The sequence below is a fragment of the Elgaria multicarinata genome, chromosome 9 (assembly GCF_023053635.1).
Source record: "Elgaria multicarinata webbii isolate HBS135686 ecotype San Diego chromosome 9, rElgMul1.1.pri, whole genome shotgun sequence".
Taxonomy (NCBI): Eukaryota; Metazoa; Chordata; class Lepidosauria; order Squamata; family Anguidae; genus Elgaria; species Elgaria multicarinata.
The window spans coordinates 34,899,873-35,183,337 of record NC_086179.1 but is presented as its reverse complement, the minus strand read 5'-3'; the positions used below and the strand labels follow the sequence as shown (position 1 = coordinate 35,183,337).

The 283,465-nt window shown below is 44.1% G+C and overlaps 7 protein-coding genes and 1 non-coding gene across 11 annotated transcripts; 7 read left to right on the top strand and 1 right to left on the bottom strand.

Moving 5' to 3' along the window:
- Window positions 1-5,844: 5,844 nt before the first annotated feature.
- On the top strand, window positions 5,845-6,966 carry LOC134404042 (endosome-associated-trafficking regulator 1-like). Its single transcript, XM_063134598.1, has one exon. It carries the CDS (start codon window positions 5,845-5,847, stop codon window positions 6,964-6,966), a length of 1,122 nt encoding a protein of 373 aa, XP_062990668.1.
- Window positions 6,967-13,814: 6,848 nt separating this feature from the next.
- Window positions 13,815-20,933, top strand: KCNJ4 (potassium inwardly rectifying channel subfamily J member 4). The gene is made up of 2 exons (XM_063134597.1): window positions 13,815-13,852; window positions 19,521-20,933. The coding sequence occupies exons 1-2, from the start codon at window positions 13,815-13,817 to the stop codon at window positions 20,854-20,856; spliced, it is 1,374 nt and encodes a 457-aa protein (XP_062990667.1). The 3' UTR covers window positions 20,857-20,933.
- Window positions 20,934-26,426: 5,493 nt separating this feature from the next.
- Window positions 26,427-26,498, top strand: TRNAT-UGU (transfer RNA threonine (anticodon UGU)). The gene has a single exon. It is a non-coding gene; the product is annotated as a tRNA-Thr (tRNA).
- A 38,976-nt stretch (window positions 26,499-65,474) lies between these two features.
- Window positions 65,475-109,824, top strand: CSNK1E (casein kinase 1 epsilon). The gene is made up of 11 exons (XM_063133525.1): window positions 65,475-65,686; window positions 69,850-69,937; window positions 85,447-85,557; window positions 85,701-85,849; window positions 87,004-87,232; window positions 99,888-100,058; window positions 102,860-103,008; window positions 103,810-104,002; window positions 104,565-104,704; window positions 105,869-105,934; window positions 108,245-109,824. Exons 2-10 carry the CDS (start codon window positions 69,862-69,864, stop codon window positions 105,899-105,901), a joined length of 1,251 nt encoding a protein of 416 aa, XP_062989595.1. The 5' UTR covers window positions 65,475-65,686; window positions 69,850-69,861; the 3' UTR covers window positions 105,902-105,934; window positions 108,245-109,824.
- A 22,026-nt stretch (window positions 109,825-131,850) lies between these two features.
- Window positions 131,851-172,841, top strand: TMEM184B (transmembrane protein 184B). 2 transcript variants are annotated; one of them, XM_063133541.1, is made up of 10 exons: window positions 131,851-132,087; window positions 144,042-144,284; window positions 149,031-149,196; window positions 156,664-156,754; window positions 158,117-158,192; window positions 161,735-161,826; window positions 162,621-162,790; window positions 166,681-166,869; window positions 167,645-167,668; window positions 168,797-172,841. In XM_063133541.1, exons 2-10 carry the CDS (start codon window positions 144,081-144,083, stop codon window positions 169,036-169,038), a joined length of 1,254 nt encoding a protein of 417 aa, XP_062989611.1. In that variant the 5' UTR covers window positions 131,851-132,087; window positions 144,042-144,080; the 3' UTR covers window positions 169,039-172,841. The 2 variants fall into 2 exon arrangements, with proteins under 2 accessions (XP_062989611.1, XP_062989612.1); XM_063133542.1 differs by lacking the exon at window positions 167,645-167,668.
- Window positions 172,842-182,890: 10,049 nt separating this feature from the next.
- Window positions 182,891-209,478, bottom strand: MAFF (MAF bZIP transcription factor F). 3 transcript variants are annotated; one of them, XM_063133522.1, is made up of 3 exons: window positions 209,214-209,478; window positions 190,566-190,643; window positions 182,891-186,545 (listed from the first exon to the last, which is right to left on the bottom strand). In XM_063133522.1, exons 2-3 carry the CDS (start codon window positions 190,599-190,601, stop codon window positions 186,132-186,134), a joined length of 450 nt encoding a protein of 149 aa, XP_062989592.1. In that variant the 5' UTR covers window positions 190,602-190,643; window positions 209,214-209,478; the 3' UTR covers window positions 182,891-186,131. The 3 variants fall into 3 exon arrangements, with proteins under 3 accessions (XP_062989592.1, XP_062989593.1, XP_062989594.1); XM_063133523.1 differs by lacking the exon at window positions 209,214-209,478 and adding an exon at window positions 188,362-188,601; XM_063133524.1 differs by lacking the exons at window positions 190,566-190,643; window positions 209,214-209,478 and adding an exon at window positions 186,886-187,006.
- Window positions 209,479-214,806: 5,328 nt separating this feature from the next.
- PLA2G6 (phospholipase A2 group VI) lies at window positions 214,807-244,148 on the top strand. The gene is made up of 17 exons (XM_063133521.1): window positions 214,807-214,822; window positions 217,188-217,436; window positions 220,093-220,308; window positions 221,550-221,733; window positions 224,029-224,216; window positions 225,888-225,984; window positions 227,303-227,485; window positions 228,717-228,825; window positions 229,242-229,391; window positions 230,011-230,101; window positions 230,422-230,585; window positions 233,035-233,185; window positions 234,953-235,086; window positions 236,094-236,248; window positions 238,184-238,351; window positions 241,623-241,696; window positions 242,787-244,148. Exons 2-17 carry the CDS (start codon window positions 217,228-217,230, stop codon window positions 242,929-242,931), a joined length of 2,418 nt encoding a protein of 805 aa, XP_062989591.1. The 5' UTR covers window positions 214,807-214,822; window positions 217,188-217,227; the 3' UTR covers window positions 242,932-244,148.
- A 1,409-nt stretch (window positions 244,149-245,557) lies between these two features.
- Window positions 245,558-276,828, top strand: BAIAP2L2 (BAR/IMD domain containing adaptor protein 2 like 2). The gene is made up of 14 exons (XM_063134596.1): window positions 245,558-245,676; window positions 249,141-249,216; window positions 251,886-251,972; window positions 255,985-256,046; window positions 258,800-258,871; window positions 261,471-261,587; window positions 262,560-262,706; window positions 264,346-264,486; window positions 265,907-266,045; window positions 266,740-266,980; window positions 269,286-269,357; window positions 270,370-270,553; window positions 274,715-274,758; window positions 276,526-276,828. Exons 1-14 carry the CDS (start codon window positions 245,638-245,640, stop codon window positions 276,599-276,601), a joined length of 1,497 nt encoding a protein of 498 aa, XP_062990666.1. The 5' UTR covers window positions 245,558-245,637; the 3' UTR covers window positions 276,602-276,828.
- The last annotated feature ends 6,637 nt before the right edge of the window (window positions 276,829-283,465 follow it).

Genomic DNA, 283,465 nt, shown 5'->3' with positions numbered 1-283,465 from the left:
GAAGGACCCATGCTCTGACTCAGTATAAGGCAGTTTCCTATGAAAGCTCCTTTAGAGTTCTGACTGGTTCTCATTCTAATCCCTGGGCAGATTCACCACTCCATTGACATCGGAGCCACCAGCCTCCACTGCAGGTAGGGCCAAATCTTGGGGCTAAAGTCGTCATTATTTTTATTATGTGGTCATAGACCCAATAAGAAACAATAACAGTCATCATTAAAACCATAAAAACACAATCATTAATTCATTACACAACAGGCTAAAAAGTTACTAAAACATAGACATATTTAAAATATATAAGAGTAGTTAAAACACCTGATACAAAAGATTAAAAACAACACAGAACAGAAGTTGCAATTTGGATGAGAAAACCGTCTTACAAGACTTTTCTACAGAGAAGAGGAACTTAGCCACTGACTCTGTTGTTGATTTCTTCATACCTGTCAGGAAGTATTCCAAATACTGTTCGGATGACCTTCCAGCCCCCTACAGCCCAGCCCCCAGACCCCAATAACCACTCAGAGGGCTGCAGATGTAGAAGCAAATGCTGTTTAATTCTTGTAAGCAAGGAAGAGATTGGTTACTTGAGTGCTTCACAACTGACATAATACACATGGCCATCTAAAGTGGATGTCCATAAGACCGTTACGCCCAGTGTCTGAAATTCCCTGGTGGCACCACTGAGCAGAAGGACCTACTAAAGGCATAAGGGGGAAGCTCAATAACAGTGAATTTGTGTGTGTGTTGATTCCAAGATTAAGCTCTGGCAGTAAAAACAAGGATTGAACCCCCTGATGAGGCCCAGCTCAATTTAAGGCCTGCCCGCACCATTTAATCTAGTGCAAGATCTAAATTGGGTTGTTTCGGGGTGATTGGGTATGATATGCATCCGCAACTGAAGGCTGCCCCCATCCAAATCTCTTGCTCTGAGGGATGCTGTTTGACCCCCATGTTGCCAGCCTAGGGACAAAAGTGGTGTGGAGAAGATAGTTTCTCTGGCAATAGAACTTGCAGGTTGGGCAGTTTTAGGGGTAGGGATTGATTGCCTCAATCCCTACCCCTAAAACTGCCCAGCCAGAACTCTAAAGGAGCTATCCAAGGTGCTGAACCCATTTTGGGGCGGGAGGGGGGCTGTTAGGGTTTACAGCCTCACCGAAACCAGAGCCACCAGCCTCCACTGGGTTGAGGCGTTCACCCACCTCACTTGCTTCTCCAAGTAGAAGACTATTTGCTGTCCAACGGAAGGACCGATGTAAGCACCATTAGCCGATGGTGTGAGAGCTCTGCTGGGGTGTGTGTGTTTATGGGTAGAAGCTGGAGGGGTTGGGGGGGGTTGTAACCTTTTTCTATGTCTCATGCTGGCTATGTCATCGAGCAGGTCTTGGTGTGTGCGTCCCTTGCTTTTCTGCATTTTCTCCCTCCTTCCCTCCACCATGTGGGCTGATCACAGGCTCTAACTTTTAATTCAGATGGTAATTGAAATAATAATACGGGCAGAACCCTTCTGTCTCTGATGCCGCAGCTGGCTTTATGGAGCTATGAATAGCTCTGAGTCACGCTCTGAAGATGGTTTCACTTCCAAATGTTTGTTTTGTTTTGGGGGGATATGTATTTTTTTTTTTTTTTGCATTGCTCCTAGGACTACTAAGAGGAAACCCCCCCACGCCCCTCTTTCTACCCCACAAAATGTAACCAATTAGAGACATGTTTTATAAAATTGCTATTTAAGCATCAAGGAACAAGGTGGCTTAAGGAAATCAGTCAGTTAACAATCACTGGGAGGACAGATGGGGACTGTTGGCATATACTTGGTCTATTTATAATTATCTTCTAAAAACTACATTTGATTGCATTCCCCTCTTCATATCCCTCATATGCCAGTTGTTGGCTGAGCAAAGACAGACCTTGGTTTAACACATATGCTTGGCATTTTTTATTTCTTGGTTGGCTTTTAATGTGCCATCTCCCTTGAATATTGCAATAAAGAAATGAAATCCTGGCCACAGACAAGCGGAGCTGGCCAAACTCATACGGTAACTTCCAGGTTGGACCAGTGCTCCAACACATTTTATGTGGGGCTTCCCTTAATGGACCTGTTCAGACAACACACTAAGCCATGGTTAGGCCACTAACCCTTTTTGCAGCAAATGGTTAATGAGCATACTAAAACAGTGATTATGTAGACACCATGGTTAGGAATAGTTCACATGACATGCTAAGCTATAATGTTTAGCTCAAAATGCTTAACTGCCATGACTTAGTGTGTCATTTGAACAGGATCAAAAGTGCCCAGAAACATAAATGGTCCAAAATGCAGCAACTGGAGTTGATGGGACTTGCTGTAAAGAGTGTATAACAGCAATACTATTCCGACTTTATTGGCTACCAGTTTGTTTTTGGGCCCAATGCAAGATGCTGGTCTTAACCTTTGAAGTCCGTGCTGGAGGTGGCAAGATGGTGGGCCCTCTTGGCAGTGGTGGGGAGCAACGCAATTTGCCGTTCCTTCCATATCATCACCTGATTCAGGTGCATCACTCCGCATCATGGTAGGGCCAGCCCTGGGCTCAAACTATTTATTTCAGGGAGGGATATGGATGCTGTTGATCTATGGGTGCTTCCAGACAAAATTTTAATATGGCATTGCCCTGCATCATTCACAGAATTTTAAAGGAGATCTAGACAATGTCACCCTCCCGTGTTTTCTCAGCACTTCTTCCATCTTTTTCCTTAGCACAGAAAACCTGTTAAGAAAAAAGAAGACGGAATTGCTGCACAATGCCTGCAGACTGTAGTGTGAGGAGTTCTCCATTTGGAAGCACCCAATGTCTCCCTCCATCACCCCAATCCTACAGTTAGGCAGTGGGAGGCAGCTGGTTTTGAGTGTCATGAAACGGCAGCAAATTGCTAGTTATTTCATTTATTATGATTGCATTTTTATTCCCAGGGAAAGGTGCTTGTGGGATTTTCTCCTTCAGATGACCAAATAACTTCCCCACCCTTAGTTGCAAAGTACTTTGACAAGTGGGGGAGGATTTGTGGTCCTGCCTCAGGCTGCTAAATGTCTTGGGGGAAAGACATGTAGTTGGGGGGAAATGCATCACATGATGTCACCGAATTTGCCTTTCCCCACCCTTGCAAGTGATAGCCAATGAAGTGAAGTAGAAAGCATGCACTCTTCACATACTTGAAAGGTTGTCACACAGAGATTTGATTTATTACATTTATATACCGCCCCATAGCTGAAGCTCTCTGGGTGGTTTACAAAAGTTAAAAACAGTGAACATTAAACAGTGAACATTAAAAAGTATACAAAATTTAAAACCATCAAAAACATAAACAGTATAAAAACAACGGAAGGCCAGGATCTCTTCTCGATCCTCCCAGAGTGCAGGACACGGAATAATGGGCTCAAGTTAAAAGAAGCCAGATTCCAGGTGGACATCAGGAAAAACTTCCTGACTGTTAGAGCAGTACGACAATGGAACCGGTTACCTAGGGAGGTCGTGGGCTCTCCCACCCTAGAGGCCTTCAAGTGGCAGCTGGACAACCATCTGTTGGTTGAGCAGGGCGTTGGATTCGATGTCCTTAGAGGCCCCTTCCAACTCTACTATTGTATGATTCTATGATTCTATAACAAAGAGGTAACATTTCTTGATAACTTAATCGAATGTGACCTATCCAGCCCACAGGCTTACAGTCTCAAAGACATGACATAAAAGGAGAAAGGCATGAAGAGGGAAGAGGGAAGCAAGCAAACTCAGGCACAAATTCTGAAAGTGATATTGTAATTCTCACAATGAGCACAGCTGCGATGGAAAGAGTTCAGGGATAGGAGGGACCCAATGGAGTCCCCCACCCTCAGAACTGATGGAATGCCCCTGCAGTACAATTAAGCGGATCAATTTTGGGGCTAGAATAGATCGGGCAGTGGCAGATCCTTATGTCAAGATTAGGTTGCCAGTGCTACCTCTGCCCTAAAATGAAGCTAGGGACAAATTTAAAGCACAGGCGGGCAGATGGGAGGTACCTATGCCTCTGCCCTCAAAACTACTCCCCAGCTGTTTTTCTCCTATTGAGGCTCCATGAGTGGAAGTAACCCCACCAGAGTGAAAGCATTTTTGCACAGAAAAGTGTGGATGGGAGAACTGCTTTTCAGGCCCCGCCATGCTGTGCAGATGCAAAAGAGAGCAGGACTCCTGCAGATTTCACTGTTGCGACGAAGAGGGAATTTCACCAGGTGCTGCATGCATATAAACGACACCTGCTGAAATTCCCCTTTCTGTACAACTGTTAAAGATACAGGAACCCTGTCCTCCTTTCCATATGGTCACCCTAAACCTGCTTATTCACTAGCCTCTCACCCAGACAACAGTGGTGGTGAAAAGGAGGCGCAGAAGATGTTGCAACCTACTTGCTCACTGACTCTTTGCCTGCCAAGCAAGAAAGTGGTAGCAACGAGGAGAAAGAGGGTGAGGAGCAATAGCAGCTGCTGACAATGGTGGTGAGAAGGTAAACTCATGGAGGGTGTCTTGGCCAAAGATCTTCACAAACCTAGATGTCGGGCCTAGCCCACGTGGGTCCTCCAGCTTTGGCGGCTGAGTCTAATTCAGAGTTTGAGCAGAATGATTTAGAACCCTGCTCAGCCTTGGGAAGTTCAGGGCCTGGGAGTCTAGTTCTGCCTAGCTTCCCATCTGATTGCAGGCCGAAGGAGGGTGATACTTCCTATCAGCCAAGATTCAGCCTTGAGGGGTGGGGTGGGGGCTTTGATTTACAGCCTGGGTTTGTGAGAATGCATGTAAACAACACATCAAATCAACTGCAGCGTGGTGACAGCTGGGCTGTGGGGGACCCCCTTGAGAACTTGTTACACTGATGAGCCTGACACAACTTAAGCCTCTTCTGTCTCATTAATAAACTTTTTCAGACCCAGGATCCATCTTGACTCAACCTGAAACAATGGGAACCAATTTAATTTTTTCACCATTTTCCAGTCTTTTCTCCTCACAGTATATCTACGCACATACACTGGTTTAATAATCATTCGTTCTAATCAAGGAATCCCTGAAATAGTAGGGTGGGCTAAGATGTAGAATCTCTAACACAATTCTCAGCCCTTACGCTAAATTACAATGTCCAGGTCTGCGTTGGTGGTTAGAAGGAGGGAGCCAGGACAGTTAAACTAGTATAGCACTTACATAAATCACTGCAGGTACTCTCACCTTCTCTCTTTTTCCTTTTCTCCCTCCCACCACCTTTCTATTTCACTATTTTAAAAAAGGCAAATGATTTACCACTTAGGTCACCCAGCTTAAGTCGCGTTTTAATTAATTTTATTTATTATATTTTAATCCATCCAATAGCAAGGGTTTTAATCTGCCCAATAACAAGTGTTTTCACCTACCTGTAGGTCCCAGACCCACTTAGTTGGAGCAGCATTCCAGTTGCAAGGTTATCTGAAGATACAAGAGAGGATTGTGATATCAGATGTGAGCTCAACTCCTGGCTCTCATCACTACGTATATTTCAGTTTCAACAGCTGAGAAAGTTGTGAAAGCTATTCTAGCTATGTGCCTCTCCCCAGCCTGTGAAGTCACAAAATGAACTACTGTCATCTAGTGACATCATAGATCATGGTAACTTCTGCTTCCTCCACTATTAAAGACACACACACGTGCAAGGCATAGATTCAGATGCTTCAGTAGACCATTAAAACTGTGCTGAGGCCAAACGCACCGGCATTACAGTCGGCAGGGCTGGCTAAACCACTGAAAGGGTTGTGGGACCTGGCCTGGTGCTAAATTTGGAAGAATGCAACTCCTATAGAAGCCAGTTGTGCCCCCCAAAATGCCACGGCCTGTTCTCGCAGGCTGCTCACATTCCCGAGGCCTGAAAGAGGAGGAAGTGGAGGTACAGCCCTGTTACCACCATCACATGCCACCTCCTCCTGATCACATCAAGAGTCACGTCAGCTCTGGAGACAATCAGCTGAAAAATTCAAGTGACCTGCCTACATTTTCCTTGAAAGGCTCGGCTAAAAACAAGAACCGTGGGGGGGCAAGACAACACGACGGGAAAAATAGAAATTACAGGAAGAAAATGTCCCGGCAGAACCTTGAACTGGAAGAGGTGACTCTTCCGGCCGAACCGCTGGGCTTGAGTTTGGAGTTTCAAGAGCCATTATACAAGGCGGCGACCCTTGCTGACAATTTGTCAGACGAGGACGAGGACTGGAGAGAGACATATGACAAGGCACATCTGTCAAGGATCGCCAACATGGCCCAGTGCGACCCATACAATTACAACACAACCAGGCTTTTGGGGATGGAGGCTTTCTCTTCCTGGCCATTCAGTGATAACGACACGTGTATCGGTTGCCCATCTCATACCAAGGCCGGTGAAAGCTACGCTGCCCACGAAGAACCTATCGGAGAAGCAGAGTATATGTCTCCGCAGCTGAGCTACCAAGAGCTGAGGGAGGAAAATTCCATGCTGAGGAGAAAGATCAAACGGATCCAGAACTTCTCAGAAAGCCAATCCCAGATGGTGAGAAACCTCGAAAGGACTCTGCAAGCCACGGTGAATAAAGAAGAGAAAGAAGCACAGGATCTGGAAGTGCTGGTGCAGCAGGCTGAACAAAATCTCCAGTGCATGACTCAAAGGGCCTTGAAGGCGGAGAGGGAGGTTGAGCAGATGAAACAGGAGATGTCCTTCCTCAAGGCCGAGCTGACCTGCTACAAAGTGGAGAACGACACTTTGCGCTCCGGCCAGTCTTCCAACATGGGGGCCGTGAAACAGCACGTCAACGTGGCGTTGCAGAACCTCCTCCGGGTCACCAACCACGCCCACGCAACCATCCACCAGCTGGTCTTTGGAGCCGAAACGCTGTCGCTCGTGGCTGACCTCCTTAAATCTGTAGGCAGAATGTCTGAAGTGGAGATGGAAGAGGAAGTGCAGGAACAAACTTAGGGGAACTCTCTTGAATACGAGAGTAAATGCACCTGCCGTGTCCCTCTGAGGCTGAAAAGCGTTTGCTCTCATAATGTAGGGCTTCAAATAAGCAACCTCTCTCTTTCCCCCAGAAGTACTTTTATTACATAATGGAATATTAATTTCATATACTAATGCCTTGGGTGCTCTATTTCAAAGCTGCAAAGTCGGCACAGTGCACACGGGCCCCAAGGTTCTTTGCAAAAGAGGGAGAGCTAAAGCCAAAGTAGATGGACGCTAATCAGGTGATTGGCCCTTGCGTGCAGTGGTGCAGCTAGGGGTGGGACCTCGGGACTGATGTCTGGGGCCCTGCAAACTCAGCGGGATGCCAAATGACCACCCAGCAATGAGGGCAGCAGCAAACAAGCCCAGTGGCAAACAGGCCCACGGCCCACAAGGGCTAACTCTGGTCAATGCAGCGTCCTTTCTTGTTATGGTTTAAAACATTTGATAGAGGGTGAACGGCTGGGCATGTACATGTGTACTAATCTCATTATTATTATTATTATTATTATTATTATTATTATTATTATTATTCTTTAAAAGTATATTTTCTACAACAACATGTTGCATATTCCCAAGGTAATGTGTTTAGCATCAGGGCAGTAGAAGCAAACTCCATTTTATTCCTGAAGTTATGACGGTGCTATGGTTTAAATTGCACCGGCTCAGAGTGTTTCTTTCTTGTCAGGGTTGGGAAACTGTTGTTTGTTCGTTGCTCTAACATATCAGGAATGTAGAAGCATGGAATGGGAATGGCGGGAAGAAGAGAAATGCTAGTTGTGTGCTTCACAATGGGAGGAATGCACAGGGCTGTCTAAACGCACACCCCAACCCCGCTGCTGCCTCTGTAAGATCATTAAGTCCATGATCTAAAATTACCTCATTGCACCACTGCTTGTATGCTTGTTTTTTCTTAACCAAATAGCAACTGGAGTAGGCAGTCCAGACGGGGACTGTGGCATTGGGGGAGGGGGAGTTGTTCAACCCTTTGCCCCAGCTGCAGTCCATGAAGCATTTCATGTGTGCTCATCGTTCCCTACTCACGGTTGTTTACGGATGCTTTAGACAATGTTGTGACCCTCCAGTTTTGCTTCTGTTTGTAAATAACTCTTTCCCATTATTATTTTTTAAACAGTGGGGAAAATGGAGTATTATTTCTGAAAGAGAAAGAAAACGTTTTTTCTTACACGTGTAGTTGCATTATTCTGCTATAGCACAGTGCCATCTAGAGGTTATGGTCTTTTCTACATGACACTGTTAATAATGCAATGTCTCTACTTTTGGTTTCATCCCAGAATTGAGATCTGAGCACTACAAGAACAGCATTTCCTTTTCTTCTTTTCCACTACATTACCCCTAGGTAGTACTGTGGGATAGTGCAAATACGCAAGAGAGAGACAGAAACATTTTCTTTCATTTTCACAAATAATACTGCATTTTCCCTGATCCAAAACAAAACAAAACACCTTGCTAAAAGTGCTGTTTAGATACAGAAGTGAAATTGGAGGGTCACAGCACCATCTAAAGAACTGTGAGTAGGGAATGACAAGGAAGCAATAAATGCCTTGTGTAGAAAAGGTCTTTGTCCATGCAGGAAACTGATCAGAGGCCTTTGTAACAGGAACCAGCATTTTGGCCAGTTGTAAGTTTTGCAGTTGCATTACTGAACAGATTGAAGCAAGCACTGGTGTACACCTCAAAAGTGAAAACAGCCTAAGATGGCCGGTCACTAATTTATTCAAAGCAACTTGACTTTTGAGAGTCAAAAGTTTAAAAATAAATTTTTTATTTAAATTTTAAATAAAATTTAAGGGAGCAGCAAGCATCTGAACGGCATTCTTGATGTCGAAGAGGAGGAGAAGCATTTGTCATGTGAATGAGGATTCTGGGCAACGTAGGTTTTACGGTCACAGTGCGAACCTATGGGAGCAGGAGCCTCACGCGTGAAAAAGACATCAGCAGTGGAGGCTGGTTACTCCAATGTCAGTGGGGAGGTGAATCCGTTCTGGGTTTCAGTCAGAGATGCTTGGATAGCTCCTCTAGAGATCTGACTGGTTGTGACAGCAACCCGGAATGGATTCACCATCCCACTGACATCGGAGCCACTAGCCTCCACTGAACCCTCAGCCTTGCAATTGTGTGCTAACTCCTGAACCTGCGCAACCCTCCTGTTTGAGACCTTTGGCTTCTTCGGCCTCTGTGAGCCTTCCACTTGAGTTCTAAATCTGGCTTCCCCAAGCTGGTGCCCTCCAGGTGTGTTGGACTACAACTTCTATCATCCCCAAGCATGGCCTATGCTAGCTGGGGATGATGGGAATTGGTGTCCAGTTCTTGTTTCCAATCTTGTGTGAGATTCCTTCCGCCCCCGCCCCCCAACCCCATCCCATGGTTAGGTCTCCCTCTCTTACGCAAATGTGTGTGTAAAGTAATACACATTTGGACCAGGGGTGGTGGTGGTGGAAATACCTCAAACGCAACGTCAGCTTCACATAAACACTAATAGGGTCTGAACTGATAGTGACTAATCAAGAAAGACATCTTGGTTGCATGGCGGATTGCTAAATAAAAAAAAGATCAACAGAAGGTGCGGCAGCTGTGAAAAAGGCACATTCCATGTTAGGGATCATTACGAATGGGGCTGAAAATAAAACTGCTAAGACCTCAATGCCCTTATAGAAATGGATGGTGTGGCTGCATTTGGAGTGCTGTGTTCAGTTCTGATCAGACCATCTTAAAAAGGGAATCAAGAGCTGAACAGGTCTTCCACCACCGAAGGTAGGCATGGTTGGGCTCCTGCTGAGAGCCCACACCCCAGCGGGGTCCCCTGGCGTTGCTCCTCCTCTTCACTCTGGCAACCTGCTTGTTCACCTGCCTCTTGCTCTGGGAACAGACGAGGTTAGTGGTGAGATGCCACAGCCTGCTTGCTCACTGGCGCTCTGCCTGGCAAGCAAACAAATGGTAGCAATGATGAGAAAAGAGGATGAGGAGCAATTGCAGCTGGTGACCATGCTGGTGAGAAGGCAAAGTCACTGAGGGAGGCGGCCCATGAAGGATGCCTTGCCCAAAGGTCCTCCTAACCCTGGAGCTGACGCTGGAGCTGCAAATGGAACGCAAAAGGGGCGCAACCAAAATTAATCCAGGGGCAGGAGCACCTTCTCTACAAGGAAAGGTTAAAACTTGGGGTTTTTTTTCTTAGTTTAGGTGGGGGAGTTGTCTAAGAAGGGACATGATACTAGAACTTCTTCAAACGGATGGGCAAGAAATTCAGGATAGACGAAAGGAAGTTCTCTTTCTTGCAGCACTTGACTGCTTTATAGAATTCGCTGCCACAAGATGTGGCAAGAGCAACTACTTCAGATGATTTTAAAAGGGGATTGAACCAAGGACTGGTCTATCAATGGCCGCCACGCATGGTGGATTCAGAGGCAGCCCCCCCCCAAATTCCAGTGGCTCCAGAACAACAACAGGAGAGGGCTAATTATTATTATTATTATTATTATTATTATTATTATTATTATTATTATTATTTATTTATATAGCACCATCAATGTACATGGTGCTGTACAGATAACACAGTAAATAGCAAGACCCTGCCGCATAGGCTTACAATCTAATAAGTTGTAGTAAGCAATAAAGAGGGAAGGAGAATGCAAACAGGCACAGGGAAGTGTAAACAGGCACAGGGTAGGGCAAAACCAACAGTGTAAAGTCAGAACAAACTCAATATTTGAAGGCTATAGGGAAAAGAAAAGTTTTGAGCTGAGTCTTAAAAGCAGTGATTGAGTTTGTAGTTCTCAAGTGTTCTGGAAGAGCGTTCCAGGCGTAAGGGGCAGCAGAAGAAAAAGGACGAAGCCGAGTAAGGGAAGTGGAGGTCCTTGGGCAGGCGAGAAGCATGGCATCGGAGGAGCGGAGAGCCCGAGCGGGGCGATAGTGTGAGATGAGAGAGGAGAGATAGGCAGGAGCTAGGCAGTGAAGAGCTTTGAAGGTCAGTAGGAGAAGTTTATATTGGATTCTGAAGTGAATTGGAAGCCAATGAAGAGATTTCAGAAGTGGAGTGACATGGTCAGAGCGGCGGGCCAAGAAGATGATCTTAGCGGCAGAGTGGTGGACAGAGACCAGCGGACTGATGTGAGACGAAGGAAGGCCAGAGAGAAGAAGGTTGCAGTAGTCCAACCGAGAGATAACCAGTGCGTGAACGAGAGTCTTGGCAGAAGAGACAGACAAAAATGGTCGAATCCTGGCAATATTATACAGGAAGAAACGACAGGATTTAGCTACTGCCTCGATGTGAGGAGTAAAGGAGAGCGAGGAGTCAAATATAAAGCCAAGACTACGAGCTTCCTTGACCGGAGTAAGCGTGACATCGTTGACAGTAAGGGAGAATGAGAGGTGAGGAGAAGGTTTAGGAGGAAAAACTAGCAGTTCAGTCTTTGCCATGTTAAGTTTCAAACGACGATGAAGCAGCCAGGCTGAGATATCTGAAAGACATGCCGAGATAGCTTATGGGCTTCCTGGAGGCATTTGCTTGCCCATGGTGGGAAGCAAGAAGTTGGCTGATGAGATGAACTCTTGGTCTGATCCAACAGGGCTCCTACAAATAACATTGACTTAACTGTACAGTCACAGAACCTTCAGAGTCAGAACAGACCTCAAGGTTCATCTAGCTCAACCTCCTGGCAATTCAGGAAATGGGATATGCGACACAGTGAACTTTCATTCAGTTTTTGCAACTGCTCTGTAGGCAAATGCTGCCATATTTTCAAGAATTTACCCTCAGCATATGGTCTACTATAATACCTCACTTTATACCTCATTGGTTTATTCAAAGTCTTCTCCCTGAGGAATATGTTTCAGGTTCCGCTCACACAGGCCACCCTACAGTTTAACATTTCATGGGGGCAGCTTTGGCATCACTCTGGGACAGGGGAGCCATTTGTAGAAGTCGTAGGACATGATCACCCAGGAGGCTTAATCACCATAGGGTCCAGCACCATGGATAGGTCCTTTAGAGTCCTGACTGGTTCTGACTGAAGCTTAGAGCGGATTCATTGCCCCATTGACCTAGAAGCCACCAGCCTTCACTAGGTCAGTGCCAGGGTAGGAGACCGCCTAAGATAGCAGTGGAACATAGGAAGCTGCCTCATACCGAGTAGGACCATTGGTCCATCCAATCCAGTATTATCAACATTGACTGGCAGCAGGTGTCAGGCAGGAGTTTTTCCAACCCTATGCCGAGGATTGAACCTGCAACCTTCTACATGCAAAAGCAGCCACTCCACCACTGACCCATGGCCCCTCCTGCAGTGCTGCTAGGTTTGAAGGGACTCTGATCAAGGTGCCCTCTGGGCCCCCTTGCCCGTTCCCTCCTCCCCCATACACAGCACCCTGGCTGCTTTGCCTCTTCTGCCCTGGTTCCTCAATGACCTGGGTGCTCCACCCCCTCCTTTGATGCCCTGGTCACTCAATCTGCTCACCTCCTCACAAACCTAGCCAGCAGCAGTAGGGAGGAGCCCCTTTCTTCTTGGCCAGCATTTAGTTGGGCATGCAGATAGTGGAGAGAAGGGCCTGCTGCTGGCGCCCCAGCCATGCCCACCTCTGACATTTCTGGGCTCCATGGAGGCATCCAGCAGGAGCCCCAGCAGCAAACGCTTCACTGTGCAATGCGCCCACCTGACTAGAAGAAGCAGAAGCAGAAGCAGAAGCAGAAGCAGCAGCAGCAGCAGCAGCAGCAGCAGCAGCAGAAGAAGAAGAAGAAGAAGAAGAAGAAGAAGAAACAAAGCCCTATGAAGAGAGACTGAAAGAACTGGGCATGTTTAGCTTGGAGAAGAAAAGATTGAAGAGAGACATGATAGCACTCTTCAAATACTTAAAAGGTTGTCACACAGAGGAGGGCCAGAATCTCTTCTCGATCCTCCCAGAGTGCAGGACACGGAATAACGGGCTCAAGTTAAAGGAAGCCAAATTCCAGCTGGACATCAGGAAAAACTTCCTGACTGTTAGAGCAGTACGACAATGGAATCAGTTATCTAGGGAGGTTGTGGGCTCTCCCACGCTAGAGGCCTTCAAGAGGCAGCTGGACAACCATCTGTCAGGGAAGCTTTAGGGTGGATTCCTGCATTGAGCAGGGGGTTGGACTCGATGGCCTTGTAGGCCCCTTCCAACTCTGCTATTCTATGATCCTATGATTCTAAGAAAGATGAGCACCTCAGCCTTGATATATTGCTGCCAACACAAGGGAGGGGCTGTGGCTCAGTGGCAGAGCACTAGCTTTGCATGCAGAAGGTCGCAGGTTTGATCCAGGTAGGGCTGAAAAAAATTCCTGCCAGAAACTCTGGAGAACCGCTGTCACCCTGTGTTGACAGTACTGGGATAGATGGACCCACTGTCTGACTCAGTATAAAGCAGCTTCCTATGTTCCCCATGGGCTTCTCCCTCATCTTCTGCTGCCACTTTCTCCTCTGGTGGTTGTGTGTGGGCCCACTGGGTTTTGGGGCCCAAGACCTGCACCCTGAAGTCCAACCCTAGTGGAGCCACTGGCTAGAGAACTCTCTGCAGGCCTCCTTGTGTTCTGTGATGGAAGGAAGATGAGCTATAAATAAATACAGATGGCAAGAAAACCCACACTTTCATCAGCTCAGCTGACTCGTCTTCTACATTTTTGTCTCCAGTACAGGTGTCGACCCCAGATCGATGGGAACAATGGCAGTTGCCCCCCAGCCCTGAAGCACCCCCCGACCTCTTGTGTGGACTCCTGCTTGGGTGCCAACCTCGCTCTCACACACATAACCCTGGAAGCCCCTCACCTTTATAACAAGAAGTACCTCATGATAAAGCGAATCATGGGCAGCATCCGAGTAAACAGGTGAGTGTCCTGTTTCATCCAGCTTTTCTAGTTCTGAATCCGTCTTAACTTTCTTTCAGGCTGTATGATTCTTCCCAGATGAGCAGTTATAGCTATTTTAAAACCCTTCCCCTCGATACAACAAAGTGCTGGCTCCTCTGTATTTGGCCCTGGTTAGGCCTCATCTTGAGTATTGCATCCAGTTCTGGGCTCCACACTTCAAGAAGGACGCAGACAAACTGGAGCGTGTTCAGAGGAGGGCAACCAGGATGATCAGGGGTCTGGAAACAAAGCCCTATGAGGAGAGACGTAAAGAACTGGGGATGTTTAGCCTGGAGAAGAAAAGACTGAGGGGAGACATGAGAGCACTCTTCAAACACTTAAAAGGTTGTCCCACAGAGGAGGGCCAGGATCTCTTCTCGATCCTCCCAGAGTGCAGGACACGGAATAATGGGTTCAAGTTATAGGAAGCTGGATTCCAGCTGGATATCAGGAAAAACCTCCTGACTGTTAGAGCAGTATGACAATGGAACCAATGACCCAGGGAGGTAGTGGGCTCTCCCATCCTAGAGGCATTCAAGATTCAGCTGGACAGCCATCTGTCAGGTATGCTTTAAGGTGGATTCCTGCATTGAGCAGGGGGTTGTACTCGATATCCTTGTGGGCCCCTTCCAACTCTACTATTCTATGATTCTATGATTCTAAGGTGGAAACATGGAGCACACATGCTGTTGCAACCTGATTTATATGTAAGAGAAGCTTGTATTTACGACTTTGGTTCAAATCACAGGTTTTTTTCTCATTTATATACTGCCTTTGTGCTGCCACAGGTATGGGGTATCTTCAGCCCTCACCCAGCCTGCCAACTTCTTTTGCTGTTGTCTCCTATCATTAACCTCTAAATGCCCTGCAGAGAATTCGGGTGTGCATTTTGCGGGCATGAGAACAGTTACACTGGAGCTTACTCCTAAGCAGACTTAGGATTGAGTTGTGTTGTGTGTACTTGGCAGAAAGATGTCCGAATTGGTAAGGCTTCCATATGGCCCTGTCCACTTGGCTTTGTCTGCTGTTGTCCCCGCCCTGTGTCCTTAGCCCACCTCTTGTTGGAATGTGGCCAATGAGACCCTACCCTTCCCAAATTGGAATTCGGCCACTGGGTTGAAAAAGGCTCGACACATCTACACCACATGTATTTACTGTTTTACGCTGTACAGCACCATGTACATTGATGGTGCTATATAAATAAATAAATAAATAAATAAATAAATAAATAATAATAATAATAAATAGCACTCCAGGCAGATAACTACAATAGAATAGAAGACAGAATACAAAATTATAATTCAAACATCCAACCATATCAATTGAAAGCATATCACTAAAAAAAGAAATAAACAGCTCCCGCTGTTTAAGACCTACTTCAGCAAGCAGGTCACCTTAAACGCTAAATGCTTGTCTAAATAAAGCACTATTTACTTGAAAGACAGCAAAGAGGGATCCTGCCAGGCCTTGGCAAATACCTGTTATGGGGATTTATTTATTTATTTATTTATTTATTTATTGCATTTTTATACCGCCCAATAGCCGAAGCTCTCTTTGGGCAGTTTACAAAAATTAAAACCATAGAAACCATTCAAAATATAAAACAAACACTATAAAAGCATAATATAAAATACAATGTAAAAACACAGCCAGGATAAAATTTAAAACAGCGAAGTTAAAATTAATTTGATAGACTGTTCAAAGGCTGAGAAAATGAAAAGGTCTTCACCTGGCGTCTAAAAGAGTATAGTGTAGGTGCCAGGTGAACTTCTTTAGGGAGCTCATTCCACAGTCAGGGTGCCACAGCAGAGAAGGCCCTCCTCCTGGTAGCCCCCTGCCAATGTTGCTGTTTGGCTTGAGGATAGGTGGTGTTCTGATGATCCCATTCGATTGTATGGAATAGCAGCAGTTTATAGATTATTGTCTAGGTTTGCCAGTCAACAAGACAGAAAAGAAAACATTGGGGGGGGGGGCATCTTTTGTTTTGTTTTCTGTCTGGTGGTCCAGCTAGGTCTGGGCCTTGGCGACAAAGTCTGGGGCCCCCAGGGCAGGTGATGGGGGAGGGGAGGTGGCAAACAGGCCAATACCAGCACTTGAGCTAACATGCACACATAAGACTGACACTCCTCACCAGAGTTTCCTTTCCTCTTAACTTTAAAGATATTTTATAGTCTGAGAGGAGGCAGGAACATGTATGGTTCCAAGCAGTCATTTTATTGCTTTTGCTTTTTTAAAAATATATTCTTTTCTACAAAAGGATGTACTATCTTCCTAAATAAAGGCATTTAGAATCAGGGCAGAAGAAGCCAACTCTGTCACGTTTCTCAAAACCTCCTGCCTTCCTGGGAGACAATAATGACGCCACAAAGCTTTATTCAAGCAATAAGCATCTCTTCCCACCTGAAGAGAGTCTTATCTCTAGGAACTTTCCCCCTAGGCAAAACTGGGCTGACTTTCTCTTGCCTTCCTTTCGCTCCACCCATTTTAGTTGGTGGTGTACTCTAGGATCGGCTAACCTGTGCATGTTCTCTGCTTCGGAAGAATGTTGGCTTCCCACTGACTGTGTATTATTTGACCTTGATGAGATAAGCTCTGGAGAGGGTTCACTCCTAGCTGGTGAAGGGCCCGTGAGAGCTTTCTCCCCCACTGGTACAAGCTGGCCTGTTTCTGGCGCCGACTCCTCTACTTCAGAGTCTGATTCTGATTGATCACCTGAAACACCTTCTTCCAACCCAGGGGGAGCAGAGCTAGACATGACAAACTCCATTTTATGGGATGAGGCAATGATTTGAGTTTAAAATGTGACTGCACATGCTTGGAGTATTTCTTCCTTAAAAAAAATAATAATATCAGGACCGGCAAGCATCGAACAGCAGTGCAGCGACTGTAGCACCTGTAGAAACTGCAGACGCGCTCCCTTCCTCCCCAGGCTCTGCTGAGGCAAGGCAGACAGGGTAATAGGAGGCCTGAAGAAAAGGACAAGGTGGCAATAGAATACCATGGCAGTGCAGCGACTGTAACATCTGTAGAAACTGTGGATGGGCTCCCTTCCCAGTATGGTACCTCTGCCCTGTGCTGGGGCTCACACACAGGCTTAAACCACTAAAGTTGCAAACCTGTGCAGTGTGCACACGACTTACCTAGGTTTGGGAATTTTAGTTATATTAATCCAATATGTAGTCAGAGAAATTCTGTAGCAATATGTCCATCACCTTTGCCTGGGACTTCAGCTCAAAACCTGCATCCCCTTCTGTCTTAAGAATCAAAACAAAAACCCACCAGGACAACGTAAGTTAGGGATATTTTGATCATGGAATGCATCAGCCTTTCCGAACTTGGCATCCTCTTGGACTACAACTCCCATCTTCTGGAGGATGCCAGGTTGGGGAAAGCTGCTGTAAAGTATCGATCGTAGGTGTTTACAATGGCAGCATCTTTTCTGGGGAGATCGTGATGCCAAACTGAACTTTCCGTGATGAGACTGCAGCCGCCCTTTCGGGCAAAATGGAGATGGAGATGGTGGCGTATATTTTGGATGAAGAGGAGATAAAGGCAGGGACAGAACTCTTGGCGAGAGGGAGTTTCTTTCAGGCTATCTGCCAACCCTTTGTTTCTTGATCTCTAAATTACACCTTTGGCTTTAGATATAGGATTCTGGGAAACACGCTTGTTGCTGTAGCAACAGAATTGTCTAGAACTCTGCAAGTGTATAAACATTGTCACAGATGCACAATTAGATCAACAAACGAGAACCGAACAGAAAATAGAAACTTCCAGCCTTATGCAATTTGGAGTTAAACCGTTATGAAACCACATCCACACGGCTCTGCTGATTGCATGAGCTTCTCCTTACAAGTCCAATCTTGGAAGTTAGTCAAGTTGCCTTTGTTGGGGGAATGGTATGTATGTACCAGTGGGGGCCAGTGGCTCTGAGGTCAGCAGGGCAGTGTATCCACTCCGGGTTTCAGTCAGAACTCTAAAGAAGCTACCCAAGGTGCTTCTGCACCTTGAATAGCCCCTATAGAGTCCTATGTGGTTAAAACACATAGGGGGGGGGGTTTGAATCCTTTTGCACTCCTCCTTCTAAGTTTATTTTAATTGCTCTCTCTCTCTCTCTCTCTCTCTCTCTCTCTCTCTCTTTCTCCCTCTCTCTCATTTGAATGACACTATCTGTAGAAATGCAAAAATATAATCTACAAAAACTGCAAAGAATAGAACATTATTTTAATTGCAGGTATTTTGAACTCAAGAGTGATTCACCCTTCTGAATTTTTATATAATATATATGAATGCCAGCGCTTTGTGGTTTTCTCGGTTGCCCTGGACTTCCAGTGCTGGGGGGCTTCCTCTCCTGTAAGGCGGCACATGGCCCCAAATACCCCTTCCCTGGCTCCATCCTCTTTCCCAGAAACACTGATGGTTCACAGGTTTTCTGGCTTTTGCAGTTTTCCCCGCACCCTATTCTAAAAGGCCGAAATTCCTCTCCTAAGTCTCAGGGCCAAACTAAACATTCATTAAAGCATGCACTGTGGAGCTGCACATGCTAGCTTGCTCTGTTCTCCTGTAAGCTACGGCGACCACATGGAAAGGAGGACAGGGCTCCTGTATCTTTAACAGTTGTATAGAAAAGGGGAATTTCAGCAGATGTCATTTGTATGCATGCAGAAATCCCCTCTTCAACACAACACAGTTAAAGCTGCAGGAACCCTGCCCTCTTTTGTATCTGGTCACTCTAGTATAGCTTCTGCAGCTTTAACTGTTGTGATGAAGAGGGAATTTCACCAGGTGCTGCATGCGCACCAATGACACCAGCTGAAATTCTCTTTTCATTGCAACTGTTAAAGCCCTGTCCTCCTCTTCAGATGGTCACCCTATGTAAGCGCACATGGCCTTGATTTAGATCAGGACCACAGCGCTCTAGGAGAAGAGGATTTTACCTCCCTGCACCCATTTTTTTCATAAAATGACACCCACCTGTGTGTGTGTGTGTGTGTAAAAATATTGTAAATAAATATTTGTGTGTGCGTATGTATGTGTGTTTGTGTGCATTAGATTTTTTTTTTAAAAAAGCCAAATGTTTGGTTTATTTATTTGTAATATATTTATATACCGCTCCCCATGCAGAGATTTTGGATAGAATAAAAGAATAAAAACAGAATAAAACCACCATATTAAAATTAGATTTTAAACTGTAATTTTTAATACAATAAACTGTGGCTGGTCATTCAGGGAAAACTTCCTGAAACAACGTTTTCAGGAGGAGCCAGAAGCAATATAACATTGGCGCCTGCCTGACCTCCAAAGTCCTGGAATTCCATAGCTTTGGCCCTCAGTTACCGGTGGGAAGAGCATTAAGCTTTAAGAGCGTAATTCTTGGTGTTTCGGCCTACCTTTTTCACTTTGGGCCTTGCCCTTTCTGACTTTGGTTCCCCCGTCGCTGAATGCAGCCCCCCATGAGTTTCTCAGCAATTGAATTTGGCCTGAAATTCAGGCTCAAAGAGGTTCCCCACTCGTACACCAGAAATCCAGTGTGACAGCTATCCTGCGGTGGAGAAAGTGAGGTGCCAGAGCTTTGAGCATGAGCTCTTTAAAGGAAGCACCACTTGCCTGTCTCCCACTTTTAACCCCAATCTCTCCTTTTTATAAGGTACAGTATTGTCTCCACTGAAGAGGACGGGCACAAGGTCTCTTCGCTTGGCAGCCTCAACGGGCACAGTCGGAACGGGAAAGGCCACGCTCCGCGACGGAAACGCCGCAACCGCTTTGTGAAAAAGAATGGCCAGTGCAATGTCTACTTCGCCAACCTAAGCAACAAGTCTCAGCGTTACATGGCTGACATCTTTACTACCTGCGTGGACACCCGTTGGCGCTACATGCTCATGATCTTCTCAGCAGCCTTCTTGGTCTCCTGGCTGTTCTTTGGCCTGCTCTTCTGGATCATTGCTTTCTTTCACGGTGACTTAGATGCCTCCAGTGCCGGAAGCGGCTCCAGCGCTTCAAAATTCTGCATCAAGCACGTCAATGGATTCTTAGGAGCTTTCCTCTTTTCAGTAGAAACACAGACCACCATTGGGTATGGCTTCCGATATGTGACTGAGGAATGCCCACTGGCCATCATGGTGGTAGTGGTACAATCCATTGTGGGCTGCGTTATTGACTCTTTCATGATTGGCACCATCATGGCCAAGATGGCACGCCCCAAGAAACGAGCCCAGACCCTCCTTTTCAGCCACCATGCTGTCATCTCTCTACGGGATGGCAAGCTCTGCCTCATGTGGCGGGTGGGCAATTTGAGGAGGAGCCATATTGTGGAAGCTCATGTCCGGGCCCAGCTCATCAAGCCCTACATGACGGCAGAAGGTGAGTATCTTCCATTGGACCAGCGGGATCTGAATGTAGGCTATGACATAGGCCTTGACCGCATCTTCTTGGTGTCTCCCATTATTATTGTCCATGAGATCGATGAAGAAAGTCCTCTCTATGGGATGGGTAAGGAAGAGCTGGAGAGGGAGGACTTTGAGATTGTTGTCATCCTTGAGGGCATGGTGGAAGCTACAGCCATGACCACGCAGGCTCGCAGCTCCTACCTGGCTAGCGAGATCCTTTGGGGCCACCGTTTCGAGCCTGTTGTCTTTGAGGAGAAGAAACATTATAAGGTGGACTATTCACGCTTCCACAAGACCTACGAGGTGGCAGGGACCCCTTGCTGCTCTGCTCGGCAGCTTCAGGAGAGCAAGATCACCATCCTGCCTTCACCTCCGCCACCCCCCAGTGCCTTCTGCTATGAGAACGAGCTGGCTCTTGTCAGTCAGGATGAAGATGAGGAGGATGACTTGGATGTAGGAGTAGATTTGGGAGGAGGCACGAAGGAGGATGCAGGAGTCATACCTATGATGGAATTTGGGAGCCATATGGATCTCGATCGGTTGCAGGTCTCCATTCCCCTGGACGCACTCTCATACCGTAGGGAATCCGCCATCTAATCTCCAACCTAGCTACCCTTCCCACATTTATTCTCCAATGTCTCCATATCCCATTAGCACCAGTGCTTGACTGGAAAAGCCCCATGCAGGACTCCTTCTACCAACTTTTGAATACACCTGAGAATGTACAGACATGACACCCCACTGGCATTGGATGTTTCAGGCTTCCTGCCATGAGGTTAGACATTTGGTTTTTAAACATCCTGGATTCAGAACAGAACTGAGGTCACTCTTCATTGTATCCACACTCCTGCTTTTTTGTGGCTTGGCACTAGGAGAAGACAGCAATAGTTGCACGGGCCTGGGTTAATCTACGGTGCATTTTGTTATGCTGCTAGGAGCAGCATGGGATCAATGACTACCAAGATGGTTGGCACTATTGCTGCAAGACAAGAAAGCTGCAAATGTCAACCAAACAGGGATGAGTGAGCGAACCTGGCATTTTGCAGGGGGCAGTGGAAGATATGATGACAATAGGATATGATTTGCATGTGAATTATTTGTTGCATACTTAAAACATTACACCAGGAGAGAATAACTTTAGCTTCCTCTGTTCTTACACATGAACAGTTAATCTCTCGATTCTGGTTCTCGGTATCCATGATTCCCTAAGTAACCTTAACACCACGTCTTCTCTGATCCTTTTGAAATTTCAGTCCCTTCCCATGGAGATGCAAACCATACAAGGGAGAAACGTTTACAAGAGGAAACTCCAGAGGGCCAGGCGTTGAGTGACCTGCAACAGGTCTCTCCTAAGCAATGGAATCTATATGCTCACCTCCACATTTTCCATCTTCTAACTCATTCCATGTTCTCACCGGGAAAATTGACATTGAAACTATTTATTTTTTAATAAAGTATAATGTTCTAGGGGAAGCCTGGAAACAAAGAGATGAGGATCCTGAGTTCAATGCATCAGTAGCATTTCCTTGATGTTGAGTTAATTATACACCCATACCACAAGCTTCAATTGGCCATTCCTCAACCCTAGGGAATTCTAGGAAATGGTTCTATTAGGGATGTGAAACAGATGGTTCATTGCAATAAACTATCATTTCCGGGATCCTTTGAGGGGCAAAGACGTAACACTTAAACTCATATAAAATCAAGATTACTTGTAATGTAGATATTCCCATACAGACTGAAAATGGGGAGGGGCCATGGCTCAGTCGTAGAGCAACTGCTTTGCATGCAGAAGGTCCCAGGTTCAATCCCTGGCATCTCCAGGTAGGGCTGGGAAAAGCCCTGCCTGAAACCCTGGGGAGCCATTGTTGCGCTGCCAGTCAGTGTTGACAATACTGGGCTAGATGGACCCATGGGCTGACTCAGTTCAAGGCAGCTTCTTGTGTTTCTATGAAAATATGGGACAGTTGGGCCACTCTGTTGTTCTCAGTACTTGGCTTACAATTCACATATGGGTTTAAGACAGGTTCAAGCAAGTGTGGAACCATATTCATCTCTCTCTCTCTCTCTCTCTCTCTCTCTCTCTCTCTCTCTCTCTCTCTGTTCTGGGTTTTAGTCAGAAGCAGCCATAACCCTAAAGGAGCTATCCAAGGTGCTTCACATATTAGGGGGTGGGGTAGGGTTCATTACCTTGGATAGCGCCTTTAGTGTTTTGGCTGATTCTGAGTAAAATCCAGAATGGGTTCACAGCCCCACTGAAATTGGAACCACCAGCCTCCACTGGCTATATATGCATCTATGTGTACAAAGAGCAGCAGTATGCAGTGCAATACCCAGTTTATTAGGATGAGCTGATAGTCCTAGAGTAGTGAGCTGTCAAAGGGCAGTGTAGTGGTTAGTATGTTGGACTTTGGCTAGTGATACCTGAGATTGCACAACAAAGGGAAAGAGAGGGACACGGCATGTTCACAAACAGCCTAAGACCACTAGCAAAAGATTTTCCAGGAGTTTCTTTTCTCAGCCTCAGGAAGAAAATCTGTTGTCCTCCAGCTACTGTGAGGACTGCAACCAAAGTCAGAGGGAAGAGAGAAGCTGAGGTGGCGGCGGCAAGCAGAGGACTTCATTGCCTCTGCTAATCAAAAAGTCACAGTGCTTTGACCTTGTGAGCCCTGACTGGCAGTGGACTTGGCATGGTTAGGACTGTAGAGAGATCAGAGCTAAATTTGATGAAGAGCTTTGAGTAGTTTGAATGCAGTCAGTTGAGGTTCAGCCCCACTGACATCGGAGCCTCCAGCCTCCACTTAATGCATTGCCTTGGAGTCAGCAGAAAAAGCTGGTACAATGTAACTGTTTAATTACCTGGCCTTTCTCACCTCATTAACCAAATGTGTCTTTTCATGCATCTCATTGACAGTTAAAGCTCTTATTAACCTCAGTGGGAACTTTCTGCTGCTGAAAGATTTCAATATGGCTCCACATAGATAACCAGGGCATTTTTTAAGCGCTGTTTAATACTTATGTGTGGTTTTTTTTTTTTACTAACAATAACAAAACTCTCTTGCTTATAAGTGATAAAACACTGAACAGGTTGGTCTCTCCTTATGCAAGAGACTATCTTCTACACCTTCATGCCCGGTTGCAACCTATGAAAAGGGAAAGAAGGGAATTTAACTCCTAGACTCTCCAACATTTGACAGGTGAAAATAGGCAGATACCCTTTTATCTAGGGAGGCCACATATATAGCAACGAAACTGAGGGTAAAAGAGGACACAGATTTGCATAAAGTTTGCATTATACACACACGCACACACATTTAGAAAGAATTGCTAGAATTTAAATAGGAATACAATATATCTGACTATAGTGGGGAAGAGTATGAGCTTCTCTAAATGAGTGATTTATTGCACACTCATAACTGGCCACTCATGAAATGTGCAGGTCCTTTACATGACATCATCAACCTCCAGGACATCTCCTGCACCTTCCCCCAGTAATCTCACTTTTAAAAAGATCAGAGATTATGCACTATTTAAAATTATCGTGGGATATCACAGACCACTAGATGGTGCTGTTTAATATAACTGTATAGAGGATTGCCAAGAGGGGAAGTTTTCAATAACAAATCACATGGTCGCCATTGGTTGCCATCTAAAGGAACCATAATCAAAGCAGAAAGACCCCCCCCAAAGGAAAAAATGGTAAAGTGCAGGGTTTTTCCCTTAATGTAGAGACACTCTGTGACCAGGTGACCCATATGCCTGGTCCATCAGCTGTTGTCTAGGTGCAAACTGTGGAGGGGCAACTTCAAGGCCCCTGCTAGCTCTCCCTTCTGATAGTTCTGGATCTTTAAACTAGACTTTGACTGGCCAGACCTTCAAATAGAGGAGAACACCTCCAAACAGAAGACTGTTCTCTGTAAAGTAAGACCCATGGCCATCCTACTTTCCCCCCACCAAGGATCACTTGGTCAAATTCCTCCTATTTCATACCGCTGAAAGCTCCTTTCTTTGGGCCACCAATGTTTCAACCAGATGATGCTGCACTTTCAGCTGTGGCTTGACTATAGTGTGGAGGTAAACATTATTACCGCTCACTGTGGCAGATCTTGCAGGTGTTAAAGGCACAGCCACGAGGGATCATCGAAAAACCAGCAACCTTAGTCAGGGAATTATTTATTTTCCATAGCCCTTAGGTTTCTGCTGCAGGGAAGTCTTAGTCAACTGTTCAGATTTTTATGGTCCGTTTGCTAACACAATAGAAGGAAGGATGGTGGACCCTACACATTTAAAGGAGCAATTTCTCAACAGCAAACTAGGGACTCTGGTTGACTGGGAAGAGGTAGCGGAAAACAGGAAGAGTTCCTGGTAAACTGGGTTTCATCTGGATTCACAGGGATGGGGAACCTGGTGCCTTGCAGATATTGTGGGCTTTCAATTCCCATCAGTCCCAGGCAGCATAGTCAATGGTCAGAGATGATGAATTTCTTAGTCCAACAACTTCTGAAGGATCATAGATTCCCCACTTCAGACTGGAAGGCTCCCTATAAAGGCGGCCATGCGTTGTTCTTTACAGAGGTCAGTCCTCTCTGTGAAAGACTGTTCAGTCCAAAACCAGTTTAAGGAGAAAGGGCCATCAGAAGGGAAGGAGAAAGAGAGCTGGGCATGCATGCTTGAAGTTGCTTATCACCAGTGAGCACCTGGATAATTGCTGACTGAGCAAGTACACAGCTCATCTGTACACAGTCTTGGCCACTATGGTCAGATGTATTGGATTTCTATCAGTGGAGGCTAGTGGTTCCAATATCAGTGGGGCAGTGAACCCACTCCAGGTTTTACTCAGAACCAGTCAGAACTCTAAGAGCATCATCACATGGAGGAAAATCGCATTTCCTTACTGTCACTTCTCCACTCATGCATTTGTCCCTCATTACTTCCTCCTTTGAAAGAGGAAGTAAACAACATGCACGTTTTGATCCCGCTGCTTCTCCTGCACACAGCAGAGATAGTGGCAACTTCCGTCTTTAAAAATAAGTTGGACTTACTGGCGTGTTTTGTTGTTGTTGTGTGAAGAAGGCTAGAAGGGGCAGGAAGCACTCGGGAGGCAGCCAGCGTCGTGAGAGGGACCCGCAAAAATCTGTGAGTGCCCAGTAATGAGTGTGCAATAAAATGCTCATTTGATGGAGGTCTTCAACAGCTATCCAAAGTGCAAAGCCTTTAGAGTTCTGACTGCTTGTGACTGAAACCCGAAACAGATTCACTGCTCCATTGACATCGGAGACACCAGTCTCTACTAATTTGTATATACTTTATGGTCATTCTGTCTGAATTTGCATATACACCTCTAAATTGGCATATGCAAATGTTATAAATTAGCATATGCAAAAGCCCTTTTTGGGTGACATCTAAGTGGCCATAATATATCAGTGTAAATAAACCAGCCAATCATCATTTCACAATGGATTCAGTTGATCTGTACTGTTAAATGGCCACAGGAGCCACACAGGCATTCAAAGGTGCTAACTGCCACGAATTCCCCGTTGCTGGCCTGACATACAGTCTCATGCGCTGACTGTTGACCCATCTGCGAGCCAGGCCCCCTCCTCTCACAACCTCCCTCCCTCTGCGATAATCAATGAGGCTTTTTCTCTGAGGGAATGAACGAAGGCCAGCATTGACCTGGCTTTTAATATAGCTTTCAGAGGGTGGTACGTGCCTCTGGGGCATTGCACTGGGAAGTTAACTAATGGACTGAGAAGGAAGGGCTCTCTTTGAGGGCACAGGAATCCAGGGCGCATTGCACACACACACAGCCCTCCCCCCCGACACACACACCCTGATTGACAATGGTGGCTGTCAAGAAAGGAGACCAGGTGGATTTGCGCATGCACGCCGCATAACAACGCACAGCAAACATATCGTAGGTTGGCTGCACGGACATGAGATTTGCTGGATCTGAGCATGTGCCAAAGGCCTAAGCTAATGATTGTCATGTGCCACAGACTGACAGAGAAGGGCTGGGCACAAGGATCTACATGTGCAGGCAAAGGGAGAAGGAGGGCAATACTTTACACATGCAGACCAGCAGGGCTCGGCCTGTGGACAGGGTTGTGCACATGTGGAGATACAGAAGCTCCTTAAATAAAACATGGGGAGAGCAACACCACGAAGGGGCTGTAGCTCAGTGGCAGAGCACTTGCTTTGTATGCAAAAGGTCCCAGGTTCGATCCCCGGCATCTCCAGGTAGGCCTGGGGAAAGCCCTGCCTGAAATCCTGAAGAGTAGTTGCCAGTCAGTGTGGGCAATATTGGCCTTAATGGATCAGTGGTTCGACTCAATAGAAGGCAGATTCCAATATGTTGGGTGTTCTGGATTTTGCAACCATCACATAACTGCAGGACCCAGGAGGCCATTGCACTGCTGATCACTCCGGCCAGATCTACACCAAGCGGGATCTAACACTTTGAAAGCGGTTTGGAAATGGTATATGGAATGTGTCATAGGCCCCAACAGTTGTCAATACTGTTATAAACCGCTATAAAGCAGTAGTGTAGATCCTGCCTCCATCTCCATCCTAACTTCTTCAAAACTCTGAAAAGCAGCCCGATGCACCCATGAACTCGAGTAAAGTCTGCGCCCTCCGTGGCACGGCCCCCTTCTGTGGGCATGCGCACCCACTCAGCAGCTCCAAGTTAGGAGGCCTGTCAGTTTGGCTTTCTCCCACATTTCCCGCCTCCCCCCCTCTCAAGTTCCTTCCATCCCATTAATGAAGAAATGTGTGAATTCTGGTTAAGTTCTTCTCCCAAAAAATGAACCAAACAAAATTCTCACCCATTGGCACTGGCCAAATTCAACTGGTGCAGCTATTCTCGGCATTGGAATACCTGCCTGCCATGCAGTTGTTAAAGATGAGGAGCTTATCAGGAAAAAAAAGGTGGCAACCCTATTTCAGCAGCACAAACATGGTTAATCCACTGGGATTCAATCCCAGGCTTTTAAAAGCTAAGCATCCATTTCGCTTTCTCCTACGTTCATGTTCATTTTTAAATCTTAAGTTCTTTCTTTCCAATTTATGATGAAATTTGGTAAAAAGAAAAAGAAAGTATGAACCAAATGAATTTCTCATCCATCCTTACTCTGAGGTCTCTCTCAGCAGGTCTAACCTGCGCATTTGGGATGTATTCAGGCTGCTGGGAAGTGTGCAGGGTCTCCCATTGCTGCCCCAGAACCAGCTGAGCAGATGTGTGCATGATGCCACCCAGGACGGTATCTCCGCATGCATGCCAATGGTAGCCTGGAGGCTGACGTATGTCTAAACATCGATGTGTTCCTGAACCCTCCCCTTCCAAAGGCATGTCTCCATACCAATGGGGAAATGAATGCTTTCATTTGGTAACAGACAGCTCAAGCACAAAGAAATCGATATCCCATGAAACAACCACAGGGGTACAGCTTCAATGTTACTTACATGAGTACAGCACTACGCGGAGGCTTAAGGGTGCATTAAATGCGCTTAGTGGAAATAATCCAGACTTTAGGCGTTCTAGGAAAGGCTGGGGAAGAAGCGGGGTGTCAGCAGGACAGGCACAGTGTCGTGTGAGTACCATGCTGCAAATTTGCACACCAGGCATGGTGAGAGTGCACTAAATCGCTGGTGTGATGGAGCTCTCAGCCATGAGAGCAAACTTCATAACTCTAAATCATCCTGCCCCAACCGGCCACGCCCAAGATCTGTTGGACTACCATTTCCATCATCCTCAGCCAGCATGGATGATGGCTAGGCATGCTGGGAGTTGTAATCCAATACATGTAGAGGGCATCAGGTGTGAAAAGGTTTGCACACTTGCCATGGAAGGTTTTGTAAAGTGCTACAGACAAGCTGATTGTATAGAAAATACAATTGAATATACAGGAGCTGTCAGGAAATAAATACCCTTGCCCAGGTCTCTCTATTTTTTTTTTTACCAGTCTGCTCTCTCTTGCTCCTCAAACAGTCCTCTCAACACAATTCTGGGAGGACTGTTCCATCGCCAGCCAAGTTCTGAAAGCCCTGCCAGGCTGCAAATCTATGCACGCTTGGAGATGGAGTCCCATTGAAATCGGTAGGACAAAACTTACAAAACTTCTAAGTAGTCATGCATTTAGCACAAGCCATGTAAGGTTCAAAGACCTGTGTGGTGTTGAAAGAGACGGGATGCTTTCTTTCTTGCTTACTTTCCTGAACGTAATGGCTATCCCGCTCCTTCTCCTAGGCAGATCAGAGCAGTGTACACTAAAATCAATAAAACAATATAGCAGGCAATAACAAACCATTAGTTACTCTTAAACAATGCCAGAGCAAAAGGTGAGAGGTGTTGCAGTGGCTTACCAAAGACTTAAAAGAACTCATGTCACAGCCTGTGCCACATCATACCCAAGAGGCAGACGCTACCTGTGTATTTTAGCCAGAGGTAATGAGATCATAGAATCATAGAATAGCAGAGTTGGAAGGGGTCTATAAGGCCATTGAGTCCAACCCCCTGCTCAGTGCAGGAATCCACCTTAAAGCATACCTGGCAGGTGGTTGTCCAGCTGCCTCTTGAAGGCCTCTAGTGTGGGAGAGCCCACTATCCTGCTAGGTAAGTGGTTCCATTGTCGTATTACTCTAACAGTCAGGAATTTTTCCTGATGTCTAGCCAGAATCTGGCTTCCTGTAACTTGAGCTCATTTTTTGTGTCCTGCACTCTGGGACAACTGAGAAGGGATCCTGGCCCTCCTCTGTATGACAACCTTTCAAGTACTTCAACAGTGCTAGAATGTCTCCCCTCAGCCTTCTCTTCTCAAGGCTAAACGTGCCCAGTTCTTTCAGTCTCTCCTCATAGGGCTTTGTTTCCAGACCCCTGATTATCCTTGTTGCCTTTCTCTGAACTCCCTCCAGCTTGTCTGCATCCTCCTTGAACCCAGAACTGGATGCAATGCTCCAAATGAGGCCTAACTAGTGCGGAATAGAGGGGGACCAGTCCCTCATGTGGTTTGGAAGCTATACTTTTAGTAGAATCATAGAATAGTAGACTGGAAGCCTTACACTAGGGGTGCAGAACCTATTTCAGCCAGAGAGTCTAATTCCATATTTGGAGAAGCCCTCGGGGGGGGGGGGGAACACAGGGACGGGACATTCCAGAGGTGGGTGGGGCTGAAGGCAAAAGGGCATATATGAGCATATTTAAGCTTAAAGCTCTTGATGTGACTAACTAAGCCTTAGGAGAGACTTAGGGCATATCTACACCATACGGTGTAGAGGGAGGGGGTGGGACGATCCCGGACTTGCATGCTTTCACGATTGTCACAAGTTGTCTAGACACGGTGCACAACATCCCGGGAGAAAGAGGACGCCGCAGATGCCATTTTGTTTTTGTTTTTATCAGAAAAGAGCACATGAGCGCTCCACCGAAAAAGCATTTTTTTCCAAAAAAAAAAAAAAATTCCCCCGTGCCCCCCCCCCCAACGCAGGGTCCTGGGTCCTTGCAGTTACTTGCAAGGAGCTGGGATGAAAACGGGATGCCCGCCCACATGTCCCGTGGTCTCGGGATCATCCCGGGACCACTAGAAAAGTCGGGATAGAAGGGTAGGGCGATATCCCGGGGAAAGGGAGGGATCATCCCTCCCTGTCCCCTGGATCCCCTGTGCTTCATGTGGACGCACAGGGATGATCCCGGGGCGATCCCCAGGATATCGCCCCATCTAGCCATGCCCTTAGACTGGAGGAAGAGGGGAAGTGCCTGAAACCCAGGAAGTCACCAAATGATCAGTGTTTGGGGGCGGGGGGAAGGGGGTAGGGCCATCTGGGGAATCCTGGAGAGGCTAGATTGGGAACCTGGAAGGGCTGGATTTAGCCCCCAGGTCTGAAGTTCTGCACCGCCTGCGTCACACCCTGTGAGAGACTGTGCACTTCGACATGTACCAATCCACTGAAACATTTAAAAGGGGCAGTGGAGGCTGGTGGCACCAATATCTAGTTCTGGAGAAGCTAGATTGGGGACGGGGTCCTACATCCTGTCTCAGGTGTCCCTGCTTAAAGACCTCTTCCTGAGACCCCCAGAGGGGCACTGCCAGTTGGAGCAGCCCATATTGGACCAATGGTTTAACTCCGTGTATGGCAAGTTGGTGTTGTTAACTTGAACTGATGGCTGAAGACTGCTTAGCTTTCCCACCCACCCAGCCCTCCTGCAGTAACAGGGCTCCAGAACAAATGTAGCGGCCATGAAACTAAGAGGAGAGTTCCTCCTATGGATCAGTAGCTGGTTACAGAACTGAAAGCAAAGAGCAGGAATAAGTGGTAAAGGGATATAGACAATGGAGGGATATAAACAGTGGGGTCCCACAGGGATCTGTATTGGGAACAATGCTTTTCAACTTGTCCATAAATGATCTGGAATTGGGAGTGAGCAGTGAAGTGGCCATGTTTACCGATGGCACCAAAGCGATCAATGGCTGCCAATCCTGATGGCTATATGCCACCTGCAGTATCAGAGGTTTCTGGTTGACAGCTGGTTGGCGACTGTGTGAACAGAATGCTGGACTAGATGGACCCTCGGTCTGATCCAGCACGGCTCTTCTTATGTTCTTATGATAATAAGATGTAAGTATCTATCTGTCTATTGACAGGTTTCTACATCAACCATTCAGGGCTTAAAGCCCCCACAAGGCAGTGTACATATGATAAATACAACATTATTACTCAATGGGTTATAGCCAACCTTAGTTGTACTTAGAACAGACCCACTGAAATGAACGAGGCTTAAGTTAGAGTAACAATAGATACAACATAAAAATACACATATAAAGTTATCTTTCTTTAAATATAGACACGAACCCCCTCTAAATGAATGGTGCTAAATATCCATAGAAGAGTGCTACTAATAACATGCAGATTTAAATGAAACATTCTTCACCTTTTAAAACAAACTAAAATTAACAAAGCAGCACGAAACCTTGAGGGCAGGGGCAAGCGAATTCCACAAATGTGGGGCTACTGCTGGGAAGCCATACTAGTTGGATGTGTGGCTTCCTTCCCTTGTATTCACCTAACAAAACCACATGTGTTATTATTTAGGAGTAAGATTTCTGTGTTCTAGATCACCACCTTGTGACTAAAGGATGAATTGCACATAAAACAATAGATACTGCACACGCTTCCAGTGATGTAATGAGTTAAACTAAACAGGAATTTCTTTCCACGTGGAAAGTAAGTTGGATTTTTTCCCGTGTGTGTGTGTGTGTGTGTGTGTGTGTGTGTCTGTTTTCATAACCCACACCCCACCCAGCGAGTATTTGGGCATCAAAGTGACATAATTTGAAGAGATGAATAAGGAATTACACATTTTAATGACCTCTGGCAAAAATAGAAGGGTTTTAAGGAATTAATATTCTCTTCTGATGGAAAAGTTTGTGTGGTTTAGTTGTTTTTAAAAAGAGAGAATTGGGGAAAATAAAGCACAATGGTCAATGTGTACAGTTCTGGTCACCACACCTAAAAAAGGATATTATAGAGCTGGAAACGTGCAGGAAAGGGCAACTAAAATGACTAAGGGGCTGGAGCATCTCCCCTAAGAGGGAAGGTTACATCAACTGGGATTGTTTAGCTTGGAAAAAAGGAGGCTAAGGGGAGACATGATGGAGGTGTACAAAATTATGCATGGTGTGTGGAGAATGTGGATAGGGAGACATTTTTCTCCCTCTCTCAAAATACTAGAACCCGGGGTCATCCCATGAAGCTGATTGGTGGGAGATTCAGGACAGATAAAAGGAAGTACTTCTTCACACAGTGCATAGTTAAATTATGGAATTCATTACCACAAGATGTAGTGATGGCCAGCAATTTGGATGGCTTTGAAAGAGGGTTGGATAAATTCCTGGAGGCGAAGGCTATCAATGGCTACTAGCCATGATGGCTGTGAGTTATCTCCAGTATTCGAGGCAGTAAGCCTGTGTGCACCAGTTGCTGGGGAACATGGGTGGGAGGGTGCTGTTCACCATGTCCTGCTTGTTCATCCCTGGCTAATGGCTGGTTGGCCACTGTATGAACAGAGTGCTGGACTAGATGGACCCTTGGCCTGATCCAGCAGGGCTCTTCTTACGTTCTTAAGTTATTATAGAAACTGTATTGCATCTGCTCACTCATTTCAAACAACAAACACAAGTTTTATTCCTGTTCCAAGAAGGTTTCCAAGGGCAAAATTGCTAAGGCTGTTGTGGGTTTATTTTCATTTATTTATTTTAAAAATCTATATCCTGCCTTTCAGCACATAAACCGTTCATACGGTTCACCGAAACGTGTTGTGTTTTTTTAAGCATAAGGTTCAAAACAAAGTGCAGTAAAACTACAAAAACAAACAGAAAAGAATCATCCATGACAAAAATAAATAAATAAAATGTAATAAAAATTATAACAGTCCAGTCAGAAAAACAGACCATCTAATTACAAGCTTAGGAGAAAATGTATGTCCTGTAATGAGATGCACACACTGATTTTACCTGGTGAGAGAAATTCCAGAGAAGTTGAAATCTTGTTGCTAGATCTCAAAGAATAGGATTTTATTTCTCCCCCCTCCATCCCCCCCCCAAGTCCTATTCTCTCACTACATCCAAAAGACAGGCAGTGTTGGTGGCATCAATGGAAGGAAACAATGGAAGAACTTCCAGTTAAACACTTGTGTAGATTGAACTTCCTCACTATGAGACTTTGGAATTTCTATGGTCCCAGATGACACTCAATTTTGCTATCAGCACAGATTCAACACGTGGGTTAAACTAATTACAAGAAAGAAGAGTTTCTCCTTCCCTCCACCTCATTCCTTTAAGTAGTGTTGCATAGCAGGCAGTATGTTCAAGATTTCAGGAAGCCAAAAATCAAAAACACACAGCCTAGATTTTTCTTTTTAAATGAAAGTTGACTGAGCATACCATTACTCTAAAGGCTGTCAGGGTGCACTCTTATGAATGTTTAGACAGCAACAAGAAAAAGAAAAAAAAGTCCTACAACTCCCAGCATTTCCCCACCAGTTGTAGGACTTTTTTCTGTCTAAACATGCATAGGATTGCACCCTAAAATAATTAAGCAAAAGATTCTTGTATCACAACTCATAAGCAAAGAAAGAAATGAAAGATCCATAAAGGCTCCTTTCTCCCTGCAACTATACATGGTGCTCTCTGCATTTTAAATTCAGAGCTACAGAGACGTTTCTTTTTTCTTTTTTAAGCCATGCTCTTGGGATGCAGTTTTAGCAGACAAATCATGGGTAAACTCTGGGTTATTGTTACATGCAAATGCGGTGCAGGGGTCAGTCTAAATGATCTTTCAGACTTCCCTTATAGCCCAGGGCCTTTGAATGCAAAGAGCGTCAGGAATAACGGGCTCAAGTTAAAGGAAGCCAGATTCCAGGTGGACATCAGGAAATTTTTCCTGACTGTTAGAGCAGTACGACAATGGAAACAGTTGCCTGGCCTCTCCCACACTAGAGGTCTTCAAGAGGCAGCTGGACAACCATCTGTCAGGGATGCTTTAGGGTGGATTCCTGCACTGAGCAGGGGGTTGGACTCGATGGCCTTGTAGGCCCCTTCCAACTCTGCTATTCTATGATTCTATCTCTTCCAGCTATGTAATTCTTGATGCTAAGATTTCTGTTAAGTACAGCTATCAATGTGGAGGCCTGATGCAACACCTCTAAGAGACCTGATAATACACAGCTGATAACAGATAACGTTCTAGTGATGTATTTTCTTGGCAGCGAGGATGGCCCAAGAAGCCACAGGTCTTGGGTGGAGATGACTCATCCTTTACCTCTTTCACCTCACTCCCTAAGGAATGTGTGAGTTGTGTCTTGGCTGAGAATGATATAAGCAAACTAAGTCTGCCTGTGTGTAACAGTCAGCCTATGCTGGAAGTGGATCCGAAAAGGAGGCAGATTTCCTCCTGCTCTCTGCAGGAAATCCTATGGCACTAGGGGTTCTCTTAGAAGTCAGATCGGAAACATGAATCTGTTGGAGTGTTGGAAGGCTCTGAAGCCTCATCTGAGGTTCATCCTGTATTTTCTGGTGCTCTCATCAGCACCAGGCAACTACTTCATTCTAGCTATTATTTTAAAGGGCCCTCCAATGCCCAAGAAAGGCACTAATGGGCTCAAGTTACAGGAAGCCAGATTCCGGCTGAATATCAGGAAAAAATTCCTGGCTGTTAGAGCAGTACAACAATAGAACCAATGACCTAGGAAAGTCATGGGCTCTCCTGCACTAGAGGCATTCCAAATGCAGCTGGACAGCCATCTGTCAAGTCGACTTTAAGGTGGATTCCTGCATTGAGCAGGGGTTGGACTTGATGGCCTTATAGGGCCCTTCCAACTCTACTATTGTATGATTCTATGACTAAGTTGGGTAATTTCTAGGAACTTAAAATCTGTAGGAACCTAAGCCAGCCAGAGAGTTTCAGCTATTGGGTGGTACAGAAATGCAATAAATGAAATGGCAGCTACACCTAGACTGCCAAGTAAGCATGCCAGAGCCCACCGATGGAGAAGGCCCATCAGGGGCGTTCTTCTGGGGCCCTCACAACCCTGCCTGCATCTCTGCCATTACACGTTCTGCACCACCCATTTTTGCCTCTGCTGCAGGGATGGGATTGTAAAGTGGAATACAGCCCTCTGTTTAGAACCATCTGGAACCACAGAGATCGATCTGCAGCCAGCTGATTGCCGAAGAACAATGGGTTGTGCTCCATCAGGGAATCCGTTGTCAGTCCTGGGTGGCAGCTCAGTCAAGGAGGCTTGGTGTGGTCAGGATGGCTGGCTCACACCTGGAACTAAAGTTTCAGGAGTTTGGTAAGCAATTCTGGGGCTAGAGAACTAACAAGTTACTCCAACAGAGTCTGAGAGCAACAGACAGGATTTTATAGTCAGGCCAGGAGAGCCTGTCTGGAAACTCTGCCCCTTAAAGGGCCAACAGTCTTTTCCTACAGGCATTGGCTTCTCCTAGGGAATGAAGGTTGGAGAAGAGAGGAGCCAGTTGGAGACGCCTCCCCAGGATCTCCCTGTTCACTTGAAAAGTTTGGAGTCCATTCCACAGAGCTAGAGAGTAGTGGTACCTCCTGGGGGATGCATGGACAAGACATTGAGTCTGAGGCAGTGTGACCCTATTCAGAAGGATTAGGAACTGGTTATCAAGTGTGGAGCTCTCCCAGGCATGTTGGTAGTCAAACAAAGAAGTCTATTTCCAAGTCAATAAGCTTTATTATGCAAATCAATCAGTCCCTCAGCCCTTCAGGTTACAGACTTTAGCATTCTAAGGCAAACTAGCAATAATAGCCCTGATTAAGCTGGCACAATACTACTTAGACTACCTAAAGTTCCCTTTGATGCTCTATGGCTAGGGAAACAGTTCCTGCAAATCTGGCACCAGCCTGCAGAACAGAACCTGAAAGGCGTTCCCAGTCCTGCTCCTAGGGAGGATCTTCCCCAGAGACCGCTTGTGATTGGCCAACCTTGTAGAACACCTTACTTTCCTAAGCTGCGCCTCCCTCTGGACCCAATGTCTGATCGTTGTGTCTGTCATACCCATCTCACATCCCCCACCCCCATGAGTGGCTGTGTTCTCATAGAGGGTTGGGCTTTGATCCAACCAATTAGCCTGCACCTGGACAGATTCTTCCCTGCCTCTGTCTCCCTGAACCTCTGGTCCCTCTTCCACCTCTTCACATGGTTCCTCCTCATCAGACTCTGAGTCTGTTCCCCTGGTTTCAGCCAGGAGATTGGGCCCAATCCTAACACTGGTTCCTCAGAGTCACTGTCACTGGAATCTTCCATCTCTGAGGGTTGCCAGTCCTTGGCCAAGACAAATGGCTAACATTGCTAGGAAGCTGCCTTATACCAAAGACAAACCTGTGGACCATCTACCTCCATATTATCTGCACCAGCCTTCCCTGACCTGATCCCTGCCAGATGTGCTGGATTAGGCATGATGGGCCCTGTATCCCTAGACATCTGGATGGCAGCAGGTTGGGAAAGGCTAGTTGATGCTGACTGGCAATGGCTCTCCAGGGTTTTGGACCAGGGCTGGATCAATGTCCTGGGTTAACGGGCTGTAGCAGGCCCCCTACTCTTCCCCCATCTCTGAATTCACAGACATGACATTTCCACCTGTGCACAGACAATCAAAGAAAACTATGTTATGTACAGCAGCAAGGTGTAGTCTTTTCCTCCCACATCCCAGGGGAACATCAGATTCCACTCTTCCATTTCTGGAAGCAAAAGGCTCCCTCTGCACGTGAAGGGCAAGGCAGAAATCTTCTCGAGTGTGAGGGACTGTGGGATTGTGCTGTCTCCACACACTGACGGGGGACATCAGCACGTAAGGCCAGGTTGGGCAATAGCAGCTCTTTCTTATCTTCTATGGCCCCCACTGCCACACTAGTGAATTCAGTCAAATTCTGACAAAATTCAGCATCAAGTTGCTACAGAGCTTTAGAATGGCCAAAATTAGCCTGTTTCCTAGCTAATTTGGGCCTTTCTAAGCCTCTGTAGTGATTTGCTGCCATTTTCTTTGCCACTGCCACTGCACCAGGGTTGGAAATTGGCACCCCAGACCACCCAGAGTTGCCCAGTCCTGGCAAAAGGGAAGCCTACAACTCTGCACACATGTGCCCCATTTTTATTTTTAAGAAACCAAAGACAAGAGTTTTCCTTTAAACGGGACTGCTTATGTAAACATTTCTGGGATGCCCAACATCAACAACAGCCCATCTAGGAGTGGAAATTGTGGGCCGTCTCTCATTCTTTTTCTGCACGTGAACCATAAATGCAGACAATGGAGAGCATGGAATAACCCCCAGAGGGAGAAAATATTGTGCTGACAGACTCTCCAGATGCACAACATTTCGGAGGTGGGTCTCTAACGCTGATTCCCTGAAAGAATGAGTCCTGGGCTGCCACCCAGTTAGCCCCTGCCTAAACCTGGCTTTGTTTCACACAGGAGTCTTCTCCTGCCCTGCCTGGAGATGTGAGGGATTGACTCTTCGTGATTGTGCACAAAGCAGGTGTTATACCCCTTCGGTCCAGCCCTTCCTCAAGGGCCCTGGTGTCGAAAAGGTCGAATTCTGCACAAGGTGAAGCTGCAGGCTTTGGGAGGTGCCCCTGCTCGGGAGAAAATGGCAAGGTTCCAAGATCCCTCCTGACCCGAAAGGACAGCGTGCCGAGGCTGCATGCAGCATGCTTAGTTGAACTGAAGTTTTTGTGTGTGTTGGGTTTTGGCTGAACCTCCATTGTGAGCCTGCTGCAGAATGCAGTTCCCAGCTTTCTCCCATCCCACCATTGTAGGGCTACAGTTGTGAGAGGGCCCTTTGTTAATCGGTGCTCCATCCCTCCCCTGATGTGCGTCGGGCTGACCAGGACAAACTGTGCCTTCTGCAGAAACCCCTTGCATAAGAATTAAAGCTAAGCTGGGTCGAGATGCTGAACTAATCCACTGGAGCATGCTGGGAAGCCACGTTTTAAAGCCATCCTCTCCCCCTCTCCTCTCCCCCCCACCCCGTGTGTGTGTGTGTGTTTATCACTGCTGCTAGCCTCTTCCCACAGAACTATGTGAACTATCCTTGTTCAGCTGACTGGTTTCATAACAAGCTTGCACTGCCCCGTTCCCTCCACACGGGGGCAGGCAGCCCATTGAAGTCTTTCATGCTCACTGGCCTCATGACTGCCTGTTTATGAGAAATAAACATGCCACCCCGAAGCCGAAAACATCCTTGCCCGCCCACGCAAAGCGTACATGTGTGCGGCTGCTCACTATTCAGGGAGCCCACGTTCTCACCCAGTTGCTCGTTGTAAAAATGCACATCACCTGCTCGCCACACTGACACATCCCTCATGAATGTGCAGAGCATTTTAATTAATCGCATACAGATCACACATTCATTGAAAACCCGCCCTAGCTGCTTGTCCCACATACATTCGGCACATGGACACATGATACACATAGTCCTTGCAAAATCTGATTTGTTTTAATACTTGCCTGCCATTCTTCCGTACACCAAATGCCGGTGCTTGGAGGGGCTCACAGCCATACCAAAACACGCTTCAGTCAAAATAACACAAGCAATACAATTTAACATACCATATCTATAAAGCAACCTTATATTTAAGCGCTCACGTAGTCGCCATAGGTGACACAGAATTCCATGCAGGCGAGCGTATGGAACTGCAGGCAGGCAGATGAGTGGGCTCGTGAAGGCACCTCTTTCGTTCTCTGTGCCCAACATAAGACCCAAGATGGCTGCAAGGGAAGGAGGAAAATGCACTCCTTCATCAAGCTGCTGCAGAAGGGTTGGAGATCTCTGTCCCTCCTCTCTACCAGCCCACAGCAGGCTAGTAAATTTTTTAGCAGGCTTGTAACTTTCGTGGGCTTATTTGCAAGGCTGCTATAAAGAAAACATTGCAGAACAGTTCAGTAGTACATAACAAAATGTCAATGACATAGTCATAACTACAATAGCTACCTAGCAGAATATCAATGTTTAAACGTGTTTAACCCAATAAAATTGCATTACAATAAGTAAATATGCAATATTTGCTGTTTTTTCAATAATGAGAGGCCTGGGACATGATCCAAGGGCACATATGGACAGATCATCAAAATAACTGTAGAATGGATCCTTCCCATTGCTTTTTTTTTCTATTAGCAGATTCCCCCAAATAGCTGCTTACAGTCTCTTGAGTTTAAAAAAAACAGATTGGGAATTTGTGCATGAGCTGCCCATAGGAAAACATTCTGACGAGGGATAGCATTGTGCCTGCACTACAGGTGGTTTTCTCGTTGCAATTTCTTGTGCTGGTGCCCCAAACCACTTTTAAAACTCTGAATTGAAGCAGTCGTGTGGAAGTTTGCAGTCGGGAGCTGCTAATGAGCAAGTGTTTAAAATGACATTGATGTGCTGTACATGCATGTGTCTCTGTTAGCCATAACCCAGATGTAGGAGCGGTGGGGGGGGGGGGGGCTTGAAAATCAGATGCCTTCTGATTCTGGACCACTGCAGTGAATCCTGACGTGCTACCTAGGGCAGGGCTGTGGGTGTCTTGCCTGAGCTTTGCAGGAGCCCCTCCTCTTCCTTTCACCTAGCCCCAGGCATTCCTAAGGAGCTCTTACCACACCGCCAGGGAAATGCCAGCCAGAAGAGCAGGCTGATGGGAGCTGCTACTCGAAGGTGCTCCCTGTAGACTGAGCACGTGCCAATAGTATTGTTCCTGTTAGACAGTGGCCCCATTGAAAAGACACCTAAACCATGGCTTTAACCATGGTGGTTAAGCCAGAAAGCCAGACTGTGTTCAGAAGACACCTTAAACCATGGCTTTAACCATGGTGAATGAAGCAAAAAGCCTTATTCACTGTGTTTAAAGCCATGGTTTAAGGTGTCTTCTGAACACAGCCTGGCTTTCTGGCTTAACCACCATGGTTAAAGCCATGGTTTAAGGTTTCTTCTGAATGGGCCCACTGAGTCCCAATGTGAGTTGCCAGACCTTCAGGAGAAGGCAGTGCTCCAGCACTGTCTTCTGAAGCATTTCAATATTTTTATTCACCTATAGTATTTATAGTACAATTAGGGTGGACTCCTTTGTTCCTTGGGAGAGTGTCTCAGGGGGTATAGGATCATTTAGACCTGCCCCTCTGAGGGCAGTCAGAGAAGTCTACCCTTGGCAGGGGGGAACTAACCTCACATCCCCCGTCCCAACCCTTACAGAAACATCTACAACCAGGGCCAGCCCAAGACATTTTGCTACCTGAGGCAAAGAACAAGGTGGCGCCCTCTCCCGTTCCATGGACGAAAGCAGACTGGACTGTTTCTTTAACACTGACAATGGGACGGCGTCCTCCGCTGCACCTGAAGGCACCAGGCTATAGTAGGGGTCACAGGGCAGGCTGCATGGCCCAAGCTCTCTCCACCAACCCCTGGTTCCCATGGCTCTCTCCTCCCAATATCCACTACCTGAAGCAACCACCTCACTCTACCTAATGATAGGGTCAGCCCTGTCTACAACTCTTACATGGGTGAATACTAATGTCAGTCCTGAGCCAGTGTAAATTTATTCCAGCTCTGCACCAATATTAATTATAATACTGATAGTTAATCACACACACACACACACACACACACACACACACACACACACACTTTTTTCTGCCCTGGTGGGCTCATTCTATCAAGGCTTTGGAAGTCTCAGAAGCTCTGACATCAGAGCTCTCTGTAGTGGCAGTTAGAATTGGCCTGTCTAGGACAAGTTTTTGATCAATCAATTAATTAATTAATCATTGCATTTGTGGACCCTGATTGATTTCACACACACCCCAGTGGATCAATAACTGTTGATTGAAAAAAAAAAGATTTTTCTACCTCTGATTTAGAGATAGGTGAGAAATTTCTCCAATTCGTTGTTTCTTTTTTTAAAGGGCTTACTGAAATTCAGGAACGTCTTCGTGAAGCAGGATGGAAAGAACTAGGGATATTTTTTAAAAAAAAATTGACCGTGGAAGAAAGCAAAATGGATGGATTTGTCCATCCGTCTGTCCCAGAGTGTGGATGAGTAAAAAGAAGCCAAAGGCAAAGGTAGAACCAGGCAATCTTCAAAACGAAATATTTACAAAAGGCTTTGGCTTCTTTTTACTCCCCCACAGGGTTTTCCTTGCTTTTGCACCAGAGTGTGGATGGACAGGAGGCAGACATGGCCTAAGACAATAACAGCTACTAGCACTTACATTGGGATGGGCAACACGCAGCCCCTATGGCCGTTTGTGCGGCCCCTGCTGTGTCCCCCTGCCACTGCTGAATTTGTTACGGCTGCGGCAATGGTATAAAAAATTCAGCCCTTTGCAAGGAAGCAAAGCACACCAGGAGCACACACCTTCTTTGCAAGTGAAATCGTACTCCTGGACTCCTCCTGGTAGCTCAATTTGCTTGGAAACAAAGCAAGCTCTCCCCGTGGGCCATGTTTCCCTGCAAAAACACTGTGATTTTTGCTGCTGCTGCCAAAGTAACAATATAATGTAAGCGGGGATGGGGTGCATCCACCAGCAGGCAAGGGAGGCTGGTGTCTCTGATTTGGGGGGGGGGGCTGTGGATCCATTCTGGGTTTCAGCCAGAACTCTGAGTGAGCTGTCCAAAGTGCTGAAGCCTAGCTTTAAAAAACCCAGGTTCAGCACCTTGGAAAGCTCCTGTGGATTTTTCACTGGTTCTGCCCAGAGTGGACTCAGTCCCACCAAAAATGGAGGCCCCAGCCCCCACTGCTGGTAGGTTCAGCAGGGAGGAGGACGACGACGACAACAACAATGTAGCCCCCTGACCCCTGGAAGTTGCCTACTCTTGACTTTCACCTCCCAGAGGGGCAGCTGTGTTCGTCTGTTGCAGCAAAACAACAGAGAAGCATTTTAAAGACCAACAGATTTTTCTGGCATAAGCAAGGTACACTTCATCAGATGCTTCAAGTGCTATCTTCAACTGGTGTAGATGTGGGGGGGGGAGGGGGGAAAGTAAACTACAGGGCTAAATGCCCACGAAATACGAGAAGGACCGGTTGTGACTGTTCAGTGTGAAGTTTAAATACAAGGTAAACTCTGTGCTCATTTGCTGCTGTGATATGAATTGATGATAAGAATTAGGATGATGGAGTTAACACCAGTTACTGCTCCTGTGAACTATGGAGGCCACTAGGCTTATCTTTACATGTAAGAGTTGCAAAGGGGGGATTTCAAGGCCATTTGGCCACTTAAGTGTTCATAGTATTTGCTCTGTACCTACAGATGCTAACCAAGGATAATACTTGACACAGCTACTAAGTGTTTGCTAGTCCACAAAAGCTTATGCTGCAATACTCAGGATAGTTGTAGCACAGCCTTCCTCAACTGAGTGCCCTCTAGATTAGTTGGACTACAACTTACATCATCCCTAAATGATCAAGGAAGCAAGTCCCCTACGAGGGAAGGTTACAATGGCTGGGATTGTTTAGCTTAGAAAAAAAGAGGCCAAGGGGAGACATAAGCGTACAAAATAATGCATGGTGTGGAGAATGTGGATAGGGAGACATTTTCCTCCCTCTCCCATAATACTAGAACCCAGGACATCCCATGAAGCTGGTTGGTGGGAGATTCAGGACAGATAAAAGGAAGGACTTACTCACACAACACATAGTTAAACTGTGGAATTCATTTTCACAAGGCATAGTCATGGCCATCAATTTAGATGGCTTTAAAAGGGGGTTAGATAAATTCCTGGAGGATAAGGCTATCAATGGCTGCTAGTCCTCATGGCTCTATGCGCCCTCCAGTATCAGAGGCAGTACGCCTATGTACACCAGTTGTTGGGGAACATGGGTGGGTGGGTGCTGTTGCACTCATGTCCTGCTTGTGGGTTTCCCGTGGGCAGCTGGTTGGCCACTATGTGAACAGAATGCTGGGCTAGATGGTCCGATCCAGCATGGCTCTTTTTATGTTCTTATCCTCAGCCAGCTGGCCATGGCCAATTGGCCATGCTGTTTGGGGATTATGAGATTTATAGCACCAAACATCTGAGGCATCTGGTTGGAGAAGGCTGTTGCAGCATTTATGTAGCTCTTTCCAATCTTTAAACCACATTAGGAGGGGGGGGAACCAGAAGGGGGAGAATACAATGGCGTATCCTGGAAAGGGGGCTGGCTGGCTGGTGGGCTAGCTAGCAAGCATCTTGAACAGGAGCTCTCCACACTGCAACATTTTGTTGCAGTTGCCTTTTGTTAAATAGAAGGTTGAAATGACTGTAATACCCTCTAAAGCAAAAAACATTTTGCTTAAAATGAATGGATATTTAATGTTTGGGGACTCCTTCAAGTTATTGGGTTATGTGTGATGCAGTCCAGCCTGCCCTAGAAACTGGAGTCTTGTTACCTCTTTTAGGAATGAGATTTGATCCTCTCAGTCTAGTATACCAAAGAGATTTGCCATGTATGCTCACAGTGAAAATACTTGACATCTCCCTGCTCATTGGTACAGCTGGGCTGGTTGCTATTTCTAGTCCATGCTAACACACAGCCTGGTGGATCAAGGCTTAAACTGATGGAGTTAGTGCCTTAATCATCTTTGCCCATTGAGGGCAAAGGGAAAGGAAGAAGGTGTCTGTAGTGCAAACAGCCACAGCCCAGGAGGCAGCTAAAGGGACCAGGATCTTTATCCCCACGTCTTCTATTTCCATCCACTTGGGTACATTATTTGAGGCAAGGCACTTCATTTTTCTGTATGTGAGGGACCGTTTGGAACGCACCCCTTTGAAATTCTGATCCCAAAGAAATGGATAATATGATAATATCAAAGTTTTCCCAGGCTGTACACATATTTGAATATAATTAGTTGGATTGCTTGAGGAAGTGGTTTTATAAGCCCCTCCCATTCCCCAAGAGGATTTTATGAGCAGACGTGGCGCCGATGTGCAGTCCCCAGAGAGTCTGAGGGATCGTTCCTGTGAAGCCGTTTTGAACAGGAGAACAAAATAGATTAGTGTCTCTATCAGTAGAGGCTGGGGGTTCTGATGTCGGTGGGGCATTGAATCTGTTCTGGCTTTAAGGCAGAACCAGTCGAAAGGAGCTATCCAAGGAGCAAATTCCCTGCCCCACCAACATCGGAGCACCAGCCTCCATTGGGTTCTGTGATCCATCCAGGCCCCGCTTTTAAAGAGCAAAGATTAGCGATGGGAGAACCAGGAACGTTCAAGTTGGCTGAGATTTTCCTAACTCCTGTTCATAGTTTGGTTCTCTTTGCTCCTGTTTTCATTTGCAGCCTAATTTTTTCTTTTCATTCAAACAGGAAAAGTAGTTTTGAAAACTGTGCATTTTTAAATGCACATTTAAAATAATAATAATAATAATACACATTTTCCAAATGCAATGGCAAATTTGGGAATGTGTGAGCTTTTTCCAAAATAATGTGCCCCCATTCACATTTGGGATTGTGAAGGAGGCAAGTTCTGATGATTTGTGAACTGAACTGAAACTCTTGCACATCCCAGCAAAGGTGCACAGAGAGGCATGCAATCCCTTTGGGGACTCATATAAAAGGCTGGCAATCTTAATGAAAGGTTGGACGATATTTGGGCTGGAGTCAAACTTGCAGGAGTTTGTGGGTTTCAAAATTAGGACAGAAACAAAGCTTCGCATCCACGCAAAACTTCAGAATTTGAATTGAAGTTCTTGAAGTACATGTATCCATTTTCAGATTTCATCTTTGAGATGTGATTTTGATTGATTCTTTTTCCACTGGAACATAAAACTTGTAGATGAATTTCAAGGCAATAAAGTATCCAACTTGCTAAGTGTTATACTTGAATACTTTGTTGTTGTTGTTATTGTTGTTGTTGTTGTTGCAGTTTTTAAATCACTGTTTTTGATAGTATTCCTAATGGAGAATGTTAAAAAATAAATAAATTGGGAGAACATACATTTTCATTTTTGTATTAGCAAAATTTGTTTAAACATCCTCCCTAGCCCTCAGTTCATGTGGACTGTAGTTTTAGCACATGCTTATATTAATTATTTAAGGGAAATTTCACAAGGCAACTGCCACCATTCTTTAAATTCAGCTCTCCACATGTGGGAAGGATCCCTGGAGGAAGATGGCACCTGCCTTCTGGTTCCACCCAGTGAGCCAATCTGCACCTTTGCGGGGTGGGGGTGGGGAGCCTGTGGCACAGCCTTCTGGGATTGTACCCTATGCCATGACTATAGACTTGCAGGGGCCTGGACCATGATTTGAACTTCAACTCCCATCAGCCGTAGCCAACACAGCCAATGGTCTGGAATTCTGGAAGTTGTAGTCCAAAATATCAGGACCCCTCAAGGATAATCCAGGCCCCTTCCTTAAATTCTAGCTTGCATTAAAAGAAGATATAACGGGAAACATGTAGGCTTTAACTTCTACTCAATTACTCAGACAGAATAAGCCTTCTTCTGCTTCTAAAGTTCTGGACTATGAGTACAAAGGCACTGGAATGATTCACAAGCACTTGGGCACTTGGGCCTCAATTTTTAATTTTATTAAAATCAAACTGTTTTATTAAAACGATTTAATACATTTTAAACTTAGATGTGTCAGGGAGCTTGTAATTAGCTTTTTTGCTGTATTCATTTACTGAAGAGGACCCTAATGCACCCTTGGCCTCCCCCCTGTAAATGTTCTGATGTAGTCAGTGCCTTCCCTGATCATAGCAAACTAGCATATCAGGAAGAAAGTGGAATTATACTAATTCACCAGTTGTGAATCTCTGTTACGGGATATGACACTTCAGTTGCCAAGGTGCTTATTTATAAGTGGACATGATGCCCCATTTACATAATTATGTGTGAGTTCCTTTGCAAGGGAGGATTTATAAGGATGCCAGGCATGGTGTCCAGGCATCGCTGCAACAGTGCCTTTGAGCAAGGCAACCTCAGTGGCCCCACTCCCTCAGTGAGTTTACCTTCTCATTGCCATTGTCACCAGCGAGGGTGACCATATTTTGGAAACCAAAAAAGAGGCCACCCGGTGGAGGAGTGGTGGGAAAACACACTTTCTGGGGCCTCTGAAAAGCGTGTCATTCCCCACCACCATGCTAATGGCGGCCGCGCTTTGCAGAGGCCTCGGAAAGCACAGTTTCTCCTCCTCTGCTCCAATTGGGCCCCCACTGCTCCAATTGGGGGCTTTACTATAATGTCTGGGAATTAGATGCTTTAAGGCCCCGATTGGAACACTGGGGGAATTATGCATCTCCAGAAAGTGTGTTGTGCCCTCCCATCATGCTAATAGCAGCCTTAAAGGGGAAAGCATGTAATTCCCAGACACTATAGAAAATTACAGACCCCCCCCCCACCAACATCCAGGATAGAACAAAAAGCTGGACAAATCTGGGGAAATCCTGACAGTTGGTCACCCTATCACCAGCTACCCTTGGTCCTCCTCCTCTTTCTCATCATTGCTACCACATGCTTGCATGACAGTCAGAGAGCTAGTGAGTGAGTAGGCAGTGGCATGTCCTGCTACTCTTTTCCACTACCACCATTGCCTGGGCCAGAGCAGGAGGCAGGTGAACAAGCAGGATGTAATGATGAAGTGAAGAAGCAAGACCAGAAGGCTCACGTCAGTGGGTCCATGCTTGGGTGTGGACACTTGGCAGGTGTTCAACTGTGCCTACCCTTGACCTTGTTGCTACTCTAGGACCAGATCTCTTCAAATAATCCAGGGGTGCACACACGATCAGCTCCTAACAGAGGAGCCCTGGAAGAAACATATATCTGTAAAGTGCACTCACACTTCAAGGTGTGTGCGTGCATGTGTGTTACGCTACACTCCTAAGAACACCTCAGGTGGTACACCCCTGGTCTGGAAACCCATGAACACTCACTTGGCAGCAACCATTCTCCTTATGACTGGTGTCGCCACTGCAGTTTTCACTTTGCTTCAAGTGCTAATTTGCTGGCAAGGCTGAAAGCCTACAACAAATGTCCTAGTGAGGACAAGGAGGCTTCTATAACAGAGCTTCTTCTGGGTAGCAGCTTTGAGAGTTCAGATGGGGGGAAACCAGGTGGATTAAGCCATCTCTTTGCAGTTACTATGGGTGCCTTCTGCTCTCCAGTTGACCTGGCCTATGGCACTCCCTTGCCTCGTCTCCATCTCTCCTTTTGCTTCCTGACATGATCCTAGAGTGACCACTTACGAATTGTCAGAAAACAGGAAATGTATCACCAGGAAAAGGGACACCAATTTGCATAAAACTGGCATAAACTAATTTATAAGTCTGGGTGCAAATTTTAGAAAGAACTATTATAATTTAAGCAGTAACACAGCACATGTCACCATAGTATAGAAGGCAGAGGTAACCGGTGTGCAGTTGATGGGCAATTTCAAGGCCCAGCTCTTCCTTCTGATGGTTCTTTATTTTTAAACTGGACTTGGACTGGACCTTCAAATGAAGGATGTCTTCAAAACAGAGGCTAGTCCTCTGGCAGTCTTTCAAATAGAGGATATCCTCTGTAAAATACGACCTGTTGCCACCCTAGGACTGGGAGTTCTAGGTGTGTGTGGAGGGGCCAGATAATCCACAGCTGTGTAGTGCCTGAGAAAACACCCTTCACACACCTAGAAGGGAAGTTTACTTGGGAGTTTAACATGTGGAATCAGATTCTCTGGAATGAAGATGTATGTGGGTCTAGATCAAATGATACAGCTCAAGACCCCCCCCCCCCCCAGGTAAGCTTTGAGGTGGATTGCTAGGCTGCCGATGGTAGGATTTCATTATGATGTGGTACACAGATCTCAAAGGGAGCGACTTCCTTGTCAGTCAGATGGAGATATTATTTGTGGCCCCATTTTGAAAAAAGTTTGGGATTCGGGTTATAAACAGCACGGTCCAAATAGCTGCACCTGACTGAACTGCTAGGATTCATCTCTGTGACATTCTGGAGGCTTGAACTATAAAACAATTCAGTCATTTTTCTCCACAGACTAAAACGTGAGGTCTAGGACAACGAGGAGGAACCACATGGCAGAGAAAAGATGTGGAGTAAGTCAAAGGTGGGATAAAGGAGGAATCCATTAACTTACAAGATAAACCTTGATGAAGAAATCAATTGAATATTATCTAACCTATGTGACAAATCCACCAAGTATCACAGTTGCCATAGGGATTGTGATTATGACTTGGAGCCTGGATGGTGAAGATGTCTGTGAGCTCTGTCTTAAGAGGTAGTCCATGACATGAAAAGGTTAGAATAGAAAACTTTGCTCTGGCTAAAGTAGCTTGAACTTGAGGCATCACAGTCCCATTTTGGTCTTTGTTAGGATGGAAGAGCTCAGATCTTCAGAAATGAGGTCACTTCAGCGATTCCTCACAAATGAAGAGGCATTTTGATGGTTGGGTAAGGCCCAAATTGCTGATGAAGTAAACTTAGCCTCTATGACACCACTTTTTCAAACTGGACAAGCTGTTGTTCATTGTTGTTGCTTGTCAGCTTGGCTTTTTTCTTGTGTGCTGAGGACTCCCTAGAATACTGCTGAATCCTCTGACCAGAAGACAACAGGCCAGAGAATGGTATAATAAGGCAGGCTTAAAACGGAGTCTAAGGACAAAACGTCATTTGTCTTGGGAAATTGAGATAAGTCTGTCTTGCTCAGATTGGTTACAGGCCCAACTGAACATGTTGTAGAAAGAGATGGGATGTTAATTCTATTATTATTATTATTATTATTATTATTATTATTATTATTATTATTATTATTGTTATTTCCTCCTGCCACTTAAATATTTTGTCATCTGCCATCTTCGACTTCCACATTAGACGTTTACACAAGAAGGTGTTTTCACACTGGATGTTTAAAGTGGAATTGCCATGCTTTGTTCATTAACTTTTTATAGAGTATCTGCATGATTTGGACCAGACATACAAATAGAGGAATAATCACATGGCTCCTAAAACACAAGGCATAGAGTCTTCCTATCAGTGGAGGCTGGTGGCTCTGATATCAGTGGGATGTTGAATCCATTCTGGTTTTCAGTCAGAACTCTAAAGCAGCTACCCGAGATGCTCCACACCCTTTAGCTTTCTGACTGGTTCTGACTAAAACCTGGAGCAGATTTATGTGCCCCACTGATCTCGGAGCCATCAGCCTCCACTGCTTCCTACATTCCCTAGATGGCACCACTATGTGGACAGTAGGGGTGTTTCCATGCATCACTTTTCCGTTGTAAACTACATGCAGAATTGCATCTGCGGGCCAAAGCAGACAATCCTTATCTAGCAGCTACACCCTTTAAAAAACAAAAACAAACTACTAGTGTTTTGCTTTTTTTTTTTTACAGTACAGGGGCCCTGATTCAGATTGCGATCCTAGGAGTGTACTGGGAAAATACAGGAGTACTCCCAGAGTACTGGGAAACTATAGGAGAGCAACAATTTGATTATAATCAAATTGTTGCTCTCCTGTATTTTCCCAGTACTCTTCCCATATATATTTGCAGAAAATACAGTTTTTTTGGGAAGGAACAGAAAAGGAGTGCAATTTCCACAGGTGTAAATTGCCATGTCGCTACTTTTCCATCTTTTTGAAAAGACGTGTTTTTGACATGTGCAGGAACATATTAGTGGGATGAGCTGATCCTGATGCATCTTCACTTTGGTATATCTACATTATTACCTTTCCAGTTTGCACCATTTTAGTATAGTGTCAGTTTCTCCTCTCTGAACTGTTAATGAACGCTAATTAGCCTACCATTAAAAAGGGCATTGTATTTTTTATTAATAACTTATTTCTTATATTGGTATTGCACCTTTCTGCCAAAAAGTGTTCTAGATGGCTAATAGCAATAAAATACAAAGTAAAGTACAAAATAACAAGTAAAAACATTAAAAGGCAGGTAAAATACATCAATAAAAACACCAGCTGGTTAAACCAATTACAGCATCTGTACAATGGCCAAACTTGTTTCAGATGTTGGCAGGACAAAAAAAAAAGGCCTTTTCTGAAGATCTTAATACCCGGGCAGGGTCATAGAAGGGAAAACGGTCTTTCAGATAACATGGTCCCAAGTTGTGTAGGACTTTATAGGTTGTAATTAGCCCTTTGAACTGAGCCCAGAAACAGGCCTTCCGTGATGATAGTGTAACACGAGTCACATGCTTTGTATAATGTAATCATGCAATAGCACATAAATTAAAAGCTGCTTTATTTTTTTTAAAAAAATCATATAAATGTATTTTAAAATGGCATGCTCAGGTGAACTGTCTCTTCCCCTGTCATGTCTGGCTAATGTTCAGTTGTGTAGACAGAGCATAGTGAAATGTCCAGTATACAGAACACACACAGTGCTTTACCTGTCAGAGGCTGGAAAGTCTGGGCCGAAACTGACATTACTTTAAATCTGTATTCCCAGCCACCCATTTTTATTCTAGAGTAGGTGCATGGGGCCCAATACGGATCTTAAAAGTCTCCTGCCAACAACCCTCTGCTAAGATCTCAATCTAGATCAGGGCCCCTGTGCTGTAAAAACAACAACCCCAAACCCAATTAGTGTGTGTGTGTGTTTTAAGGTGTAGCTGCTAGATAAGGATTTATAATGATGCAATTCTGCAGGTAGTTTGCAACGGAAAAGCAATGCTTGAAAACACCCCTATTACATAACATTACATAGTGGTGCCATCTAGGGAGGGTAGGAAGCAATGGTGGCTGGTGGCTCCAATATCAGTGGGGCATTGAATCCACAAAGTGGATTCACCGCACCACTAACATCAGAGCCACCGAGGGGAGGAGCCAGCGTGCCAATGGAGCAATAAGGAAAAAAAAGAACTGCCGATGGACCGGTAGGTTTTTAAGCCTTATCATCTAATTATCTGGGCTGGAAATAGTGAAGAACGGTGAAGATTGAATGGGAAACTTTGAGCTACAGAATGGGATTTAAAAGATTAAAGTATTTTGCTGCTTAACGAGTGTATTTGAAGTGGAAGGAAGGTGGCTAGTGGAGAAGTAGCCCCTCCTTGAACTGTTAAGAGCGGCTGTATAAGGAATCTCTCAGACGGAGAGCTTATCTTGAAAGGAATTTTAATTGCAGAGCCATCGTCAGGAGAGATTGATTGATAGCCACCTTTTCGGTAGCAAGTAATAAATCTCGTTAAGCACGGCAGTAAAACCCTTCTGAGCTCGCTGTTTGTTGGATTTGAAAGCGAAACTAATTAGCAACAGCAGTATTTACAAGCCTATGCCACCCAAAAAAACTGCCCCGGTGGTGAAGCCACGCTGGGTTCAATACGCGTCCAACAATATCATTAAAAGACCTCAAAGAGTTGTTGATCCAGAGCTGGAGACGGAAGAAAAACAAGAAGAATCTGTAATAACGACAAAGGAGTTGAAGATGGCTGCCGGAGCTGGCGTAGAGCCAGCAGGGCAAGAGGAAATGGTGGATCAAATTTCAGCTATGTTGAGAAGTCTTAAAGCTGAACTATTTATGAAAATTGAAACGGAAATTGACAAAAATAATAAGAGGGTGGATAAGCTGGCTGCAGAAATGGCTATAAGAGACAATCAACTAGGCTTTTTGAAGACAGAGGTTGATCAAGTGAAAAATCAAGTTAAAGAAATTAAGAAGACTCAAAATGATCAAGAGGTGAAATTTAAAGATCTAGATAAGAGACTGATTGTTATAGAAGATAACGCACGAAGAGTAAACGTTCGCGTTCGTTATATGGTGGAGAAGAAAGGGGAGGACCTCAGGAAGAATATTCTAAGCTGGTTTAAAGAACTAGTCCCAACCCTGCAATTAGCTGAAGAAGATGTGGAGCGTGCTCACAGGGTAGGGGGTTTCAGAAGTGGTGCACCCCCCAGAGATGTTTTGGTGAAATTTTTAAGCTATCACAAGAAAGAGCAATTGATGAAAGAATTAAGAGCATTGGGTGAGCTGAAGTTCCAAGGAGCATCAGTGCAGGTCTTTAATGATCTGTGCCAACAGACTTTGGAATGGAGACGCAGTGTCAAGATCATAACGGAGGAATTGAAAAAGAAGAAAATACTTTATGCATGGGGATATCCGATTTTCCTGCGTTTCTCATACAACGGGGAAAATCATAGGGTTTTCTCCGCCCAGCAAGGCATGGAGCTTCTTGAGAGCTTAGGTTTGGGTCCTCAAAGAGATGCTGGTGGCGGTGCAAAAAGCGGTGATGAAGAAGAAAGAGGAGCAGTTGGGGGGGTGGTGTAGATGGTTAATATAGCGATGATAAGAAATATATTAATTAGTTCCTGCTGGCTCTGGGTTCCTGGCTTCTTTCCCCCCCCCCCAAAGGGTAAAAAAAAAAAAAAATGGCGGAAGTATTAGACTTCCGGGTATATATTGGGGGGAAAAGTGATGGGAGGGAAGGGGGAAGTGGGGTGGGAGGGAAGGGTATGTTAGAGGTGTTGTATGTATATGTGTGTATGTTATGTTTTCAACACGATCGGGATCGAATAGAAGATCAGAGAGATGAATATGGATAAGAAGTTAAGGATCTCAACGCTCAATGTCAAAGGTCTGGGGGCAGTCGTAAAAAGGAGAAGGATTGAACAATTGTTAAACAAGGATGGTTCTGATATGATATTTCTGCAAGAGACTCATCAAATTAAGGAGAAAAAGAACGTTATTCGATTGAGATGGCCAGTCTATTATGAAGTATCGTTGGGGACATCAAAAAAAAAGGGAGTGGCCATTTTGATTTCAAAAAGAACTGGGTTTATGATGGAGGATATTAAAAAAGATGAGAATGGGAGATATCTCATGATTAAAGGTAAACTGGAGGGGGAAAAATATACTTTGATTAACATGTATGCACCAAATAATAAACAAAAAGAATTTTATGAGGAGGTATTAAGAGAGATGGAAGAATTCAAGGAGGGGTATGTAATTATGGCGGGAGATTTTAACATGGTTATGGACAATAGAGTAGATAGGTCAAATCCCTCTGAAGCAGAAAAGAGAAACAATGTTACTATTTTAAGCAAATTAATTAAAGAGAAGGATTTTGTTGATTCTTGGAGAGTTCTCAGAGGGGCAGACCCAGGATTCACGTTTTATTCTTCAGTCCATCATACATACTCCAGAATTGATCATATTTTTGTATCTAGAGATTTTGTAACTAAGACATGTAGAATGGAATTAGGGATAATCAAGGTATCGGATCATGCACTGGTAAGCTTAGTTTTTGCAGTTAGTAAGGAATATAAAGAAGCATTAAGGTGGAGATTGAATACTAAGATATTTAAGAATGATAAAGTAATTGAGAAAATGCAGAAGGAATTGTCAGAAACATGGGAAATAAATGAGAAAGGGGGAACAAGAATAGCAGTGGTTTGGGATACCATGAAGGCTGTGTTTAGGGGGAACTGTATTAGGGAAACGTGTAAATTAAAAAGACAACAAGAGGCAAGGCAGGCTACTTTAGAAAAAGAGATAATAAAGCTGGAAAAAGAATATTGGCAAACTAAGAACAAACATAAATTAATAGAATTAATGGCACAAAAAAAGGAATTAGAAAATATTAATTTAGAAGAGGTACAGAGGAATTTAATTTATATGAAAAGGGAATATTTTCAAAATAGTAACAGGAACTCTAAGATGCTTGCCAAACTCACACAGAAAGAAAAAGCCAAAAATGGGATAGGGTTAGTAAAAAATAAGCAGGGTAATGATTGTCATTTGATGAAGGATAAAATAAAAATTTTTCAGGATTTTTTTGAAGAGTTATACAAGAAAAGAGATATCCAAATGAAGAGGACGGAGGAATATGTGGATAAATTTTTGAAGAAAGGATTAGAAAAAGAACATAAGGAAATAATGGATAATAAAATATCGCAAAGTGAAATAGAGGAGGTTATAGACCAGCTTAAAGCAGGGAAATCACCAGGGGCAGATGGTTTAGGACCAGAGTTTTACAAAAAATTTAAAACCTTAATAGTGCCAAAGTTGTTGAAATTATATAATGCAATAATGGAGGGGGAGAGGATCCCAGAGTCATGGGAGCATTCTATAATAATTTTAATTCCGAAACCAGATAAGGATCTAACTCTCCCCGATTCATATAGACCAATTTCACTAATAAACCAAGATGCAAAAATTTTTTCAGGCATTTTGGCTAAAAGGTTAAATAAATGTATAGCTAAATATGTAGGGGAAGATCAATGTGGTTTTATAGCAGGTAGACAGATGCACACATTAATAGGTAGAGTTTTGAGTGTAATACAGGGGATAAAAAAATCAAGGATTAAGGCGGGTATTTTAGCGTTAGATATATTTAAGGCTTTTGATTGTGTGAGCTGGCAAACTTTAAAGTTGGTTATAAATAAAATGGGATTTGGTACTAAATTTAGAACAATAATAGAACAGTTATACTCTAAAAGCACAGCTGTAGTGGTAGTAAATGATGGAATAACGGACAAGATACGACTAGCTAGAGGGACAAGACAAGGATGCCCACTCTCGCCAGTCCTGTTTGTATTGGTGATGGAATTGTTGGCAAATGCAATAAGAGAGGATGAAGAGATAGAGGGGATAGGTAATAGTAATAAAATTAAACTGAACATGTTTGCAGATGATACATTGATGACTATCAGAGATCCTTTAGGTAAAATGGAAAGAATTAAACAGCAGTTGAATGATTTTGAGGAAGTTACGGGGTTAAGGATAAACTGGGCAAAATCGGATTTGATGTTATTCAACTATACTAAAAAGGAAGAAAGGGAGTGGGAAGGGAAGGCTTCAGTTTTGAAAAGCAAAGAGAAAATTAAATATTTGGGTGTTAAGATTACAAAAAATTTAGAAGATTTGGGAAGTGAGAATTTAAATGGATTGAAAAAAGAATTGGAGGAAGAGTTAAAGAGGTATAAGAAACTGAATCTTTCCTGGTTTGGAAGAATAGCTTTAATAAAGATGAAAATTTTACCTAAGATTAATTTTTTCTTTAGAATGTTACCGATAAGAATTTCAGTGATAGAATTAAAAAGATGGCAGAATCTTATAAATAATTACTGCAATGAAGGGAAGAGATCAAGGATTAATAAAAGTAAATGGTATTTAAGCCAAAAGAGAGGCGGACTGGGTCTCCCAAACCTTGAGTACTACTATCTAGCTAATAGGTTAAGACATGTTGTTGAAGCAATTATAGGGGTAGGGGATTTGAAATGGATGGAGGAAAATACGCTAGGGAATATTGAGTTGAAATTGCAAAATGTGTTTTTTAAGCAAAAAGGGAAGGGTAAATGGCTTAATGATTTGGATAACCAATTTCTGAAGTTCCATTGGGAACTTTGGGATAATTATAAAAAGGAATTGTTTTCAAGTAATTCCCCCTTAACACCGGTGATAATGTTAAAGAAATTTCCTGAAAATTTAAAGATGAGGTTAAGCAAAGTTTTAAAAGAAAGAAATAAAATGAAATTAGGAGAGTGGTTAAGGGGGATGAATACAAGAGAGAGGTTGGAAGAAGTTTTGAGAGATTTGGAATTAACGTGGTTAAATTATTTTCAATTAGAACAATGGACTAAAAATTGGATAAGAGAAAATGGAGAATGTAAAGAGAGGACGAAATTTGAGGAATTAATTGAACAAAAAGAAATAGATAAGGGACAAAACATAGGGATAAAGGGGTTAGTGAGTCAAATATATAATATATTAATTGAGAAAGGAGGGCTGGATAGTGCTGGGAAAATGGTTTGGGAGACTGATCTGAAGATACAAATAGGACAACAGAGGTGGGATGGACTATGGAGACAGAGAGTGTTGAGAAATATGTCAGTAAGAATAAAGGAGAATTATTATAAACTTGTATGGAGGTGGTACTTAACTCCGGTTAGATTAAATAAGATTAATAAACAGCTTTCAGCAGATTGTTGGAGGGGTTGTGGAGAAAAGGGAACGTATTTACATATGTGGTGGGATTGTATACATGTGCAAAAGTTATGGAAGATGGTGTTTTATGAGATTGAACAGATTGTGGGATTTAAAGTAGAAGTTACACCAAGGATTGCATTACTCTCACTGCATGATGATCCTAAATGTAATAAAGAAATGAAAGAATTGATAACGAACCTACTGACAGCTGCGAGGTTGATAGTAACTAGGAATTGGAAAATTACAGGAGATTATTGTATTGAAGAATGGTATAAAGAAGTGTGGGACATTGCTATAAATGATAAATTGACATGTAATATAAAAATGCAAAGAGGCATAGTAAAAACGAATGATTTTGAGAGTATATGGAAAAAGTTCCTGGAGTTTGTATTTTCTAAAGGAAGGGGGGTTCCACCAACAGATGAAACTATGAGTTTTTGGAAACAAGAATGAGATCCCGAGGTGGGGGGAGCACTGTTATGTTTATTATATTATGTTTAATAGGTTAATATTGAATATATGATAGTAAGGTATGATAATATCTTGTATTAAGTGATTTTGATTTGTGTTTGTTGTTTTAATAATAAAAATAAAAAAAAAAAAAAAAAAAAAAATAACATCAGAGCCACCAGCATCCACTGGTAGGAAGACCTCATGCCCTGTGTTTTAGGAGCCATGTGATTATTCCTCCAGAGCATTTGTATGTCTGATCCGATTGTTATAAACAGTTATATGGGTTTGTGTAGTCGGTTTGCATGCCAACGTCTGGAATCTCTTTTATTTATTTTTCCTTAAAGAAAATGTGATGGCTTGGCTTGTGTTTTTAGCATAGTTATAGTTATTTGAGATATTAAAAAGTAACCACAACAAATATTCTCAGGATGTGCAGTTTCATACTGAATGTTTCTAAGGCTGTTTTCACACAAGGCTTTTCTTTTACCATCACCCAGCCTCATTCACAGAATTTTATGGCAAGGTCTAGACCGTGTCTTCTACTTGTAACCCTCCCTTCTTCCCCCCCCCCACTGCTTCTTCCATCTTTTTTCTTCTTCTTCCCACAGAAAATCCCTTAAGGAGAAAAAGACAGAATAGCTGCATAGTGCCTTTTAGTTAGGGGTTCCCTTCGCTGCAAACATCCTAAGGAAGGGCCTTTACTCCTTGCTAATGCCCCCTCTTTTAAGAAGGCTTCTTCTAAAATAAATTCTCCCCCCGGAGCAGTTGTCAGGTCATACTTCTTCTCTCCTCGGGTCTCCATTGGTTCTTTCTTGTTCTAGCTACCTCTCCATCTGAGGTGGGAGCGAACACACTCTGCCACCACGGCCACATCACTGTCCTTCTTCCTGCCACAGCCTGACCCTTCATTCGCTCCTTACCTTTCCCATGTGGCCACACTCTCCTTCCCTTCAGCCTATTGCATGCCCACACCACCCTTGCCTCTCTTGCACTGCCGAGCACCCCGTCATGCAGTCTCCTTCTCTTTACCACCTGCTCTCGGGCTCTCACTGGCAGGATTCCCCTAGAGCGAAACAGAGGGTGAAACCATCTCCCAGAGAGTCCCACTGGCTGCACTCTCACTGCATCATTTGCCACAACAGGGGAGTGGGATTGGTGGGGGTCTCTGGAGAACCTGCTAGCATCACTGAGCAGGCAGCTGCTCTAGAGAGCTCCGCCACCCCATTCTCCCATTGTGGCATATGCCACAGTGGGAGAGCAGCTAACAGGGCTCTCTGAAGCACCCACTGGATGCGGTGGGCCCTCCTAGAGGGGGCAAGAGCAACAGAATTTGCCGCTCCTCCTGCTCCATTGCTTGAGGCAGGGACTTCAACCTGCTTCATGGACGGGCCAGCTCTGCTCTTGTTTTCCTGTATCACATAAAACTCTTATCTGCCAAGGGTCAGGTGCCCTGAGTCAGGGTGATTCCATACTGGATGTTTATATGGAATCGCTGCACCTTGTCCAATCACTTTTTTATGGAGTATCCACACAATATCGCTATCCAGTTGTCATTCCCCTGCACTTTCCTGAAGCTTCTTTAATCATTCTCAAACCACAGGGAGTATGACTTATTTGGGGCGGGGGAAATGCAACAGTCAATCAAACTCCACAGCTGTGGAGGCTTTAGCAACCTTCCTCTTCCTCGTCCACAGCAGCTATGTCACAACCAGAAGGATATACAATTAGAAAAGATACTATACCCCTGAAATTGCTTCCAATTCTGCTTGTAACTTACAATAGAAGAGGAATTATTATGAACAGTAGGAGCTACCCGTCTGGTAGCAGCCTCAGGGTTCCTCCTTGTAGTAGTGAGAGGGCCCAAGAGGAATAAGAATCTGGATAGAAAATAAGGTTAACAGTTGCAGAGTTTAATGTTCAAGTTCCTTCCCTGCATACAGCCAGCAGCAGACTCCTGTTCCTCCTTTTAGAACCCTGTTGTTCTTCCAGTCCAGTATAATCATGCACAGGATAGCCTTGTACATGATCAACCCAGGGCTTTCTGAAATATTTATTTATTTATTTATTACATTTCTATACCACCCAATAGCCGGAGCTGTCTGGGCGGTTCACAAATACTGACTTGGAGGATCAAATAATGGATTTGCCATAAGCATCACAGCTTGATAACTACAATCTGCTCAGGAGCTGGGCTGAGCTCCCAGCCTAGATGCTTCTACCCCAAATATACTAGCATGATCAGCAGAGATGGCGATCAACAGTGGTGTTAGAATAGCTAAGGCTGGCAGCCCCAACCCAGTGCCCTCCAGATGTGTTGGTCTACAACTCCCATCCCCCCTCAGGCAGCAGTCCAACACTTCTGGAGGGCACCAGGATGGGCAAGGCCGTTCTAAGGTAATATCAAAACCCACGCTGTTTAGGGCCTCTTCTGATGTAGGATCTACACTACTGCTTTAAAGCACTTTATAACAGTTTTGACAACTGTTGGGGCCCAGGACACACTCCATCTACACTTGTCAAAACTGTTATAAAGCGCTTTAAAGCAGTAGTGTAGATCCGTGTATCCCACTTCTTGTTTCAATGATTGTCTCTCTCTCTTCGCTTGTCCTCCCTTATTCTACTTCCTTGTTTCCTCCTGTCTAGAAAAGCCCTTTTGTTATCAGCTTTCTTTGTGCCCTTCTCCCACTGCTGGCTTCTCCCAGAATGCATTTACCATCAAGCCACCTCCATATTTTCTCTCAAGTCTTTGCTCTAAACCCACTTCCTGCGCTCTTTTTCCTTTTTCCTGGTTTTACTGCCACAGCCTGGCCTGTGGCCAGTTAATCCCCCCACCAACCACTGCCACCACATCCTCTCTACTAACCAAACACGGCTTGTCCTTTCATCTTTGCCCTGATGGTGTCTTTAAAAAGAAACTCCAGAATAAAGCAGCCTTGTTGGTCCTGATAATAGGTCTGGCAGTAGGGATGTTAGAAATTATCATGGACTCAAACGGGATCTTTTGTGGGTGGAATGAAACATTACTCAAATAAGAAGCATTTCAAGTAGGGACAGCTCATAATGGTGAAGATCTATTTAAACAAACAAACAACTCATTTGATGTTCAGGCCTTCTCAGGCAAAACCCTGCTTCCAGTGCTGTCCATATGGGTAGGCGACATCACTGCATTATGACTCTGTATAACTGGAGGTGTTATTTTCTTGGCTGATGGTTTTTGTGCAAACAGGAGTCAGAAATGAGCTCTAAGGGTGTCTTGTGTCAAGTATGGGCTTTGAATCAGGCGTAGAAATTAAAGCTCTACTTTAGGAATAGCAGCCCAGAGCATAGGACAAGAGTTTATTTATTTATGGATTACATTTATATGCCGCCCCATAGCCGAAGCTCTCTGGGCGGTTTCCAAAAGTTAGTAAACATTAAAAGTATACAAAATTTTAAACCATCAAAAACATAAAAACAACAGTATAAAAACAACAGAATCTATTTAAAAACGTCAATTTAAAAATTAAAGCTCTACCTTAGGAATAGCAGCCCAGAGTTTAGGACAAGAGCAAGCAGACTCTGAAAGGAATATGCAGATAAAAATAACAATATCTAAGGGACTGATGGTGGAAACCCACCATAAGAAAAACAAAAACCCAGATGATTGTGGTGGAAGGGCAGGACAATGACCAGCATAAGAGGGGCAACACAGGAATTCTGACTGTGTTGACCCTTGATTGAGATGCAGGACTTTGTGTAAAGTAAAAGCAGACAAATCCTGGGATGCAGCATGAGCCCCGCAAATTTAGCTGCACTATGAAAATCATGACTTTAAAGAAAAATCATAGAAACACAGAGTTGGGAGGGACCTTGGAGATCGTCTATTTCAACCCCCTGGCAAATACAAGCTCTGAACTGCAGGGTGGAATTACAGCATCCCTGACACATGGCCATCCAGCACCTCTGCTTAAATACCTCCACTGAAGGAAAATCCATTGCCTCCCAGTGGAGGCTGGTGGCTCCGATGTCAGTGGGGTGATGAATCCGCTCCAGGTTTCGCTCAGAACCAGTCAGAACTCTAAAGGAGCTATCCAAGGTGCTGACATCAGAGCCACCTCCCAAATGTATTTCCAAGACATACTGTTCTGAAAAGTGTGAAAATACCCAGAAGCCCCTCAGCTCCATTCCCATCCCTCCCTTCCAAATTCTTCTAATGCATAGCCTTACCAGTATAGTCATGTAATGTCCCCTGATGGTCTTTATTGGAGAATTGCTGAAGTCCAGGTCAATGCACCCTAAACTTTGCTTAGAGCAATCCTGACAGACTTACATGCAGTTAGGCAATTTTAGGCTTTGGACTTAGAATTATAGAATAGTAGAGTTGGAAGGGTCCTATAAGGCCATCGAGTCCAACCCCTCGTTCGATGCAGGAATCCACCCTGAAGCATACCTGACAGATGGTTGTCCAGCTGCCTCTTGAATGCCTCTAGTGTGGGAGAGTCCACAACCTCCCTAGGTAACTTAATAGTCTTATGCTCCCACTCACCCACTGACTCTTTAGACAGTAATGTGTATTGTTTCATTCCACTTGTTAAAATGCGTTAAGCCAATGCATTTGTGGTGCATTTGTGGTGCCCTCTGTACATTCTGCTGGGCAGAACCCAGGGCTCCTGTCTCAAAGTTTTGCCTTTGAGGAGAAGGCTATCAGTGGCTACTAATCCTGATGGCAATGTTACCCGTATTTCTTCGATTGTAAGACGCCATCGATTGTAAGACGCACGCTAATTTCAGTACCACCAACAGAAAAAAACACAACCTAAGACACACCTGCGATTCTAAGATGCACCCCGTTTTTAGAGATGTTTATATGGGAAAAAACGTGCGTCTTAGAATCGAAGAAATAGGGTACTTCCAGTATCAGAGGCAGTATGCCTATGTACACCAGTTGCTGGGGAACCTGGGCAGCAGGGTGCTCTTGCACTCATGTCCTGCTTGTGGGTTTCCCATAGGTAGCTGGTTGATTGCTGTGCGAACAGAATGCTGGACTAGATGGACCCTTGGTCTGATCCAGCAGGGATCTTTTTGTGTTCTTATGACAGCACCATTGCCTGATATATCCACACACCTCCATAGACACAGCTAGCTAGATGAGTGCATTGCATAAATTAATAACAATTGAGTTTCTGGAGTTCATGTGACCTGCCATGCTCCCATGGGCAAGAGGTGCTTTGGGAACATGCAGAGATGATAAGGTATATTGTTTCAACATGTCTTGCCTGTAGGTGTGGTTGTAATTAATTTTGTCTGAGGCTGGCTTAGCCTACATACGAGCCAAACATGGAGGGGTTCTGGGTGCTGATAACAGCGCCTGCTTCTTAATATCTTCAAATTCCTCGAGAGTCATTCTTTCTCTACTTAATAATAAGAGTAAAGCTGCAGAAAGGAAATCCAAGTGGATCCTCAGAGCTTTGTCAATAAACAACACACTTGTCGCTTCACTTTTCAAACAGAGTTGCTGCTCCTTGTGCCGGTGCTTTGCCCTGTCGAGAAGTCTGAAGTTATTCTGGATCTATCAGGGCAATCAGAACATCCCCATTAGCTGCCACATCTTTTGTGCATATGGCCACACAGTCTAGTCTGGTAGAAGAGAAGAGGAGGTCCATCTCATCAAGCATTCTGTTCCCACAGTGGTGAACCAAATGCCACAAGTAACCGGTGTGTGTGTGTGTGTCTACGCCGCCACGTTGGAAGGAGATTAGCTCAAAAGCCCGCAGCATCGCTGCTGTGAGGCAAAATCAAAAAAGACGGGGCAGGAGGGAGTGCGGTGCTATCCAGCCAGGGAAAACCTGCAGCACTGGCGGCCATTCCCTTGTCAAGCACGCTCCCTGTTCCCTGTCTTGTGTTCCTGCGCTTACTAGGACTATGCCCATTGGATAACCCATGATGACCTCGGAGCAAAGGTATAAGTTGCAGTAAACTGAGATTTTGAAAACACACAGTTTTGTGTGTGAGGGGAATCCCAATGTGGCTGTGAGTTGGTGGCTGCGTCGTATAAACAACACAGCACCATTGGGCAGCCACTACAGAGTTAATAGTGTGCATAGACACCACCTCTCACACAAGTACCCTAGTATCCTCTCCTGCTCATGTTCCACAGCAACTGGTATTCAGAAGCATACTGTCTCAGAAGCTGAAGGTTGCACATAGTTAGGCTATTCCTTTCCCAAGCTGGTAGCTTTGAGATGTGTTGGACCACGTCATACCCAGACGGCATGGCCAATACCAATGGCCATGATGCCTGGGGATGATGGGAGTTATAGTCCAACACATTTGGAAGGCACAGCTTAGGGAAGACTGGGTCTAGGCATCGATAGCCTTATGCTCCATGGATTTAGAGCCCATCAAGACATCTTATAGCAGTGACTTCCATAAATGAATTATGTGTGTTGTATGAAGAGTTCCTTTTATCTGTCCTGAATCTACTGCTTTGGTCGAGGGCCTAGGTCCCATTCACATTATACCAAGGGTGGGGAACCTCTTTCAGCCCAGGGCCAAATTTCATTTTGGAGAAGCTCTTGGGGGCTGCATTCCAGTGGTGGGCAAAGGGGGCAGGGCCAAATGCCAAAGATGTGGGGCTAAAAATACCAGCATATTGTAGCTTAAAGATCTTACGGACAGTAACCAAGCCTTTGGAGAGCCATTTCAACTGTTCAGAATTGGACAAAAACTGCACCAAAGCTAGGAGACCCACCAAACACTCAGCAATTGGGAGAATGAGGATGGGCCAGGAAAAGGGGGTGGAGTTATTTGAGGAACCCCAGAGGGCCAGATTTGGCCTGTGGGCATGAGGTTCCCCACCGTTGTGTTATACTCCACAACACACAGGCCCACACCATAGGCACCGCTTCTGACATCTATGCATTAGGTGCAGAGGACATCTGCAGGAGTAAAACCTGGGTGGCGCAAGAGAAATACATGCACTCGTGAGCATGCACATGCCTGGGCAAAAAATGACTGGTCATCACAAATGGGGGAAAGAAAAAGTCATTCAGAGGAGGAGGGCAACGAGGGTGATCGGGGATCTGGAAACAAAGCCCTATGAGGAGAGTCTGAAAGAACTGGGCATGTTTTGCCTTGAGAAGACAAGGCTGAGGGGAGACATGAAAGCACTCTTCAAGTTCTTGAAAGGGCGTCACACAGAGGAGGGCCAGGATCTCTTCTTGATCATCCCAGAATACAGGTCATGGAATAATGGGCTCAAGTTACAGGAAGCCAGATTTCAGCTGGACATCAGAAAAAACTTCCTGACTGTTAGAGCAGTAAGACTGTTAGAGCACAATGGAAACAGTTACCTAGGGAGGTGGTGGGCTCTCCCATACTAGAGGCCTTCAAGAGGCAGCTGGACAGCCATCTGTCAGGGATGCTTTGAGGTGGATTCCTGCATTGAGCAGGGGGTTGGACTTGATGGCCTTGTAGGCCCCTTCCAACTCTACTATTCTATGATTAAGTGATAACCCACAGTTTGTTGTTGGGTTGTTCAGGGTGGTTAAGAAGCCACACTGCATGGTTTGGTAAGTCACCCTGCGGAAAATATCCTGGTTCAGACAGCATGCCAACCCACAGTTCAAAACAACCCACACTCAACCACTGTGTGTGTTAGAGTGTAGCGTCAACAACCTCAGTGTCTTTCTGTTGGCTGGTCACTGGCTTCATCTTGAGTATTGTGTCCAGTTCTGGGCATCACACTTCAAGAAGGATACAGACAAGCTGGAGGGGGTTCAGACGAGGGCATCGAGGATGGTCAGGGGTCTGGAAACATTATAGGCTCCTTATAGCCCCCTTCCAACTCTACTACTTTATGATTTCACAGATGTTTCAGGTGACAGGGTGTAACATGAAGTACTTATGATTTTGATTTTGTCTTTGACTTTAAGCTGGGTTTTATTACAAACATACGGCCCAATCCTAAACTTGTTTTTCTGGATATTCTGTTGATTTCAATGGGATTCATGTCTGAGTAAGTGTGCTTGCAGTAAGAAATGTCAGAGGTTTACGATAGAAATGTCATGAAATAACACATTTGATACATAGCAAAAGATGATCTGCTGGAATCCCATATGTGGAAAAGTTTGTGGAAGTGGGAAGGTGGAGGGCCTTGTTAGCTACATAATAATAACAACAACAACAACAATAATAACCCGCCTCTCTCTCTGGATTGAGGTGGGGATGTAGTACTGCAAGGTAGAATGGATGGGTGCAGAACTGGTTTACTGGGTCATGCGAACTGATCTTATAAATGATCACTCGGAAGTAAGCTCCATTAATCTCAGAAGACATGCATAGATTTGCTGTTGTTAATTGCATAATATTTGAACTAGAACACCACTGTGATTGACTCAGCTCTATTTTTGCTCCAGAAATGGCTGCATAAATGCAGGCGTTTGGGAAAAGGGCTTGCAACATTGGTTCAAGATATTGCCAAGTTTATAATCGTAAAAATACTATAGGACAAAGGACTGAAAGAAACATGGTACCTTAAGTCAATCTTGAGAGTTTAAATCTAGTTAGGGGGATACTTGCAGCTCAGTACTATGCAATGGGATTTACTAATAAGAATGTAAGATTGGGCTTGTTAATGACTTCATTGCATGGTGCCAGTGTTAAGGCATTTAAGTGCACAATCTTAAGCATATTTTGGCAGTAAAAGGTTCTACAACTCCTAGCATGTCCCAGTCAGCCATGTTGGGAGTTGCAGGACTTTTTTCTGCCTAAGCATGCATAGGGTTGCACGCTAAGCCTCCACCACAACAGAACTCTCCTGATTTGGAGGTATCCAGGAATTACGGATTTACTCCAGTGTTTGGGGAACTGTACAGCAGCACCCCATCCTTTGATTGTTTACTCAAAACAAGTCGCACCGAGTTCAATGGCGTTTACTCCCTGGAAAGCGCGCGCAGGCTTGCAGCCTCGAGTGTCCTTAGCTGAACAATGGGAACACGACCTACCTTTTTCCCACCCCACCCTTCCAAGGTATTTCGCGGCGGTCAGGATCCAGTCGTTTCGGCAGTGCGGTGCAAATGTGAGCTAAGCAGACGTTTGTGTTTACAGGATTGTGTTGACAGATACCACCCCCACCACCCCTTTCCACCCTTTGAGGGGGGGTCGGAAAGGGTTGACAGCGGTGCTTTTGCGTGTGTGTGTGTGTGTGTGTGTGTGTGTGTGCGTTTAATGGGTTTTGGATTGGCCAGGGCGACCTCGGAAGCCACAAAAACAAGGCGCCTGTCCCTTTAAACCGGCGAGGGAGGGCCCACGGCTTTGTAGGATGACATCAGTGGGATGGGCTCGGCGGCTCAATGGAAACTCAATGAGCGAGCGCCTCAGCTGTACACTCACGCACGGAGGCTGACGGAGAAGGAGGGAGGCAGTTGAGCAGGCAGAGCGCAGAGAAGGAGGAAGCGGCGGCGGCGCTCGGAGCTGGCTACGGCGACCCGCCGCCTTTCCCAATCCTCCGTCATCCTCCCCTCCCCAGCGTCTCTCCTCCCTGACAACCCCGGGAGCAGCAGCGGCAGGCGGGCTCCTTCCAGGCCGGGTAGGTATTGGGGGGATCTGGGCAAGTTTTGGGGTGCAAATCCAGGGGGAAAGGCGGCCCCTCCGTCTCTTTGTTTTTTTGCTGAGAGAGGAGGATAAGGCGCGGGGGGGGGAGGGAAAGAGGCGCTCTCCTACACTCTCTCGCACACACACACACGCTAGGGCTGGCGTCGGGGAGGGGGCGAGAATTATATGACAGGCCAAGAAAGGGGGGGACAGAGGACAAGAGGCTTGTTTTCTTTTTGTTTTATTTCTGATGGAGACAAAGGATCAGGTAGGCGCCCCCCCCCCTCTCCGCGCCTGAATTTCAGGAGGACATATTAGGGGGCTCCTGTATTCCTAACCCTTACCCCACACACACACACATGTTCCTCTCCCCCCTTACCCCCCCTTACCCCCCCAACATATCATATCAGTTATTTTTCCTTTTTAATTGACTTTTTAAGGGTAGAGGGTTGAGATCACCATCATGTCCAATTTACTGTGTGTTGGGGGTGTTGTTGTTGTTTTTTGGGGGGAGGGGGGAACGATTGCTATTTTTTCTTCCTTTCCGCTTCTCATGCTTAACATCTGTGCATGATTTCCAAACAATCAGCAGTGAGTAACGGATGTCTCTTTTTCTCCCCCCCCCCTTTCTTTGCTTCAACCTCCAGCTGTGGTTCTCCCCCCACCCCCCACCCCGGGTGGTGGTGGTGGGGGGGGAGGATCAGTAGTAAATCACATTGTATTTCTAAAAGTATTAATCTTTGACCAATAGGCTGTGAGTGTGTGTGTATTGGGTAAGGGGGAGGGAGTTGTTATTGTAAATCAGGATACCTCCTTTTGTGCACAAGGAAGGGTTAGGGTATTGTATGTGTAGGGAGGGGAATAAAGGAGAGTTAAATCTCTAACACCCCCCCCCCGCTGCATTTCTTCTAAAAATGTTGCTTCTTTATACCAGTCCAGAGCACTGTAACGAGAAACATATAGTAAATATAAGTTTGGTGTCATTTTGATTAGACTTCCACCTATTTTTCCCCCATTTTTTTTTTTACCGTGCATTATTTCCCCTGCTTAAAGATGCTCCTAGCATTGTGTGAGGGCAATTTAATGTTAAGTTCTGCTTGTGGCTGAAAGATGAGATGATCTTATCTTTTTCTCCTTTCCTTTTAATGCCTGCATTTGTTGTGTGCTTGATCTGTCTTCTTTGGCTCTTCTTATTCTCCTCAGTAACTGTTCAAAAGGAAAAGTAATTGGGTGGTGGGGGGGGGGGGGGAGAAGGAAGCCAATAGCCCTGTTCTGGCATGGTGCTTTTTAGAGAAATCACATCTTATTTATCTCTCCTCTTCTGCCCAACCCCACCAGCATTTGAAGCTAATATGAAATATCCCCCTCCCTTCTCACCTCCCTCTCTTTATTCTTCCGAAGAAGCATCCATTATGTATCTGGTCAGCTCTCCCACAATCTGGCCTGCACACTAGCCCTGGGTACATTCTCCATTCCTAGCAAATCAAGTAAAGCTAGTATGGAAGCCCTCTAATTTACAATAATTGATGTGGGGGTGAAGGGGGGTTGTTTACCTCATAGTGCTGCAACCCAGATGTGTGGAGGCTACTGTGTTTATGTGCATGTGTGTATGCACGTTTATATAATGTGATTGTATGCTTTTATGTAATGTACAATAGGTCTAAGGTGTGTGTGTGTGTGTGTGTGTATGTACGGGGCCGGCTGGGTTGTAGCTTTCTAGAGTTATTGTGTGTGAGAGAGAAAGAGAGAGAATGGGATATTAATATATTATAAGCATCTACTCACGCAGAGTGTATGCATTAGGGTGATGTGTGGGAATCCTTCATGAAACGAGCAAAGGTAATTCTTGGTTGGCATCTTGTCTGCCTAGGGCTGTTGCTCTAGTTTGGAGAAGGCACACAAAACCTGGCTCTATTTTTTAAAAAAATGGGGATGGTGGAGTTTGGGAGACTAATGTGGGCATGAGATAAGGTGCTCTTCTTTTATTCTCCTTCAGACACCTGGAAACAGTTCCTAAGGTGACTGGTTGCTTGTAGCCTTTGGAGTGAACTGCTCTTTGCTTTATTAATGTTACTGTCCTACACACTAAAAAGCCACATCTATTGAACCTGAAAGTACTTAGGATTCTTCTCTATATGGAAAGGCGATGAGGAATTCTCGTTCTTTGTCCCTACCCTTTCCTATTTTACTTGTTGTTGTTGTTCTCTCGTGTGCTTCTATGATCTGGAAAAAAACCCTGCTTTTTAAAAAGAGGTTTGGATGCCAGTCAATTGGAAGAGATCTTGTAAAGCCGTGTAGGATAACCAGAGCCAAGTGCTCTTGCTGGAAGTTGAAAGGTCACAGCTAGCTGAAAAAACAGTGAACAGCTGGTCCCATAGTGACCTGAGCCAGGGTCTCCTGCATGTGATGGGTTACTAGCTGTTCAGACGCTGGGCCTCCTTGCTGTGCTCCTGGGTTATATAGTTGAGCAGAGCTGCCAGAGAAACCTAGGTTACTCCTAACCTATAGGGACCAGGCATCTCCAGAGTAACTTCTGAAAGGTGCTGCCTCTTTCCAGTTCTTGTGCCTTTACTTGTATAATAACTCTAGGGAGAGGGAACCTTGGCAGGATATAGTATTGGCAGGATATAGTCCTCCCCTTGTGTACGTGTGTGAAAATCCTGTCCTCTCCATCAGATGTATCCTCTATTCCTGTTTTGTTTCTGGGGCTGTACTACCGTTGTGTATTCTGACTGAATTTTAAAATGAGAGGGGGGATGACTTTGTAGTCCTTGCAGATAAATGAACTTGGAAGTATTGAGTGCATGTTGTGGCAGTAGGCTCCAGCTCTTGGTGTGTTTTGTGTGGCTGGAACTGTGTGTTTAGTGTTTATAATAATAATCTATTAAAGTATAGAAGGAACACTTAGATGTGTGACTGTAGCTTATGTCTTCCTCTCTCTGTAAACTCATTATTAGGGTGGCAAACATAGATTTGGACATGAACAGAACACCACTTATGGGTCTTATTCTAGCATCTAATAGACACATCTGTCCCAATACTGTGTTTTGCTGAGCAAAAGGATCCCCTGGTCTACTTAATCCTTGCGCGTTCTGCCAAGCAGCCCACCCTATGAGAGCAAAGCCTGCATAGAGAGTACATTAATAAACATGCATTACATAAATTAACCATACGGCAGCATCCTCTAAAAGGAGCCACGGTCTCTCCTCCCCTTCTTCAGACAGATCCATGTCATTTGCATAGGGAGAAAGCACAAGATGGTGGCCATTCAGGGGCATATTGCTGAATAGCCTCCAGAACTCCCATTTGGCACAGGTCTATGCAAAGAGATTGCTCCTGTCACACATGCCAAAGGTGGTAAGACTCAGGTTTGGCTGGATCTCATGTTAATGAGTGGACTTTTAGAAAGATACAGTGGGCCTACTGTCCAATTTTGGAGATGTACAGGTGTGACTTGAGCTCAAGAACTAGCTGTGAATAATGTGAAAAATGTGATGGAGGAATCTCCCCTGCTATATGGTAGTACTACCATTCTGCTGTGCAGAGAGCAAGCATAGCAGAAACCTGCTCTGTAGATCAGAAATGCTAGTATTAAATCTAGAACTATTCTGGAAGAGCTTTCAGTTTCTGATGGTGGAAAAGTGTACACAGTGTAGATTTTGAATCATGACTAGTTTCTAAGGTGGGTTAGCTTCTTCCACCATTAAGTTCCGTGTTATGTTTTTTCCAGAGTCTTAGTATCCTGATCCTAAGCATGTTGTCTTGTAAGTGTGTTTCATTGGTTTCTGTGAGATTTGCTTGCAGGTCAGGGTGTTCAGTTTGCAGCCGAAGAGGGCTTTGGATTTAAGGTTACTTTAGGTGACTAGTTTAGTTGTACTGTTCTCCTGAGTCACTTCTCCCTCACATGTTTTTCTAACTCCCTGACTAAAGAAGTATGAGGCTGCTCTTAGCTAAACTGAAGATTTGGGAATATTATCTCTTTGAAACAGACAATGATATGTCACTGTGCAAGAGGCCCAAGGCGTAAAGCACCAAATCTGGGGATCAAAGCCTTTTTAGGAGAGTGTCTAGGAATGAACCTTGGGTCCTCATATGGTACATATTGGCTTAGTTTGCCCTTTCTAACCTTATCCTGCATGTCTTCTGCTTTATTCCCAGAGCAACTGAATCATGGAGCTTCGAGTGGGGAACAAGTATCGGCTGGGACGAAAAATTGGTAGTGGATCCTTTGGAGATATTTATTTGGGTGAGTTTCTCTTCACTGTAATGATGTATCTTCTAATGTTTACAACATCTCAAACTACTGAGCTTGTGTTTGTTGGGGAAAGTAAAACTCGTAAGTTACTCTGTTGTTGCTTCAACCTTGTATTTTCCTGATAGCTTGTTCTAAGGGGACTGGGGCCAGAGTAGACAGAGGAAAAACAGCTCTTTCAGTCAGAACTGCTTTCAACAGGTCTGTCCTCTGAAGCATTTTCATCTGGACCCTTCTAGCCCTACCATTTTTAAAAACAAGGAATAATAAGGGTTGCCTACAACCGTGTTCATAAGGGGAAATGTTCTCAAACTGTAATAAATCTTGCATTTCTCCCTCAGTAAGATATATCAGTTACTTCCTTTTCTTGTTACTGTTATTATTGATGACGATGAAGATGATAAACCTCTATGCTAGGGCTTTCCATTGCAAGGTCTTCATGACGGGTTGCATTTCAAAATAATATAATCTAACAAACACACACAATAGTAACAGAAAAAGCTGCAGCAAGGTAGTCAGGCGGCAAATGACGAAGGCTTATTACTTATGGACGGACAAGGGAACATAGAAATGGTTATCTATGTGCTAAAAAATAGAAGGGTAGGTGTCAAATTACGGCATCTAGGATAAGTATACCATATTGGCCAATGATGAGTTCTGAAAACCTTGAAAGCTTGTACAATACTTTAGGACCTTTGAGTTTGCCTAAGAAAAGTATTCTACTGTTAATGGATTTTAGTATTGTTCTTTTGGGAGTAATCCATAGTTTGAGTCATTTTAGAAAAAAGATCCTGCTCCTTGGGTGGAGACACCCAGAGCAGAGTAGGCCTCCTATGTAAGAGTATGTCTGAGCATATGAGCTCCGTAATGGTGAATCCCTTTCTTTAGCTCACGGCAACTTCGCTATGGAGCCATTCTCATGGGAGTCTGTTTGAGTAACAAATACACTTCTGAGCCCTGGAGAACAAAAGTTGGTAATCCCTAATATAAAATATGCTTACTAGGCTGGGACTTACAACAAGGGTGATTTTGAGGGGACGAGGAGTAAGATTGTGAGAACATCTAGCTGCAGTCGATCTAGGAACTGTTGTTGGCACATCCTTGTACCTAGCCAGGATAGAGAAGGAGACTTGGGGCAGCCAGGTAAGAGAGTGGCTGCATGCTGAGATAGGGGACTATGTATCTCGCATGTAGTTCTGACTACCAGCTGAGGATATTCGAGGACAATCAGAAAGAATTCAAAAGTATAAGTTATGCTTTCCTCCCGTATTGCTCTGATTGGAAAGGTGGAGAGTGTCCTAGGAAACAGAACATCCATCCAAATACAAATTGAGGAGGATCAGGGAACAATCTTGCCTGTATACTTTGAGGACAGTTGACTTAAATCATGTTTTTGTCTCTGCTTTGAGTTCCCTATTTTTTAAAAAAGCTGCATGTCTGTCTTTTAACTACCCATAGATTTCCTCTCTTAACCAATCTCTGTTCTGCATGTTTCTTCTATTTTGTCCACTTAATGATGTGCCCAGAAGCAAATTAGGTGTGGCTTCCCTACCCAAAGCTACATTGAAAAGAACCACACTCTGAGTGAACCGTAACATGATACCTCTGCATACACAGCCTCCCTTGCATATAGTTGGCTTTCCCAACGTCCAGTAACGTATCACATTGCAAGCTTCATCTCCAGTTTGCTCTTCTGGCATTGATACAAGATTTGCCAACATTACTGTTTCCCAGATTTCTCCTATTTGGAATGTTGTCTTTAGGTTATTTCCTTCTGAGTGGTCCTGTCCTAGGTTTCCAGTCTAAGGGTGCAATCCTCTACATGTTTTGACAGAAATCCCACAACTCCCCGCATGCTGTGAGTTGTAGGACTTTTTTCTATTTAAGCGTGCATAAGGTTGCACCCTAAATCTCTTGCTTGTTTTGTTTATTTGTATTAGAATTTTTATAGGATGCTTTTCCACCCCAAAGAGCCCCCAAAGTGGTGCATGATGAGGCAATTTTGAAAATACAATACAAAAAAAGAACATGTATTGCTAAACCTCAACTTTGTTGTAAGTTCACATATGTATATCTCAAGTTAGTATGTTTGCTTGCCTTCTACACTAACCCCAATCCTGGGTAAATCTTGACTACATAGATGTTACTTTATTTGTTTTAAAAGTTCATATCCCTCCCCCGTCTAAACTTATTAGAAATCAAAGTGATTAAACACATAGTTAAAAAAACAGTATCCAAAGCATCAAAATATTCCGATAGTTGGGTACAAATACAGTGTGTATCTCCCCATGTCTAGGCCTGATAACTCATATGTGTGTCTCCCTGTTATGCCACCTTTCCCTTTGACTCCTTATTTTCAAAGTTCTGGTTTCTACTTGTCAAAAGCCCTAGGCTCCAACTGGATTTCCTCTTATTCCATATCAGAAGCCCACTTTCTATTTATCCCTTTCATCTCCATGCCTTTTTCTACACTTACTTAGCCATTATATTTGTATCCCTCCCTGCTTCCAAGATGTCAGGGTAGAGTTACAAGATATTATCCCATTTTTAGCCTTGAGCAACCCTGGGAGGTAAAGTTGAGTCTGTGAAAGAGGTTTGATCGATGCCTGTATGGTGAGTTTTATGGCTGAGCAGGAACAGGGCCTTCTCGGTGGTTACACCTTGCTCTGGACAATGGTTGCCATGGCCCACTCTTTTAATGAGCTTCTGAAAATGACCATGATGTGGCTTTTTAAGGAAGCTCTTCCAGAGTAATGTTATCTGCTTTTTTGGGGGAAATGCTTTTATTAATTTTATTGTGCCTTTGTAAGAATTGGTGTAAATGCTTTGAGAGCACCTGGAGGTTATAAAGCAGGATATAAGCATTTAAATAAATAAAAATTTGAATCCAGGTTACCCTGGTCAGACTCAAATGTTTTTTCTACTACATCAAAAACTGGGCTTGGTTTTTTTATGTCTGGAAGAACTTCCCCCTTTCTGATAATCCACTTCTTCAACCAAATCTGTTTTGACTCACAATACCTGCATCTCCACTCGTTGTTTTAAACCCTCAAGGCAGGCACTTCCATGGTCTGCTGTGCATCAGCTAGGATACTACTGCTGCTAAAGTGTTCAGTAGTATCTTGTTTGCAGTTATTTAAAAGACTCAGTGGATTGGAGTGATCTGATAGCACTTCACTGGCATATTTTTTAAACCTCAGCCTTGCTGTGAGCCACATACTTCCATCTTATTTTTCTGCTGTTTCAGAAAATGGAGCACACATGGGGAACTAGCACACAGGCAAAAAGAATTAACTTGGGCCTTTGATTAGGGGTTGAGATGTTTCATACAGGAAGCAGGGCCAGATGGTGGTCACCGGCACCTCATGTTCAAGGGTTGCATTGCAGAGGCACGATGGTTTCCAAGATGGGGTCAGGGGGCATCCTATGGGCACTGCCGCATTCAACGCAGAGATGGTGTAAGGGTACAGCATGCCGTGCCAGAATCAAGATGGCTGTGCTACCCATCCCGCTTCATTGCAAGTGAGAAAAGATTGTATAGGCAGAGGTTGAAGCCCTCTGGCTCGTAGCTTTACATTGTAAGGTGGAAAAAGCATTTTTTTTTTATTTGGAGTGTTGATTTCCTACTTAATTTAACTGAATCCCTATTTAAGCTGGGCATTTAGGAGGGTTTTGTTTTCAGTCATCCTATTATGAGTTTGGGGGACTGCTTATTTGATGGGGGACACCAGCTCCCCAGGCAGCCATGAATTCTGGAAAGCTTCAAAAATCAGTGGCTGAGCTGGTGTGTTTGATCCTTTCCAATATCCAGATTCATCCTATCTCATCCAATAATCTCTCCAGATTCATCCAGATCTCATCGTGGGATGGCTGGAAATGAATGATGAGGGTCCGGTCCCATTGTTCTTGCTGTGCATTTGCATCCTTCTCCTTTCCCCACATTTTGTTTCCTCTGATCAGTGAATGCCCATGTGAAATGCATTTCGTTAAATGCCAGCACTCCTACTCCAGCACACAACATTGTCAAAAGTGGATCAGGTGGAGAAAATGGCTATTTCTGCCCATGCCCATTGCTGCATGGATTGATTCAATCTATGTTCTGGGAATGCCTGCCCGGTGATGTGAATCCGACTGGGGTGGCTTAACCTGAAAGGGGCCGTGCCCTTGTTTCTTGGCAAGTCTTATATTAGAAAGAGCGATGGACATCAGGCTGTCAAGGGACAGGGTGTGCTGGACCAGACATCCTGTAAGCCTCTCTTGCATTCTGTGTTTCTATAATTCAATGGCTTTTGTAAACACATGTCTGGAATGTGGAGACTTTGCTTTCTGTGGTGAAGATTGTTTGGTTTGGGTGCCTCGGTTGAGCAGCACTGACAAACTGATCTGGGGTGGGGTGGGGGGAAGGTGAGGGTCTCAGAAGCTGCTGCAGCTTGGGAGCTGCAGTGTTGGGCCCCCGGGGAGGCTGTGAACAGCAGAAGTTGCTTCAGGTCAGAATTGAGATGGCAGAGGGGGGCTCTGCTGTTCCGCCATCAAACTGCCTCAGAGAAGACGAGAGTGAGCCCAAGGCAGCTTGACGAAGCAGGGCATGCTGGGAAGCTGGTGGTATCTGCTTGGCCAGTTCCTGATTGCATGCCCCTCCCTCGCAGGGCAGGGGACGCATTCCCTTTGTTTCCTGGCCTGTTAACTCTCTGTCTCCCTGCTTGACTTCACCCATCTGTTCCATTCCTGTCCTTTTCTTTTGCCACTCCGTAACAAAAAATGACAGCGAGGAATGGAGGAGGAGAGAGATGTCCATTGCTCTGCTATTGGATGCTGGAAAATATTTGTCTGTATGGGCTAACAGGTCTGCGCATGTAAATTTCAGGAAGTGTCCCTCGTGAAGAGTGCTGTTTTCACTTAGGCTGGTGCCATCACTTTTTTTGGTGTGTGTAAGATCTTAAACTCTCTCTCTCTCACTCACACACACAATCAGTCTGAAAGAAATGGATTCTGATGCATGCAGCCCACACAACTGAATGAGACGGAGGGTGGCTGCTGCGTAGGCTTGTTGATCATTTCCAGATCTCTCAGATCACTGAAGCATAATGCCTCGGTAGCGTTCATATCTTTTATGAAACGTCGCAAAGAGCGGGACAGCTTCTGCCTACACTTTGTAGATTGGGCCACCGCATAATCTTATTTGTAAGTAGCGGCGGCCGTTTACCTCTGTGCGATGTGATGGAATATGGGTTCCTGAGGATCTCTCTGCTGAGGATCTGTTTGCTTCCTGTATGTAGCAAACAAGAGTGATTCCCTTCTGCATCTGAGTGAGAAGGCAGGCATTATGTGACAGATCTGGGGTTCACAAAAGAGATGGAGCAAGGATGTGTGCAGGCTTAAAGCAGACCTGTGAGAATTCAGGAAAGGGCTTGGTGAAGAACTAGGCCTTGATGAGAAAACTGAATGGAAATTAAAGAAGGCTCACAAATGAATGTTTATAGGTATAGGCAACAAGATGGCAAAAGGCCTGGAGACGGAATTGAGAGAAGAAGACAAAGTGTACATTAATTTAGTCCTATGCAGAAGGTCCCTGTTTCAGTCCCTGTCATCTCCATAAAAGGATTAGGGTAGTAGGTGATGGGGGGGGAACCTCTGCCTGAGTCCCAGGGGAGCTGCTGCCTGTCAGAGTAGGAGCATGGATCCCCAACCTTTTTTAGTCAGCAATCACATTAGGAGTTCTGGGAGAATATTGTGGGCACTCTCACAAAATGGCTGTCATGGTGGGCTTGACTGGTCACAAAACGCTCATTTACCAGAAGGTAAAGTGATGGGACAAAATGAAAAGTAGCTTGCCCAAGAACCTAAGTACAATGCAGAGGTGGGGTCTGAACTCCACACAACAACCTGTTGGAACCATAATAAAGATTTGCAGCACCCACACACATCAATTTTTTTAAAAATAAAGTTAAATTCAGGAGAGGCAGGAAACTAGTGGATGCCTTGGGTGCCTTTTTTTTTTTTTTTTTTGGTGACAGGCAGGGTATAATAAAATAAGTAAGAGAGGTGACTGCAGGCACATCGTTGCCTATGGCACTGCATTGGAGACCCCAAGGAATGATATTGGGCTAGATGAAAATGCTGATTCCTATGGTGAGCCAAAACTCTCATTGAAGCTGAACCAGATTTTTGTTTTAAAACTCGTCTTCACTGGTACGTTAGGCCTGTAACCTCAAAGACTTCATTGGTACATTAGGCCTGTAACCTCAACCATCATGATACATTTCGCCACATGGCATTTTCAGTACCGTCTTATCACTTGTAGGATTCTAGACCTGCTCACAAAAATACCTTGCTCGCAGCCACTGATGTTATAAATGGATGCCATTTTTCCTGAGTCTGCAGAGGACTAAAAACCTAAACCAGTGACTCAGATGTCAGCTCATGTGCGCCTGCAGCCTCCTCCCTCCTGGCTAATCTCATTGGGGTTGTCGCTCTAAAGCCTGGTGACAACACTCCTTAAATGTCAGCATTAACTTTGGTTTGCTGATCATTTTAGCAGATGGAGTGAGAATAAAGCCCAGGGGAGGGGGGCCGGGGGAGGACTAGGAGTTCCTATGGAGGAAATGCAATGGGGGAGAGAGAAATGGCAGGTTGTATAACGTTGGTCCTAAGGGGAATGTATCTTCCTAATGAGTAATGCTGGGCATGATGATAAGATAATGGCTGAGTATTTAATAACGGAAATAGGTATTATGCAAGTGGCATGTTCTTGTCTTATTCAAGGAAACGCTTGAGTTGGAGGATTGCAATCTTAAATTTACACCTGGCCCTGGGGGCTCTGACTAAATGAAGTGCAACAGCTTTGCCGTAACAAAGTTCAATGGCAGGGTGGTGATGGTGCTTCTCTCCGTGGGGTTTTACTCCCTCTGCTTTGCTCTGAAGACCTGTTCAAACGACTTCTTTTTCTGTGCCTGTGCCTGTTCGCTCGGACCGCACAAAGCTCCCCTTCTCTCCCTGATAACATTCAATCCATTTTATACTTCCAATCTGTTATGGTGTCTCGTTCTTTCTTTCCACTGGAGGGAGGATGTCACTTGTGCAGTTAGAACAAGAGTTTGGGAAGGATTTGTTCTGTTTATCCTTTTGCCATTTAAGAGTGATAAGAAGAAATATGTGCGGATGTATCTGCCGATTCAACTGTGTAGAAAAAGAAAAGAAAGGGACGAAAGTTTTATGGGTTTACTTGGCCAATGATGTATTTCAAAAGACAGGTGCTGAGGTTCAGTCCTGTCCAGAAGCCCTACCTCCTAGGCCCAGGTGTGTAGGGGCAGGTTGCAGTGGCTCAGCAGTGAGGGATAGCTGCATGGCACAGTGTTGCTCCACATCCGCCTTCTCTGAACTTGTGCCCTCCAGTTGTATTGGATTACAACTCCCTGTATACCCCAGCTAGCATGTTAGAGCAGCCTGCTTTGCATTGCTTCTAGAAGATCCCTAGAACTGAACCCAAATTTGAGGGGTGGTCCCAGGTCCCAATCTGAGCTGCACTTCCTAGCCTGCGCACATCTCTGGCACAGGATGACTTTGAGATGCTTCACATGTGATGTCCTGACCATGAATGAGCAGTCAAGTGAGCCTTGGCCTCTTGTTTTCCCTGGTCCCCAGTGCAGCTGGACAACCTCTTTATATAGTGCCAAAACATGATGCGATGGATCTGAGCCATCCATTTGAGTGGTGGTAGGTCTAGTGGTAGGATAAAATGGAGAGTAGCAGGATTATGTACACTGCCTTGGATTCCTCAAAGGAGGGATATACAGTGCAATAGATGATGATGTGGGAGTTGCTCTTTGTTTGTGCAAGTGGCTGACTAACTGGTAAGCTCTGTGCGTCTGTCCTGTGGCCTCTTTTTTGTGAGCTGTTGGGTGCAGTTGCTTGGCCCGGCTGCACGTGCATTTGAAAGAAGCAATTGTAACAATTATTAAAGGCTTCAACTACCCTCTGCTGCTTGCTTTAAGATTTAGGGAGTAGGGCCAAGGAAATCTTTTGAGTTTTTGCATTAAAATGTCTTGTAGTGGTGGGGGAGGGCACCATTCACTGATTTCTGTATACTTGGTTCCGTGTGTCTGTGTGTGTGTATATATAAATAAATTTATTTGCAACTTTCCTCACTCAAGCTGGAACTGATCAGACGGTGGCAGCGGATGAGTGGTTCCCAAGTCCGGGAATTGCCAGCTCTGGATTAGGTTGTACTGAAAGAACAGAAGTGGTGTTTGGGGGTACTCCTGGATCTAGCACTGTTATTGGAAGCCCAAGTGACCTCTGTGGCTAGGAATGCCTGCTACAGGCTTAGGCTGGTACACCAGCTGCACCTGTTCTTGGACAGGGATAGCCTAGCTGCTGTGATCCACACATTGATAACTTCAGGGTTGTATTAATGTAATATGCTCTACGTGAGGCTGCCCTTAGGGCTGGTTTGGAAGCTGCAGCTTGTGCAGAATGCAGAGGCTATGTTATTGACTGTGGTGTCTTACCATACACATTTTGCTAGTGCTAAGGGATCTTAAGGGATCTACACTAGCTGCTAGTCTGCTACTGATCTATGTTTGAGATGTTGATATTACTATGCAGCTCAGGAGCAGGATACCTCAAGGAACATCTCCCTCAATACCAACCTCCTAGGCCATTGCGATCTTCAGGGAAGGCCCTGTTGTCCTTGCCATGGCCTCCAGATTTTTGTCTGCTACCTTCTCTGCAGTAGCACCAGCCTTTGGAATGATCTCCCCTCTGAGGTATCCGAGGCCTCAACGCGAGCATGTTTTAGATGTTTATTGACAACATAATTGTTTACTTTGGCTTTCCCACAGCCACGAGTTATCTTTGAACCAGCCTCTTGATACGATTGTTTGGGGTCTTTTTTGGTTTTATTCTTTTGTAATCCGCTTTGGGATTTGTTTCAAATGTGAAGCGGTAAGAACATAAGAAGTACCGTGCTGGATCAGACCAAGGGCCCATCTAGTCCAGCACTCAATTCACACAGTGGCCAACCAGCCATCGGCCAGGGTCCCACAAGCAGGAAGGACATGGTGCAACAGCACCCTCCCACCCATGTTCCCCAGCAACTGGTGCACACAGGTTTACTGCCTCAGATACTGGTAAATAAATATTAGTAAATAAATGCATATTTGTGCCAACTGAAGATGCCTATTCATCCATCTGAAGTCGTCACTAGTCTTCAAAATCTGTTTTTTTTAAGGTGCCACAAAAATCTTGTTACTGGTTAAGGATGTCTAAAGTTAAGTCTTGATTTAGATGATAGAGAAATGATCATGGCTTTATTTTTTCCATGACATGAAACATGGGTTTTGGTTTTTATAAAGATAGCTGTAGGATGAATGGGTGGGAACTTGTCCTTCAGTTGTTGGGCTACAACTCCCATCATCCAACAACTTCTGGAGCCCCCAGGCTCTCCACTCCTGCTTTAGGGCATTGGAAAGTGGGCCAATGCTAGGTTAAATTTCAGAAGTGCTGTGTGGGGTTTCCTGTGGCCAAGTGATAAAGTAGGGGTGGGTGGCTTGTGGTTTTCTAAATGTTTTGTCCTATAACTCCCAACAGCCCTAGCCAACATAGCCAATAGTGTGGGATCATAGGAATTGTAAACCAAAATATCGGAAGGGCCAAAAGTTGCTACCCTCAGAAGTAAAGTTTCATCCCCTGTATAGTTCATAATATAGCTTCTGATAGACACATGGCACTGGGTCTGTCAGAAGCAGAATGAACTGTGAAAACATCACAAATATAATTTCCAGTATTCTACTTTCTTTGTGTAGCTGCTCTTCAGTTGCTTAGTGTTAACAGGCTTGACATGTTTGTGGGGAGGCTAAACTTCAAAATTCTGCAACTGAGTAAGCCAGAATCTATAAACTCACTTCCAGAATAAAACAAATCATATGGTGTGTGTTTTCTGATCAGTCAAATCTCACTTTAAAAACATAAAACACTCTCCAACATTTGCAGGAGAAATTAACAGTTTATTTGGCACTGTGCCACCCCAGCTAGGTAACATGTACTGATTGTACAATAGATCAACAGCAGAAGGAAAACAGGACTCATTTATACTTGTGTAGGGTAGGTAGGGGAGTTGAGAAGTGAAAATGGTTTCCTGGCTATTGAAAGTTTCTTCCAGCTTCTTATTTCCCCCCTTGGGTTCTCTGTAACAATAAGGGCTTGATATTGGGGTTCTCAACACAGCTCATGACCTGGCGCTCAATTGTAGCTTTATAGGCCCATCCTGTACAAATGGAACAACCTGCCCAGAGAAATTTAAAAATCAGCTTCTTTTGAATCGTTTTGAGAAGACAACTGGGAGACATAGCCATGATGGTGCATGTCTTGTACTAAAAAATTAAATGTGAACCTTGGTACTCAAATATTTTCAAAACAGCGGAGTTGGAACAAGGACGATTTTTGCACCTCCTAACAAGCAAAGCCCCTTTTGGAGATCTTTTTTTCCCTCCCTTCCTTTGCAAATGTGACCTTGTTGCCAAAATGAATGGGCTGATATTCTATGTCATGCTGCAGTGAAATCACTCCAGCACAGCGAGGCATGATGGGAAGCGTCTCTGTTGCCAAAGCAACTGGGCTGATGCTCTGTCCGTGGTGCAATTGCCATGGCAATAGGGATGTTCACTCAATTTAGGCATAAGGCAAAGTGTTGGCTCTCTTTGTCCTCAGTGATGTTACATAGCCAAATCTGGGAATATGATGCTGTCATGTTCCCTGATTGGCTAGGATCATTTAGAAGATAGTCGAGGCCCCCCAAAAGTGGCACCACAACAGAGAAATAAGGAAGAACTGTGAATTGCTGATAAAAGTATTGTTTAGGGGGATTTGGGGGGATATTTCATGCATCCTGAAAGCTCCCTCCATTTGTCTCGGACACCTGAGAATGAAATTTCAAGCAACTGTTAAATATTGGAACAGACACAGCATACAAACTAAAAATAGTACTAAGAAAAGTTTCGTTCGGCAACTTGTGAAAATTTTGGGCAGTATCCAGTACTGCCAACAAGCTAGCTGGATGTACTGCTACCACAATGGGTATCTAACGGTTCCTGAAGCAATTGGAAATGCTCGTTTCCAGAATGATGCAGGCCAGCAGTTTACAGAAGGCAGCTCTGCTGCCCAGTCCTGTTTTGGACATGAGCATTTCCACTCATTTATGGGGTTCCTTTTGGAATCTCCAGTTCCTGTTGTGCTCATGGTGGGTCCAGCAGAGGTGGAGCGCCAGTATTAGATATTGCTCTACACGTTTTGCTGATTGGAAGAGGTGAGGAGCCATGTGGAATATTGAAACCTTGCCCATTTGGGCAAAGTAGAAATAATATGGGGGTGGGGGAAGAGATGTGTTACCCTGAGAGGGATAAGTTGGAACATGATGAAGCAGGTGGGATGATCTCGTACCAAAGGGACAGGTGTAGAAAAGCTTGCGGTTTTTGGTAAGCTGATGAACTGAATGACCCACTTTGCATGTAATGGTTAACTATGAGTTGTTTAACGCATAGCTAGCTGCAGCAGCAGCAAGCAAGCACACTGACGCACTCGCCACTTCCGCTTTCACAGGATTGTTATTGTTACGTCTGAACCCAGAAATTCTATGTAGTTTAGGGGTTAGAGTTAACCCAACAACAAACTATGAGGTAACTCTGGTATGTTTAACCTTTAACCAACCCAGAGTTTCTGGGTTAAGACATAATAGCCCAAGAGCAGGGAGGTCCTGGGATGTTTAAGAAAGTGGGAGTGGGTGGAAGCCTGCTTATTCATAACTACCTATGGGTTGTTTGATCGTGCAAATGTAAATACATGAGATGACTGTGTGTTGAGTTTCTCAGAACATCTTACTTTTGATGGGAGGCAAATGAGGAGGCTTGCTAAGTAATCCACAAAGCTTTTATTAAGCAATAAACATCACTTCTACCTGAATAGAGTTGCAAACTAAGCAAGACAATTGTCCTTTCAAGAAGAATAAGAAGCTACTTCTCAAATGCCTGTGACTTCAGAGCGCCTGGTGTGGTGGCAGGTTCTGGCGTAATCTCTCCGACTTTCTCACGCCTTCTTTCAGCTTCCAGCGGACCTTAGCATCAGCTAGTTTTTCGGGACCCTCGCCTCCCGAAGAAAACTCACTTCCCCCTGAGTGTGTAGGATTTGGCCTTGAGGAGATAAGCTCTGGAGAGGGCAGACTCCCAGCTGGTGAAGAGCCCGTGAGAGCTTCCTCCCCCACTGGTACTGGCTGGCTGGTGCCCGGCGCTGCGTCTTCCAGTTCTGAATCTGATTCTGATTGATCACCTGAAATACCTTCTCCCAAAACAGGGGCAGTAGGGTTAGACATGACACTGTGGACTGGATACTGCTGGCCTCAGATCCTTTTTGAACAAAATATACCATTCACTTGTCCAACTTGTGCATAATATTATGCATAATGGCTACAGGGCACAGAGAGGCGTAATAATAATTGGAACTTGGAATGGCATAACAAAACTTCCCAAAGGACATGGAGTTGCTTAGTTATCCCTTTTTATGGCACGTTGAATCTGTGAAGTTACCTGCAGCTTTTTTGTACTTAGCGCATTTTAGAAGTGGTACATCCTGTGAATGCTCGTACCATGAGCCCTAATTCTTTTGTTAGTTTCTGTCTTGTGGAACTGTAGTATCCTGAAATGAGATCCACCCATTAATGACAAATTCAGCAGCCCTGAGATTAGGAAAGAGACTGTGGTGTAATTGCTGTAGCCTGTATGCATGTCTTCCTGTAGTCATTTTTGGCTGATGGACAAGTTCAGAAATCTCTCAATTAACATAAGGTGGGTAAATGGCACACTTCCCCCATTCTCTTTTCTTAACAGCGACAAAAAAATGACTTATTTTTTTCAAAATAGGGCTGTGTACTGCATTAAAAGAATTTCTGGTTTTGCTGGCAGCTAAATTTAGCTTCTCCATGTCAACATTTAATTAGAATGGTAACTTGTGTGTGGTATTATTATTTATTTATTTATTTATTTATTTATATAGTGCCATCAATGTACATGGTGCTGTACAGAGTAAAACAATAAAATAGCAAGACCCTGCCGCATAGGCTTACATTCTAATAAAATCATAATAAAACAATAAGGAGGGGAAGAGAATGCACCAAACAGGCACAGGGTAGAGTAAAACTAACAGTATAAAAGTCAGAACAAAATCAAGTTTTAAAAGCTTTAGGAAAAAGAAAAGTTTTTAGCTGAGCTTTAAAAGCTGCGATTGAACTTGTAGTTCTCAAATGTTCTGGAAGAGCGTTCCAGGCATAAGGGGCAGCAGAAGAAAATGGACGAAGCCAAGCAAGGGAAGTAGAGACCCTTGGGCAGGTGAAAAGCATGGCATCAGAGGAGCGAAGAGCACGAGCGGGGCAATAGTGTGAGATGAGAGAGGAAAGATAGGAAGAAGCTAGACAGTGAAAAGCTTTTTGAGGTTTAATTTGCTCCTGAATATTTTTTATTCAGTGTTTGTTTGTTTTTAAATGGATAAGCCAAAAGGGATTTTTATACTGTCAAAGTATAATTGCCTACTTCGTTGGGAAACTGAAGAGAATGGCACCTTGAATAGGTGGGGCAGATGGGATTGTGTGACTTGCAAAAAGGAGAAAAAGGCTGGCTGTATTATTGTGAACGATTCTGGCTGCATGCTTGCAAGAGATTTCACTGACGGGTTAACAAACTGCACACTGTTTTGTTGGGAGTGGTGTTGGTCTTATGATGTGATGTGTGTGAACTGGAGTACACAACCAGAAGAATACCCCACTGCTAGTAGAATTCTGATTCACAGCATTTGCAAAGCTGTTGTGCTTTTGCTGCTGGTCGTGGAAATGGTGGTGAAAGAAATGGGGTGTTCTGTACATTTCCAAGAGACAACAGGTGGTGGCTGGAGTCTAGCAAACAATTCATGATACCATTGGCTGTCTCTTTGTGCCCCCCCCCCCAGTGTTGGCCTCCTATAGATATTTGTCTATTCTGATCCTCATCCCTGATGCAGAGAGTGCAATTGACTTCCACATTTATATTTCTCATTCCTAAAGGCCATTTCACACATTACCCTGCATTTTGGCATCAAGTGCGCATGCCACAGGAAGCTGCAATTGATAGATGGTTTTCCTGTAATGACCATAGAATCATGGATTTGGAAGGCACCATAAGGGTCATCTAGTCCAACCCTCTGCAATGTGCAGGAAAAACCAATTAAACCACCCATGAGAGGTGGCTGTCCAGCCTCTTCTTAAAAACCACCAGAGACGGAGAACCCACTACCTCTGTAGGTAGAGTGTGCCTCTGTTGTGCAGACCTTACCATCAGGAAGATGGGTTTCTTTCAGACTTCTAAAATGTAGCGTGTGAAGTATAGATAGGCTACTTTACCCTGCAAGGTTGTTCACTTTTAATTTGACAGGGAATAAATTTAAGCTGAAGAGCATTGACTTGCCCAGTGCCAACCCAATGCATCCTTGGCTAAATGGGGATTCTAACCTAGCTGTTCTTGGTTCAAGTCTGTACGTTATCTGCTAGCCTCAACTTAGCGATTCATGCGCCGTTTTCCTAGTGAGTATTACAGACGAACCAGAAACTCCCCACCCACCCGCTATGTGTAACAGTGCCACTTGCGGCCTCTGATGCATCCTTTAGGAATGGCTTCTTTACATGGATGGTGCTCCACCACTTTAAATGTCTCCTATTGCAGTGGCATATTCATTGCAGTTGATGAACACATGCTCAAACCTTTGCTGCACCAAAGAGCTTCTGTGTTTTCAGTGCCATCTATGATTTAGGGCTGTGTGTATGGGGCTGGAAGAAGTAAAATTGCTGTTGGCTTTTATTGGGCAAATGCGTATTGCTGTGTGTTTAGACTTTCAAGGTAGGGAGAGATTTTATCAGGTGAGTATGCCATTTATCACCTGTGGCTTTGAGTGTGGTGTTTCCTACTATTTTCCTTAGCTATAAGTTCTTGTTCCCTCCCAGCTGTATTTATGTATTTATTTAACAAAAACATTTGTCATGAATTCTCTAGGTGGCTTTTCTTCTCTCTTTTCCCTAGTCCTCATATATATAATATATAAAAGGACTGGCACCTTTAACTTTCATTTAAAATAAATTCTGATTCACAATTCCCTGGCCAAGGGCAGAGAGTGGGAGTGAATCATGCATGCTTGTTGGAATAGTGGGATTTGTTCCCTGGCAGGTGCCTTTTCTTCACCATGTCACGCGAAATGAAGATCCAACACAGCGTAATGGTGAGAGTGTTGGAGCAGGGGGACCTGGGTTCAAAACCCTGCTGAGCCTTGGGAGTTTGCTCGGTGATCTTGAGCCAGTCACAAATTGCTCAGCCCAACTCACTTTGCAGGGCTTCTGGTGAGGACAAAATGGGGAAGTGGAAGAACTGTCACGAGCTCCTTGGCAGGAAAATGTTCCAAAGACGAATTTTATCTTTTTGCTCTCTGTTCTTGTGCAGGTGCCAATATTGCCACTGGGGAAGAGGTAGCCATTAAGTTGGAATGCGTGAAAACCAAGCACCCGCAGCTCCACATCGAAAGCAAATTTTACAAGATGATGCAAGGAGGGGGTAAGTTCATCGCATAAGAGGAGTTGCTACCAGGTAGCGTGGGGTTTTAAGCCTGATGCTCAATACCTGGCTCTGTGTCTCACAAGGTATGCATTTCTCTCTTTTCTCCACTCACCCACCCCCTCTTTGCTGGTCCTTTTTAGTGGGTATCCCTTCCATTAAGTGGTGTGGAGCAGAGGGTGACTATAATGTGATGGTGATGGAACTTCTGGGGCCCAGCCTGGAGGACCTCTTCAACTTCTGCTCCCGCAAGTTCAGCCTCAAGACTGTCCTGCTCCTGGCAGATCAGATGGTGAGTTCTCCTTTGGTTCTGGTCATCCGTTCCTTGTGCTCCCATGCGCCTTTATTCTGGGTTGTCCTTCGCCGCAGTAGTGTGAACTTTAATATCTCGAGGGTTTGGGGTATGTTTTGGGGGTGGGGTTGCATTTGTGTGAGGATGGAGAAAGCTTCTATATCTTCTTGATGTGCTTTCCCAGCTATTGCTGAACAAAATGCAGGAGTAATGCTGATGAGTGGGTAGGTGGGTGGGCTAATGGCCAATCTCTGAAGATGGTAAGGAGAGAGGGGGCTGGGAAGTGTTGCTGAAGTGGGTAGTTTGTAAAATACTCCCGTGTTGTGGAAATGCCTCTTTTCTACACACCTTTGGCAAGTGGTAGTAGCAAGTAGGGGTGTGCACGGACCCCCCGCTCCGCCCCACGGAGTCAGAGCTCCACAGTGGAGGGGAGTGGTGCCAGGTAAGGCCAGGAGAGGAGGGCGGGGGGGGGGGTTACCGGGCCCTGCCGCTGTCACTACCCGAGCTCGGTAAGGGACCAAGGGGGAGGGGGGCCTTACCTGCCTCCGTCCGCGGTCTGTCGGCTTCTTCAATTGAGCCCGCGGTTCAGCCAGGAAGTCTGGGCCGCAAGTCTGGGCTGCAAGGAGGCAGGTAAGGGAGGGGGGCGGTTACTGGGCCCTGCCGCTGTCGCCGCATGGGCGGCAGCGGCAGGGCCCGGTAAACCCCACTTACCTTTCCGGCGGCGCTCTGGATCGAGGCGAAGGATCCGCCTTCACCTCGATCCTCTTCGCCATGCTCCGCCGGCCCCCCAATCCTCTTCGCCTCCACCTTAAGGGGAGGCGAAGCACCCCGCTCCGCTTCTAATTCGCCGGTCCGATTAGAAGCAGAGCACATCCCTAGTAGCAAGGCAATCCTGTGTTCCAGGTAAACGGGTGCACACCCCACTTCAAAATCTTCTCCTTTAGCTGCAGGGGTCTTGTGGCCTTTCTCTTTGCTTCCTTCCTGCTGCAGTGCAGGAGGCTGGACACTCGAGGCCTCCTGATTTGTCTTTGAGGCTACGTCGCTAAGTTATATGGTTCTTCAGGTTAACCTTATCATGGGTGTACATCTTACCGTGTAGCTTATTATACAGTTAGTGGCTGTGTTTCACAGACTTATTCCTAACCCATTACCAGATCAGCCGTATTGAGTACATCCATTCCAAGAACTTCATCCACCGAGATGTGAAACCGGACAACTTCCTTATGGGACTCGGCAAGAAGGGCAACCTGGTGTACATCATTGACTTTGGCCTGGCCAAGAAGTACCGAGATGCCCGCACTCACCAACACATCCCCTACCGGGAAAACAAAAACCTGACCGGCACAGCGCGCTATGCCTCCATAAACACCCATCTTGGCATTGGTAAGCCTGTCCTATTCTCATCTTGCAGAGAATTGGTGTGCTGGTGTCCATTACATCAAAATCTATATCATAACTTGGAAATGTGGGTCCAAAATGTGTCCTTCCAGGTACCGTTTGAACACTAGCTGTGGATTAAATTTTGCTTTCTTAGCCTTCAGCTCTGCTCTTGTGAAGTTCGAATATGTGGTTTCGACAACGTTTGGATGTTGCAACTCCCCAACTTGTCTGTCTGTAAACGCTGTGTGGTTTTTGACAAAGGGGGAGCAAGCGCCCACTGGGGCTAGACAACCCAGGGACATGGTTGAATCATGGGATCCGACTCGGGGTTGTGTCTCCTGCAACACCCAGAATTCACGTTTCTAACATCAAGCCCAACAGCCCAGGTTGTTTAGCTCCTCCCATTTGAAGTAAGTGCCATTGTGGGCAGGAACCAGCAAGCTTGCTCACTCCTGCGTCATTCACAATAACCTATGGCTTTTTTAAAAATAAAACCTTGGTTATTATGACGCCTGAACTTGGCCTTCTCTGTCAAAACGCATGAGGTGTAATATTCATTTTATTTATTTAATCAGCGTATGAGTTACCCTATAACTGAAGCTCTCGGATAAAGGCCATCTTGTTTGCATCACATCAGGCCAGTGGGCTTCCCTTCTTCAGCTGGAGGCAGAACCCTTTGTGATGCTATGGGTTATGCTTGTGCTAGCAACCTAATAAGCCTACTGAGAAGAGGGCCTTTTCTGTTGTGACCCCCCCAGTTTTGGAATGATCTTCCCAGAAAAGCTCACCTTGCATCTATATTGTGCTCAATTCAGTGCCAGGTGAAGCCCTTATTTTCCCAGGCATTTTTGTCTTTCAGTTTTAATTTTTTTAAAAAACTGTTACTTTGCACTGATGCTACCTTTTTTGGGGTTATTTTGGTTTTTTATACCATAATTTTAAACTTTTACATTGTATTTTCTCATGTTGTATTTTATGTTTTTAATTGTCAGGAGCCACCCAGAGAGCTTTAGCTGTATAGAAATGTAATAAATAAATATGTAAATGAACCAGGACACCAACAAGAAAGAGAAGCTAGGTGAAATGGTGTTGCATGGGATAGTAGCCAATAGCCGGTCTGTGTTTGAAACTTCAAGTAGCATTAGCCATTCAGCTTTTTTGAGCTGCTAGAAAGGAGCTACGACTTCCTCTGTAATTGTACACACGGTGTGTGTGTGTGTGTGTGTGTGTATATATATATATATTTGTACGTGCGTGGGATTATACTACTAGTCCCTAATTAATGGAAGCATTGTATTGCAAGCTCTGTTCCTTTTCCTTTAGTCTTGAGATATTCGGCAGTAGAATGCATAATGCTTCTTCACACAATAGTCCAGGACTATCTTCCTTCCTTCAAGGGCCTCTTCAAGTCAGCTTTGCATGTAAGCAAGGGATGAAGTGCCCTATTGAAATCGTAAGGTAGAATGAATGAGATTCAAAAGCTCAAGTCTAGGGATGTTTGAGGATTTCAGTCAGGCTGCATTTCGAAGTGAACCCACCTAATTTGCACTTCCTGGCTTAATAGATGGAGTAGAATGCAGTTGTCTTTTGGTTCTTACACTTCTCTGAATTTTGCAATATAGTTCTCTGCTAAAAACGCATAAACAGATACATAGTTTGGGACAAGATGCGCATAACAGGTTACAGACTGCAGATTCGTGGTGGGCGTGTGGTGGAAGTGGCTTATGAATAAACGGACACAGATCAGGAATAGACTGATTTATCCATCCCTGCTCAAGTCTGATGCTTAAATAGGAAGCATTTTGTAAGAAAATACTTACTACGTGGAAGCATTCATAGAATACTTTGATATATCCCGGGATACATATCTAGATTAATTAATCCACAGAATAAAGCTTAATCATTAAATGTTTGTTTATTAAAGTATAAAATAAACCAATCTCATTTGCTAAGACTTCAGTCCAGCTTCGATGAGTTTTTGTGAAAAGAGTCTGACTGGGTTCACGTGCTAACCCAAGATGGGTTATTGTGTTGTCTGACTGCAGTGCGTTTTCCGCAGGATGGGTTAACGTTTTGTCTGAACGTAGTGCATTTTTCATAGGGTGGGTTATTGTGTTGTCTGAACACCACACATTTTTTGCAAGGTGGCTTGTTAATCATGCAGTGCAGTTTATTTTTCTCAAAGAAGCCACCTCGAGATCTATGGCTTGTTGGGTTTTTCAGGGTGGTTGACATATCATACTGCATGGCTAACAAGCAACCCTGTGGAAAACATGCTGTGTTCAGACAACACGATAACCCACAGTTCAACAACAACCCACGCTGGGTGGGGTAGCATGTTGTGTGAACCCAGCCCTCTTGTCAATCTTGCTTTTGAAACATTTGTCAAGTGTGCGCCTTAATTCCCAGAATATGTAGGAAGCAGTCCTCACTGTGATACTTGGTTACCAAACATGCAGGAGTCCTGCCTTGGAAGGGACTATAGGGACATGCCCTGACCTATGGATTGTTTATCAATATGCCTTCCTCAAGGTGACTTGTACAGTAGCACAGGTCTTCTTGTTTTTAAAGATGTAATTATATAGATCCAAAGGTGTGGCTGTAGCCTTTTTGCAATGATACACAATGGAGCACCCTGGGGAGACTGAACACTATGTTGGGCACTATGGAAAGGGGCACCTTTCCATAGTGCCCAACACGGGTAACAATCAGAAAACAAATAGAATAATACAGGTAAAGTCCAATTGGGACTCAGCAAATACTAAGAACAAAGTCTATCAAACAATTAAAGATTTTTAAATAGATCAGCTGTCGTGGTTTTAAAGGATTGATTTGTTCAAATTAACATATTGAAAGATCTCAAAGGAGCCACTTTGATGCTTTTTAAGGAAGACAACAGTTTCTCAAGTGTCAAATTAGAACAGCCTGTTGTTGTTTTTTAAAATATAAATAGGGAAGGAAAGCCATCTTGATGCTTCTCTCTTTCTCTTCCTCCTTTTTCCCCTCTCCCCCACCCTGCCCGCCAAAATCTAATTTGGCACAGAGAGAATGGGACCAATGCACTTGTGTCTTCATGCTGGTTTGCGTCTTCAAGAGTTCTGGAGGCCTTGCTAGCCACCCCAATTATTCAGGGGCAAATGTTACATACTTCTTTAAAATGCCCATGCTCTCTAAGCAGATCTTTTGCTACCAGCTTAATCACACTATCCAAAAGCCAGGCAGGCTACTTTGTGCTGTGCTGCTTGCCCCCATCTCAAAAAGGGAATTGTAGAATTAGGGCAAGTACAGAAAAGGGCCACTGAAATGACCAGGCAGTTGGAACACCTTCCCTATAAAGAAAGGATTAAGAGCTTTCCTCCCTTTAGTTTAGGAGGTAGAGATGACTAAGAAGACACAACAGAGGCTTATAAAGTCATGAATTGTGTGGAGAGAGCCAGATAGCAATTCTCTTTCAAACTTCAAGCTCTTCGGTGACAGGGGTTGGTAAAAGCCACCTAAGAGAAGAATCCAACAAGGTTAATTAATAGTTTGGATTGGTTGCTTAGATGGCTTTTTTAAACTGTTGGACAAATGTGCGAAGTCTTATAATGGCAACGGACCTCCATGTTCAGAGGTAGTATACCCATAATTATTATATATTTAGTTATTTGTTATATTTATATCCTGCCTTTCCTCCAAAGAGCCCAAGGTAGTGTACACAGTCCTGCTCTTTATTTTATCTCACATCAATCCTGTGAGGTAGGTTAGGCTGAGATTTGGTGACTGGCCCAAAGTCATCTACTGAGCTTTATGGCAGAGCGTGGACTAGAACTCGGGGTTCCCCAGGTCCAAAGGTCTATAGATCTGCGGACAAACAAGGTATAATGGTTAACATTATACGAGCTGACAAGGGTCATCCAGCTGGCCACTCTTGGAGACAAAGCTGGACTTATTGGATCTATGTTCTGTCCCAGCCAGGCAACTTCTGTGATCTTGTGGACATTACGGGCAATTCCCAAGCACTACCTCTTTGCCTGCTCTTAACTTTGCCACTGAAGGCAATAGGAATCAACTACAGGATCTAAAGCAATGGTACAGCATGCTCTCAGAGTCTCTTTACCATCCTAAGCTTCTGGACAGTTGATAGATGTTCTGGATGGTGCATGATTAGGGACACAATCTAATCGGGACGCCTGTCAGCCTCCAAACCCACAGGTTGCGAGGCATATTATGCAGAGCAGGAGGAGTGCAGAGGCGATCTTCACCTCCACCCTGCTCCTGGTCTACATTTTTGCTAGCTGAGCTTTTCACCCATCTATCTGCGGCTCTGCAGAGTGGCATGGAAGGAGGCTAGGGTGGTTGGAGGATTCTTCATAAGCCAGCTTCGAAAGTCCCCTCCCCACCCACAGAACTGCACTCTTTCCCTCCTCTCTGAGGTTGTTTTTGCAGCCTTGGAGAGGAAGCTGGCACAGTTCTCTCCATGCTGGCTGCAAGGGGATGGAGACAGGGAGCTTGGACGCCTGGGTCTGAAGTGGGAGCACTGTCTCCAGCCTCGGATCCAGGAATGCAAATTATCCAATGGCCTCCCAGACACTGTCCAGGGATCATAGGATTGCTCTCCCCATGATCAGTCTTAACCAGTCTTAGATACTATGAAATACTGGGCTGTTGGTATAGCCCGTTGTTAACTGCTGTTTTAGTTTCCTGTTGGCACTTCCCAAAAGCATCAAAGCTGAGCTTATCCCACATCCCTCAAGGTAGGATATGATCTGGCTTTGCCCCTGCTGGGAATTTGGACATGCAAATAATTTTTACAGCTGCATGGAAGCTTTTGGTCTACAGAATGTCTTCTCCCTACGTTGAAACTGATAAAGCAGGAACAGGGCTGCCAGGAGGATTGGAGAATCCCATTCAACCTAGCATTGTAACTGTTGCCTGCATCACACCTAGGTCAAATAGAGAAGCGTTTCATATCCTCTGACTTTGGAAGGTTGTGAAGAAATACACACACCCTCATGAGCCCCTGTTTTTAAGTAATTGCAGTTGCTGGAGCTGGCCTTCTTTGAATAACTATATTCTTGCTGCTGTTTGGCTGACCGAGTTACCAGCAGAGCAAAACTGACTTGATCCTGGACAGTTAGTCAGCTACCTGGAGTTTTCTCAGCAGTAGAAGTCTTAACTTTGCGGCTCCTCGTCAAAGTAGCAAGATGCTGCATCAGGTTTGGAAAGACTGTTCTCTCTAATGGCAGGCATTTTGGATTACTTTGTTGGAGCGTGTCAGCTGATCCGCCCCAACCCCCACAGGCTAAAGACTGCAGGAAAGTTGACCTCAGTTGTTCTTTCATGCTCTTTCATAGCTTATTTCCTGGCTTCCCAAACTTGATTGCATAATGTCTTTCTTAAACGTGTGTGTCTTTTTCTTTTTATAAAAGAGAAACTTTTGTTTGGGTCTTCTGACACATCTTTTTGCCTGTATTGCACAATGTGGCTTGGCTTCGTTGTTTTTAAATTTCCTACCTGCAGGGAACTGTTTCAGCATCGACTGCCTCCTGAGGGACCCCTGCATAAAGCTTACGTGGCTGTGTTATTGGGCCTAGCTGTTGCCTACACCAGCAGATGTTTTGGATGCAAACTCCAATCTGTCCCAGGCATTGCCCAGTGGTCAGAGATGATGGGAGCTGTAGTCCGCCCATTCTATGCAAACTGAGTGTGCAACATAGAATGTGCCCAGTGCTCTACTGAGGCTGTGTGTGATAGGAGGAAGATTAGTAATGGGGGAGAATCTACCCTTCAGTTTCAAGGAACCCTAATAAGCTTCTTGTGAAGCCTAGTGTTCTCATTATTATTATTATTATTATTATTATTATTATTATTATTTATTTATAGTTTGAAAATTACTGGCTTAGATGCTGATTGGCTAGCATTACTTGCTTAGATACTGATAGGCTAGCATTACTTGCTTAGATACTGATAGGCTAGCATTACCATCCCTGGACTCTAAAGGAAATCTTGGCCTTGGCTTTACATGTGAAACTCTTATCCGATGGAGACTCTCAAAATAGAGATTATAGGTAGTACATGATGTTTATAACTATGTCTTCAAAGTGTGTTTGTACATTGTCTTCCATGCCCTACATTGGTTGTCCTGTGCTTTCTTGTAAGAATTTATATGTGCTGCTTGAGGCCACTTCAGCTGTGAAAAAATCCTGCAGGGAATGCATTTTTATAGCATACAGTGGCTCAGCTTGGCTTGGGCATTAACCAAACCAAGGAGGCTTAATCTAAGGCTTGGTGCAATGTCTTGAATTGACAAGCCATGGTTTATGATCAGTTGGCAAACTAGAATGGGAAACCATGGTTTGAAGTGAATGTGCAGTCATGGTTTGTGCGAATTGTGGTTTGGCATGAATGATGTCCAAATTGACAAGCCATAGTTAAGGTTGCCGTTCTGCTTGCAGAGACCACTGTACCAAAAGACGCTGCGTACAGGGAAAAATGAAAGCAGATGTGCGGCTCTAAGCCGTGGTTTCCCTGTACATTTCATAGCTCAAGCCATGGTTTGGGTTCTAAGCTATAGTTAATGCAGTGCTTGGTTTGGCTGTTTAGAATGATATCTGGATTGATAAAATGTGTGGAGGTCTACACACACGTGTGTCTGCTTTCAGCAAGATAGAGAAGTTTGTGTACAATTTCCCTACATGATGCTTTTCATGTAGGCATTTTTTCACAGCTGAAAGGCTCCTTAGTCAGGGTTCTTTCAGCCACACTTAACTGCCATACTGGGTAAGTAGTAGCCATGCATAAATCAGTCCCAGCTGCTGTTTGCGTGAATGGATCTTTTGGACTTGGCAAATGAGCAGCTAAAGTGTTAGTTTGCATGTTGATTAGAGAGACATTAACTCTTAGCAGTCTGGTTTGTGTATTTTAATATTTAGACATTGCTCTTGAAAAGCAGATGGTATCAAATGCTACAAACTTGAATTTGCTCTAGATATTTCAGTCTTCATTATTAACCTGGTGGAAACTCTTTCTTTTTAATGAAAATCTCTTCTGACAAGACCAGATGCTGCTAATCACAAACTCACATTCTGTGATAGAAAAAGCCAAATCTAAATATGCAAATTTTTGAAATGTACTTTGATTTTTTTAAAAATGAAATACTTTCCACTTCTGTGCACTTTTCTATCTTTGGGTTGGCATTTTAGTTTAAAACACACGCAGACCCTTTCAGCTAGAATTTTTCACTTAAAAAAGAAGAAGAAAAGAAAACCAACAATGACCAGAATTCCTCATTGTATTGTAGAACAATCTTATATGCTGTCCTGTAGGCTTGCTTGACTTGTTGTCCCGTGATCTATTTTAGGATAGGCCTGCCAACTTTATAGCCCCTGGGCCAAATGCAACAGACCAGTCATACACTGCTGTCTGTCTCATGCTTGAGAGCCCCCAAGCTGACCCTGTATGTCAACTTGAACCCTGCACTATTGAAACCTTTTAAAGAAAGTTTGCTTGTAGCACTTGGTGTGGACAAGGCCTAAGTGGATAGTCCGACGTCTTGTAAGGAGTTGAGGCAGGGACTATAATTGGAACCCACAAAGCTCCTATTTGGACAGTTGACAACAATTTTGCAATTATTTACAGTCTGGAATTCTGGGTTTTAAAATACTACATTCTGCAGTTAGTGGGGTTGAAATAAACTCAAGCAAGTGTGGCCGGTTGGCTTCATTTTGCCGACCTAGCTTTCGCTCCGACTACATTACATTTTTGTTCCACAGTTGTTGCATTTGATTGTACGGAGGACGAAATGAACGGCATTCTTTTTGAACTTGCTTTGCTAGGGTATCCTAAACGGAGAGTAAAGCGCCTTCGTTTGAATGTGCAGTGCAAGTATTAGTGTCCAGAGGACATGCATGGTGTGTGTTCAATCAAAACCTGAGCAAAATAAAAGTGGGGAAAGAGGAGGGGGAGCAGACCGCAAGAGCTGGAGGGGCCCTTTCAGCTGGACCTTGCTGAATTCGTTGCAGGGAGGACCAATTGGGAAAGGCAAGCCTTGATTCATGCATTCCATTCAATTTTCACATGCTCAAAAGATGACTTCCAGCATATCCTGCTCCCTTTTAGAGCTTAAGATATCTGAAATGGACACCAGAGGTGCCCAGGAGAGGGCCTGTAGCAGACTCTGTCTGAATAGCTGGAGGAGACGGGGCATAAATATACTAGTGATTTCTCTTTGCACGCTTGCAAGTGACTCGCCTCCATTCCCCGCCCGCCCACCCCCGGCCTCAAGCTGAATGGAAGCGCACTGCAGGGTCCCAGAGCCTTCCTGCCTTCTAGCACCTGCTGTAGGTTAAGCATTATCTCCATGAACCTGGTGTGTGCATGGCGAATGAGAGCGAAATGCGAGGGGAAAGAGAAACCTAAGCAACAGCAATGTCGGCTTCACCAGGAATGGGTTCAGGCCCTTGGGGTGGCAGTCGTGCAGGTGTTGTGGGTGGTCTCCAATATAGACAAGGTTTTCTGTGTCTGGATCTGCATGAACGGCTGCTAGGCTTGATGGCTATATCCTACCTCCAGTATCAAAGATAATCTGCCTGTGTACGCTGTTTGCTGTTGCACTCATGTCCTGCTTGTGGGTTCGCCATGGGCAGCTAGTTGGCCACTGAGAATGCTGGGCTAGATGGACCCTTGGTCTGATCCAGCATGGCTCTTCTGATGTTCTTACATCAGGAATCAAAACTGGACCGGACTGATTTTTACCATTCAGCAACCGGGGCTTTGAATAAATGGTACCTTGTAATGCCGGGGATCTTAGTGGCCAATTCAGTAGCATCTCTGACCTCATTTGAAAAATGGAAACGAATGTCCCATCCAAGGGACGGAATCTTTTTTAACTTTCTCTCAGAAAAAACCTTCTTGTGTATCTCCCTTCTTATGTACCTCCTACCTTGAATTTCACTGCCTCTGGCCCAATGCTGCTGCTGTAACCCAAGCCCCCTTTATGCATTATTCACATGGAGGAGGCATCGCCCGTTTGCTGGGGAGCAGGGCCGCACTCCTGGCATGCTGCTTGCCGTAGCACCCTCTCCACTGAAGGACATTGACATTGCGTCCATGTTCCAATCATGTAAACCCCTACTGATGAGCAAGCCGTTCATGCGTGCGCTTCTTCATGGCAGATGACCACATGAGTGCATAGGTGCTTGGAGGCGGAGGGCAGCCATGTGCCTGGGGGCGGGGGCAGAAGTGAGTAACGTACGAAGGGGGCTCAGGGTCCGAACCTGCCAATGGCAGGTTAATGTTTGAAGGGGCTCGGAGCAAGCTGCTGGCTGCAAGTGCCTCATTTGCTGGAATTATTGTGATTATTATTTATTACATTTCTATACTGCCCCATAGCTGAAGCTCTCGAGTCGGAATGATAGAAAGTGGGTAGGAAAGGCAAGGACATAAAGGTGGAATAACACAGGGCTGCAGCAGATCCATCTCTTAAAGCACAAGTCACTGGTAAACAGCTCTGGAGGGGGGTGGGATCCAAAACCCCTTCCACCTACTCTTCACACCTCTCCACTTCTCTCCCAGCTTGGCTCCAAGGCTGGAAATCAGCCCAAAGAAAATGTCCTGGGGGTGGGGATAAAGGCAGTGGGTGGGGCACCCGTTCAACACCCCTTGCTGACTGCTGGTTTTGGGGCTGTACATCGTCCCCCTCCCTTACAGCCAATTTGCTGGTGATCCATGTTGGCGGACAACTTCCCTGCTTGTGTTGTTCTGCCCTAATATTTCTTCGGCTCGTTGCTCAGGAAGGGCCAGTCAAGGAGAGCTGCCAACTAACTCAGCCTCTTAGGCGGTGGCAGTGTGAGAAGATGGCAGTGGTGGGGAAGACTCTGGCTAAGCCTGAAGTTGGGGCAGCCCAGACGTTTGTTCCTATTGATGATACAAAATGGCTTCCAATGTTGAAGGAAGCAATGAAAAGTGAATGCCCGAGTGGCTTGCACATCTGCTTCTGGCGAAGTCCTGTCATGGGTGAAGCCACCCACGGAGTCAGTCTGTGGCTGGGTCTATGAGAAGACGCGCACCAATCTTTCCAGAGTGATATTGATATTCCTCATTTTTTAAGGCAAGAAGTCTGTACTTCGGTCAGAGAGGAGTCAGACAACTGTTGAATGTGTTGGTTAAACTGAAGTAACTGTGAATGAGTCGGGCTGCGACAAATTTATTAGTTTCTTTCCTTTGGTCTTTGCTACAGTAGGTGGCCAAACGCATGGTGGGGCGTGTTTAAAATGCAGGTCTGCCTAAAAAGCCAGAGGAAGGTGCAGGTGAGGAGGGGCTGAGCATCTTCCCTCACCCACAGCTAGGGATTGGGAAGAAATTAATTCAGTTCCCCCTTTAATGCAGACCTTTTTAATTCACATTTTGTTAACCAATCTACAAACCAAAATACAGCTATACTTTGGTATTCGAACTTCCCTGAATTGTGTGTTGTGCTTCTCTGATCGAAAGAAATGGATACAAAAATGCATATTAGTGAAAATAATGGACGAAGCTATATTTATATTAGGGAAAACGGCATGCAAAAATGTGTACTTTAGGAGAAATGTACACCAAAAATGTGTATACATTTTGTGTGTGTCCTCTTTAGAGAAATCACACAGTGGTGTGGAAGTGGGATTAAACAAATTTAAGACTGGGGTAAAATGGGTAATTTAAATTTGTTGGTCTCTTTCTCCCTCCCTGAAGTCTGTGCCACTTTTCACTCACCTGGGCTCTGGAGCTGGAAATAGCAGAGAACTGTGCCATTTCAGACTGGGGACGAGGTGAATGGTGGGCACAGAGACTGTTCCTGCTAAAATTGCCACTCAGCCCTATGCTTTTCTATATGACTTGGGGCAGAACTGCATTTATAGACACAGGTCTATCCCCCTCGCACCAAATTCTGGCCGGCTTGGCATTGCATTTCTTTTGTTAATTTTCTATCCCGCTGTCCTACCAAATGGTATTCAAGGCGGCTAGCAGCAATAAAATATGAAGTAAAACGCCAAACACTGCTTCCCCTCTGGAATTTGTGTGGCCTGTGAAAAAGCAGTGAACTGTGTTTCTTAACTTCCCCTGTTTCCTTCTTTTTCTCTTGTCAGTAAATTTTTAGTCATATTATTATACCTCTAGGATATTGGGCCATGATAGATTTGCTGGGCGATTTGTTTATAGCCACCTCCCCCAATTTGGTGCCCACAACTCCCAGCATTCCTGACCATCGGCCATGCTGGCTGGGGATGATGGGAGTTAATATCCAACACATCTGGAGGGCACCAGGCTGGGTGAGCCTGCAGTAGACCGTATGCGTGGGAGACTGTGAAATCATTAAAAACTTGCTTGGCCCATTGTTGCTACTTGGCCACTGCATGGGTGGCAGCCATAAAATTGGATCAAGATACATGGTAACCTGCCTTGAACTCTCATAAGCTGGATTGCTTATTAGGGAGCCCTGGAGAAGCTTTGTACAATAGGCAAGCCATGTGTTAAAATGTCTTGAGTGCCATTTTTTTGTACAAAGGCAGGTTATAAATCAAATCAATCAATAAAATACAGTATTCCTCTTTTTACACTGACAGTGTTGTGAAGCTTGTTCAAAATGTGTACTAAAAGCCTGCTGGGAAAGGTTTTGTTTTTAAAAAATTATAATTTATCTGTGCTCTTCTAAAATTAAGAATTATTCTGCTATTGTGTCATAAGCTAGGGAAAGGAGACATTGATCACTGAGACTTTGGGGTAACAACAAACACAAAAAAGCAGAAGCCTAGACTCATGCAGCCGTGGGGACCAAACTATATTTTAAATTCAACATGTGGTTTAGCACTGTACGTTTAAAACATTTATTTTAAATAGCAAACACAGAAAAGAGGGAGTAATCCCTTTACCATGACACTACAGTCCTGGTGAAAATTGCTCCCCTGAACCTACTATTTGCATCAGGAGGGAAGTTGGCTTGCAAATAGTGTCTGCTATTTAAAACAGAAAAGAAAATGTGGGGCCAAATTCACACATTTTTAATGTACTATGCCACTTGGTCTTCCTGCTCATGTTAAACGAGGGGTGCAACCTTCAAGCAGATAACCCTATAAGAAAGGCAGCATGTACTCTGGCTTTTTGTATAGAACTTTAAAGCAAAAAATTGAATTCTAAAAAGAATCCAGATCGTGTTTGTCTTGCATCCCTAACTTGGCACTGAAGCTCTGAACACAGGAAATCCTGTTCATCTCTTTCCCCCATTCCCACCACCACCACCACCACCACCACCAGGCTACAGCAGTCTCACTAGACATGGCACACAGCATTTTAATCCTCTTTGCAGTTATAACGGCCTAGAAAAACTTTTCTTAAACGGAAGCTTGGGATGATGATTTCTGTAGCACGACCAAATTCAGTGTGTCTTGTGCCCTTGCGTAGAATTGCACAACGCTCAAAGCCCCGCCTGTTGCTGGAACTTCCTGCATGCTTTTGCAGGACTTTCTCAGCCTTTTAAAATATAAATAAAAGCCTGGATTCTTGGCAGGATTTGGCCAGATTTTCTCTTCTGCAGCTTGCCTGTATCACCAGTTTGGTTCCCACCCCCCTCCTGATGTCATTTGAACTGTTGCTGGAACATCTCTGCTCATGCCTGTGTACGTATGCATCCCTCTCTTTCCAGAACAAAGTCGCCGTGATGATTTGGAGAGCTTGGGCTATGTGCTGATGTACTTCAATCTTGGCTCGCTGCCTTGGCAAGGCCTGAAAGCTGCCACAAAGCGCCAGAAATATGAGCGCATCAGTGAGAAGAAGATGTCGACGCCCATCGAGGTGCTCTGTAAAGGCTATCCATGTAAGGTTTTTGTATGTGTGTACACACACGCACTTCAGCTTCTCTTACACTAAAGGGGTCGGAGTGGGTGGGCAAATTAGTTGGCGTTGAGACAACACGATAGTTAAAAGTAGGGTAATAATCAACTCGACAATTGTTTATCTAGGGGGTACTCCCCACAAAACATGATAATCTGGTGTGGACTAGGATCAGCCTTGACTATTAGTCCACGGTGTTGACCATTCATCCCCCGCCCTCTCTAACCCCTCAGTCCTCCTGCTAGTATCCCATCAGCCATTGCTGCCGAAAATCTATCTTGCCAGCTGGGCTAGAGCGGCAGCCACCACGTTAGCCTTGCAACTCTGCGGCTGATGAAAGAACCAATGGTGCCCTCCTCACAATGCACTAACCAATGGTGGTTGGTTAAAAAACTCCCTCCGCACAACACAATAACCCATGGTGGATTAAATAACCAATCATTGACTATTAAAACCACCATTGGTTAGTATGTTGTCTGAACCCAGTCACATAGAGAGAGAGAGGTGTAAAATGGCACAACAGCAAAGCAACAAGGAGGATCTGGATCCACTATGGATGTAGCCAGTATTACTTAAAATATATTAAGATAGACTAACAGGAGTAATTTCAAAATATATATCTTGTGCTCGTTTAACGGAAGCCAAGCAGTACTTAAACAAGATATTTGCAACCCAGGATCACACCAGTGTAAATCAGCATGTTGCATTACTTGCCGTTAGCTCCAAGAAACTACTTTTTTAGGAGCACAGTTAATTCATTGCGTTCAACAGTTGGTAACGTGCACTTCCGCTAAGATGATTTATTTAACTGAACGTTTTAAAAAATGATGTTGTATGCAAATACATAAGGAAAACTACAGTGGATTTAAGAACAAGATTCTGTAACCACAAATCTGTGAGTCATGCCAAAACAATTGGAGCAGCCTGTAGCAAGACATTTTAGCTCACCTGCACTCTCTCAGATTTACAATTGCTTCCGATTGAACAAAGGACACTGACCTGCTTGACAAATAGGAAAAGCTCTGGGTCTGTAGATTCAGAACTCTTAGTCTCTATGGCCTTCATCTGGAGGGCAGTTCACAAGCGTTTTGCCAGTTGTACCTCTTGCTTTTCTTTTCTCCTTGGGAATTTTCATCTCCCAGCGTTCCAGTCTGCCACTCCTGGTATACAGTTAACATCACGGCTACTGATGAGGGTAGAAGCCAAAACATTTAGCTCTAAATATATTTTGAAATTACTCTGATGTTAGTCTGTCTGTTTATCTAGGTATATGGCCTACAACTCCCATGATCCCTCACTGTTGGGATCTAGATGGCCACAAGTTGCCTACCCTGGCATAAATGTACTCAGATTTGTAGTCCTCATCTTCACAGATGTTGTGGGAACCTGCTGCCAACCTAAGAGCAGGAGAATGGTGTTTCCTCTAAATGCAAAATACCAGATCAACAATTGGAGGATTTCAAGAAATCCTACCCCTGGTTGACATCCAAAACAGTAGGGAAGGGAGCTGTCACAAAAGGTACCACTGAGTGAAACAATTTACTGGGCTCTATATTCGTAGGGCTCATTTTAGGGCCTTCACAATGTCTGCTCTCGTGGGCTTATGGGGTGGAGGCGCCTTAAGTCTCTATGTGTGTGTGTGGTGTCTTGCATTGGAAGCCATGAATGTATGTACCCAAGTGTGTTGCTGTGAAGCCATAGTGCAAGGGCCCCAACCTTACTGGTCCTGTGGGCACATTTTGGAAATTGGAGGAACTGGAGGGTGCCAGCACAAAATGGCTGCTGGTAGCGGGGGGAGGCCTTGGCTAGTCACAGAAGACAAGGAACTTACTGAAGAAACTGAGTACAAGGCAGGCATTGGGTCTGAGCCACAAATATCGAGCCATGTATTATGATAAATAATAATAGTAGTAGTAGTAGTTGACCCCCAACAAAATGCCCATTGCACAGAAGGCAAACTGGTGAGGAACAGAGACAAATCACTTGCCAGCCAACCCAACCAGGCCTGAACCAAGACACTTGCATGCATCCCCGTCTCTCCCTTCCCCCTCTCTCCCCAGAATCATGACCCAAACTCATGTGCTTACCCAGGGTCACCTACTCCAAAACTTTCTCTCTCAGGACTACCCAACCCCGTTTTTTCTGCTCACGTGAACCCCACCTGCTCTTGACACATCCCATTCATCCCTCAGTTGTGCTTCCCTCTTGATCCCCTCATGGGTTGCTCCATTGCCATCTGTCCTCCCCTTTTTCTCTCTCCTTTTTTTTTTTGTACACTGAGCTGCTCCTTTTTCTTTCCTTCTTTACACTGGGCACCTGCCCAGAGGCAATGTAGGGAAATGAAGCTGGAAGGTGGCTGGAGATGGGTGTTTTGCTTTCCAACATGCCCAGCCGCCCAGTGTAAAAATAACAAACAAAAACAACCTCATATGGTAGTCGTACTGCCTGCAGGTTATTTCTCTGTGGATTTCGGAGGGCAGAGTGTATGTTCAGAGGATTTTTGTCGTGGTGGACTGTGGTAAAAAGTTGGAGGAGGAGTTTTGTTCCAGTTACCACTGCAGCTGAGGCAAAAGGAGGCCTGAGCAAATGAAAAAGGTCTTTGCCTGGCTCTTGAAAGGCATCTCTCCCCCTCCCTCTCTCCCTCTCTTTTCGTGTGAGAACCGCGCTGCTGTGGTTCTCTGGAGTGGAGTAATCCTGTTTGGACCTATATCATAAAGAGGAAACCTTGTTGGGGTTGGTCCGTGCTTCTGATAAATCACCTCCCTCTCTCTGCTTTCCCCCCAGCTGAGTTCTCCACATACCTCAACTTCTGCCGTTCCCTGCGGTTCGACGACAAACCAGACTACTCTTACCTGAGGCAGCTGTTCCGCAACCTCTTCCACCGCCAGGGTTTCTCCTATGACTACGTGTTTGATTGGAACATGCTGAAGTTTGTGAGTAACGCTAGTTCTGAGGGGTTCTTGCTTTGAGGTGGGGTGAAGTTGCTCTCTTTAGTTGCTCCCTGGAGTGTGCGTTCTCACACATTTGCAGTCTCTGTGTGGTGTAGAAGTCCATGTCCCGAGAATCCCTGCTTTTCTCATAAAGAGCAAGTTCAGAACCCTTCATGGCTGCAGAAATAAGCTTGGAAACAAAAGTTCATAAAATCTCAGAAGAGGAGGCTGGGGCTGAATAAGGTTTCCACCACGTGCTGCCTAACTCCTTGTGGGCCCCTAGCCAGCAATCTTTGGGTGCGGGGGCCTGAGGGTACACTGGGCTACCACTGTAGGTTGGCGCAGAAGCTTAAATAAGTTTTCTAAAATACTTAAGTTAGTCCCAAGTGCTTGTCGGCCATCCAAGTGCCTTTGCACTTTTATCACCAGAGCAATGGAAGATAGGAGAGGTCTACCTGTTGTTGCTGTTGTTGTTGTTGTTATTATTATTACTACTATTGGACCTTTGGGAAGAATATCGCCTGGTATTCTTTTTAGAACAGCTAAATAGGATAGAGACTCCTGAGAAAGAAAATGTGAATGTTAAAGGACGGGGCCTGAGGGGTACATGTAGTGCAGATTATGCCTGGAAGCTCTGCACAATTAAGCGATGGAAACTCTTGGTTTAGCCTGTAGAAGCTTGTTTTCCCCCTCTTTGAATCTACCTAGCCACTGTTGCAGCGGCTTGTGCGTTCATGTCAAGCGACTGGAGCCTTCTTTGCCTGCTATTAAATGCCTGGTATTCTGGGGCGTTTGATTTTTTAGGGGGCAGCCCGGAATCCTGAGGACATGGATCGGGAGAGGCGAGAACACGAGCGGGAGGAGAGGATGGGGCAGCTCCGGGGTTCGGCTACGCGGGCGCTGCCTCCTGGGCCTCCTGCTGGAGCCACAGCCAACCGCCTCCGCAACGTTGCTGAGCCCATGGCCTCCACACCCACCTCCCGTATCCAGCAGTCTGGTGAGTAGAGAGAGGGGCATATGTGGGGCAAGCCGGTCATCTTATTCGCAGGGAAGGCACAGCCAGGCTCTGCACCTCTCACCCAGAGGACCTTCTCTTCTGCTGCTCCCGGACTGTGGAATGGCCTGCTGGAGGAGACTCGTCAGCTTGGCAGTCTATTAGCATTCAAGAAAGCGATCAAGACTGATCTCTTCCGGCAGGCCTATCCAGTGCAATTTTAGGATGTTTTTAGAATGTTTTTAGGGTGTTTTAACAATGCATATTATGTTTTAATTCAGTTTTATGTATTTTATATTTACTGTTCCCCGCCTCGATAAGAACGGAGAGGCGGGTAAGAAATAAATTATTATTATTATTATTATTATTATTATTATTATTATTATTATTATTATTAGCCTCGTTCCCAGCTAAAATGAAGCCTTATGGATGTATAAATAGGCTATCTGCCCCACTGTTGGAATGTAGACTGTAAGCTCTTTGGGAAAGAGTCCTCTCCCACCCCCTCTCTCTCTTTCTCACTCTGCTTTCATCGATGTTCACAAATAATTCCCCTTCCCGTCAGGAAATACGTCCCCCAGGGCAATTTCACGGGTGGACCGGGAGCGGAAGGTCAGCATGAGGTTACACCGAGGAGCCCCTGCCAACATCTCCTCGTCTGACCTCACAGGACGGCAAGAGGTGTCACGGATTTCAGCATCACAGGTGGGTTCTTACCGGCGGTCCTGGGCTCAGGCCCAGTTCCGCTTGGTCAGGCGGTATGGCTGGATTAATGATAGGATTAAAGTAACAGTAGAGTTAGGATCCCAGCAGAGTCTGTAACTCCCTCGTTGGTGCGTGCAGTTATTCTGCTTCTGGGTGAGAACTGCTTTTTTTTTTAATGGCTATTTTTCTGAAAATGATGGCAATTACATTCTGCCTTAAATGGGAATAAATTGCCAAGTTTCATTGATGTATAATTTAAAAACTCTTCCACCCCAGCATGAGAAGCAGAAGAGCTGCACTCCCCTACTTTTTAAGTACCAAAGTAAGAAGAATCTTTTTGTGTTTTATTTTTCTCTCCAGAACATGTAGGGCTCTGGCCCTTGCAGGTTTTGTAGATTAATACTAGTACCTGGAATTGTGCCGGAAGCCAACTGATATCCAGTGCTGTTGTTGGAGTAAAGGCTTATTTTATTTATTACATTTATATCCTGCCTTTTTGCCTCCAAGGAACCCAAAGTAGCACACATAATCCTAATCCTCTCATTTTTATCCCCACAACAACAGCCCTGTGAGGTAGGTTGGGTGGGAGAGTTTGTGTCTGGCCCAAAGTCACCCAGTGAACTTCCATAGCTGAGCGGGGACTAGAACCTAGATCTCCCGACTCCCAGGCCAGCACTCTAACCACTACACCACACTGGCTGTCTTGTCTGCCAGTGCCAACAGAGGGGAGGCTCTTATACTCTGGACCTTCTAAAACTTCCTAACGGCCTTTAAAGGCAGCCCCATTGCAGTAATCTCTTCTTCATGAGTGTGTGTAATCTCCCCGTCCTTTGCCACCACTTCCTCATTCTGTAGATTTGTTTTTAGTGTATTGACTAGTCAACAGTTAAGGACAGAAATCTGTTTTGGCAGATTCAAGCACAGCTAAGTAAATGTGGGCATGAGGCAGGAGTGCATTCAATTATTTGAGTCCATTACCAGTCCTCCTATGAAAATCTGCCTCTGTTTGTGGACAGTGGGATATATTCCTGCAAAGGAGGGATGGGTCAGCCTGTTAAAAAGAAGAGAGTGGGAGGAAGCCCTTGGGCCATTTCTGTTCTTCGCACCTGCCTGCCCTCTCTGTAGTCTTTTCTACAGTGTACTCATTTGTGTGTTTTTTTCCAGACAAGTGTGCCATTTGATCACCTGGGGAAGTGAAGAGAGGATTCCACCGGACCAGTGTTTGCTTAGGTGAGTGTCTGCCTTGGCACCTCTTTTTGTCATGGCAGGATTACCTTTGCCCCCGTGGATGGTGGACCTTGGTGGGTCTGCATGCTTCCTCTCTGCATTTAATCCCAGCATAATTCCCTATGGTACTGGAAGCGGAGCAGTCCATGAAGAAATCAGGATATTTTAATGGCCCTAAATGTTCAACCTCCATGACAGAGATATTCAAACATTGGGGCTGTTGACACAAGACACTAACTAACACTCAGTGGTTGACTGTGGGTTGCGTTGAACCATGAATTGTTTGTTGAACTGTGGGTTAGCATGTTGTCTGAACGCAGCCAGGGTGGCTTGTTAACCATGCACTGCAGGTTATTTTCTCAAACAAGCCACCTTGAGACATGATAGCACTCTTCAAATACTTGAAAGGTTGTCTCACAGAGGAGGGCCAGGATCTCTTCTGGATCATCCCAGAGTGCAGGTCACGGAATAATGGGCTCAAGTTACGCAAAGCCAGATGCTGGCTGAACATCAGGAAAAACTTCCTGACTGTTAGAGCAGTACGACAATGGAACCAGTTACCTAGGGAGGTTGTGGGCTCTCCCACACTAGAGGCATTCAAGAGGCAGCTGGACAACCATCTGTCAAGTATGCTGTAGGGTGGATTCCTGCATTCAGCAGGGGGTTGGTCTTGATGCCCTTTTAGGCCCCTTCCAACTCTACTGTTTTACGATTCTATGATCTTCTGTGCCTCCTTTTCACCATCACTGTTGTCTGGGTGAAAGGCTAGTGCAGTGGTTCCCAAACTTTTTCAGGTAACTGCTCCCTTTGTTCCACAAACTCATGCCCACTGCTGCTAAGTGTGCAGCTGTGAATGTGGCTGCTGCTTAAAAAGACAGACTTAAATTAATCCAACCGTGGGTAACTGATGTTGGCTTAGATGACCTGGACACACTCTAACTTTGGCCTTAGCAGAAGTTCATTCTACAGCAGAGCTGTGTTGTCTGTTGCATTTCTGGACTCCTTAAAAAAACACCAGCGGAACTTCTAGAAAACTCCAAGAGGTGTGTGTGCCTTTAATATTGGACTGGTCAGACACAAGAGCAACTTATAAAACTTCTGAGATACATTGGTGCAGGGAGAGCTCTCACCTTTGGGGGGTGGGATGCATTTGGAAATGTAAGGAATTGTTGTGGGCACCATCACAAAATGGCTGCCACGGGAGCCTAACTAGTCACAAAGGATGAGTAACTTGCCCAAGAAGCTGAATCCAAGGCAGAGGTTGGTTTTGAGCCCCAAATTACCCAACTACAGATTCACCCCACAACGCACAACAAAATACACCAATTGCAGAAGACAACTGGTGATGCTCAGAGAAATGTGTACTCCATATTTCCAGAAAAAGAACATGAGGCAAAACTCCCAAGGTCACTTTCACTACCCTTCCTGGTTCCCCAAGCTTAACAGGCAGGTTGCCTTACGCTTTTTTTTTTAAAAAAAACATACCCCACATTTTTGCAGGCACCTGGCTGGGCACACTGAAAAGCAGAGTGGCCATTTCCAGTTGCCCTGCCTTCTTCCTTTCCTAGTGCCTCTGAGCTCAGCATTCTGGGAAAAAGAAACGGGGGGCAGGGGGCGTGACGTCTGGAGGCCAACACTTCTCTTCAAGCCATTCAGAGTATTCTTTTAAAAATTAAAACAGGAGAGACAGGTGTCTGGGAGTGCTATGTCTGCATCCCCAGCATTAATGTATGCCCTGGGGCTATGTGGATCCTGCAGTTTTGCTATGCAACTGCAGAAGTGCTGAGTTCAAAATTCTGCATCTCGAGGATCTCCGTTTCCATTTGCCTTTCTTTTTAAAATTGAGTTCCTAGCCCTCAAATTGCAACAATGGACAGGGGAATAAATGTATGGGGGCATGGGATACCTCATGAAGCCACCATCCCTTCCGAGTTAATCCAGCTTTTCTTAGCATGCAGAATTGTGATTTCTCTGGGAGGAGGCAAGAGACTTACACCGCTCCGATCTGACTTTTCCAACATTAACGAAGACAGACACCTTTCGCTGTTTCTGTGCCTCCCTTGCCGATACATTGTGAAGTTGAGGGAGGAATAGGACATACTCTGTATACTCTTATAAAAGTTGATTCTAAGGGTGATTAATGGCACAGTCTGTCGGGACTTGATCCTGTGCAAGTCTCCATTGTCATGAATGGGGAACTGCACAAGTGTGCCTTGGAGAGTACTAAGACTTTTATCATGAGAGTTCGCTGCCGTAGCTCTTAGGAGGCGAAAACATTTTAACAATCCTCTCTTTTCCCTTTTTGTTTTCTAGTGTCTTCACTGTATTTTTTTTTCTTTTAAAAAAACAAAATAACAAAAAACAAAATAACAAAAAACCAATTAAAAAAAACAAAACCCACACACACAAAAAACCCCGATTTTTTTCCCGCCAGCGACAAGGAGAGGAGCTGCCCTGTACTGGCGTTCATGTCTTTTCTGAGATCGCCGACTGCGTTCCCGAGCCCAATTGCCTTCGACGAGTCACCGACGCAGGAGCCTTGCAGAAACACCTCTGCTGCTACCGTGCAGCTTCGTCTCCATAGGCCTTTGCAACATCTCATGCCAGCAGGCCGTGGCCAGCCACCCCAGCATCCCTTTTTTGATCTGTTTGTATTGTTCAAAGATGATGATGATGATGATAATCCCTGAGTCCATTTTCTTTCTTTTTTTTTACAGTTCAGTTTGTCTAAGATAAAATGGTTTCCACCCTAGTTTTAAATTACCTTGGGATTGGGGGAGGGTGGGGAGGATGTTTACAGGAGACTTTAAAATTCCAGCCCTGAGTGGTATCAGTAGGTGGCTTAACATTCATTTCAAAATGAACCGCAGTTGCAAGCTGGCTCTGCCTCTGGGAGAAGATGGCGGAGGAGGCCTGTTTTTTTGTCTTCAGCCGTTCTTTCTCGAGGGGACACCGCTGCCCCTCTGTGTGCATTCATGGGCAAGCTGGGTGATGCCGCAGGCATACCAATAAGGTGAACAATACTGGCACAGCAGCAATTGTGTGTGTGTGTGTGTGAAGGGTGTGCATATGGGTAAAGATGTACGCTGTGCAAGGCAGGAGCAAATGTGAAGGACATGGAAATGTAACCTGCTTCTTGTGCAGGTGCTGGGGATCTCTCTCTCTCCCTCTTTCTTTCTCAAAAAACAAACAAACCTGTTTGCGTGTGTTTAGTTTATATTTTTAATTGTTTTTCTTCTTTTCTTTTTACTTCCCCAGACAATGGGGAGGGTGTTGAGGAAAGGGGGAGGGATATGTGAATTGCAATGGGGGGGGGAGTGTAGCCAGTTCTATTGCAGAGGCTGCTGCTTGTACCACCGGTTTTTGAAAGGATAACCCAGCTGAGACGCACAACCTCCCCTTGCTAAAAGGTTTTCCCCTCCTTCCTGCCCCGTCACACTTACTGTTTTAAATTTTAGGTTTACTGGAGAAAACCAATCCATCCTGGGTTTTGCATCACACCAGTCCTCACCAACGCCCTCCAGCCTCTAGCTTGGCACACTTTTGGGGGGCGGGGGGCGGGACGTTGGACAGTGTGGAAGCGGGGTGAGGGGGCTTGGCTTTTTGATTCTTTTGATTCTTTCTATTTAACACACAGCTCTTTTTTGTTTTTCCCCCTAATTTATTTACCCTGCTTACTGTCTCTCTCTCTCTCTCTCTCTCTCTCCTTTTTTTTAATTAAAGTAAAAAAACTTTTTATTACTTTGTAATTTTAAAAAAACTGAAAAAAAAACCTTGAACTTTGGGGCGGGGGGGATTTTGTACTTTTTTCCTGTGTAAATATTGGACTTTTTTGAGCTTTATCGTGGTTGTTAATTTGAAGTAATAAAGTAGAAAATGATAAAGTGATAGAAGCATCTGTCTCTTTCTTTTCCTCCCCTCTCCTTGCCACAAACCTGGCTGTGGTGATATCATGTAGGCAGGAAGTATCATCTTACGTATGGTCTCCCCCTGCTCCCTTTCCAAGTTCCAGGAAAAAAGATTGACTGGGAAGAGAATGTACACCACTTGAACACCTAAAAATAAAGCTGATCTGGCCTTCAGATTTATAATTGATATTGCTCTGATAGTGGAAGAGCTATGTGAAATCCAACACCTTCCAACACATGCAGCCTGTATTTTGGATTCAAGAAAAGACTATTGTGTGGAAACCGTGTGAATTTGGGGCAGAGGCCCTTAACTCTGTTTTTCTAGAGCTGATGTTCAGGAGTAAACACAAATAAACTCAAAATCCCACTTTCCAGTACATGGTAGTTGTGAACTCCATTAGAATTGTAATTGTCATGTAATAAAAAGCAAACATCTAGGATAACACTTAACAATTCCCTTTCAGTCATAAAGTTGCATGATCCCTCTGCTAACGCTGAAATTGGGTGCACATTTTTAACTGCATCTTCCTAGATGAATTGCTGTCTGCCCTTTTATGTAGAGATTGAACCACCTTTATCCTCCGATTCATTTCCTATGATCTCCTACTTTTTCTGTTCAATTTTGGTCCACTTGGTATGAATTGGACTACCATAAAAGCAACTTAGACCTGATGTGTTCTTGCTGTTGTTTTTAAAGCTGATTACTGCCAACAGGTAGTGTGCTTTATCACTCCCTTTAATCCTAATTTCTTACTGAAAATATGTTCTGATGACCAAGAATGCCACATTCTCTGATAATGTGCTGAATTGTGGGGTGGGAAATAGAGCTTTGAATTCTCACTCAGCTGTGAAACTTGCAAGGTAGCCTTGGGGGTTATGAAAAGCAAGTAGTCATAGTTTGGAACATAAGAAGCTTCCTTATACCAGGTTGGACTATTTGTCTAGCTAAGGATGCAATCTTATGCATGTTTAGACAGACAGAAAAGACCTACAACACCCAGTATGCCCCAGTCAGGACTTTTTGTAGGACTTTTTCCCCTGTCTAAACATGCATAGGATTACGCCCTAAAGTATTGTTTACTCTGGCAGCAGCTCTTGGGCAGAGGCCTTTCACATCGCCAGCTACCTGATCCATTGAAACAGAAACACCAGGGATGGAACCCAGACCTGCTGTTTGCAAAGCTTGTGCCCCACCAGTCAGCTATGGACCCTCTTCTAGAGGTGAAATTGATCAGAACCTGAGTGCTTTGTTGGTTGAAAAAGCGCTAAAGAAATTAACACCCTAGTGAGCTGCTTGCTCAGCACCAAGGCTCGTGAAATGGATGGATGGATGGATGGATGGTGCTATTCAGCTTTAGAAAACTTTCAGTGCTACGGTATGTTTGGGTTGGAATGCCTCTTTAGTAGAAAAAACTAGTAACTGTTTTTGGGTAGAGACCTTTCCAACCTATTGTACTACAATGAGCAAAGGGGGACTGTGCGTCTGAATTTAAGATGCTTGCTTTTGCTGATAAGAGAGCTGCTCAAAAGAGTATTAATGAAAATACTGTTACGCTTTTCTATTTTGCTAGCATGTAAATCACCTTTGTTAATCTGCTTTGGAAGAGATGCTAGTTTCTAGACCTAGTACGGAAGAAGGCTCATCTTACTGTAGTAGTTGGGTCCAGGTCCCATCACTGCAGTACAATGGTAAGAAGCAATACTGGAGCCAGGGCCAGTGTCAAGGGTAGGCATGGTTAGGCACCTGTTTAAGGGCCTACACACCAGCATGGGCCACTGACAAGAGTCCCCTAGAGTTGTGCCTCTGTTTCACCATGGCAACCTGCTTGTTCATCCATCTCTTGCTTTGGTTCAGACAATGGTGGTGGCGAAGAGGAGGAGGAGACCCCACTATCTACTTGCTTACTGGCTTTCTGTTTGTCTAGCAAACAAGTAGTAATGAAGAAAAAGAATGGGCCTATTCAGAAGACACCTTTAACCCTGCTGGTTAAGGCTTTCGGTTAAGCAGAAGGGTTTAAAGTGTCTTGTGCGATGAGTTTTGCTAAACCCTGCTCACTCACTAGCCATAGTAGGACCAGCAACAGCAAGGTTAGCGGCTCTTACCGTGGCTTAAAGTGTTGTGTGCGACAGCACGGCTTGTGGTTAGTGCTAACCCTAGAGAACCACAGTTTCACTAACCACAGAACCTGAAGTGTCGTCTGAACAGGCCCAGTGAGAACCAATAGCAGCTGGTGACCATAGTGATGAGAAGACACTTAGTGAGGGAGGCGGCCCACTGAAAGGGCCTTGCTCAAGAACTCTGGAGCTGACACTGACTGGAGCCATACTGAACCTAATAACCTTGGTCAGATGAGCATTTCCATAGGAAAGGATTACAATCCAAAATCCACAACTGGACAATATTAGGACCAACAAAAACGACATAAAAGATTAGACAAGTTTTTGAGTTCTCCAGAACTTTTTACCAGGCTAGGGGGTTAGATGAGGCAAGGGACGGAGGAAGAAATAGAAAAGCCCCTCAAATTTGGATAAAGCTTGTGGCCCTATGTTACAGAGCCTCAGGGTCAGTACCTGGAAAGGAGCTGTAGTGGAAACGCAATGAATCCTTCCTGGCACTCCATAAAAGCCACCCTGAGCAGCATTTGGTAGAAAGGATATAAATGTAATAAATTCTGAGGAGTACTTGGGAGCGCAAAATATGTGCAAAAATTTGCAGCACACAGCAATACCCCCTCTCCCAATGTGACCAGCATACTGCCTCTGATTCTCTCGATACAAAACAAACACAAAGAAAGCAGCATACAAAAATGGCATAAGATACAATAAAACAGCTTCAATGACAAAAATCAATTTCATTCATTAAAACCAAGGGTAGGATAAAGCAATTCAGTATAAAAACAAGGAGGCAGAACTTTTACCCACACGAAGAATTTAGTGAAAAGAAAAAGCCTTAGCGGTTTGCCTGAAGCTTAAAGGGGCTGGGCACGTGGCAACCAAACCTCTCTAGGGAAGGAGTTCCACCCCCTGTATGCTGTAATAGAAATACCAGATGCCTTGTCAGGAGTGAAGAGTATGCCTGCGTAACTTGGCACGTGTTCCTTGAAAATACCCAAGTGGTCATTGGGAAAAGATCAGGCTGCAGCTTCTGAGTATTTTAAAGGGGCACGTTCCCTTTCACTCTAAGCCGGAGACTTGTGCAGCTTGGACCTATGAAACTAATCCTATTATGAAATTGGGAGTCAACAGTGTGTGTGTGTGTGTGGGGGGAGATCTCTTAAGGTGCAAGCTTACAACAGCTGGGGTTGTTTAGTTTGGGGAGGAAGGAGGCTAAGGGGAGCCATGACAGAGCTCTACAAAATTATGCATGGTATGGAGAATGGATAAGGAGACATGTTTCTCCTTCTCCCATAATACTAGAACCCCAGGGTCATCCCATGAAGTTGATTGGTGGGGGATTCAGGACAGATAAAAGGAAGGACGTCTTCACACAGCGCATAGTTAAACTATGGAATTCACTACCATAAGATGATGGCCAACAATTTGGGTGGTTTTAAAAGGGGGTTAGATAAATTCCTGGAGGATAAGGCTAATGATGGCTACTAGCCCTGATGTCTATGTGCTACCCCTAGTATCAGAGGCAGTATGCCTGTATGCACCAGCTGCTGGGGAACATGGGTGGGAGGGTGCTGTTGCACTCATGTCCTGTTTGTGGGTTCCTGGACAGCAGCTGGTTGGCCACTGAACAGAGTGCTGGACTAGATATTGGGCAAAAAGCGGGATACTACTACTACTACTAATAATAATAATAGATGGACCCTTGGTCAGATTCAGCAAGGCTCTTCTTATGTTCTTAAGGTTGAGAAAGTCTTCTCTTGGGAGGTTTCTGGCAGTTTTAGGCTTGACGAACCAATCTCACTCGGTGGTAGAGAGTAGCTTTATCTTTTCATATAAAAAAATAACGGCGCTCCAGACGCTTAGTCAATTAAAAAAAAAGAAAAAGGCAACACAACATACAACCAGGATAGTAAATATCAATATATAAAACTTACTTCAACAAAGCAAACCAGCAGCATAATAATTCAACTGAAAACTTTAGGAAAGCAGATTAAAACCCTCTAACAATGGTTATTACATGGTTTGGCTTAGGGTGTCATGTGAACCGTTCCTAACCGTGTTGTCTGAACAGGCTCTAACTGATTTGGTATAATACACACACCCTTAATGCTAGCTCCAGGTTTTTGAGGGCCCTTGGGCAAGACACCCTAAATAGCTTTACCTTCTCACCACCATGGTCACCAGCTGCTGTTGCACCTCATCCTCTTTCCCATCATTCCTGCCACTAGCTTGCTTGATAGGCAGAGAGCCAATGAGCAAGCAGGCATGGGTATCTACTGCTGCTGCTCCTTCCTACCACCACCGTCTGGGCCGAAACAAGAGGCAAGTGAAGAGGAGCAGGAGCAACTCCAGCGGTCTCTTGTCAATGGACCCCTGGTTGGGTGTGGACCCTTGGCAGGTGCTCAACCACGCCTACCCTTGACGCCAGCCCAGCACATCCTTATGCTCATTTCAGTACTATGCTTCCCATGAAACCTGTAGAGCTCATTATTGCAAGATGCTGCTGGAAGGATTGACTCAGCGAGGCTCTGCATTCCAGCCAGGCTTAGCTGGCTGTGTGTCTAAGTATGCCATCAGTTATGAGCTGTGCCAAGACAGCAATTACAAAGGCAACTGATTTACCTTTTCCGCGGTGCAGTCTGGGGAACAGTTTACACCAGGAAGTCCTGCCCCTCCCCCTCCCCCTCGTATAGTATTGCTCTAACAGATACATGGCCCTGGGTAATGGGGGAAACTTTGTTTAAAGCATCTTGTCTTAGTTAAAGCACAGGAGTGTGGTTTCTATCTTGCCTCTTCACAAGTGCTTGGGAGGGATACTAACAGCTTTAAAGAATGATGTTTTTTTACTGAGATAAAGGATTGCCCAATTTTCGAGATAGAAACCCCTCATGGAATTATTGTTGTTGTTATTTTAAATGATAAATTAAAAATACACCACACCTGCTAAATGTTTTGGCTATGTCAGCCTAAGTAGGAAGACGACAGTTCCTTGCAGAAAGTATTCAGCTTTAAGCTTTCCTCCAGACACATTGAAATCATTTATCTGTAGGTGGAGCCCATTGCTGTTGGAAGTTGAAAAAACAGGGCCCAGAATATTCGATTTTTCCTCCTACAGTGAAATGTGCCACCATTTACTGCTGTGTGCAGGGAAAGCATCGCGATAAAAATGCCCACTGAATGAGCCATGTGGTCTTTGTTTACTTCCTCTTTCTTCAGTGTGTGAAGGAAGCTGCTCGTCCTTATTGTGGGACAGTAGCATGAGGCAAAGCGACGGGAGGGAAATGCGATTTCCTCCCATCTGAAGAAGCTCTAAATGAGATGTCCTTGTCCACAAGGCAGAGTGTGTGGGTGTTTTGCAAGGGACTGTCACCCTGGGCAGAGGGGGAAGCAATTCTGTAACCAAAATGTATGGGTCATTCAGATGCATCCCCCCCAGCCAACCTTGTGGCATTTCCTCATAGATAAGTGGCTTCCACACTGCTGTGAGAATGGCTGCTTAAGGAACACCTTTGAAAGACTTCTAAGAAACACTCTCCCTCCTTAATTTCTCTCCCTCATACTCATTTGAGCTGTGGTGCATGTGTAGAATATAAAGGACCTTCTCCCACTCCTACCTGAGAACCAAATACCATCTGAGAGACGTTCTTAGAGGCCACCTTCCAATGGTGGGCGGAGTTAATGGCAAAAGGGGCAGGGCCCAAAATGACAACATATTTCAGCTGAAAGCTCTTCCTGCCAGTAATGAAGCCTTAGGAGAGGCATTCCAACCATTTAGAATGGGGGGGGGGGATAACACAAAAAGTGGGAAACCACCAAATGTCTGATTGTGGGTGGGGCAGGGGAAGGGGCATGGGGATCTGGGTAATTTTTGAAGACCAGATTTGCCCCCCTCCCTGCCTGACATTCTGCAAACACCAGCTGGGTGCAATACACTGGATGTGATACACACACGCCAAGATTGTTGTATATTCCAACATGATTGTGGTATATATAGTGACTTTGGATAGCAACATGGGGAAGCGGCTCGCAGAGTTGTGTGTACACAGTAGGGTCCTAAAGGCAAGGAATTCTGCAACAGTGGGGCAGTGGCTGAGAACAGCTCTCTACATTCCCTTGCTGTTTGAACTTGGCATTTGAATAGTACTATTGACATTAAACAATGTGTAGGAATGAAGGATACAAGGTGCTGTATGGTTCTTTATTACATTTAGATCCCAACTTTCTTCCCTCACAGAATTCAAGTTGGCTACATGGTATTCAGCAAAATGGCTGCCTCATGTACCTTTAGACCTTGCCTTGGGGCCACCTTGCACCAAGGATTTGCTGGATTTCATAATGTGATATTTAAAAAGTCAATTTTTTTTTCTGCCTGGCATGTTTCTGACTTTCCCTTTTCCTTTTACTGTCAGTCAGTTCCTTCTATCCTTTCCCAAGCATCTTTGAATCAACCACAACTGCTGGGAGTAGAGGACATGACTTCCAGGAAAGAGAATGACTAACTTCCAGGCCCACATAAGCCGTGACATTTTTTTAAAAAAAATTTTTTTTGCTGAGTAGAATGTATACAGTTTATACATTCCGATTCAAAGTGCTGGTATTAACATTTAAAGCCTTAAACGGCTTGGGGCCAGGCTATCTGAAGGAACGCCTCCTCCCGTACTATGTACCTGCCCGGACCCTAAGGTCATCCTCAGGGGTCCTTCTCCGTGAGCCCCTGCCAAAGGAAGTGAGGCAGGTGGCTACCAGGAGGAGGGCCTTCTCTGCTGTGGCACCCCGGCAATGGAATGAGCTCCCTAAGGAGGTTCGCTTGGCACCTACGTTATATGCTTTTAGATGCCAGGTGAAGACCTTTTTATTCTCCCAGCATTTTAACAGTTTATAAATAAATTTTAACTTCGTGATTTAAATTTGTAATTTTGCATTGCTGCTGTTTTTATCTGGTTGAGCTTTTATATTGTATTATATATTATGGTTTTATACTGTTGTTTTATACTTTGAATGTTTTTAATTTTTGTGAACCGCCCAGACAGCAAGGGCTATTGGGCGGTATAGAAATGTAATAAATAAATTTAAGCAATTTGCCATGGGCATGTGGTGTACTATCTAATTTTTATTTGTTCTTATGGTAAAGAAGTTTCTCTCTCTGTTGCCCTGTTGTGGTCACTGTTTCTTCTGAGGTGTAGAATAAAAAGGTGTTCAAATAAAATAGGCAGCAGTAGAATTATGGATGGAGAATCAACACTGCTTCTGCAAGTGGAAATCCTGCCTGAGTAACTGTTTTGAATTATTTGAATGTCAACAAACTTGTAGGTGGGTGATATGGCAGGCATTTAAACTTCGGATTTCCAAAAAGTGCTTGACGAAGTCCCTCTACCAAAGTCTTCTGACCAAATTTAGCAGTTGGGTTAAAAGGACAGGAAGCCCAAGACAGGAATAAACGGCCTTTCCAGTGGATGAAAGTAAGAAGAGGAGTCCTCCAAGGATCTGTAGTGCTATTCCAGAATTTAGCTGCTTTGGATACCTTTTAACAAAAAAAGCAGCATGTGCGTGTACACACATACATATAATGATCAGGGCTGAGCAGTAAGTTAGCTGAATATTTGGATGACACTATTTTTTTTAGGATATGGAAACTCTGAGTAGACTGTGTTGAGCTGCAAAAGGATTTTTCCAAACTAGAATAAACTGGCAAAAGAGATATCTCTGAATACCAGTTGCTGAGGGACAGACAAATCCCAATTTCACATATATGCTGCATGTGACTAACCAGGAAAAAGATGTTGGGTTCATGAGGATTATAGCTCAGTGAAAATGTCAATGAAAAATGCCCTACAGTGCTGGTGAAAAAGGGAAATTCCATGGTAGAGATTACTAGAAAAGTGACTTTCATAATGCCTTTCTATCAAACTATAGTGTAGCCACATTTTAAATTACTGGGTGCAGTTCTTGTCTCTCCCTCCCCCATCTAAAAAAAAAGGATGTTGAATTTCTGGGGAAAGTATGGAAAAGAGTGACCCTAATGCTCAAGGAGTTGGAGCAGTCTCCTTACAAGGAAAGACTAAAGTATGAGGGGGTGTGGGGGGGTGTGCTTTTTAGTTTAGTTTTGCGTTTCTTTGTTTTTTAAAAAGGACAACTAAGAGGGGACAAGGTAAAGGTTTACAAAATTATGAATGGTGCAGAGAGAGAGAGAGAGAGAGAGAGAGATACATGAGATATCCAACATCTTTTCCTTCTCTCATATTGCTAGAACTTGGGCTCGCCCAGTTTAATTGACTGGCAATTCAGACACAATACATTGTTAACGTATGGAATTGGTGGCCACAAGAAGTGATTAGCATCATGGGCTTAGATGGCTTTCCAATGGAATTAGATAAATCCATGGAATATTATCTGATTGCCAAAGAGAACCTCAGTGTTCAGAAGCATAATATTTATGAATATCAAGAGTTTGGCTGGCCATGGTTAGTAACAATCCTGAATTACGAGGACATCAGGCCTCGTCTGATGTTTTTATGACCTTTATATAGGGTGACCATATGAAAAGGAGGACAGGGCTCCTGTATCTTTAACAGTTGTATTGAAAAGGAAATTTCAGTAGGTGTCATTTGTATGTATGGAGAACCTGGTGAAATTCCCTCTTCATCACAACCGTTAAAGCTGCAGGAGCTATACTAGAGTGACCAGATTTAAAAGAGGGCAGGGCACCTGCAGCTTTAACTGTTGTGATGAAGAGGAAATTTCACCACGTTCCCCATATATACAAATGACACCTACTGAAATTTCCTTTTCAATACAACTGTTAAAGATACAGGAGCCCTGTCCTCCTTTTCATATGGTCACCCTACCCTTATACATGTCCCCCATGACACCCTATAGTTCATGTGTGTGTCCCTAGAACTGGAATAGGCAACATGGGACCTGTAGGCACCCATGCGCCCTCAAACACCTTTCTCCACACCCGCTGAGGTGCCCTATCCCTCCTACTTTAGAGAGAGAGAGAGAGAGAGAGAGATTTCTTATTGGCAGCTGGGATGATTTCAAAGAAGTGTGGTCCTCTAGCTGCTCCCATTTTCCTTTCCCTTTCCCTTTACTGCCTCTGGGCCATGCATAGGGCTCAGAGACATTCTTAAGAATGGAAGGTGGCTGAAGCCTTCAGGCTGATGCTTTTGCCTGCTGTGCCTCCATTTTGTGGTGGTGCCCAGGACAGTTTCCTCAAATTGCCGAATATGCCCATGGGCTCTAAAAGATTGCCTAGTCCTGCTCTAGAAGAGAGAACTTTATTCCTACAATGCATAATAACCAATTATAAGCAGAGGCATTTGTTGTAGGCCCTTTCTTGTAATAGCAGAAACAATATAATACTCATGGTAATTATCTGTCTGCATAGACCATAGTAGCTATAATTAGGAATATTTGTTACTCCTGTTAATCCTATCACTTATGATTTGCAAAATGTTATGCAACCTTAATTTTGCTTGCCTTCACTACGGCTGGTGGTATTCTTATTTCACAGAGAGGAGAGTGAGGCTGAAAAAAAGTGCCTTACCACAGGTCATGCAATGCCTCCATGGCAGCTGGAATTTGAGCCTAGATGAGAATCCTTAGCTGCATTAAGCTGGCTTGTGGCAGGCATTCTATACACCAGAAGCACACCTGTGGTATTTTGCACATTGTCAAAGTGGGCAAATATAAGGGGCAAGTTGACAGCAGAGTTGATGTAATGACAGCAGTACCTGGTTGTGTATAGGGCTCACTTATCTTACCACAGTGCTCACAACAACTGCCAGGTCTATTGTGTATTCTGCAGTCCCAAATATGTGGAAACAGTTTCTAGTCCTTATCATTGTTATTGAATGTGAATGGGCAATATGCTGTAATCTCAAAAACCTGTGTTGGGGACTGAATAGGATTTGTGTTGATCTGGGGACTGCAGTGTCAGTGTTCAGCTTGTACCTCCTCCTGACAAGTATAGAATAAATAAATATATGTACATTTATTTTTGTTTTTCTTAATAACTGATGCAGTCTATGGAATCCTGATATTCTGACACAGGGTCTCCTGGAGCAGGTAGGGATTGGCTGCTACTAATCACTACTGTTGTGCTAGGTCATATCTACAGTCTCACTAATTTTTCAGAAGTCCACATATAAAGTCTTGAGTCCCAAACAGTGGAGGAAGTCTCTAAGAGTCATTAGCCCAAGCAATCCCATGTAAAGGAATTAGTGAGAACACTCATTCAGATCTGCCTTGAAAGCTTCTATAAAGCTTTGAAGGGTGGATATTTGCCTAGCTAAAGGAAGAAAGAACTGAGTTAAGGTAAAGAGGGGCTTCAAAGGAATGGGAAATGTATCAAGATCAACTGGATTTGATCAAACCCCCAGACTTCGGAAAGGATCGAAGGGTCTGAGTTTTGCAAGAAGCCTAGGAGGCTTATACTTTAACCCTTTCCTTTGCAGTAACTGACAAAGGAGGGGTCACTGTGAGGTTAGATCTTGCAGCCTGCCAATTGTCAGCTGGTTATCAGCATAGGAACAAATTTCAAGGTATGATGTTGCATTACATAATAGAAGATCTAGTAAATCCTGTGCCCAGTCATTTGCAATCTTCATAATTTATGGCTCTCTTAAACTTTGGAAGATAATAACGAAATATTTAAAGAAAAGGCAAAGATGGGCAGCAACACTATTTTACAATGGTTCAAACTAGAGATGTGAAGGCCTGGGGAGGTGTGTGTGTGTGTGTGTGGAAAAAAACAGAAAAATTTGGGGAATTTTTCCTCATTTTTTTCCAAGGACTGTTTTTTTTAAAAAAAAATCCTGAAAAATTGAGGAGTTTGGATTATGAAGCATTTTCTTTTAGAATTGGAGACAAAGTATTTATATATTGTTACTCTGCTTTTATTCCCCCTGAAATGATTTCTAAAAACTATGTAATATGAACACTTTTATAGAAAGACAAGAGATGTAAAATGTTTGGAAATAATGATAAAATTATTCACCTAAAGTATATTTTACTGATCGACATTTATGCTCAGTTTACTAACATCATTATTATTATTATTATTATTATTATTATTATTATTATTAGCATTTGTATACCACCCCATAGCTGAAGCTCTCTGGGCAGTTCACATAAGATAAAAACACTTAATATACAAAAATTAAAAACCACAAAAACATACAATACACACATGCATTTAAAACCACTATAACAACTTTAAAAAAAACTATGAGCCTAAAAACAGACCCAGGCTCATTACATATTGCTAAATGCCTGGGAGTAGAGTCACCATTGTGCATTACTGGCAGTAAGCATACATTTTGGGTTTTGTTCGATAGAGTCCTGTGTTTCTGATGTTGTAACAGTCATTTAATGTAGTTCTAATCTATTCATACAATAATTTACAAATGTACTAGCTGAGTTTACTTTTTTAAAAGTTTTAAAATATAATGATAACTTTATAAACAAACTAAGTTATACATAAAATAACTTTAGGAACTGAAAGGCTGCCCAACATCCCTGACCATGCTGCTTGAAGCTGATGGGAGCTGAAATCCAAAATATCTGGAGGGCACTAGGTTGGGGAAGCCTGTCTTAAAGCAACAATTGACTTTAGGTCTGTAAAGAGCGCTAAAAGAATAAGTTTAGCTGAGCTGTCAGGGAAGAAGGTTGGGGAAGCCTGAAGATACAAGGTAACCCCCACCCTCCTCCCTACACATCCCTTTCCCTTCCCTCTGAGGTCTCATTTGCGATCTTGGAGAAGCAGCCAGGGCTGTCCTGTCCACACCAGCTGCAAAGAGAAGGGGAAGGCGCAAGGCCGGGCAAAGCTGGTAATAGGCCCGGGCCAGATTGGAAATTTAGGCCCCTTTTCAAACTGCTCATTAAGTATTTTTAATCAGTTCTAAATACATACTACATCTAGAATGATTTATAGGAAAGGTAATGAATGGCAAGCACTTTTATTTAAGATGTATATAAGACATCACTTCACATTCAGAAATGCTTTACGTGCTTTTCTCTTGGCAAATTCATCATCAACAACAGAATTGTTTTATTATGATTTTATTAGAATGTAAGCCTATGCGGCCGGGTTTTGCTATTTTATTGTTTTACTCTGTACAGCACCATGTACACTGATGGTGCTATATAAATAAATAATAATAATAAAAAAAAATCAAGCAACTTTGCCTTGTCAACGTTAATGTTCAAAACTGCTAATCCATTCAAATGTTCTTGCACCATTGCATACCAAAAGTATGACTTGATTCGTTTTAGGACACTGAAGCTCCTCTCATTAGAGGCCACTGTTGCTAGCAATGACAGAAAAATGTGCAACGCGATGAGGACATTGGAGAAAATATTGCCCAATCTCAAATTCAATATTTGAGCTACTTTGTAACAAATCTTCACCAAAGGGTCCCCCTTTGCTCTACCAGGGGGACTCGGAGTAGGCCCCCTCAAAATTGTAGGCCCATGCCAACTGGCCCGTTGCCCCCACCCTCTGCCCAGCCCTGGGAAGGTGGCAGGGAGCTCAGACTCCTAGGTTTGAGGTCGGAGCACTGTCTTCCATCTCGGATCCAGAAATCCAAACTATTCTATGGCCCTCCATCTATTCTAGGGGCCATAAGAGTGCTCTTTTAATGTATTGTATATTGCTTTCACATTGTATTTTATGTATTTTTATGTAAACTGCTTAGAGATCTTAGGATATCAATCTGCATATAAGTAGTTTAAATAATAAATAAATAAATTTGTTCTCCACCCTGCAAAGCAGCTGGGGGTGGGTTGGGTTGATTCTGACAATTATGTACTTAACAGCATTCCACAAATCAAAGAGATGAGCTCCAGGAGTATCATAGGAGGATTACACTTAACATGCAGAAGATTGTTAGGTGGGCAAACCAGTTCTGGTGTTATGCATCAATGTGTTATAGAGCATTTCATATATGTGGGATGACTTTTTTTAAAAAATGGAAAGTACTCCAAAGGTGCCACAAAATAAACACTGTCAATTCTTCAGAGAAGCTTCTATTGAAGTTAAAGGAGCCATTGAATGCCAGCAGGTAATGACATTTGGATGCAGCCAGCCAGATGGCAGGATGGACACTTAACTAGGTATGGGAGAACCAGTAATTTTCAAACACTACTAAATTCTTAAAAATTACTTTGATGCTTGTGTCGCTCCCCTGTTTGTTTTTTAACCTTTTCCCCCAGCCTGTATGGATGGGAAAAGTCCACATTTCTGTAGGTATTTTTCAAAAGCGTGCACTTTCCTCTGACTAAAGCATGAAAATGTACATTTTTGTGGATTAAAAGCCCACACACACGTATTTGAAACATGATGGCAAATTTGGGAATTTGTGAACATTTCACAAAGTAAGCACTTCTGCTCATGGTTAAGATTCTTGTACATCCCTGCACTTACTTTTCAGGTGGCTGCTTTGGCAACTGGTATCACAAAGGTTTGTTGGTAGACTACTATTCTGCTGGAGGAGAGAACATATTAATTAATTTTACACGTTAATAGAAATTAGTATTACAAGTAAATGGAGACAGGCATGTTATAATAATTTATGTAGTATGTATATGGTATGATCTAACAATATTACATTGTTACAATATAACAAGTAGTAAATCCCACTGAGACTTATTCTTTGTAAGGGTATGCTCAAGATTACAGTTATGCAGCTGGATCCTGTGAACTCAGAAGTAAACATTCTATTAATTATTTCTAGATTAGTGTGCCATCTTAAAGTGCAAAGTTTGGTGTGGAAGGCTCAAAGCATTTTTATCTCTCTTGAAACTCATTGTGGCAAAAGCTTGAGAACAGAAGCTAACAGTGTGTGGTAGATACAGTGTAAATGAGAGTTAGATAATGCCCTCTATCTCTGAAAAGCATCCACTCTTGGAATTCAAGCTGTGCATTCCACAGGCACGCCAACTTCTCTGTGGCAGCCATTTGCAGTGAACAGAAGTCCACTTTTTATTATGATTTCTTGATGGGACAAGAAGCACAGAAGTAGGTTAAGTATTCTTGAGTGCCATCTCGTGACACAACGAACTGCTTACCATACCCAGTCACAGACCATTCTCATAGCATGTACGGTAAATAACAGTGAGAAAGAAATTAACTGGATACTCATGCAGTAAATGTAGCAACAGGATGTTGAAATGCAGTGTGTGTGTGTGTGTGTGTGTGTGTGTGTGTGTGTGTGTGTGTGTGTTGCAGAAATCCCATCAGCCTCCACATCAGCAGACGGGCTGTCTTAAAAACAAATCCCCGCCTTAGATATCTGTTATTCTTCTGCATTTGGCTTCTAGGTAACAAGAGTGTCCCCTAGTGTTGTATTGAGAAGCGGGCAGGAGGAATTCCCCCCCCCTCACCTATTAATCTAGCACCATCAATTAATTCCTAGCTCCGTTAAGGCAGGTAAAACATGAATTAAAAATGTTCTGAAAGCTTCCTCTTGCTGAAGGGTTTAAAAAGAGACTGATGTTCTAAGTGTTTTAATAAAGACAAAAAGGGAGATTTCTTAACACTAGGAATAAAATAAAAGCCCTTGGACAGTGACCTATCATAAACATCTTAAGGTTGCAATCCTGCACCCCAGGGGGTCGTTCTTCAAGCCTGCGGACTGAATCCGACCTACCTGGGCTTTCCATTTGACCCTCCAGGGTTACTCAAATGGCGATGACCCCAATCGCTTGGTGGTTTCTTGGCTTTTGCACAGGTTTTTCCCCTCCATTCTAAAACACTGAAATGCTTCTTCTAAGTCTTGTTGGCAGCAAGAGCTTTAAGCTAAAGGCTGGTATTTTGGGCTTCACCCATCTTTGCCTTTGGCTCTGCCCACCATGGAAATGCAGCCATCTAGAGCTTCTCCGACATTGAATTTGGCCCTTGGGCTGAATGAGGTGCGACACCCCTGCTATATCCACTTACCTGTGCGTAAACCCCATTGAACTCAGTGGGATTTACTTCTGAGTAGATATGTATAAGAATGTACAGTATGTTTCCTCTAATCCAGTGGTTCCCAAACTTTTTCAGGTAACTGCCCCCCTTGGTTCCACAAACTCATGCCCAGTGCCCCCTACCCTACACTATAAAAATCATTATTCAGAATAGTGGTTTTCAACAACCCACTAAGGAAGATAATAACAATAAAATTCAAAACAGTAACAATTAATTGAATATTTATTCAAAATCCAATTACATTTTTAAAAAATTTATTCAATTAAACATAATTGAGGAACTTGATCCAGTGACATCATCTTTTCAAAGTCTGATAGTCATTTAGCAAGAATATTGGATATCACAGGGCCTTAGGTGATGAGTGTAGTATATTTGGGTAGGGTCATGCCGGGAGAGGAGGCGCTCCATCAGCCCGAGTTGTCCGGAGCCGTGCTGCCAACAAGACCCTCCTCCACACATGTATTAATACCATTTAAGAAGAGTCCTTTTAACGGTGAATTGAAATGTTTCAAAAGCACCAAAACGCTAATAAAGATATATACCCTGCTTGGTGTGCCCCGCCATGCCGGCTGCAAACAGAGGTGTTCGCTCTCTTTTTGCCTCTCTCCCTTGGCAAGCCTGGGGCAGGATGCTTCCCATTTAAAGGGGCTGCGCTCCTCTGGATTCTGCTGGTCTGGGCGGCCGGGCTGAGCAGCGGCGGCTGGGTGGAGGAGCTAAGCTGAGGAGATGAGAATGAAAAAGGGGCCGTACTGTGTGTGGCCCCTTTAAATGGGAAGCACCCACTACGGGCTTGTTGAGGGAGGGAGGGAAAAGAGAGCAAATGCGGCTTGGCGGGGCACACCAAGCAGGGTATGTCTCTTCATTAGCATTTTGGTGCTTTTGAAACATTTTAATTCATCGTTAAAAGGACCCTTCTTAAACGGTATTAATACATATGTGGATTCTTCCCCCATATATATGGTTTGGGACCAAACTACCTTCTCCCATAAAAATGTCCCCAGTTTTTAAGAACTTCTGGAGAGGCATTTCTTGGAAAAGACCACGTCGAGCACCCCTCTGCCCCCCCCTTGCCTCTTAGCACCCCGCTATGCAATCCCACCGCCCCCAAGGGGGTAGTACCTCCCACTTTGGGAACCACTGCTCTAATCCAATCTTACATTTATTAAATGCAGATCCACAGGATCTGAAGGGGAGGAACTTCCACACCATGTGTTCTAGGAGGTGTGTATCTTAATTAATGATTTCATTAAAAAAAGATTTTTTTTTACTGAGCGTCATCAGACTGGGGGGAAATCACATTTCCCTACCGTCACTTTTCCCCCTGCTTCTGTCCGACAGTACTTCCTTTTCCTTCACACGGGGAAGAAAGAGGAAATAAACAATGACCACATGGCCCATTCAGTGGGCGTTTTTATTGTGCTGCTTTTCCTGCACGCAGCAGGAAATGGTGGCACATTTCTTTCTTTTTTTTTTTTTTTTTGCTTTTTAAATACATTTTATTAACCAAACTTCCAAACAATACAATATAAAATAATACCCCATAATACATAATACATAATAATAAATACTAAACAAATTAATAAACATATATTTTAACTTAATTCTGTTTAATCTAATCATTGGTTAACGTTAACGTGCTCCCTCAATCCAGGGATCTTATTCAGATTTCCAAAATCTCATTAATTCCTCTGGAGGTGTTTTCCCTCTCCCCTTTAATAATACGAAGTCCAAAAACTATTTCCATATTACTTCAAAATCATTCGTTTTTATCATTCCTCTTCTGACTCTCATGTTACATGTTAATTTATCGTTAATAGCAATATCCCATATTTCTTTGTACCAATCTGGAGGTGTTTTCCAATCTGGAGGTGTTTTCCAGATCCTCTGGAGGTGTTTTCCCTCTCCCCTTTAATAATACGAAGTCCAAAAACTATTTCCATATTACTTCAAAATCATTCGTTTTTATCATTCCTCTTCTGACTCTCATGTTACATGTTAATTTATCGTTAATAGCAATATCCCATATTTCTTTGTACCAATCTTCTATATGATAATCCCCTTGAACCTTCCAGTTCCTGGATATCATTAATCTTGCAGCTGTTAACAAATTCGTTATCAATTCTTTTATCTCTTGATTACAATTCAATTCTCCATACACTGATAGCAATGCCATAGTTGGTGTCTCTTCTATCTCCATTCCTATTTCTTTTATCTCATTAAACACCATTTTCCATAATTTTTGTACAAATTTACATTCCCACCACATGTGTAAATATGATCCGTTCTCTTGACAACCTCTCCAACATAATGTCGAGTTCGCCTTATTTATCATATTTAATTTCACTGGGGTTAGGTAATGGTGGCACATTTCTCTTCCCTCAAAAATCTGATTTTCCCCAGGTCTTATTTTGTCACAGAAAGACCAGAAGGAGCAGGAGATGTGTGGGACGTGGACAGTGTCATCAAAAGGACCTGTGAAAAAACGAGAGTGGCCAGTAATGAATCTGCGATAAAACACTCATCTGATGACAGGCAAAGCCCATTCTAGGCTTATTTATTTAGAAGCAAATCCCGCTGGTTTCAAATGGAAATTAAATGGAAATCCACGCATTGAAATGATGCTCAGATGGCATTGTGATTGACTGATATTGACTGATATTCAACAGGTGTAGGATCAGTGAGAGAATGAGAGCAAGCAAAAAGCAATAAATAGCAGGAGCAAGGAAATCTAAGGCTCTAATCAATCCTTTGTGCACCTGTTTAAAGTAATCTCATGGAACTGTTATTTCACAGAGTAAATCACGCAAAGGACAGGATAGGATAACAATCTATGTTGTAGGACATTGCTTCTCATCCTTAGTCACTGGGTTGACCTTAACTTACCATGTCACAGCCAGGATGCTTATAGAAAGCTTGCCAAGCAGTCCCTCAAGAGACTCTGAGAAAGAGCAGCTGGAGGGAGCTTGCTTCCCCCATCCCAGCCAGAAAGAACACTCGGTCAAACCCTCCAGTTGCCCTTGGTCTGCAGAGCTGAAGAGAAGCACCCTCTGGTCTCTCCTGCAAGAAGAATATCATGGGCAAGGCAGAGGTCAACCTGGCCCCATCCATCGGTTATGAAGGAGCAGCCACTGCAACGCTGGCTTTTCTTTCCCTTCTTCATTCCTTTTATCTTTTATATTGTGTCTATTCAACTGTGAGCCACAGAAACTATCCTTTTTATTTTATTTTACTTTATTTTGGTATAGTGCTTAGAAAACTGTAGGTACTTTATTAATTATTATTATTATTATTATTATTAATAATAATAATTTAAACCAGATTTAGGCAACTGGGATGTTCAACTGGGCTGGTGGAAGCAGACCCTCCCCCCTGCACAACAGCTCCACAAGAGCCCCTCCAGCCCCTTGAAAAACTACCCAGAAAGTTGACGGACGCTACCAAATGACGATACCAAATGAGGTGGGACATTATGCATGGAGTGGAGAAAATGGATAGGTAGACATTTTTCTTCCTCTCTCATATTACTAGAACCTCGGGTCATCCCATGAAGCTGATTGGTGGGAGAATCAGGACAGTTAAAAAGTACATAGTCAAACTATGGAATTCACTACCACAAGATTGGATGGCTTTAAAAGGGGATGCCTATGTACACCACTTGCTGGGGAACACGGGCAGGAGGATGCTGTGGCTCTCATGTCCTGCTTGTGGGTTGCCCTTGGGCAGCTGGTTGGCCAATGTATGAATAGAATTCTGGATGAGATGGACCCTTGGTCTGATCCACCATGGCTCTTCTTTTGTTCTTATGGGCTGCAGTATGATGATCAGGCAGGATCCCCCAAATCAGGCAGAGGAACCTTCTGTGAATGGGGCTCCACTTATGAAAGGCGCATCCAACTCAACTTTGGTCAATCTCTCTTCTCTGCTGCACCACTGCCCACCCCATTCAACTGGGTTTTCCAGTTTTCCATGCAGCACTTGGGAGGCGGAGTTGGAGGAGCTGTTGTGGGAAATGGGGGCAAGGAAATCCACTTCCGCCTGCCTAGTTACACACACCTACATCTGGATCCACCCCCAAATGCTGCCAACAACCATAATTTTACTGGCCCTACTGGTAAATCTGCCTAGTAATAAGCCAAAGCCAGGAGAAACTAGAAACTGCCACCACCTGCCACTCCTCCACCACATTCAAGCCTGGTTCTGCTCCTGGCTCCATTTATTTACTTAGGGGGAAAATCCTACCCATATTTAGACAGAAAAAAATCCTACAATTCCAAGCATGCCCCAGTCTAAACAATAGCCCTTTTTCTGTCTAAACAAGCCTTTATTTATTTATGTGTAATAACAGATGTTCACTGGGCAATTACAAAAGCAAAGAGTAAAATATAATATAAAATCAGAAAAGCTAAAAGAATAAAATACAAAGCAAAACAATAAACAGCACAGGACTAAATATTATATAATAAAAAAAACATATTTTGGTTTTTTTTTAAACTACGCTCTAAAATGCCTGGCAGAAAAGAAAGGCCTTTGCCTGGTGTTGAAAAGGTAACAATGCAAGCACCAGGTAAGGCTCCTTGGGAAGGGCTTTCTATAAATAGGGTGCTGCAACTGAGAAAGCTGTCATTACCCTTTTAGGTACCTGCCTAACTTCCTTCTGTTGGTCTGGGCAGGTAAGGCGAGGAAATGTTCCTCTAAAGTAGCAATAGGTAACTTGTGTCCCTCTAGATTTTTGGACCTACAACTGCCATCAGTCCTAGCCAGCACAGCCAATAGTGAAGGAAGATGGGATTTGTAAGCCAAGCCATTTGGAGGACCAGACCTGCTCTAATGCTTAGATAGTCTGATTCCAAGCGGTTTGGGGCTTTAAAGGACAATGCCAATACTTTTCTTTCAGATGAAGTGAGATTCCTCCAGCTTTTAAGTCCTGACCCATGAGGTTTTGTTTTGGTTATAGGCCACTTTTCAATGCAAGATTCCCAGGGCGTCATGCAACTGAAAATAATAATAAAAGCTTGTGTAAAATGTTAAAAGCATGATTAGCCCTTGTTCCGCCGGTCAAGGTTAGGGTGACCATATTTTGGAAACCAAAAAAGAGGACTAAACAAAAGCTAGGAACAGCTAGGAAAACACCAAAGGATCAGAAGCTGAGGAATAATAATAATAATAATAATAATAATAATAATAATAATAATAATATATTTCCTACCCGCCTCTCCCTTTGGATCAGGTGAGGCCCAGGGAAGTTAAGGGAGCGTGGCCAATTAGCAAAGCCACAAGGGGCAGATTTGGAAGTTTCACTGGAAGAAGCATTTATAAGAACAGACCCGACCTCCCCCCCAACCCAACCCCCCGCCACAAAGGCAGTCCTTTTAGCACATACTGGATAGTATCCAATGTTAGCTCTTAAGACTAATGGGGCTTATGTTAAGTCATAACTGTTTTGTATTTTTATGAATTGTTGTAACTCCCCAAGACAGCTTCGGCTATGTGGCGGTATAGAAATGAAATAATTAATAACGATAATAACTTAAGTCCCACTCATTTCAACAGGTCTACTCTTGCAAGTAGGGATAACATTGGACACTACCCATTATGTTTATTTTATTGGAAGTCCACACAAGGACAATGCCTGGATTAGGACCAACCAAAATGTCACAAAGAAATGGACAAACTTTTGAGCTGATTTATTTATTTACAATATTTATATACTGCTCCATATCTAACATTGGTTCTGGAGCAGTAAACACAGGAATAATAAAACAGTAAAAAGATTTTTTAAATATATATATTAAAAGTGCAAATTAAAATCGGTCAATTTAAAGGGAAGTAGCAATAAAAAAAACTGTAGCTGATCAGCTGAGGAATGGTTCCTTGAAAATGGTTTTCAGGAGGAGCTGGAAACAGCATAGTGTTGCCACCTGCCTGACCTCCAGGGACATGGAGTTTCAAAGAGAAGGGGCCACCACACTAAAGGCTCTTCTCCTGGTGGACTCCAATCGGGCCATGTGAAACCAACAGGCACATGCCCTGCAATGACCTCAGTGACCCGGAAGGTTGGTAAGAGAGAAGGCGCTCTCTCAGGTATCTGGGTCCCAGGTTGTTTAGGGCTTTGCACACTAGTACCCAAACCTTAAACCTAGTCTAGTAGCCAAGAGGCAACCTGTGCGGTTCCCTCAGCAAAGGAGTTACATGCTGGAAAGGGGGAACCCCTGACAACAGCTGAGCTGCTGCGTTCTGCACTAGCTCCTGCTTCCGGAGCAGCCTTAAGGGCAGCCCCACATAGAGCGCATTGCATTAATCCAGCCTTGAGGTTACGAACACCTGTACCGCTGTAGCTAAGCTATCCCTGTCCAGGAGAGGCCGTAGCTGGCGAGCCAGCCGAAGCTGGCCAAAGGCACCCCGAGCCTCAGCGGCCACTTGGGCCTTCAGCAACAATGATGGCTCAAGCAGTACCCCCAGACTACGAAGTTTTCCATGAGGCGTGCAACCGCATCCAGAGCAGGCAATGAGCCTGTCTCTCCCGGACTCGGGAACCGCTCCTCCAGAAATCTTTGTTTTTGCAATTAGCCTCTTCTCTGCGGCCGCCCCGCCGGCCACAAAGCTGCAAGCTGCGGACTGAAAGCAAAATACGTTGCTGAGAGAGAAAAGAGACACTGTCTCTTTAAGCCGCGGTCGCCTGGTGAGAAGGCCCGGCTCAGAACCTGTCTGCGAAACGGACGGGGCGGCGACACACTGTCCCTTTAGAGGCCGCTGGTTATGTCACCCTCTCGTGGCTCCTCCCTCTCCCCTCAGGCGGGAGGGGCGCTGTGAGCCGGGAGGGGACCCTAGCCAACTCGGCGCCTGCGCAGGACCGTTTCTCTTCTTCGCCTGCCCAATCTCTCCGCTCTCTCACCTCACCCCCCCTCCACCCCCACCCGAACCCTGGAGGGCCGCGGCAATCATAAGCCCGAGCCCAGCGCTGAGAAGTGGCGACGCGACGCCTAACGGGACGGAGCGGCTGCGAAGCCACCGGCCTGCCCGGGAAGAGACTTGTCCTGGCGATGGGCTCCTGAGGGCCTCTCGCTCTGCCCCGTCCCCCGAGTGACGGAGCGGTCCCGGCCGGAGGAGGGGAAGCGGCGACAGCCCCGGGACGGAGCCTCAAGTCCGGCTGGTGCCGCGTGGCGGTGAGGGGGCCAAGTGGGAACAGGAGGGGATGGCTGGAAGGGACGGTAGCCGAGGGGATAGAGTGGCACCGGAGGTGGACCGGCCAGCCTCCGAATAGTGGCACCGGGGTGGCTCCGAGGCGGGTAGGGCTTCCCGGCGCTTCGGGTGGTGCTGAAAGGCATCTGGGATTAGTGGCGCTTGAGTTGAGAGGGGTGTGAAAAGACGATTGGCAGTTCGCCCCTTTTCCAGGGTTTTACAGCACAGACAGATGGGCAAGGGTGTCTCCGTGGCACCCTCGGGTGCTCAGCAGCTGTGCACAGCAGCTGTAGAGACAGATGTGGGTGGCTGATTGACATGACCTAGACCTGAAGGGGAACAACGTGGCATCACTGAGTATGGGTTTTGAGGGATGGGGCTGCCAAGCGGTCCTGTCTGTGGATCTAAGCCAGTACGTGGGTGTGATACAAAATGTGGCACCAAATTCTATAAGTTTGTGGGCTGACTTTTCTACTTGGATGTATTCAAGGTAATCTGAACACATAAAAATGCATCGTGATGATGCTAGATGTTGCGGTATTGCAGCATGATGCTCAAATAGGACAGCTTGGTTTTTATGTTGAATTATATGGGTGCTGAGAATTGTGGTTTAGAAAGGGGTTATGATAGCAATGGGTAAGTGCCTGCAGTTGTGGGAGAAGTGGCACATTTGGTGCCGCATGTCCCACTGGTGATGCCAAAGGTACTGGCTACTGCTAAATGTTCAAAGTGGGGCACTTGTTGTGGATTGTGATACTTCTTGCCACATATTCACTAAACATGGCGAGAACTGTGACAAACAGAATCATTTGATGTGCGTAGCTGCTTAATGTAGATATGTGTGTGTTATCTTGAGTGACATGGCATTGGCCTTACTATGCTTTGGCACCGAGTGTAAGTAGAATACTGTAATTTGGTGTGAGTTTATTAGCTTTATGAGGAGTGCTGTGGTACTGAATTGTATCGGGCATTTCAGCCACAATACAGCATATTCTGTTAGTACAATAGTGATCAAAAGTACTATGAACTTACAAGGCAAGTTTGAAACCCTGACCTTTTATTATTGGACTGTTTTTAAAATACTAATTATTGGACACTTTTTAACTTAAATGGTATATTCCATTAATTTATATTTGATGCAGTATCAATTTTTATATGTTTTTCACTTGTTGTGCACGTAGTACTAGTAGGCGATTTCAAAGAGCCCTCTATGTTCAAATGTAATTTGCTTCAGAAACTGTAAAACCCATGTTGTTAGGGACTGCTATACATTTATGTTACTGTGAGGGTTGGAGATGGAGCAAGCATCTTTGCATGACTGTATTTCCCTGTAATATAGATAGAAATGGCCTCCAGTAAATGTTTGGTTCTCCCCCCAGTGTTTGTATGAAGATTTGGCTATTTAATAAAATGATCCCATGCGTATATTTTGCCCTTCAAGTTGGAGAACTTGTGCCCAAATTCCAAAAGTAATGTGAATTGACAGTGTGTATTTTGTACAAGGTTCATTCATTGTTTTGTTTTCATAAGGGGACAGAAGTAATTATTCTGGGTCTTAGCAGTCCTGTCATGAGGTAGGTGCAATGGGATATTTTAAACTCGAAAAACATCATCATTTCTCAGGTGATTGTGGAGCGCTCTAATATACAAAATACTAAGGATGGCTGTAATTTACATAGCATTCCTGTAGATTGAATGGAAGTGGAATGTGTTGAATGCAGTGTTTTGCAGTTTTGGCATGCAGTAATTATTGTTTACAAGGTATATTCCACACTTAGCTTAGTTGAACATCTTCAGTTCTCTGAAGAGTAATTTCTGTATAAAGTGAAATAAATTGCATAGAAATTAATCCAACAAAATGAGAAAATTGAAGAATTCCTCCATATTATTTAGCTATAATTTGCCAATTATATAACTCTTAGAGCAAACCTTAATTGTAGGTCACATCAGCTCCTTAAAATTCAGCCTACTGTGTCACAGAAAATTGAGGAAAAGTCTTGGAGAACAATAATGGACTGTTGTATACAGTCCAAGACTAAAAGACTGGTGTTTGATTCCTCCCACCCTTTGATTTCATGCCTACATATTTTGGTCTTCGTCCCCTGTTGGTTTTAGGGCTACATCCTCTTTCCCAGCACTCCTTGAGCTTGATGATGGAAGATCAGATCCTTGCCGAGATAATTAATCCTGCCAAAGCCCCTTGGGTGCCATTTTAAAAATTGATCTGGAGACCAATCAGAGTAGTAAAATGGAATAAACAAAGCTTTTAGCTAAAATAGGTCTTAAACTATGATTGATCTTGAAAATAATTTCTAGGAAAGCATTTCCAGCATGAGGTAAAGATTGGGACTGGAGGGGGGTTATCTCCAGGGGAGGCATGCACTATCTCCAGGTGGTCACTTTATAAAGAGCAGGATGTTTTAACACGTGATATTAGAATGCCAGCCCCTGTTGTGATGTGGGAGTGTTGTCTGTTTTTGGATCCCCCTTTTTTATATACCAGCCTAGCAAGTGTTCACTCAGGGTTATCTTTGTTTTGCAGTGCAAACACTGGCTGAGAAGCAACGGATCAGTTTGTGCCCAGGGAGCAGGCACATGAACGCTTAAGCGTGATATGCAGTGTGGTGATCATTTTAATAACCCCGGAGGGATATAATTTACAGGAAGCAAAAGGAGGCGGGGAGAATTAGCCAGCACATTTCACCTGCTGCACAGTGTGCTCTTTAAAACTATACAATAACTGTTGTTGGATTGTGATCATCCCTTAAGGCCTTGCTTTCACTGTGTAGTGAACAGCTTAAGAGTGGTTGTAATCTTAATAAAAGCTACTGCGGCCTGGATGGGGAAATAATTTAGGCTATTATTTCTCCTATAAGGTGTATGTCCAGCGCCCCCAGCAACTGTATCCTGCAGTGACTCCATATGTTCTGTCTCTTGCAACGGAGTTGTTTCCATGGCTTCTCCAGATTTTTCTGCATCTGCCTTGTCTACGGAAGGTGCTCATTGGTCCAAACTAGGATTAATGATGTGACTACCCATCCACTAGAGCTTGAGCCTGTAAGCTTTTAGGAAACAATGTAAGCTGTTAGGTGTTCTTTTTAAGGCAAGCATTTAATGTTTCATGATGGATATGATGTGTCTTTAACTGACCACCATTGACCAACTGCATTAACTGGGTAACATTATATTAAATATTTATTGTAGAGTCCTTTGGGACATCTGTGGTTGTGAACTATTTTTTTGTGTATATTGAAGTCAAGTGTTGTAGAAACTTCAGGATTGTTCAGTCTCAGTCTGTAAACATTATTATTATTATTATTATTATTATTTATTACATTTATATACTGCCCCATAGCCGAAGTTCTCTGCGCGGTTTACAAAGATTAAAACACTGAACATTAAAAACTGATATACAAAATTTAAAACCATAAAAAGCATAAAAACAAATTAGATACAATATCCATTTAAAACAACTTTAGAATTGCAATATCTCACATATATGAAAAGGAGTAACAACCCTGGTGACATAAACACTATTTGCCATGTGTGAATGTATGCATTGTGAATGTATGTGATTTTTTTAACAAAATATTATTATTAGAGCACCATCTATATACATGGCACTTTACAAAATATCGAGGATAGGTCCAGGTCCCCACTCCAGAGGGCTTACAAACAATTCAAACGAAATAACAAAGGAAGGAGAGGAAAATAACAGAATGGGTAAAGAAGGACTGCAATTCTTCCTAAGCTTAGTTAGTAGAATACCTGTGATTGTTTGTTCTTCCACCTGGTCCTGAACAGTGGTGCAATTTTAGGCTCTAGTGTTATGGAAGGGCTCCTCTTGAGACAATAATGTGTATTACTTTGGCTACTTCACAATATGGTATGCTAGCCCTGTTGGGTTTGGGGTCCTCATGTTCGTTCTACTGAGTGGAGGCCCTGGACTTTTCTTCTAAACGCTTCCACTGATAGTAGCACTGATCCTGGATATGTAGAAAGAGGAGTGTGAAAGGTAGCAAACTTCAGTGAAAAGGGTTATAGAGGGACCTTCTTGTTGTAGTTCTGTGTCCTTGGAAGCAAGAGACAGCAAGACAGACGTAGTTCCTTTTTGCTGTCCTGCATTTGCTTGTTGTTTCCTGATTCAAAAAACAAGCATTGAGTGAGATGGCGCATGAGATTGTGGGTGAAGGGATGCACCTCTGCAGTGACAGCAAGGGAGAAATGGTGTGCTCCTGCCCCCTGGAGAACTAGGGAGACAGAGAATTCCCACCTCTGCACTCCAGATAAACATTGAGAGGTATGCCTGTAACTAAAAATGTCATTGAATGGCATGTGATTCTAAACTTATACCACAGGACTGTTTTTGATTCCACAGAACAACAGAGCAACCTCTCTGCAATCAATGTAATTGAGAGCTGGTGAAGTCCTTGATTCAAATCTCACCTCCTCCACAAAAGCATCTGGTGGCCTTAAGCAGGCTCTTGGCTAGCCTGCCTCAGAAATAAATGGGCATTATGCTGAAGGGATAGGGTACAAGGGAAGCTGTGCTCTCTCCTGTAACATGGAGTACAGTATGGAAATGAAGCTTCACTTGCAATATGTGATTCGCGTTTCAAAACTCTTCCTTCTAAACTCTGCTTTCACTTCTGTCTCCCATCACATCTGTTTTCAAGAAATGCAAGTTTGTGACCATCTGTGTGGTGAGCTGAGTGGCAAACAGCAGTAAGGTTATGGGTACAGGGCTGGTAGTATGCATAGGCTAATTGTTGTACAGATTCTGGAAAACAGACACACCCTGTAGCAGCAGCGTTTGATCCTGTTTTCAAAGGAAGAGTGGTGAACTGGGACTGGCCTCCTCCCTTTCCTCTTGTTTCCTGTCTCTTTCCAAAAAAGGGGACTGGCTGTGGTTTGCTGACCTATTATAATGTGGGTCAGTCCACACAGAGACACACACACACACACACAAAGATGGAGAAAGAAACAGCAGAAATTAATAGAGCAGAAAAACTCGCTTGGAGAAACATAGTGGTTCATGGTAAATGGGTTTCATTGTTGATCAGCATATCTGATTTAGGGATGGAGGAAAGATGTTGGTGGAAAGTGAATTAGTTGCCTTGGTTTAGAACATTTTGGACACAGGCAAGTGGATAAATAGACTAAAGGATGCAGCTACAGGGATGGGTGGATGGAGCTGTTCTCTGTGAAGGAAAGGTAAAGTTCATCTTCCTCTCCTAGGATCAGTTAAGAAACTTAAAACTAGAAAGTAAAGTTAATGCATGTCTAAAGTGTAGAGTTCTTTTCAATATGCACATAATTAAAAATCTGTTATTACCTAGAAATTGAGCATTCACTAAACAAAACAGTTACTGATATTCATTTCTTTTCACCATTTACAGCAGAGAACCTCTTGTTTTGATTTAAAAAAACACACCATTTAATTAAATGCCAAGTGGCATTTTCTGTCTTTTGTTTCATCGAGCATACTGCCAGCTGTTCGGATAAAAAAATGATGAATGGACAAAAATCTCATGAGTATTCAGGCTATTCAGTCCTCCACAGTATGATTACAAGAGCAGCGTTTGAATAATAGTTTGTTGTGCAGATAGCTGAATTATATCACAAGCAGGCAGCCTGGTTGGTGTCGGTGGACATACAGACCAGAAGATAATGTGAACTGGTTTGGAGTAAGATCCCCAAAGATATAGGACAGGTGAAGAGTACCTACTGTCATAAGGGATCATTATATTGAGCATTATTTTGCTCAGTAACCGAAGTATATGCAGCCTTGCCTTCTGCCTGGATATTGGAGTGTTGTTTCATATGCCATAATGTCATGATATATGACAAAACAACCCTTGAGTCAGCTGAAGCAAAGGTGTGGAGGTGTGATTTTACCATTTCTGAGGCACGAACCTGGAGAAAACTAGAGAAAATGAGAAAATTCCATATTCCATGTTAGGTATAATTAGGAAAAGAATCACAAATAAAACTGCCAATATCTTACTGCCCTTATACAAATCTATTATGTGATCACACTTGGAATATATGTATAGTTCTAGTCATCACACCAAATTGTAGAGTTGGACAAAGTGCATACAAGGGCAACTCTAATGATCAAGAGGCCGGAGCAACTTCCTTATGAGGAAAGGTTACAACATCTGGGATTGTTTAGCTTAGAAAAGAGGTTAGTAAGGAGAGACATGAGTCTGCCGGAGGAGACTGGTCAACTTAACAGTCTATCAGCATTTAAGAAAGCATTTAAGCTTTTCCAGCAGGCCTATCCAGTGTAATTTTAGGATGTTTTAAAATGCTTTTAGGATGTTTTAAAAATGCTTTTAGGATGTTTTAACAACATATATTATGTTTTAATTCAGTTTTATGTATTTTATATTTACTGTTGTTCCCTGCCTCGATCAGAATGGAGAGGCGGGTAAGAAATAAGATGATATTATTATTATTATTATTATTATTATTATTATTATTATTATTATTATTGATGTACAAAATCATGTCTGGTATGGAGGAAGTGGATAGGGAGACATTTTTCTTCCTCTCTCATAATCATAGAATCCAGAGTCATCCTATGAAGCTGATTGGTGGATGATTCAGGACAGATAAAATGAAGCACTTATTCCGACAGCGCATAGTTAAACTATGGGATTTGTTTCCACAAGATATAGTGATGGCTGCCAACTTGGATGGCTTTAAAAGGGCAAATTTAAGGAGGTTAGGGCTGTCAAAGGATACTACTCTTTATGGCTATATGCTACCTTTGGTGCCAGAGGCAATATGCCTATGTACATCAGTTGCTGGGGAACACAAGCGGGAGGGTGCTATTGCACTCATGTCCTGCTTGTGGGTTTCTCACAGGCAGCTGGTTGGCCATTGTGTAAACAGAAAGCTGGACTAGTTGAATCCTTGGTCTGATCAACCATGGCTCTTCTTATGTTCTTATAATGCAAACTTTTTTTCCCACAGTTGAGATTAGTCTTCAAATGCATGATTTACTGTTAGCCCCAAGGGTTGCAACATGGAGCTCATTAGAAAAAATGAAACAGGTTGGCTCTGAGGTCCATCTATCTATCTATCTATCTATCTATCTATCTATCTATCTATCTATCTATCTGGCTTGCATCTAGATAGAATGAGAAGGAAAATAGACTTATCCTGGGCACTGATTGTCAAAATATCCACCTGCATTACTGCTGATAATAATTATTCTGCCTTTAATAATCTCTTTGTCCTGGGTTTATAGCAGGGTGGGGAGTGTGTGGCTCTCTAGATGTTTTTGGATTGCAACTCCCATCAACACAGTTATTAGCGAGGCATGATGGGAATTGCAGTCTAACAATGTCTGGTTTATAAGGGAGTCTGGTTTATAAGGGAGTCTTCACTTAGAGGTTGAAAATAGATCCTTGTGCCATGGTTATGCCTAATCGGGCCTTGTTTTAGTTCTGAGCAACTAGTTCATACGCACCAGAGCTGCATTCCATCGGCTATAACAAGTATAGAAAAACAGGTGTAGAAGTCCAACTTGAATGTTCCTTTCTTGTTTTACTATGGCTGAGTGTGTGAAGCACTTCTTCCAGCTATAATAAAAGCAGCGTATGTTTTTTTAAAATACATGCATAGAAATATGCATGGAAATAGCACTAACGTGGTTGGATCACTTTCTAAAGATAGACTTGAGCTAAAGGCAATTATATGAAAAAGAATATTTTCATCAAATTCTGTTCTAACTGCTGTTCCATGATTTATTTATTTATTAAAATAAGTCTTTGATAGTCCCAAGGCTTCTCTAAATGGCAGTTTCCCTCATGACTAGTTTAGCACTTCAACACTATACCAAAGCAGAGAAAAAGGTGCCAACTGGCTTACGGTTTTTGTGAAACCCTTTGCTGTTTTGCTTTGTTTTCTGCACTGGTTTTGCTGCTCCCAGATATGCCACAAACCTTAAATATACAATGTCAAGTATCTTTAGGGATCTGATTCCATTCCACCATTGTTGTATCTCTGGTGGAATGGAAGTTACACATAGGTATGTTTTTTAATACTTTTAAGCAGGGGTAAGAAAATATTACTTGAAAATATACCAAGCATTCTCTTCAAGCATCAGCAAGTGTATGTTTCATGTGTTGTCTTTTGGCCTGATTTGACTTATCCTAAGTCAATGAAGCAGTATAAAAGTAGCTTAAATAAATGAAAAAGGGTGCAATCTTATGCATATTTAGATAGAAAAAAAATACTACAACTCCCAGCATTCCCCAGCTAGCATGGCTGGCGGGGTTAATGCTGGGCATTTTAGGACTGACTTCTGTCTAAACATGCATAAGGTTGCACTCTTTTTCATTTATTTAAGCTACTTGTATACTGCTTCATTGACTTTGTTCATTGCACCCTTAGTTTATGTCTGTTTGTAGGGAGCTGTTTGAAACACACACCCTTTCCCTTATTGTAAACACTGCTGTAATTTACAAGATATTTTAGCATCTTTGCATCTTAACAGAATGGAGGAACATTATTTCCTCAACTTTACTCAAATATCGGTTAGTTTTCTCCACTTTTTATGTTCAAGCTCAGTTGGCTAAACACACATCTGTGGTAAATCCTCCCTACCAGTGTGTTTCATAAGCTTAGCAAAAACCTTCTACTTGTGCCCGATGGCATTTTCAAAGGTTTAGAATGTTGTCAGAAGGAAACCAATTTCCTCCAGACCCAGCACAAGTTTCTGCCCTTGCTGAGCACAATCTCCACCTTGTTTTCAGTTTTCCAAGCCTCATCTCTTTCTGTAGAACTACTTAGTTATTGGGAGACCATTCTCTCTCTACCTTGAGATTTTTCTTCCTTGCTTCTTCTGCTCCGTACAATGCAAACTCATCTGGTTTCTCTTTTCTTTTCCGACTCCAGTCTTCACGCAATCTGTCATATTATACCTAGAGCAGGTGTAGGCAACTTGATGCCTTCCAGATGTTTTGGACTTCATCTCCCATATCCCCTAGTCAACAAGGCCAATGGTCAGGAATTATGGGAGTTGTATTCCAAAACATCTGGAGGGCATCAGATTCCCTGTCCCTGATCTAGAGTATCACTGTTCCTCAACTTCATCTCCTTCTTGGAATCCCTCCTCAAAACCCACTTCTTTGCAACACTTGAACTTTCATAGTCCTATCTGTCTCTCTTCCTTATTACCAGTAAGTCACCTCCACCTTAGCCCACTATTTATTCACTAGCCCCGTTTTCCTCTTATGCTTTCAACATACATCTTAGGCCAGGGATAGGCAATCTGCTGCCCTTTAGATGGTTTGGGCTATAACTGTTGTAGTCCTGTCTTAGACTGTAATTCTATGCAGACTTATTTGAAATCAGTGGGCAAAGACCACTTACGAAAGATGTTTCTCCAAATAGAAGAAACAATTTTCAGTAATGAAAGTGACTTAGATTAAAGAAGAACTGGAATAGGAATTGTTATATAACTAGAGTGGTGCTGCTGGCCCATCTTTAACAACAAAATAGATACGTTTTGAAAGGAGTCCAGTTATTTCTCCCTATGTGCTTACCTTATTTGCTCTTTTCTTGTAAAGTAGGAAGAAAACAGAACACTGGCTTCATCTCTTTCATTCTTTTTATAGCCTTCTGGCCTGATAATGACAGATAACACTGCATATAGAAATAGTCAGTTTTCCAAATCTTCCCGTTTGTGTATATAACTTTTATACCTTTTGCAAATTTGTGCTTCTGCATTTTAAACCCACAGAGATCAATAATATAGGTAAAGTACATTTAATTTTCTGTTCATCTTTGACTTCCTAGAGCCAAGATTACTTTGTTTATAATCTCATTTCAGGACTATCGGCTCCTCTCAACTGCTGACACACCTTTTCAGTTTGAGTGTGATCCTTACAGTGAACATAGCAAATGCTAAAGTGGGAAGGTAGATCTGGCTGCAGTGATCCATGCCTTAATTTCCTCGCATTTAGATTGCTGTAATCGACTCCATGTGGGGCTGCCTTTGAAGAGTATCTGAAAACTCCAGCTAGTGCAAAACGCGGTAGCAAACTTTGTCACTGGCTTCCAATTTGTTTCTGAGCTCAATTCAAAGTGCTGGTTCTTTCCTATACAGCCCTAAATGGCTTGGGGCTAGAGTACCTCAAAGGCCTCTTCGTCCTGTATGAGCCTGCCTGAAATTTGTGTTCATCATCTGAGGCCTGTTGCATGTCCCAACTTCTAGAGAGGTGAGGTTGGTGGGCACTTTTAATAGGGTCTTTTGTATAGCAGCACCCCTGTTGTGGAACAACCTCCCCAGGGATGCTAGGCTGGACACCTCCTTAGTGTCCTTTAGGAGACTGTTAATCTTTGTATGCATTTTATTCTACGTTGTCTTGAGTGCACTCTGAGTGGAGGAGGCAATCCAAAAATATTCTAAATAAGTAAAATAATGAGCATTTAAGCCATAGATGTTTGGGGTTTGTTCTACCATGTTGTACTTCGTTTCTGATTCTGTCAGAACACTCAGAATCAGATGGGAGACTTTGAAAGGTCAATATGATTGAAAATCTATCTATTTTAGTATCTTTGCCAACTAAACACATGGTCATTTTCTCCCTCCCTCTCTGCCCTATAGTATACTCTGAATGGATTTGCTAATTTCAGTTTTTATAGCACAATGTGATGGATACCATTACATCCAGAATAAAGGGCACCAGGCTAAAATGTCTGAGTAAACAGACTAGCCATATGAAAGAATCTATTGCTGAGTACTGTATGCTGCTTGAGCACACATACCCTATTTCTTCAATTCTAAGATGCACTTTTTTCCCCATATAAACATCTCTAAAAATGGGGTGCATCTTAGAATCGCAAGTGTGTCTTAGGGTGTTTTTTTCTGTTGGTGAAACTGAAATTAGTGTGCATCTTACAATCGAAGAAATACAGTATACCTTGTAAAGCCAGTCTTTAGCTGGAGCATTGGTGCTCCGTGTCATTTTTCTTCCTGTTTGGCAGAATCGGCTGGTAGATTGACAGTAGGATCAGCAAGAGTATCTTGGCAACAACAAAACAAGGTTTTCCTTAACCAGGCTTTTAGAGTCTGCAAGCTGTAGTAAATCAGACATAGATTTGTACTTGTACATACAGGCCATCCTAGTGTATGGTTCATGAGATGGAGTAGGTGATTGGCTCTGCCCTGGGCCAACGTATTGCATCTTGGCTGCCATTGGTAGACTCGGGGTTCTAGTAAAAAACAAAGTTGATCCCACAAACCTGAAGTCTGCTCATCCCAGGTGTATGAAGATCTTGTTTCATGAAGTCACTAGAGAGAAGAGAGTATTACAGCCCAACTTGGTGCTCTCTAGATGTTTTGGATTTCAACTCCCCTTAGCCCCAGTGAACATGGTTAGTTGTCAGGAATCTTGGGAGTTGTAGTCCAAAATGTCTGGAGGGGACCAGGTTGGGGAAGGCTGCTTACTTGATGTAGAAGCATTCAGTTTCTTCGTACTATCCCAAGGTAGTCCCAAGGTAATGTTGTACCCGAGGCTTTTTTTTTAAAAAAAAATATTGCAACTCTTTGTGTAATTGCTTCAGAAAGGAATATGATTGATTGTCCTAATTAGAGTATCAAGCATGTGGGACAGCTTTTAGGCAATTTTCTAGAATTCCCCACAGTTTCAATTTAGAACCATTTCCTACAAGTATTGTCTTCCCCACTGTGTTTTCTGTGGCTAAAGAATAGCCAGGCTGCGTATCATAGTACAAAAGTGATTTCTCCCAAACGTTTTCTGTGTGTCTTTATCATTGAAGTCATTTAGGGGGGTCTGATACAAAAGTTTTGTAAAACTACAGGATCACTGTAAGAAGAGGTATTTTGACAACAGTACCTTAGTGCTTCAATTTGATTTCTTTCTGTTGACATATTTTATTGTTGTTTCTTTCCCTTCAGGTTTGAAGCACCCACAGCTACGAAGTGACTAAAAAAGACATGATGATCGTAGGGACTGGGGTCGCTTTGGTGCCTGAGCTGGGCTCCCCAGCTAGCACACCTGCTGCAGCCCCCAACTTATCCTGGCCGCCTGAGGATGGCAGCCCTACTGTTATGGAGCAACCAATATTCCTAATGACTACAGCTGCTCAGGCCATCTCAGGTTTCTTTGTGTGGACAGCTCTGCTAATCACCTGCCATCAGGTAAAAAACAAAACAAAGACCCTTCAGCTTTTTGAATTGTGCTCCATAAATGCACCCCATGAAGTAAGAGTCAGACACCTTCAACTGTGGAAAAATGGAAGCATGGACTCATGTTCTCCATGCCCATTCTTGCCAGCTTTACGTTGGCATATTTCACATCCCTACCCTCAGGGGATGACTTTTGGAGAATTAGCCTTAAAATGCAGCTAATATGTGAGGCTGCTATGATCACTGTTTCAATAGCAGACTTGGAAGTTCTGAGATGTGAAGTAAGTTAAGCTGGTTTGTTGAAAAGTAGCCCAGGAGAGTGAACATTTGCATTTACTGGGCTGATGGCAGCGTGTCAGGATTGTTGTAGCCTTGCCTGTTCTGCTTTATGGCATCCTTGGATCATGTTGTATGGATGGAGTTTGTTGCCCAAAGTGGTTGCTGTCATATCAAGGCAGAGCACAATCTACTTTTAGCTTCAAGCCCTATCCGCTTGCGTGGTGTTGTGGCCCTTAGCATATAGGAGCAACCTTCAATTCTATTCCCACATTGTGTACAGATGTGGCCAGCTCTCAAAACTATAGTTTGGATCAAGCCCCCATGTGATTGCATTGACGAGGAGGAGGGGACTTTTTATTTTAGTTGCAGTATGGTGGTTTATTGGAGATATGCATGGCAAGTGTTCGCAGCGGCAAGATGGCTCTGTTTCATTGAGTATTGAGAGTAGAAATAATGTGGATAAAAGCAGCTAGACTATTGAAAAAAATATAGGACTTTGTTGTTCTGTTGTGTGTGAGAGATAAACAAACCACAGAACTGTGCAGGTGGTGCCAATATGTACCTAAGATTACAGTTGGCAGAAAGCTGCCCACAAATTAGTTTCTTGCTTATAGTGCCCATGTCTTGCCTAACAATGAATCTAAGCAGTAACCTGTAGGGGAAAGGAGTTATGGAAGATCAAGTTTGTTTCCTGTCAACCTGCTAAGGCTATGAGACAGATTGTTATAACAGCCCCTGGGGCCATTATTCCAGAATCCTAAATAGTAATCAGTCTTTCATCTTCAGAGGTATGTAAGCAATGCACTTGGCTGGCTTAGAAACGCTGTACATTTAATTAAGGGTGGGGAGAGGAGAAGGCCATGGAGATGATGATGAGCCCTGATTCTTGAGATTTAATAACCCCTTGGCTTTATTTTCCAATTTTGTACTTCTGTCCGTTCTTAGCACATGGAATGAGCAGCCCATTATTTTAAATTTCTGCTCTCTCTCTCTCTCTCTCTCTCTCTCTCTCTCTCTCTCTCTCTCTCTCTCTCTCTCTATGTTACCCGCCTCTCCCTCTGGATCGAGGTGGGGTACAACACAAATGCAAATGCCATAAAATACATATAATTGATTAAAACATATAATATTATTGGCATTTATTGCATTTGTATACCACCCCATAGCTGAAGCTCTCTGGGAGGTTCACATAAGATAAAAACACTTAAAAACAATATACAAAAATTAAAAGCCACAAAAACATGCAATATGTACATACATTTGAAACCACTATAACAGCTTTAAAAACGATGAGCCAAAAATGTCTCTTCTGATTATGAACTCTCTGTACAAATGACTTCAGCAAATCTAGTTGCACAGAGTTGAAGAGAAGGGAGTTTTCTCTCTCTCCCCTCCCACCAACAGCTTTTGAGCTATAAGGTCTGACCTCTGTAATTCATCAGGTTGGCCGATGCACCGTACAAGTCAAATTTAGCATCCTCTTTTGTAATCCTCTCTAATGGTGTCCTTGTATGATGAGTAACACAGGCAAACCCTGCAATTTATCAACCTATGTTTAGCACTTGTGAGTTAATGAATAGATAAGTGACTATCAGTTAGAGAACTACTATAGCAAGCAACTGGCTGAGTGAGATTCAAAAGTGGATTGGTTACTTATGAATCAGAATAGCTCCTCAGTCTAGTCAAGCCATTGCTCTTTGGAGTGTAAGAGGGGGAGTGAGTTCCTGTCCCACTAGTTCTCCATTGTTATGTAGGGTGACCATATGGAAAAGAGGTCAGGGCTCCTGTATCTTTAACAGTTGCATTGAAAAGGGAATTTCAGCAGGTTTCATTTGTATGCATGCAGCACCTGGTGAAATTCCCTCTTCATCATAGCAGTTAAAGCTGCAGGAGCCCTGCCCTCTTTTGTATCTGGTCACTCTAGGCAGGGCTCCTGCGACTTTAAGTTTTGTGATGAAGAGGAAATTTCACCAGCTGTTGCATGCAAGATGTAGTGATGGCCACCAATTTGGATGGCTTTAAAAGGGGGTTGGATAAACTCCTGCAGGAGAAGGCCATCAGTGGCTACTAGCCCTGATGGTTATGTGCTACCTCCAGTATCCGAGGCAGTAAGACTGCCTTACTGGGTGCTGTTGCACCGTGTCCTGCTTTGTTGGTCCCTGGTCGACAGCTGGTTGGCCACTGTGTGAACAGTGCTGGACTATACAGACCCTCGGTCTGATCCAGCAGGGCTCTTCTTATGTTCTGATGGCATTAAAAGGGGAGGGATTCATGGAGGACAGATCAATGTATAGATCAGGTGTAGCCAGCTTGTGGCCCTCCAGATGTTGTTGGATTGCAACTCCCATCAGCCCTAGCCAGCATAGCCAGTGATGGAGGATGATGGGAGCTGCAGTCCTGGGTAACAAGTTGCCCATGATAGCTTGCTTATTTATTTATAAAATGTATGTCCTGCCCCTCATCCCAGGTGATCTCAGGGCAGGTTGTAACACTCAAATAAAAACGGATATAATTTTAAAATTGAAAACATCAACCAACTGATTACCCAAAGGCCTGCTGAAAAAGGCTTCAGTTGACACTGAATGGTTATGTGTTTACAGGCAGATGCTAAAGACAGACAAAAGGGCTATTACCTTCATGTCCTGCTTGTAGGCCTCTTGCTGGCCTCTTTTGGAAACTAGATGAAATTTTGACCTGATCTAGCAGAACTCTCTCTCTCTCTCTCATGGTGTAGCTCTTATATAGTAACCAGTAATGGCCAGCTCAGAGGTGGGATGCTGGGTTACTTTGTGCCATGAGTGTCCTGAATGTGCAGCATTTCCCTTCTTTATTCTTGTGATTGCTGCAGCAGAGCCATCTCCCTGGTAAACCCCAATTATAAAGTCTGAGAGTCAATTAAACAAAAATGGTCAGTGTCTTTGCACTGTATTGTATGCAATTGGCTGGATTATAAGGCAAAGGGAGAAAGATATGATCTTTAAGCTAGCCAGTCACACACACAGACACACACAGACAGACATTTTCTCTCTCTCACTCACACACACATACATACACACACAAGCACCTCTTCTGTTGAAGTTGTTCTTGTGTTAGCATTCCCGGCACTACTGCTGTCTGGAAACAAAGACAGCCAAGAAAAGCACTATTTTTATAACCAACGTCCTGATACATTCCTCATCCAATTTGCATCTAGTTGATCAAGATTTTAACGTGTAATAGAGGCAAGCTACTAGCTGTATAAAATACTTCAGAGATGTGGTTCAATTTAGTTACAAAACTGTTGGTCAAATCTTTGTTTATGCATGATGTAACGACAGAGTTTATAATTTACATGTAGTTCCCTTATATGTCATTGCAGATAACATATTGTAGATTAAAGTTGTGTTGTTACGCTAGTTCTTACTTCTGTTTACTACAGATGTAAAATCTTACAAAAGGGTGAGATTATCAAATCACAAGGGTTTCACTACCATACAGAGTTGTGGTGTGGATGTGCACTCTTACATATGGTTTTCTTCTTTTTTTTTTTAATTTTTGTTATTTTCTACAATACTTAAACATACACATTTACATTCACATAAAAACAACAACAACAACAACATACTACATAATGTTCAATTTGAATACAAAATCTTATCTTAATAACATAATCAAAATAACTTACAAGTGCACCCCCCACCTCGGGATCTCATTCCTGATTCCAGAATCTCATACTTTCTTCTGCTGGTGGTTTCCCACTTCCTTTTGAAAACACAAATATTAGGAACTGTTTCCAAATTCCTTCAAAATCATTTGATTTAGCTATACCTCTTCTCCATTTAATATTACTTGTTAATTTATCATTAATAGCTATATCCCATACTTCTTTATACCATTCTTCAATAGAATATTCCCCTTGAATCTTCCAGTTCCTAGCTACAATCAATCTTGCTGCAATCAACAAATTCGTTATCAATTCCTTAGTTTCCTTTTTACATTTAAAATCTTCTTCAAATAGTGACAGCAATGCAACTTTTGGTTTTCTAAAAGCAGTGTACTGAAACTGTGGAATGCATACATTTGGCTTATAATTGAAAAAGTGGCACAGGATAGCATCACCATCATTGCCATTTAACTAATAGCAGGTTATTTTTGTGTGTATGTATTCCTGGATTCCATCCTATTGAAATGATAAATAGGTGATTATGAGGGTAAACCTTGTAATGACAATAGAACAATCCCTGGCTTATGACTGTGGCTTTTGGGGCTGGAGGTCCTAGAGACTAGGCAGTGTTCCCAGTTTGGACATCAAGCTAACCAAGCCAGAAATAGAGAGTTGACTTGTTCAGCTGCTCCTGCTGTCAGGAGGAGTCAAGTGGGAGTGATTGAGCCATGCGTGTTAGCAAGCTGCCTCACTCACGGTAAGCCAGAATTTAAACAAATTCCCGCTTACGGTGACATGATTTGACACTTATCCTCTCTCCATCCTCTCTCATCCAGATCTATATGCACCTGCGCTGCTACAGTTGCCCCAATGAGCAACGCTATATTGTCCGGATCCTTTTCATTGTGCCCATTTATGCTGTCGACTCATGGCTCAGCCTCCTTTTCTTCACCAATGACCAGTACTATGTTTACTTTGGCACTGTACGGGATTGCTATGAAGGTAAGCTGTTGGGAGGGCATGGGAACAGGGTAGAGGGAAGGGGGTGTTTTGTATGTGAGACTAGAATTGTGGGGAAGAATGACTTTTATACAACTACTAGATCATGACCACGCTAAAGATGATTTTTGTGTCCTGATAGAATGGTGAGATGACAAGTTATACAAGGAAGTCTGCAACAGTGATGTGGGAGGGAGGGGATGCCAGACTGCTGGCTGTAGTTACTGCTCATTACAGCAGAAAAAGGATCCAGATGAAAATGGATAGGTAGTAGTTGAACAAAAGCAAAATAAGTAAATAAATCTGTGGGCATTTCCCCTGTGGTATAAGAAAGTCGTTCAGATGAAAACCAACCATATTGTCACGTTAACGCAGAAGCATAAACACTAAGGAGATGCAGCGAGGCAAGGTCTTTCCATTTTGGTGACTCATTCATAAGATGATGCCAATAATTTCCCATTGGATAAGAAAGGAGAATATGACTAAATTTTCTCAGCAGACTACTACCAAATCAGTTGCTCTACCTGGGGCTTGACGGGACAAGCCAGACATCAGAGACTGGAGCCAAGGAAGAAAGGGGGATAGGTTCTGTCTCTTGACAGCTATTAATCCCAGATCTCTAAATGATGTCTTGTAGGGAGACTTTGTGCATTCCTCTGGTCCCTATAATCCATCAGGTTATCGTAACTATTATCCTGAATACAGCAAAATACCAGCTTTTAAAAAGCATGCTGGTTGTGGTTTACTTTATGCAACTCCTGAAGTTCTTCAGAGGGATGTATTTGTGAATGACCTCAAGACCATGTGTCCTATTCCGAGACCAGGGGACGCATAACAAGATTTTCTCTCCTTAACCTATGTCTGAAGCAACATAAAGAACCTTCTATCTGAAAGTGGTGCAGATATATTCATTGCAGATGTTCTTTATGTTCAGCTGAAAAAAGACATCAAGAAGGCATTCCTATTTTAAATAAGTGGGAAACGATTCTTGTTCTGGATCTTCAAATAGAATGCAGTGACTCAAATGAATAGAAATACTCATCCTACATCACTTGCTAACTTTTTTTTAAATAAAAGTTGGGCTAACTTCTGGGGGGTTTTGGTGGGAGGGTGATTTTTTTTTTTTGAACCAACAGGCCCAGCATCAGCGGTCAGCATGGGTGGACAGTTGCTGATGGCCCACAGGTTCAGAAAGGCCCATGAACCTCTGAGCCTCGTGCAGCTGCCGCCCTCCTCCTCCTCGCTCTCCCAGCCAGCCCTGCTGGAATCACCATGGACAGGCAGGTGGGCAGCTTGGGCACACAAGAGTGGGGGCTCAGTCAGGAGGCAGCACTATGCTCAACTGCTCACTAGAGTCTGGCACCAGCCCTGTGAACAAGCTGTACTCAGCGAGCCTCAGCTTGCTGTTGATTTCCGTGGTTGCATCCTGCACTACGTCTCACCTTGTATGATAATAATGCAATACTTTCTACGTAGAAGGACCCCGGGCACATGAACAACTTAATCTGCTTGAGGGACCAGCAGGGTGCTTCACGCCTGTGACAATGTGTGGGGGATGTGATAACAGATGGCAATTGCATGCGCACACAATCCAGAGGCCATCTTTGTTTGGCCTGGTTTTCCCATTCCTCTACCCTCGCTGTGTATGTATACAAAGGCGTAGCAGGAAGCCTGCTGCTCTGTGAAACTCATCTCCTAGCAACAGCTATTATCCCCATTGCCTCGCCTAGGGAGTTTGCAAACATCACAACATCTGCTTAGAGGGTCAGCCCACATGCTAAAGTTTGCCCGTTTGTCCAGCTTGAAGGCCTGTATCTTGATGGGTGTTGCCCTGCCTATTTGTTTTTATTTATTTAATTTATTTATTACATTTTTATACTGCCCAATAGCTGAAGCTCTCTGGGCGGTTCACAAAAATTGAAATCATGAAGAGCATAAAAACAACCAACAATCTAAAAATGCAAATACAAAATACAATATAAAAAGCACAACCAGGATAAAACCACACAGCAAAAATGGATATAGGTTAAAATATGGAATTAAAACAGCAAAGTTTATATTTAAGTTAATAGGTGTTAAAATACTGAGAAAATAAAAAAGTCTTCAGCTGGCAACAAAAGGAAAACAATGTAGGCGCCAAGCGAACCTCTCTGGGGAGCTCATTCCACAGCCGGGGTGCCACAGCAGAGAAAGCCCTCCTCCTCGTAGCCACCTGCCTCACTTCCTTTGGCAGGGGCTCACGAAGAAGGATCCCTGTGGATGATCTTAAGGTCCGGGCAGGCACATATGGGAGGAGGCGTTCCTTCAAATAACCTGGCCCCAAGCCATTTAGGGCTTTAAATGTTAATATCAGCACTTTGAATTGGGCCCCGGACCTGGACTGGCAGCCAATGAAGCTGGAAAAGGACTGGCGTAATGTGGTCTCGTCAGCCAGTCCCTGTTAGTAAGTGTGCTGCCCTGTTTTGTGCCAACTGAAGTTTCCGTACCATTTTCAAAGGCAGCCCCACGTATAACGCATTGCAGTAATCCAAACGAGAGGTTATCAGAGCATGGATAACTGTAGCTAGGCTATCTCTGTCCAGATAAGGGCGTAGTTGATATATCAACCTAAGCTGATAAAAGGTGCTCTTTGCCACTGAGTTCACCTGTGCCTCAAGTGACAGTTCTGGATCCAACAGCACCCCCAAACTATGGACCCGATCCTTTAGGGAGAGTGCAACCCTGTCCAGGACAGGGTAAACATCACCTCACCGGACAAATGAACCACCCACTAACAGTATCTCCATCTTGTCTGGATTGAGTCTCAGGCCTTAGCTAGTCCAGTGGTTATCCCAGGCTGATACCCTAGATCGCCCCTGTGCGTCCAGATGATGCACAGGGGATCATGGGATCAGGGAGGGATCATCCCCCCTGGCCCCGGGATGCAGCCCTACACTTTGGGCCCGTTTTTCCCCGCAGTCTCGAGCTGAGCCCAAGACCGCGAGCGTGTGGCCTGTTCCCGCAGCTTTTCCTGGCTCCGCACCCATCAGGGCTAAGGTGGGGGGAGCGGGGAAATCATTTTTTTTTAAAAAAAAAAACCCTCTACCTTTAGTCACTCGAGTGCTTGTGCACAGCCGGCCCTTTAAAAAATAAAAAAAATTGTGGACCGACACCTCTCTTCTTGAGGTCGTCGCGCTTTATGTGTAAACGAGGGCGAGATCTCGCGTTATTCACAATGCGAGGTCTCCCCTCCTCTCCCCCGGATTTTCAGTTAGGTCTAGCAAAGGCCTCAGTTTGGTAGCCCTCATAGAGTCCATTACTGTGCCCAGGCACTGGTTCAGAACAGCCACTGCCTCACCTGGGTTTGATGAAAAGGAAAGGTAGAGCTGCATATTGATGACACCTCAGTCCACATCTCCAGATAACCTCCCCCAGCGGCTTCATGTATATGTTAAACAGCATAGGGGATAAGATAGAGCCCTGTGGAACCCCATAGCTTAGGAGCCACGGCACAGAGCAATAATCCCCCAGCACCACCTTCTGGAATCGGCCATCCAAGTTGGAGCAGAACCACCGCAACGCAGTACCTCCAACTCCCAGCTCAGACAGGTATCAGACAGGATAGGTATCCTATCCAGAAGGATACCACGGTCGATGGTATCGAAAGCCTCTGAGAGGAATTTATGTTGTCTCTCCTCTGGAAAAACAACAACCCTCACCCACAGTTCCAAAACCATCTATAGGAAAAACAGGAAGCAGGAGAGTAGTGATCTGTCTTCATTTCAACAAATATTTTTCCATTGGGAAAGACGGCCCATGGAAACACGTTAATAAAAATATCTGTCAAAATGAAGGAGGGGAAAAAAACACTATGCGAATCCAATGAAAAAGAAGAGATAGTCTCTAGTGTTGGAAAATAGAAAAAGGTTTTTATTTTTTGTTACATAGATCTTCAATCTATAAAAATTGTATTGTTGAAAAAAGGACTAATTGTATACAATTAGTCCTTTTACAGCAATACAGTTTTTAAAGATTGAAGATATATGTAATAAAAATATCCAGCATTTGACCTTAAATTTATTGTTGTGCTTCAGTGCTCAGCATGAACTTGCAGAACAATTCTATACCCTTTTCCCCAATTTTCTGTTGAATCTTTTATTGATTTTGAAATCTTAAAGTAGTAACTATTTGATTATTTGAATATCATGTTAAACTGGAAATGTTGGCAGTATTGTTGCCAGAGACTTCTTTGCATGTCTACTTGGAAGTAGGTTTATTCTATGTATTAAATGGAACTTATTCCCAGATAAATGTGCATAGGTTTGCAGGGCTCCTCACATTTGCATCTCAACAAACAAGTGTGAATCCTTGCTTGAAATATTCTGTGTTGGCCAAATAGTGGAGAAGGATAAAAGGCATACATCTGATACACAAAACTGAAATACAATAATTTTGTAAGTGAATATGAGACCATAGGGAGAGGCTGATCCATTTGGTTGTGAGAGTGGCTATTCTCAAGAAGTCTATTCCAATGGATATGAACTGGCAAAGCAGGAATTGATTCATAGATTTCACTGTATACCAGGAGTGGGAAACTTGTGGGCCCCCCAGATCTTTTGGCCTACAACTCCCATGATCCCTCAACATTGGCTATGCTGACTTGGGCTGATGGAAGTTGTAGGCAAAAAAAAAAAAAAAAGTCTGGAGGGCAACAAGTTGCCCATCCCTGGTATAAACCATAGCCTAAATAGGGACTAAGTGAAGTGTTGTTCCTGACATCCCTTTGCTTTCTCATGCAGATGATCGTGAACTGCCCCAAGGGAATCTGCCAGTTAGGAGGCATACATTTACTAACTAAATAGTTTATGCTCTATTAAAATGACTTAGTCGTCAAGATTTTGACCTATCACTTTAGTGGAGCATATGTTTTCCTATGCATACAGTTTTCATAACCTAGGACTAACATGGTTGATGATAATCTAGGCACTAAGGCCTCAGCTAGATGAGGGGGGTCGGAGGGAGGCGATCTCGCAATTTTATGATCGCGAGATCGTCGCCCTGGTTCACACGTGGCGTGCGACATCGCACCCACCGTTTTGGTTTTTTTGTTAAAGGGGATGGAGCGCACAAGCACTCATGTGCAAATTGTAAGTAATTTTTTTTTTAAAAAAAACTAATTACCCCCACTCACCCCACCCCCGATGGGCCTGGCTCCCGGCTCCTTGTGGTTACTCGCGAGGAGCCAGGACAAACCACGACACTGGACAACACGTTCCGCAGTCCCCGAGACAGTGGAAAAAGTGGGCTACAACTGTAGGGCGATATCCTGGGCCAAGGGAGGGATCATCCCTCTCTGTTCCTGGGATGCCCTGTGCATCATTTGGATGCACAGGGATGATCCCACGGCGAACACTGGGATATTGCCCTGTCTAGCTATGGCCTTAGTTACCACATTTCGAGTGCTGAAAGTGTTAACACACACCAATTCAGTACTCTTAAAAACAGTCCTGTATGCTGATATTATGGTCCCCAAATTGCACAAGGAGGGCCAAGTACTGCGTTCTCAACTTATATGAGATTTGAATCATTAACTTCCCCATTCACAGCTCTCCTAGTGTCCTGTCATAGGAGAGGTTCAACCACAATTAGCGTTATTCCAGACAGGCAGAAGCCTGTACTGATTCCCCTATCAACAGAACTTTGCAGTCCCACGCTATGATTATATTTCTTTTCTAATGTGACCATTGGCAGGAGCCAAAACCCATTGGCTCATACTAGAGTATCTCAGTGTTTGCTACTTCCCTGTTCAAACACAGCAGTTTGGTGCCTGGCCAGTGTTTGAATAAAAAGTCCTTAAACTAAGCAGAAAATGCACCAGGAAGTTGTATAACTGGCTTGTTAAGGGTACTTCCCCAATAAGTAAACCATCAATGTTCCAGAATAACACTAGGGAGCACTGTGATTCTAGAAATGGCATTTAAAATGAAAGGGGAAAGAAATTTGAGCAAGTCATGCTTTCCTATGATCACAGAGCAGGTTTTGAAAGAGCAGGTCAATGTTCATATTGAAATAATTGTATAACTTGCCTGGTATAAAACTGGTGAAAGAGGATTGAGAATATATACCATGTGGATCCTGGGCGTGATGTTTTGTGTATTTTGCTTGGATTAGTTATGTACCAGTTAGAGCTGAAATTCCAAATTGATCTCCTTTTATAGAAGGCTTTAACCTGGCTTGTAGGCTGAAGGTGGCCTACCTGGGTTAGCTGTGGGATGGTACAAACACTGACCTGCTGACGTGTAGTCCTTTCTAATGTCATTATGTAAAGATGGGAAGGATATCCCCCCCCCCTATTTTTGCATCACAAGAGACCGTATCCCATTGTGGCTTTGTCTTTGCCTACCTTAGCATCTCTGCTGTCTCATTGACTCCGGCCAGTGGCAACAGGTTAGCAATTTCACCCTGTAAGTCACCTATCACTATGCTGCTACAGCCATTGTTGTCATTAGTGGCCTCCCTGTAACGTGACATCATCCACTTGTAAATCAATCAAAAACTTTTTGATCCATTAAAAGGGTGCTCCCCGTTAGTTAGAGAGCAGATTTTTTTTAATGAAATGCAAATACTTACAAGAGCCATGGATGGCAGGTACCATCTTAGAAAAGGTGTTTCTCTTCACACAGGATGGACGGTCTCTTCTGAGGGGATGACACATTTGTTCATCATCTAAACGAAAGAGAGCTTTTTTCTTCAGAATATTATTTTATTAATATGAAGGTTTTAATAGAATAAAAAGAATTACATTCAATCCACTAAGGCCATAGCTAGATGGGGCAATATCCCGGGGATCGCCCCAGGATCGTACCTGTGCATTCACATGACACACAGGGGATCCAGGGAGCAGGGAAGGATGATCCTTCCCTTTCTCTGGGATCTTGCCCTACACTTCTAGCCCGCTTTTTTTGCGGTCCCAGGCTGATCCCGAGACCACAGAACATGTGGGCAGGCATCACGGGTTGTCCCGGCTCCTCGCAAGTAACCACAAAGAGCCGGAAGCAGGGCACAGAGCTCCTCAGGAGCAGGGGGGTGGGATCGGGGTTGTTGTTGTTTTTAAAACCACTTACCCTTTTCCGCACAAGCACTTGTGCGCTCCATCCCCTTTTTTAAAAAAATACGGCGGACACGACATCCTGTTCCTCCTAGGATGTCACACGCCGCGTATAGACAGAGGGGAGATTTCACGATAACCACATCGCGAGATCCTCACCCCTCTGTCATGCTAGACCAGGTAGGTCTAGCCATGGCCTAAGTTTCTTTAATTGACTGACAGCCCTAGTAAATGAAATGTGGGGTTCTTTTGGAATTGATAAAAGCTGTCAGTGGTCTCTTCCTCCCCGCCCCCCCCACTTTTGTGGGGTTTTGTAAGGCAACTTCCTTTAAAGTAGTTTAATTATACTGAGTGACTTTTTCTGTCTTAATCCGTTTCTACAGCTTTTGTAATCTACAACTTCCTTAGCCTCTGCTATGAGTACCTTGGTGGGGAGAGCTCAATTATGTCTGAGATCAGAGGGAAGCCTATTGAGTGAGTATTCACTGTCTCATCTATCTATCTTTCTATCTATCATCTTCTGTCTCTTTTGATGAGGAGGAGGAGGGGGCAGGCAGGCAGGCATCTGTCACAACACTTTTCCTACATCTGCCATTAAAAACTCTACAGTGAGGCAGGTGTGTCCTAACATAGAACAAGACTCTTTCATCTAGTTTACCAATATCCACACCAAGCTAAGTGAGGCCATTTGGTCATACACAAATAGGATTTTGCAACCTTTTTGCTCTAGTTCTGTCCAACACCTCATTTTAGGCATATAGTAGTTATCGGTCTTTTCTTTTTCTGCCCTAAGGCCATTTTGCCTATTTTCCAATTAACCCAGATAGTTCTTTACGCACCAAGAACCTGTGGAATCTGGTGCACTTGAGAAGCAAAAGCCCCTTTGTGGGTGTCAGATGCCTCAGCCAGCAATCCAGCCCTGTTAAAATTAGTGAGAGTTCTGCCACTAACACCAACGGGAGGTGGGTTGAACCTTGCAGCTGTATAATATAGCATGCCTGGAGAAAGGGAGGGGCCATAGCTCAGTGGCAGAGCATCTGCTTGGCAAGCAGAAGGTCCTAAATTCAATCTGTGTCATCTTTAGGGCTGGAAAAACTCCTGCCTGAAACACTGGAGAGTCGTTGCCAGTTGTTACCAACAATGGTGGGCCAATGGTCCGACTCAATATAAGGCAACTTCCTATGTTTCTAAAGCATGGTGGGAAGAAAATACGGGTACCATATGGAAAGGAGGACAGGGCTTCTGTATCTTTAATAGTTGCATAGAAAAGGGAATTTCAGCAGGTATCCTTTGTATGTATGCAGCACCTGGTGAAATTCCCTCTTCATCACAACTGTTAAAGCTGCAGGAGCCCTGCCTTCTTGCTATAGCTATACTAGAGTGACCAGATGCAAAAGAGGGCAGGGCTCCTGCAGCTTTAACGGCTGTGATAAAGAGGGAATTTCTCCAGGCGCTGCATGCATACAAAGGACACCCACCTGCTGAAATTCCCTTTTCTATGCGACTGTTAAAGATGCAACTGTTAAAGATGCAGGAGCCCTGTCCTCCTTTCCATATATGGTCATCCTAAAGAAAAGGCACGGGCCCAAATTATTGTTTATTTACTTGTTAGATGGATTTTTAACTCTGCTCTCTTTATAAGCTAGAAGTCATCAGTCTGTTATCGAATCTTCAGATGTTATATCTGAATCCTTCATATTTTTCATTTTCTTTTATGTAATATAGTCATTATAACCATCAGCATAAGAAAACTATTAACAGCTACCAAATATCACAACCATTTAAACACCTTATTTAAACGTTTATTAATTAGCTATCCTGATGTATTGCTTTTAGGTCAAGCTGTATGTATGGGACTTGTTGCTTATGGGGAAAGACATACTCCATCGGATTCCTGAGATTTTGCAAACAGGTATGGTTTGACAAAACCTGATTGGAGAACTTGATGCTGCCACAGTGATGCTTCTCCCATGGGATTGTTGACACTCTTTTAAACTGAGTTTTAGGACAATTCTGAAAGTATGAGTACGGGTGTGGATTAATGTGAGTGTATGTCCCCTTGACAGTAGAAGGATCCTGTCCTTTACTGTGCTAATAATTTAACTAGAAATATCAAGGTTCACGTAAGTATGAAGCTCATACAAGTTAGCTCTGTGTCTGAAAATTTGGCCTCCGTTTTGAAAATTAGAACTGGGAGAAGAGAAGGATCTAGTTACACATAGCCATGTAGCCTTGAGGAAATGATGTGTGAGTTATGGAACAGGAAATTGTGAACTGAAATCTCACTTGCTCTGCTTATGAAACTTGCCACTTCACTTTTCATCCAGGGCCCCACTCTGCATTATAAAAAACCTGAGCTGCTGTTTCATTTAAAACAGTCTTCTCCAACCTGGTGTCCTCCAGCTGTTTTGGACTACATCTCCCAGAATTCCTGACAATCATCCCTGCTGGCTGGGCTGATAGGAGTTGAAGTCCAAAACTTCTGGAGGGCACCAATTTAGAAAAGGCTGATTTTAAAGATATAGGCAGAAAAAGAGTTGATTCAGGGACCACATGAGGACTACAACCCAGAACTCCAACATGGCAGATCCAAAGTAAACGTTCAGTACCTGGTCATGTTACTGATACAGTGAGAATACACTCACATCAGCCCATTTAGAAAAAGGTGGTGAATGTTCATTTGGTTCAAGATGAGTGTAGAAAAAGAGATCACATGGTCAAAGGTTCAAGTGAGACTTAGGGTTGAGGGAACATTGTGTGACCTAATACTTTGGAAGTGGGAGTATGGGCGAAGCTCTGAAACAACCTGGGTTATTTTTAGCCCATATGTGGTGTTAGGCAATGAGCATCTTTTTTAAATATTTGCATGAAGACATGTAGATTTCTGACTCAGCTGCCCAGATTGCTTGTGTGTACCTCATGATGGGCATTAGTTACAGGTTCTTGTGTGTGATTAAATGTCACATGCTCCTCATATGGGTCTTTGTGCATAAGGCTTGCAGAGGAAGCGGTCAAGCATGAGCCACAACTCTTCACCAAGGGAACCTCTCTTACTTTAATTGTAGTGAATAAATCGCTTTAAATGTTGCTGCTGACTCTGCATAAACTGTGGGGAGGAAGGCTGTCTCAGTCTGGCTGCCATGGAGGTGGTCATGAAGTGTGTGGGCATCGCTTATCTGCTCAACAAAGGGTTCCTCTGAAATCAGCAGTTGAAGCTACAGGTTTGACTGGATCAAGTCACTCTCCCCACCCCACCCCTGCCAAACCTTCCACCCCCATGAAGAAGGAGATGCACTGCTTGTTCCTGGGTTTCTGTTTGCCAGGGGAAAACGTGAACTTTGGAGGACATCACACAGAAGCTTGAATGGTGTGAGAGATGTCGCTGGACAGGTCCAGTTCCATACTAGCCTCTGATTTGTTGGTTCTTTCCTTGACTTCTGCCTGATGACAGAGTTAACTGTCTAGGTCACCTGCACCCTCTTGTTCTTCCCGTATGTCTTAACACTTTCTTCACCAGGAAGTGTCTAAAAATAAACGCTCGTGGGATTGGGCTGCAGGAAAATGATTAAACAATCCCCAGAACAGAGAAGAGGAAGCTCAGAAGCACAGTTTAACAATTAGCTTGACCTTTTCCAATTCACAACTTGGCAATGACTCACCGGCTGGCTTATGCTGGGATTCTTAATCTCCTTGAAGTCTTATGTTCACCACCCAAGAGCATCTTATCACAAGCAATCTTTTCCCCTCCGTTGGCTTTCTCCTACATATAACTGCCTCTACTGCTTCCCTGGTTACTACAAAGGAGGAGGTTCCTGCTGCAATCTTAGTCTTGCATGGTGTCACCCCTTCATAATATCTCTTGGAAAGCAAATGGTATAGCTGCCATTCCCTTTGCTGAGAGTGACGTGAATCATAAATTTGGAAGGGATCCAGTAGGTGATCTAGTCGAGGTTTGGGCAGAAGGTACATGTCCAGGTGTTTGGGACTTCAACTCTCAGAAGCCCCTGTCAGCATGGTCAATGGTCAGGAATCTCCCACCTCTGATCTAGTCCACCCGCCTGCACCAGGACATTCTATTACATATCTAAAACATTTCTAATGTGTTCACAGGCCATTGTCAGCTACTCATATTCTCTGCAATCTGGCCTCAAAAAATGGGAAAAGCTGCACCTTTTGTTTATAAAAGTATTTATATGCTACTTTTCAGCCCTGAAAAGGGCCCCCATACAATGGCTCACATTAAACACACACACACACGCACACACACACAGAGAATAAAACATGACAGCATGACACCCCATCTTTTCATTAAGGGACTGAATAAGCAAGTTGCTATAGGCAGATTTAAACAGGGTCTCTCTGGAGAAGTATGTACCCAGATGAGTTGATGGAGGACAAAGCCAACACACACACGGGTATATGGACAATAAAGCTTGTTTCTATCTTAAGGCAAGCTAATCTAGAAGAGGGAACTCAGTTTAAAGTATGGCACTAAGTTTAAGATGTCTGCTACTTCCCTCTGAGCAAAATTTTCAACTCCTACTCTTTTCTCTCTGGAATGTCCCTTTATATTAAGCAATGATAGAGAAGAAAGGAAGGAAAACCTTTGCCAAGGACACACATTCACTGCAAGCGACAAATAAAAGAAGATGATTCTGCAGTGAGAGAGGCCAAATGAAGAGTTATTGCAAGAAGAGTATCTGATGAAAACTATACATGGTCCTGCCCACCACTAGACCAATGCATTTGAGAACCACTAGGGCAGACATGCCAAGTTATGTAGAAATGTGGCACTCTGTTTTCTCTCTCTCTTCTCTTTATAAAATGCTAGGGTTTTTGAGTATTACAACAGTCTTCATTGCCCCTGATGATTAATTAATTGTGTACAAAACAGACTGCTAATATTTTTTCTGACCACCTTGTCCATCCACTATGAAAAGTATTTGCTTAGATTTACATCTATAAATATACCTTTGGTTTCTGTCTCTAGATTGCTGAGAACTAGTTCTCTAAGCTCGAAGCACTTAGAGCAAAATTTGGTCTTTAAAACAACCATATTGTCTATTTTTGTATGTCTTCAAAGTTTCCTGATAGGTTATTATTCTCCACTCTGCATCTTCTTCTTCTTCTTCATGGGGATGAAAGGTTTGGCAGGGCAGGGGTGGGAGAAACCTGGCAGTTCCTTGCTGTGGAGCAGATGGTGTGGTCTTTCTCAGTCAAACCTCGGGATTAGTTAGGCACCATCCAGTCTTCAGACAGAGGAGAAGCCATGTGTTTAAATATGCTTTTACCCTATGAAGAAAGGGTCAGTCTGCTTGAACAGAGATTCCTGGCCATAGTTCCATGTTAAAAGTGCTGCAGTTGTGGCTGAGGTAGGTAGATGGGACTGGTTAGAGTTTAAAGGCTAAGGAGATCTACTCATTGTTCTCTCCCTCCTTCCTTCCTCTTCTCCAGGCTACTCTGCAGTTCTGTGTGGTGAAGCCCCTCATGGCAATTATTACAGTTGTCCTTCAGGCATTTGGCAAGTACCGTGACGGGGACTTCGAGTAAGTAAATAATTTCATTATAAACAGGCTTCTTTGTCAAGAAATACTTAGCTGGCAGTTCTGTGAAGAACTTCTTTTCAAAAGGAAAGGCTCGCCTAGCCTAAGATCTGGGAGAATGAAATAAAGCCATGACTACAAGAATGTGCAATATCATGCATTGTGTTGGGTTCAGATCTGGGAGATGGATGGATGATATTCTGGAGGTGACAGACTTGACCTTGGGGGAGCTGGGGGTGGCGACAGCCAACAGAAAGCTCTGGCGTGGGCTGGTCCATGAAGTCACGAAGAGTCGGAAGCGACTGAACGAATAAACAACAAAAAACAACCTTGAGCAAGTTGCTCTTGGCCTAACTTCACAGAATTGTTGTGAGGCTAAATTTAAAATCTTTATTGTAAGTTGCGCCAAACCTTTGAGGAATAGGGTGGGAACAAAATAGATAGAAGGGCCTAGTGGCAAGACCACTGGGATATGTGCAGCCACAGGAGAAGATCTGGTAAAGCGTCCACATGTTGATTCCCAACAGATTTGGTTCCATCATATATACAGATTTTCTCCATAGCTGCCACATTTTTTAGACTCTGATGCATCCTGAATGTATTGTGAATGGGGGTTGCTATAATGTATGAAGTCATGATATATTATCCATGTGTAGCTTGGCATTGGGTCATTGTTTAGTGATGGAGCTGGGAAGGGTCATTTCTGTAAGGAGTAGTCTTTCTAATACTGTCTGAGAAAGAAGGCACTCAAGATACCTGAGAAACTGAACGTTCATGTGTGTGTGTTTTCCTTACAGTGTCACAAGCGGGTACCTCTACGTGACAATCATTTACAATATCTCTGTCAGTTTGGCCCTCTATGCCCTCTTCCTCTTCTATTTCGCCACACGTGAACTGCTCAGTCCCTACAGCCCTGTCCTGAAATTCTTCATGATCAAGTCTGTCATTTTCCTGTCCTTCTGGCAAGGTGAGACAACCAAAACAGATACCCGCAATCCACAAGCAGATACATCTGCGAAGGCCTGGTAAACTATTAAAACATGATGGTGATACTTGCATACAAGTGCAGTCCTATGGGTTGTGGCCTCGATGACCATAAGCCCCGAACCCAGAGGCTTACGAGCATCCTATGCAGGGCAGGAGGAGTGGCAGAGGCCATCTTTGCCACTCCATCCTCCCAACCTGCATTTTTCAGAGCGTTTCAGAGGGGAATGGAAGGAGCCTGGAGAGTCCTTGGGATAGGTCATATCCTGGCTGCTCCAGTCTCCTCCCCTCCCTGCCCACCAAATGCCCTCTTTCCCCTCTCTCTGAGGTTGGGTTTCTGACCTTGCATGCCAGCCAGCACGGTTCTTTCTGCAACGGCTGTGAGGGGGAGGGCGGTCCCTCTTACGGCCCCTTCGACACTGTCTAGGGGACATAGCATTGCGCCCTAATAGACACACAAATCTTTATCTCCTGATTTCGTAAATCCTATCTTAAGCTAATCACAGTCTTCATCTCTGCCATTTCTGACTGTTGCCTTCCTAAGTATTTTATTTATTTATTTATTTATTTGTTACATTTACGTATATACCACCCCATAGCCAAAGCTCTCTGGGCGATTTACAAAAGTTAAAAACAGTAAACATTTAAAAAGTATACAAAATTTAAAAACATACAAACAACAGTATAAAAACAACAGTATCTATTTAAAAACAACAGTTCTGCGGTCCGTTAAAAAACAAACTTAGTGTTGTTAAATGGTGTTAAATGCCTGGGAGAAAAGAAAAGTCTTGACTTGGTGCCTAAAAGATAACAATGTTGGCACCAGGCAAGCCTCATCGGGGAGATCATTTCACAGTTGGGGGGGGGGCACTACTGAAAAGGCCCTCTCCCTTGTTGCCATCCTCCGAGCTTCCCTTGGAGGAGGCACTTGGAAGAGGACCTTAGATGTTGAGCGCAGTGTATGGGTAGGTTCATGTCAGGAGAGGCGTTCCATCAGGTATTTATTTATTTATTTATTTATTTAAGTATTTTTATGCCGCCATTCAGCCAAAAAAGGCTCTCACGGCGGCTTACAAAAGTATTTCTTGACAGTCCCTGCCCACAGGCTTACAATCTAAAAGACATGACACAAAAGGAAAGGGGATTGGGAGGGAGGAGGAGGAGGGGGAAAAGGAAAGCAAACTCAGGCACTACAATCTTAGTTGGAAAGTTCAGCAGTTACAGTTGGTAGTAGGAGGGAGGGGGCTCTCAGCTGGAGCTGGACCCAGGCACGGTGGAGAGGGGCCTGGCTGCTGCTTCCTCCCTCACTGGTGGCCTCTGCAGAGACAGTTGGTAGCAGGATGGAGGGGGCTCTCAGCTGGAGCTGGACCCAGGCACGGTGGAGAGGGGCCTGGCTGCTGCTTCCTCCCTCTCTGGTGGCCTCTGCAGAGACAGTTGGTAGCAGGATGGAGGGGGCTCTCAGCTGGAGCTGGACCCAGGCACGGTGGAGAGGTGCCTGGCTGCTGCTTCCTCCCTCACTGGTGGCCTCTGCAGTATTGTGGTCCCAAGCCATGTAGGGCTTTATAGGTTAAAACCAGCACCTTGAATTGGGCTCGGAAACGTATAGGCAGCCAATGCAAGCAGGCCAGAATTGGTATTATATGTCTGAACCTCCTTGTTCCAGTTATCAATCTGGCTGCTGCATTTTGCACAAGCTGCAACTTCTGAACCGTCTTCAAAGGCTGCCCCATGTAGAAGGCATTGCAGTAATCTAATTTGGAGGTTACCAGAGTATGGACAACTGAAGCTAGGTTATCCCTGTATTCATATTATAATACTCACCTCTGCTCTTGACCCTCCAAGCAGTCCCACTGTGCTATAATAAGGTAACTCATGGCAGGAGATTTCAGAAACTCATTATTTATTCCCAATTGTTTCTCTTGATCAAGATAGCAAATATAAAATACTGTAGTATTTTTTTAGAATTACAAGACAGATTTTTTTTCTTCACAGTTTGTGCTTGTTCTGTTAACTGCATATCGTTTATTTTTAAGTGCTCCATGTGATTGGGGTGTCCTTGTTGGATCAGTAACCCCGTACATAATAAGCCAGTGGTTGCTCTAGTTGACGTCCACGTGCCGTATTGGTCACATTGCCATATAAGCCATAGGATGGGGAAAACGAGCTATGCTAGTGCAAAGCCTACATCTGCCACGTTGTGTGTAATAGGAATAACTGCTTTCCTGGGTCCAAGTTGGCCATCACTTTGCACCTTAGCTGGTGTTGACAGGTGCAGAATGGCACGTTTTGCAGGAGCACCAAACTGATTGCAGTTTTTCTGAACTGGGCTTAGTAACTATCAGCTCAGATACGATCAGTCATTTCCACCCCCACCCCCCAGATGATATTGGGGCCTTGATTTTTCTTTTAGTAAGTTCAGCATCCTAGTGAAAGGATTTTCCCTCATGCCTTTTTATGGGGATTCTGCCTTTTTATGGGGAAGTGAAAATGATTGATACTGCATTTTCTGAAAGGCCCATCTCTCGCCGTTTTCCTTCTGACTTAAAGTGCTGCTCTGTTAAGTAAAGTGAATGTCCCAATGTGTAGCTGTGCTGAGTGCCAAATGAACCCAAGGTGAGGATAGGAGTGGATCCCTGCTGACACAAGTCTTCCCTCAAGATATGCAGCAAAATGGGAGAAAATGGTCAGGCTGTGCAGGTGTACAGTTGGAGGATTCTGGAGATAAATAGTTTCTGCTGAGGACTGTGTGCTGGAGCAAGGCAGGAGCAGAGCTGAGAAGGGGGAAATGGGGCTGTACAGAGCAAAATGTGAGTGTATCAGGTAACAGTCAGTCCCTGAATCTACAGTCATTGCAAGTGAAGCAACCAAAGTTGAGCAACTTGTGACCTTCCAATTTAATAAGAGAGAGAGAGAGAGAGAGAGATGTTTGTGCTAAGATACCAGTGATTAATAACAGCCCACAATAAAGACCTGTGGAAATAGAAAACCTAAAGAAATATAATTCATAAAATATTTGTGAAATAGAGTGAAGTCAAATTTACAAGTAAATTATGAAACAGATACTGTATGTAGTACTTTTGTCTGTCTCCGTAGCCTTCTCTTAACCATGGAGGGGTGAGAGGGACACAATGGCCCTGTTCAGAAGACACTTAAACCATGGCTTTAACCACAGTGAATGAGGCTTTTTGCCTTATTCACCATGGTTAAAGCCATAGTTTAAGGTGTCTTCTGAACAGGGGCAGCTTCAGTTCTGCAGACATTCCCTGTCCCCTTCTTCCCTCCATGGCTAGGAGTGCCTCAAGAAGGCTTGCCTGTCTCCTGAATCTACTGCCAATCCATTCCAAAAGGAATGTGTAGGAGCCAGAGGGAAGGAACGTAGTAGGGTGTGTGTCGGAGCCAGGAGGGTGGGGAACTAAAGATGTGCTGAGCGGGGTAGGATCGAGCAAGTTGTAAAGGAGGGTGAGGTGTCTTGATTGGGAATATGTAGGGGAAAAAGTAACATTTGAAAGATTAGGGAGTACAATTCCATAAAGCATAAGAGGCAGTGTTGTAGAATTAATATGAGCAATAAATAGCTCTAATTTCTACCAGCCCAAGACTGATTGTGTTTGTGTGCAGATAAAATGTGCAGGGAGTGGGGTTTATAGCCCACTTTTCAACAACTATTCTCAAAGAAGGTTAAATAGGAAATACAGCTACCAATAAAATTTCAGCAGTAATAATAAAACATTGCAAAAGGGACAGATTCAGAACGGGCAACAAAGACAAACATCTACATTGGACTCTGGGCCCTTTTGCCAAGAGCTGTCCTCTGTGCTGCAGGGCATTCTCAGGCCCCGCTCAGTTCTTACAATACGTTTTTGTTCTGTTCAGGGATGCTGTTGGCCATCCTGGAGAAGTGCGGTACAATTCCTAAGATCCACTCAGCCAATGTATCTGAGGGGACAGTGGCAGCTGGCTACCAGGACTTCATCATCTGTGTGGAAATGTTCTTTGCGGCCATTGCTCTGCGCCATGCGTTCACGTACAAGGTCTATGCAGACAAGCGTCTTGATGCGCAAGGTATGGAGGCAGGGCACTCCTGGGGCTGTGGTGAGAGAAGGCATATGAACCCAGATGAGTTTATTCTCCCTTTAAACCATGTGGGCAGCTGAGCACTGCTCTTTGGTTGTATTTGCGCACAGGTCAGTGCCCGATCTGGTGTCCATTTGCCTATTTGACCGTGGATCTCTGTCAAATATGGGGAAATAGCTTTGGAGCAGTAGCCTTGTTGAGAAGACGGGGGGATGGGAGGGAGGGAGGGAGGGTGTGTTGGGGGGGGGGTGTCCCTGTGGAGATACTGAGGGCAGAGAAAGCCAGAGACCCACTTCTGGGGCAGCAAGAATATGTCTCCAGAGTGATGTAGATATTCGACAGTAAAGAGAAATCAGCAAAGTATGTCTTTTCCCTTTTCTTAATACTAATAATTGGGCTGACACAGCTAATCCTTTTAATATGAATATTGCACAGATTCTCTCTGTCTAGTTGCTTGGGGGGAAGGGGACTAGGTCAAGAGCAGTGTTGAGGGGGGTTGGGAGGTGTAGGCTAGGAATTCCACCTCTTACAAGATTTGGTGGTGGGCATAGCTAAATAGCAGGGTTTTGCAGTCTCCTCTAAAATCTTGTATTTAATATGTAATATACTAGGCTTGCTATCGAGTTGAAAATTATGACAGTGTCCTGGCGGAGAGTCTGAGATTAACCTGCCTTTTCAGACTGTTGTTTCCCATATCTTCCTCTCTTGTTTATTTTCCCCTCTCTCCTCTTTCCCTTGCTTTGGGCTCTGGTGTCTGGCGCAGCTGTTCCATCATATGGGCCATATGGTAGGTGCCGTGCTCTCTCTGCATTTGTTTCTGTTTCTCGTTGTTGAGACACCATTTGCTGCTATTACTCCTTTCAGGTCCCCACCTTATCTGTTCTGTGTGCCTGCAATTATGTACAACAAATGAATACATGTGGATCATGAATGCTTGGGATGCTTTGAAGGTTTTGCCTCAGTGGCTCTGACTACCAAAGAGGCAGGCTGTTTTTATAGTGGAAGTGGCTTGCCCCTCCAGTAGTGGGAATTGCTTTGGTAAAAAACTTTAAAGAACCCTTCAGTTGCGCATAAGAATCTCCACTGTGTGTACCTATGGTTTCTTTGACTCACTGCCTTCAATAATAAATGTCTTCATCTGTAAGACTCTTTGTTGATTTTGCTACAGCAGACGAAAATGGCTACCCTTCTGGAAATTGCCTTCAATTTGTTGGCTATATCCTTGATATAGTTTTATTTTTCTTTTATTTTTTTAACTAATAAAAAGGACATTCTTAACACATTGCCCAAACTGTAGGTTTCACAGTCATTTAAATATAAAATATTAAAATTAGAAGATGACTATTGTGGTTGGATTGTTAATAAAATTAGAAACGTTTGGAAACAGTCATTCTTCTTCTGCACCTATATGTGGTGTACACCATAAAGTCTTGCAATAACTCCTTTCCTCCATTCCCTACCCTAAAGTTTGACTTCCACTTTGATCTGGTTCCATCTTCCCTTCAGCAGACACTGAAGGCCCAATTTGAACAGTTGTCTGAACTCTCCCTTTCTCTCACTATCTTTCTCGCTGTCTTGGACAGTGGCCACCTTAAGCCACTTGGTACCAGATCTCTTTCCTCCTGAATGCATTTCCTATCCCTTTTCTGTCCTGTAATCTTCCCTAACCCTTGAAAGTATCAGTTTGCAACTTAGGTGGCGATCATTTTGCAACCTAGGTGCCTCCCAAGGGTTGTCAGCATTTTGTCCATCATGCATTTTGCTTTTGCGCTCTTCTAATCTCATGTCACCAACCCTCCTTTAGTTTCTGAAGTGAACTGCAGGCAGCTTTTGCCCAAATTTATGGGGGTATTTGGGTGGGGGGAAAGGGGGACTCTATCCTCAGTCATTCTTAACGTGCTGTCTTTTCCTCTAGGCCGTTGCGCCCCCATGAAGAGCATCTCTAGCAGCCTTAAGGAAACCATGAACCCCCATGACATAGTGCAGGATGCCATCCACAACTTCTCTCCAGCCTACCAGCAGTACACTCAGCAGTCAACCCTAGAACATGGACCACCCTGGCGTAATGGTGGTCACGTCATCTCACGCTCCCATAGCAGCTCTGGCGCCCGTGACAATGAGAAGACCCTGCTCCTGAGCTCGGACGATGAGTTCTAAGGGGGTGATGGATCACGACACACCCTGGAACATTCCCTTTATTTATTGAACCAGGAACGCAGGTCATAGCCCCACCTCCCTTTTAAATGGTGCTCAAGTCAGGAATGGGCACTTCCTGTTGCCAATTGTGAGCATGGACTATTGTGGCTAATATGAGTGGTTTGGATGGTCATTCCTAGACTCTTCCCTAAAGGCTTAACTGGAGCACGTTTCACTTAATAAGGAAGAGATAAAGAACACTTAAATCCACCTGGCATAGAGTAGAGCAAAGGCCCAGGATGAGTGGCACGCACTTTCTTTGGGGTGTTTTTTCTGCTATTTTTTAAAGAGGAGGGCTGGTGGTAGAGGGGTCAGGCTCAAGAAACTTGAAGAAAAGAGGCTGTATCTTAACACATTTGTTAAGATGTTTGGATATGACTGGCTGAAACCAGAAGCAGCTGAGATTTCTTTTCCCCACTGCACTACTAAAATGTACTTCCATACACATATTTCTGGGTAGTTATTTGGGATGTATAGGTTGAACCTCATCCCTAAACATTGTCCCATTATTAACTTTGACCAACTTTGGGATCATGACCAGAATTCCCGTTGGTCTTTTCCATGTGTGATCTGCCTCTGCCAATGATCAGCATTGGGTACTTCAGAATGGAGCAATATTCTGTTTTAGAATAGGGGAAGTAGAGATGGGGAAAGGAAGAGAAACAACTTCTGGATTGAAACGGTGAGCAGGTCTTGAAGCCTCTTTCTCCTTGTTGAAGTGGAGGGCGGATTCTGTGATGCGTTTCTTGCCCAACATTTCAAGAGATTACAAGGCACTTCCTGAAAAAATAGGATTTGCTCCATCTATAGAGGAAAAGGCATTTGGAAGATGATGATGGGCACAACCCAGAGAGGAGCTCTCACACAACATACTGCCCCTTATATTGGATGAGGATGCCAAGAGGATTGAAAATGCACATCCCATCCATACACTTCAGATGTGCCTCTGATCTGCGTACATGGTGTCTGATCCAGCTATTGAATCCACATGCAAAAGTCTGCTTTCCTGCACAGATTTCCATTGCTGGTTAGATCATGTGTATTTAGGCATTTATTTCTCCAGTCATTAATTTCATTCTCTTTTGTATTCTCTCTTGTGAAGGAGTTCTACAAACATTGATATTAAAATGTCTTTACCGCATCTAACCTTCTTCTTAAGAGCTGTATATTCTTATGTTTTAAATTCCAGAACATCTGTTGCAAGTTACCAGGTCTCCTTGCTGTTTGTCAATATTTTACCTTTGTTAATAGTTAATTTTAAGTGCCAGTGGGATAGAGTTTGCCTGAGATGGTGAACATTCCATCTTCTCTTCCCTCACTCTTGTACTGGGCCTGTTGTAGTTTGGCTAGGAGTTGAAAACATATCTATGTGGTGTGCAGCTATTATATTGCCGTTACGTTCGCTACAGCCCATATGATTTTTGATTTTTGATTTTTTTAAAAAAGTATATTGATTTTCTATTGACCTTGTTAGGCCTGGCCTGAAACTTTATTGAAAGTCACTACATAAGAATCGCAAGACCCCTTTCTAAGCTGAAAAGCATGCTGGTTGATGGCTTTTCCAAAAACCTTGATATGTTAATGATTTAAAGCTGGAAAGGACAATATAATTAATTGCAGTGTACTGCACTTCTCTGTTGCTGTTGTGGTTACTTGTGCCTGTATTAACACTGCCCACAGAAAAGGGGAATAACATTAGACCTCGTCTTTCCCTGACACCTCTCTCAATTTCTCTTCCTCATCTACTATTAGAAATGCTAATTCTGTTCTAAGCTGCTATATGTCTCTCCTCCATAGTTTGTTGTGGTTTTGGGGCACCTGCTCTCTTACGGTGCTTTTATGGAGAGTCTAGATAGAAATGAGGATCTCTGAGGTTTGGCTTTTTTTTTTTGGTTCCTTTTCTCTGTGCCTTAATGTTCTCGCTCACACACCCCACCCCACACCATGGCTGATGCAGCTCTCAAGGGCAAGCGCCGAACCCTTCAAGTTTTGCTTCGTTGGGCAAGAGTGTGTTTGCTTGGGCCTTGGCAGGTTTGCCAGGACTTGGGACTTTTCTTCCTGGGGGCATGGTTGTGCTACTGCTGTGGTTTGCATTTCACTCATTCCAGAAGGATGGAGGTGGAGCACAACAGCTCCATCCATATTCCCTGCTCAAAAGAGCCAGAGGGGTTGGCAGCTCAGGAGATAAAGGAAGCAGAAGAAGAGAAGATGTAAAAGCAACACGTTTCTGTAAATACAAAATCATCCCTCTCATTGCAGTTACACCTGGACAATATATTCTTGTGGGTTGACTTTTAAAATCCTGTTGCTTCTTTCTTTTTCTTTTTTTAAAGGAACCCTCAACTATCAGTACCCCCATTATTAAATTGTAGTATATCAAGCAGTGATTTGTGCCACTGTAGCGGTAGCATGATCCTAAGCTCTCTCTGCCTTCTCTTCTAACACTAGATGTGGTTGTATTGAACTTCTGAGAGTCTTTCTTGCAGAACCTTGCCAGAGCAGCGCAACTGCATTTTCGCAGTTGTGCAGCTCTTGGTGCAGAAAAACTACATGCTGCTCTTGCACCAGTTGTGGAGCTTGGCTCAGGTCTCTGCACCTATGGGAGAGGATAGCTTTTTTGTGCGATCAGTAGGACCCTTTCATGTAATGGCATGACACAGGGCTAGGTTTCAAAGAGCCCTCAAATGAACTTTTGCTTGTTTGGTTCCTTTTCACTTCTGACTTTGGAACAGAGGAGGAGATGTTGCTCCGTTTACTCATACCTGCTTCTGGGAGACTGTTCGTCTCTGCCCCATTTGGCTTCCATATAATTCCCACCTGTGTTCCCATTTGCAATTCACACTGTTACATTTACTTGTGATGAGTCATCAAGGTGAGCCCCCTTTTTGTATGGTATGGGTGAAGGCTGTACTGCTGACTTGCAGGTATTTCAGTGTTGGGAGGAGTTCTCTCTATATATTTTTATCTTTTTTAAAATGTAGACCATATATAAATATATAATGTGCATAGGAACTGGCTTTTCTTGAAGCTTCCTATAAGTAGTGGTTTCAAGTAGATATAACCCTCTCGGAGCAAGAACGAGGTCCAGTAGCAACAGCATCCCCCAACCTGGTGCCCTCCAAATACAACTCCCAGAATTCAGGGTGAGAGTTGAAATCCAAAATACCTGTAGGGCACCAGGTTGGAGATGGCTGAATAATAGCAAAAGGTCTTGAACTGTGTGAGTTAAAAAAAAAAAAGAGCCATATGAAAGAACCAGTGCAAAGTTATTTTTGATTGGTGTGTGTGTGTGTGTGTTTTGCTGTGGGCCCAAAGAGCTTAACCCTCCATGCAGCCATGATCATGCATTCCAATTAGGGCTTCTCAGAAGCTGATCATTTTAATATACATGTGTATATTAATATACATTTAATATACATGCGTATACATCAATCCCAACAAAATGCTCTTGGCACTGCTCTCTTCCTTGCCCTGCTCTCTCCTTCCCCTCCTTGTTTTTTTTACCATGTAACAAACCCCCCTCGAATTTTGTTTTTACTATTTTTCCATGTAGTTTAGATATTTGTATATAAATGACTGGGATGGGGTGGGGGAGAATACTCTGTATGATAAGAAAGAGTTACCTAGTTTTGTACCTATCATGTAATAACTGATGTGCGCTCAGAGACAAGCTGTTGTCTCTGTTTTGGTCTTTGTGAAGTTATACTGCTCTGCGAAAACAAGAAAATATGACAAATAAAAATATAGAGATAATATAGATTGTACTTAATATGTCTCTGGCTGCTCATTATTGTCTGTTCTCTCCACCCCACCCAGTTCTTCCACATAGGTTCTCACTGCCTGGATTCTATGCTTTAAAAGAAATGCCACTACTGTGACTTATTCTGTATCTTGCAAATGCTGCAGTTTACATATTTTGACAGGGAGTGAGCTGATGAAGGAACTACAGGAGGTAAGGACTGGAGGCCATGGAAAAGTTCAAGTACCCTTCGCCACTGGAATTCATTTCCCACCCATTCTAACATAGTGGAGTTTTGTCTGTTCATGCTTTCTTGCACCCATCATCTCTCTCTCTCTCTCTCTCTCTCTCTCTCTCTCTCTCACTTATATGCCTCACATAACCAACACACCACATCTTCCACGCTACACTGCTCCTATTCGTTAGAGGTAAGTATAGAAATGTCAGCTAGTGAAAAGTGTTGAAGTTACCAGCGTGAAAGCAGGATATGGACAACTTCTCAGTCCGCTCTTAGCCGCCACCTTAACATGGCATAACGCCGCTCAACCTTTGTCAGTTCCCTTGCAGGTGTTATCTTTTAGTACTCAACTACTAAGCAACATTGGCAACAAAACCCTTATCTCCTCTCTCTAGTGGCTAGCTTATGGTGAACCAGATGTATTCAGCATGACTTGAATGCTAGAAGTAGTACCATGACAGCCCCCAACTCATGTCCCTTCTCCTAGTGTAGGGCATTGTGTTTCTTCATGCCCCGCTTCCCCACATACACACTCCTTTCTTCCTGGGCATGAGGCAAAGGCTGATTTCATCACCTTTTCCTAGCAATGGCAACAGGAACTTCGGAAGTTGGTGCGGCTAAGCAAGACCAATGGGGTAGAACAGCTAGAACCCTGGTTCCAATGAGGAGCCTTGGGGTGAGAGATACAGATAGGCCAAAGTGTCTTGAAATGTGGAATTGTGAATCTGAACCTTCGTAATCTCTGTTTTTAAAGATTGAACTACTGTGGTTAAGACATGTTTTATGTCAGATCTAGTATCCTCGTGGAGGTATTTAATGGGCCTTTTAAAAAAAGGCACTAATGGGAAAGTGGTAGATCCTTAAGTGTCTACTAGCTATGTCCTTCTGGCCATCACAAGTAGAAAACTGTTGCATGTGTAGAGGGAGGGAGATATTGAGCCTTAACTCCCCTGGTCGGACCATTAGACTCTCCTTCCTGATGACGTCAACCAGTTACCTAAGACCTCAGAAGGAGGGAAGAGAGTTAACTATCATCCATGCTCTTTTCCCTCTGCTTCAGTGCTTCTTCTGGCCCTGAGAACAGTTCATAAGAACCACTGTTTCTCAGCCTCTCCCACCTCCAGAGTCTTCAAGGCAGCACTCCAAGCTGCATCCATTTCCTTTTCTATCTCTGCCTTCATATTCTCAAGGAGGCCTTTGCTTGTGAGTAGGCCTTTATCCTAAGCAGGCTCTAGTCTCTGCTTCTGGGTTAGGGAGCATTTTAGGATGTAGTGCCTGTAGCCTTGTGCTCCCCTCCTCTGGGTTTGGCTGCCAGGAAGACAACAGGGCCACATCCTGCCTCCACATCTCAGCCTTCAGCTTGAGGTCCTGTCTCCTTTGCTGTCTCCCCTTGGCGAAGATCTGGCACCTACCTTTTGTGACCTCAGCATGGTAGGATTAACCCCCTGCAATAACAACATTAGTGGAGTGACACTTCCTCATATCCCTAGAAGGACAATGACTGTTTCAGAAGACTGCTGGCTAATGGTGAGACTACACTTTCGCTTCCCTAAAAGCCTAAAGTCGGTGGCTGACTTGCACTCTACTGCAGGAGGACAGAGAAGGATTACATTTAAACCCTGCGTAGTTGTGCATTCTAGATCTTGCCAAAGTAGGCGGCAAACAGCATGAAATGTTGATTCAGTGTTTTGATTCTGGGATTGTATTTAATCCTAACCACCCTCCACCCCTTCGCATGTGCTTTGTGGCTTAGCTCACATAGTTGAGGCATCTTAGATCTCTCTGCTCAGCAGAAACTTTCGTATAGCATCCTTTGTTCTTCTTGCTCTGCTTTGTTCCACTTTAGGGGCTGAAATAAGTGTTAATATAAAATAGTGGTGGGGAACATGGGGCCCTCCAGGTCTTGTTGGACCACAGCTTCCATCAGTCCTAGCCAGCATAGGGTGACCACATGACCAGATTTGCCCGGATTTGTCTGGGTTTTTGACGGCAAATCTGGGTGGGGGAGGGGAAATCCGGTTTTTTTTCCAAAGAGCAGCTCTAATGGGAATTAACAAAAATACTTATAACTCTGTCATTTTTTAAGATAAAGGCATGAAACTTGGCACAATGGTAGCTCTTAGGAAGGGCTTTAGTCATACCAAATTTGAAACAGATCCGTTCATCCATTGATTTTTTAGGATTTTTTTAAAAATTGAGGTTTTAAAATTCTTATTTTTAAAATAATCATTTTTAAAGATAAAGAGATGAAACTTTGTTCCATGATAGGATTTAGGTAACGCTTTAGCCACACCAAATTTGAAACAGATCTGAAAAACAGATCTGAAAAATCCATTGATTTTTTTAGGAATTTTTTTTAAAAATGAGGTTTTAATTTTTTTTTTTAAGCTGTCATTTTTAAAGATAAAGTGCTGAAAGTTGGCACCATGATAGCTTTTAGGTAGAGCTTTAGCCATGCCAAATTTGAAACAGATCTGGGGCCAGTAGCAAACCCTGTTAATAACAACAGCAGCTTGCAATGAGTGAAGATACAGTCAGAAAAGATATTTGAGGGAAGGGGAGAATGTAACACACAGAGTATACCGTAGCAAAAGCTTCAAAGTACAACAAAACCTACAAAAGTAGGAGTGAGTGAAGTTAATTTCAGATACATTGAATCTCTCACTTGTTCTTTATTTCAGTGATTTTAACATTAAGATGTTATGTAGAACAGATTTATCTTAAATGTGTGCTGTAAAATCAGACATGTGACCAAGGCTATGTTCAGGTGGGCACGCCCCCTTGGTACTGGACACGCCCCCTTGGGGGCGACCATGTTGTCCTCCTTTTTGGTTTCCAAAATATGGTCACCCTAAGCCAGCATAGTTAACGGTGAGTGACAATGGGAGTTGCTAGCCTCCAAAAATTGTTGGACTGGACTGCAGTTCCCATCATCCCTCTATTGGCTATGCTGGCTAAGGCTGATTGGAGTTGGAGCCCAACAATATCTGGAGGGTTACATGTCACCCACCTCTAAAGTACAGGAAGCGCAAAGTTCTCAGTAAGCGGCACATTACACCTACAACTCTTCACCTAACACATTCAAACTATATTCAGTGTTGTAAGGGGTGTGGTCAGATTAGCTCATATGTTCAACTTTGGGAGGAAGGTTCAACAGCATGGTGTAGTGGATAGAGTGTTGGACTGAGACTTGGGAGATCTGGGTTCTAGTCCCCACATCGCCATGAAACTTGTTGGGTGACTTGGGGCCAGTCACTGATTCTCAGCCTAACCTACCTCACAGGGTTGTTGTTATGAGGATAAAATGGAGAGGAGGAGGACTGTGTAAGCCGTCTTAGGTTCCTTGCAAGAGGGGAAAAAGGTGGGATATAAATGTAATAATAAATAAAATAAAACAGTGCTAGGGCATCTGGAAAGTGGTTGTCAATTAATTGCCGGGGGTTTCTCTACATCACTGGCCAATTTTGTGTTAGGCCAAACTAGTACCTGCTCCTAGGAGCCTTACAAAGAATGCTGGATGTTGTTGGCCTTGATCTGATCCTGCAAAGTACTTCTGATGTTCCTAAGCAAGAGTGCAGGATCATTTAACATAGATTACTTACACCTTAACTATGAAGGACCAACCTTGACCTGACATTACTCACCAAATCAGTAATGGTATGATTTTTTTTAAAAAAAAGGAAATAGAAGCCGTAGGGGCTAATCCAGATAGGGACTGTGGGAGGAAGGAGCTTTAACTATTTGCCCCTGCTGTGGTCCTGAAACAGACACACATGGCCCTGTGGCTGCTATTTATATCAGGAGGAAAATTCCCACTGGCACCTGACACCAGAGTTTGAATTACAACCATGATAGGAATAAAAGATTCAAGCCTAACCCATTGCCATAATCCCAATCTGGATCCGCCTACCATGTCTACTTTACCCATTCAATTTTTTTAAAAAAATATTTGAATAACATGTCAGTTTGGCCATAAGAAATCATGAATATGCACTCTTGGTGGTGGTGGTTCCTCCTCCTCCTCCTCCTCCTCCTTCTATTATTACATGATAGAGGGGTACAAAATTATGCATGGTGTGGAGAATGTGGATAGTGTAGGGTGACCATATGAAAAGGAGGACAGGGCTCCTGTATCTTTAACAGTAATGTAGGAAAGGGAATTTCAGCAGGTGTCAATTGAAGTGGGTGAAATTCCCTCTCCATCACAACAGTTAAAGCTACACTAGCTATAGCAGAGTGGCCAGATACAAAAGAGGGCAGGGCTTCTGCAGCTTTAACTGTGTTGATGAAGAGAGAATTTCACCCTCTTCAATTGACACCTGCTGAAATTCCCTTTTCTACATTACAGTTAAAGATACAGGAGCCCTGTCCTCCTTTTCATATGGTCACCCTAGGATAGTGAGGCATTTTCCTCCCTCTCTCAAAGTAGTAGAACCCGGGGTCATCCTATAAAGTTGATTGGTGGGAGATTCAGGACAGATAAAAAGAAGAATGTCTCCACACAGCACATAGTTAAATGATGGAAATCGCTACCACAAGATGTAGTGATGGCCACCAACTTGGATGCCTCTGATACTGAAGGTAGCACATAGCTGTCTACTAGTCCTGACAGCTATGTGCTACCTACAGTATCAGAGGCAGTATGCCTAGATACACCAGTTACTGGTGAACACAGGTGGGAGGGTGCTGTTGCACTCGTGCCCTGCTTGTTGATTCCAGCATAGCTCTTATGTTTTTATGTAGAGCTATATTTCACTTTTTAGAACTTAAAGCAGTTTATACAAGATTCTGTCCCATCAAGGCACAGACCAAATCCAGGTCTGCAGTGGTGGACTTGTGGATTCTAAGTACATATACTCTCTAACTCACTGGCACGTTTAATAGAGGCCTGGTTCTCACAAGGAGGGGTGTGTGTGTGTGTGTGTGTGTGTGTGTGTGTGTGTGTGTGTGTGTGTGTAGTTTGCCATAACCACATGAACAGAAAATATGAATATCATCAGATTGGTGTTGGAGGAAATAGCAACCACACAACCTGGTTTAATGCGTAAACCAGGCCTAACATTGCTTTGACAAAGGAAACAGAACAGTAAATCTATCTAGGCACCTCCCTCCCATTTCAAAGTATTATCATTAATTCCCCTTACTGGAGGCAAGATGCATGTGGTGGACCCAGCGGAGTTAATTCTTTGCATTGGTGTTCACTGCAGAAGATACAGGACAGATGCCTGTGCCTGAACTGATGTTTTCAGGAAGGGAGTCTGAGGAACTGAAGCAAATAGTGGTGATAAAAGATGAAGTTCTCAACCTTATTGACAAATTGAAAGCAAATAAATCACTGGGCCCAGATGGCATCTATTCTAGAGTTCTCAAAGAAGGTAAATATGAAATTGCAGACCTCCTCACAAAAATATGCAACATGTCCCTAAGCTCAGCCTCTGTACCAGAGGACTGGAAGATGGCCAATGTAACACCAATTTTCAAAAAGGGATCCAGGGGGGATCTGGGAAATTACAGGCCGGTTAGCTTGACATCTGTTCCAGGTAAATTGGTTGAAAGCATTATTAAAGACAAAATTAGTAAGCATATAGAAGGGCAGGTCCTGCTGAAGAAGAATCAACATGGCTTCCACAAAGGCAAGTCCTGTCTCACTAATCTACTAGAATTCTTTGAGAGTGTCAACAAACATGTAGACGGGGTGATCCAGTGGACATTGTTTACTTGGACTTCCAAAAGGCTTTTGATAAAGTCCCCCACCAAAGACTCCTGAATAAACTTAGTAGTCATGGAATAAGGAGAGGTCCTCTATGGATCAGTAACTGGTTAAAGAACAAAGTAGAGAATAGGAATAAATGGTCCATTTTCCCGATGGAGAGAAGTAAATAGTGGGGTCCCACAGGGATCGGTATTGAGACCAATTCGTTTCAGCTTGTTCATAAATGATCTGGAATTATGAGTGAGCAGTGAAGTGGCAAAGTGTGCTGACGACACCAAATTATTTAAGGTTGTTAAAACACAAAGGGATTGTGAAGAGCTCCAAAGGGATCTCTCCAAGCTGGGAGAGTGGGCATCCAAATGGCAGATGCGGTTCAATGTAAGCAAGTGTCAGGTGATGCACGTTGGGGCAAAAAAACCCCAACTTCAAGTATAACCTAATGGGATCTGAGCTGGCGGTGACCAAACAAGAAAGCGATCTTGGGATTGTGGTGGACAGCTCGATGAAAATGTGAACCCAGTGTGTGGCTGCTGTAAAGAAGGCAAACTCCATGTTAGGCTACTAGCCCTGATGGTTGTGTGCTATCTCCAGTATTTGAGCCAGTAAGCCTGTGTACACCAGTTGCTGGGGGACATGGGTGGGAGGGTGCTGTTGCACTGTGTCCTTCTTGTGGATCCTTTGTCGACAACTGGTTGGCCACTGAGCGAACGTGCTGGACTAGATGGACCCTTAGTCTGATCCAGCATGGCACTTATGTTCTTAATTGGGAACAGGGTGTCTTTGAGCTGCTGGTGACTGCCTAATTTCCCTTCCTGCGTAGTCTCCTAGCGACTTGTAGGTCTGCTTGTTCTCTCGTGTATGTGAAGAGGATCCTTGCTTTGCAGTGATGGCAATGCGAAGGAATGTGGACTGGGCGAGGCTTCTTGCCAAACTCACTGACCTCCAGGTAACATTCCAGGGATTCTTTCACATGCTTGCTTCTGCTGCCCTGCTCACTGTTCCTCTCATTTTTAGCATAGTTTGTAATCTGGCACATATTCCCCCCCTCCCCCAACCTATATAGGCACAAAGTCCTCATTTAAGTATTTTGATTATATTAAACACCCACCCACACTGCTTTGCTTGTGGAAATGGCAGCTATCATTTTTACATGTTAGTGTTGCTGGTATGTGGCGAGATGCTGTTGTGGTGGTTTTCTCCAAAGTCAAACGACTTAGGTTGGGCTCTGTAAACAGTTTACTTTTCATTAAGGCAACTTAAGGCTTCATTGTCACTGACATCGTGTTCAGTGTCAACAAAACTAGTTTGTTTTAGATGCTCTGTGCATCAGAGGCCTACAGTTTAACACTGATGATTTAAGTGAGAAGTGGAAAACCTCAGGCCCAAGGGGCTAAATCCAGCCCTCCTAGGATTTCCCAATACTTCCCTCCAGCATTTCCCGGATCGCCACAACCCCTTTTCCCCAACCACCGATCATTTGTTAGTTTCTTGGCTTTTGTGCAATTACACCCCCATTCTAAAAGATCAGAATGCCTCTGCCCAAGGCGGAGTTCCTGGCAGTAAGAGCTTGCTCCTTCCTGGTGGTTCTATGTGGACCTATGGCCTGACTGGAGCCCACCAGAAGAACGGCCTTCAGCATGGTGGCCTTTTCTTTGGAATTCCCTGCCCCTGGAGGTCAGGCAGGCGCCGACACTGTGCTATTTCCGGTACCTCTTGAAAAGTGCTCTTTTCCAGGAAGCATTCCTCAACTGATCAGCCTCTTGTTGTTGTTGTTGTTGTTGTTATAAATTGAACAATTTTAATATCCTGCTTTAACGTTTTTCTCTTTTTGCTGTTTAATTTCTTAAGTTCATCACTCTGGAATCCATTTTAGATATGGAGTGGTATATAAATAGTGTAAATAAAACAATAAATAAATAACAGCCCCGCCCACCTCAAGAATGCCACTTCTCTGAAATGAAATTCAGACCTCAGAGGTTCCCCACCCGACTGAAGATGTAATGTACTAGAAACGGAGAGATGACTTAAGTGTGAAAGCTTTGCCCGAATTGGTTGGTAGGATTCTAGTATTGGTACGGCTTAATTCATACAACCAGCTTGGTGCACTACCACCTTTCCAAAGTTGTTGGAACAGCCACTAGACTGCTTCCCCACCAACTTGGCTCACCACTCTATCTGTGTTTACTGGGTGATGACAAGGCTTCCCAAACTTGTTTTGAAGTTTGTGGTGCCACATGACAAAGCAGTCATACAATTGCTTCAGGACACAATCAAATTAGGAAGCTGCCTAATTCAGAGTCAGACCATTGGTCCATTTAGCTCAGTATTGTCTCCTCTACACTAACTGCTAAGAGTGCTTGACAGGGGACTTTCCCAGCCCTATCGGGAAATCCTAGAAATTGAACTAGGGTCCCTCCCATAGTTTGCAACACACTCAGTGGAGAGTCAATAAGATGTATGCAGTGATAAGATGGAGAAGTAGAAACCACAAGCCAAACAGCTTGTATCAAACTCAAATTAGTCACACACCCCCAACCCTCATTTCCATGTACAGAACCTTTTGTAGGTGTCGTAGAACCACAATTCTGATTTTTAGTCATTGAACTCAGGTGTGTTTTTCCCCCTCGGTGGAAGATCTAATTTAAGCTCAGTCTTAGTGGCACGTACATGTTTTCTGTAACAGAATAATTAAACATGTGCTCAAATAAGTCCTATCGATTTCAGTAGGAACTAAATATGATCCAGCCAAAGTTAAGTGTCAAGTTTACTTCTGCACTTCCTTTCACCTCCGTCGTTCACATGGCCAAATTCTAGAAGGAGCTGTTCAATCGACACTTTATCACATGCCACTTTGTTCACATGTCTTGGTCCAATTGTACTACTGTTAGCTAGATGTCTTCTCTTGGATCTCTTGGGGTTGTGAAGCTGCCATGGGACAAATGTTTTTGCAACAGCAGCTGTCCTGTAGTCTTGCACCCTCAACTGTACCGGTCTTACTCCAGGTTGCACATATGTTACTGTTACCATCGACATGAAGAAAGTGGTAGAAAGGGTTTCATTGGCACCTGTTGGATGTTTGCCTGCGCTGTGGACAGCAATGATTAGCACCACTTCTACCATCAACTCCAGTCCAAACACACACACCCCAGTTGTTCAGAATACCAGTTGGGGCTACCAATTCTCCTTGAAGCAATTGTTCATCCATTTATTCACCCATTCTCTCGTATCAGGGGTGCAAAACGTTAGGCCTGAGCCCCAGACCTGATCTTCTGTATTTTCCAATCCAGCTCTACTCGGTTCCCAGACAGCCACACACCCTTTCCCCCTCCCCCAAGTACCAGCTTTTCCAATTTTTTGTGGTTTACCCCCCATTCAGGAAGAGCAATCCTATGGCCCCCTAGACAGCATCCAGGGGACCGTAGGATAGTTTGGATCCGGATGCAGGTGTCCAAGCTCCATCCCTCTCTTCCTGGCGCAGAGAGAACCTCACTGGCTGTCTTTCCAAGGTCACAGAAATGCCCTCAGAGGGAAGGAAATGGGGGCTTTCCCATGAGCGGGAAGGGCACTGGGGAGACCGGCCGAAGAGGAATCCTCCAGCCTCCTTCCCTCCCCTCCCCAATGCCTCAGCTAGATGGGCGAAAAAGCCCGACTAGCTGAAATGCAGAGTGGAAGGAGCACAGAGATGAAGACCGCCTTTGCCCCCTCTCCCAAAATTGAAACATCTCTCCCAAGGCTTAGTTTCTGGCAGTAAGTACTTTAACCTACAACATGCTGGTAGTTTTTGCATTTTGCCCCCCTTCCCATCAACACTGCCAAAAGCTTCTCTGAAATAGAGTTGAAAGAGATTTGTCACTCTTGAGTTACATGAATCCCAATATGTCTTATTCTCCAGTGCTGGAATTCACATCTACCCAAGAAACTGGTGTGAACTGGATATCACACTATTGTCTTTGAATGGGGATTTGTTCCACTGTTGTTCAAAGGCTAAAACCAATTTGGGGTTCATATTCACCAACTTTCTGGACAATTCCTAAAATTGGCACATAGATCTTCAGCTTAGTACCTCTCATTGACATGAAAAGAGTTTTAGAAAAGCACAAACCAGTTGTCTTCAGCTTCTCCATTTTGGAAAAAAAAATCTGGCTTTATTTGTAAAGTCTACAAAATACAGAGGAGTCTGGCAGGACACTTACTGTAAGTCAGAAAATAAATAAGTACTTTTTTCTTGCTCTATAGAAGATAAAATGTGATTTGCATATATAAAATATAAAGTACGGCTCTGTACCAACATCCTGGCCACAAGGCGGAATGGCATAAAGGACGTGAAAATAACTTATATTTGTGCAATAAATAAATCACAGGGTAGGAACAAGGGAGAAACGCTAAGGAAGGACCCCCATAAGGATCATCAAAGGCTGGGGGAGGGAGGATGGATGGACGGACAACACTGGTTTGGAAGCTGATTCCATCATGGGGGTGGGTGTCGTGGTAAGCTGCAGGGTGGGTGAACCCAACCATATGTCTAAATAATTAAAGGGTTAATGGTCATTTAATTAAGTCACTGTGGCACATGCCTGGAAGTGACTGCCCACAAATACTCACTGGTTCCTATGTTAGCATATTAACTTAAGGGTGGAAGGTACCTTCAAAACCCACCTAATCTAAGCCCTCCCCCATTTTCATTTACGCATCTGCACTCAAGCCATCAATGACTTATGAGTTAGCCAGCTTCTGAAAATGATCAGAGATAAGCTATATTCCTTGATATAGCTTTTGTTTTTTTCTCTTATGCTTTCTGCTTGGGCCAAGATTCCAAACCCAGTTTTAAACTTGATAGCTGATGGGCTAAAACAGTTTCCCCAAGTGGATTTAGAGATGGGCATCACGCTTAAATCAGGCGCTGGTTCCTCCGAATGCGACGCTAGCACATCAGTGCAACCCATCTGGCCCATGGATTCCTAGCGTGACAACCTTGCGTATGTACTGTAAATGAAGGCAACCTGGTTTAAATGGGATACTGTCTCCATGGAAGCCTGGCTGGGTAATGTGCATATACATATATATTTAAACACACTTTTAAATTATATTTAAACTGAGCCCACATTTGGCTTCTGAGTGGCACCACCACACTGCCCATTCTTGGGGGAAGAGCAGTAATCTACTGTGGCATTTAAACATGATTCCTGTGACTACTGGAAATGTAGGAAAAACTCTCAGAAGCTGAGTGGTCAGCAATGAGTTCCCCTCTCTAGTTAATGAATGCAGCAGCATGATTCACAGTGCCTTCTTATGTAAGTCTATTCAGAAGCAAGTCCTACAGAGTTCAATGGGACTTGCTCTCAGGTAAGTAAGTGTCTCTCTGTGTATATATAGATATATAGATATAAGGCTGCACCCTTTAAAGGATAAGGGATAAATACCACGGGACACAAGGGATCCCACAACTCCGTTACTTGGCTCTCCTCAGCAAAACCCATTCTCCCTTTGACTCAGTTTCTCCGAACAGGCTTTATTTGTATAGAAGACATTGCTTTTGGCTAGTAACCCTCCATTTTGATTTGTGTAGCTATTTGGCTCAAGCTATTTTGCTGCCCTGTGTCAAAATTAATCCTAGACAGACAGACAGACACACACACACTTGCAACAGGGAAGGGTATTTGCATTTCTTCTGAGCAAGGAAATCTCCTCCCCTCTTTGCTTGTAGGGAAAAAGAACGGGCTTGAAGAATTTCCCATTAGTCCAGAGCTTCTAGAATCCTGCTGCCCCAAGGCAGCTAGCTGTTGGGCTTGGCCAACCCAATGTGCAGCTAGATTCTGGTGATCCCACATTTTCTTTCATCTCTGGGAGAGTTCTGCATATTTCTTTCCTGACACTCGAGTTTATCTACCAGATGAAAGAAATGGAAAGAAAATATGGAAGGAAGATTCTTTCTGTTATACTTGAATCCCCTCCCCACCCCCACCCCAAAAGCAGATGCTATGTATTTTCAAACATAATAAAAAGATACTTGCCCACTAAACTGGGGGTTCCTTCTGATTGGATGAATTGTGCCTCTTGTGTGTTCCTCAATTATTGTACTCCTCACCCTTTACTCAACATGAAAACTGCAAAATTAGGTGAAATACTACCACAGGTAGCCCTCTGGAAACTATTCCCATTAGAATGGAAAGGTTTTCCTTGGGTGTTGTTTATAATCTGTTGCTCCTTCTCTATCCAGCAGTCTCACTTGCTTTATCCTTCTTTCTCCTGCCTCATCCCGCCACATTCCTGCTCTACTTTCTCCACCTTGTTTTCCCTCTTTAGAAAGCTACTTCCATCCCATGCCAGAGAGCTTGAACCCTCAGACCAAGAACACCATTATAATAAAAAGGGTACGTCAACTAAGGTTACAAGGACACCCAGCTGGAGACACAGAGGTTGTCTCTTCTAGTTACTAAGTTGTCAAGTATTTCTATTATCATAGACTGGGATGACAGCAACCGACTCTGTGTTCTTGGTGTGCACCTCAACGACCCCTTCCCTTCACCATCCGTACGATCACACAACAATAATTCCTTTTCTTGCCCCTTGCTACAACTAATTTCCTCTTTCCTTTATTGTTATTAAGTATGTCTACTCATCCAAAACTCAATCTGATTCGGATTGCTCTTATTACGGCCGGTTCAAACAACTCCAATTCCAAATTGAAGGAAGCATGGAGCTTCTGAGTCAAAGTGCGCACAACAAAGAGGGAAGGCAGTTCTATAATATGGACACACAGGATCGGTTCAAAGCTTAGCCACCGAGAGACCAGGGTGGCAGCTTCTGGGGACATCCTGGATCATTAAGTGCATCGCCAGCTCTCACCGACAAAAAGCAGGCTTCTCTTTAGCATCCCTTTTGCCCTGTCACAGAGAAGTTATTTCCCTTTCGCTACCTTTGCAATCAAAGGTTCTCAGAAGCTGTGCTCCCAACTATAACAGCGACGTCATCTCCAGACCCATCCTACTACATTAGCTTGGGGGTCCAGTACACAGAAGGGCAAGAGGAGAAAACCTGACAAACATCAAATGGAAAAGAAAAGTGGTTGGAGGAAGGAAAAGGGGGAGGGGAGAACTGGCCACTGCATTCCAATCCACGGATAACGTACACAACTAAAATGACACAAATCAGGCACCACCTTCCCGCCCTCTCCCAACCACAGTAAGGGACAGAGGAGGAAGTTCAACATTCATCCCTTTTGTCTTCAAGCCGATTCTGTCTCCTTCAGATGGCAGAAAAAAAAGTGGAAGAAGGGGAGAGGCCAGTGCAGCTACAGCCGTTCTAGGTGAGAGCTGGGCAGAGGCATGGCAACAGGACTCAGTTCACAACTTGGCTTGCAGACACTAGGAGTACGTGGCCTGGTTGGAGCCAGATTTGACGATGGTAATGACGCTGGCAGTAGCCACCTTGGCAGTAGCGCCGTGAGCGGTAACGGTGCGGGCAAAGCCCTGCAACGCCTCATACTTGCCCCGTAGGGCGTCGAGCTCCAGGCGCATGGCCGCATTCTCCCGTGCTAGCTTATCGACCTCCCTTTCCAACTCCGTCTTCTGCTTCTGCAGTTCTTCCTTCTGACACACCCGCTTGACCCGGCAGCTGGCCGCGTAGCCGCGGTTCTTCAGCGTGCGCCGACGCTGCTTCAGCCGCGCAACCTCCTCCTTGGAGAGGCCTCGCAGGTGGTGGTTGAGTTCCCGCACGGACAACCCCATGAGCTCCTCATCCGAGAGGTGCGGCGTGTTCTCACCCATCTCCCGTTTGATCTGTTTGAGAGAAGAAGCCGTGGATGAGTATCAGATGTCAGAAGAGCACAGGCAGAACAGAGGGAAAGGAGACCAGCTGAAGGAGGGCAGCTCAGGAAAGTAGAAAGCCAGGAGAAAACGAAGCAGGCCTGGTAGTATTTTGCAGTACGGAAAGCCAACTTCTGCAACCAACATTATATAAACTACAAATGCAAATATGATGCTGATTGTATATATATTCTACACTATTTGCTTAATAATAGCCAAAGTATGTATAAGTTAGGGATTTTAAAAACAATGAACTAAACATGGATATGAAGGGTTGGATCCGGACAAAGGCTCTAATCCTATACCCACATACCTGGAAATAAGCCCCAACCTGGTGCCCTCCAGATCTTTTGGACTACAACTCCCAGCATTCCTGACCAATGGCAATGCTGGCTGGGGAAGACTGGCCCAAATGAACTCAAATTACACTTGAGTAGACCTGTATAGGATTGCACTGTAAGTTGCACTGAGATCCTAGTGATATAGGAAGGGATACAAATGTTTTAATAAAATAAATAATAATAATAATAATAATAATAAATAAGTTAATCATGCTTCAGTTCCACTCAAATAAACAAGCATTAAGTTAGTCATGATTAACTGGTCCAACTGATTTAAATGGAACTAAAGTGTAACAAACATAATGGATCCAGCCCAGTGAATATAAAATGAATATTATGTACTCCACATGTTTTACAAGGCACACTTATTCTTCCTTAAAAAAAGTCGTTGTAAAGAAAAACTGAAATGCACTCTGCATTTTCATTGCAAATATACTTTTTAAATTTTGCTTTCCCTGCTCCTTTCACAAAGAAGTGAAATGGTAGAGGAAGACCTATAAGTAACTGGTAGACAACAAGATTATGACCCTGTTCAGATGACACGCTAAGTCATGGTGGTGAAGCGTTTTGAGCTAAACATTATGGCTAAGCATATTGTGTGAACCATGATTTAGCGGGTTGAATGAACCATTCCTAATCATGGTGGCTACATAACCATGGTTTAAAACACTCGCTAACTATTTTCTGCAAAAGTATTTGTGGTCCAGCTATGGCTTAGCATGTCATCTGAACAGGCCCGATATATGGTTAGGTGCAGTCTCAGTTCATTTCTCTTCCTTTTGTCCCAGTAACCCTTTTGCACCAGTCTTCATTTAGAATTGTTCTGCAATTGCCATTGATACCATTTCACTTTTTACTTGAAGAAAAGCATTGTCTTTGTAATTACATAAAATCACCTTTTGGTCACAGTTTATGGGTTAAAACATGTATTTCAGGTGCGCTGGTGCAAAACAGATTATTATTATTTTATCCTAAGAGCCTTGGCTATGGGGCGGTATATAAATGTAATAAATAAATAAATAAATAAATAAAAACGTTGGGGCATCTTTTAAACCTCAGATAGAAATGTGAGAGCAGCCAGTCCAATAGGGTTTGAACTCGATGCCACACAAACTCTTTGGCACTCTTTGTCCAGATGTACGCCGTTCCTCCCCAAACAGTCACTATTGATTGATTAATGTATTTATATCACGTCTTTTAGGATAACTCCTTAAAGGGCAGCTTACAAGAATTTAAGAAAACCTATCAAATAGAAAAAAATAAACTAACAAATAATAAAACAGAAGGACAACACAAATAATGTAAACTAGCACAGCTAAAAAGTCATATCATGCCAGCACATCCAGAGGGGTGTCTATAGGCTCTATTAACTCCTGTCGTGGCTGCGCACTGGCGCTGCGTTTTTTATATGACAAAGCCGCAAATTTGCAGCCACATCGGGCTTTTACCCCCAAAACTGCCCTTTTTGCAGTTTTGTTTTACTGTGACTTTTCCAATTGCTCCGATGCCACCACGTCGTTTCTTTCATCTATCTCTAGTGGCTTCAGTTCGGGGCGTTCCTAGGGATAGATCCTAATCCAGGGTAAGCCCAGGAACGCAGGCCGCCGGTGCCGAGATTTTTCCTGGCCGGATATCCCGCACTCCCTCCTGCTGTCTAGCTTTCTCGATTCCACCTCTCAGCAGCGATGCTGTGGGGTTTTAAAAACAAACAAATGCAAAATGCACTTAAAAGTGCAAAGGAAGTCACCTCGCAGAGAGTGCCTCCTCGTCAAGTTGACTAACAATTTTTTAGTTCCTCACCCCTAAACTACACAACATTTCAAGCCAATTACAGTGGATTAACAGAGTAATTTTTTTTACTGTTCTAGTTTTAAATAGAGAAGTGGTACATACAGCAAGTACCAGAAATACCTCTTCTTCCTGGCCACTGACAGCTAGTGATAGAAAGCAACATCTGGACATGATAAGGGATCAAGTGGTTCTTTTTCACTTCCCAATATCTGCTCAATCTCAGGCCCTCTTGACAAACACATCAGTTTCCTGACACTTTTTTGCTCCCTAAAACCTCATGGGAGTGCTCATCTATCCCTCATCCCTAACAGGCTGTTTCATGGGGAATCTCTCCTAAATTAAGTCACACAGCTCCCCCTTCCATAAATGTGCAAACTTATAAATAAACTCCCAAAAGTTACAGGCCCGCTAGGGGATGACAAGATGCATTTCTATGTTGGGCACAGAGGAGAGACAGAGCAATACATTCTTCCTCTGACAGTCTGCTCACTCGCCCGCATGCAATCCCTGTTCGCCTATGGAGCCCAGGATAGTCATTAAATACTAGACTATGGTGGTCCCAGGAATGAAAAGGCAATAGTTAGAATTTCAAATTACATTTTTGTTTGTTCTTTTCCTGTGCTAACGTCTTGCACAATTTGGAGAAGGATGCATGAGCAGGAAACTAACTTCACTCCATATATGGGGGAAGGCCCTAGCCTGCTAATGTTCCTGAGGACATAGGTTTGGGGATGGTGGTGCAGAGGGATGCCAGGGTGTCACATCAGACCGTTGTCACCACTTGCACCAGTTTAAAGGAGGATTAAAAAAAATGAAGGTGGGAGTGGAGTGGGGGAGAATCCAACATAACAAGCAATGTGATGCAAACTATAGGATCACATAACAGCCACACACCCACACCCACACCAGAGCAATCATAGTCTTAGAAGAAAAGTATTGGAATAAGGACACAGATAACACCCTTCCCCTTTTGGCTCTGCCCTGACTGGAACCTTTTGCGGACAATGTCCGCCTGCTTTCAAACATATTTTGGCAACCATTAGGATTAGAAACTTGCTTTTCTCAAAAATGTACAAGTCCAGACTCTCGAGGTCCTCTTATGCCAGTCGTCGGAAAGAATCTAATTCTATAGTGCCATCTGCACATGTATTTACCAGCTCTGAAAACAGGGGTGTGGCAAAGGAAAAGGTGAACATTCAGAAAGAACAATTGTGAAATAAGAAATGGAGGAAGCAGAGAATGAGGAAGCAAGGGCACAGAGAAAAGGGGGAAAGTGGAAGGTGGGAAGACTAGGGACAAGAAGGTGGGAGAGGATACACAAAAGATGGGGCAGAAATGCTGGGTACAATTTGTGCGGTGCACATACTTTGTTAACACATGTCTGAATTGTTCCCAATGGAGCTTCTGGGACAAGGTCTTTATGAAACGTAATTTATGTATTTGATTTATATACTGCCCGTCCTCACAAGGAACCCAGGGTGGCTAAACACCATTAAATTAGTAACAGAGCCAAACCTCTATTGGAAGAGGTGCTACCACTGAGAATAGCTGTTATATGTGGTAACCCCACGGGTCAGGTCACATCCCTGAAGGGCACCACAAGGAGAGCCTCCCTGGCTGATCTTAAGTCACAGGTTGGTCAGTACTAGGGAAAGCAAGTCCATCAGGCAGAAAGCGAGCAGTTGCCCATCTGAATCATAACCAATGTCCCACAGCAGAGTATGAAAATGGTCCACATTTAGGGAAGGGATAACAGGCTTTCTTGGAGACCCTCCATCGTGGTCCGACTTTGTTTTGATTTGGAGACCGATGAAAACAATGGCTGAGCGGAGCTTGTTCTTCAGTGCTGACTAGCTCTTACCTTTAGGGCTTTGCTTGACAAGCTGTCAGCTGACATTTTCCCTCACGCTCCTGCCAATCCCCGGGAAAGAGCCTGTAACTGTGAAGGACAAAAAAAGAAAACAAAAACAAGACCAGTGATTACTATTCACCCCTGCACTTTTGTGCTCTCTGGAGAAAGGTGACATTTTCCACGCAGAAGTATTCCCCTTCCCCCCCCCCACCCCCAATTTACCCTCCCTGTGTCTTCCAGGCTTATCCTCCATTAGCCATCATGCCAAACAGAAAGACACAGAACAGACACTTGGATCCTTCCCTAGGAAAACCATTCTTGTGTGGGTGGAGGTATTCTTTAATGTTCCACAATCCCTCAGTCCAGCAGAGAGAGAGAGAGAGAGAGAGAGAGAGAGAGAGAGAGACACCAGATCGCTGATCCAGCGTCAGAATGAGTCATGCTTGTTGGTTTGTTTTCCTTTTAACTGACTTAAAAAAAATAAAAAATAAAATCTGATTTGCTCCAAACGGGCTGCGGCAAGAACTTGGAGCTGATGCCCTCGTTAAGTTCGCCTACCTATCCGCCCAAACGAAGGATAGTCAGACATTATTCATCCTCTTTCTCCCCAACCCCCACTATAGTGTCTCTATACTGGACATGCCCTGCAGCTACCGGAAACTGCACAAGGGCAAACATTTCCTGAGAAGGAAACAGCATGGTGGGAGCCAGCTGGCGGGCGGGCGGGTCCCTGAAATGCCAGTGCCTGAAAAGAGACACGAGGGAGAGAATAAAAGCAAGGTTTTCGTGTGCTCAGCACAGCGCTCCAGGCTGCTGCGAAAGAGCATGTGTAAGAAGACAGAACCCACACATCCTTGGGAGCAGATGCATAACAAATCTTCTCTGCTAGGGATCACGTACTAGTCAGCTCTGTCGCCAGACAGGTGTCTATGAAATTTGGGGACCAGTTGTTTTGCAGAGGGATCAGAATTTCTCATTTATTTCCATTGGTGGAAGCCCTTGTGTTGGCACTGTTATATTGCTGCAAGATCTTGAGCAAAAATAACATATTCCAGCATGCAGAACATCAGCACTTTGTATCCTACTGCTGTTAACTATCCAACCTGCCCCTCTCACCTTTTATTTATTTCCTAGCCTAGCACTCTGAGCAGCACCAGGTGGCTAGATCTAGCCTACCTTTTAATTTCCCACAATGCCCCTGACCTAGTGTCACTCTGGGAACATTGGCCCTACCCATACACTCTCCTCCAGCTGCAGAGAAGAATGCAATAAGGGAAAGGGCCTTCTCAGTGGCAGCCCCTCAATTATGGAATGAACTCCCCAGTGAGGCCCGCTTGGTGCCAACAATGTTATCTTTCCAGTGTCAGGTTAAGACCTTCATCTACTCCCAGGCATTTGGCAGCATATGATAGGTTTTTAATCAGGTCATGAGATATTGGTCAGAGATGTGTATATGTACGTGTGTCTGCTCTGTTTATACGTTTGTAGCTAAACTATTTTTAATATTATGCATAATGCTTTATTTTAAGGTTTCTAATCTTAGTAAACAGCCCAGAGAACTTTGGCTATTAGGCGGTACAGAAACGTAATAAATGAATTTGAAGGGAATTAAAAAGGCAGCTAGACCCAGTTGCTCAGCGCAGCTTAGAGTGCTGCCATGTCACCAAAGCCAGATAAGACCTTCATTGCTCACTGCAAGACAACGGGAGTTCTCAGTTGGGCCTGCTCAACTGTATCTTAGGATGGCCCAGCTATCTAGATGCACCCCTTGCTAATGTTCAGCTTGAGACTCCTCCCAAATGCAGAAGCACAACGTAGAAGAGGGATGCCGCATGTCTTTGCATTCGAAGGCCAAATTCCATTTAGGGAAGCGTTTGGGTCCGCAATCCAATGGCGAGCAAAGGCAATGGGATAGGGGCAGAGACCAAAAAACCCATGCTATTTTAGCTTAAAATACTTACTGGTAATAACTAAGCTTAAGATAAGGCATTTCAACCTTTTAGTATGTGGAAAAAAACTGCACAAAAATCGGGAAAGCAGGAAATGATTGGTGGTTGGAGTAAAGGGGGTGTGGACTTCCGGGGAATCATGACAGGCAGATAGGGATCCCTGCCAAAACGGATCTAGCCTCCGGGCCTGAGGTTCTATGTCCCTGAAGTAGAGGAGGAAGTCTGGAGTGCGGACAGATATATAGTTTTCCCATCCCCACTGGGTCTCCATATTATTCCTTTCCCACAATACAACCTCTTGTTGATTCTCAGCTAATTTATTTATTTATTTATTTATTTATTAGATTTATATACAGCCCCATAGCTGAAGCTCTCTGGGCGGTTTACAAAAGTTAAAAACAGTAAACATTAAAAAAGTATACAAAATTTAAAAACCATCAGAAACATAAAAACAACACTATAAAAACAACAGTATCCATTTAAAAACAACAGTTCTGGGGTCCATTAAAAAACAAACTTAGCGTTGTTAAATGCTGTTAAATGCCTGGGAGAAGAGAAAAGTCTTGACCAGGCGCCTGAAAGATAACAGTGTTGGCTAAACTGGTTCTACAAAGATTATCACTTCACTTGCCAGGCTGTTATATGAAATCAGTGGGGAGAAGAAGCAGTATGTGATGAAAACTCAGCACAAGCCTCCGCATTAAATTCCTATTTAGGATATTGATTCTGTGGTTAAGTTCATTCACAGCTTCAGTGTATTCGTGTCAATGTGGTGAGGGGGTAACTTTGTTAACTGTAATTTACTCACAATAAAAAAAACAAGGAAAAATAAATTATAAAAAACTGTAATTTTTGGTTTGTGTGGAGTTTACTTATTGTTCTTGTTAAAATTTTGATTCATTCTGTGATTGGTTGAGACTGATGTTTTATTGTACTATGCTACTCATCTACTTAATAGATTTTGCGGAATTTTAATGGGTTTAATGTGGGATATTCCATATTTTTAGTTGTAACTTTTTGGGATTGTAACCTGCATTGGGAGAAGCTTTTAGTTCTGAAACGTGGCCTGGAAATACTTAAAATAAATAACTTATCCTGAGCACAACATTTGTGAGGGATGGAAATAGAAAAACACAGGATAGTAGGGTTTGCACATAGCGCTAACCCATAGTATGGGTGGCTGAATTCTGTGTTGTTGTGTGAACCGAGCCACACTAACCAACCATGGTTTGTTAACCACACACAACCCAGAAAGAGAACCTATGGTTTGTTGTTGGGTTGTGAACTCTGGGTTGTTTAAATCATGGGTTATTCATAGATTGTTTTGCCAGGCTAAGAGGCAGCAGTTAAGAGTGGTAAAAACAAACAAACCAGTTGCTCTACATGCCAGTACTACAGCTCTGCAAAGGCATTTCGGATACAGGAGGGAGCAGGTGAAGGAGAAGGGAAACAAACAACATAGGAGTTGAGGAAACAAACCACAGTTCGTTCTTGTCTGCTAAACAAACCCTTATAAAGCAACCAACCATGGATTACACAAACCATGTGAAATTGTTATGTTGAAACCAGGTCAGTAAATAAGATCAGCCTTGGCTATCATTATGGATGTTGAAGGGGAGAAAGCTAGCTCCTTGTTCCCTCTGAAAGGACAAACTGAAAGCATTTCAGCTTGAGCATCTGAGGTCAGCAAATTCTTCTATAGGGCTTACACACATTGCTTCACTTCACAGGCTCTCTAAAGTCCAAGGAATGAAACTGGAGGCAGAAGATTGTATGCGGATTTCTCTAACACCTGCATCTATTTTCCCAGAGCGACGGCTCGCCACACACACAAAACATTGTATTTGCAGAAGGTCCTTGCCCTGAGAGATGGATAGATGTATATTCCCCTCAGAATGTGAGAAGTAGGTTGAAGAGGGGGAAAGTTATTCATGTATCTTTGTTTTCCTCATACTGAGACATGCCCAGACAGGAGACTGGGGACAGATGCAACTGAGATGGGCACAGGCCCAGGGATTAGAGAAGCAACAGGCTCCTGAACATTGGAGAACAAACACAACAGCTTGTTTGAGAAGGGCAGAGCCTCACAGAGCCAGCTTAGCTTGGGGCACTGCCATCTTGCTTCTCACATTTACTCAAACCTCAGAACCAGAGGGAAGTTTCTTCTAGGAATGAAAGCAAATCCAAGTTCAGAGCCCAGGCCACACACACAACTCAACAACTTCTGCAGAGCAAGCAGAAATGCACTCAATTTTTATTTTTTGGCTCCTGCTGCCACAGCTTAGTCAGGCACCATTTTCAACCCTGAGGGCAGCTGCGTTTCCGTGAGAGGACAAACAGTACCTGTCTGTATAGTCAAATGACATTCAAGATGGGAGACATAGGAGAGCCATGAACTAATAATCCTTCTGCCTGTGTGCTCAACACATAGCAGGCATAAATATATCCAGGTATAACTACATCGGCCTGATTATGCTACTGGGCAGTCGGTCAGTCAGTTAGGTAGGAAAATTATTCTTGAAGGACCTTCTCAAGCAATAATTTCTTCTCACAAAAATGCACATTAGAACTCTTATGCTGTAAGGGATCCAGGCATCTTTCCTTTTCTGTTGCGGGCTGGGCTAGGCAATAATTATATTTTTCCAGCACTTATTCTTAAAGATTTAGTTACTGGGAAAATGTGTCTCCCTCACACATGCAGCTAGGGTATCTACTGCAACTGTGTTGTGCAGGCTGGCTGTACAAGCGTCATGAATAGAATTCACCTTATTGGACACCTTATCAGGTAACTATTAGACAGCACCCATGACATCACTGGTATTGTCCAATACAACTCTACCACCGCTGCTGTGTTTCAAACTTCTTTTAAGGAAGGAGTATTGAACATCTTTCAGCCTGAAGGCTGAATTCCATTTTGGAGAAACTCTTGGAGGCTGCAATGGGGCTGAAAACAAAGAGGCCAGAGAGCTTCGGCTATTGGGCGGTATAAAAATGTAATAAATAAATAAAGACAAAAAGGGTAGGGCCAAAAATGCCAGCAGATTTCAGTTTAAAGCTCTTACTGCCTATAACTAAGCCTTATGAGAGGCATTTCAGTCCTTTAAAATGGGGGGGGGGGGTAGGGAGGAATCTACACCAAAGACACAAAACCACCAAATAGGTGGTTGGGGAAAAAGGGGTAGGACCAGGAGACGGGTGTGTGGTGATCGGGGAACCCTGGAGAGCAAGATTGAGACACCAGGAGGACCAGAGGTTCTGCACACTCATTATAAGGTGTATTTTCTTCTCCTTCTTCAATTCTTTAGGGGATGAAAATTCACCTCATTGTACCATTCAACTTGATAAACACTCAAGGATATCAAGATTTCCCAGCATTCAATATAGGGCCATAGGATATTACACTACTGGCACTGATGTAATTCTAAGACAGCATTAAGAAGAATTAAAACATATTTAGCTTGCCTTTTGGATCACAGATTCCTAAAGCAGCTTATAGCAAAACTAAAACATTTCCACAAGCAAAAAACTGTCTTACCTTAACCAGAAATAAATAAATAAAAGCAAAGGACTTAGGGGTAAGGGAACTATCTATAAACCATAAAACAAGTTTTAATATCAATATAAATGAATATATAAACTGAACCAAAATATCTATTAAACACTAAATATCTTCATACGCTTTGACTGAAAACTCCACTTTATACAGACTTCCCAAACCAGGATACCTAGATGGCCATCTCCCTTATATACACCAAATTTCCCCCTAAGATCTTCCGAGAAGGTCTTATTGGTTGTTCCATGACCAACACATCAGGTAATGACATGTAAGTGGGCATTCCCAGTAGTGGCACCCATCCTCTGGAAGACTGGAACGCTCTCCCATGTATGGTCCACTAGGCAGAAAATGTGGAGAATTTTACCTGCCCTTTGAAGACATATCTACTTATTCAAGCATTTCCTGACTTAATTAAACAGCATTTCCTGCTGTTTAATTAATTTTTAATGTTTAATTTTTTAACATTAAGGAACGCCTCCTCCCATATGTACCTGCCCGGACCTTAAGATCATCTACAGGAGCCCTTCTCCGGGAGCCCCTGCCAAAGGAAGTGAGGCAGGTGGCTACTAGAAGGAGGGCTTTCTCCGCTGTGGCACCCCGGTTGTGGAATGAGCTCCCCAGAGAGGTCCGCCTGGCGCCTACACTGTACTGCTTTTGTCGCCAGCTGAAGACCTTTTTATTCTTTCAATATTTTAACACTTAATTTTAACTTAAATTTAAATCTTACTGTTTTAACTCTGTATTTTAATCTTATATCAATTTTGCTGTGTGGTTTTATCCTGGTTGTGCTTTTTATACTGTATTTTGTAATTGTGCTTTTAACCTGTTGGTTGTTTTATTGTGGTTTTAATTTTTGTGAACCGCCCAGAGAGCTTCGGCTATTGGGCGGTATAAAAATGTAATAAATAAATAAATAAATAAATAAATATTTTTTTAAATTAATTAAAAAACTTTGTATAAAGTTTTTAATTAATTAATTTTAATACTGTTTTTTACATTAGTTTTTCTATTAGATTTTATGTATTATACTTTTTAATGTAAACCCCTTAGTGATCTTAGGATATCAAATGGTATACAAGTACTTTAAAGAAATAGATAAAACAAATTAAGTTTTTGCCACTCAGTAGGTGAGAGGGAGCCATGTAGGCCTTTCTTTGGAGGGCATGTCATAGTTTAGGGGTACTCTGATGACCGAAACATCCATTTTCTTTAACCCTGTGGAAAGGATTAAGAGATTGTGTAACATTAACTGTCAAGCAGGCTGCACAAACGGTTGCCAAGATGTCCTTGAGTCTCCTATGTTGATGGGTACAACCCGGGAAGAACTGTGTAACCCATCCACTTTTTGCAAAGATTTCCTATTTGCCATCTAAAAGCGCGTTGAGGCAGGTCCGTGTATCCCCTCAGATCTGTGCTAAAGACAAGAGTTAATGCTGAAAACTCAACCTTCTGCTTGTCTCATTTAAGCAGCGTTATTCTTTTGAAACGGGGAGCGTCTTTAAACAAAGATAAGGAAGAGGCTTGTTGTGGCATAAGCTTTCATGGACTAGTCCACGAAAGCTTATGCCATAACACATCTATTTGCCTTTAAGGTGCCACAAGATTATTTCTTATGCTTGCTGCAACAGGCTAACATGGCCATCCCTCTTGAGACTATTCAATAAAATTTAAGAAAGCCCACCTGCATCTCCTTTTCCTTCTGCCTCCTTGCCACAGGAGGAAAGGCCTGAAACCTGCTCCACATCACCAACCCAGTGGCTAGAATAAAATGCGCCCTCTCCCCCACCATATTTGTAATTATATTTTAGGTTTGTATGGAATTTAATTGTAAGCTGCTCTGGGAGCTAATCTTGGTCAGGGTATGAGTGAATGAATGAATGAATGAAAAGAATCCTTAAATTAAAAGAAAACATTTGCCTGTAAAGCCCCTAGCCTAGTGTTGTGGAATTTCTGAAAACCAAACACAACTCAGTTTGCTTTCTCTCGTAAACAGCTTTTATTTCAGCAAGACAGAAGACACACGCTGCAAGAGACTACTGCCCAGCCGTGGCTTGTAACATATATAGGTTAAGTGTCGTCATTGATCATCCTACTACTTTGACAAATCCTGTAACAGCTATACTGAAAAGGCTAGGTTACTACTACGCTTGCGCTGACTACTTCTTATCTAAGTTTCATGCTGGCTCAGCACTTTGGGTGTTTCCCACAGGCACAGCCCCTTCACATACACAGGCTTATCAGTAACATCCCATCACGTATACTGACCTCACAGTAAAAATCCACCACTTACGAAGACTCTATAATGAAATTCCATTACACTAGCAATATTAGATGCTTCAATATTAGGTGATAATAACAAACATCTCAGGCCTAACAGAAATGTAGAGTCATTAGTCTCTTCCCCATGTCTCATTGCCAATTGACAACCTTTTATTAATGCCACCATCTTCTCATTGAGACAGGTATTTTGGGTGGTTAGCCCAGAGAACTAGATACCTCCTCACTCCTGGAGACAATGGCCTCTTGCCATTGTTTAAGGCCTATGTGGGAAAATTTTCGTAGTTAAGCCACAGCAGAGGGGTATGGATTTGTAATGGTATTTTTTTTGCTTGAGCTGATGTAATTTTATTACAACTGTAATGGTCTTTTAATCGTTATCTGCCCTAAGCCTTCAGGACGGGATGGGCTATCCATCTAAATAAATAAGCGTTTAGATGACAGAGGGCCTTGAGAAAAGAGAATGACAGGTCAGAGACAGCAGGGCTGTGGGAGGGAGAAAAGCCGTCTCACTGTGAATCAGCACAAACAGGAAAAGGTTGCCAAGGCTATACATAACATTGCCCTCTCCACTGTGCCTCCACCAGTACCGATGGTTGGACCAGACTCTTACAAAGCAGCCAGGCAGGCACACACATCAGCCCTGCCCCCCAAAAGCTTGCACAGTTTTGACAGACAAATCACATGGCAAAACAAATCAGGTAAAGAAAGACATGAGAAGGGACGGGAGGTGTGGCTGCTGGGAGACGTGGATCGCAAGCAGACTACTTGGAATCTCATCCGTCTCATCTGCACAAGTCCCAAGGCCAATGACAGCAAGAGAGTCATGTTCTGGAACACCAAGCAGCACAAACACACACAGGACTGCGACACACAGAGAGAAGATTCCAGAAGGCCAGCCGCTTTATTCCCTGTGCTTATTCTCAAAAGTATGAGAGCACTGTACCTTCCAGAGTAAATGGTATGATAAAGGCCAACCACTCCACGTTAAGTTGCTTGCCCCAGCATGTCAAGTGCAGCCAACGTGTATTACCAACACACCATCAACACGGAACACAGAAAATCAAGTGATAAAACCAGCTAGGTGTTGAGGGGCGCATCGAGAAAGAGGGATGGGGACAGTGACTGGAAATGAGAGTTGAGTTGAGGCAAGCTTGTGTAAATGCTGTGGCTAACAGATCAAACTGTGAGCCTGGAATTCCCCTGTAAAAATCAGAGCCATCTCCAGGTTTTGGATGGCCCATGGGCAAGAACCTCCATCAGTGGGCCCACCTCTTCCTAGGAACATAGGAAACCAACTTATATTGTGTCAGACCACTGGTCCATCTTGCCCAATATTGTCGACACTGACTGGTAGGAGCTTTCCCGGGTTTCAGGCAGGATTCATTGCCAGCTCTCCCTGGAGATAGTGGGGACTGAACCTGGGACCTTCTGCATGTAAAGTGTGTGCTCTCCCACTGAGCCATGGAGCCATCCCATATCCTCACTGTCAGTGTCACTAATGGCTGCTCCTCACTGTTGCTACCACCTGCTCACCTGTCACAGAGGCCCCGTTCAGAAGACACTTTAAACCATGGCTTTAACCACGGTGAATAAAGCTTTCTGGCTTAACCACTGTGGTTAAAGCCGTGGTTTAAGGTATCTTATGAATGGGGCCACAGAGAAAGAGAGAGAGAACTCCACCTCACTGTCACCTGTTGTACACCTGCTCCCCCCCTTTGGTTCCAGAAGAGGCAACAAGTGAGCAAGGAAGTGGCAACAATGAGCCACCTTTCGAGACAGCCCTCAACAGTGCATTCCTTCTTGGGCACAGGCTTCGAAAGGCACCCACCCAGGCCGCCCCTGGTTCAAATCAAATCATGCTCGAGCTCAACTCCTTCAGTGTCTCTAAGGTCATCTCTCAATCTGCAATTCTGAGCGTGTTTACCAGGGAGAATGCTCTGCTAAACACAGTGGGATTGCTCCAAGTAAATACGCATAGGACTGAGCTGCCAGCCTCATTCCCCATCCTGATCTTCAGTACGGGGATAACAACATAGATTTACCCTATAGAGCTATTAGAATGAGAGTGTTTGAACACCACCATATATGTTAAAGTCCTATACAGATGTTTAGATTTTCACAACAGAATTGTTATTACAAAGAGTCAGGGCTTTTCTCTACCATCAAGGAAAGTTGCTCCACCACTTTTCAACCTTTGTGCAATACTCCTGCGTGCCCGGATACTACGGTGCACCAATGGCGTCATATCCCATCCCTACGGGCAGAGATGGGAAACAGCCTTGCTGCAGGGGATGATTCTTACAGTGGGTGGGATAGTCTCTTTGAAGCTTTGGCCAAACCATTTTAAAATCTAAATAAATGTGTGCACTTGCACAGAATGCCGGAGGAGTGTGTGTGCTACCTCCAGCTATTGTTTTTTTTAATGTTGTTTAGAGTTCTGTGAAAATCTTGGACAGAACGGATAAACAGAAGTAAAACCTGATCATCTTTCTTTTTTCTTTTTCCAATGTTTGTAAAAATGGTTATCAAAATAAGAGTTTAAAAATGTATTTTGCAGTTGTGTGCTGCCCAGTTGAGCAGCTCTAGAGCTGCAGTGATCTAGGGTTGGTTTTTTAAAAAATAAATAAATAAGGGAGCAAAGCTACACACACACCCATACTCACTGTTTTACCCTTTCGTGAACCTTTTAAGGAAAAAAAACATAAAAGGAAGTTCATAGAGTGCTACAGACAATTGGGGGGGGGGGGGTTGCGAGGGGGAGGCAGTGATTTGTGCCAGACAGGACTAATTGCATCACGGGGAATGTCCAACAACTCTCCATGACACTTGTGTGACCACATTCCTTGAAGCGAGCAAAATAGCAGTGAATGTGCTAGCTGAAGGGAGTATTAAATCTATCCCTTCTACCAGCTCCAAGTACTAAATATTATGCTAGGAAAATACCTTCTCTCTGCAACAGAAGTGCAACATCAAGAAAAGATGGGGTGGATTACATGCAATAGATCAGTAACAGATTAATACATTTGAAAAAATATGAAATAGGCCTTTAGGTTGGGCTAAAAGGACAGGACCTGAACCCTTTGCAGCAAGTGGATTCCCTTGGTCTCTATGCCTGCCTGTCAAGATCGGAAAACTAGGACAAGAGGTTTGAAAAGAAAAGGGGGTTATTAGAATATTTAAAAGGGTCTGCAAGATTGTGACCATTCTCCTGCCATCCTCTTCGATGTTTCCACCTTTTCATTTCCACCCACCTCTGCCTGAGGTGGGAGGCAACGGAAGGAAAACGGGTTGTTCAGGAAGAAGATAAAATGTTTTCTTACCTACTTTCAAACAAACAAACCTTAACTTGCTAATTCTGTCCACACATCACCAATCCTATCTATAACCCCCTTTGTTAAGCTGAAGAACTTTCACTGAAACCCAGTTTAGCTCCCTTGAATTCAGAGGGACTATTAGCTTGAAATCTATTAGACTATTAGATACTTCTTAACTAGGTTGTGAATTGGGCTGCAAGTGAGTTAAGAGAATGTTTGCATATTTCTATGTGCTATGTTTTGGTTTTTAAAACAGCACATTAATTGAACCTGAAAATGAAATGAGGCTGAAAAGGCAGCGATCCCTGGAATACACAGCTGTTCCCTAAGACTGCAATACATTGAACAGGTTACCTGGGAGTAAATCCAATTGAGTACAGTGAGGCTAAGTGATCATGCATAAGATTGCAGTGCACAACACCTACATGCTGAATTGGGACTCACAGAAATGACATCATCAGTGGGCAACTATAGAAGATGGTGGCACAAGTGCACAAAATAGTGAGAAGTCATGTATTAATGATTCAGTGTGTGCACGGGTTGGAAATTAAGATGGCAGACACAGATACATATGTTAGTAAGCAGAATAGGGAACACCAACCAAGCCTTGTACTCATCTGCAATCAATCCTATTCCAACCACAACTCCAGACCCTGGAGCACTCAATAGCCTCTCGCCTCACTGATAATTGACATGCAGAAGTCAAGGAAAAACATTGCCTTGAGCATGCTACCCCAAAATATTCTAATGAAATATAATTTAAAAGGACAGAAATAAAAACAATCTTGTTCTGAGCCTGGTTCACCAAGCCTGACACAATTCCCACGTGAAGCTTTCTAGTAAAATCTTCAAAGACTTTTGCCTTTAAACTTCGAAGTTGCCAATTCGAAGCATTGGAGTGAGATGGGGAATAGCTCTCACATCCAACAATTCTAAGAACATCAACCTTTGAGACAGTTCATCTGATGGCGTTAATCAGTATTACTCAGATGATGGCTGTGAAACAACCCAAAGTGTATACTAGTTGTGCAGGCCTGACATCGCTCGCATTCGAAGAAGCTTAATTTTCTCACTCGAGAGTTGCTACCTCAGAGCTAGCAAATGTTCCTCAGTGCTGTGTGTGCTAGTCTGAAAGCAGGGGTGTATATTTGCCTATGTATACACGGCTGAACTCTGGTATATAGTATCAAATGTTCAAAACAGCTCCTCGTGGAGACAGCAAGTTGTATTTTCTAAGCAGACAAGAAACAGAGGGTGGGTTTACAAGACCACTTTCCCCACCAAGTGGTGACTTTTTAGAAGTCCTTCTATGACAGAGACCCCGGGGAAACCCAATACGCTGAACAGGCCACCCGTTCAGCTGCCTCCAAAATCAGTGCCCAGTAAGGTACCAAAAATGCACGTTATCAGGGATGAGATTGTGAAGGCAGATCAAAGCATCTGAACTCTTTTCTAAGCTTGGGATTTACACAGATCTCCACTGCAGAAAACACTGTGTGAATTATTACATTACACCATCAACGTTTAGGGCTCATTCATAGTATCATGTGCAAAGACCCCCACATCAAGGAGCTAACAATTAAAGTTCAATGGAAGCAGAAACAGCGGGAAGGAAGGGGAGGGGAAAACATAAAAAGGGAGGAACATGAGTAGGGCAGTGACTAGCATCACATATAGAATTTTGTTTGATAACAGCCTGTCTTATTACAAAGATAAAGTTGACCTGTTGCCAACATGACCTTAGTTTACCATAACCTATAGCTGATTTTAGGTCAGTGAAAACCAGCTACTTGATAAGAATCTTGGAATCCAGAATTTAAAACGGGAGAGCTAGGGCATTTCCACGCACTCCTGCAAGGGGTGCCCCAGGTAAACAGGTTCCATTATATACTTTATGACCTATGGATCAAAAGAGTGTTATTACTCATTTTATGATGAATGAAGCAACCTCGTGAGGTTGGTGACTAGACAGGGATCTAAATATTAAGTTGGGCTGCAGCAGGTAGAAAGGGAGAAGGGAAACGTAAAACCTGAGTGGGACTTCAAAATACCATTTTTTTTCCACCACTGATGCTCCTTTCAGCTGCTTTTCATAGGAAACACAGTTTAGTAAGCTTAATTCTAAGTCAACATAATTCACATGAGACAGGACAGAATGATAGCCATGCAAAAAAGAGAGACTCACAAAGGGAAAACATAGAGCAAAGGTAGGCATGTTGCCATAAGTACATCTCCAAAATGCATATCAGGGTATGACCTATATTAGGCCATCTAAAAGATCACCAGAAATGTACAAACTTTCAACATCTCCAGATCTCACCAGCAAATCAAATGCTGGTTAGGTTGCTAGTTTGCCTCTCCCTCCCCATGCTATAACCTCAGGCCAAAATCCAGCCCGTCTGTGGCCCCAGTCTGGCTATATGGGTTCTTCTTGTCTCCTTGCTGAATTTTGCTGAGATCATGGAGGGCCAACCAGCTCCACGCATAGCTAGCTTCTATTTCAAACTTGTAAACCCTCTTCCAGAGGTTGACTCTGGACAAGAATAACTGTATCTGAGCTGAAGATGATGAGGCTGTTCCTAATCTTGCTCCTCAGTTCTATCTTAACCCACTGTCATTCCAACACCACAGTACAATTTAAAGAAAAAAATATTGTCTAATGCCCAGTTTGTCTCGGAAAAGGGTTTTACTGATTGCAATAGAACGTGTATCTAGAGTCCAGTTCTATTCAAGTTTACTCAGAAGATAAGTTCACCCAAGTTCAATGGTATTTACTCCCCAGTATATGCAGGATTGCAGCCCTAGGCAATGTATTTAGGATCAAGGTGCCAGTTTATTATTTAAATATACACTACCTTTCTGCAAGGCTCCCAGAGCAGTTTACAAAAACAAGATTTAAATAACAAACAAACAAACATAGAGTATAATAAATTGCATTTGGCTTTTCATCCCACTGCTTGCATATTGTGTATTTCTTGTTCTACCATCAATTCGGTTTTAGGTCTTTCTCTTCTGTACATTTTTGTGCTGTCCTGTTTTATGATATGTTTAAAACTGTTATCGTTTTATCTTTATGAGCTGCCAAGAGGACTGTGTGATTAGGCGGCCGATATAGTCCTAATCTGTATAGGGCTTTAAAGATAAGCACCAGCACTTTGAATTGCTCTCTCTGTTTCACCCCATCTCGTCCATCCTTCTTCACATTTATTTATTTATTTATTGCTTTTCTATACCACCCAATAGCTGAAGCTCTCTTATGTTATGTCATTCATTGTGACAGCGTTCCCCAGCTTGGTGACTTCCAGATTATTTAGGATACAACTCCCAGTATTCCTGACCATTGCCTATGCTGGCTAGGGTTGATGGGAGTTGAAGTCCACAACATCTGGAGGTCACCTAGTTGGGGAAGGCTGCATTATCATCAGGAAAACAACACCTCGGCTTGGGGGTGAGGAAGCAACAGATATGGTGTCACATCAGTGTGCAGTACACATGCACAGTTGTGTGATGCTGTAGCTGTAAGGGTTGTGCTTATGCAAACCAAAGTGGTCGCTTCACAAGCCCAGACATTCAAATATGCCATAGCACACAGTGGCTCCCTCAACATAGTGAGAGGAGGGAGGCTTAGCTCTGTGGCAGAGCACATGTTTTACATGCCAAAAGGTTCAGTCCCAAACATCTGATTCAAAGGCTCTCTTGCAACAAAGACTGCTGCTAAAGAGATGCTGCGAGACAGTGTAATACTGGGCTACACAGACCAATTTGGAAGAAGGAAGCTGCATATGCTCATAGAATATTCAATCCCTACAGAATATGGAAACAAGACCCAACACCATATTGAACAGAGGTTGAATCAAACCAACCTTCTCCGCTGTCAACAATTAGACTGCAAACTTCTCAGGGGGCATGGACAGGCTTAAGGCTTGCAGGAATTATTTTGCTTTTTGCTAGACCCCAAGATCTACTAGAGCCTGTGGCAAATGGCACAACCTTAAAATGGAAGAATTCAGAATTGAACAGAGCTCACCGTCTTTTCATACAAAACCCCACTCCTGGTTACTCCAAACTTTCTTCCTTTCAACTGTATAATTTAGGATGGCAGTGAGGAGTCATTTTGTTGCAGGTATTTGTTAAACAATGGGGAGTCAGATGTTCTTGTTAAACAATGGGCAGCCAGATCTACTGCAAATCACTTGGAGATCTAAGAGCAGATCCAGATCTAGCTTTGGCCCACTCTGCTAAGAAGCTGCATTTCCATGCAGACTTTGAAAAACGGGAAGTCCCCTTTTCTGTGGTTAGCACAGAAATGCAGGCTGCTAGTCTTTTAGCAGACTAATATTTAAAAAATGCTTTCTACCAAGGAAGAGGCTTTCCTTTTGCCATGGCTAGTACAGAACCCAAGCCAACTCACCTCCACGGAATTCTTGGTTGCCTATCATGACCAGGCAAATTGTTAAATGCAAGGCCGATAATACCATCTACCTTTTACTACTATCTTTCCCTTTCTGGTTTGGCGGTATTCCTTCCAACTAGCTTTACAATCCGATTGTATATATGTCTACATGGAAGTAAGCCCACTTTCAATGGCACTTATTCCCAGATAAAGTGTATATAGAGCGCAACATTAGATATTTACTACAGAGTAGCACACATATCTTCAAAAATAAAAAAGCACCAGATTTTCTGTGCATGAAAAGTATCGCTAAATATAATGAAAGGGTTTTTCTAATCAGAGTAATAACTGGGCAATGGAACAAATTGGCAGTTATAGAATTACATTCCTTAGAAGCAAATCAGAGATGGCTTATAACAAATCAGGAACTAAATCACAGAATAACACATCTGTCTATGGCAAAGACTTCCATGAAAACTATGAGACCTTTCTCTCAAAGATATATCCTCAGATCTTCATTTAAAAAAATATACTATGCAGGCATTCAAAAACACAACTTTCCCTTCAATATTTTACAAGTATGCAATCCTTATGTTTACAGTAGATGACTTTTAAAAGTACCTTACAGCCCTAGAAATTCTTTTAATTTCATGAACTGGAACAAGCCAAATAAGTTCTTGAACTGGAACAAGCCAAATAAGTTCAAAACTATATGTGTGCACCAATTCCTTTGAAAGGTGTTGATTTCTGTCTTATGCTAAATGAGCCAAAATAAAAGTGAGCAACTGGGAATGGGGAGGGTAATTGTAACTGTAATTATAATTATTTTTGTTACTTTTGTTATTTTTGTAGAAGCAGGAGGATCTGTTTATTGCTTGCTATAAAACTTGTTTTGAAAACTCAACAAAACAAAATTAGAGAACTCATATGTCTTTAGCTTTTGCCCACAAGGTTTAGTATCTCAGAGATCCTTGTCTGTTTTTCCTCCCCTTTGATTAAATAATTTTCTTAATATCTATTGAGTAACTTTTGCCTTTTATCTACAGTTCTCTTTTATCCTTTTACCTCCCTCCCTTTTACCTACAGTTTTCTCCTCTCTCAAGCAATTAATTGGCTGGGCTACATATACAGAAACCACCTGGCTCATAGGTAAATGCGTCCACCTCAGATGGACTGGAACAGCAGGTCTTTTGCAGTGCATAGCAACATTGTACAAGGCAATAAAGAAGAATTTTTTTTTTAACAAAACGTCCAAAGAGATTAGTAGTCACACAGTGAATAGTGCTAATACCACATAACATAGACTTGGTTCCTATCAGGTTTGTCATAGATGGGAGCTCCAACACAACATCTAGGATTGCCAGATATATTTTATTTTAAGAGAAAGCTCTTTTATCTTAAGATGCAAAACCTCCATGGAAAAAAGTGGATCTGTTTCTTGTAGAACTAGAAGGGATTTCTAGTTTTTAGAAGAACTAAACAACAACTGAACTTGTCTAACTCCTTGCTCCCAAAGCAGGACTCTTTCACATGCTGGTGCCCCAAAACTAACATGCCCCCAAAATAGACCCCTGCTGGACTATTTTTCTTTTCCTAGGTTTAAAATGTATATGTTTTAAATTTTGTAAGGCCGCCTTGAGGCCCAGTATTGGGCAAAAGGCGGGATACAATGATAGGTGCCTCCTCCTATGCTAGAAAGAGGATTTTTTCCCCGTGGCACCTTTTCTGTGGCACCACCTGTGCCCCTGACGATGTCTACTTATGCTGGTGTTGTTTAGGACACAAAGGAAGACTCCACTCTTCTCTTGTGCCTTTGGTTTTAACATGCTCCTTTAGAAGGTTGTTGTTTTAGTTCTGCTTTTGATCTCTGACCTTTATTTGAGCTTTGCATTGGGTATTTATATTACTGTTTGCGTGGCTGGCAATATTTTATGTGATTTTTTATCGTAAGCTGTTTTGAACAACACAGTGTGGAAAGATGAGATATGCATACATACCTTGTATGAACAAACAAATACATGAGTAAATAACAGGTGCACTGCAGAGGAAACACCTTCAGGTGACTTGAGCAGGTGAGACATGCCACACACCACACAGGAAAAACAACCACCCCTACCCCTCTCAGGGTCTCTAGTCAGTTTGGCCTGGGAGGGGGGAGGAAGGTTAATTTCTGATCCCAAATACAACAATTAGGATTCCCAGGCATGGCAACCAATTACCCACCCAGATTTCTTCCAGAAGAAGAAAAAAATCACCTACCACAGCTCCAAATCAGAGTATTCTCAACTTTTGTTATTAACGTTTTTAAAATGTCCATCTGGGTACTCTTATCAAGCCCCCCCACCACCACCACTTTGCTCCCACACCTTTTCAAGCTGACCCCTCATCCGGCCTGTCCCTCCTCAATTCTTGGCCCTCTGTCAATTAGGCTTCCAGCCCCGTAAAGGAGGACTCCGCTCTCGGCACTTCGCAAGCCAGCAAGCCGCCGTTAAAAATCGTGTGTTACAGGAAAAAATAAAATAAAAGTCGGATCTACACAGATCGATTCGCTTTTCTAATGGAGTCCACCCTCGAATCCACCATCAAATCACAGCTAGCATCTGTGCCAGACAGACAGATTCTTACATGTGACCCAGGCCTCAACACGTGCATACACATGGCTAATATGAACCATGAGTAACTCCTATGTTATTAAGCGATTTCCTGCCTTTTGCAGCTGTCTCGGCTCCCTCACAATTGTGGATATACGCGTGAATCCAAAGCAAAGGGCACACACATCACGACTTGCTTTTTGAAACAGAAACAGAAACGAAAGTCTTGGGTCTGGATTCTTTCTGAACATCCCTCACCTACAACTCGCTCTAAATGAAATAAGTTTAAGGGGCATCGTCATGGGCAATCCGGGTGAATATTCGCCTCTTACCGTGAAGGAAACCAACACCAGCCACTCCTCACAACACACGCAATACAACACCCCGCAGTGCGAGCCACCGAGCCTGTTTCCTAGATCATTTTCAGCGTCTCTCTGCCCCCTCGCCCTGTACGGAAGGCGTTCAAAAGCCCACCTTGAAAAGGCGCCCAGAAACAGAAACAACCCCGTCGTTCGTTCTCTGACGTCTGTTCAGTTTCCCCTACTACAGAGATACAAATCGAAGCTCCACTTACTTTCAGGCAAATCCTCCGGATCCCTCTTTTGTCTGCTGTCCTTCCCCTCTCGCTGTCCTGGGAGAGACCCCCTTTGCTTTCCTCGCCGATTATGCTCTCAAATCACCTTGTTTGTTTCTGTAAATGAAGTTGTTGTTTTCCGAGGAGAAGGGCTGAGCTGGGCTCTGCGCGGTGATCTGCTGAGTTGTAATATGAGTTTCCTGGAATTACTCACTCAGAGGATTCTTTTCATTCATAAAAACACAGTCATGCGATGACATCATTCTTTCCCCTCCCTCCCCATCTTAGTGAAGGGCACAGGCAGGAGAGAGGTGAAAGGAAGCTGCCATCTTGGTGCTGGGCATTTCTTTTTAAAGAGACCCGCACCTAAATGGTTTGCTACCGGTTATCGCTCGCTTAACAGAATCCATGTAATCTGTACTTCGATGCAACAAAGAAAGGCAGTTTCTAAGAGCAAAGAGAAAACGAGTAGGAATCACAAGGCAAAACATGCCACCACTACCGACATCATATTTTGCACACCTTATTCTGAAGGGCTGGGGCGGGCAGAACTGTGGGAAATTGCACGACCCCCACCCCCACCCCGCTCGCCCCACTTCAGCTCCTGTGTTTATCATTGGTTAGTATCCAATGTCACTCCTACATAGTAGACCCATTGAAATGAATGAGACTTAAGATAGGTCCAACTAACAAATAAACCCATCCTTCCACTGGAGTCCACCAGGGGAAGAGCCTTCAGTGTGGTGGCCCCCCTCCTGTGGAATTCCCTGCCTCTGGAGGGCAGGCAGGTGCTAATTTTGTATTCCTTTCAGCGCCTCCTGAAAACGTCATTGTTCCAGGAAGCCTTTCCTTAACAACCAGCCCTGGTTCACAGTTCACTTTTCAATTTGCTTCTTTTAAAAATCTATTTTAAGGTGTTTTATTATGTTTTTATTGTATTTTATCTTGTGCAACGCTCCAAAATTTTGAATGGGGAGTGTTATATAAATATTGTAAATAAATAATAAATAAACACAAGTCCCATTCATTTCAGTGGGTCCACTCTATGTAGGACTAATGTTGGATAACACCCACTATCCCTTGCCAGATTGCTTACTGAAATCCTACATGGATACTTGTAATGGGGTAGGAAAAGCAGGGCCCCAAATATCACATCTGTTGCAAGCCCCATAAGCACCCCCATTTCTGAATTCAAAATTTCCTAATTTAAGCCATTTACAGCTGCGTAAGGGGTGGAAAATCAACAGGCACTCATCCTGTTTTCATGTTGGGAAAAGCTTCATTGGTTGGTTTGCTGTCCTTTGTGCAGCCCTGCAAATGCACTGCAAGGACACTGCTGTTTCTGTGATAATCTTCACAGTGATGCGAAGTTTCAGGGCAGTGTCAACATTTCCCTCAACAAGACTGAACACTGGAGACTTATTTTGTCTTTGTGGTGTTTGGTTTATTTACAAATATATAAGCAGAGTATGTTGGAAGCAATACAGCTGTCCTACAATAAGCAGCAAGGGTCTGCTGACCCTTGCATCAAATTCCTAGAATGCAGCTGTTGCTGGCAGCCTGCTGCAAAGCTGCACCCCATCTAAATTCTTGGCTAGAAGACTCAAATGCCTGCCAATCTCTCACAAACACAAAATGCAAAATACTTGCTTCCAGACCACTCCACCCTACAGGTGAATTGCCAGTTCTGGAAACCATAATTGACATTATTTTGCCCCTGACTACTGAGTCAGAGTGATCAAGCTAGCTGAACTTACAACAATAAGTTAATTCATGACATTGTATGGAAATGTAAACTAGTTCCCTAGCATTTAAACAAACTGGTTATTTTAAACACACACACAGTTAAAAAAAACATCTTGGGACATAAATCTGTTATGGTTACATCGGAGAGGAAGACACTTTTGAGAGAGCCAGTAGCGTGTTTACTCGCTTTTGAGAAAAATGCTTAGAGCTGTGCTGTTATTAAATGTCTCTTCCAGGCTTTCCCAAGGGCTTGAAGCGGGTAACAACAGTTAAAAACAAAATTACACACAGTACAAATAAAATGTCTATTTAATTAAAGTCACACCTGTGTAATCCTGGTTGCAGAACGCCAGCTGAAAGAGGAAAGTTTTACTGCTCTTTTGGAAAGTACACAGGCTCAGACTTTGATGAATCAGTAACAAAAGGAAGCACCACAATTATAGTTCGGTTTCCTTTCAACATGCTTTTGCTGTTGTCACTTAGTTCATGGATAGTATGGTCAAGATTAAGATGGCCATTTAAGCATCACCAAAAAAGATAAAATACAGGTTTGCATAAAATTTGGAGGTATACATATAGATGCAATTGGAGAAAGAATTACATTTAATATTTAAATAGAAATACACTACATCTCACCTTAGCTGGGGAACCTGTGACCAGATGACCTGTGTGCTTGCTCAGTCTGTTGACTAGATTCACATTGTTGATGGGCAACTTCAATACCCCTGCTGGCTCATCTTTCTTATAGCTCTTTGTCTTTAAACCAGACTTGGACTGGGCAGCCATCCAAACAGAGCAGCCTTCCCCAACCTGGTGCCCTCCAGATGTTTTAGACTACCACTCCCAGAATTCCTGACCACTGGGTGATGGGGGTGATGAAGTCAACACATTTAGAGAGCACCAAGGCAGAGTAGGCAGAAATAGAGGATGCCTTCAAATAGAGGACTGTCTTCTGTATTATTATGTGGCCACCCTTATCAAGATCAAGAAGTCAGTAGGACAGATCTGAATGGTCATGATGGTACGAAGGTGAGATGTTCTGTGATGTATTTAGAACCAAAATGTTAATGGCTTTATAGGTCAAACCCAATATGCTGAATTGTGTGAAGAACACCATCAGGAGCCAGTGCGGCACTGAAGCACTGGTGTAATGCACTCTCTATGACCAACCACAGCAAGAAAGTAGGCTACTGCTTTCTGTCAGAATAGTATCAAGGGCAGCACAACATGTTACAGTAGCCAAGGTCACCAAAGCATGAATGGAGTTGCTTGCTACATAGAAAGCCAGAGCTGAGGTGGAGTTTGGATTTATATATTAAAAGAGACGATCATAAACCAGTTACAATCAGTAGATTTTTATTCCTTTTGGCTTTATAGCTACGTTCCAAAATATAGCACAGATTAATAATGCTCTCATCTTCTAAGTCTAGTATGGGGAATTTATTCAACAATGTCATGTTTCACCACAGATAGGCATTATACCAAAAGCACTGTTGTTTTAAAAGACTTTTCTTCCAAAATATTTGCAGAACTCAAGGGCTGGGCTGGCATTTTATCACATCCCTTTTATGTTCATATACTTTTCAATTCTTGAGAATAAGGCAGCAGATCACCACTTCCAATATCCAACCTTCCTATTGTGATGAAAGTTCTACATTATTGGGAGAGGAAGAAGATTGAAGGAACGGTCCATTCTGATCAATCAGAGCCCCATCAAATGAAGCAGGAAGGGGGAACAGTGGCTGTCTTGCCAGACCTCTCGTCTCCCAAACGTGCACCCACGTCTGACTCACCTCTGGACAGGCCTAGAAAAATGCCTGGTCTGAAACTGGCCCAGCTGATTCTGTTGACTGATATTAAGCCAAGTATTTTTATTTTTAAAGCTCAGCTTCACTCTTACACAAAAAGAACATGCATTTTCAAATATGAATGCATGTTAGTGAGCAATGAGTTCTTTGACAGTTAGAGAAGACATGGCAAATCTTAGTTAACTGCAACCTAGTGTGTGTGTACTGAAAGCAAGAGACTCAAATCCTACTGACTAAAATGTATTAGAATCACTACGCTACATATAATCATATGCTACCACATGTGAGTAAAAAACCCATTCTTTTTAACACACTTGTAAACTAGCCTGATTATGGGTGCAGATGGATGGTTAAATTGTATTAATGTCTACTATCTGATCAGTGTTTAATGATAGTTGATCTGTACTAATTGATCTTGAACTCGCTTTAAACGTAATCCAGCTCTTCCTCTTTGTTTAAACTATTTGTAGACAGGGCCTGGTTTTCCCATGTCTCTGTTGATTTAGACTGTTAATTAATACAGGTATTGAAAGCCATGCAAATTACATGGTGGAACTGATATTCAACAATGTTCTAATCAATGTTTATATCATCATAGACATTCATTTGGTATTATTATTTATTTGCTGCAGTCAATTCTATATCAGTTGTAAACAGCTACAGTATTTAACCTCTACTGATTAGTCTATAGGCTCATCAGGCACTTAAAAAAAGATTTTAAAGTACCAATCTCAGGATGGGAATCTTAAATGCCAAATTTCTTACTTTAGAAGCTGCCAGTTGCTTCTGATACTCAAGGTAGCACAGAGAAATGTGCAAATTCACCAGGTCTCCAAATAGATCAGACACCAGAAGCCTACATACATATCATTAACTGTTACTTTAAAGCCCAATCTTATGCATATTTACTTCCTTCTAACTGATTTAACTAAAAAAAAAAAAAAAAACACCTGATGGATTGGATCAAAGGTTTATCTATCCCAGTTTGGATGCATCTGAAAAACTTACAAGCGGGTCATGAAGCCAATACCTATCACTTCTTTTTTCCAGCACCTCATATTCAGAGGTATACCGCTTGTGGCCATGGAGGCTCCATTTAGTTACAACCATTAAATGGATTCCTATGTGTGGATCAATTATTGTGCTTCAATAGCTGTTCAGTGTCTTTATCCCAATTAAAAATTCATAGGCTGCATCTTATCTTGTCTCATCAAACTTTCGCAAAGTTCCTAATGTGTGAGATGTCACTGCTGCTGTTCCTACATCTACACCATACAATTTATACTGCAATCCTATACATTCTAGCTCAGAAGTGCCATTGAATTCAATGGACTTATTCTCAGGTACATATGTGTATGTAAGACTGATGCAACATTCATATTAATGAGAGTGGGGGCTATTGATGGATACAGATGCTAATATTTTCTCTGTGGGTCATATAATGCAACAGGTTGTGTCAGCCTTCCCCAACCTGGTGCCCTCCAGATGTGCTATATTTTTCAGCCAGTTCTGTGACTGGGGAACACATCTGGAGGGCGCCAGGTTGGGTAAGGTTGGGTTATGTTGTCTCCCCAGACAGAAGACTGAAATACGAACCCTCGATTATCCACTCCCCTCTAATGGCTCTTGTCGTGAATACCCGTCGTCTGCTTCCTCGTCTTCTCCCTTCCCTTCTTTAATTTGCTAAGGGACTCAGCATTGAGCATTTCAGTTAAACTGTCTCTTTAAAAGCGGGCAGAGGGCAAGAGCGAAAGAGCAATCTACGCCTTCTCCCCTTCACAAAGAGGGCAGCCACGCCCCTATCGCGCCACCATCCGCCCAACCCAAAGATGGCTGCCACCGCTCTTCCTGCTGCCGCTGCTGCTTAACGTCCTGACGTAATCGACGAGCGCACGCACACACGCAAACATGCCACCCTATTACCCAGATCCTGTGACCCGTCAAGCGATGAGATGGTAGCTTAAGGAGTGGGGAGGAGTCGTTCCGACAGATTTTGATTGGTAGAGGGGCGATCACGTGGTGCTGTAGGAATTTGTTGGCGGAAGTTGTTGGTGGGTGAGTAGTGGCTAATTGAAGAAGTGAGGGACGAAAGCCCTTAGAGGAGACCGCAACGTTGGATGTGTGTGTGTGATTCTCTCCCTCTCGCGTTTTAACAGTTCTGAAAGCGTGGATCCTGGTCGTCTGATAAAGGCTAAGATGATCAGAAATGGGCAGCTCCGTTCTCTGCTCCAAACTCTAGTTCAGGGGTGGGCAAAAGTAGATCTCCAGATGTTTCCGACTTCAGCTCCAGCATTCTTGAGCATTGGCCATGCTGGCAGGGGCTTCTGGGAGTTGAAGTCGAAAACATCTGGAGGGCATCGGGTTGGGGTATGGTGCTCTAGTTCTTCATGTCCCTTTGTCCCTCTTTACCCTGTTCCACTTTAAGGCAATTGTAGTCTCTGGGAGCAGGACTTGCGTGTCTGTCATGCTGGCTTATGCCAGAAGGGCAGACTTCAGGCTTTGTTTTTGACTAGAGTCCGGAGGTCCACCAACAGGTGGCAGGTGCAAAATAGTGCCTAAGACTGCTGGAGATATGTTAAGATTTAAGGAACAGGGTGCCTCTAAATACATGCTGAGGCCAGAGACGTGTGATCCACATGCAAGCTCACAAGCCCTTTCACACAAAAATCCATTCCTGTTTTCTCTCGTGTTGTCTTTTTTCAGCAATCTAATTGTAGTAGTGTTTCTTTTTAATTGTTCAATTAGTCAGTTGAGGGTCAGAAACCCTTGCCAATTTTATTGCAAATCACCCAGTGTTCTATCATTAGATTCCCATCTACTTTGTGTCCATTCCTGGCTTATGTAATGTTGAAGACGCAGCAACAGGGGAGCTTTGGGACTCAGCCCATTATCTCATGCAATAGTTCAGCACCATGATGGAAAGTGTAAGAGTAAGACAAATGGAAATGTTAAAGTGGTATAGGAAAATACCATGTCTCCATGTCCCATTGTTCTTCTATTCCATCTTGAGGCAATTGTAGCCTTTCCCCAGGAAGAAACAAGATTGGGGTAGTGGGAGAAATTAAACAGAAGTTACTCTTAAAATTCCAACTACACATTTCAGACTATATTTTCCTCTTTGTTGGCCTTTATTATTGTTGAATTGGCTTTCTGTTCCCCTTTTCCCATATATTCATATCAGTTGCTTGCTTTTTCTGTCATCTGGAAGTGAAACCATAAAAAAGGAAAGTCTGACTAAAAATGTGTAAAGTATACTTAATCTATCCATTTGTTGTTGTTTTTTGTTTTGTTTTTAGGCTTAGGGCTAATTCACGTAATAGGATTCTTCTGCATGAAAAATGCTGCAGTGAAGGAAACTTAAATAAATAAAAAATAAATAAATAAACAGCACGAGCCCTGTGTGTAGTGTATGATATGCCACAACTGCACATGTACACATAGGAAAGTGCAGTTAGCTGTGGTTTCCCAGTATATGCTTCTCGTGAACACACAGCACAAGATCACTTTAAGCCAGAAATTCTGTTCCGTGTGACTATCACAAAGATGTCTTTACAGTAGGGAATATGGTAATAGCTCCCATGTCAAGTGATGAGAGAAAATCTGCCATCTGTTGAACTACAAGGAAATTCAGTGGAGATTTGCAGAATAGGTATGCTCTCCACGACATTGATTCTCCATGTATAAACCAGCTTAGAGCCCTCTGTGTGATTGGGAATCTGGGCCACCATTTACCTTGCACAGTGGCTAACATTTTGATAGTCACTACTAAAAAATCTGCATTGGCACTGATTGGTCATCTGATTCAGCACAGCACCAAGTGTGTGGTCCGTGCTGGAAGTATAACTGACAAATGTTTCAGCCTGTCCCACATTTAATATAGAGATGAAGGGAAAAGATTTATGTGTCTCTTAAGTGAGGTCATATAGAAAGAGAAAAACTTGTGATGGTTTCTTAGTAAAGGATGCAAAGGTTCTAACTAGATGTTTTCTTGTTGATTCACTTGTAATTGAATGCAATTCAGTCTAGGCATGCAGTTTGAAAGTAGGATTCCCAGTTTGCAAGCCAAATCCTCTTGTTCCGTAAACAGGACTGCAAGCATGAAAAAGGATTTTCCTGCCCTAGTGCAGTTCCAGTTTGTTATGGTCACTTAGGGGGCAGGAGAATTAAAGGAGGAATGGAGCAAGATATTCTTTCTAAGTATTGTGGCGAATAGCTATTGATAGACAATTTCATGGTGGAGATGTCTAATTGAATAGTCCAGACTGCCTGACGGTTTCAAGATCTTCACTGGTGCCACAGCTTACTTACGTATGTGTGTTACACAGGAAGGAGGACACAAGAAAAATGGTTATACTGAACAGATGCATTCAGTGAATGACATTGGCCTAGTCCGAATAAGAGTGTTTCCCTCTTTCCACAGCACCAAAATTTATAAAGTCGTTTGGGTACTTTGTGGAGACATGCAGTTCTTTGGCCGACTCGTGAACACTTTCAACAATGTCACCAATTTGTTTTCAAACCCCTTCCGGGTGAAAGAGGTGCCCCTGACAGAGTTTGCCTCTCGGAAACAGGTGAAATGGGAAGATAGGATAGTTTTGTATGACAACAGCTCAGCTCATTCCTGGGACTGCCTTCTCCTGAACCCTCAGAATCAAACAACTGCCTTCCGGTGAGTGGTAGACAGACCACTTTATTATTATTTTTAGTATGTTAACTTCTTGAGGTTGAGAGGAATTCTTGAGGAATATGAGAGTAGAATTCCCAAGGCCTAATTAAAAGATTATGGTACAAAACCTCTTACTGGTAGGAGAAGATGAAATTGATGGTGGTCTGAAAGGCATGCAGGACCCTGCTCACTCTGATCTCAGTGCAGGCAAGTGAGTGGGCTGGCTTCCTCCACGGCTAGCTCAGAATGCAAGGGGCTATCTGAGGGGGGTTCAGATTGTTCTTTCCTTAGAGGCTGGATTTTTTGGAGGTTTTTTTTGTACTGGCTTGAGAAGAGGCTAGTAGCCAGTGTTGTCATCCTACTAGCCTCTTAGTAGGCTAATAAATAATTCCACAGACTAATAACTTGAGGAGTTTATTCTATTTTCTTAGAGAGCAATCCTATGGTCCTTGGGTGATCATTCCAGGGACCATAGGATGGGTTATTCCTTCCAAGGTCAGAGAGCAAAAAGAAGCGCACCGGCAGCCCTCCAAGGTCGGAAAACTGACCTTGGAGGAGGAGAAAAGAGAGCATTCCAGTGGGCAGGGAGGGGAGAAGATGAGAGGGGCCATGATATGACTTACTGTGCGCCTCCTCCAGCTCTGTCCCTCCCCTTCTGAAGCACCCCCAATAGATGGGTTGAAAATGTAGGAGATCAGAGGCAAGATCGCCTCTGCCCTTCCTCTCACCCTGCCATCTTCAGCCTAGCAAGGCACAGGAATCTCGGGAGCAAGGCGCCCGTTCTTCTTTATCTTGCCTTTTTATTAGAAAATGGTGCTCAACCCGGTCAAGGATAAAATCCATATTAAAAACAAAATCTTGATTAAAACATAATATAAAAAACCAAATACATTAAAGGCACAATTACTTAGAAGGCTAGACTATTCAGTGATGACTAGACTGGGGTGAGAGAGCATGATAATAAGATGCCTTGTTCTAGGCAGGGCACCTTTTTGGGCCAAGAATAAGAGCTGACATTCCCTTCCAGCCACTGTGAAACCTTCTCCATGTGCCTGGGAAGGAAGTGCTCTGCCCTCTGTTGTCTCATCCCAATTGTTTAGGATCAGCTGTTTGTAATGTGCTCTATATGGAACTGCCCTTGAATATGACTTGGAAACTTCCACTAGTGACGAGTACCACAGTTTGTCTCTGACGTTGGGAGTCCGGGACATATTCATCACATTCTGTGGCAACTTCACTGGCTCTCAGTCACCGTCTTCTTAACCTAATTCAGGGTGCAAGAGCTCAACTTTAAAAGCTTTCATAGCTTAAGTCCCAATGACCTGGTTCACACAACATGACAAGCTGGATTGAGAAGGGGTTGAATCGTGGGTTGTTATTGAATTGTGGGTTGTTGTTACATGTGAACTCTGCACTGTAGTGTAACTATGGCATGGCAACCATGAATAACCCACAGTTCACAACCCAGCAACAAACTATGAGTTCTCTTTGTGTGTTGTTTGTGGTTAACAAACCATGGTTTGTTTGGGTGGCTGGGTTCACACAACACAACAACTGATGATTCAGTGACAATCCACACTCAACCTATATTCTGGCTTGTTGTGTTGTGTGAACCCAGCCAATGCCTTGGAAGCTGTCCTGTATGAGTCCTGCTTGTGTTCTGCAGGTCAGGCCTTGCTGTATGAACCGAGAACGTCTCTAGTGAAGGTCAGGAGCTTTTAATGGAATTGCCTTGAGACTGCGGAATAGCCTCTCTGATTTGGTTGGAGAGGACGTGGGGGAAAAGGAACGTATTTACATATGTGGTGGGAATGCAAATATGTACAAAAATTGTGGAAGATGGTGTTTTTAGAGATTGAAGAAATTGTGGGAATGAAGATAAAACAAACACCAAAAGTTGCATTACAGTCACTATTTGAAGATTTAAAATGTAAAAAAGAAATTAAGGAATTGATATCGAATTTGCTGACAGCAGCAAGATTGATCGTAGCTAGGAACTGGAAGATTCAAGGAGATTATTGTATTGAAGAATGGTACAAAGAAGTATGGGATATAGCTATTAATGACAAATTGACTTGTAATATTAAAGTGAGAAGAGGTATTGCTAAAACAAATGATTTTGAAGGAATCTGGAAGCAGTTCCTAATATTTGTGTTTTCTAAGGGAAGTGGGAAACCACCAGCAGAAGAAAGTATGAGATTTTGGAACCAGGAATGAGATCCCGAGGTGGGGGGTGCACTTATATGTTAAGTTTGATTATGTTATATAGATAAAATACTAATGTTAATTAATAATTATGTTATATATATATATATATATATATATATATATATATAATTGTAATGGTGTATGTTTAAGTATTGTAGAAAATATATATATATATAGATTTAAAAAAAGCCTCTCTGATTTGTTCCTAACTCCACCTATCAAACACCCCTATTCCACTGGGGTTTTGTCTACTAAGTTTTAAATAAAGTCTCGCTGCTCTTAAGAATATTACAGTTCTTGTTGATTTGTTGGTGGGGTTTGCATGTGTACATTTTATTGAGCATTTTTTCAAAGGTTTTTGTGCTAATAACTACTTTAACTTTGGTTGTAAGTTTCCTTGAGCTTTGAAGATGCCATGGTCTGAATTTTTTAAATACGTTTCCTTTTGCAGGCTTTTCCAGGTAGGTAATGAAGTGGATGCCAATGAGCACTTTGACCTGTATGTAAAGCAGTTGCGGCCCTTCTATGAGAGCTATCGGGATCCTTTGCCTCTGGAGACGTTACAACAACTGGTAGACTGTTTCCGAAGTCACCCCAGCTGGTCGCTGGCTCACATAGCAGTAGAGGTTGGACTTCTGGAGAGCTTCCGACACAATCACATCTTGAGGTATCATGACTGGGGGCTTCTCCTGTTGGGGTTGTGGTGGCTGGAAGTGTGGTGTACGGAATTGTGCATGGTGTGGAGAATATGTAGAGGGAGACATTTTTCTCCCTCTCTCGTAATACTGGAATCCAGAGTCATCCCTTGAAACTGATTGGTGGGAGATTCAAGACAGATAAAAGGAAGGACGTCTTCACACAGCACATAGTTAGTCTACAGATTTGGCTACCACAAGACGTAGTGATGGCCACCAGTTTGGATGGCTTTAAATTTGGATGGACAAATTCCTGGAGGAGAAGGTTATCAATATCTACGAATCCTGATGGCTATGTGCTACCTCCAGTATCAGAGGAAGCATGCCTATGTACACCAGCTGCTGAGGAACATGGGCGGGAGGGTGCTGTTGCACCCATGTCTTGCCTTTGGGTTTCCTGTGGGCAGTTAGTTGGCCACTGTGTGAACAGAATCCTGGACTAAATGGACCCTTGGTCTGATCGAGCAGGGCTTTTATGTTGACATTTTATGTTGACACTGCCTCTTTGAGGACTAGATGGTGGGTAGTTGGCCAGTACGCTCCCTCATGTCAAGTGGACTAGCAGCATGCATTTGAACTTCTTTCAGCCTATGGATGGAATTTCGTTTTGGAGCAGCTCTCAGGGGCTGTGTTCCAGTGCTGAGTTGGGGTGAAGGCGAAAGGGGTGGGACCAGAATGCCAGTGTATTTTAGTTTAAAGTTCTTTCTGGTAGCTAAGTCCTCGAAGAAGGATTTCAGCCTTTTTGAATGAGGGGAAGTGCATGAACGCTGTGAGGCTCACCAAACAAGTGGAGATTGGGGCAAAGGACATGGGTCCAGGGGAAGGGACGCAGCCATCCAGGGAACCCAGGAGGTCCCGATGTGACCCGCTGGGAGGGCCCACTCCCCTTTCCAACAGGCACATCTGCTGATTTCTCTGTGTACACTCTTTTGCCTCTAAACAGGCAATTTGGATTTGGCCTCACCCCCCCCCCACACCCCAGTTGCTGATCCCTACTGTATACCTTGACCTGTTCCTCTTTCCTAGATTGCAACCTTTTTAGGCAATGTCAGCTTTGTGCATGCTAAAGAGGAAAAGAAACAGCAGTAGAAGTCAAGTAACGTCATGGGCTTTTGAAGCAAAATGTTTCAGCTAGGCTACGAGATTCTGGCTGGTTTTGCCCTTGTGCCTCCCCAACTGCTTACATAGCATCTCTCCGTTTTGTGTGTTGCAGCTGCATAAACAGCAACAGCTCTGACAATGAATGCACTCCAGTGCACTTGGCTTGCCAGAAAGGAGACCTCGAGTGCCTGCAGGAACTGGTGGAGCAGTGCCATGCCCGTCTAGATCTCACAGACAAAAATGGAGAGTCGATCTTCCACTACGCTGTCCGAGGGAACAACCCAAATATCATAGAGGTGAGGGGTGTGTGTGAAGTAGAAGTGTAGCTTTCTGCTAGGATCATAGAGGGGAGGGGGTGAAGGAGAAGTATAGCTTTCAAATCGCACGAGGTACTGGTTCACCTCTATTCGGCCCTGGTTAGGCCTCATCTTTAGTATTGCATCCAGTTCTGGGCACCACACTTCAAGAAGGATGCAGACAAGCTGGAGGGGGTTCAGAGGAGGGCAGCAAGGATGATCAGGGGTCTGGAAACAAAGCCCCATGAAGAGAGACTGAAATAACTGGGCATGTTTAGCCTGGATAAGAGAAGATTGAGGGGAGATATGATAGCATTCTTCAAGGGCTTGAAAGGTTGTCACACAGAGGACCAGGTTCTCTTCTCGATCCTCCCAGAGTGCAGGACACAGAATAATGGGCTCAAGTTACAGGAAGACAGATTCCGGCTGGACATCAGGAAAAACTTGGAGCAGTACGACAATGGAACCAATGACCTAGGGAGGTTGTGGGCTCTCCCACCCTAAAGGCATTCAGGATGCAGCTGGACAGCCACTTTTAGGTATGCTTTAAGCTGGATACCTCCAATGAGCAGAGGGTTGGACTCGATGGCTTTATAGGCCCCTTCCAACTCTACTATTCTATGATTCTGCTAGGATGAGATAGGCAAAAGGAAGATTGAAATGGCACACAACCAGAGGAAACGGGAAACCGAGCCCTCCAAATCTGGAGGAGCTGGAAACAGGCTGTCAAGCATATTTGACAGTCTGAGAGGGTCCTTGTACGTAACCCCGATGTTTAAAGACACACGTGAGGTTCCTAACCCTGTCCTTGCTTCATAATGCTTTCTGCAGGGGGCAGAGATTTTCAGGGGGAATTGTAAGGGAGGGGGGAATGCTTAACCCCTCCCCTGACTCCCATTGTCCCTTAGCTAGTTCTAAACATAGATTTCCCCCCACCTGAGTTTCAAAACCAGAATTAAGCTTCACAAGAGAGAATGGGTACATCGGAGAAGGATTAAGCAATGCCTCCTCCAGTTATTATTTTTTTTACAAATGTTCCCTTACCCCTATCACGGGTTTGAGGACATGTTTGAGAAAGTCATGTGTAATTCTGCCCCTACAACCCCCTTAAAATATAATGTTGGGTGTGGAAGCAATTATTGGCAATTGTTCTAGATGACAAGAAGGCTTTGGTAATTTGGAATGGAATTTTCTTTTTTCAGGTGTTAGGGGAGCAATCCTGTGTTTGTTTAGACAGGAAGAAGCCATACAACTTTCTCCTGCATCCCTCCAGTCAGCAATGATAAACATTCATTCATGGCATTTCTGTATTCATTCATTACAGCTCTCTGGGCGATTTACAAACATTAAAAATGTTTAAAAATACATTATACATAGTATAAAAACCCAATCATATACAAACATAAACAGACATATATACCTAAAAAAAAATTGACAGTCAATCAGAAACATGCTTAGGAATTTCATATTGGACCAACATTTAGGATTTTGATATGGACAATAGACAGTTCACTTAAAGCTAGAGTTCTTGTAAACAGAGAATTGCCAGATGTGTTTGAACTATTAAGAAGTACCAGAGAAGTACCAATTTTGGTGAACCCTTTAGTAATTGCAGTAAGATGTGATTCTAAGTTACGGGGATTAGCAACAGGAGAGACAACAAATAAAAATTGCTTATATTAATATGATATAGTAATAATTATATTAACGTTATTAAGAAGATCAGAACTTATTTCCTAGTTTAGATGGGTATCGGAGTATGAAATGAAAATATTAAAAAGTGAACATGTAGAGAGGGAATCAAAGAAATGGTTGAGTACAGGCTGAAGAAGAAACCAGTTTGGAACTGAGAAATGTAATTTATTCTGAACAGGAATCATGTGCAGAATTATGAATTACCCTGTCAGAAAATTAATGGGAAATTTTATGGGGAATTTAAATGCAACATGAGAGGGTTAAAAATACCTGCTTGTCCTTGAGGTAGTCATGTGTGCTACCGGCCTGCTTCAAGAACTATGGCACACCAATGTACTCTGCAGTAAAGATTATATATTTGTTATTGTATTCCTACACTTTTATAAGTAAATTTAAAAAAACAAAACGATGCCCATTCCATTCTTGAGGGTCAACACCTGCTCCTTCAGTAGAGCATCCCCTTGGATAAAAGTAATATGGGAAGCTGGGTTTGGGCTTGCTCTTCTTGGGAGAGGAATCAAGTCTGGTATTCCTGATGAGCTAGGTCACATGCATCCTTCAGGATCTCTAAACGAACTTGATCTTGTTCATTGGTTCCAGCTCCTGGGCAAGAGGTCAACCGCTGCTTTGGACCACCTGAACGACGAAGGGCAGAGTGCTTTGCACCTGGCCTGCCAATTGGGCAAAGAAGAGGCGGTTCTCTCTCTCTTAAAGGTTGACGCCAAGTGTAACATCCTGGGCGTGCTGGGCTACCCCATCCACATTGCCATGAAACACAGTCAGAAAAAGTAAGTGCACTTGCTCCGCTGGGAAAAGGGGTGCTCACCTTTCAGCTATTACCGTTATTATGAGAGCTGGTGTGGGGTAGAGGTTGGAGTGCTGGACTGGGATTCGGGAGATGTGGGAGGTGTCCCCATTCGGCCATGAAGTTTGCTGGGTGACTTTGGGCCAGTCACTGACTCTCAGCCCAACAACATCACAGGGTTGTTGTGAGGATCAAACGGAGAGGAAAATGACCATGTAAGCCGCCTTGGGTTCCTTGCAAGTGGAAAAAGGGTGGGATATAAATGTAATAAATTTAAAATATATATCTTGTCCACTTTCTGAGTTTAGATGGCAGAGGCCCATTCTCTCCACCCCCACCCCATGCTAAGCTCTGCTAGGCCCTGGGAAGAGCCACTTCTCCAAAGCATGTGGTCAGCATGACCTGTGTGGCATGACAGGCCTGGAGAAGGGTGCCTGAGCTGGAAGCAGCCAGGAGTCACCAGATTATTTCCAAATTGGCTCCGACATGAAGATTCCCCCATCTTCATTTGCAGTGCGCTTTGCATATTAAAATGATGTACCTCTTTTATTTTGCTGCCCAAAATGACTTGGACCCTGCACTGTGCCTGCTCACCTTGCACCAATCAGGCGAACAGCCCACCAGCCCGTACCTAAGCGAAGGAACATAGTGTGCTCTTCCCCTGCTCTGGGCTGTGACCCTTCCCACTTTTCATTGGGTAAAAAGTCTCAGCTAGTCATTGGCCACCGAGTGCTCCTACTTTTCCCAAGACGCAGAGCCCTGAACTGACGTGACAGTGTACTTCTTTCTGCAATAGCATCACCTGTGATGGAAATATAGTGTTAAAACTCGATCACAAAGAAGAGTGAGTAGTAGAACGCGCTGTAAACATTGGAATGTGCTGTGGAGGTGGAGATCCCTCTGATTTGTGCCGGATCTTGCCCAACAGAGTGGTCCCTTGCGTCTTTTTGCAGAAGGTCTGATGTTAAAGTGCTACATAGGAAGTTCAGCGGCGTGTATAGTGTGCATTGTAACACGTGCCACATGCCATGCTTGCGCCCACACGCACCCCACTGCTCATGGAACGGGCCGTAACTCAGTGGTAGAGCACCTAGAACTGTTTTGAATCGTTGCTGCTTTTAAAGAATTCTTCTAACGTGTTTTATCATTGGTTTTGTTGTATTTTTGTTGTTGTATTGTTGCTTATGTCACCCTGAGAGCTTTATTGAATGAATGAATGAATGAATGAATGAATGAATGAATACAATTAAGGGTTAGGGATTTGCTTTTTAGAATTAAAAACTGTTGTGTTTGGATGCTTAATTCTAGACTCATTATTGTACTTTTGTATGTGACTGCAGAACACCCATTGCTCTGAGTAAGTCTCTTCCCAGATACAGACTACAAAATGCTGTTGTTGTCTCAAGTGCTGTTGCACAGTGCCCGGGTGAGAAGGGAGAAGGTGGCACATTGGACTGTTGTCATAGGAGTCATCACCGGTTTTTGTTCGCTTGCTCTTTGTTTACTTCTGACGTTTCAGGCCCACAATTGTGCCCTAGTCACCACAGCCTTGGAATCAGCCCGTACTTTATGGAATGTGCAAAGATCCATCGGGTTGGCTGAGAGGTATTTGTCACATCCTTTTATTGTTTCCTGCTGGTTCTTTTCCTTCCAGGTGTGCAGTCGCCCTTCTTGATAAGGACATCAACCAGATTCAGTTTGTGGACCCGCGCTATGGTGCCACGCCCCTCCACTGGGCCAGGAATGCTGAGGTGAGCAAGAAAAACGATCCCTGTCTCCATGCTGAGAGAGGCACAGAGAAAGGCAAAGTTGGTGTCATCCACTGATGTCATCCAGCCTGCAGAGGGCTAGGTGAGAGACGATCCCATAGCCCCCGCCTAAAATGGATTTCTGCACCCCTGGAATAGCAGCTCCCAGTTGCAGGAAGAGCCAAGTGAGATCCATCAGGCAGCAGGTACTAGCCTGCTGCCGCGGCACAATAAACTTGGCTTGTCGTTAAATCCGAAATGTGCCAATCTGTACCTCATAATTTTGAAATAAAGGCACCCAGGAGTTGCCTGTCTTTCCCAAGCTGCCTTCTGCCAGCACTTCCAGGTTGGCTTGTCTGGCTTTTTCTATGTTTGTGAAGCCTTCCCAGATAGTTAAATCGAACAAGAAGGTATACTTTTGTCTGTGTTCTCTTATTTTCCTTACTTATAATTTCTGTGTGCACAAGTGTGATGAATTAAGAGTGGGTTTTCCGAACAGATAAGTGAGATTCAAGTTTATAAATATAATCCCAAGGAATATATATTAGTACTGTTAATACAGAAGATAGATTATCCTCGGTCTCCTGAGATTTCTCTTGTTGGTATATTGTGTTGGAAGACATGAGGGAATTGGGGGTGAAAGGCATCCTTCATATCACGTGTATTCATATTGTTCATTCAGCTGCTGGAGAGGTAAAAGATTGGGTCTTAGAAAGATTGGGTCTTTCAAAACACTGTTGCGATCGATGTCCTTTTGAGAATTAACCAGCAACTCCACTGCTGGTTCTCACACAGTAACTCTGTGAAAGGCAAGTATGAAGTGGAAAGTCCCCCGGACAAGGGATAGAGTTACAGGAAAAAGCTGTTTACCATATGTTGAGTAAGAAACGTACGGTGAGCTGGGTGTCACTCTTCGTGCTGTGTAAGTCAGCTGAGTTGTATCTTGGAGAGAAGTGGGTGGAACTAGAATTGTAAGTAAGAACAATATATGACAAGGTACAACTTCTTAACTGGGCAGGATCCTTAACTTACAAGTTAGGGCAGGATCCTTAACTTATGGCATCTTGACTTGGGCATTTTGTCACCAGAATTTCTCTGCTGGTGAGATCATGAATGAATTTTTTAAAACCCTTAATTTTTCTCTTCCACCTTAAATCTAGTTTTTTAGAAAACTAAAATTCTAGCCATATTGTTCCTTATGATCTTTGACCTGCCATGAAGTAGATTTTATCTTAGCTACCCCGACCTGAAGCAGTAAGGGGAAGCAAAACCACTACTTGGCACACAGTTCAGTTCTCCCTTGTCTCCTCTGCGGATCTAGATGACCCGGCTACTGATTGAGTATGGCTGTGAAGTGAATGCCATCAGTGCGACGGGGGAGTCAGCCCTGCACATTGCCGTGCGGCGTGGGCGCTTTGATTGCACAATGGTGTTGCTGACGCATGGAGCCCTGCCCAACACTAAAGGGAAAGACGGCAACACTCCGCTGCACTTCGCCATGAAGGTGGGCTTCTCTTTGGCTTGACGCTTTCCCAAGTCTGGGGGGTGCGGGGAGGAAACGGGACAGGCATTTGCTTCCTGAAATGCAGAGAGAGTGTAGGGGAGACTGCCACGACACAGGCTCTGAACAACAGACCTGGCCGCAGCTACTCCCTGCTCAAGCCAAGCACCACCGCTTGAGACGCCTGAGGCAAGGGATGAAACCCACCTTCCTCCAAACTATGTGGAGAAAGGGGTTTAAATGGAGAAGGATTTTAATATATAAAATAAAACACTGTGAGTTATATGTGCTGAGGTGAATGATTGTCAGAGTGGGTGTTAAATGAGTAAACTTTAGATGATAAATGCCAAACAGACACGTGGGATTTTTGTGGTAGTTTAAAAACAAAACAATCAAAATTTATTTTCAAAAGTACACAAGCTTTGTTTCAAATAAACCATTTAAAAACCTTTTTGAAACCTTACATACAATCTTTTCACTCATTCACATACGCGCTTTCCTTTTTCTCACACAATCACTCTTGAAACTTCTTTATTATCAGTATTGATTAATATATATCAACTACGTGCACACCACACTCCAAAGACACCACTCTCTACACTGACCCTCAAATTTCCCAGAACTTAAGTACTCTAAACACAGAGAGCACTAAAGACTCTAAGAGTACCTAACAAGTCCCCCACAATCCCCTCAGTCCTCCCCCCTCCCAAGACATTCTAACTCCGCCCACTCAGGCCAACATTCTAAAAACCACAGATTTACAAACTGCAGACATACATTTGGGAACTGACTTGTGGGGTGTAACGCCACAGAGACCCTTTTCAGCGTTCTTTGGACATAACAATCACTATTCCTGCTTGAATGAAGACACTTAGGGCAGTATCCAATGTTAGTCCTATGTAGACAAGACCCATTCACGCCTATGGGTTTACTCTACGTAGGACTACCATTGGAGCCTGCCCTTAGTGCCCAATTAATTTATTTCTCCAGAATTCTATTTTAAGTTTGTTTGTCTCTTTTCACCGAACCTCCCCCCCTGCCCGACCCCACAAGTCTAGCTAAGCCGGTCCTTCTGCACAAAGAGGCTCAACCCCAACAGCCCCCATTTGGGTAGGATGAGTCTATGGGCAGCGCATGGTTGGGCTGTCGGAGGGAGGGTGGGCAAAAGTTCCAGCAGAGTAAAGCCATAGATAGAGGGAGCTCTATCCTTCACATGCTCTTTTCCTCCCAATAGAGCGACCACCTCGAAACGATCAAGGCCCTTATTGTGTTCGGAGGAGATGTGGAAATCCCCAATGACTTAGGGGAGACCCCAGGGTTGGTGGCAGCCAGGACCAGCAAAGGTGAGAGCGACCCCGTGGCTAGGAGGAGCGATGCCTGGGAACATGGCGGCCAGGCGGCCAACCGGCTTGGACTCTGCAGAAAGGGTGGAGAGAATCCATCTGTATGCATGAGGTGATATGTGAGGGCGACGTTGGTTCTGTCCGGTGAAAGCTGCCGAGATGGAGGCTTAGGGACATGGAAATGGTGCCCGCTACAGGGCAGGGTGCTGAGGACCATCCCCCTGGTGCAACCTCAGTGGGTTGCTGACCTGCCCTCCATGGCCCCCTTGTGGGTGAGCCCCTCTGCCCCAGCGTCTTTTGAACACAGACTACTGCCCTGCGTGTGGGATTGGGCTGGCCCAGGGCTTGCCATGATGACAGTCTGCTTTGTTTTAACGGTTTTCTCTCCAATGCATGTGACACCCTCACCATGCAAGGTGCCAACCGGAAGGTGCTCTTAGATCTGCTGAAATGTATAGGGACTGAACGCTTCCATCCACCTGGCTCAGCCATATCCGTACCATCACCATCTACTTCCACCTTCCCTGAAAGACTACCACCTCCATGGAGCATTAATCAGAAGCTAGGTAACATAGCCCTGTGCCCCCTTCTCTCTCTCTCTCTCTCTCTCTCTCTCTCTCTCTCTCTCTCTCTCTCTCTCTCTCTCTCTCTCAGGGCCTCCTCGTATGGTAGGGTTTCCAGTACAGGAAGGCATTTACCTGTGAAAATTCACATTTCTCATCAGCATCACATCCGATGATTTCACGCAGGTTTCTCCACACCGTGTGAATGTGCTGGGAAGCCACAGCAGTAACAAGACAGTGCTGGAATTCTTCCTAAGCTCTCTGGCTGCCTGACTCCTGATATTACCACTCACTTTTCCTTCTTCTTTCCTTTCTCCTTCATTTCTATTTGTTTGTTTGTTTCTGAATTTATATCCCGGTGTTTCTAAGAGAACAGACTGCCCCGTGGCTCCGGCAAAGCGCCTGGGGGCAGCAGACAAGGTTGCACCTGCTGCGTCGCTTCCTTCCGCGCAACCAGGAAAGGCGCGAGAGCCTTGGTCCTCCGTTGAATCTGGGCCCTGCACTAGCAAGTGGGCACTGTTTCCGGGCTCTCCGTTTCTCGGCCTGCCGTGCCTATTTTCTTCTTCTTCTGTTCACTAAACGTTTGATTTCTCTGTTTGTTTTCCCTTGTGCCCCTCTCTAGAATTCCACGACATCATCCATGTCTCTGCAGCACTTAGTACCTTGATGAAAAAAACAGATGTGGTGGACTCTGCAGCCGAGGCGAACAGAACGTAAGTGGGCCCGGTCCATGAGATGAGGTCACCTAGTCCTCTGTGCTGGTACAAGCAGCAGTTTCATGGGGAGGAGGCCCTGAATTCCCAGTGGGGAAGGACCCCCTGCCCACCCTCCTCCTACTCCTCCCTTGCGTCTCAAGCATACTCTCAAGCTATATTCTCACCTGGAACCTTTGATGCATTTTGATATTTCTATACCTTTAGGAGGCACCTGCATCTGGGGAGAGTTACTTATGGCTGACATTAGGTATTCAATGCTTTTTCCTTCTCTTCTCTCTCTCTCTGTCTCTCTCTCTCTTTTGTTTTCCTTTCTCTAGCCAAGACCGCGTCTTGAGTCTGGACGGCGGGGGTGTCCGGGGCTTGGTGCTCATCCAGTTCCTCATCGCTATTGAGAAAGCCGTGGGGCGCCCCATCAGGGAGCTCTTCGACTGGGTAGCAGGGACGAGCACAGGGGGAATCCTTGCAATGTGTGTTATACATGGTAAGGAGTAGCCGGGCCCCACGTGTGGAAGGGGAAGTGCCCCAGCCCAGAGAGGGAATGGGTCCTGGAGTTTCTCTCCAAAGCAAGGGAGTTGGAACTGGTTGACTGGTGCTTGGCTATAAAGGCTCTTCCTCCCAGCAGTGGGAGAACGTCTTTGCTTAATGCAGCCTTCCCCAGCCTGTCGGCCTCCAGTTCATAGAACCATAGAATCGTAGAGTTGGAAGGGGACTATAAGGCCATCGAGTCCAACCCCCTGCTCAATGCAGGAATCCACCTTAAAGCATTCCTGACAGATAGTTGTCCAGCTGCCTCTTGAATGCCTCTAATGTGGGAGAGCCCACCACCTCCCTAGGTAACTGATTCCATTGTCATTCCATTGTTGTACTGCTCTAATAGTCAGGAAGTTTTTCCTGATGTCCAAATGGAATCTGGCTTCCTGTAACTTGAGCCCATTAGTCTGTGTCCTGCACTCTGGGAGGACCGAGAAGAGATCCTGGCCCTCCTCTGTGGGACAAACGTTCAAGTCCTTGAAGAGTGCTATCATGTCTCCCCTCAGTCTTCTCTTCTCCAGGCTAAACATGTCCAGTTTTTTCAGTTTCTCCACAAAAGGGCTTTGTTTCCAAAGCCCTATGTATTGGACTACAAGCATTCCCCAGCCGGCCAGAAGTCCAGATAATTCCAAGTGTCAGGAGTTTGCTCTTCACAAGAAATAGAGAGCTAGAGATAAGAAAGCCTAAGGAACAAAACTTTTTGGCAAAAAGAAAGAAAGAAAAGCGTTTCCCCCTAGGGATTTTTGAGAAGTAGTGGGGGAATGGGTTTCCATCCAATTTTTCTATTTTCCCCATTTACTTCCCCCCTGTTTTTTCCTCCAGGCTGTCACATCCCTAGGTAACACACAGAGGTACTACCCTGACCCCTGGTGTTCCAACCCAAGATGTGTTTTGATTTCGTTCTGTTGCTGAGCTTTTGGCAGGTGGTGGTTATGCAGTTGCCGTGGTTTCCTTTCAAAGCAGAGCTGTGAAAGCAGATTTGGGATTCCGTTTGATGCCCCATGCCATCTTCTGGGAGAACGTAGTCCTGCACTTACGTTGTGTTTTGCCCTTTTCTCCCACCACCCAGCTTCTCTGTCCACCAAATGTATTTTTTTTGGGACAGGTCTGCCCATTAGTTGAACACATTCTGAGCGTCTTTACACAAGCGTTTTATCACACACTCCTGACTGCCACCTGCAGGTCTTCGCGGATCATTTTGACGACGCAGCGATCCTTCTGCGCACCTCCTACTTCTTCTGTTGATATTTCCGCTACAGAATATGACCTGGAAAATGCATTTCTTCTTGGCCTTGACAATAATTGGCGCCATTTCCTGCCGTGTGCAGGAGAAGCTGCATGACAAAAACGCCGACTGAATGGGCCACGTGGTCGTGGCTTGCTTCCTCTTCCTTCCCCGTGTGAAGAAAGAGGAAGCGGCTCGTCCCTATTGTGGGACAGAAGCAGGAGGCAAAACAACGGTAGGGAAATGCGATTCCCCACGCACCCCTGTCTGAAAATGCTGTCTGTCCCTGGCCACTTTGCTTTGTATGAATCTGCCATCCCAAACCAGAAAAACCAGTCCATTTAGCCCAGGAGTGCTGAACCTTAGGCTTGCGGGCCAAGTCTGGCCCTCTGGGATCTCCCATATGATTGCGCCACTTTTCCCTTTCCCCCGGAATGTCGGTCGTTTCATGGTTTCTCATTGTTTGCACTGTTCCCCCACCCCCCACCCTCCGTTCTGAAAGGTCGAAATGTCTCTTCCGAGGCTTAATTGCTGCCATTAAGCACTTTAAGCCAAAATATGTTTGCATTTTGGCTCTTTGCCTTTGGATCTGTCCTGTTTTGTCTTTGCTTCCCTTCACGCTCCAAAATTTCTTTGCAATTGAATATGGCCCTCAGCTGAAAGTGGTTTGACACCCTGATTTAGCCCATGACTCTCTACTCTGGCTGGCAGCAGTTCTCCAAGATAGGCAGGGGGTCTTTTCCTGCCTTGCTACCCAACAGCCGCTAACAAGAGATGACCAGGATTGAACCTGGGACCTTTCACATCCAAAACATGCACTGTGCCACTGTGCTATATGGCCCCTGCTATGTTTCTGTCCAGAATGCCTCATACCTTCAGCAGTACCTATTACACTTCTGTTTCTTGTCCTCCTCCTCCTCCTCACAGTCTTGGGCTATCTCCCTTCCTCATATGTCCCCTCCATTAAACTTTAATCCTACTCTCTGATCACCCTTACAGTTGCTTCATACATCGCACAAAACATAGACCTCTGTGTTTCCACCAAGAATCGTATTCTGGGTCATTTGCTACATGTTTTTAGATGTTCAAATGCCCATCAAGCCCTCTTAGGCGCTGGGCGGGAAGGAACCCTGGCTAGGATGCAATGCAATGGTGTCTTCCGTCTGCATCTCAGGGAAGCCCATGGACTACATGCGCTGCTTGTACTTCCGGATGAAGGATGAAGTCTTTCGGGGATCGCGGCCCTATGAATCAGAGCCCCTTGAAGACTTCCTGAAGAAGGAGTTTGGAGAACATACCAAGATGACAGATATCAAGAACCCCAAGTAAGCCAAAAATAGAGGCTCAGTTATCACGATAGATTCCTGGTCTTCTGTCCCTGCCTTTTACTATTCTCCATGGCAAGATAATTTAGCTTTGCTGTGGGCAAAACCCAGCTGAGTGGGAGAGGTGATGTATATATCTAAGAACACCAGTCTAAGGGATGATCTGAAAGCTCGTAACACAGCCACTTTGCTGAACTGAAGTAAGTTTGGGTTCTGGTCCGACTACTGGGGAACACTACCTGTGTCCCCTTGACATCCACAGAAGGAAAGTGGAATGCAAACAACCAAACATGCTAAAAAGTGCACAGTGATGCATTGCTACACTCTTAATAGGTATGTCAGAATTCATGTATTTTATTACAAAGTATCATATGCATCTAGCATGGGATCTGAAGGTACAATGCTTGAAAGCTAATGGACATTATACCCTACAAGAGAGCCAACGATACTTAAGAGGTACTCAACAGTGCGCCTGTTGCACGGTGGTGGAGCACATGCTTTGCATGCAAAAGGGTTGGAAGAAATCTTGCTTGTAACTCTGGAGAGCCACCACTGCCAGCCAGTGTCAGTAATACTGGGTTAGTTGCACCAAATGGTCTGACTCAGTATAAAGCCACCTCCTATGTTCCTATGATCCAAAAACTAAATTGCACACATATGTTGTTGGGATAGAAAGAACTGGACTGAATTCTAGGGGCATCTGGTACTAATCTGTTTTGATGAACTTCATCAAGTGCTGCCAATAAATGATTTATTTATTTTTTACATTTTTATACCGCCCAATAGCCGAAGCTCTCTGGGCGGTTCACAAAAATTAAAACCATGAAGAACATAATAAAACAACCAACAATCTAAAAACACAAATACAAAATACAGTATAAAAAGCACAACCAGGATAAAACCACGCAGCAGCAGTTGATATAAGATTAAAATACAGAATTAAAACAGTAAAATTTAATTGTAAGTTAAAATTAGTTGTTAAAATACTGAGAGAATAAAAAGGTCTTCAGCTGGCAACGAAAGGAATACAGTGTAGGCACCAGGCGGACCTCTCTGGGGAGCTCATTCCACAGCCGGGGTGCCACAGCGGAGAAAGCCCTCCTCCTAGTAGCCACCTGCCTCACTTCCTTTGGCAGGGGTTCACGGAGAAGGGCCCCTGTGGATGATCTTAAGGTCTGGGCAGGTACATATTGGAGGAGGCGTTCCTTCAAATAACCTGTCCCCAAGCTATTTAGGGCTTTGAATGTTAGTATCAGCACTTTGAATCGGGCCTGGACCTGGACTGGCAGCCAATGAAGTTGTAAAAGGACTGGCGTAATGTGGTCTCACCGGCCAGTCCCTGTTAGTAAAATGATGAAAGTTCTTCCTCTTTATGCACCATTCTTTCAGCATTTGCGGGAAAAGGGCACCAGGGTCATCTGTAAGCGTGTTATCAATGGTTTCTGTTCTCCCCAGTGAATCTTAAAACATCAGATACTCTACTGAAGTCTACTGGCTTCTATCCAGCTGACATGTAACAGTAGCTGAAGCTGTCTTACAGTAAATCAGACTGATGGTCCATTTAGCCAAGCATTGTCCACTCTGACTGGCCCTGGGGCCAGAGTCTTCAGTAAAGGCCTTTCCCAGCACTTACTACCTGATCTCCTTTATCTGTAGAGGGCAGGTTGAACCTGGCACCTTCTGCATGCAAAGCATGTGCATTACTCCTGGGCTACAGCCCCTGCCCTATGGTCAACTTGAAATCTTGTCTGACTGGGTTTGTTACAGGGTCATGTTGACAGCAACTCTGTGTGACCGTCAGCCTGCTGAGCTCCACCTCTTCCGGAATTATAATCCACCAGAAAGAAGAGGCAAATCCCGCTTCCAGACAAGCACCTTTCAAGCAATGACCAAGCCAGAAGGTAAGTGCTCACCCTCACAGATGTCTGGGGACCCATGCTGCTCATCAAAAGAAGGAAACCCATACTGAAGGGGATATTTTCCCCTCCTTCCCCATATTGTGGGACTGGGTGTGTCCAAGCTGGAGCTCATCACTCTCCCAGCTTGTGTGCTTGTACCAAAATAAACAGTTGTGCTAATAAGAGATCTGGAAATTGTGATGCTCAGAATTCCGCCTTGAGGGTTGGTCCAGCTCATGTCCATATCAGATTGCAATTTCCCCCCTTTTTGCATGAAAATCACGGAAGTATTGAGGTGTATACTTGGGTGTGTTTTGAAAAGTACAAGGTTTGGGGCTTTACCCCCTCTGCCTTTGGACCTGCCTAGTGCACCCACCACCTGAATGTGGCCCCTGAAACCTTCTCCAAACTGAAAGAGGTTCTACATGCCTGATGTATCCGATGAGCTTATCATCGCTTATGACACTTCTGGAACAGAGTCTGTTTCATAGTCCTGGCCACTACTTCTGTAGCAAGGGGAGCTATAGAAGTTCTGCCTTCTTTTAAGAAGCCTCCTAGCTGGTTATTGTGAAAGAGATCTCTGGAGGCTTCTTGGATTTTGGTTTCTGCTGGTCCAGGTAGGTCAGCTGGCTGTGGCAAGGTTGCCCTGTCCACTGGTCACCAGTTGGGCATTGGGAGTCAAGCCACTATCTTTCAGCCTCAGTCTCCGATTTCTAATTGGGCTAATTCATAGAAGCTCGCTGGGGGACTTTGTGCCAGTCACAGACTTTCAGCCCAACCTACCTCACAGGATTGTTGTGAGGATAAAATGGAGAGGAGAAGGATTACCCTGCCTTGGGTTCCTTGGAGGAAAAAAGAAGGTGGGATATAAATGTAATTAATAGATTAAATCGTACTGACCTTATTTACATACGCAGTCTAAGTGGGAGCAGATCTTGTGCTAACGATTGGCTAGAAGTGCGTTGCTCGAGATGGCGAAAAAGGCCCAGCTCTCTCTGTCCTCCCCACAGATCAGCTGGTGTGGCGGGCTGCCCGGTCCAGTGGAGCTGCCCCAACGTATTTCCGGCCGATTGGACGGTTTCTGGACGGAGGGCTGCTGGCCAACAACCCCACCTTGGACGCCCTGACTGAGATCAATGACTACAACAAATACTTAATCCAGAATGTAGGGGTGCACCCCGTGGGCGTCTTTATTGAATTGGCACTCTAATTGCCCTTTGCATCACTTTACAGCTGTGGGTTTGAGGCCCAGTCCTGCAGAAGAAGAAGCCTGTTGTTTCCATCCTGCTCTTCTGCTAAAAGTACCGAGAGCAGCGTGCGGCATAGTCAGGCAGCCATCTCACGTAATCAGTAAAAAGTGCAAATACATAACCAGTTTGGGATAACAACAGCATAGTAGTACATCCTTCTAAGTTGCATTGCTGCCAGTTTTAATGTGTGACGTCTTTTACCCTTTCTACTGTTTAGGTTTACGTTTTTGTTTTATGTCTATATATCCAACAGCAGGAAGAATAAAAGATGCCTCCGCTAAAATTGGCAGCAATAAAACTAGGTGTTACAAGCCTGTCAAAATGAAAGTGTCTTCAATTTCTGGTGAATGACACACGTGGAGGGTGCCTGTCAAATTTCTGTTGGGAGTAGTGTTCTGGAGTCACAGCACCGCCACAGAAAAAGCTCTGGCTTGCATGCTCACTTGCCGAATCTCCCAAGATGGTAACTCACAGCGAGGCCTCTGACACTGATCAACGTTTTCAGGCAAACGGTCCTTAAGGTTAACCCTTGTCCCAAGCTTTTAGGGCTTTAAAAACTAGAACCAGCACTTTGAATTGAGCCCAGAAGCAAATAAAAAGCCTATGAAATGGATGTAAGATTGGAGTGATATGATCTGATGTTTGAGAATGAGACAGAAGTCTGTCTGGTGCAGTTTAGAACAACTGGAGCTCCTGGTCTGTTTCCAAAGGCAGCCAGGCATGGAGTATTTCACAATAGTATAGTCTGGAGGTAACTGAAGCATGGATGACTGAAGGCATAAGAACATCAGAAGAGCCCTGATGCTGGATCAGACCAAGGGTCCATCTAGTTCAGCATTCTGTTCACACAGTGGCCAACCAGCTGTCGACCAGCAACCCACAAGTGTAACAGCACCTTCCTATCCATGTTCCCCAGCAAATGGTGTACACAGGGATACTGCCTCTGATATTGGCATAGTATTGGGTACAGCTGGTGTATCAGCAACTGCCACCAGATGGACATCCAGGCAAATCAATGAATTAAGGAGCTTTACTTAGAAGTGAATTTTGCTTCTTAGTTAAAAAAAAGAAAAGAAAAGGAAGTTTGTAGCACTTTACAAACTAGCAAACATTATTGCTGCATAGCCAAATTTGCTCTAGCCCAGCTTTCCCCAACCTTATGTACTCCAAATATGTTAGACTGCAGAGCACCAGGTCGGAGAAGGCTGTGGCAGCCTAGGAATCTCATGTCACAACAAACGTTAGTCTTTAAGGTACTTCAGGACTCAGTTTTGTTATCAGCTGAGAGTCAGTTCACATGCTAACCTCTGCTTGAGACACCATGTGCACGGAAGTCTCCACCTGCCTCTTCTGAAGTTTGGAAAGGTGCTACTCAATTAGAATGCAGAAAAAAATCTACATTTCATGCCATACAACGAAATTGGAGTGCTGCAGAATTCTTGAGCTTAACTTCATAACTATGCTGCAGAATTCAAGTTGAATCTGTGAAGCACTTCAGTGCGAGGTTGGAATGGTGTGGACCCAGTCATCCTGTCTGTGGAATAAGATGGCCTTGGAACAATGGGGAAGAGGCTATAGTTTAGTGGTGGCGCACCTGCTTTGCATGGAGAAGGTCTTGGGATCAATCCCTGGCAACTCCAAGTAGGGCTAGGAAAGATTCCTATGCGGAGTCCTGGAGAACCACTGCTAGTATCAACAATGCTGGGTAGATGGACCCATGGTCTGACTCAGTATAAGGCAGTTTCCTATGTTTTGAACTATGATCAGTTGAAGGCCCATTTCCCCCCTTCAGTATATGAAGAATAGGTTTAGCCTTGCTGACTGGTATCTTTTTTTCTCCGACCTTCTAGGGTCAGGGCCATAGGGTGAAGAAATTGGGAGTTGTGGTCTCTCTCGGGACTGGCAAGGCTCCACAGGTTCCTGTCAACTCCGTGGATGTCTTCCGCCCCTCGAACCCTTGGGAACTGGCCAAGACGGTTTATGGAGCTAAAGAACTGGGGAAGTTGGTGGTGGACTGTGTGAGTATTGGATGCAGAAGGGAATGGGTGGGTGACATGGGGACACCATACCTGATGTTTCTTCATTTGGGGGATAAAAGGATTTTTGCTGGAGGTTTAAACATATATCAATAAGCCAGGTCCCATCAAATTGGAAGGAAATGCTTCAGGGTACTCAGAGTGAGAAGTGGATTATCCTAAGGCAGTATTTCCAATGGACCCTGTATTTGTACCATAATCGAACCAAGAGGCAGAATCAACTTGTTGGCTATAACACATTTGGCTTTGACTTAAGGGCATAAAAAGAACCACACTGGATCAGACCAAAGGCCTATCTAGTCTAGCCAACCAGATGCCTGTGGAAAGCCCACAGGTGGGACAGGAGCACAATAGCACCCAAGCAACTGGTATTAAGAGGAATGGTGCCTATGATACTGGAGGAAATATATAACCAATCCTGACCATTAGCCATCAGTAGCCTCCTCCTCCACGAATGTGTCTAATCCCCCCTTAAAGCTATCCAAATTGGCGGCTGGCACTACATCTTGTGCTAGCAGTTTCCATAGCTTAACCACATACTGTGTCAAGAAGTGCTTCTTTTTATTTGTTCAGAATCTTACCCTTTTCAGCTTTGCAGGATGACCACAGGTTCTAGTATTATGAGAAAGGGAGAGAAACGTTTCCCAATCCGCTTTCATCAGATTAGGAATAATTTGTGTCTGGAGGCCTGGGAAGAAAGTGAGCGATGCCAACCAAAGCATCTGTCCTCCTCCTCCTCCTCCTGCTCCTCCCTTGTTCAGTCTTGAACAATTTCTATTATTACAGAAGGAGGCTCTTTCAGTCTCCAGAGTGAGAGAAATCCCTATTTAGAGAACCCCATGAGGTAAGTCAGCCGCCATCTGTCTCAGCTGATGTTCATTCTTGCAGTACAACTTCTAGAAATCTCCAGTGATGTGTCTTAAACTGGCAGGTCCAGGGTGTTGCAAAGTAACCTTCAGATAATGGAACAAGTTGGCGATAACTTCAGTAGTCAGGATATTGGGGGCTGAGATGGTTCCTCGGAAGAAATCAATTGACCTTCCTTGACAACAATAATCTTATAATGGGCATAGAGAGAATATGGCAGCCTAGAGATGAATCTGTGGTGTAAGATTGACTTGGAAGTGAACGGTATGAAACACTGACTACTTGTTCAAAGGGCTTGGCCAACACATGCTATAAAATGAATGAAAGCATGTTGAGTTTCTGACTAAAACCATAGTGTGTAAAGTAAAGTTGACCAAGATGATGTTTCTGGACTTGTATTTCTCAACACCGGTGATCCAACTTTTCACTCTTCTTGCTTCTGATATTTCCCCTATGGTTGTTTTCTGCCCCAAACCTTTATGCGTGGCATATGTTTGAAGAGATAAGCTTCTCAGAGCTATGTAGCTCTAAAGCATGGCTGCACACTTTGAGGCTTTGCTGATGCAGACATAAAATCATGGGTACTGTTTTCTGTAGGTGTTGGATTGAACTTTGAACTTTTTTCAAAACTCATTTATCTGGGTCTTTGCTTGAGTGTGTAATCCATTGGTCCTACAGAGAAAGTCACTTAGGATTCCCGCCAACAATTCAGAACCTCCTTTTGTGTAGGCCCCAAGAGCTCCTGCATTCCTTCCCCTTCTTCTCCTGCAAGTGAATTCCCCTCATCCTATGCTTTTTGGAGGAAACCATGGGGCAGAGTTACATCTGTACTCTTGTTAACACTGTTGTAAACTCTGATTTGAATTAAATATGATTAACATTAATTTTTCTGCAAATGTAACACGTTTAGTTAGTTCTGAAAAAGGAGGTGGAAATTTGTTTACCAGAAGGGAGGAGGGGGGAACCTGTGGTTAGGGAACTGGGGAAATTATACCTGCACTAAATCCTCAAGAGCCACTTATTGAACTTCATTTCATAGTTTTAGTAATCAAGTCTCTCTCTCTTTTTAGAAGATCCTTCTAAATTAACATATAAACTTGTTTGTTTTCTCAAATAGAAGCATGGCGACTAGGAACCACTTCAAAAGCTTACCCCACAGAGCCTGTAACCATTCTCTGTGCTTGGGGGCGAAAACAGAACACCAAAATGTTCCCCAAGTAATTTCTGCAACCTGTATCAATAATGCAAATTAAGCAGATCTTCATATTTCTGCTTAATTCTGTTTCTGCATGTCAAGAAGGGGCAAAGGGCCCTATCTTAATAACTAGAAATCTTTTTTTAATTCTGAAACAACAATACGCACACACCAAAATTAAATTGTAAGAAATAATAATAATAATAATTCAACTGATCTGGCAGCTCCAGGTGATTTCTTTATGTACAAAGAGAGTGTGACCACCTGCTTCCAGTTTGTAAAAATGTGACATATAGCATTTACTATGCTTCTTATGCTAATATTAAGTTTTCCTCTTTTCCTGTCTAATATATTGCCTATTATTTAATTCACTCTTATAGCAGAAATTGTTCATATGTTTAAAACCTGTATGATTACATTCCAGCCTTTTGGATCTCGATCCTCTTTTGAAATTAACACCACCTTTTGAGGGCAATGTACCATATCTTATTAATCCTTTCCTTTAAGGGATTGGTTACTAATTTCCAATTAGCAGCTATGACTAGTTTGTAGCTGCTTTTCTATGCATGTAATTTTTTGTTCGTTTTTGTTTTAACGTTTTTGTTTTGTTAAATTCACAATAAAAAGAAAAAAAAGATTAATAAAATATGGTTTGTAACTATTAAAAGATTTCCTACCAATTCCAGATGTTCTTTTCTTACATCACCATTGAAATACCCAAGCAAGATGTACATATAGGGTTCATTGGTATATGAACAAGTCTACCATCTATGAAGGAAGCCTGTGCTGGTTTCTCCTCACTTCCGACAAATACTACTAATGTTAGGGTATATCCTAGCCAGATTTTGTGGCGCCATGTGCCTGCAGCACAATACTTTTTAGAAATTTTCTTTTAGACTAACACACGGGATCATTTTAGGGCTGCAAACATTTCTTGTTAATGGAATGTAATACGTTTCTGAACAACCAATTACAGTTCTTGCCAATGAAAAGTGTGCATCACATTGTGTTTTGCAGCTAGTGAGCTAGAAAAAAGATTATTGCTAAAAAGAAACTTCCCCTTTCCAGGCTGTATCTGTGCAAAACCTGCTTGTTTTATCTTAATGGTTCTTATACCTTGTGGTACTGGGAATTTGATTTGTAGGATGGTGGAGGCAAACACTTAATAATTATACTGATGTTTCTTCGTAGTGCACTGATCCGGATGGCCCGTGTGTTGACCGTGCGAGGGCCTGGTGTGAGATGATAGAGGCCCATTATTTCAGGTATGTGACTTGTCTAGCGTGACATCCTGTGTGGGTTGGAAAGGGCAGGGCTTGAACAACACTTAAATCTCTGGTCTCAGAGCATGGGTCTCTGTTGCTTCTATTAAATCGGGATTGTTGGTCAATAGTTAAAGGTGGAACCTTTCTACGGTTGAGGACTACAATACATTTTGTCTGTCTGTAAAAGATATTACTAATTTTCAAGGATTTTCTGTTTTAAAATCTTTATAGAAGTCTTGCCCTCACAATGCTTATGTGAGGTGGGTTGAGCTGAGAGAATGGGACAAGATTACCCAGTGTCTGGCTTTAGTGCAAAGGGTGATAGAGTGGGTAGGGTTTGATTGAGACAGCAGCACAGTCCTTAGTATGGATAATTGCTTAGACTGAAAAACCAGGGCAGGTTTGGAGGGCAAGCTGCAAGCCCATTGGCCGCCTCTATTGCCTGATAAACTGCTGAGTCAGCAAGGGTGTGTCAAGTCAGAGGGGCCGTTCAGACAACACACTAACCCACACTCAGCGGTTGAGTATGGGTTGTTGGTTGAACCTTGGGATAGTGTATTGTCTGAACATTTGCCAGGTGGCTCATTAATGGCTTATTTTCTCAGACAAGCTGCCTTGAGAACCCATGGTTTGTTATTGGGTTGTTCAGGGTGGTTAACAAGTACCATGCAGACATTCAGACAGCATGTTGAGTGTGTTTTACCATGTTATCTGAACAGCCCCAGAGGCTGTGACGTCTCCTGGCCAGTTCTGTCAGTGGTGCCTGAAAGCAGAGAATAAGATGCATAAAGCACAAATAGTAGGTGTGTCTACCTAAATGCCGTGGTGGAACAAGGAATAAAGTGCTAGAGTTTGATTTGAGATCTCCACTGCCTTGTGCTTTGGGGACTTAGAATTGAATCTCCCGTGTCCCGTCTATTCTACCACCATGCTCCCATTTGTTTGGTTTTCTTTCTGATTCCCATCTGTCATTCTCTCCGCTTTCAGAGGCCATTTTGGGCCTGCCTTCTCATCTCCACTTGCCGTGCATGTATGGATAAAACTGCTGCTCTTGTTCCCATTTGCTAACACCTTCATGGCGTCTGTGCAGGTTCAACCCCCCTTTGGAGGTGGATGTAATGCTGGATGAGGTGAGCGATACGATCCTGGTGAACCTGCTGTGGGAAACCCAGATCTACATTTACCAGCACTGGGACGAGTTTGAGCAGGTGGTGGAGCAGCTCCTAAACCCATGATGCTTTGCAAGACTCTGTGGTGCCAGCGGTGCCTCCCTGCATCAGTGATTTGGAACATCAGCAAGAGCAGAGCAGGTTTTGCTGGACTGGGGCTCACCCCTTCTCCTCAGACCAGGAAATCAAGCGGAAGCGTTTGGAGATTGCACCCACTGAAACGTCTTTCAGCTTCCACAACTCGTGTCCCTGCAGTGGCTGCTCTTTTCCCCATATGCCAGTACACCAGCAACCTTATGACTGTCCGGGATTTCCTAGAGTTTACTTGGCTTGCGTGAGAACGAGGCATTGAAACTGCTTAGAGTTGAACCATCTTGGGTCCTACTTGGCATGTAAAGCCGGTTGTACTCTCTCGACTTTTGCACGTTCCTATCCCAAATTTCACATGAGCAGTTAAGATAGTTTTTAATTGCTTGTTTCTCCATGTTTGCTGGTCAGATTCTGTTTCTGCTGGGTGGGAGCTACAGTTATCTTCCCACATGAGGAGATGGAGCAAGCCTCCTAGAATTTCTTTTCAGTGGAAAGATGATCATCCTCGCATTGTTATCAGCAGAAGGTTGGGATCCTTTGGTCACTGTAACCAGAAGCTCTTCCCCAATCATCTTCCTCCACACCCTTTCCCATTATTTGAGATTTCCTCTTTACTGGCTCCTGCCACCTCTGAAGGAGACCACTCTGATCCGAGTGACACAGAGGAGCGCCAGAAGAAAGGAGTTGACAAATGCTTCCTGGTAGGGGGCATGTTTTGATTGTATTTGCCCATTGGCACAGATGCGCGAGGCTTCCTGACTCCTCGTCTGAAGACATTTCCTAATAAGAATAAACTGTGTAGGCTTGGGTGTAGATAAAAAAAAATAACCCAAGTAAATGAGAAGATCTACTAGCAGAGTCAATGGTCAGGCACACATTTGGACATTTTTCTTTCTGTTTCCCCATAGATTTGTTTCTTTGATTGATTCCACCCCCACCCCCCATCAATGCTACTGCCTTTTATTCTCAAAGGCATGTATTTGAAGTGCTGCTGTTAATGATTTTTTTTTCTGCATTTGGACTGACTTAATTTTAACAGAATGTACTTGAACTGTTGAAAAAGTATCCTGATGGGTAGAGTTTTCCCCTTACCTATTATTTTTGTAAATCACTCCTAGTTTGTGGTGATATTACAGACTGGATTATCTTGGCAAAACTGACTCAATATTCAATAAAAGGAGGGTTAACTGAAACCTGACTGCACTCAAGTTAATAACTCTTCAAGTGTGAGGCACACATCACTGGGAATGTGTCAATAGTTGCCTAGTGTGACACAAACTCCTCTCTGAAAGACCGCAAGGATTGCTATGGTAGTTTAGTCCTGCAGGTGGCAATGTCTGCAGGTTTTCCTCTTGGTTTTAAAGCAAATCAGGCTCTACGTGCAGGAAGTATTTGTAATGGCTGAATGCAATATGCTGCTATATAGCGACCATCCATGAGAATAATTTGTTTGGACAAACAACATAAAGTATTCAGGAAAAAATAGGCCAAGTTAATGGAGCCCAGTGGGGGAGGCTCATCTAAATGACTTGGGGTTACAGTGCTGTAATGAAGGCAAGGTCTGTTCTGGAATCTGCTGTACTGAATCCTAAGGTCAGTTTTTTAAAAGTTGAGTCCCAGATACAATGCTGATTTTGAGGTTTGCTTATCACACACTCAAAAAGTATTGCTTTCAACACTTTGACCCCTCCGATGAAATGCAGCGTCTCACATATACCTAGCCCTTAACACAAATTTCTCTTTATACCATTAAATAGATTTGCCTAAGGAAAATTAATGATTTGTTAGATCGTGGTGACTAAGATTTGATGTGCAGAAAAGGCACAGACTTACCTGTGCTTAACCCCACCCCCACCCCGATACACACTTAACCTGATGTTGGTGTCTTTCTTCCAAGTGAGCAATTTTGCCTTTTTTTTCTTGGTTGTCTCCTTCGAAAGATGAATGTCATGTGTGAATTGGGCCATCATAGACATTGCACCGGGCATATATATATAATCATATGTTCATATGTTTCTTTTGTTTGGGTAAAGATGATGTTCAATATTTTGGTAAAATTGAGATTCAATCCTAGAGTCCCATCATCAAAAAAGGAGGAAATGTTTTAAAGGGAACGTTTTCATCAGTGATGAAGTTTCTACCTTATCCAAGGTCGTCACTGACTCAGGTTGTAGAACCAAATAAAATATCAGAACCTGTGTGGACAACAGAGAGTGAAAGCAAGGGCATTCTAATTTGGTTGGTCCCAGCACTTTCCATGTTCCGAAACAGGCAGGATGAGGGTGACGCTCAACCATTATCTCAAGGCGTTATCACAATCGAGAAGACAGCCAGCTTGATGAGCTACACAGGGAGCCATATATCGAAGCTGGCAATAAATAATTAAAGGTGAAAGTCACATGACCCTTACAGCTATCACAGGATTCCTCCCTATCTGGTATCTGGTTACACCTAAGGATCAAGTTCTAACAGCCTGGCTGGTGAATTATTAAACCCCCTCACATTATTTTCTTCCCTTCAAAGTAAGTGTGCATCTTTGCTGCGTCCTTCAGTTCTAGGAAGGAATCTCCTGTCCCAGCAAGAGTCGTGGAACTGGATTCCTATGTGTTTCTGAGTACTGCCTATTCTTAATATCTCCATTCCTGACAAAGGGACTTGGGTCCTCCTAAAACATTTGGGGATATGGAGAAATCTTACAGATCTACAATCTCTATCTATAAGGTGAGTCTTGGTTCCCTTGTACGAGTTTTGGAACATAAGAGTCACTCTTGATTGGTTGAGGGAAGCAAGCGGCCTGGGAGGACTTTCCTTAATGAAGAATTGCACAGTGGGGAAAAACAGAGCCAGAGATCAGCTTATGGTAAAAGAGAAATAGAACAATTTGCTTGGTTCTTAAAATCTATGTTCCCAGATGGCATAAATTTAAAACCTTGAACAGGTTGTTGCAATCTTCATCTCTGTTGCAATGCAAGCCATGTGGCCCTTACAGTGACTGAGGATCTTAACCTTATGAATTTTGATCTGGTCCAAGGACAAACTGAGCAGCAATGAAATACCAAATGTTTCACATTTTGGTCTGGTTCGCACATAATGCTAACTCATGGTATGGATTGTTGAATTCTGGGTTGCTGTGTCATATGTGAACGCAGCCATGCTAATTAACCATAATTTGTTAACCATGAACAACCCAGAAAGACATCCCATGATTTGTCGCTGCGTTGATTGGCCAGATCAGGCTACCAGGCTCTGAGGGTCAGCATTAATGAAGGCTACTATCTCTTCTCCTCACAGAGTTCTTTGGTGTAACAAAAAGGGCCAATCCTTTAACTCGGCCCTTTTTGTTACACCATGAAAAATAAGAGAACTGCTTAGCATTAGAAAACGGACGATATAACTAGGGTAGGCCGAGGCAATATCCTGGCAAAACTGTAGGAAACATTTTCAGACGGAAGGCTACAGTGGAATATTCCACCAGGAAACGGCAAGGCAAGGAGGGCCTTACTGCATGATTCAGTGGGTGGATGGGTTTATATAAAACATGGACATTTGGCAGGGGGTGGGAGTTGTGTGGGGGTTTTTTTTTTATGATCCAAGTGTCTTCCTGAGGTTTTGCATTTGTGGGGGTAATACACATTTCAAGTTCTGTTTTAGACTTGGGAAACAAATGGCCTGTGGTGTTTTGGTGGTGCCTGAGGCAGCAAACCCAAACGGCGTCCTCCCTGGTGGTAAACAATCATACTAATAATTATTAATTGACAATTTGCTGCCCTTCTAATGGCACCCCATAATCTTGCCGCTCTGAGGCAGATTGCCTAAAGATAGGCCTTGCCCTGCTGGCAAAGAGGCAATACTTCCTCCAGGAAGTGAATCTATTGCTGTTGTAACTGGCATGTGAAATAATGCTGAGCAAACGTCTGCGGCAGCGTTTGGACAGTCCCTATGACACAAATAGCAAGGAAGACATGCCACTCCGCTTAGGGTGACCATATGAAAAGGAGGACAGGGCTCCTGCGCCTTTAACAGTGGCATAGAAAAGGGAATTTCAGTAGGGTGACCATATGAAAAGGAGGACAGGGCTCCTGTATCTTTAACAGTAATGTAGGAAAGGGAATTTCAGCAGGTGTCAATTGAAGAGGGTGAAATTCCCTCTTCATCACAACAGTTAAAGCTACACTAGCTATAGTAGAGTGGCCAGATACAAAAGAGGGCAGGGCTGCTGCAGCTGTAACTGTTGTGATGAAGAGGGAATTTCACCCTCTTCAATTGACACCTGCTGAAATTCCCTTTCCTACATGGCTGTTAAAGATACAGGAGCCCTGTCCTCCTTTTCATATGGTCACCCTAAATTTCAGCAGGTGTCATTTGTATATATGGGGAACCAGGTGAAATTCCCTCTTCATCACAGCAATTAAAGTGCAGGAGCTATACTAGAGTGACCAGATTTAAAAGAGGGCAAGGCACCTGCAGCTTTAACTGTTGTGATGAAGAGGAAATTTCAGCAGGTTTTCCATAAATACAAATGACACCTGCTGAAATTCCCTTTTCGATACAACTGTTAAAGATACAGGAACCCTGTCCTCCTTTTCATATGGTCACCCTAACTCCACTGCCTTTACTTTGACTTCCTTCTCGTAGGTGACAATCCTATACTCCCTTACCTGGGAGTCAGTTCCACTGAACTCAATGTGGCATACTTCTGAGTAGACATGCATAGGATTGCACTCTACATCTTTATTTTATTTTTTAAAAATGAAGATTCTTTAGAGGTCGTGCACCATCTGTTGCTGAGCATGGCACAATATTTTTGAATGAAAAGGGGGAAATCTAGGCTGCAGGGTCATTTGGACCCTTCCTCATGAGATTTCTGCAGCTGTTTGCCTAGAAGCCTCAATTAATTCCAGTTTTCCTCCTCTAAACTATAATAGTTTCATTGCTTATGGGTTTGCTTTTTATTACTTCTTTGGCTGGCTCCTTTAAGATCTTTTTCCATTTAGCAATTCTCCCATTAAAAAAATAAAATAGATGGGGAAACAATCATTGGGAGATTTGAACAACCAGCACAACTGAGCTTAAGTTACTATGGCTGCCTGCCACCCTGGCCAGCTCCAGGTTTTTTTTGTGGGCTGTTGGGCGATAGAGTATCAGTGAGCCCCTTTTGGCTAGTTGGGAATGATGGGTGTTGTAGTCCAACACATCTGGAGGGCACCAGCTTGGGGAAGGCAGTATTTCACACTTCAGTATTACATCTCACTTTGGGGTTAGTGTGTAATGTGCCATCTATGCCTGTTTGCAAATAGTCTATGGTAATAACCTTACGATGGCTGGCACCAACTTTGTTATAGATTCTGGACATCTACTGAGGGATATTGTGTGTTGAACTAGACCACCACTGTCTGGAGAAAACGGAGTAGTCCCAATAATAAAGAAATTAGAATCATAAGAGTTGGAAGAGGCCATTTAGGCCACCATGCCCCGTCCCCTGCTCAGTGCAGGAATTTTATTTTATTTATTCCATTCTATGCCGTTTCTATACTGACCAATAGCTGAAGCTCTCTGGATAGTTCACAAAAATTAAATTCACAAGGTACAGCATAAAATATGAAATATGGAAGCTTAAAAGCACAACCAGAATAAAATTTAGCTTTCCTAAGAGACGGCTGTCCAGTCTCTGCTGGAATACCTCCAGTTACTGAGAGCCCACCACCTCCCTAGGAAGTTGGTTTCATTGTCTGACTGTAAAGTTTTTCCTGATATTTAAATGAAATCTGAATTCCTGTAACTTAAGCCCATTATTTCATGCCCAACATTCTTGGATGACAGAGAACAGATTGTGGCCTTTTCTGTGTGACAATGCTTTAGATACTTGAAAAGTATTTCCCCTCAGTTTTCTCAAGTCTAAAGATAGCCAGTTTCTTCAGCCTTTCCTCATAGGACTTATTTTCTAGGCCCTTGATCATCTTTAGTGCCCTTTCCTGAATTCATTCTAATTTTAGTCCTTGTTAAAGTGTGATGTTCTAGAACTGAATACATTATTCGAGGTGGAAGACTGACCAGAGTAGAGTAGAACTATTAATCCTTCCTCGGTTACAACCTCCCAATGTTTTAAGGATGTTCATACTAATATATATATATATTGTGTGTGTGTGTTTCTTTTTTAATCCTTCCTTCACCTGAATGCATAACAGAGCATCCTGGAACAGTTTAACCCAACTTTGGAGAAACTGGTGTACCTAGGTGCCAAGTACATGAGGGCTTTCCATGGTGAGTGACAGTGTTAGCTGACTCTCTGGGTGGGTTTGCATGTAATGAGAAGCCACCGTGGGGGAATTGCCCTGTGGGGCTTCTCACTGGTGCAAGGGCTGCCATTTTGAATATTTGAGCCATGGCAGGGGTGCACCATAGCTTGTTGTTACGTACAAACCCAATGAGGGTGGTTGTTGGGGTGCTTGACAAGCCACCCACAACCTTAAAAAAGCCCGTGGTTTCTGGGAGGCTTATCAAGTACCCCAACAGTTCACCCTCACCAGATTCGCAGGAGGCAACAGGGTACGGTTTGCCCCTGCAACAGCTTGAATGCTCAAAATGGTGGCTGTCACAGCAATGAAAAACCCACAGGGAAATTCCCCTATGATGGCTCCTCCCAATATGTATTAACCCGCTCTCTGCCTATCGGTGAAAGGCAAAACTTTCTGAGCCTGGTCTGTTTGATATACATGTAGTGGGGTGTGTTTGAGATTGCACTTCTGCTTGTCGACTCTGCCCTCTCAGCACACCCAATATCAATGAGTATTGAAGAGTGCAGGGAGGTAAGTGTGTAGGCAGGTAGTGTATGATTCACACCTTTGTGTGTAGAGTCCTGTGCTCTGCAGATGGATATCAGGTATACTGAGGTTGTGGGGCCAGCAGGCACAATTGCACTCCCTCCCCTTCAGGGTGTATTTATTTACAAGATCTATATAACACTCTACATCCAATAAAATTCCTGAACAGTGAATGATAAAAAGGAAAAAAAAATCAAAATACATAATTAAAACCAAATTATACAAATAAAACAGTTTAGTCGGGAAAAAATTGCTTAAATGAAAATGTCTTCAGGAGGCACTGAAAATGAAACAGCATTGAAGCCAGCCCGACATCATCAGGCAGGTCATTCTATAGAGAAGGAGCCAATGCCCGGAAGGCTGAACTCCGAGTGGACTCCAAACGGACTGCAGGTCCATGTGGAACCACATTAGGTACCTCATCTGATGGCTTCAATGATCAGGCAGGTTGGTAAAGGCCAGGGCACTCTCAGATATCCTGGTCCCAAGTTGTTTGGGGCTTTATACACCAGAAGCAAAACCTTAAACCTGGCCCAATAGGCATCCAGTGCAGTTCCCTCAGCAAAGGAGGTACATGCTGAAAAGGGGTAGCTCATGAAAACAGTCGAGCTGCTGCATTCTGGGCAGGATCTATACTACTGCTTTATAATGGCTTATAATGGTTTTGACAACTGTCCAGGCCCAGGGCACATTACATATACCTTTTTCAAACCCTTTTCCAAGAATTATATCCTACTTGTTGTGGATCTGGACTTGCATTAGCTGCAGCTTTTGGACCAACTTCAGGGGCAGCCCCACATGGAGCATGTTGTAGTAATCCAGGCTTGAGGTTACTAGCACCATACCACTTTGGCCAAGTTCTCCCTGTCCAGGAGAGACCGTAGCTGGTGCACCAGCTGAAGCTGGTAGAAGGCACTCCGAGGTGCCAGGGCCACCTGGACCTCCAGCAATGGCGATGGATCCAGAAGTTCCTCCGGACTACAAACCTGATCTTTCAGAGGGTGCATCTCCATTCAGAACAGGCAATAAGCCTATCTCCCAGACTTTGCAACCATTCACTTACAGGGCCTCCATCTTGCCCTGATTCAGTGTCAGTTTAGGAACTGATCTAGGACTTGTGCAGCCTCATCTGATTCAGATGTCACAGAGAGATAGAGCTGTGTGTAATCAGCATACTCATGGCACTTTGCTCCAAATCCCCTAATGACCACTCCCAGCAGCTTCATATAGATGTTAAACAATATTGGGGACAAGAAGGTAACCTCCAGAACCTGGTAGCTCAATTGCCAAAGGGCTGAGGAATAGGCCCATCCATGGAGCCATGGTATCAAAAGCTGATGAGAGATTGAGCAGAATTAACAGGGTCACACTCCCTGTCCCTCTCTTGATAAAGGTCATCCATAAGGATGAGTAAGGTTAATTCAGTCCTGTAACCATGCTGAAACCAAGATTGAGATGGGTCTAGATAAACAGTATCATCCAAGAGTCCTTGCAGTTGCACCACTACAACCCTCTCAAGTACGTTCCCCAAGAAAGGGTCTGCATGAGTGTCCTACTTTACATAGGACAGTCCTCTATTTGAAGGGCTGTCCAGTCGAAGTCTGGTTTAAAGATAGAGAACCATAAGAAGACAGAGCCAACAGGGGCCTTGAAGTTGCCCATCAGCAGTTGAAACATTTGGACAGCAGACAGAGCAGGCACACAGGTCACCTGGCCACAGCCCCCCCAGCGATGTTGAAATGTATTGTACTTCTATTGAAATAATGCCAATTATTTCTAGTTTTGCATCTAAGTATATCTATTAATACATTCAAATGTGATACAAAGCTGTGTCGTCTTTGATCACCCAGATGTTTTGTCACCTTTTGGGGTGGTGTTTAAGTGGTCGCCCTAAACATCTTCAAGGGGATTCTGTGTGCTGATGTGGATCTTTGAGAGAAGGTTTTGGGGAAAGGAATTGATGAGGCACATGTGGGTGTGGGGAGGGGCATTAAAGACAGCAGGAAAAGGAAACAAACGGGAAAGAGCCATAATGAAGAGGAGGAGGAAAAAGGGGATACACAGAGGAGAAAGTCTTCTCATTTTCCTTTTAATCATATATTTCTGCAGCACTATCCGAGGCTGCTGATGTCTACTTTGCAGAAATTCAAAAGATTGGGGAACAAGCGCTACAGAGTTCTACCTCACAAATATTGGGTAAGATCCTTTCCACAGCTTCACGCCTCCTGACCTTATTGGTGGTACTGGGGCGTGCTACTATCTCCTGTTCCTGGCAGGGCCCCTGTGCCTATAACAGCTATATGACAAGCAAGAACAGGTGTGGAATGTTATCTGGCTTAGAAATGAAAGCTGGTCTAGAAAAAAGTATATTATTTTTCCATATTTTGACACAAGATTGGAGACTTAGGCAGTGGAGGCCGGTGGCTCCGATGTCATTGGGGCAGTGAATCCGCTCTGGGTTTCAACCAGAGCTCTAAAGGGACTATCTGAGGTGTGGAAACACCTTGGATAGCCCTTTTAGCGTTCTGACTGAAACCCAGAGTGGATTCACTGCCCCAATGATATTGGAGCCACCAGCCTCCATGGATATAGGTATAGTTTGACTCGGTCTTATAAGGGATGAAATTCAAGTGCCATTTTTAAAAACTCATCCTTTGCACTAGTGATTTGTTTCCAGTCTACCCATGCTAAACACAGCTTTTGTTTGGGTCTGTCTGGCCTTGAGGTTAGGGTGACCATATTTGGGAAACCAAAAAAAGGACGCCCAGGGGGAGGGGGGATGACGTGCTTTCTGGAGGCCCCAGGGAGCGTGCTTTCCCCTCTTCTGCTCCAGTATGGTGTAGTGGCTAGAGTGTCGGACTGGGAGTCGGGAGATCTGGGTTCTAGTTCCCACTTCGCCATGGAAACCTCCTGGGTGACTTTGGGCCAGTCACAGACTCTCAGCCCAATCCACCTCACAGGGTTGTTGTTGTGAGGATAAAATGGAGAGGAGGAGGATTATGTACGCCTTGGGTTCCTTGCAGGAAAAAGGGTGGGATATAAATGCAGTAATAATAATAATAATAATAATAATAATAATAATAATAATAATAATAATAATAATAATAATGGTTTTAAAGGCCCTGATTGGAGCAGAGGAGGGGAAAGTGTGTCATTCCCATTCCCCATTGCTCCCTTTTCTATAATGTCTGGGAATGACAACACTTTCCCCTTTAAGGCCCCCATTGGAGCAATGGGGAGGAATGATGCATCACTGGAAAGTCCCCTGCCACACGAATGGCGACCTTAAAGGAGAAATCTTGCCATTCCAGGACATTATAGAAAATTTGCAGAGGTTGCTCTCATGCCACAGCTCCAGTCGAAATTAGTGTGCACATTTACCTGGGAGCAAGCCTCATTGAACCCTGAGTAACCTACTTCTGAGTAAATATGCATAAGAGTGTACTTTAAAAGTATCTTTTAAGTTTCTGTTGTGCTATTTGCGTGCATGTGTGAATGCTGTTAAGGGGAGATAGAAGAAAGCTGTGTGTGTGTGTGTGTGTGTATATATATATATATATATATATCTCCTTCTAGGGTTGTGGGATCTATTTTATTTTTCACTTGCACCTCAAGATCCACCAGTCGGAGCCTGGTGCAAAAGACATACACTTAGAATTAAAGAATTCTGAGCCCAGTAATTTATTTTGAGCACTAGAACTAAATGGGGCTCACAGTCCTTCCGCATGCAAATCTACTCCTAGTTACCACAAGTTTTCTTCAGTTTAGCAGAATAATTTTGGGCATGGGAGCCATTTTGGTGTTGCCCTTAAATAATTGAGAGCCAGAAATTCCTACCACTCTTCTGTAAATCACACACAGATCTACCAGTTGCTCCAGATTTCTGCCTTCTCCTCACTGCTGTTCTAAGTAATGTGGGACTTACATCCAAATTTTAGATCTGGAAAATGCAAAGTGTGCTTTTAGTGCTGCATGTGAAAATATCTTAAAAAGCAACAGGACAACTTTGCAGAGGTTTTGAGCTTTCTGCTTGGTTTCTTCTTCATTGATTTTAGAAACGTATGCCTAGTTTTTAGATCGAAATCCCAATTTCCAAAGCAGTTAGCAATCAAGCCAGCTTCATCCTTTTTACTTTTGTTTAAACTTCTGAATTTCCGTTCAAAGCCCTTTCATGCAGACTATAGCAATGTAGCAATAATGGATGAACTTTTGCTCCAGGATGAGATCGTTTCAGGTCATATATCACTAGCAGTTAATGATAATAGCTCATTTATTGTATCCTTTATGTTTGTCATTTCCATGGTGTTTTCAAGAGTTCAAAGTTCCTTTGTGAGACTTTATCTACCAGGCCATTTATCCTTCCTCACAGCACACCTGAGAGGTAGCTTGGACAGAGAGCTTTTCTAGATGAAGCTGTTAACCACTGTATTTACTTTTGGTTTCATCACAGAATTGAGATTCGATCCTTACTCTAATGGCAAGGACTTGTGGTTTCCTTTGGGGTGGGAAAAATAATGCATTTTCCCGGCTCCAAAACACCCCCGTGTGAAAGTGCTCTTAAAAAAAGTGCTCTTAAAAATAGAAGCCAAACTGCGGGGTCACCCACAAACACCATGAGCAAGGAATAACGAGCGCTCAGTAAAAGCCTTATGTTGGAAAGCCCAGAAAGCAACTTGCCTCAGGCCACTCAGAGAGCTTCACGGCTGAGCTAGGATTTGAAACTGTGTTTCTTACCATTCACATTAGAACCAGATGGATCAATCAGTTTCCAGCCTGTGTCAATTTCACACTCATTATTGTTCTGTCCTATTTCTGTTTTAATCTGCAATTTAAAAACAAACAAACTACACCAAACATTTATATTTATATTTATATTTGCTTTTAAATATGTACTTTTGAACACATTTTCTCACAAAGTACAAATTTATTAACCTATTTTATCTCAAAATATGCATACTTTTATACATTTTTAAACACATTCTGGTAAAGGTTTTTTTTTTTTAGTGGAGATCTATGCTGCAAAATTTGGAGAGCAAAACCTGAAGGATAATTATGTTCTGATTGGCGGTGTGTATCAGGTCAGTTAGTACCAGAATTTTCAGACCAAATTCCTCAAGCATCCCTAATCCAGAAGCATCAATCTAGCTGCTCCACCACCAAGTCACCATGCACCAGGCCTACATATCCTATAAGCCAGAGGCAGGCAACTTGCCCTCCAGATGCTTGGGCCTACAACTCCCACCAGCCCCTTGCCATTGGCTACCTGGTCTATGGCTGATGGGAGTTGTCTGGAGGGCCACAAGCTGCCCATCCCAAGACAAACACTGTCCACCAGCCATTTATTGTGGCCTATCATAAGATGACCTCTGCTGGACCAGACCAAGGTTCATCCAGTCCAGTATTGTGTTTTCCACGGTGGCCAACCAGATGCATTTGGGAAGGCTACAAGCAGGACACGAGCGCAAGAACACCCTCTCTCACTGTTGTTGTTCTGCAGCAGCTGGCAATTCAGCCGCAAATGCCTCCAAACTTGTAGGTAGCATATAGCGGTCATGACTAGTAACCAACTCATAGCCAGTGTGCTTGACAAAGCCAATTTTCTCAGTCAAACAGCAAAAGCAGAAAGTTTGTTCAAAATCAACAAAGCGTTTTACAAACTTATTAAATGCCATAATAGCAAACTTATTACAGCATAAGGTCTGGGTGCAGAACCTCAGGCCCAGGGGCCAAATCTTGCCTGCCAGGGCTCCCAATCCAGACCTCGAATTTCCAACATAGCCACCCACCTCTCCTCTGACTGCTGATAGTTTCATAGCTTTTGCATGCTTCCCCCCTATTCTAAGAGGGTGAAAGGCTTAGTTGCTGGCAGTAAAATCTTTAAGCTGATATTTTTGGTATTTTGCCCTTGGCACCGCCCACCACAGAATGCAGCCTTCGAGGGCTTCTCCAAATCTGTGCTAAAAGAGGTTCAACATTTCTGGCATAAGAGGTAGGCAACCTGGGCTGAATCCATATTTTGTCTCATAGTCATACAATCCCATCCTGGTGACGCTGTATCCCTCTTGCGCACTTCTACCTCGTAGCACACTCAATGGTATCTGTTACAGTAGTTTGGATAACAGAGAATGAAAAGTAGAAAATAAAGCATGCATCAAGTGTGCAAGAAGAGAAGCATTTAGTTCTGATCTCTCTTCTTTTCCCCTTGAAGGTGAAATTTTGATACAGATGTCTGATACCCAGATGCACTTGAACCGCAACCTGGAAGTAGTAGTGAGTATGTTGGAGAGGCATGTATGTAATAATAGGAGGCTGTACCAGGAAAATGTGGTAGGAAGAACTGGGTCTCATAGTTACCTGACTCAAACATGTTGGTTTGGCATCCTACAACCATAATAGAAAGGAGGATTTATTTTTCTCTTGCATATGTTGCCGGTAAGTTGTGTTTTGCATATTGGAACTGAAAAATGTATGCAAGCATGTCTATATGTGGACAAACACATGTTTGCAAGTGCACATGTTATATAAATATCTGCATCACAGGTTGGCTGCCATTTGTATGCACAGTGGCAAAAACACACACGCTGTCACAAAATGTGTGAATTGACCCAGTGATGTGCTTAAAGGCTGGATAACTAAACTGGGAGCATATGGCCCATTTAAGATACATCAACAAACCATGGTTTGTTTTGAGAATGAGTAGGTGTGACCTTCAGCCCATCCATCCACTACCTTGTCTGAGGGGGGAAGGTGATGAGAAGCTTCCTATTGCAGATCTGATCCCGGTTTGATCTGATCTCTGCTACATGTCCTGGTTAAAGACCAAACGATGGTTTGCACAACTCACTATTTGTTGTAATTGGACAAAATAGCAACAAACCCAGTCAGTGTCTTCTCCTACAAAGCTTTTCACTGTCTAGCTCCTTCCTATCTTTCCTCTCTCATCTCACACTATTGCCCCGCTCGTGCTCTTCGCTCCTCTGATGCCATGTTTCTCACCTGCCCAAGGGTCTCTACTTCCCTTGCTCGGCTTCGTCCATTTTCTTCGGCTGCCCCTTATGCCTGGAACGCTCTTCCAGAACATTTGAGAACTACAAGTTCAATCACAGCTTTTAAAGCTCAGCTAAAAACTTTTCTTTTCCCTAAAGCTTTTAAAACTTGATTTTGTTCTGACTCTTATACTGCCTGTTTGGTGCATTCTCTTCCCCTCCTTACTGTTTTATTATGATTTTATTAGAATGTAAGCCTATGCGGCAGGGTCCTGCTATTTATTGTTTTACTCTGTACAGCACCATGTACATTGATGGTGCTATATAAATAAATAAATAAATAAATAAATAAATAAATAAATAATAATAATAATAATAATTCTCCTCAAATGCAAAGGAGATGGGAGGAGGGAGCATGTGAGCCGGAGGCTTGAGTGCCAATTTTGGTAGAAATGTGGGGTAAAAATCAAATGAATGAATAAATAAGGCTTGTGTTACTATACTTAAAACAACAAACCATCACTTGTCATTATTTATTTATTTATTTATTTTATTACATTTTTATACCGCCCAATAGCCAAAGCTCTCTGGGCGGTTCACAAAAATTAAAACCATAATAAAACAACCAACAGGTTTAAAGCACAAATACAAAATACAGTATAAAAAGCACAACCAGGATAAAACCACGCAGCAAAATTGATATAAGATTAAAATACAGAGTTAGAACAGTAAAATTTAAATTTAAGTTAAAATGAATCGGACCTATGTACCTTATTCACAGTAGTTTTTTGCGTGCTTCCCAAGGAACTCAGTGACTGGGTTTGCACAACACACTAACTCATACTCAGTGGTTGAGTGTGGGTTGTTTGTTGAACTGTGGTTAGTTAGTTAAACTGTGGGTTAGCATGTTGTCCGAAGCTAGGACATCTTCTGCAGGGTGGCCTGTTAACCATGCAGAGTGACTTATTTTTCTCGAATAAGCCACTTTGAGAACCCATGGTTTGTTGTTGGGTTATTCAGGGTGGTTAATAAGCCACACTACATGATTAAAAAGCCACCCTGCAGAAAATGTCCTGACTTCAGACAGCAAATTAATCCACGGTTCAAGAAACAATCCACAGTTCAATGTGGGTTAGCGTGTTGTGTGAACAGCCTCGGCATCACATATAGTTTCCTTGGCTGTGTTGGGTGGTTTATATCTCATTAGCACTTGGATAAGAGATCCTAGATATAATGTATTTGTTAAGACATTTTTATCCAGAGGAAATGATATAGTGTGGCATAAAAGGCACATGCTCTCTCCTTTTTAATGTTTTCTAAGTCCTCATTACTTATGACTAATATTGTTTTATCATTTATGCCTTCCTTTTAGTTTGCAGGGGACTTTATGGTTTTTATTGGAGTCACTCCCATTGCAGGCTTGTGGGGAAGAGTCACTGCCATTCCCAATTTATTTATGAAGAACTGAGACTGGCTTGCCCAAGGCCAGATGTGGTCTTGAACTCATATCTCCCAGATTGAAATCTAACTCTCTCAATACACAGGACTGTGTTCATTCTTTTGAAGCCCCACTTGCTATCACTTAGGAACAAAGGGGGCTGCCTTTATACCAGGTCAGACCATTTAACCCAGTGTTGTTTCATCTGACTGACAATGGCTCTGTAGAGTCTCAAGCAGAGAAAGGCCGGCTACCCATCACCTGCTACCTGGTCTACTGAAGGTGCCTAAGACCTTCTACATGCAAAGAATGTCCTCTGACCCCAGTGGCGGCTGGTGGGGCTGAGGCCCGGCCAGAAGCTCAATATTCTACCAAGATTGCCACAGAAGAAGACCACATGTGGCACGTGGAAGCAGTGGAGCAAATGTACCTGGTTGTGGGGCGACCTCTCTGCCACAGGGAAGGGGGTCACTGCCCAGTTGTTCAAATATAGAGCCGTCTCTGTCTAGCCCTGAGCTGCAGTCCTTTCCTCCACTTAATGCCCAGTTAGTATGATTTCACTGATGCGGTGTCTAACGCCTTTCTCTTCTTTGACATAGGCACAGACCTTCCATGTGGACTTGCTGCAGCACATGGAGAAAAACACCAAGCTGGACTTGCAGTTCATTAATGTGAGTGCCGGATTCTCCTTAGCCTGTTTCCTTTTGGCCTCCCAGGATGCCAATAATTTATTTTCATGACGCCTCATGTGTTTCCTCTGCAGAACTTCCTCTAGCAAGATAATTGTCTCCTGTGATAATCTATGGCGACTGACAGACACTATCTTCTAGCAACCCCCTGAGGAAGGCCTTTGAATATAGTACAGGCTGAAATGCATCAGGCTTCATGAAAATAAATTATTGGCATTCTGGGAACCTGTTTCTCCTTTTTCTGACCTGGTTTGGATGCTCTCCTCCTCTTGTTTTGGGTTTTTCTTCTTGGCCTCCACCTGGAGCAGTACTGGAGCCCTCCGGGGCTTCTGAAAAGTCACTGGCTTGCATAAGCTTCCATATATCCCCAAACTGGTGCTCTCCAGATGCTTTCGACTGCAACTCCCATCAGTCTCAGCCAGCAGGGCCAGTGGTCAGGGATGATGGGATCTGTAATCCAAAACACTTGGGGGACACCACGTGGGGGAAGGTTGATGATATTGTTGTTGTTTGTATAGCGCCCCATAGCCGAAGCTTTCTGGGCGGTTTACATAAGATTAAAACAATTAAAAACAATATACAACATTTATATATGCCCATTGAGCTAGTGTGGCCGTCCTGTGTGAATAAGGTCTTGTGTTGAAATATGCACATATACATCCGCGCATTTGCTGCTTAGTGGTAATGGTTGGTGGGTGCATGAATGGTGGTGGTGAGGGCATTGCACACTGCCATGAAGGCAATGGCTGCTGCTTAGGTGTTTCTGTGCAGAGCTGGATTACCAGTGAGATGCAATAGGGTTGCCAGCTTTCAGAGCTCTTGAGCCCAGAGGTACCATTTCAGATTTTAGTGACGATGGAGGCCAATTGGTTTCTGTGAGTGCAAAGGTCACAGTGAGATTTAGGGCGCCATCCTATGCATTTGTAGACAGGAAAGGGTCCTACAACTCCCAGCAACTCCCATTCTGGCTATGGAAAGCTGGGAGTTGTAGGGTCCCCCCACCTCACTTGCTTACACATTTGTAGGATTGCATCCTTGAAGGCCTGGTCATGGCCTGAACTCCCAGAGTGCAGGACACGGAATAACGGGCTCAAGTTAAAGGAAGCCAGATTCCAGCTGGACATCAGGAAAAACTTCCTGACTGTTTGAGCAGTACGACAATGGAATCCTAGGGAGGTGGTGGGCTCTCCCACACTAGAGGCCGTCAAGAGGCAGTTGGACAGCCATCGGTCAGGGATGCTTTAGGGTGGATTCCTGCATTGAGCAGGGGGTTGGACTTGATGGCCTTGTAGGCCCCTTCCAACTCTGCGATTCTATGATCCTATGATTCTAATTCCACATTGCAAAAAAAAATGTATACTTTTAACAGCATTTGCTGTAGATTTCATAACTTTAGCAATGTTATCAAGATAGGTGAAGCAGCCACACACCTTTAAGAAAAAAAAGCAGTGGGTTGGGGTTTTTTTTTTTTGGCCTTTGACCTGCACAAGTAGCACGTAGGCCCATTGAATTGTTTATAACAACCATCACTCGGTGTATAGAACTGGTGAACTGGCTAGAAATATAGTTTGCACCTGTAGAATAAATTACCTCTGGTCTGAAAAGGGGGAGCAGTGGTGTCCCCCCTTTGCCTTTCCTAAACGTCACCCTTATTGTTTGTGAAGAAAAGCTTTGGAATAGGCAGGCTGTGTCTCTTAAGGCTCAGAAATTCTGAGTATGGATCGGGTGACGCTTCCATGCACATTACTTGAGTCTTCTTCTTTTTTCATCATCATGAGCTCCATCAGATGAGTGCTTTATTGCATGCCTGTTACTGGGCACTCACGGATTTTTGCGGGTCCCTCTCATGACATCGTGTGCATCCCGCACCTTCTAGCCTTCTTTGCACCACAAAAAAACACCCAACTTAAACCCAACTTATTTTTAAAGTTGGAAGTTGCCGCTATGTCCTGCTTAGTGCAGGAGAAGCAGCGGGATCAAAACGGCCCACTGAATGGGCCATGTGCAAGTTGTTTACTTCCTCTTTCAAAAGAGGAAGTAATGAGGGACAAACGGGCGGGTGGAGAAGCGATGGTAAGCAAACGTGATTTCCCCCTGTGTGATGATGCTTCATGTCTCATGGTGGACTGTGTGCACTTTGCTCCCTTGAACAGTACTGTGTGAGAGGTGATGTCAGCTTATAATATACAAGCTCTCTGTGTGGTTTAATCTATGGGAACAGATGCATCACCTGGTGTGGCAAATGTGCAGCTAAAAGCCAACCCAAAAGGCGCATCTATTGTGACTGTTTGGGCTGTATGAGACTGCCTTGAATTCCTATTGGCTGGGTGTCTATGACATCACTTCTTTTTTATTTGTTTATTTGTTTAATGTTGCACCATTCCAGAACTGAGCAGCATAAAGAGAACTTTTTTTTTTTTTACACTCCGTCTTGTTTTCAATTCTAATTATTTTGGTTGTTATGTATTGAAATTTATTTCAACAGTTGATTGTGCAGGGAGTTGGTATTTTTCTTCTTTTCATCGAGGAGCTCAGGCGCTTGTCTTCCTCTTTTGTTTTGTTTTAATGTGGCCACTCATAGGACAGTCGCCAGCGATATGAGAAGGAATACCGACGCAGAGCTGCCAATGTAGATAAATGCATGTCGGATCTATGGAGAATGGAAAGAACGCGAGACAAGAATACACGCGAGATGAAGGTGGGGAATGATATGGAGGCTAAAAGAAAATTCAGATATGAGTAGAGGGTCCGGCAGTGGCAAACGCTATCCTTAGAAAAAGTAGTGCGGTATAGTGGTCACAGTGGTCCAGCTAGGTAGCTTTAGATGGTGGAGTTAATGGCTTTCTCTCTCTCTCTCCCTCCCCCCCCCCCCCATGAGATGGCTTTGAGTACTTGACTATCGCTTCGGTTGTGAAGCCTGGCTGTACAGTGAAGTGGTCCTCTGTTTAGTTTGTTGCCTTGCCGGATCAATTTTCAAACAGCATCAACAAGGTGACCTGTTGCTTTTAGCAACATAGCAAAGATACAGGACATTGCTCCTGTATCTTTATCTCCTGTATCCTGTACAGAAAAGGGAATTTCAGCAGGTGTCATTTGTATGTATGTAGCACCTGGTGAAATTCCCTCTTCATCACAACAGTTAAAGCTGCAGGAGCCCTGCCCTCTTGACCAGATTCAGAATAGGGGAGGGCTCCTGCAGCTTTAACTGTTTTGATGAAGAAGGAATTTCACCAGGTTCCCCATATATACAAATGCCACCTGCTGAAATTCCCTTTTCAATACAACTGGTAAAGATACAGGAGCCCTGTCGTCCTTTTCCTATGGTCACCCTGCAACAAGGGCATTTCCCCCTATATATTGTCGGCTGAAAATGGAACTAGATATCTTTCTGCAGGCACAGAAACATTAATCTTGCCACTCAGCCAAGACTTGGAAGTTCCCCAGTGTTGATGAGATGCTGTAATGCAGCTTTCACCTACCTGGTGCCCTCCAGATTTGTTGGAATGCAACTCCCATCATTCCCAACCAGCATGACCAATGGCTGGGAATGATGGTAGTTGCAGACCAACACATCTGGAGGGCACACCAGGTTGGGAAGGGCTGCCTTCATGGCCATTTCCTATTCATGATGCTGGCTGACGCCAATCCTTTCTCTCCCCACCCCCTCCAGGAGAACTTGATGCACTTGCACGCAGAGATGCAGGCTTTTGTCAATGAGAGCCAACGGGCTGCTGAACTGGAGGAGAAACGCCGTTATCGCTTCCTAGCCGAGAAGCACCAGCTGCTCTCCAGCACCCTTCTCCAGTTCTACACCAGGGTGAGGAGAGGCAGATAGAATTTGGGATGGGGGTGGGTGGGCGGTGTGAAGGAAAATATGTGCATTGGTATGTCCAGATTTGGGGGTGGAGACAATCACATGGACATTAGAAGAGGGATGGAACAAGAGATGGTCCAGTAATGCAAGAGAACCAGTGGTTTCCTGTCCACACCCACAGGCTAAACATGTTCATGGCCATGTTCACATAGAATCACAGTGTCTAAACAGACAATATAATGTTTCTAGTCCTCATAAGAGCAGATAAAACAAGGAAATCTATTACTTTTTTTCCTTTTTGCTAAAAGTTGAGAAATGGAAGGAAGTTTGTATGCCCATGGTTAAATCATGAGATGTTTCTACTTAACTCATCCCCTAGGCCCTCTTCATGATAGCCAGTGCCAGCTTTCCTTCCTTCCAGGCTGGCTTCTCTACCTCATTTTTTAGTTCCATCCTGTCTTCCCCTCAGCCTTATTTGGTTCCTGGCAAAAGAGCTGGAAGGGGGGGGGGGGAAATGCAAAGGTGTTTTGCAAAATAAAATCAAGGGTGCAAGTCAGGGGAGCATCCAAGAGGAACACAAAAAGTGAGAATAGTCTCAGGATGCTATAAACAAATTTATTGGGGAAAAGCCTGACACATTTCAGCCTCTCGCTTCTTATTAGGCCTTCTTCTGCAGAAATTATTGACAACAGATTGTCTTGCTGTAAACATTCATTTATAGCATCCTGAGACTATTCTCTCTTTTTGTGTCCAAAGTAAAATCAAAACACCTATGAATAAAGTAGCTGCTGTAACTAAATAAATGTCCAATTAGCATAATATAGAGCAAATGCTTTATTCCGGTCTTCACTTTGAAATTGTTTAAACAAGGGATGCCTGAAGCTCTTAAATATTAGGCCTGGTGAGCATTTCACACCTTCACTCGGGAGACAGAATGATAGGGGGCCTGATCTGTTCGGGACTTCTAAAGCGGGTGTGTGGGGTGGAGTGGGGTGGGGTGGGGAGAATCTCAGGCCCCGGGGCCCCAGGCTGGCCCTCCAGGATTCCCCAAATGGCCACATCTCTTTTATTCCTGACCGCCAATCATTCAGTGTTTTTTTCCCAGCTTTTGCATGTTTTTATGATATCCCTTTCTAAAGGTACAAATACCTCTCCTAAGGCTCAGTTACTGGCAGTAAGAGCTTTAAGCCACAATATGCCGGAATTCGCCCCCCTACCAATGTTTGCCTTTGGTCCCTGCCCACCACTGAAATGCCCCCGAGAACGTCTCCAAATTTAAATCCAGCCCTTATGCTAGAAGAGGTTCCGCATCCCTGTTCTAAAGAGTAGTGGGGGAAAGGGACATTTCCTTAGCACACGATACCCTGCTGAAAACTGTGAGATGACCATTGTTTATAAATTGTGTCTTATGTCTCTCATTTTTAGAATGTATTTATTTATTATATTTATATTCTGCGTCACTTCTGTTGTGGAATTCAACATGGCAACATGGGATTTCCAGGTGGCCTCTCCTCCAAGCACTGACTAGACCCAGGCCTGCTTAGCTTCAGCAAGGTGGCTGCCTCATGTGCCTTCAGGCCATGCCCTGGGAGCATCTTTGTACTTTCCAGTCTCTGTCATTCTTGTCTTTTCTCCTGCTCAGGCCCGGGCCATCATCCAGACTAAAGCTCCCATGTGGAAGGAGCAGTTGGAGGCCACCCGCAGCCCTACCCAGAGCTTCCTTAGCTCCACCCACAGCCAGGGTCACCCATCCAGCCGCTTGACTCCTACCCACTTCGAGATGGTAAGGAAGAGGAAAGAGACCAGTGACACTTGGGGAGGAAAGATTGCTGAAACGAGTGATCTTCACGGTAGAATTGTCTACCCGGACCTTTTATTCCGGTTCTATTCCACCTCCAAGTCCATTGAGTCAGATGATGCACACATTTCTCCTTGACTAGCATGGAGTTTCTTGATCTAAATCTGTTTTTCCCCCAAACTCATTTTGTAATGGATTTTCCCTTCACTGAAGATTCAGTGCTGATTGGGAGTCTGTGTGACCTTAACTGGTTTCAGTGTAGGCTGGTGGAAGCAGGGTGGCAGTGGCGAATCCTGACAGAGAAGGCTGTGTGGGCTTTCTGGTGGCCATCCTACTCGCCAGGCCCGACCACTGCCCTCTGTCCAGGCTTCTAGCAACCCATCAGGGATTACCATCCACCTGGGAATGCCTCCACCTCGATGCTGGAGCGAAGACAGACTGCGGAAGGGCTGTAGTCAACTTACTCCAGTGTCGGGGAAAGTCCCCAACTTTTTAAATTCAAAGCTTCATGGGAAAACCCTGTGGTGGCTTCAAAGTGGCTGCTGCATCATGTAGTGATGGCCACCAGTTTGGATGGCTTTAGAAGGGGATGAGAGAAATTCCTGGAGGAGAAGAGAAGATTGAGGGGAGACATGATAGCACTCTTCAAATACTTAAAAGGTTGTCACACAGAGAAGGGCCAGGATCTCTTCTCGATCCTCCCAGAGTGCAGGACACGGAATAACGGGCTCAAGTTACAGGAAGCCAGATTCCGGCTGGACATCAGGAAAAACTTTCTGACCATTAGAGCAGTACGACATTGGAACCAGTTGCCTAGGGAGGTTGTGGGCCTTCAAGAAGCAGCTGGAGAGCCATCTGTCAGGGATGCTTTAGGGTGGATTCCTGCATTGAGCAGGGGGTTGGACTCAATGGCCTTGTAGGCCCCTTCCAACTCTGCTATTCTATGATTCTATGATTCTAAGGCTACCAATGGCTACTTTTCCTGATGGGTATGTGCTACCTCCAGTATCAGAGGCAGTAAGCCTGTATACACAAGTTGCTAGGGAACAAGAGCAGGAAGGTGCTGTTGCACTTGTATTCTGCTTGTGGGCCCACCCATCACCAGCCTGTCCACTTACGCAGCCCCTGAGGGTTTCCTCAAGGACCAGTGCAGCCCACCACCGCCACAAAAAAGGTTGGCCACCCTTGCACTAAGGCTTTCATGACAGTTAACATGCTTGTGTGCAAACTACCTGATTACTTACTCTGAGGATGTGTGGTAAGTTCTAGGATACAGGGAACGGAGGATAATCCTAAATCCTGCTGGAAGAGGAGGAATAGCAAAGTGTCTTCAAGAGACCTATGGATTGCCCCAAAGGATCATTTCCATGAATTGCTCACTCTTGCTTTCCTTGCTTTGTTGCAGACCCAGAGGCCTATGGGTGATTTCAGTTCAGTCACGGCAGGACGTAGCTCCAGCCCCTTTCTCCAGGAGGCAGCAGAAATCTTGCCTTCCGCTCATCCAGATCCAAGAAGAAGAGCCCTGCCGAGAACGCCCTCTGCTGGTGAGAGAGATCAGGAGAGGAGAGAATTATAGGCCAACAGTATATATCCCTTGTAGAGGTAGATTAATAGTCTCCACTGACAAACATTTTCCTAAGATGTCTTGGAGCTCTTGTTATCTATCTATGTGATATGAGGCAGGGATGAAGCTTGGACCCACGTGAACATGGGTGCTTTGCAGTGTAGTAGTTCAAACGTTGGATTAAGACCAGGTTCAAATCCCCACTCAACTATGAAGCTTGCTTTGGATCAGTGAATCTCGCTCAGCCTAGCCGACTTCAGAAAGTTGCAGTGAAGATAAGATGGGGAGAAGGGAGAATCATGTAGGTTGCCTTGATCTCCTTGGTGGAAAGGTGGAGAGATATAAAAGTAATGAACATGAACAAATAAATGTGACAATTGCTCCTAGCTGCAGGGGTCCTGCCAACATTTCGCAACTGGGCTTCTGCTCGGACAACACAGACTCCTCTTGCTCTCCGCCCTCCAAATGTAGGGTGTCCCTGCCCTCCAGAGCAGATTTGTGGAGGTTGTGTGTAAGGGGCCAGCAGTTTCTGTTATACTGGAGGATGGACAGCATTACATTCAACCCATGGAGAGAGCTCTGAACTTCCTGCATGGAATTTCTCCCACTTCTCCAGCCAAGCTGGGATTCTCCACCCATGGTGCAATCCACTTCCCCCTCTCCCCATCTTTCAGGCTCCCTTTCCACTGGCCAACGTTCTCGCTCCAGCTCCTTTGGAGAGCAGGCGGCAGGAAGAGCCCAGCCAGGGGGCAAAGAGGAGAACAGCAACGGTGTGCTGAAGGTCCAGGCAATAGCCCCTCATACTGCTGGTTCCAACCAGACCCTGCTGCAATTCAACCTTGGAGATGTAGTCACCGTGCTGATCCCAGAAGCACAGAACGGCTGGCTGTATGGGAAGCTGGAAGCCACATCCACGTAAGTCTGCTCAGAGATCTCTGTCACGGAACAGCTTTAGGCTGAGGAGGTCCATGGTTTAAGAGGGTTCAGATCATTTAGTGCAGCCGGTGTCATCCTATGGAATTGATGCTGACCCAAGTGGACTCTTCTTGCACTGGGGGATTAACTAGAGGATTGGTTCAAATCATACTCAAGGTGCATTTTATCCTCTAGCCCAGACATTTTGGTCTTCAACTCCCATCAGCCCCAGCCAACCTGGCCAGTGGCCAGGAATGCTGGGAGTTTAGTCTGAAATCTCTGGAAAGCGGCAGGTTGGGGAAGGCTACTGTGGGTGGCCTTTCCCAGAGGGTCCCATGTTGCAAAAGGGGAGCCAGTGACAATTTGCCCTTGTGCCTCTTTCCTCTTGCTGCTTGGGGGCATATTTGATTTGTAAATAGTTATGCATATTTCTCTTATCCCAGACCCGGCCAGTAAGCTGCCCAGCTCTCCCAAATGAGAAGTCCGTTTAGAATTTGGGCTGGGAGCCTTTCAAGAACTGAAAACAACCTGGCTAAGACCAGAGGTTTCACTGGACCCACTGAAGAGGCCTACAAGCTTCGCTGTTTGTATTTTGCTCAGTTCCAGGTCTGCCGATGAATGTCAGCTTCTGCTGCTTCTCAGGCCTTCTCTTGTTATCTAGACAAGTGGTGCACAATCGTTTCAGCCCCAAGGGCCACATCTGGTTTTGGTAGGTGGGCCGGGGGGCTGCACACTTACTCTTTCTCCCACCCCCTCATTCCACCCCCACTGAGATGTAAGGATCGCTGGGGATGGAGTGTGGGAGAAAGTGTATCTGTGAGGTTCTGGCCACTTTCAGTGCCACACAGGAAATGACCACGGGCCACACGCAACTCCACGGCCACAGGTGATGAACCCTTGATTTAGATCCCGTTCCACTTCCTCATTCTGATTCTGATTCCTGCATGGTGGTCAGTTGTGTGTAACACAAAAGCATTTTGCCCTGCCCTAGCCCGCTCATGCAACTGGCTCAGTAAAAAGCAATCATAGTATCATAGAATAGTAGAGTCGGAAGGGGCCCACAAGGCCATCAAGTCCAACCCCCTGCTCAATGCAGGAATCCACCTTCCATCATCAGAACCATTTTGGAATTTACTTTACTTTGGGGGCAGGAGGCAGGGGCAACATCTGGAATTGCTATATTAAGGATCCAAATTCAGGAGTTTTCTGGAAGCAGTGCTGAACTAATGGCCTTGTCATGTTTCAACCAAGTTCACACTGTCCTTGACGTGAAGAGATGTGAAACCAAATTCTCCCTTATCAGTAGAGTGGTGCTTCTCATGTTGAAACCTGATGGCTGCATGCCAAGATGAGCAATTGCATTCAGAAACACAATGTGGCTTCTCCCAATCATAATAACATAGGAAACTGCCTTCACCGGAGTCAGATCCTTGGACCATCTAGCCCAGTATTCTCAACACTGACTGGCAGCGATGGCTCTCCAGGGTTTCAAAGCAGGAGTTTTTTCCCCCTAGCCCTACCTGGAGATGCCGGGGATTGAACCTGGGACCTTCTGCACACAAAGCAGGTGCTCTGCCACTGAGCTACAGCACCGTACAAGGCTTTGAAGTGGAGGCGGACAAGGGTCATGGGGTAATGCAGGTTCTGATCCCATGCCCGATACATGGCATTCGAGGAGTTGATGCCCCCCAGTAAGGGGTTGGGTGCAGCGGTGCCATGGTATGTTCTGCAGGCCCTCATGGTGACTGCCCCCACACCCACGTCCCAAGGGGAGCCCAAAATTTCAGACAGCCTGCCATATCAACAAACCACTTCTGGCAGTTTTCATCTCCACTGTGAGAACATCTTTTGTAAAGCTGTTGGGTTAGTTGCCCATTCAAGACCAAGGTACTCCAAAATACATTGCATCATAACAGGGATCAATAGTCTTGCTGGCAAAATTAATTCCCGTCCAGCTACTGTGAGGATGGCGGCTAAGATCAGAGAGAACAATACTATATATACTGTTTATTTTATATTTTGAATGGTTTTTTTTATGGTTTTAGTTTTTGTAAGCTGCCCAGAGAGCTTTGGCTATTGAGCAGTATAAAAATGAATCATCATCATCATCATCGAATAATGAGGGGAGCGTCAGGTGTCATCAGCATCAATAATAATAATAATAATAATAATAATAATAATAATAATAATAATTTTTTAAAAGTACCTGCATTACATCCCCGGAAACCCCGGTTCCAGTATCCCATTGGTTTGGTGATTGCATTCATAAAAGATGGGAGTTGTTGCCATGTGTCTTTGATTTTAGGAGTGGCTGGTTCCCTGAAGCTTTCGTGAAGCCCCTAGAGATGGTGAGAAAGCCCGAGGAGACAGCTTCCAGGTACCGTGAACCTGAGTTATATCAGTGGAGAAGTCGGTACGCTCTGTTCCTTACTCTCCTGTGAAGCCCTGTTCAATGCAAGGACTGTCCCATCATTTGGGTTGATGGGACACATCTAAGCGGGCAAGCAATCAGCTGCCGGTGGTCCCCAATACTGTCACAGGCAGAAGTGTGGCTTATGCTAGGCTTGCAAGAGGGGAGCAAAGTGGTAGAGGAAAGGCAGGAGTGTGCAGATGGAGGGAGCAAGGTTACAGGTTTGGATGGGTGATGCAGTCTGCACAGATTGGGAAGAGGGAGGGACCTAGATGAGCCAGGGCTTATGAGATGCCTTAGATATCAACAACCATCCCTAGCCAAATGCAGAGTGCCAGTTGATCAATCTTGGGCGAGGCTATTGATTTGCCATAGTCCACAGGGTTTTATAAGGGCCACCAGAGAATGTCATCATCCAACTGTAGTCCTCCTGTGTTTTTAGCAATGCTGCTTCCATCTTTTTTTCCTTATGGCAGAAAATCCATTAAGGATGAAAAGATGGAATGGCTGCACGATGCTTTCAGGTTATTAGTGCTAGGACCCCTCTGTAAGGAAGCACCCTTAGAACAGAACTGGCCAGTATATATAACAAGGGAAGGGGGAAACAGTTCAGAGAGGGGGGATGTTATAGTGGAGAAATGTTGTTTGCGTGTGTTGTAGTCAACACATCTGGAAAGCATCCAGTGGGTCGTAGTTATATACTGTCAAACTAGGCTGGAGTGACGGAGGTTCAAATCCCTGCTCAGCCCTGAAGCTCACTAGGTGATGTCGGGACAGTCACCATCTCTCAGCCCTAACCTTCCTCACAGGGTCATTGTGAGGATAACATGGAGGGGATGGGAGGAAGAAAGCCGTGTGTGTCACCATTACGTGACAGGAGCTTTAAAGCTCCAGACCAAATAACAAGGAACGCGCTCACCTCCTTATCTCTTACCCCATTCCTGCCCTTTTGCCGTCCTTTCCGTTCCCTCTTCCTCAGGCCCTTTCCTCTGCGGAGCAGCCATAGCATAGAGAACCTTCTGGATCGGCACAGCGGCCCATCTGCAGGGGACTACTGGCACAATTCCAGCAGAGCTCAGTCCCCGAGTCCTTCTCCTGCTGGGCTGGGGGCTGGCAGCCGTCGCAGTAGTACAGCCAGTGCTGCAGGCACCACGGATGCCAAGGTGAGAGCTTGCGATGACCTTTTAGGTGTTTGGTGGGAACCTCTTAGGGTAATAGACATGACCCTAGATCAGCCCTCCTCACCCTGGTGTCCCCCAGCCAGAGAATCTCTCATGGCCATTGGCTATTGTGGCTGGGAATTATGGGAGTTGCAGTCCAACGTATCTGGAGGGTGCCAGATCGGGGAAGGCTGCCCTAGGTAGCTGACATCTCTGAGCGTTTCTCCAATTCCTCGTGTAACATCCGCTCTCAGTCATCCCGGGTCCAGGTTTAGGACTGGCCTCCTCAGAGCTGTTCCTCTCTTTCAGTTGATATTAGCCACTCTCAAACTCAGAGGATAAAACCCTTTTCGGCCCATCTCTTCCTCCACGCCAGCCACGGCCCCCTGCTTTCGTGTCCCAGTGGGAGAGAGTCTCAAGTCACTTCTCTTTCACTTCCCAGGGTCCCTTCAGCTCACTCCTCAACTCCATGACATCCCAGCCTGATTTCTGGTGGCTTCGGGGCGGCAGCTCTTTCTGCTAACAGTAGGATGTGGAGTGTTGAACATGGACGTGGGTAGGGCCTAGCTAGCTGGTGGAGATGCCCTCCTTGTCTTTCTTCCCCTGTGGGGCACTTTGGGGGGCTTGAAGGCCCAGAAGCTAGTGTGGTGGTTGGAGGGAAGCGGACCAGACTCCCAGCCTCTAGGAGTGGGAAACACCGTTTTTTACTGCTTGCTGTGGATTGAAAGTTAGGCCATGTTCACACGAACAGTTACTTCAGTTTAACCAAATGAACTTCAAGTATCTTTATGCTCTTTAACTCCCATGTTGTGTGTCGTCCCCACCCCTGAGAGAGAAACAAGCATGAGGAAGGTACAGGCTGCTCTTTAAAGAGAATTGATGACTTAACTCCTACACAGTTGCCGGAGGAGGGCCTGCTCTTCCCTCCTAGGCTGTCTCCGTAGCCTTGAGGGGCAAGCAATATGTGATTAGGTGGTCGACTTAGGCGTAGGATTTGCCTATGCTAATTTATATGTCCAGATTTATTTTATTTATTTATTTATTGCATTTATTGCATTTATATCCTGCCTTTTTTCTTACAAGGAACCCAAGGCGGCGTGCATAACCCTCTGGCCCTCCCTGTGTTTTGGCCTGTAACTTCCATCAGCCCAAGAAAGCATAGCCAATGGTGGGGGATAATGGGAGTTGTAGCCAAAACTTCTGGAGGGCCACAGTTTACCCACTCATGGTCTGGAAGCTAATTTAGAAATAATTGTTAGAATTTAAATAGAAATGCAATGCATCTCACCGTAGCAGGAAAGGCAGTGAACTAGGTGAGCTGTGTGCCTGCTGTCAAGGTGCTGATGATTGATGGGCCACTTCCAAAGTACCTGATGCTGTTTGTTTATGTTCGTGTGAACACAGCCTTGGGTGTGTTGGGTGTTGCCATGGAAGCTTTCCACATCTGGGAGGATGGGGAGGATTTTGACGCACCACCCTAAGCAGTCTCCTGTTAGAGTTGCTGGCTGGATAAGTAAGAAATCCTCGATAAAATAATGACAACAAACAGAAATGCTGGTGAAGATCCTTTCTACTCAGATTAGAGGAGGGCATCCTTTCATGAGTTACTCCTCCCATCCACCTCAGCAGGCAGAACTTTCTAGAGGCTTCTTCCTCTTCTCCTGCGGGGTGGCCCCTCCAGTTTAAGGAAGTATGCAGCTGAGTCATGCTAACCTTCAAAATTAACTAAAAAAAAAAAAAAAAGCAGAAGCAGAAGTATAAATCTGGGGACTCCAACATGGTGTGGCCCACAGATACTTCTCTTGGTGCCCAGCAAGGTCCCCTGACCCTCCTGATCTTAATTTTTTCCTTTAAGTTGTGTTTTTGGGTGGTTGCAAAGTTAAATACCTGGCTTGCAGCCATCCGCCATCACTCTTTCCTTTCCCCAGAATGCTGTCAAATTAGGGTGACCATATGGAAAGGAGGACAGGGCTCCTGTATCTTTAACAGTTGTATAGAAAAGGGGAATTTCAGCAGGTGTCATTTGTATGCATGCAGCACCTGGTGAAATGCCTTCTTCATCACAACAGTTAAAGCTGCAGGATTCCTGCCCTCTTGACCAGATACAAAATAGGGCAGTTTCCTGCTGTTTTTTCCAATACAACTGTTAAGGATGCAGAAACCCTGTCCTCCTTTCCATATAGTCACCCTAGAAATGAGTGTTTTGTGAGTGGCTGTACCCACCATGGCAGCCGTCCTGTGCATGGACAGTCCTATGGCACAACCATTTTGTGCAAGCATCCATGACATCCCCCCCAAATGCTAAATGTGTCCTCCAGCCCACAACATTTGGGGAGCCCTGGTGTAAACTGAACAAAAGGCTTGACCCCCACCCCAGGAAATATCTAGAACAGAAGAACATCCTTGGCTGCCAGCGATTCTGATCAAGAGGAAAGACATCTCCACTACCCTCCCAGTAAATGACACATCATGGACCAAGACATCAAACCCTCATTCTTAGAAGATCCCTGATTGTTTGGCCTCAGAAGAAGAGGCACAAGAATTAATGGTTGAGGTAGCTGTTTGGGCCATATAAAGGTGTCACGAGGCTTCCATCTCCCTAGGACCCAGTTTCCCAGAAAGACCCCAGGGTCAGTTCCCCTGTACCCAGAGGAGTTAGCATTACTGTTCCCAGACTCTGAAGGCTTGGGTCATAAGGACACTAGCATACCTCAGCTACATCCACATTGTCACAGACTGAGATTGCTAAAACAGGCTAGGCCCCTTTAAGAGACCAAGCCTGAGTTAGTAGGGAGGTGGGGCCAACCAGCCTATAGGCAGCCATTTTCCTATTTTAGTTTCAGTCTTGCTCTGCTCCTTGTTGGAGCAACATACAAACCATCTGTTCAGCACTATTCACAGCTTCCCATGATATTGATCTTTTCCCTTCTTGCTTATTTGAGAAACCTGACCTTACTTGAATTCTGCTCCTGATCTGATTCATAGCAGATCTATGCAAACCAGGCATAAACCAATCCCAGGATGTGAAATGGTACATTGAGGGTCAGAGTTGGCCAGGGAAATGCAGGATGCACCAAAACATACACAGAAAGGAATATAATAAGGAAGCGCTTAAGAAAAGTGAGTTGAGGGCTGGTTTTATTAGTCTAACAGCACCTTTCTATATAAGTTTACTCTGAAGCAAGGCCCTCTGTGTTCAGTGGGGCTTGCTCTTAGGAAAGCAATTTAGGCTTCTTACAATATATCTTTAACTAATTTTTTGTTTAGCCTTTGGGGGTTCAAAACCACATTACACACAGAACTAAGGAAATCCAGCTTGCGATTTCCTTCCTATAAAGAAACTTTGAAATGGTGATTCGAAGTGGGAAATCAGCAGAACTGATAGTTACTTCAGCACCTTCCATATGAGGCTTCCATGGAAGTTCCTTGCACCTCTGCACAAGTTTTTTCACCGCATTTACCACCTAACAGTTGTTGTATTTCTCCCCGCCCCTGCCCTAAACATACAAACGTGTAAAAACACCTCTTCTCATTTAAACTCATATCAAACACTCCTTGTAATATTTCCCCCTAGCCTCTCGTCATAATTTTTAGCCAACCTCCTGTTTCAGGGTCAGTGAAAACAAGGCCCACTCTGCACCTGAGAAAGGAGGCTGGGTTCTCCGCAATAGGGGGTTAGTTTTTTTGCGCGTGCCTATATGGTATCCTAAAACCTTGCCTTCATGATTGGTTTTTTTTTTTTTTGCCAGTCAGAGGCAAGGAAGCATTGGTGTGGGATTCACTTCCTGAATAGCCAGGAATGCTGATGGGGTGTGAAAACTGCATGCCTCAATCTCTCCCAAAATATACACACTGGATCCACCTTGGCTGTAATGCCCATAGGGGCAGGGGCACAGGGTGGGACAGATCCCTTAAGTTGTATGAACATTTAGTCTGCAGGGAACCCATTGGTGCAGACCCCATCTAAGCCAGCCTCTTCCAACCTAGTGCCCTCCAGATGTATTGGACTACAACTCCCAGCATGGAGGGCACCAGCCAAGGGAAGGCCAACAGAAGCCGATGTGTGTGTTCTTGGTGTGCCCCATCCCCTTCTCGTTTTGTCTCTGCTGAAAGTTCACAAGGTGTTCTCTCTCAGCCTTCACCATCTTTTTGCTTTTATTGCAGAAATCATCAGCAGGATGGGAGCATCCTCCAGAACTCTTCCCCAAGTAAGTTTTGACTCTCACTTGACGCTGGGATTATCTATTTTCATAGAAACATAGAATCATAGAACAGTAGAGTTGGAAGGGGCCTATAAGGCCATCCACCTTAAAGCATCCCTGGCAGATGGTGGTCCAGCTGCCCCTTGAATGCCTCTAGTGTGGGAGAGCCCACAACCTCCCTAGGTAACTGGTTCCATTGCCGTACTGCTCTAGCAGTCAGGAGGTTTTTCCTGATGTCCAGCCAGAATATGGCTTCCTGTAATTTGAGCCCATTATTCCATGTCTGGCACTCTGGGATGATCGAGAAGAGATCCTGGCCCTCCTCTGTGGGACAACCTTTTAAGTATTTGAAGAGGGCTATCATGTCTTCCCTCAATCTTCTCTTCTCCAGGCTAAACATGCCCAGTTCTTTCTGTCTCCTCATAGGGCTTTGTTTCCAGACCCCTGATCATCCTTGTAAAACATTTTCTCCTGAACAATCTCTTCCCAAACATTTGTTAAGGACATTTCCCCTAGAGACCCTTAAAAATATTTCTTATGCCTGGGTGATGATGCCACACCTTCCCCATGTCAAAGGGCTTTTTTTTGTCCTCTTAGAAATACAACAGCTTTGAAAAAGCCAGACTTAAAAGTCAGGGTTTTAAACTATGCTTTGAAGTTAGTTCATAGGAAAAAGTGTAAGACTATTATCTGTTCTAACAGATCTGACTTCACCACCCACTTTTTGTATTAAATTATCATTTTCCATGCATTTTAAAGTTGTGTAATGGTCCAGCCTGGTGTATGTTTTACAGCTGCTGTTGCATATTATTGTTAAATGTGTTTTACTATACATTGTTAATGTTTTATGGTTCACTGCTCTGGAATCTATTGGATGAAGGGGCAGTTGTGCCGGAGTTTTAAACAAACAAATATTCACATTTCCATATTACGGACCAGAGGTTCTTAGCATCATTTGTAAAAATAGCATTAGCTTGCCAGCTCCCAATCTAGTGTTTATTTTTTTAAAAAAAGTTTTATATATCATACTTTCTGCTGCATTGAAGTGAATGTTCAAGATAGTGTTGTATATACCAGGGGTGGGGAACCTCAGGCCCTGGGCCCAAATCTGGCCCTCTGGAGTTCTTCAGCTTTTGTGCACACACCCCCCCTTCTTAATAGGTTGATATATGCCTCTTCTAAAGCTTAGTTTCCGGCAGAAAGAACTTTGAGTTACAATATGCTCACATTTATTTTGTATTTTTGGCCCCACCTATTTTGCATTTGACCACAACCCCTTTGCCTTCGGCCCCACCTACTACTGGAAGGCGGCCCTTGAGAGCTCCAAAATTCAAGTCTACCCTTGGCCTGAAAGAAGTTCAACACCCCCGTTTTATTCACTTATATCCTACTCTTTTTTTCTTTTTTCTTTAATGAGTTGCTCAGAGCAATTTCTGTGCAGTTCTCAGGCAGTCTTGTACTGATACATTGCCTAGGCTGGTAAGAGCATCATGTGCCATCAGGGCATTCTCTGGGCTTTAAAAGTGACATGACTTCAATAGCAGAGATGTTTAGCAGATGTATCTTCTTTTCCATCACAGTGCATGAACCTGATGGGATATTAAAGCCACAGGAGCTTCTGCAAAGGCTGAGCATTGCCAATCCTTTCTTGCACTCTTGTGGCATCCATATGTAGAGCAAGACAGTGCGTGAGCAGCTTGTATGTTATGATGTGGCCTGCTTTATGGTGTTTTCAGAGATGTTATACCTTTCCTTTCCTTTTCCTCCTCCTAGAGGCACCAACCCTTTTGCCACGGTCAAACTGCGCCCGACTGTGACCAACGACCGATCAGCGCCAATCATCCGGTGAAAGCTGGCGATGGAGTGGGGTGCGTGGGTGCGTGGCACAGAGTGTCGGACAGGACAATTGTTCTCATTCCTGAGCACAGCTCGGCATTATTTTGGAAATGGCTTCTTCCGAAATGTCTGACCTCAGTGGTGGGCAGCTCTTGAGCCTCCTTTCCCACACTTGGTATCTTGTAGGGGTCAATAGGTCCTCAGGTTATTTTGTTAAGTTACTTTAGGGCCTTTGTGAATGTCCACTTTAGTGTCTGTGCATAATGTGCATTCATTTCCCATTTGTAGTTGCATAGCCTGGTATATGCATTCTTTCTTATTGAGGATGTCACATTTTCTGAGTAACCAGAGAAAAATTCCTTGCCTTTTATGTGGACTGTGATCATGAGAGTGTGATGGGCGCCTTGTGTCATAACTTTTTGTGACATAATTTCAGGGCCAAATGACTCATTATAGGGGAAAGCCATGATCAGGTCTCCTGACACAGTGGAAGTTTGGGTTTGAGTTTTTATAAAGGAGCAACCTTTCCACAAGTGTCATTTTCCTGATCTAAATTGCCCCCTCACCCCACAAGCTTATACCACCCACACCATAGGAAGGATACATGTACTTCAGATAAACTACTTTCTGTAATGGTGGAGCCAATAGCAACTTTGGGAGGGAGGACTTAGATTGGGAAGATGGTGGCAGAGAGGAGGTTCAGCACTGCCTTCCTCAGTGGCATGGCTCCAATCAAATCCAGAGTTTCCTGCAGATACTTTTAAGTGATAATAAAAAATATTAGGAGATCCAATTGGTTGTATTTTTGGCCATGGATGGTGGAGGTACTGATTGTTAGCACTACGCAGGGGGGGACAGTTTTACATCAGATCATGGGGAGTTTTGAAGGGAGCAGTGGTAGCTGTTGTCCTCTAAGGGTGCAACCCCCTCCACACACACACACACACATTAAAGAGAATCCAAGCCATATTGGGCATGTTCAGAGGACACCTTAAACCATGGCTTTAACCACAGTGGTTAAGCCAGAAAGCCATGCCGTGTTCAGAAGACACTTTAAACCATGGCTTTAACCATAGTGAGTAAGTCTTTTTGCTTTATTCACTGTAGTTAAAGCCATTGTTTAAGGTGTCTTCTGAGCGCAGCCTGGCTTAACCACCATAGCTAAAACTATGGTTTAAGGTGTCTTCTGAACGGGGCCTCAGTCTTGGCTGTAGCTGAAAGCAGCCATTTAAAGCATTTTTGTTCTAAAAGAAATCAAGGGTTGAGTTGGTTCAGTGAAGTCTACCCCTAACTCTACAGCTAGGTAAACCTCCTGGCTCATGTAACTTGCAGATTTTTCCTGTCCCCTCCAGCCATAATAGATTTAGAAGGCCTTCTTGTTGAAGAGGCCTGTCCGTTCCCTATCACACTCACCCACCCACAGCCCACTATGCGACCAGCCTTGATAAGCAGAACTTGGAATAGCTCTAGCTGCATTGCCTTCCCCAACCCCATCTTCTGTCAATTGCACATCAAAATTGTTTTTGTAGAAAAAGAAAAGAATAAAAAGAATAAAGTTGAAAATCGCTTCTACTCCTGGCTGCTGAATTCATATTTCAGGCAGGTCTTGTAATTGGACGGGGAACATAAAGCAAATGCATACTTGGAAAGGGAGAGGTAGGAACAGGCTGCAGCTGTCAAAGACCTTTATTTTTTCCACTACCTCTATTTCCCTTTGCAAGGTGGTATTTTCTCTAGGCAAATGTGGCAATGTTCAATGAACTAAGAGATTAGATTGAAATGAGGGATTGGCTTCTAGCTCCAGTATATCCTCAATTCCAGTTTTATTTTCCAGTCCTTGGTTTCACTTGCTTCTCATCTGCTCATTAAAGGGAAATTGTGATGGTTGTTTGGGTGGGAGGCAGAGACGTTCCATTGCACCGGTTTTAACTTCAGCATGGAGACGTGGTTGTACGTGGGGTGGGGCGTGCATGGACAAATGTATTCAATGCCAGGGCAGGTCTCAGAGGCTATATAAGCCAGCCGTGCAGCCCCTCTCCCCCTGCCCCCATGGGGGGGAAAACGGAGTAGCTGAAACCGTTAACAGAATCAGTAAACAGTGCAACCTCCTGTGACAGGGCCCCGCTTGTGATAATATTTTGCGAGTCAAAATTGTGAGAAAAAAATATTATCCCCTCCACCCCACCCAGATTGATATAGCTCTCTTGCTTATGCTTTTACTGGACACAATATTGACTTTGAATTTGACCAGGGAAGAGGACTTCTGTCAGGATCCAGAAACTGAAATTATTTCTCAGCAGCTGAAAATTAGTACATGGCATTTCTTTCTCAGGAAAATTGGGGGAACTGAGAGAATGGGATTCCATGGAAAGCCTGAGCTGAAAAACCTAACCAGATACTGAGAAGAAACTGGTCTGGGGACTCAGTTCAACTAGTATGAAAAACTGGCTTACACTGAGCAGGTTCATGTGTCATGCTAAACCACCCTGAGAATAAACCATAATTGGTGCGCGGCTTGTCTGTTACTCCTGACAGATGATCGATCGCCTGCTCAGTGGCTTGCTGTGGTTTGTTTCTCCCTCAGTCCTTCTAAGTCCTCTGGGCTGCTGCCAACACACACCCATGGGCATCTGTGCCAGAATTATTTCTTGCCTCGTTCCCTACATCATCAGCCTTTCTGCAATTGGTCTGCTGGGATTGCCAGCTCATGAAGGAAGCTCCTGCATCAGATCACCAAAGGGACTTAAGTTTCTGAGCTATTATGAACAAGGGAACGTGTTTGGAAACACACACACACACACACACACACACACACACACACACACACACACAGTCTTGCGCAAGTGTGCAGGACTGCAAAATCACATGTCAGCTATTGAGCCCAGCAGAACCTTATTGCCCTCTTGTCAATGTCTGTGTCAATTTCATATTTTCACCATTGTTGGCTCTCAACTCCAGTGTTCACCATTCCTGGCCTGGTGGCTGCTCTCCACATCTTGGGATGTTCACTCCACTGGTCACCAGGTGGCAGCAGGAGCCCTTTTCCATTCCTTAGGTTAGGAATGAATGAGCATTTCGTAGATCACGCGCATGTGTCCTGCTTGCAGTCTGGAATGTGAGCAGGAATGCTTTGTTCCTGAAAGACAGTCACAAATTCCTTAATTTGTTATTGTATTAGAAAGATGTGTATCATTATTATTATTTAAAAAGAAAAGGTTTTTCTCACTTCAGTCAAAGGATGGAAAGTGTGCAGGTTTGAAAAATATGCACAGAAATGCTTACTGTTCCCGTTTGAAATGCACACTTTTCCTGTTTTAATGAGCCAAAAATGGAAACAGGAGTGACCCAAAACAAACTCCAAAGTGGGTTTTTGGAGAAATTAGGTGAGGTCAAAATTGCTGGTTCACCCATCCTTACTCAGGGTTCCTGCAGCTATCATCTCACACTATTGCCCCGCTCGTGCTCTTCGCTCCTCTGATGCCATGTTTCTCGCCTGCCCAAGGGCCTCTACTTCCCTTGCTCGGCTTCGTCCGTTTTCTTCGGCTGCCCCTTACGCCTGGAACACTCTTCCAGAACATTTGAGAACTACAAGTTCAATCGCAGCTTTTAAAGCTCAACTAAAAACTTTTCTTTTTCCTAAAGCTTTTAAAACTTGATGTTGTGCGGACTTTATACTGCTAGTTTTACCCTACCCTGTGCCTGCTTACCCTACCCTGTGCCTGTTGGCATTCTCTTCCCCTCCTTATTGTTTTACTATGATTTTATTAGATTGTAAGCCTATGCGGCAGGGCCTTGCTATTTACTGTTTTACTCTGTACAGCACCATGTACATTGATGGTGCTTTATAAATAAATAATAATAATAATAATAATAATAATAATAATAATAATTTGTTCAGGAAGGTCCAGAATGCTATGCCATTATCCATTCTCCAGAAACTTGTCAAGCCCATGTACACACCTGTCTGGATGGGACTGTCCTAAAGTCTCAAGTCCTGTTCTGTTGGGTGCCTGATGGGTGGCTAGGGAAGGACCAGTGTGAAGTGGCACACATCTTTGTTGAGTTATGGCTTTAGAAGCTGTTTAGTTATTGCACAGACTGGGTTTCTGGCACATAACCTTTTGTGTTAAGTCTCTGTCTGGGCCCTACAGAGACTAGCAGAGATTACAGCGGTTCTCAGCCAAGTCAGCAAAGACGTGAATTAAGACAGAGATTTATGTAGGTTAAAATAAACCTTTTTACTGGCAAATAAATATATAATTTAGTTATGGCAGTACAGATATAAATACTTACAAACGGTCAGCCAATACAGCTCACATGAGGGACATGGAAGTTATACAGGAACTTGAAAATACATTTACTTTTATAGACAACCTGTACAATGATGCAACTCCTTGAAACCCTTAATTGAAGACAATCAGTTAGACAATTATTCAATTATAACACTCAATGTCCAGGTGTAGAGTTGACCTTTAAGTTTCTGCTGAGTCTTCTGTTCCTCCAGATCCTCAGCAATTAACAAATCAATGGAAAACATAACCAGGATCCATTCCAGGATCCAACAATCTTTGCACTCGCTGATCACGGAAGGAGCAATGCAGAGGTCCCTTCACACCATCTTCCATGCCCTGGGCTCTGCTTTTAGGGCCAGCCCTACCACTTGGCAGAGTGAGGTGAATGCCTCAGGCATCAGATTTTGAGTGTCATGAAAGGGCAGCAAATTGTTAGTGATTTGAATTGATGATGATTGTATTTTTACTGCTAGGAAGGAGATGAGTTACTTGTCAGAGTTTCTGCCTCAAATGCCGAAATAATCTGGCCTTGACTTTTGGGGGAGGAGAAGGGCATCATTTGCTGTTCTATCTCAGGCAATAAAATGTCCTGGGACAGCCAAATATGTGAATAAGAAGAGAACCGGATTCAAAGGAGGGCAGCCAGGTTTCTGTACCTTCGGAGCACTGTACAGAAGAGTTTGGCTGGTGCTGCTTGTTCTGTGGGGATTATAAAAGCTGTGCCTGCTAAAGTTTTTCTTCTTCCTGTGCAAATATTAAATGCCCAAGGGCTGTGTTGTCCTTTGCAGCTGGGTAGCCCAGCATGGGCTCAATGGGTATAATTTTTCTAGGCTTCCCCTTGGAGCTGAAATTCTCAGGATGGGGTATGAGGTGGGAAGATAGGCAGAAAAGGCTGTTCTGTATTTGTTTTCCTGCCCACAAATACTGAGAGAAGTTAGGTGAAAGGAGATAACCATTTACGAAGTATGCATTCCTGGCCAAACGATAAGGAGAACACTGATTAGCCCTGAGGTCCAAACCCGATCAGAAAGCAGAGAGATGGTCAAATTCTCCCCATAGATTGGTAGAACATTACAGGCAACCTGTTCACCAAGTGGGCACATTCACACTGTGGGAAGATTCATTCCAAAACGATGGCTAAAACATTTTCCCCATTCTGGTTCCTAGCAATCCTAGGGGCAGCTGCTGGTCCAGCCATCCCATGGCCTGAAGAGTCTAATTTGAATGTCTCCAGAACTTCCCTCTGCCCCATCTCGTCTTGGGGCTCTGAACATGCAGACACTGTGACCTCACCAGCAAATCTAATTTAAGAGAAGCTCTGGGGCACTGCGTTCCAGTCATGGGTGGAGCCAAAGGCAATATTTTAGCATATTTTAGTTTAAAGCACTTACTTTAAGTAACTAAACTTAAACTTAGGAGTGACATTTTGATCTTGGAGAATGGCGAAAAATGCAAAAATCCAACAAAGAATCATCAGTCAGGGAACCTTGGGTGGGCTGCATAGGGCCCCTGAGCGGGCCAGAGGTTCTCCACCCCGGTGTAAAGGATGGTAAATGGATTGCATTTCCCCTCCTAAACACACATATAGGAATCCATTTTAGTGACTGGGGTGTGTGTGACTATATGACACCATTTGCTCACTGAGAGCTTTATCACACCAGGGTTATACTGTGCAATCACTGCGAATTGTGTGCAAAGGACTCGGAAGTTTTCCACCTTATCTGCTTTGATTGTGAAGTACTCCCATGCATCCTGCTTTAATTGTGCTATAAAGCCAAAAGAAGTGCAATATTTAGCTACCAGATTTCGAGTATATCTTCCGAGCGGCCACTGGGGCACAGGAACAGGATTTTAAAGAAAAATTAAACAAATGCTTACATCTGCATAAGCTTTAAAGATAAAGACATCAAAATTGGTACAGTAATAGATATTAAGGAGAGCTTTAAGCATACCAAATTTGAATCGGATTGCGTCATCCATTGATTTTATTATTATTTTTTACATTCCCCCCCCTTAAATCCACTTCCTGGTATGCAAAGGATCGCTGCCGCCTGGTAGCAGCAACAACAACAACGCCGACAGCTTAGCACTGTAGGGGATAATTCGAAGGAACAGGTACGTGGGATGAAGCTCTGATTCCGTTTAACGCTGCTGCATCGCTGCTGCGAGGCAACATCCGTAGACTTACACAGCAGGAGGGAGCACAGGCTACCTAGCCTAGAAAAATGGCAGCACTGTTGCGACAGCGGGAATGGGGAGGACATGGAGGGACCCAAAAACCGTGAAAACGTTTTTGGGTTTGGCAACTCCACGCAACTTTGAAAGTTTGTAGCAGTGCAGATATTCTGCTACAGTTCATTTCACTTATTCAGGGAGTGTATTCTATAACTGCCCTTCCTTTCCTTATTTTCCTTCTTCTTTAACATCACCATGGCAGCCATTTGGCATGTCAAGCCTGCGCCCTGGCCTGTGTTCCCGTGCTGACCCTGCACTGGGATCATGCTACGCTCACTTTATTAACCCAAACTGAACCCACCACTGACAGACAAGAAACAGCAGGGGTGACTTCGGAGCGATAGGGGAAA

Bases quoted from the DNA above. Each gene is read 5' to 3' on its own strand.
- PLA2G6 (XM_063133521.1), top strand. From the start codon at position 217,228: ATGCAGTTCTTTGGCCGACTCGTGAACACTTTCAACAATGTCACCAAT. The intron at 220,309-221,549 runs GTATCATGACTG...TGTGTGTTGCAG, and splicing joins CGACACAATCACATCTTGAG to CTGCATAAACAGCAACAGCT. The intron at 224,217-225,887 runs GTAAGTGCACTT...TTTTCCTTCCAG, and splicing joins ATGAAACACAGTCAGAAAAA to GTGTGCAGTCGCCCTTCTTG.
- BAIAP2L2 (XM_063134596.1), top strand. From the start codon at position 245,638: ATGGAGAAATCTTACAGATCTACAATCTCTATCTATAAG. The intron at 245,677-249,140 runs GTGAGTCTTGGT...AATGCATAACAG, and splicing joins CTACAATCTCTATCTATAAG to AGCATCCTGGAACAGTTTAA. The intron at 251,973-255,984 runs GTAAGATCCTTT...TTCCCCTTGAAG, and splicing joins TTCTACCTCACAAATATTGG to GTGAAATTTTGATACAGATG.
- KCNJ4 (XM_063134597.1), top strand. From the start codon at position 13,815: ATGATAAAGCGAATCATGGGCAGCATCCGAGTAAACAG. The intron at 13,853-19,520 runs GTGAGTGTCCTG...CCTTTTTATAAG, and splicing joins GGCAGCATCCGAGTAAACAG to GTACAGTATTGTCTCCACTG.
- MAFF (XM_063133522.1), bottom strand. From the start codon at position 190,601: ATGTCAGCTGACAGCTTGTCAAGCAAAGCCCTAAAG. The intron at 186,546-190,565 runs GTAAGAGCTAGT...TCTCTCAAACAG, and splicing joins TGTCAAGCAAAGCCCTAAAG to ATCAAACGGGAGATGGGTGA.
- LOC134404042 (XM_063134598.1), top strand. From the start codon at position 5,845: ATGCCACGGCCTGTTCTCGCAGGCTGCTCACATTCCCGAGGCCTGAAA.
- CSNK1E (XM_063133525.1), top strand. From the start codon at position 69,862: ATGGAGCTTCGAGTGGGGAACAAGTATCGGCTGGGACGAAAAATTGGT. The intron at 100,059-102,859 runs GTAAGGTTTTTG...CTTTCCCCCCAG, and splicing joins GCTCTGTAAAGGCTATCCAT to CTGAGTTCTCCACATACCTC. The intron at 104,705-105,868 runs GTGGGTTCTTAC...GTTTTTTTCCAG, and splicing joins CACGGATTTCAGCATCACAG to ACAAGTGTGCCATTTGATCA.
- TMEM184B (XM_063133541.1), top strand. From the start codon at position 144,081: ATGATGATCGTAGGGACTGGGGTCGCTTTGGTGCCTGAGCTGGGCTCC. The intron at 144,285-149,030 runs GTAAAAAACAAA...TCTCTCATCCAG, and splicing joins TGCTAATCACCTGCCATCAG to ATCTATATGCACCTGCGCTG. The intron at 162,791-166,680 runs GTGAGACAACCA...TGTTCTGTTCAG, and splicing joins TTTCCTGTCCTTCTGGCAAG to GGATGCTGTTGGCCATCCTG.